Genomic DNA, 288,358 nt, shown 5'->3' with positions numbered 1-288,358 from the left:
ACGATATGATGATCAGTATTTGAGTTTATGATTTATGTGGACAGGACCAGCTGATGAACCACAACCTTTATGTGTGGTTTGTCAAAATATTTTGGCTAATGACAGCATTAGACCCACTAAACTTCCACTATTTTGACTGGGATGGACAGTTCTTGGATCTGTTCTATTCATATTGAACCATCATCCTAGTTTTAAAAACGTTATATTAAAATACTTGTTATTACTCTGTAAATAATTGCACTTTCATGCAAATGATGATAAAAGTGAGTTAACAGTCTGACATCTGTCTGTGTCTTTATGTATATATATATATATATATATGTGTGTGTGTGTGTGTGTGTGTGTGTGTGTGTGTGTGTGTGTGTGCGTGCGTGCGTGCGTGTGTGCGTGCGTGCGTGCGTGCGTGCGTGTTTGGGAGGAGGGGGGCGCCAGTGGATAAGTTGTGTCAAAAGGGAGGCTCACTGTCTTAGACTTTGAAAAACCCTGTACTAATGCAATACTATAAACTATATACTATAAACTATAATCATTAAAGATTAGAGGTGTCAAAATTAATCGTTTCTTCGGTGCACCGCGATGCAGACGCAGACAATTCAGCATCGGTTCAGTAATAATCGCAAACGGTTATACGTCGTCATTTAACTTATATGCGCTCTGTCGCGAGGGAGGCGATCGTGATTATTTACAACGCTCTAACTACTCAATACTCATAAACTGTGCACAATTTTACTGTGCGAGTTTGCTGGACCAGTCTTTCACTGACATATACAACAAAAGCCCCTATTTCACTCAGATCGAGAGAATGAAAGTAGCCTACTCCATTTCTCTCTCTCTCTCGCTTTCTCCCTCTTTTTCACACACACACACACACACACACACACACACAAACACACACACACACACACACACACACACACACACACACACACACACACACACACACACACACACACACACACACACACAGGCCCATTTGACGAGTGCGTGTCTGCAGAGTTTTCTCCACCGTGTCTATCATACATCAGCTGTGAGATCGCCGCCTGCCGCTTATCAGTGTCACTCATCTGAAGAGTGCAGCGCGCAAGAGCCAGTCGCAACCGTTTTTGTTGAGGGTGTGACCAATCATGACCAATCACGACCAATCAAGAGGTGTAAAGAGAACTAGACAAGGATCAGAGAGTGAGCTGGATGTTTATATTTGTTTATATTATTTGCTAAATGCTCGTTTTGTTTAAAGTTACAGTTTATATATCTGACTGTTTGTAATAAATGACAAAATTGTATTACAAATAATATATAAATATAAATATATTCATACATTTTAATACAAGAACTGTTGCTGTGAAGAAAATATAAAACTGTGTATGGAAAGCACCGTCAATGCACCGTGAGGCACCGAAATATCGATGGCATGATAATCGCAACCGAACCGAACCGTGAGACTAGTGTAGGTTCACAGCTCTATTAAAGATCCTCTGAACATTAAAATAAGCTTTTGATGTTATTATCAAACTGTTTCACAGGGTTGGACACAAGGATATCTTGTGTGCTCAAGAAAAAGACAAAATTCACATTTAGAGAATATAAACATCCAAAGCTTGTGGTTTGTGACTTCAGTCTATAAAGATGAATGATTTTTTTGACATAACCTCATATTTCAGTTTCTCAGCAAAACTTGACCCATCAAATATTCTCAATTATGTGACATGCCCTGCCCCCTTCGAGACGCTTCTTAATTGCTGTTCATTTGATGCACTTGAGCACAACTAAATGCTAAATTGTGATAACTAAATGCGATTGGCTTTTTTTTTTTTTAGAGGCGGGGTTGCTATATGTCCCACCCTTTCTACATATTTTAGTTAAGATTACGTCACACATTTCAAAACACTTTGAGACTTGAGTTTGGCTCAATGTTAAGGACTTGTACTACACAGAATAGTGTTCAACACAAAAAATTCACAATTCTCAATTCAAATTTTATTATTAGTGAAAAGAACATTTTTAGCCCTCTTAAAATCTTTATTTTCCAAATTTCCCAAGTGCTGGAGGGAAGATTTTTTTTCAATATTTTTAAACAAAAATTTTAATAAGTCATTTCTAATAACTTATTTTGTCTTGATGTCAGTATATAATATTTTACCTTTTTACAATAAAACAACTCTCTCCTATCCATACTTCATATCCTCGCATCAAGTAGCTCAGAGTTTGACATGGGGCATCAATGAAATCCTGCTCAATGAAAATGAAACTGCTATAAAATATTAAAAGTGAAAAACCAAAAATGACATGTTTTTGTAAAGTTCAATTTGTAAAAAGGAGCTTGATTTCTCATAGGAAACTGTATACAGCAGGGGTCTCAAACTCAATTTACCTGGGGGCCGCAGGAGGCAAAGTCTGGGTGAGGCGGGGCCGCATAAGGGATTCCACAAAAAAAAAAAGTCCTCAAATGTCATTATTAACAGTTTTAATTATTTCTTCTGAACATGAAGTGTCCTGAACATTAATAGAACATTGAGTGAAGATTATGAACAGTTCTTCTGAACATGGCATCTTTTGCCTACTTCTTGCTGCCAGAGACTTGACAGCGGATAGAATCAGCGGAGCGGGGAGCGCTCTCTCTCCCCGCTCCGCTGATTCTGTCAAGAGTACAGCGGTCGGCGCGGGCCACAAAATATTGCACTGAGGGCCGCAAATGGCCTGCGGGCCGCGAGTTTGAGACCCCTGGTATACAGGGATGAAGCCAGTCAGTAGAGTTTAAAGATAAATAGTTAGCAGTGTTTGCATTTTCCATTCATATCACCAAATATTTTGCAAATATTTAAAATTATATACAAGAATACTATTTTCCATTCACATAGGTTATTAGCACATTTTTAGCATTGTTTGCAGGTCCTTTACTGCATAGAATTCATTAAATAGAAGCAAAATAACATTCATTACAAGTTAATTTGAAAAAGCACCTACATAGTTTTGAATTGTGATTTTTTTAGCTGAATAAGACTCAAAAGATTCCAAATAAATGGTATAAAAATCTAGTCTCATCTTGTTCTCGTAAACCCAATCTCGTGTCATGGAGTCTCGTTACACACCTAGTGTTTGTTTGTTTTTGTTGATTATTAATGTTAAAATGTCGGCAGCAGGTTTTGGATGCTGTCACTAATAAATTTTGTGTTTTAAAAATAGTATGAAATTTTAAAATTTTGAGATTATTTGGCATAGTAATAATAATAATAATAATACCTTACATTTATATTGCGCTTTTCTACACTCAAAGCACTTTACACATTGGGGAGAATCTCCTCATCCATCACCAGTGTGCAGCATCCACCTGGATGACACGATGGCTGCCATATTGCATCAGACTGCACACCACACACCAGCTGATAGGACAGTGGGCAGATATGGCCAGGATGTTAAGGCTTTTTTTCGAAGGACAAGCTGTGATTTTTTCAACCACAGAGGGTCAGGACCTTAATTTAGCATCTCATCCGAAAGACGGCGCTCACTGAGCAATTTAGAGTACCCTTCACTACACTGGGGTGTTAGGACCTACACAGACAGAAGGTTGAGCGCCCCTGCTGGCCTCACTAACACCACTTCCGGCAGCAAACTAGCTTTCCCATGTGGTCTCCCATCCAGGTACTGACCGGGTGCAGCCCTGCTAAGCTTCAGTGGGCGACCATGAGAGAGTTGCAGAGAGGTAGCAGCAGGCGATAAATATGTTCAGTGATTTGCAGGAAGTGTGTACGTGTGGGATTGTGGTGCATCTAGGCTTTTCAAGATATCTATTTTTTGTGGCACGATTTATAAGCACCAAAATATTGATTATTGTAACAGGTATAGGTGTACGTGAATTAATTCTTCTGAAAATCGATATCATTTCAGATTTTTCCACTATCAATATCAATGCCAGTGTTCTCTGGCTTCCAGCACCTAGACTGCAGCTCTGCACAAGAAGTGTGGCAAGAGGAGAAATGATCGTTCCCAACTGAGCTTGGTTTCTCTCAGGGGTTTTTTTCCTTCACTTTCGTCAATTGGTGAAGTTTGATCCTCGCTGCACTGGTTTCCTTCTTTTGGGACTTGTAGAAATGGGCATCGATGGATTTGCTCTTCAGTGTTTGGACTTTCAGCAGTGAAAATAAACCACACTGAACTGAACTAAACTTCAACTCTGAAAACTGAACTGACATTTTCAATTTACTGGAACTTGTTAAGCTGCTTTGACGCAATCTACATTGTGAAAGCGCTTTAGAAATAAGGATGAATTGAATATCGAAAGATCAATACTTTTGACAACACTAATACAAAGTATATTGTTGAGATGACTGGCTACATAAGCCTGTGAACTCTAAAACTCCAGCAAGAGCTTTGGCCAGATTTTATCAGGTAACAGAACACGAGGTCTCCCGTCTCCATCTCAATCTACCACACAGACTGATATTACGCAGACAGAAAAATCGCTCTTGTAACTAAACAAGCACCCATGTGACCGAGCTGATAAACACAGTGTGAAATTCAGGCAGGAAAATCAAGGTTCCGTAGATGAGAGCAGAGAGAAAACACATCAGCAAGGTAAATTTGTCTCCATCAAGAACAATCATTTTTGTGAGTCAGCTGGGAAAATGTGTTTGTGAACCATTCGGAGAAAAATAGCTACAGAAAAATTGCATATAAAGGCTGTCAACAATGGCGCACTAACGCATGCAATTACTCTGAAAAGGTTAACACGTTAATATTTCTTTAACCAGTTAAACTCTGCTGTTATTTTGGGATTTCCACCTGGATTTTGCCTACCCGAATTTAAAAGCTTTCCAAATCCACATGCAGAGGTGTAAATGCAAAAATGTGATATCAATTTAATGTAAACCCTTTTTAATTTCATAAAACAGTATTGAAAGTGTTGAAAAAAACTGTATATGTTGTCTGTGTTATAATAGACACCTAAAAAATGAGGCGCTTTTTGTATTTTTGTATTTTTTTTTAATATAAACTCAAATTTGAAAGTGTACCTTTTAGTTTGTGTGTGGTCTAGGTTGCTGTAATTAATTTTGGTGGTTCCTGCACATGTCTGTAATCATAGGATAAAAGAAAAATGTCTCTACCATAATCTATGCAAAAGTTATTGTATTTCAACTGATGAGAGGTGCTGTACAAGCCGCAGAGAACGATCCTTGTTTACATATTTCACTATTCTTTTGTTTGATCAAACATAATTCACTGTGTTTGGACCACATCAGACATTTAAAAGGATTACTTATGCACATCACCTCAAAAACAGAGGAGAAATGGCCCTGAAGCGCACAGCATAAGGTAAGAGATGACAGCTGTCTATGCTATCTGGGGCTGCTTATTGATCATAAATGTATTGTTTTCACTTCTGCGTCATGGAAACACCGCGATTCATTCAACAAATGTTTGATATGTGAATATAATTCAGTAAAAAGAATGCTAGAACCGTATGAGCAAGAGCTTTCAATTGAGCTATAACTTGTACATGTGTCATATATAAACCATATGAAAATCATAAAAATAAACCAATGTTCAATACCCAGCTCGGGCATCCAAAATACTGTGTATTTAAGTGTAAATAACTTTTGTACAGTAGAATAAAAATCAAAGTGATGCATATGTGCATAAAATATAGATTCTACACGTTCAAACGAAACCGCTTACGGAGGTCTGGTGCAATGCTAGCCCTTTAAATCTGAAAGCGAAAGTCGATGACGTCTACAGAGTTTAACTGGTTAAAGCAAATTTATTGTTTGACCCCCGCTTCTTGTCGTCATCGCAAATGTATCATTGTGGGATAAATAATAGAATTTTTGACAGATCAAGAGAGAATATATAATTAAAGTCTCATTAAGACAAGTCTTTTCACTCAGCAACCATCTTTGAAATGCCTCCCGGGCATTCTGTCTGAATGGGGAAACATCAAAATCTCCAAAACTGTTAGCCAAGCTTACAATTACTTTACATATTACAATTACTTTACATATAGAATCACCGATAAAACTAAACAACTACCATCTTATAAGATTCATTTCTAATCGTTCGAATAAAACAAAATCAGCATTTTTTCAGGTTGCTCGAGCTGATGCACTAGTGCACTCAAAAGAAACGAGATCATGACACCAACCTCATTTATGACTGTTCTACACTTTATCATTCTCTGGATAATGATCGTCAGATCGCGCTGCTCTTCTCAAGTAATTCACAACTTGGTCTTGATGGTGAATCTCCTCCAGAAATGACAGCAACTCTTTGTTTACAAAAAGTAGCGCTGTCATGTGATGTGCATATGACAGGACGGACTGTACCTTGTGTTAATTTAATACGGATTACAAAACAAAAAGCGTGTTTTCAAGTGTAGCTTATTCATTTAAAAGTAGAATTTTCAAGCTTTATGTGGATACATTTATAATGTCTGTAAAGCAAATATTTGCTAAGATTCCAGTGCGTTGACCACAAAAACTAGTCCTCCAACTCTGTAGTAGTCTCAAACACGTTGATTAGTTGGATTAGCTGTTTGATTAGAGAGCAAAACTGTGCAGAGCTGCAGACCTAAAGGATTCGAGATGGTCTAGACCAGGGGTCTCAAACTCAATTTACCTGGGGGCCGCAGGAGGCAAAGTCTGGGTGAGGCTGGGCCGCATAAGGGATTTCACAAAAAAAAAAAGTCCTCAAATGTCATTATTAACAGTTTTAATTATTTCTTCTGAACATGAAGTGTCCTAAACACTAATAGAACATTGAGTGAAGATTATGAACAGTTCTTCTGAACATGGCATCTTTTGCCTACTCCTTGCTGCCAGAAACTCGACAGCGCTTCTTCTCACAAATCTGAACCACATTTGGCTTTAGAGCGGAAGCAGTTGAGACCCTCAGTATGGCTTGGGGGAACTCACTCAAAACTTCCATTCCCTCACGCCTCACCTAAAAAAAAAGGCGTATATGTATAAATAAAACACCCCACCCCACCCCACTCCAGTCACATCAGTCTGTACCAGTCTGTATCTACCTATAATATATATAAGATCCAGGCTGTAGCTAGGTAGGTGGCAGGCTGCAGATAGGTAGCTAAGTGGCAGGCAGGGGCGGGAACAGCTTACCTTGGTTCTGGCCGGCGCGAGTCACAGCGTCTAACAAAGGGGCGGGGTGCGTGGTGACGTCACCGGCATCCCCGCCCCTTTGTTTACACGGCGGGCGGGGAACGCCAGTGACCGCTGTGTACGGATAGAATCAGCAGAGCGGGGAGCGCTCTCTCTCACCGCTCCGCTGATTCTGTCAGTGTACAGCGGTGGGCGTGGGCCACAAAATTTTGTACTGAGGGCCGCAAATGGCCCTCGGGCCGCGAGTTTGAGACCCCTGGTCTAGACCTATGGACTAGATCAGGGGTTCTCAATCTCAGTGCTGGAGGGCAAGGTGTCCTGCAAATTTTGGCTCCAACTTGCCTCAACACACCAGCAACGATGTTTCTAGGAAGTCTAATAAGAGCTTGATTAGCTAAACCAGATGCGCCTGAGTGGGGTTGAAACTAAAATCTGCAGGACACCGGTCCTCCAGGACCGAGAAAGAAAACCACGGGTCTAGATTAATTAGAAACAATGATTGCGATTTAAGGTGTAAACTTATCTTAATTGACAGTCCTAAATATATATATTATGGCAGTCAAGTAAAAATAAGTAAAAAAATAAAAAAATAAACCCATTAAATTGCAATCTTGGTCTCCGATTCATATATACATACATATATATATATATATATATATATATATATATAAAAATAAAAACAGTTTACTATATATACACATTGGTAAAATGTGTAAATTGAGTTTTTCATATTTCGTGAATATGTATTTTTCTTTCCCACTTTGCTTTTGAATTCCACTATGGGACGCTGACCTTTCCTTTTAAAGTTTTTAGATTCTGAAAAGTTTGTAAAAGTGACTTTTATTGACATTTTTATTAGTTTGAGGTGGGTTGGTCTTGTAATTTACAATACAAAAACCTGGTAATAAGCTCCCAGTACATTTTCTGTTATTTTTCAGGCTTAAAGGTGCAGTAGGTGATTGTCTTTAGAAACATTTTTTGTTGTGCTAGTTGAAATACTCCTCACCTTCCAATAGTAATGATTAAAGTAAATGATCTAAATCTATTTATGTATTTTTATATTCTGGGTAAGTCAAAAAAAAAGTTTATTCAACTTAATATCGTCAACTTAATATTGTCAGGCTGATTATTCCCATAATTCTGATAAGTAGCCCAAACTGTCTGTCAACAAATGTAGATTAGTACAAGGACGAATCTATGTTCACACAGATCTACTGTTTGCCTCTGCACGTCTGCATGCGTGATGCATGTTCATGTGCACACAAGACAATCACAGTCATGGTAAAACCAAATGCTGAATCAAACCTTTTTAAAATGCTGAATCAATATTAGAGTTACTTTTGCATGCTGGAGGAAGGACTGAATGGCTAAAGCATTTCTCTTAGACAGGTAATGTTATGTTTTAAAACTCTTTGTTACGCAAAGCTGATGTAGAGTCTGTTTTGTTACGAATTTGTTACATGCACAGAAGTGTTGTTCAGCCACTGAAATCTCCCGGTGAAAGATTGATCTGACTATTTTCAGTTTCATAAGGGACCTTTTACAGCATCGATAATGTTGATTTGATTTAGTTTAACAACAAAACATAAGTAAATACTGATATATCACCTAGCCTGCTTTACTGAGGTTAAGTTGATTTTATATTTACATTGGCTCATTTTTGAACAATGACAACCTGTGACGTGTTCCCTATATTGTTTACCATGCTACTCTGAATATTCGCTCTGAAATAGCATGCAAGTATGGCGTTTTAATAACGGCCAAACACTAACTACATTTCTAACTGGCGAATGACATGATATAGTGGGTTGTCTGCCGTCATGTCGCAGTGCGCGCATTCGAGATTTCAGGAGGCATGACTTTGGATGGCAGGGAAGGGACTGTGTTTCAAAGATATTATGCTAACCGGTTTGCATTTTGACACCAACTGCATCTTTAATTCTCTATCTATATATATTTATTTTTTATTTATTTATTTTTATTTTATTTTGGGGGGTTTCACCTTTAATGACAGGACAGTAGAGATTTACAGACAAGAAAGTATGGGGAGCAGAGAGAGGGAAAGGGTCAGCAAAAGACTTTGAGTTGGGAATCAAACTTGGGTCGTCGCGAGCACCTAGGTGCTATATGTTGATGCACTAACCACTAGGCTATTGGCGCTGTAACTATATATAACTATATATTACATTTTTATATTATATTTTTAAACAATATCTTGTCTAAAACTTCAAAAATGTCAATAAAAGTCACTTTGTTAAACAGTAGAATTCAACTTTCAACATCAAAAGTGGACAGAGCAGAGCTCAACATTCCATAATGCAATTCTCAACCGTAAATAAAAGGAAAACACTTATGAATCACAAACTGTTAATTAACAGATATTTTTAGTTTGGCCAAGTAGGTATCCAAGCTCCAAAAATGACCACTTATCAGTTTTAGTTTATAATATTTATTCCCATTTCTGACTGGTCTTTAGGCACATGGAACTATAAAAACTGAGAAAAGTCTTTGTATAAATAAATAAATAAATAAATAAATAACAATAATATTCACAGGAAGCCAAAACATTTGCTTCCCCTCTAGAGTAAGTGTCCTACAAAGATCAATGCAAGGGCATGTCATGAAGTCTTCAGAGAAGATCCAAACACCCTTGGCTGACAGCAGAGTCCAGAAGCCCACCAGAGGGATCTTCTAGTTTGTTCTTTATTTACAAAGATGTCCGAGGATCAGAAACAGTCTGTGTGCTCAGGAGTCTCTCTTATCTCTCGATAATTCACAAATCCAGCAGAATCCAAGGAAAACACAGCACAGGAAGCTACAGAAGACCAGAACATACTGCTGTCCATCACAAGACCACCAAGACATTCAACAGCACCGCTTCACTTCGATGCTGTGCGAGCGGAGAGGACAAAAGTTGAACTTTCTGGTGAAAAGTACACGCTGTTATGTTTCGAGAGAAACACCACATACCACAAAAACTCCACAGCTGAAAGCCGAGCTGGAAGAGCTCAAACAATCATCAGCTATGCAACACAATGACCCCAAACGCAAGGTTGAATATCCAACAGCACGGAAACTAGAAATGCGACTTTTTCTGAATGCTAACAACTTGGGAGAATGAACGCAAGGACACCTGGGTGAGGCAGAGATTAGTATGGATGAGCGTTGGCTTGGAATGCAAACCAAGCCAAAATAAACCAATCAGAGACTCTTTTCAAGCTCTCAAATGTGCTTTCTGTCACTCACGCAATGAACCGCAGACTGAGCTTCGGTTCAATTTCTGGAAAGAGAAAATAAAACCAGTGCAGGGAAGTTAATTATTCTTATCAGATGTCAAATCGCATCTCAGGAAAGACAGCGAGTACAAGGGTGTGATAATACCTGAGAGATCTGCCAAAATCAATCCATTTGAGAAAACATCAGAGATTGATCCCAAGTCAAACTCTGAAAAGAGGGAAAAGTCTTGGAGCCAGGACAAACACACAGCATCTAGCACAAGCATTTTTTCCCCAATGTGGAAAACTACTGAAAACACAAGCATGTGCGCACAAGCAAAAAACACACAAGTTGATGCAAATGCTGTGTTTCCTTAGCCTGAATTAAGGCAATGAGAAATGGCTTGTCCAAACAAGCGCCGGGATCCGATTCCATGGAACAACTGGAACCGAAAGCACATTTCTGTGTTTATAGGCAAAGCGGCACAAACATGCTACGCTCGCTAGTGATTCGGCATGAGCTTAAACAATATGGCAAACTCAAAGAGAGCGTTGGAAAGAGATGTGCGTTTTTGTGCATATATGTTAATCTGGTTTAAAAAAAAAAAAAGGGGGAGGTTTGCAATTCTGCACTGAACGGATGGCACAAACACAGTAGTCCGTTTCATGAAATCATCCATTCATCCAATGCAAATATTTACAGATGGATTTTGGGCTGAAATTCGCATGCTATTGCCAACCCAAAAGGTTTACCCCCCAAAATAAGGCTTCTCTCTGGCTGGCTGTGCATTGAAACAGATGTCTATGCCTTACAAACTCGTGAATAATCCATGTGCAGATGAATTATGGATATGTAAATGACGCCTCAAGCAAGTGCTGATGTATGTAATGGAGTAGCAGTGTTGTTTATTTCAGAGACTGGATGCAGGAGGAGGCTAAAAGTATCCTATAGAAATGACAGTTAATCAGAAGTTTCCTTGCATCCTGACAAGCGTTTTCATGAGCTTTTGGAGGGCTTGTGACTTGGGATGACTATCAAAAACAAAGCAGCTTATGTGCGAAGGTGTGTTTTTGATTTGAGCAAGTTTAGCCGAATATTGGATCTAAAATCATTCAAATATTATTGACAACGGTAGTGGCCAAATACCCTGTTTTAAGGGTTTGGGCTGTTCATGGCTGAAATCATAAACACAATTGAGGAATTCCAATTGTCATGCGCAGCTTGTCAGGAAAGCTCGGTTGTATAATCAGCGGTAAATTTTCTCTGTAGGCAAGAGGGTGCTCTTGTAACTGCAAACACGCACAAAAAAACAAAACAAAACAGGAAACCACCATAGCATTGCATTTTAACTGAAAATTGAACTGCTTTCATTGATATAATGTGACTAATAATCCCAGGATCATGAAATAATCTTACTTTATTCTAAACATGCGACTAAAGTTATAAAGCAAGTTTGGAAAAAAACACGTTACTATATGTGGTAATTCCATGTGCAGAATTTACTACACAGAACGGTATTTCACAGAGAAGTAATATGTCATTATCGCAGAATGAATATCTCGATTGTCTGATTAAATTGATTTTGAACACGATTCTGCATAACTTAGTGAACTATGACTCATGTGTGTAAAGTTAAGTTGGTCATTTTAGCCTGTGTTTATCACCGATGATCAATCCCTTGTAATGTAATGTGTATTTATGTAGCGTATTTATTGTGTATGGTCATAGACCCAAAGCGCTTCACAATCATAAGGGGGGTCTCTCCACACCAACACTAGTGTGCAGCATTCACCTGGATGATGTGATGGCAGCCACTGGACAACAGCGCCAGTTCGCTCACCACACACCAGCTATTGGTGGAGTGAAGAGACAGTGATAGAGCAAATTCAATGGATGGGGATGATTGGGAGGCCATGATCGTAAGGACCGATTAAGGGATTTTTGCCAGGACACCGGGGTTACACTGCAACTCTTTACGAGAAGTGTCACGGGATTTTTAATGACCATAGAAAGTCAGGACCAAGGTTTAATGTCTCATCTGAAAGACGGCACCCACTGACAGTATAGTGTCCCTTTCATTTTTACCAGGGCATTAGGACTCACACAGACCACAGGTTGAGCGCCCCGTGCTGGCCTCTCTAACACCACTTCCAACTTTTGACTAATCAACGGCAACAATACAGCTTCTCATTCAAAACGTTTTATTTTTTTAATAGTGGGTAATAATCGTACCTAAATGTATTAAAAGGTAACTCAATTATAACAGCACAAACTTTTCTGTAACCGTAGTAGTGCTGTGCATCATTTGTTTAACCTTTTTAGGTTACGTGCTAACTGACAGGTGCGTGTTGCGTGAGGCCAGCAAACTCGACGTATAGCCATTTCACTTTACTTCAGGTCGCATTAACATCACTGTAGGTTTATTAGGGAGACACTCATAAATATTCCTAGCAAATCTAATAAATGCTGGAGACATACTCGTTACATAAACGCACTAAATCACACTTCAGCACCATATATTTGAGAGAGCACAAGATGTGCGCACTCTTGAAGTGGCTTATATTTGAGGGGGTGTGCAGAAAGTTTTGTGCACGAGCAGAGGAAACCGGCGCGCAAGCAAAGAGATCCGCATGCTGTTGGCTATTACATTAAAGCTATCTCAACTTCTAATACTGCGCTCTTGACATTTGTCATTGAAATGACGCCACATGTAGATATGTGTTAAAAAAAAAAAGGCCTGCCGCCACAGCTGGAAAAAATCCTAGAGGAAACACTGACTTTAACCATAAGTTAAGAACAAATCAGTTACCAACTAGAGCTCCCACATTTGTCATCGCTATTAAGCCAACCAATCACAGAGCTTGCTCTTCGTGTCATCACGACATGTAGTTACATTTTTTGAGAGGTGCACATCAATGTCGGCGTCAGCCACAGCAAGGGGTATGCGACCTCACAAAGGTTGCTTCATACCACACGCGTGCCACAAACTATAGTTTTTATAACGTGTGCGATGCTCGCAAGCTCTATGCTGAAGCGTACCGGGGTTCAGGAGAAAAAAAATATGTAAATATATATATATATATATATATTTACATATATATAAATCGTAGGCAATCGTACTTGGAAATGGTCCAGGCAGTTGAACCAAGTGTGAAAGCAGCCATAATATATTTTCAGTTCCTTTTTTTTTTTTTAGGGTGCTTTCACACCTGTGAATCGATTCAGTTGTTCTGAAACAGAGATTAAAATTGTTACATTGTTGCTCTTTGCTCTTGGAGCGGTTCGCTTTCACACTGCAAAGTTTCTAATCGGACCAAAAGAGCTAAAACAAGAAACTCTCCTTACATTGGTCAGAGTGTCAGGGTTTATTTTGCAGCGTCCCGCTCAGCTGTCAGGAGAGGTGGTGGTTTGGTGGTGATTGACAGGGTGCGCGCGCGTGACGTGTCTGAGGAGAGACACGGTGGGGAGGGGTGAGAAGGGTGCGCGACGATGCCTATTTGAGGACCGGGAGAGAGACGCGAGATTACCGGGAGATCATCACTCGTTTACGGGCATCCGGAGACTCGTGAAACTTCCCGCCCTACTCATAATTCTCTCTTCATATAGCCGTAAGCCTATTACATATCCATAAAACACTGTTATATAACAGCGCTCGGATCGGATCGCTTTTTCACTGCAATCGAACCGCTCCAGGGTTCGTTTCAATCGAGCCGAGACCACCTCATTCAAGCGATCTCGGAGCGATTACTTTGGCGCGGAACAGAGCGCGATTGCCCTGTTCACATATGCCAATCGAACCGCGCTAACTGGGCAAACGAGATACGTTCCGAAACAAAAGTGTAGGTGTGAAAGCACCCTTAAACTAACGCTCATTGCATTTTAGCAGCAAGATGCTACGATACAGATTACTGAGCTGAAGCTTGACTACAAAATTAAATTACAAATCAAAAATCACAACATCAATTAGATATTTTCCCCAAATCGCAGTCCTACAGTTTATGTTGTTTTACTCAAAGTTCTGTACTTTGTTTGTTGAGAGTGTAAGTTTTTGTTTTTTACTTTTAAGAACTCCAAAATCCAGTAGCACTGACAAGAATATATAAACATAAAAAAGGTGCAAGTGCACAGAGTCAGCTGGAGTTCACACTTTATGAACTTCCTTGCACATAGTAAACACTGACCTAATGACCTTCCTCAGCTCTAAATCCTCAAAATAGAAGTTACAAAGGAAGACGAAGAAAAAAAGTTGTGAGCGTGCATTGACCAAAACCACAAACAGCAGCAACCAAACATCGTTTACAAGCTGCTGTTAATTTGCTACTGAAATCCCTCTTAACATGACTTCCCAGCTGTGCAGGATTACAAGACTTCATGCATCTTCATCCGCACCTCATATTTTTCGCTCTGCTGTAAATGAACGCCACCCGAATGTGCCTCAGTATTACTGACTGTGGGTGAAAAGGGCATTTTAATTAGCTGGCATTACTGATAAAAACTTGAGCTTTATCCATAGCTAATTTTCAGGCAATTCATTAGCTGTCTTCGCTCAGACAAACACTTTTTGTGCATTGCGAGAGGAATCCAAAGCAGTGCGGTGCTTGAGGAAGGTTAAAATTCAGGGGCATTTGTTTAGCCCTAGCTGAACAGCTCTGACGAAGATTTGAAACTTTATTCACATCATGCGTGATACTGGATCAGTTCCAAAGTCAAGTGAGGCGCCAATTTATGCAGAATATTAAAACACTGCATGTGTCCAAAGTAGGCAATTCAATGTATTTAAAATATTGACACTAAAAATTAAAAATATGTAATCTGATTAGGGCTGGGATGATTAATCAATGCATTTTGAGTCATAGATCAATTCTAAATTGATTATCTCTGGAATTGGTTGAGCCTTGTTTATTTATTTTTTTAACCGCAGATGGAGCTATAGGCTAGTTTTTAAACAGCAGACATCGACTCTAGGCTAGTTCAGGCTCTTTTTTAAACAGCTGATGGTGCTCTAGGCTAGTTTTTAAAACAGCAAATGGCGCTCTAGGCTAGCTTTGAAACAGCAGACAGCGCTCTAGGCTAGTTTTTAAACAGCAGATGGTGCTCTAGGCTAGTTTGTAAACTACAAAAAGGCGCTCTAGGCTAGTTTTGAAACAACAAAAAGGCGCTCTAGCCTAGTTTTTAAACAGCAAACATAGACTTCTAGGCTAGTTCAGGCTATTTTTTTTAAACAGCAGATGGTGCTCTAGGCTAGTTTTTAAACAGCAGACGGTGTTCTAGGCCAGTTTTAAAACAACAAAAAGGCACTCTAGGCTACTTTTTAAACATTAGACGGCGCTCCATGCTAGTTTTTAACAGCAGATGGTGCTCTAGGCTAGTTTTTAAACAACAAAAGGGCACTCTAGGCTAGTATTTAAAAAGCAGACATCAACTCTGTGCTAGTTCAGGCTAGTTTTTAACAGCAGATGTTGCTCTAGGCTAGTTATAAAACAGCAAACGGCACTCTTGGCTAGTTTTAAAATAGCAGACGATGCTCTAGGCTAGTTTTTAAACTGCAGATGGCGCTCTAGGCTAGTTATTAAACTGCAGACGGCGCTCTAGGCTAGTTATTAAACTGCAGACGGCGCTCTAGGCTAGTTTTAAACAGCAGGCGGCGCTCCAGGCTAGTTAATTAACTGGAGACAGCACACTAGGCTAGGTTTTAAAGAGCGGACAGTGCTCTAGGCAAGATTTTAAACAGCAGATGGTGCTCTAGGCAAGATTTTAAACAGCAGATGGTGCTCTAGGCTAGTTTTTTAACAGCAAACAGAGCTCTAGGCTAGATTTTAAATAGCAGACGGAGCTCTAGGCGAGTTTAGGTTAGTTATTAACATCAGATGGTGCTCTAGGCTAGTTTTTGAACAGCAGATGGTGCTCTAGGCAAGTTTTTAAACAGCAGATGGCATTCCAGGTAAGTTTAGGCTAAATTTTAACAGTAGATGGCACTCTAGGCTAATTTTTAAACCGCAGATGGTACTCTAGGTTAGTTTTTTAACTGCAGATGGCACTCTAGGTTAGTTTTTAAACAGTAGAAGCCACTCTAGGCTAGTTTTAAAAAAGCAGACGGCACTGTAGGCTAGTTTTTAAACAGCAGACAGCATTCATTTTAGGCTAGTTTTAAAAAGGCAGACTGTGCTCTAGGATAGTTTTTGAATGGCAAACACCGCTATAGGCTAGTTTTTAAACTACCTGATTTTGCTCTAGGTTATATTTTAAACAGTAAACAGCGCACTAGGCTACTTTTAAATAGCTGACAGTGCTCTAGGCTAGTTTTTAAATGGTAGATGACACTCTAGGCTAGTTTTTAAACAGCAAACAGTTTACTAGGCTAGTTTAAAAACAGCTGACTAAACTAGGCTAGTTTTTAACAACAGACTAAACTAGGCTTGTTTTAAACAGCTGATGGTGCTCTAGGCTAGTTTTTAACAGCAGGTGATGCTCTAGGCTAGTATTTAAGTATTTTAAGTAATTTAAGTATTTAGTATTTGAGGCCGGCAGCTAGCTCTCTGCAATTCTCACATGGTTGCCCACTGAAGCTAAGCAGGGCTGCGGCTGGTCAGTACCTGGATGGGAGACCACATGGGAAAGCTAGGTTGCTGCCGGAAGTGGTATTAGTGAGGCCAGCAGGGGGTGCCCAACATGCGGTCTGTGTGGGTCCTAATGCCCCAGTATAGTGGCGGGGCCGCTATACTGCTCAGTGAGCACCGTCTTTCGGATGAGACGCTAAACCGAAGTCCCGACTCTGTGGTCGTTAAAAATCCCAGGCATCCTGGCCAAATCTGCCCACTGGCCTCTGTCCATCATGGCCTCCTAACCATCGGTCTGGCACAAAATGGCTGCCGTCGCATCATCCAGGTGGATACTGCACACTGGTGGTGGACGAGGAGATTCCCCCCCATTGTGTAAAATGCTTTGAGCGCCCGGAAAAGCACTATATAAATGTAAGGAATTATTATTATTATTATTAACAGTACACTGCACTCTAGGCTAGTTTAACAGCAGATGGCGAGCTATAATATTTCAACAGACAATGATCTAGGCTAGTTTTAAAGATATTTTAATGGTAAACTCTGCAAGTGGTCAAATGTATTTGTACCACAACTTTAATTCCATTAATGTTTACACACTAATGTAAACGGCTCACAATTCACACTCTTGTAATTCAAATGTTTTCATTAATTCATGTGTAACGACTGGTAGAGACAGTCCCAGTCCCAAAATTTCTAAAACAGTAAAAGCATTATGATGTTTGTCAAACTTGTTGGAAATTAACAATAAATAAAGTCTCCAACGTGATGCAGTGCTATTTGTATGATGCACACAGTCTTCCCCATGTAAAGCTTTCCAAATCAATTGCAGTTAGGATGCTGCCTATGTAGGAAGCCGACAGCAAGCTCATTTGGTTTTGGAACACAGCTACTGAATACCAATCACAAATGTCATTCTACCCGACATGCCAATCCCACTTGCAATTACAAATAATCCCTGCAAAACGCCAATCCTACAACTGACACCAACTACTCTCAGATCTAAACTGTCATGGCAGGTTATTCTGTGCGCTCAAGGAAAAAGTGACTGCCTCCAGATAAGAACTGTAGTAAAAATTCACAGTAATGGTGTGACATGCATGCTTTCACCTGCGTGCGATTGTGTGCCGGCAGCAAGAACCGGCTGTTTTAAGAGTTTGTCCTCTGACCTCACGTGCCTCTTTAAAGAGAGACTCCACATGTAAATGTTACGGAAGGGTTTAATTTAATGCATGGAGACGAGTTCCTAAAGCACTTTAAAATCCTTTTACTGCTTTCCTGCGCAGTCAAGTATGACCTGCCAACACCAGCTTACCTCAGGTTCATGAGATTTCTTTTCTCAATGGAGTCAAACATCACAAACCTGCAATAAATTGCAGATGCTCAAGCAAATGTGAAGTTGCCCAGATTAAAATGTCTCTTTAAAAGAAAAAAAAAATGGAATAGCAATTGAAAGCTGACTTTGGTTTATCAGTGAAAAGCAAAAGACTCTTATTTTCAGAACATCTCAGGCCTGTTTACATCTAGAATTGAGACATCATTTTATAAATCTAAATCACATGTGGATAATACCAAGCAAAAGGTGTGTAAACCAGTGTAAAATGTGTGTCCATTTTCATATCACTGTTTTAAAGGGCACCTGTGGTAAAAAAAAAATCTACTTTTCAAGCTGTTTGGACAGATCTGTGTGTTGGTATAGTGTATAGACCGTCATACTGGGGTGATATGAACACACCCAGTCCTTTTTTTTTTCAATTTAACTACAAAAAAAAGGGTCGGCCAATTGGAGCTGTTTTCAAATCGATCGCACCATTACGTAGGTGTGCGATCCCCCCGCCCACCGAATTGATTGACAGCTGCGCGCATTAACATGTTCCGGTAGTCACGTGTATATGTCAACAAGACCAGGCAGACATACGCAAAGCAACCGGGAATAAAAGGTCTGTTCTGTTCGCTAAGATCAGCAATCATCATCAAATGTGATTAAGAGTAAGTTTCACATGTTTAAAGTGTTTTAAAACAGAGTATGTGTGTAATTAATTACAGCGTTTTACTTCAGCTTTACTTCATCAGCACAGCCGCGTGTCAGAACAATTATAAAAGAAGACGCTTCAATTCCAGTTTGTGGAAGTTAAATCAGGTTTATTTTGTACATTAGCATAACAGATATCCACACAGTACTTTAGGTTAGCCTTAACTAAGCCAAGCGCGCTCTGTCTGTCTGCCTGCCTGCCTGTGTGTGTGTGTGTATCTGTGTGTGTGTGTGTGTGCGCGCGTTAACTTTGTAACGATATTGTGTGTGACTCATTAATGCAACTTCACAATACTGATTAGTAAAGGTTAGTTCTTGCTGTAGTATCTCACAAACGCTACGTGAGACCTTCCTTTAAGTCTGTCTGTTGTCTGACGCAGCTGAGGGAGGACGCATGTAGAGACAGTAGGCGGGCAGAACTCGGCTTAAAGGCGCAGTACGACAAAACCACCCCCTGCTAGAAATCAGTATAAAACAGCATCTTGTAAAAGGTATAATGAAAAATCTGATGGGTATTTTGATCTGAAACTTTATATACACATTCTAGAGACGCAAAAGACTTATATTAAATCTGAAAAAAGGGGTAACCTAGGTGCCCTTTAAAGAACTTTCTGAACTATGTATTCATATTTTATGTATTTTCGTTTTCATGCCCTTTACTAGGCCAGCCTTAAAGTGCTACAAACTATCAAGGTTGAGAGAGTTGAGTTTATTGCCTTATAGGGGAATTACCAACCTACATCTCACGGGTTCAACGGTGCATAGCGGTTGCAAAAAAAGACCGGTTGCAATAGCAAACATGTCATGTTGTGCGGTAGGATTCCAAATTCAAAAGTCAAAAAATAGAAAACGTAACTTTTACCGTACACCACACTGCTTTTAATGCCAACCGCAGATGTCTTTAGAGCAGCCATCATAAAAGCAGAATGGAGTGAGGACCTAATTAAAAATGCTCGGCTCGACTTTTTGATTGCAGCAATCATTTTAGGAAAAACAGTTAAATATGGTGAATTAAACTGCCGACATTAAATGCTTAGAATGAAATGTAAAAATGTACGTTCGCATATTGCACCTGTATGGCAGGGTTCGCTGTCAGAATGCAGTTGTTTTGCTTGTTGATGATTACCCAGGCCTTGTACAGTTCTGTCTCCTTTCTTCGTCTTTTTTAGCACTACATAGTTTTGAATCTGGTAATCATGGAACATTATTTCTTGCACATGACCACACAGAACAACATTGTTGGCATCCAAAGACTTGTAGGACTTCTCTCTTGTAAAATTACTTGGGAGTGAAATAGTTGTATATTTGGGGCTGGATGCTTGGCCATTCCGTCTCATCCAATATTCATTGGGAGGGTGCTATCAAAAATGCACCTGTCAGACAAACGCCGTTCACTTTAACGTTAATTTTGCTGAATAACTGTGCTTATCACTGGGTGACAACCTGTTATAATAAGCTAAAAGCATTATACAAATAATATATATGATATGCAATCATATAACTATGTAATATAACTTGTCTCTATTACAACAACAAACTCTGTACTGTATCGGACGTCATTATCTCGCTGTAAATGCTAGCGCTCCCGTTTTTTTTTTTTCTTTCTGCAACCTCAGTGGCTATTCCAAGGCAAAAAAAAAGGTAAAATTGCTAAACAGGTTTGTAACCTTTAAAAAAGTGCAACAACAGTTAATAACATATCAAATAAAAACCTAAAATGTAAACGTAAATCTCCAGCAGCTGCTTTCAGATGGAGAAGCATTTACTACACAGAGCCATGGTTACTGACAAGCTACGCAAAAGATCAAAAGATTTAATTCAGCTCAAATCTGAAATGGATCACTATTGTTTTGTGATTTGATAGCTGTTGCATCACTTCTCAGTGACATATGGCTCTGTATTGAGGCTGATCTACAAACACTGGAAAATAATGCATTAAATAACATGTTTGTACTCCTCTAACATGCCACATAACTTCAGTCAAGAGTTTGCAATAAATCTGTGAGATGATTATGTAGTTTCGTTTTTAATTAGTCATGTTGAATTGATAAAAGCAGTTAGATTTCAACCAAGTCTCTTCTCTGTGGTGTATTTGCAGTTTCCATGCGAGCACCCTCTGGCCTTCGGAGATTTACTACTGATTACAGACACGGGTTTCCCTGACAAGATGCACATTAGAATCAGTTTTTCATGCAATCTTACTTCAAATTTAAATGCTGGCCTAAGAAATACTATAATAGCCTCACGTCTTAGAATGTTGTGCAGTCTAGGGTTGCCCAATCCTGTTAGTGGAGATCTACCTTCCTGCAGAATTCAGCTTTAACTCTGATCACAAACAAATAAACAAACTAGGGCCCAGTCCACACGAACACGGGTATTTTCAAAATCGCATTTTCTATGTGGTTTTGCTGTTTGTCCAAATGAAAACGCAGTGTCAGGTGACTGAAACCAAAACTTTCTGAAAACTCCAGCGTGAAGGTTTTCCAAAACTCCAGGTACAGTGTGATCGTGTGGATACTAAACTCAGAATTTTAGCCTGATAATGTCAGCGTGCACACTGTTTTCTCTTATCTGAATGGCCAACATGGCTGGGTTCACTCCAAACACGGAAAATGCTAATTCTGCACATTTGTGGCAATCAAATACGTATTCTGCATTGTTCAACCGTGATACGATAATCCACCTCTGTACTCATGTTTGTATTGACTAGAATGCAACTCACTCTCACTACCTGGCAGCTAGCTCTCGGCAACTCTCACATGGTCGCTCACTGAAGCAAAGCATGGTTGCTCCAGTTCAGCACTTGGATGGGAAACCACATGGGAAAGCCAGGTTGCTGCCGGAAGTGGTGTTAGTGAGACCAGCAGGAGGTGCTCAAGCTGCGGTCTGTGTGGGTTCTAACGCCCCAGTATAGTGAAGGGAACACTATACTGCTATATTGTCGAGACGTTGAACTTAGTTCTTGACTCTCTGGTTATTAAAAATACCAGGATGTCCTTCAAAAAGAGTAGGGGTTTAATCCAGGCATCCTAGCCAAATTTGCCCACTGGCCTCTGTCCATCATGACCTCCTAACCATCCACATATCATAATTGGCTTCATTGTCTTCTCTCCACCAATCAGCTGGTGTGTGTTGTAAGGTCTGGCACCCTAAGCTAACGTGTTGGTTAGGCAATCCCATAAAATGCATCATGATTCGTCTTTGCTTTTTCATGTGGATAGATTAAAACAAAATATAATCAGGGAATACTCAGGTTCTTAAAATACTTTTGTACGTGTGGACATGGCCTAAGTAGGATCTGGAGGAGCACTTGGTAATTAAAGACAGGAGCGTTTGACCAAGGTTGCAGTTGAACTTTGCAGGAAGGTAGATCTCCAGCAACAGGATTGGGCACCCCTGGTCTAGGGCCTTGGAGTAAAAAAGTTTGAAAATACTTTTTAAAAGTAATACAACCACCAGCATGTCAGTCGCAAGCCAACTGGAACACATTTCACTGTAAATGCTTCAGTAATAAAGGACATCGACAGAAATTCTATCCTAGTTCTGTTGGGAACAATGAGTCACAGTTGAAAATCCACCAGAGATCCAATCACAACCAAAAATCGAATCCAAAAACTGAAGGTTTCTTTCTGACCTCAGGTACTCTGGAGTGTTATTTCAACATCCAGACTACAAGATGTAGAAGACACCTGCCCAAGCCTGAAGGTCCTGTTAACATGCAGTCGGTGACAGAAACACAGTCAGAGAACTGGAAAGGACCGCAAGAAGGGAAGGAAGCAAATATAAAAAGATCAGTGGGGAGAGATGAACTGCGATAAAAACTGTGTAGGTGTGAGAAGCGGAGGAGGACGAGCGGGGTTTTATAGTTGCTGTGAGTCTGTCACACAAACCGCGGGCAGTCAAAAATTAGTCCACACTTCACGGCAGAATACACTTGCTTCCTTTCCTCTCAAGCCACGTCTCTGAATGACTCTGATGTTGGCGTCTCGCTAGCCGATTCTCAGTCATAAGCCTCATTGACAGACTAGTTGAAGAATCAGAGGGGGATAGAGCTGCATGTCTCAGCGGGTGAGCGTTAACAGCTCCAGCAGCACAGCTCCCTGCTGCGTTAGTTAATAGCCGTGCAGACTCAAAACATAACTTCCGACTAGCTTTAAAGTAGTCTGGGATGGGCTCTCGAGATCCTGGCAGAGACCGATGATCTTCTTCTCACGCTGACAAACTGATAATCTACCGTACTGCTCGGATCTGGTCTAAATGTTTCCCTTAGAAAACGCTGGTTGTTATACTGAAGGGCTTTACTACACTTAAAAGCCTTGCAAAAGTGAGGGCAGAACAGTCTGTTTACCGAATAGAAATATTTGTTCTCCTCCTTGCTAAAGCGGTACACGGATGCATGTATTCAACGGTAAGCCCCATGAAGTGCTGCAGGGGTGATTTTGTGGGCAGACCAGGATAGCTCTTTCCCACTGGCTTGTGGATTATTGTAGAAAGTAGATGATTTCTGCAGCTTTTTATGAATTTTGAAGCTTAAAATTGGCAATAGATCAATGCATCTGAATCTTTCATGACTGATTATATAAGACAGCTAATATTCAGACCTAATTATATCCCACCAATTAAGAAAGTGTTAGTTACCTTATATTGAAATGACAATAGCCCCTTTCACACATACAGACCTTTCCGGAAAATTACCGGCAAATCAGGCCCTTTTTGAAAATACCGGTAAATTCGTTCTGGCTATTTTCCGGAAAGAGAAGTTATAACATTACCGGTAATTTGCCGAAATGCTGCGCTGTGTGAATGCAGAAGGAAGATTGCCGGAAAGAGCCATGTCTAGAATGTGCTGAAGTGAGACGTCTACTTTAGCCAATCAGAACAGTCAGACGCATTCACGTGCGCGCGGTTTATGAGAATAAAAGCCTTTGAATATTTTTCCAGACACATTTAGCTGCTAGATGTTAGTCAGATAACGTTTCTATGTTCCTTCTTAATGCTAACTGTGTAAATAATTATCGATAAAATGTTTATGATAATCCATTGTTTGTTTACCTTCAAGCTTTGCGTGTGCCCGCAAGCGTCCCATAGCGCCAGCACACACACTATCATGAACATCTTGACAGGCGAAAGTGTTTCTCTATGTTTTCATTGGAGTTGTACTCAATACTGATCCATCGGAAGAGTTTGTAATGTAGTCAAATGTTTACAAACTCAAGCGCAGCCGTTTAGAGGTCATTTCTGGTTAATGATGACAGAATTTACCGGCATTTTGCGATGGATGTGTGAATGCTCTTTTCCGGAAAAAATCTGTAACGTCCTCGCCTGTGTGAACAGCGCTTTTTTTAAATATATATCGGTAAAGTCTTTCCGGAATTACTGGTATCACTGTGTGAAAGGGGCTAATATCTAGGTTTCCATCCAAAGATACAAATTATACCTTTTGCGCAAAACTGCATAAAACATTTGCGAATAAAGAAATGTTTCCAGCCAATAAGTCATAGAACAAAATCGTCACTTCCTGATAAGCCAGCAGCAAATCAAAAAGAGAATGGAATTGGCTTTGGTGGGAGACTGTAGGACTTTTTTTTTCTTATGAAACAAAGACTAAGCTCCATAAACATGGTGGCTTCTGGAGGTGTGGGATGCTCTTTGGGAGGGCAGATGTTCAGGACAGGTATTAATACTGGATCACTTTGATGACAGACTTTGAATGAGGGATTTTAGAACCAAAACAACATTTCAGATTTTTGTGCAATGTAGTTGCTCCGCTAGTTTGCCCACTAAAGGCTGGTTTATACTTCTGCATCGAGTGATCACCTTGACACATGGCGCATGCATTGCGAGTAGCCGTACATTTATACTTCTGCATGTTGCTTGTGTTGCTCTGCAATTACACTTCCCAAACGCTAGCTGGCAGTAAGTTATGTTACATTCCTCTGTATCAAGTTTCTTCGTGGGTGCTTTGTTTTTTGTTTTTTTCTGAATGCTACACGTAGCTAAAACTCACTCTATTAGAGACAGGAACCATGCGGACATGTAAAAACATTAATCAAAGTAAACAAAACACCTAAAGCTTCTTCACATTTTTAAATCGTGTGCATCTAGCCGATATTCCAAAATGGACATAGAATAGGTGGATGAAAACATACTAATGATAACAAATACTGGAGTTGTTAAGCCCTGCACTTAAAGGTGACTTTTCAAGTTGGAACTTACACTAAAACTTTGAACACATCCATTCTGATTATGTGTAATCAAGGCTAATATGAATAACTAAAGTTGAATCTTTAACATAAATGTAAAGTGTTAAAGGTGTTGTATGTAAGTTTTTGACTCTTCTAAAGCATATAAATACCATAATATGTTTGCAGATATTTAAGAAATATGCTAAGTGAAAGTGAACATGCTAAGTTTTTCAGTGTTTATCTGAAAAACCATGCTGAAGTCAGATATTCTGCTTTGAAAATGTGCGTTACGTGCCGGAACGGCTGTCTTTGTTTTGGTCATTTAACCCACCTAATACCACTTTGGCCAATTATATTTCAGCAGTTGCCTTGGTGGAAAACAACATATTTGATTCATTGAGTTAGGAAGGCTCTTAAAGTATGTCCACGACCAAAAATGCGACCTCCGGTGAACCTTAACAACCTCCAAAATGAGACGCAAAAACAGACTTCCACACAAGCTGGTTAATAATTAGCAAATAAAATAAATATTACAAAAGTAGACATTAGGTGAGCAGGTTACATTGCAAACCTGTGTCCTAACAACAGGCTATGTGACAAGATTTGCAGTGATGCAATGTGACTGTATGCACCAGACGAAACACCACAGAAATTTAAATACAGCCATTCAGAAGCACAGAATAGTGCACTCACTGCGCTCCAACAAAATGGTAAGATTTCTAATCTAATTAATACATATTAAGCCTCTTTAACATTATTAAACGTAGATGCTGAATCACTGATATGTGTTAGCTTGCACTGTCACAAATCTCAATTTCAAACCATTTTTTTAAAGATCTGAGGTGAACTATCTGTGGCTGCTTTCATTATGACAATGTAAAATGGCATTCAAACTCACATAATCAGCATTTAACACTGAATGAAGCACATGAGGTGTACCTGAAGTGATCATTGTCAGTTTGCAGTAGATCAGCTGTAAGAAATAGAAGCCATTTCTAAAATATAAATTTCAGGTGTTGGGTTAGGAGAAAAGGTTTAATATGTAAAATATTACCTCAATTATATTCTGTAGCTTTTATTTAGAACATGATTTATATCAGCCTTTGGACTCGATAGTCAGGCTCATTCCTGTTGATGATGTCAATCTGGCAACCTGCACTTGTCGTCAGAGGAGGAGCAGCGTGAAAACTGTTTTTGTATGCTCATCTGTTTTTCCAAAACTGTATTAAGCTTTCTTCTACTGAACGCAAAAGCTGAGATCTGTTCAAAATGAAATGTCTGGGCATGCAATAAAAGTGAATATGTCATTTCCACATTCCTCAAAATTTCCCATTTTGGAAGGAACCAAGTATAACATCTAACACAACCATTTAGTCTATCAACTCGATTTCATTTTGAATCTGTGGGCATGACAGACCTCTTCCAGACGAGGGCAAGAAAAGTCAGAAAGAAGTCAGTAGGACATCCCTTGCTAAAATTGAGTTGTTTAGAGTCAGCTAGTGGGCTGCTGCCTTGAACTCAAAGTAATTTAATATAAGTACATTTTCCCACCTTTTCCATTTGGTTGGTGCAAAACAATCTAAGTCCATCAAAGCGCTGAAACGACTCCTGTCAGTTTACTGCCATTTTTTATAGGGAAGGCTCTTGCGACCGAATGCTCCCGTCTTATCATTTTGGGATTTACTGCTTTGCTGTACTCAGTTTACCAGCAGGAGCCCCATGTCCTGCGCACAAAGGGAGTAAAACCTTAATCTTAAATGGGAAAGTGGGATAGGGGGCCATGGACCATGTAAGTCCCGGGCTCAAGCTCATCCGGTAAATCGTACCTGTGAACGCTCCCTGATTAAAAACGGCTGTCTGTCCTCTTGGAGTCCTCATGGGGATCACGAAAGGATGTCGCTATGAAATGAGATTAACTGGCAGGGGTGGGAAACTGGCACGCAGTGAATGGGCACACACCTACATACACTTGACCGAGACATTAAGAGAGTGGCTAACAATGGGAAAATGCTGATCCAGTGATTTGGGATAATACAGAAACAGGGTTTCCATGGAAACGCCAAACGGGGTGGATTGCAAACAGGAAGGGATCTTTTTATTGGTATATAAACACTCTTAAGCAACAACCAATTTGAATCCCCCACTCCTGAACTCATGAGTGCTACTGCGCATACTGAAATCCCAAACTCCAATTATTAAACCTCAAACATGAATGATACCTCAAGTCATGTGGTTCACAGTGAAGTGGAGTCCTAAGTGAGCAGAATTATGATTTACTACTTGCAGACAATAAAAGGGGGGATCTGGAGACCAGATTATCGTCACAAATTTACAACCCAGATTAGTTTATCAACCACAAAGTAAAACCCTGAGCAAAAGAACTCACATTAGCTTCAGAAACCATTAACCTGTTAAACTTTTTGCCTAACCAAATTTAAAAGCTTCCCAAATCCACATGCAGAAGTGTAAATGCAAAAATTTGGTATCATTTTACAGAAAACCCTTTGAAGTTTTATAAAACCCTATTGAAAGTGTTAAAAATGTCTGTATATGTTGTCTGTGTAATAATAAACACTTAAAAAAAAAGAGGTGCTTTTTGAATTTTTTTTTTTTATAAACTCAAATTTGAAAGTGTACCTTTTAGGTTCTGTGTGGTTTAGGTTGCTGTAATTCATTTTGGTGCTTCCTTCACATGTCTTTAATCATGGGATTAAAAAAAAATGTCTCTACCATATTCTATGCAAAAGTTATGGTATTCCAACTGAAGAGAGGTGCTATACAAGCCACAGGGACCGATCATTATTTTCATATTTCACTATTCTTTTGTTTAATCAAACATAATTCACTGTGTTTGGAGCACGTCAGACATATAACAGGGTTACTTATGCACATCACCTCAAAAACAGAGGAGAATGGCCCTGAACCACACAGCTTAAGGTATAAGATGCCAGCTGTCTGTGCTATCTGGGGCTGCTTATTGATCATAAATGTATTGTTTTCACTTCTGCGCCATGGAGACACCGTGATTCATTCAGCAACTGTTTGATATGTGAATATAATTCAGTAAAAAGAATGTTAGAACCATATGAGCACCAGCAAGAGCTTTCATTTGAGCTAGAACTTGTACATGTGTCATTTGAAAAATATGAAATTGAACATGAAATGAATAAATGTAAAATACCTAGCTCGGGTATCCAAAATACTGTGTATTTAAGTGTAAATAACTTTTGTACAGTAAGATAAAAACCAAAGTGATAAAATATAGATTCTACACTTTCAAACGAAACCACTTAAAGGGGTCTGGTGCAATGCTAGCCCTTTAAATCTTAAAGTGAAAATTGATGACGGAGTTTAACTGGTTAAAACAATAAAAAAACAAAAAGTTTATAGATAGTTTATTAGATTTTATGAAGATGCAAATAGTAAATATTAATTTATCAATCTCTGACTAAAACCATGCATGAAAATACTCACAACTAGGGCTGCTCGATTATGGGAAAAATCATAATCACGATTATTTTGGTCATAATTGTAATCACGATTGTTCAAAATGATTATCAGTTGAAGTCAAAATTATTCATCCTCCTGTGAATTTATTTTTATATATAAATATTTCCCAAATGATGTTTAACAGAGGCTTTTTTTTTTTTTTAAAGAGAAAGTCTTATTTGTTTTATTTCAGCTAGAATAAAAGCAGGTTTGAATATTTTGAAACCTATATTAGCTTGATATTATTAGCCCTTTTAAGCAATATATATGTTCGATTGTGTGCAGAAGAAACTACTGTTACACAATGACTTATCTATTTACCCAAATTAAGCCTTTGAATGTCACTGAATACTAGTATCTTGAAGAATATCTATAAATATAATGTGTAAAATATAATGTGCTGTCATCATAGCAAAGATAAAAGTAATCAGTTTTCAGAAATGAGTTATTAAAACTGTTGTTTAAATTGTGCTTTAAGCATCTTCACTGTATTTTAAATTTTATTATTGATTAATAATAAAAACAGTCGGCAGCAGCAGGAATATCGCGCGCTGTCTCTTTAAGAATTTTGATATGGTTTCTCTTTCACGTGTCTTGATTCTCAACTTGTACACAAATGGGGGTTAATATGAATAATCAATAAACACCGCGCTCTGACACAAATGTGCATGTATTTGACCATTAAAGCGCTCACATTAAGATCGCGTTAGATGTGTGTGTGCGCTCTGCTGTCCGAGGCTAAGCACGGCGCGCACACACACAACAGCACATGCTCTTTTGCGCTTTTAAAATTATGAATAATGCGCATCCCGTGCTGCAAAAGTTACATTACAGCACATGCTTTTAGTCATTATTACAAGGAAATGACTTGTTGTTACACTGCGTACTGCGCGAGTACTCAAGAGCGGTGTTGTCGCGCACCTACTGAAGGGCGGTAGGGGTAAGGGGGGTGTCGCGGGGGCACTTTTGATAATTTTGGAAGGGCACTTTCTATCCAAGACTAAAAAGTAGGGGTGTCAAAAACAATCGTTTTTCGGTGCACTGCGATGCAGACTCGGACAGTTCGGTATCGGTTCAGTAATAATCATAACCGGTTATTCCTGACGTCATTTACCTCATATGCGCTCTGTCGCGAGGGAGGCGATTGCGAGTATTTACAACGCTTTAACTACTTAAAACTCATAAACTGTGCACAATTTCACTGTGTGTGTTTGCTGGATCAGTCTTTCACTGACATATACAACAAAACTCCCTATTTCACTGAGATCGAGAGAATGAAAGTAGCCTACTCCATTTCTCTCTCTCTCGCGCACTCGCGCTCTGTCTCTGTCTCTGTCTCTGTCTCTCTCTCTCACACACACACACACACACACACACACACACACACACACACACACACACACACACACACACACACACACACACACACACACACACACACACACACACACACTGCGTGTCTGCAGAGTTTTCTCCACCGTGTCTATCATACATCAGCTGTGAGATCGCCGCTGCCGCCTGCCGCTTATCAGCATCACTCATCTGTGAAGAGCGCAGCGCGCAAGAGCCAATCGCAACAGTTTTTTTTGTTGAGGGTGTGACCAATCAAAGGGGTGAAAGAGAACTAGACAAGGATCAGAGAGTGAGCTGGATATTTATATTTGTTTATATTATTTGCTAAATGCTCATTTTGTTTAAAGTTACAGTTTATATCTCTGACTGTTTGTATTAAATGACAAAATTGTATTACAAATAGTATATAAATATAAATATATTCATACATTTTAATACAAGAAATGCTGCTGTGAAGAAAATATAAAACTGTGTATAGAAAGCACCGTCAATGCACCGTGATGCACCGAAATATCGAATTGAACCGAATCGATGGCATGATAATCGTAACCGAACCGTGAGACTAGTGTAGGTTCACAGCTCTACTAAAAAGGGCATGTGCACTGCACAGGTTGAGCCCTATGTGTGCACGTTCCTGATTTGAGGTCTCCCGACACATTTTCATAGATAGTTTATTAGATTTTATGGAGATGCACTACCACTGCAGAATCATCCCAATTGATCTAACATTATTAATGTATTACAAAATGGATACATTAAGTCATTTGGTGAAATTGTTTTCATTTCAAAATATATATCACAAAATAAAATGAAAAAGTACTGCAATGTTACTCAGGCAGCCCTACTCAGGATAGTTAAAAAAGATTAATGCATCCTTCATGATTCGTATGCTAAAGCTAGCACGCAATGACTCTTTAAATGATGTGATTTCAATGTTAACTTTAATAAGTGCTACCCTCGATAAGAGAGAATTCCTCTTCAGATGGAGGCTGGAATAGAAATACGTTAATTCTGGACTGCTAAATGGCTCTGAGACATCCTAGAATTCGGGGAAAAGCGTGAGGAAAAAAACATGTAGCTGTCTAAGAGTGCACCATTGATCAGCCATGCAGATCATTTTCAGGGCAGAGCTGTCAGCAAAGAGGAAGGTTAAAGAGAGTCAAACCAAGGGACCAGTGCACACAGTACAGTAATTACAGAAGAAGTTCTGCCTTTAAATCAGGACAAACGAAGGCTAGTGAAAGGGGAAACAGCGTTTAAAGAGGCGAGTAGGCAGTTCCATTGTATTTCACGTTTCTCTAATACAATAAATGGGAAATTTTGCAAGAAGAAACGAAATTTCAGCAGAAACAGCTCAAAACAAATGCAGTTTCAACTTTCGACAGGAACCTTGAAGGTTGAACGTAAACAAGTTGTAAATCTAAAAGCATTTTTTGGCCTCCAAGTGTTTTTTTGTCTGCGTTCTGTATTGCGAATGGATTGTACAGTTCAATACAGGCATCAAAATCATTAGGAATGTTTTATGTGAATATAGCTTCAGGATAAGCTTCATCGACAATTCTGCGCCCTCAACACAAGGACAGGATTTTTCTTTTTTAAAAGCAGCAAACAATCTAATATATTCATTGTTTATATAGCTATGCTTTTTGTAGCAGTGTTCAGACTTTATGGAAGCATACAATGTACTTGTGGTAATCATGACAGAGTAGCACAGTTGCTTTTCCTCCCAAGCTCTGAGGCTACAAGAGCAGCAAAGCTGGATAAAACAGGCACATGTGTGGAAGCGCCATAACTCCAAGGCAATTGTCGCATTTCCACTAAAAGCATCCAAGATGCAGCAATTTGTCCCATTAAACCAGAGTTTCTCCACTGTATACATAAACCACGACCTGAGGACTACATGAAATGCAAAACAAAGCAATAACAAACTGCAAAGGACATAACGTACATTTTTTTTTTTATAATAAGTGTTTGATGAGCAGCTAAAACCACCCTAATGTTACTGGAAATAAAATGCCTGTTTAAATCTTAAAAATGAAGATACTTGCATTTTGGCAAGGGGTAAAGATTGAGATAATGAAAATTATGCAGGTAGATCTACCTTTTACTCCCCTGTTTTTCTTGCTTGAAGGGATACCCCAGGATATATATAATAAAAACCAGAGATATATACTACATATACTTTTACTAAGTGCAAGAAAGACCATAACAATAAATTGGATGAAGCCACACCCTCCAACAATAGTACAGTGGATAGAAAAACTTGATTGTATATATAGAATGGAGTATATGACTGCTCAACTTCAACTAAAACTGGATATTTTTAAACAAAGATGGGCACCTGTTACGTTGTACCTGAATAGGACATAGTATTTCTAGCTCCTTTGAAACTGAAAATATTGTGTTTTTTTTTTTTTTTTTTTTTTGTAATTTTTTTATTTACATCTGCGGCTACTGTCTTTTTTTATTTTTATTTTTTTATTTATTTATTATTATTATTTTTTTTTGTTAATGACCGCTGCTGTCACTGAATGTTCTGTTCTGTAAAACGTTTTAATGTATAAAAATAAAGTTAAAAAAAAAAAAAAAAAAAAAATCTTAAAAATGAATGCCCCAGTTAGGCATGGGCCGGTATAAGACTCTGACGGTATGATAACAGGGTCTCACCAAGTCAGATCTGAGACTTTTTTTGGCCGGTTTCCACTGAGTGTTACAGTACGGTACGAGTCACCTTTGGCTTGCGTTTCCACTGCTAAAAGGGTACCAATGGTACCATTTTGGTTGGTGTGGTGTACGACAAAGTTTCAGTCGACATTATTCTCGCTTAAGGAAATGTCAATTAAAGCTGTACAGGTCGTTCACATATAATAAGAGAAGCACTTCTCACAAAGTTGATGCTTTATACACACAAACACTGTTTAAATATTCATTATGTTTCATTACTAACCTTTCTACCAACATGATTTGATTACAACTGCAGGTCAATGATATGGGGCAAAATAGCCTGTTGTAATGTCTGCAATTATATAAAATAAAATAATACATGCAGCACACATGAACAGATACAGACACAGTCTCAGATACCTTGCCAATTACAGATAAACTACACACAACATACATTTAGTCCTTATTTGGGTTTAAAAACGACATGCAACGTATAGCCCACAGTCAGTGCAAACCTCTCATCAGTATCTTTAATCTTCACACATGTAACCTCTTGTTAGAAAGTAATTCCATCATAACTAGTTCATAAGTCTTTTTTCTTTCTTTACTTTTTACTTTATTATTACTTTTCAATAGTACTTCAATAATGTGTCAAAAAGGAAATCATACATAAACTTTATTTCTTTTACTTTTTTAAACATGACAAGCTTTCAAAACTTTAAACTAATACATTTTAGTTTTGAAACAGCATTTTAGAATAAAGTGATCCGCGTCTACCCTGACGTTTCAGAACAGCTCTCCACCCCGTACTGCACCACTGTAAACGCACATCAAGTGACACACACACACACACACACACACACACACACACACACACACACACACACACACAAACACACAAACACACAAACACACAAACACACAAACACACAAACACACACTACAGCTTGCTTTGAGCACATCAACCCATGTAAGAGCTGTGCGGGTCGGAATATTTGTAAAACATGATATTTAATTCATCCTGTGTCTACATCTAACAACATATTCCTCGACTTTTGTCTTTTGAATCTATTACTTGTTCTCAGGTAACGTGTTTTGGCTTTGCGCAAAGATAAGTTTGATTAATATCATAATTAACGTAACCACGTGCATTGATTCTACACATTTGACTGATTGCTTGCATTTATTTCCTACAAAACCTATTGTATGTTATACTTTTATAATGTCCATTACTGATTATGAAACCGATATTAAGCAAAAGAGAGGGTGTGTTTTGTATTTTCAATGAAAATGAAAGCAGGCAGTGATGTTATAGGCTCTGTTTTGTTATAAATATGCATACAATGAAAATGACGGTCATATAAATATGCAGCTACACGACACTTTAACATTTTTGGTGTCTGTAAAGTTCATTTTAAAATGAAAATAAGCAGCTCCTCATATCATGTTTTTTTACCTTATTGTTGAGAAAGTGAAACAATGTAGCCAGGGTAATGTGAAAAAGGTTATAAAGTACTGTTCGCTTTAAAGATTCACCCGAAGTGTCCTTGGGAGTTTGTTTTCCATATCAAACTTGCGAAGTCTGAACTTACTAGGAGAGGATACAGGGCTGAACTGTGTGTAGGCAACTAAATATTGAGGAAAATGCTCCAATCAGCGAATGTCTGCAGCCCGGCCTCCGTTTTCAGATGTCTCCGTTTCCCCCCATCCACACTGAGACGGAGCAGCAGCATTTTAAAACTGGCCTCTTTAGCGTTTCCAATGCGCTCTGTTTTCTGTGCTCGAAAACTCCGGTGTAGTGTGGATGGATGACGTAACCGTAGCAAAACGTTTGCATTTTAAATCTTATTCGTGTATTAGTGTAAACGGGGGCTAAATGTACAACAGTCTGTGCAGGTCAGGGTCCTCACCACATACTGTGTGATCTATAAACACGTGGAGAACTTACAAATGTTACTGTAAAGAACCACATTGTTAATCAGAGCTGTAAATAGAGTTTTGTTAAAAGTTATTGTGATGTATTGTTGGTGACTGTATACTGTATACAGGTGTTGGCCTGATTAGGTAGCTTTACATGAACACTGTAAAATTAAAATCCATTTAAAATTATTTAATGGACTGCAACTGTGTCGTACAACATGCCCTCCAAAAACCATTTGGCAGTAGAGACACAAGCTAGAGGAGCCGCGAGACTCGACCAGATTTCTGCAGCGTGGAAATAGATTTCCGAATCGAGCGCGGGAGCGATCGGTAAGAGGTTTAATTTTTAAAGGGAGAGGGCGGTCTAACAATATCGCTCCCAACTACCGAGCGAGCACGCATATGTATGTGTGTATGAGACAGCATGATGCTGCGTTTAGCTTGTTTGTTGCTGTGTGCGCGTGTGTGTGTGTATGTGCACGCGGATAAAAAGTGTGTGTGTGTTTGTGTGCGAATGAGAGAGAGCTTTGTGCTCTGTGTGTGTGTGCTTGGTGCTTATGTGTTTGTGTGTGTTTACACAGACAGTTTGTTATAAGCTGTATAGACTCTGTATAGCTGGGTGGTTTTTGGTTTTGTTCTCTCCCCCCCAAAAACCTGGCAGGAGCAGGATTCAAAATTTAGTCCCGCGCAGATCTCTAACCCTAGCCTTATAAAGGTGACAAGTACCAAAAAAAAAAAAACAGTTTTAAGTATAAAACAAGAAACAAGCATATAGCCCTGGACTCGCAGGTACAGACCAAGCATCAGAATTTGCTATCCAACAGTCCAAGGGAGCTCAGTCTGGTTCATTAAGAGCATTGTAAATAATTCACACTGAGAAAGGGAGAGAGACACTGCGAGCGCTGCGGTGAAACCTGCACTGTCAGGCTCAACTTAATGAACACTAAGTTTTAAAAATGTTACGAGGAACATTCTTTCCTTTTTCTGACGACTTTAGGAAAGTTTAATTGACTGACTTTTCCTTCAAAAAAACCTCTGAAGTTAATTTATTACTTGCATAAACCCCTAAAACCACACACACAGACCTGGAAGTTGGCAAGCAGGTGCACAGCATACCGACAATATCATCGCCTGAAGAGGGTCATAAGACTGAAACACTGCTGCTGACTGAATGAATTTAGGACATTTTATGGCAACATGTAGGACTTTATCATTTCTAGAGCGTAAAAACTCCACTAGATTAATGGTGAGAAGAACAAAGTTATAGAAACTGCTCACCACGCTAAAGCTGGAGAGAATACTCCTGACAGACTCTGGCTTTTAAATGTTTTGTCGAAAAAAGGATTTTCCTTTGGACCGTCCAAGAAATTCTGCCCATTGCCTTATGAAATGCATTATGCTCCATAAACAGAAAAGGACTTAGCGCACAATGGACCAGAAGCAGGCCAAAAACCCCAGGAGGAAGCACAGAGGAGGTAAATAACACATTAAAAAGTCAAATCCTTTGTGCATTATCTTACTTGAACAAACACCTCGGATAAAAAAAAAAAGAGAAAAAAAAAAGGCGAACGTTTGGATGGAGCGAATGGCCTGAGAAAGGTGTCAGGTGCTGATATGGTAATACTTAAAACAGATTAGCATTAAAATGCACTGTGAGCTATGCTCTCAGTTTAATGAGTTTTAATTTATTCAAATGAGTCTGAAGGATTCCGCCTTTGCATTGAATACAAACACAGAACTTTTCAACTTCAGATTATAAACTTTAAACCCACATTGGTACGAGTCAATTTTAAGTAGATAATTGCTAAAGTAAGCACCGCTGTAACTACTGCTTAAGTTAGAATATCCGAAAGCTAAAATATTAATCATCATCATGCAAATCGTACTGCACCATTCTGCCGTGGACATGAATGCTAAAGCAGGCAGATGTCGTTGTCGACGCACTGTTGGACTTTCCAATTGTCCAAAACATGTTTTCAAAAAGTTCTGTCCAACTGCATTGGCAAACTGATAAAACAATTCCAAAAGGTCACAATTACCACTAAGGCCATGTTTACATATTTATAATTTGCTGGCTTCCTAATGCTGCAGCATGGAGGGTCCTCGGACTGGCGTTCATCTAATATTAAAACTAATTTCACAATCCAATGAATTTTAAATTACCTTGTCAACTCTGAAATACAGTTCAGTTTGATTATGATCTCTGCGTCAACAAGTCAACACAGCATTAACATCTAGCAAATGTCTGCGCATCTACAAAGAATGTAGTCGCTTACTACTGTGACGCTAGCAAACATACAACAGGAGTTCATTTACTCTGCCATCTGAGTACTTTCTACAAGCGCTACCTCCCCAGATCAATTTCAGGGTATAGCAGTCACCATAGTGGAAGGTTAAAGCGAGTCAAACTGAAGGGCTACTGGTGTTCACAGTACAGTAATTACTCTTGCAAGGGCTGCTATTAAAGCTGAAAAAGGTGATCGTCTTGGAAAAACATGTTGTGTGCTGGTTGTAGTCTTCATATGCTGATATCAATCATTAAATGAAGCCGTCCAATTGTATTTGTGCAGTCTAATATTCTGTGGAAGGTGTAAGACAACGAAAAGTTGATCCAATCAAAGCATTAGATTCAAACATTACAATAGGCTGTCCTACTTGCCTTTCAAAACATGCGATTACAAACACCCCATTAAAGGGCCATGAAACCGCCTTGTTTCAGCAGGGTGTTTTCACACCTCTACTTTGGAAAAAGTCAGGAAAGTGGGCGTGTCCAGCTCTGTTTAGGGGGGAGTGTCGGAGGAGGGGAAAAGAAAATGTCCCTAAAAAAATTTGCATAAAAATGGGAGTGTCTGTTTGGGCACGCGCCGATTTTCACAGAGGCAAAACAAACACAGACGCAGGGGAAAAAGAGTGACTGTGTTTACATGGACATCAGTAATCAAATTATTTGCCAAATTACTAAATGGAGGACTTTAACTGCAGTTTGGCTTTTTCATTCAGGAATTTCATTCATGCCCCTCATGACAAACGAGATATTTGATTCGAGGAATTGCTGGAAGAGTGTAGTTTTCGTGCAATGTTTGTTACCGCACGGCAAATGAGAGAAAAAAACCCTCTGCATTTCTCAGTAACTTAGATGCACTTGGTAGGTAGCGTCAGAAAGCCGTGTATGTTATTCCTGTCACAAAATGCGGCGAAAATACTGCACGACGGTAATAGTTTGATTACGGTGTTCACATGTTTACACTCAGACAGCAGCATTTGCAGCGGATCCTTCAGTCCATAATATTGTAATGATATTAATGTACGGTGAACGTTATTAACTTAGAAATCATTTGACTAAGGTCTGTCTTTAAACACTGAAAGAGTACTGCTGACGATATAAACTAACTTTGTTTGTTTATTCAGAGGCAAAGACCACTGATCGCTTACTTACCAAATCTGTAGAGACAGAACAATCAACACCAACTGCAGCTGCGTCTTTATTAAACGTAGACGAGAGGCAAATCCGGATTTCTCCATTTCCGGATGAGAAAAGCTCTCGGGTAAACAATATTCCTTAGACAAGTATTTCTGTCTAGCGTTGCATGCACTGTCTAGCGAATCCAGCTGCACTCTCATACACTGTAAAAAATGAATCTTGAGGCTTGTAATTTTCATTAAAAAAATTGATGTGGTCATTAAAAATAACGGTCATATTTTCTTATCAAAATTTATATTTTGGATTTATTATAAAATATTGAGAAGATTTTGCTAATAAAATCAAGAGATAAATTTCACTTATTTTTTATGGAAAACTATTATTAGGCTTAATTTGGGAAACCAATTAAGCTAATAAAATTGAGGAATGATGGCTTCGTTTATTTTAAGAAAATTGACTCAATTAGGGGATTTGATTAAGATGTTTGCATTTGAATCTCAACAACGGCAGGGATCAGACGACATTTTGTAGGAACAGAACAACAGTGAGCATGCTAAGAGGTAAGCCTTAAAGGGCCATGAAACCCCCTCGTTTCAGCAGGGTGTTTTCACACCTCTACTTTGGAAAAAGTCAGAAAAGTGGGCGTGTCCAGCTCTGTTTAAGGTGGAGTGTCGGAGGAACTAAAGTGGGATGGTGTGGGAGTGTCTATTTGGGCACGCGCGAGTTTCAGTCAAAATACACACACATGAGAAAGTGATGGTGTTTAACCTACATGGACATCTGTAGTCGAATTATTTGCCAAATTATTAAATGTTGGACTTTAACAGCAGTTTGGCTCTTTCATTCAGGGAATTCATTCATGTCCCTCGCGACAAACGCGATATTTGATTCGAGGAACTGCTCTAAGCGTGTATTTTTCATGCAATGTTTGATACCGCACGGCGAATGAGAGAAAAAAAAACTCTGCATTTCCCGGAAACTTAGATGCACACGGCAGGTAGCGTCAGAAAGCCGCGTGTTATTCCGGTCACAAAATGCGGTGCTATGTTTGCATTCAGTGCAATAGTTAACTTAATTCGATACGAAAAAACTGAATAAACAAAGAGCACTGGTCGCTCACTTACCAAATCTGTAGAGACAGGACAATCACCAGCAACTAGAGCCGCGTCTTTATGAAGAGGAGACTAACGTTACAAGCGAATCCGGATTTCAGCGTTTGCAGATGAGAACAGCTCTCAGGTAAACAATAATCCTCCTTAGACACGTAAGTTATTGTTGTCGAGTGTCGAGTACACTGTTAATCCACACGTGACTCCAGATGAGCTCTCACAGAGAGAAAATGAAAACAAAACTTAACTGCAGCAAACTATAAAAGCAACACTTCACGCTTGTTTTGCCAACACAACGTGGCGTCTCTGTGGCGTAAACACGGTGACGCTAATGAATATTAATGAAGTTGCACAAGAGCGCGCTGATTGGTTTGAACCAAGCCTTACTCATGCATTATTGCATCACACTGTAAGACGTAATAAGACTCACTCTGACACAGACGCCCAGTCTGCACTAGGGTTGTAACAATATACCGGTATGACGGTTTACCACGATTTGAACGTGCACGATTATCATACCATGAACAATTGCATATCAACGGTTTTAACCCTTAAAGACCGAGACAGCCGCCCGCGGCTAAAAATAAGTATTGCTCTTAAATGTTTAATAACTTTTGATCCGCTGATCCGATTAATACAATTCAAAGATTGGCATAAAGAAGAGAATCTCAGCTTTCCAGTGCTGTATCACATAACATTCGAGGACTTTTAGAGGCTCCGGAATCAGTGCGGTTACGTCATCAACATTTGACAACGCTGATTTGACAAAGAAACGCTCGTCACTGTGTCTCCGGACAAATCAGACATGATACATTGATGCATTGTCCCTCCTCCATGCCCAGATTGGTTCAAACTCGCTATATCACAACCAATAAGCATAGGTTTCGCTTTTGTTTGTGGACCAAGCTTTTTGAACAACACGGAATGAGAGATAGGCATACATTTATGCGCGGCTAAATAAAACGCAAAAAAAAAGTTTTTCATGAAATAATTCTCATACTAAGTACTTTTGCATGCACAGCAGCACAGAAACATGACAAAACAGTGACACAGCAAAGACGAACTGCTGCTCTCGCTGTTTTCAAAAGACGCAAATGAAGATGCAGCTGTTTGTCTGCATTGCAGACAACCACATCCAAATCCATATCCACAGACAACCATATCCATGCTGGCACATAAAACCTAAGGATGTTCCATATTGAATCTAGTTTCATTATGTAACTATTTATAGTATAGTAAATATTTATATCTATTTTTTTACTGAGGATTTGCACCATGTTTATTTGGACTTTATTTGGACTTTGACATATTATTTATTATTTTCTTATTTTTATTTGTTCATTGTAAGTGGTGTTGTTTATAGTAACTAAAAACATATTATTTGGAAAAAGTCAAATTTGCTTCACAGTTCTATTATTTTGTAACATTTGTAACATACCGTATACCGCGAAACCGTCAAACCGTGGTATTGTTTTAGACGATTATCATACCGTGAAAAATTCATACCGTTACAACCCTAGTCTGCACGCTGGAATACAGGCTATTATGTCATGACCGTGACGCAGCTTCAAAAATTTGTTTCAAACCGGAAGTACGAATTTGCTTGAAATAATGCAAAAACAACCAATTTACACTTTTTAGTGAAATATAGGTGTCCTAATAGTGTTTTTAGCAGTGTGGGGCACATATACGACTGTCAACAGCTCAAAAAATGTGTTTTGGTGTTTCGTGACCCTTTAACAGTTTATCTTTTTATTGTCTTAAATAAGCTCTTTCAGAAAAGACACTCGCTGTTCAAGCTCGTTCGGGAGCCTAGTTTGATCAGGCAACATTTAAGCGGGGTGGACAAACAACAGTGAACTTGTTGGTTAGTCTAAGCAAGTATGTTAGCTATATAGCTTTTCAATGGGGTTTATGCACAGCTAGTGTTTATCCATTTTATAAGGTTCCTTTTACAGCAATGATGATGTCATGTAATTACTGTTTTTATATAATACATGTATAAAAATTCTAATATTTGTTTGCTTATTTTTTTCAGATTAATGAAGAAAATTGTTACAGTATTTTCCCACAAAAGAGGAGCAGCTTATGGGTGCCATTCAGCAGACCTCACATTAAATCAGGGAGGAGATGAGAGAAGTCATTCTCTGTTGCTGGTGTATTTGTGAAAAAGAGGAAGAGCTGTATTTATACGAGTATTCCCCAAATTAAATTAACTCGAAAACAAACTTCTAAGAAGTTTCTTACCCAAACTCACTGTTACAAACTTTTGGGGAATTTTCACTGCATTGACTGATTGTGTTGCTATTATTCTGAGATACAGCTTTTATAATGGTTTATGTTGTGCAATTCTGTCAGAGTTTGTGTTAAATGTGACAATTCCTACAAAAGAAAGTTGACAGAACATTTGTTTTCAATGACATGGATAAAGGACTTTTTTCAGAGCTTAACATTGCTGTAAATTTTAAATAGATTTGTTTAACAAATTGTCTGTACCATTTTGTTATCTGTGGAGCATGTAATAAAATGATATTTGGCAAAAATATATTGTGTATGTATTTCATTATAAATTTTAGATATTACATTTTATGAATGAGTAGTTTAAATTATTAAATATGAGTAAAAGGTGGGTTAGTTGCTTAAATTATAAAAGCACATTCCACTAATAATATAAAAATCATCATCTATCGCTCAAAAAACCTAGTAATTTTCACATGATTCTTTCAAGTGATATTTGCTAAAAAAATAAATATTAGTAAATTGTGGTGGATTTGTTTAAATTATAAAAGCACATTCCACTAATAATATTAAAATCCTCATCTAACACTCAAAAGATGTAGTAATTTTCACATGATTCATTTAAGTGGATTTTGCTAAAAAAATCAACTTTTCAAACTACTTAAAAATAATATGTGCAATGGTGTTACCACTATTTTTTTAAGTAAATAGCACATAAGATTTTTTACAGTGTAGAGGGATAATGAAAACAAAACCTTCACTGCAGCAAATTCTAAACGCAACACTGACGACCCATGTCTCCAAACAATTCTTGTTTTCCCGCTTGTTTTGGCAACACAACTTGGCGTCTTTCTGCCGTCTGCACACTATAACAGGTAAAAACAGTTTTTGAAGCCATCATGCATATTAATGAAGTTGCACTGCATACACAATAGAGCACGCTGATTGGTTTGAACCAAGTCTTACTCATGAATGAATGCAGCACACTCCAAGACGTCATAAGGTACACCCCCCCAGGTACAGATGTCCAGTCTACATACTGGAATTCACAATAAGATCTCATGGCCGTGACGCAGCTTCAAAAATTCGTTTCACACTGGAGGTACGAATTTGCTTGAAATAACACAAAAACAACCAATTTTCACTTTTTAGTGAAACGTGTCCTAATAGTTTTTTAAGCAGCATGGGACACATATACGACTGTCAACAGCTCAAAAAATGTGTTTTGGTGTTTCGTGACCCTTTATGTTAGGGTTTGAACATTTCAAAGATTTTAGAATGAAGCACAAGTATATTTACATCAAAGACACTGCATTTGTGACCATTTCTACAACACTGGAAATGTTATGTTCGCACTGTCATTCCTAATCCATTTATATGCTTATTTGAATGGAATCTGATCTAGATTACTGAAAATTCACATTGCAAAATAAATGATGTGACCCCAGTTTGCACATAGAGAGGACACACTGGTACAATATTACAATTTGCAGATCTTAAAAGACAAATTACTGTTTCTTAAGAGAAACATCAATGAACACACCGCTTAGCTGTCTGGTTCAAATTAAACGCAGAGGGAATTTGTTTTGCAGAAGCAGTCGTTTACATGAGCAGTGTGAAATCCAGTGAGAAATCATCAAGTTTTTTTACAGACCTCTCTGATATAATATAAAAAATTAAACTGCTGCCATTGTGATAAATTATTGTACATTTCTTAATTCTTAATTTCTTTAATGAGGGGACTAAGCCGATAAGAAAATGAATGATTAAATGAGTTTTTCTATAGATGCTTTACAGATCGTCATTATACATTGATGTATGTGTTTATATGTATGTATGTATTTTCCATGTATGTGTATATATTGTATGCATGTATGTGTATGTATGTATGTATGTGTATATATATGTATATATATATATGTATATGTATATGTGTATGTATATATACGTATGTGTGTATGTATGTATATGTATATATATATATATATATATATATATATATATATATATATGTATATATATATATATATATATATATATATATATATATATATATTCTTTTTTTCTTCTCTCTCTCTCTCTCTTTTCCCACATATGTAAGTGGGTGTTTGTGTATCTATGCCGAATTTATGATGGTAGTAGAGTTTGCTTGTTAAATTATTTGAGTGCCATTTGAGATGTTTAAATGAGTCATGTGACCGTAGTACTCAAAAGAGACTCTAGACGCACCTGATCACTGTTACCCTGATGAAGGCAGACTTCTGCCGAAACGCGTTGGTTTTTAGAGATCTAGCCATGTGACTAAAGGCTTTTTAATTTTTTCACTTTACTCGAGTGCCTTGGACTGATTCTTGTTGCAGATTGTACATTTCTTAAATTTGATTTCAAATTCCAATCTGATATGCATAAAAATCTAAGCAAGGCCAAGTATTGTCATTTATCTGGTGCTCATCAAAATACTTGGCAAATTGGTATTCAAGATGATGTTTGGGGCAGAAGGAGCAATAAAGGAAAAGAGCATTAAGATCACAACCTATAAATAAGATGCGGTCCCACTTTATATTAAGTGGCCTTAACTAATATGTACTTACATAGGAATTAATAGTTTGTTACAATGTACTTATTGTGTAAATACATGTATTTATTGTGTACTTATGCTTGATTAAATACCTGTATGTAATTGCATGTGTAATTAACTTTTGTAATTACATTTGTAAATACACTGTTGACCATCCCTTACACCTTAACCCACCCTTAAACCTACCCATGCCAACAAACCTGTCCATAACCCAACCTCTATTCCAACTCAAAAGCACCACAAGTGTTCTCAAATACATTATAAACACAGTAAGTACATTGTATTTATATTTTTGATGTAAGTACATAGCAGTTAAGGACACTTAATATAAAGTGGGACCTAAGATGCTACTTCTTTTGTGTCATGTTTCAAGTTAACACTTTTTACTGTAGAAAAAAAATGCTTAAATGCTTAAATCACAAGATAGTTTCCTGGAAAGTTTGATTTAAAAATAGTGCCTCAGTAACCACTGGAAAGCTGTTAACAAGTAAAGAATTAAAAACTCCTCAGCTACCATTCTTCAGAAATGACCTCTGTGTGATCCACCTATTTTTGAACCATTGCTCAGCAGTAATACTTGGAAACGTTCATTGTGTTGACCGTCACACAACTACAAGACATTTACCAATTAAAACATACAAATGCTATAACAAATATTACTGCAAAACATCCCATTTCGACTTTAACACTGAATAAATAATAGTATGACTTTTTTTCCCCGCAGAGATCCCTTTATTTGTGACTTCAGCAATTCCCTACAAAAAAAAAACTGTTAAAACCACTGCTCAACAGTAAATACTTAGAAACTTCCTTTGTGTTGACTGTCACACAAATATACAAGACATTTACCAATTAAAACATACAAACACAATCTCAAAAGTTAATGAAAAATAGCCCATTTTCAACTTTAACATAGGATAATTAATAGTTTGACATTCATAATTTCGACCTCAAGACATGGATGAAAATCTATTTATTTACATTTTTCCACACAGAGATTCATTTATTTTGGCACTTCAGGAATCTCCAAAATAACCTGTGTGATAAACCATTTTTTGAGCCACTTCTATTGGGCTAACGGTCACGCAACTATCCAGGATTTACCAATTGAAACATACAAATGCTAATACAAATATTACAAAACAGTCCAATTTCGACTGGAAAAAAAAACATATTTATTCACAATTTCCCCGCAGAGATTTACCTATTTTAGGACAGTAAATACTTAAAAATTTTAATTGTGTTTACGGTCACACAACTAGGGCTGCTTGAGATTGGAAAAAAATGGGATATTGCGGTACTTTGTTTTCCTGTGGTAGATTACTGCAATTAGAATATTAATTCACTAGATGAGTTGAATAGCTCTGTGTATACATATATATTATTCACTTAAATAGTTTGGGATGATCAAGTCTTTTAATGCAGTGCGTATGCATAAATTATAATACATTACAAGCATATAAACAAGTGCTTAGTGGTTTTATTAACAGCATTGAGGTACAGAAATTAATCAATCAAACATGAAATAGCGTGGTCATCATTGTATAAATAATAAAAAAAAAGAATAATATTTAATAACGGTTATGTTTTATTCTTTAATAAATAATATAATCCTGCAATGTGACTATTGCGGATGCCCCTTGCGATATTGGTGTTTAAACGATTTATTGTGCATTCCTGCACACAACTTTACAAGACATTTACCAATTAAAACATACACAAATATTACTGCAAAACAGCCCAATTCCGACTTTACTTGATAAAAACATATTTACATTTCTGCCCACAGAGATCCACTTATTTTGAGACTCCATCCAAATTTTGTCAAAACAAGCATTTATATGACATCCTAAACGGCTGCATATAAAGAGACAAACCGATCATTTATGTTTTGCATTCATTCAGCCTCCAACGTTCATTAGACAACATAACCACTGGCAGATGTGCAAACAATTGTGTTCGTACTTCAGAAATAATTACTGACATTTACACTCAGCATAACCCAGTATACATTATTAAAGTCAATGCACCATATGCAAATTTCATCAATCAGCAAAGAGCACAACTTTCCAATGAGGAGTGCCTCTGGAAGACAACAAAAAGCTGTTCTGTTTGGTTTGGAAAAGTTCAACGGCTCAACCAAAGCATGAGGTCAATTGCTGTTCAGACTGATTAACTGATCAGTTCAGCCAAGTTTGCTTTGGAATGGATCAATATAGAAATAAGTCTAAGAGGATAAGGTGGTGTCTAAATGCAGTCCTCAACAACAACAACTTAAGACCAAAGGGCTGAATCAGCACTAGGATCCAGCAGGCCGACCTCATGAACATTCAGCATAGAAAAGGACAGGATCACGCACAAGCCCACAGAGTCCACACCCACTGCATGGAAGATGCTACTTATTTCAGCAAAAACCAAATGTATTTATTCAGCAGAAAACAATACCCTGTTTGCCAAACACTCAAACTGCAATACACTCCACTCCAATTAAACACTTTAGATTTGAACTCATGTTGCTCTCAAAACCTTGCTTGTTCTCTCAAAACCAATACATAAACTAAAAGTTAGTCATAGTCTAACCCAGGGGTCTCTAAACTTTTCAGCCCACAACCCCTGAAAAACAATGCCTTAAACTTGCCAGGGTTTCTGCAGGTTTCATTAGCTTAAATTTTAGACCCTTTTATAACCATTAAGAATAAAGTTTTAGACTTATGCTGCGTTCACACCAGACGCGGCACGCGCGTCAAGCACAAGTGATTTACATGTTAAGTCAACGCAAACGCGCGAATAGACATCCTGCGGCAAGATGACGCAAATTGTGCGAATGGATGTAACGATGTAATGATTTTGAAAATCTGAACTTCAGCGTACATTCGCGCCGCGTTAACCAATCAGAAGCTTGCTCTTGTGGGGGCGTGATTGTGACGTAGAACCTGTTGTCGATGTTCCAAGGGAAATCCTCCAGCCTTCACCGACAACAGTTCATAAAACTCGGCTTGGCTCAGTCAGAAGCACCGCTGAAAGCCTCCGTCATCCAGGTTAAGTTTCTGGAGGAGTTTATGAGCTCAGAAATGGATGCACCTCTGAAAGAATGTAGTGGACTCAGACACGACCCTAAACGTATCGACGCTGTTTTTCAGTCTGTGTTATTTATAACAATGTTATTTTCTTCATAAAATCCATGTTAGCCATTTAGCTATGAAGCTAGAGTCTTCGGGCAGACAGAAGCCCTGCCCATCACGCGAATCCGCGTCTGTTCTGATGTGAATTTGACACGCGAATGAAGCGGTGTTTGACGCGCGAATGAAGCGAGTAAACTCAAATGTTCACGAGGCTATTTACACGCGAATAGCGCGATTTATCCGTGTGTTCCGCGTCTGGTGTGAACACAGCATTAGGCAGGGTTAAACAATAAGGATTGCTTTTTCTAATGATCCAGTATTATCATGAGAAATTGTATTTTAGTTTTCATTCCCTGATTGTGAAATTTAATGGGGAATTTGCTATAAAAAGATCTATAAGATGTTGTAAACCAGGGGTGCTCAATCCTGTTCCTGGAGATCTACCTTTCTGTACAGTTTAGCTCCTACCCTGATCAAACCCACCTGAACCAATTAATTAGGACCTGAAATCCACTTGATAATTACAGACAGGTGTGTTTGATAAGGGTTGCAACTGAAATCTGCCGGAAGGTAGATCTCAAGGAACAGGATTGGCCACCCCTATTGTAAACTGTATCTCTTAAAATACTTAAATATAAAGAACAAAGGTTTTATACATTACAATACAATATTTATTTATAGAGCACATTTAAAAACAACCAAGGTTGACCAAAGTGCTGTACATAGGAGTGCTAAAAACAGAGAAGCAGAATATAAAAGAAACATTTAACAGATAAGAGCAATAAAACAGTGATCAAGGAGTATTAAAAGCGAGAGAAAATAGATAGGTCTTTAAAACAGACTTAAACACAGAGATGGAGGAGGAAAGTGAATCGGTAGACTGTTCCAGAGTTTAGGAGCAGCAACAGCAAACGCTCGATCACCTCGTTTTTTAAGGCGTGTTCCGGGCACGGTGAGTAAGTTGAGATCGTAAGATATATGGTAAGGTATATGGACAAAGCAAGTCAGTAAGGTACTGAGAAGCAAGATTATTGACGACTTTGTAGAAGAATGCAGTGCAGCTAAGATTGGAAAAGTGAATAAAGTTGTTTAATGTATGGGGGCATTAATAAGGATTTTTACAACTAACAAATTTCTGATTTATTAAATTCTTAAATTCAAATTTCAATGATGATAGTCCCTTAGTAACCACTCCAAATATTAAACAACATACTTTAAAACCCTGATAACCTTAGACAATGACTTGACAATATTCCAATCTGTTACAGAAGCACCTGTTCAGATTGAGGCAAAGTTGGTTTTATATTCACACATTCACCTTTTCCCCTTTATATAACTTCAGGAAAGTATTTTTAGCCAATACTAAACAGTAAAATCATATTAGCAGCCAACGGCTATAAAAGTACAGCATTGTTCACAGTCAAATAAACAGTGCTAATGCTGTTTGGAAATCATATTTGCATGTAATTGTAGACAGAATATTCAAAGTAGCATATAGCAGGGGTGTCCAAACACTGTCCCGGAGGACTGGTGTCCTGGTGAGTTTAGCTTCAGCCCTAATCAAACACACCTCAACCAGCTAATCAGGCGACCATTTGAAAAATATCACTGTTTTACGGTATCACTGTGTTGTGATCACTGCTCTAAAATCTATTCTTTTTAAATGTCTGGGTTAAATACAAAAACTTTTTCCCCTTTGAACAGAATAGATTTCATTTTGTGAAAGACTTGAAATATTTTAGAGCAGTAAACATGTGAGGCTGAATAATTCACATGAATCATTGACTTCTGCGGGCTTCATTAGTTTCAACACAGATTCTTTATGGTTTAAAACGCCATCTTTGGATACCTTTTCTGATGGAGATACTGTTGAACTAAAAAACAAAACTGTAAATAAAATTTTTTAAAAAAACTTACTCATACCTTAGGTACAGTATTACAGAAAATTTTGACGGTTTTAAAACCTTGATTTATCCTATGTATAGTTCACACATTTTTACTACTAAAATTCCATGACTTTTCCAGAACTTTCAAGTGCATTTTTATGACGTAATGTTTCATGTAATGTCTACTTATACATGGAAAATAACAAAAAAAAACAATGACTCCAAATTGATTACAGCAGATCATAGAACAAGCAACAATCTCTTTTGTTTAAATTTGTTTTTATTTTGATTCAGATCATGCTTACACAGCACTACTAATGTGAGAGACGTTTTTGACCAATGGCAGAACAAAAGTAAAGACAACTAACCTATATTCAAGTTACGGCTGTACAATATATCGTTTCAGCATCGATATCGCAATGTGTGCATCCGCAAGTCACATTGCAGGATAAACAATGTTGGGATTATAGTTTAATAAAGAAGTAAAAGTTTATCATCTGCATGCATTTTTTAAGAGATTGTTCACCCAAAAAACATTTTCATTAAACCCTTCACTTTTTCAAACATTTACGAGTTCTTTTTTTTTTTTTTTAAATGAACACAAAAAGAATATAATTTAATAACTGCTATAGTATTGAAACAAGTGAAGAGTGAGTAAATAGTGAGGACATTTTAATCTTTGAGTAAGCTGTCCCTTTAAGGCCTGTGACTGTGGATTTCAATATTTTGAATTTTAAAACATTTGGCCACAAAAAATGTTTTGTAACTTTAATAAGATTAAATACAATGAAGACTATGACGTGTTGATTATTTAATATCTGTGCATGGATAAAGAATAGGGATGCAACGATAGCTGATTTCACTTATTTAACTGCGGTTTAATTTGTCACGGTTAATTAATTGAAAAAGGCTTCTCAACACCGTGTTTCTATATGGAACAAAACCGCTGCAACTTAAGTTATGTCAACTGTACGCTAGAATAAAGTTCGGGGCTTGCACACAATACACACGCACATTGCATCAAAGGCTGATTTTAACTATGGCGGAGGAGATTTTTAACTAAGGGTCATTCCAACACAATCTCACAGAAATTCGCAACTTTTTCATTTAGTGGCTAATTCGTATGAATTCGTAAGATCTAATTCGTACAATTTCGTATGATTTGCTCATCCCCCAATGACGGTTGGGTTAAGGGGTGGGGTTAGTTGCCACGCCTCCTTTTTAAAATCGTACAATTTCGTACAACTGAACTCGTATGAATTCATACTTATTAGCCACTAAACTGGCAAAACATAAAATACTTACGTTTTCTTGTGAGAAATTCACATATCCCATCTTTTATGCGCATAAATTCGTTATTTCCAATGGAAGCATGTGGTTTGTGTGCATAGTGGTGCCTTTCAGACAGAGGTTCAGCAGTCTTTGACTACATTTGTTCTATTTAAAAGGGAAATACTTAACTAATATAATGCTTAAATTTACACTTGATAAAAATACTTTTTTCCATGTTTCACATTTTAAAGTTTTCATGTGATTTTCTAAACTAGTAGTAATTTGAAATGAAAGAACGCATAATAACCGTGATTATTCCTCAGACTATAATCGTACAACCAAAATCTCTAATCGTTGCATCACTAATAGTGAATACCTGAAAAATATAAGTCACTTTTATCTTTACTAGATTTTATTTGCTATATATTGTTCCAAGATTCACTCCTCTACAAAATCCCCTAGTCAATCCAAATAAACCTGTTAAATCATCTGGTGAAATTGTATTCACATCGCAATATAGATCACAGAAATACAAAAAGCCGTAAGGTCAGATTTTTACATTATCGTGCAGCCCTAATTCAAGCATACAGATATTTGTTAAACTAATTTCTATGACTTTTTTTTCAAAACTTTGTGGGTTTTTCCGTTTTTCCAAAACTTGTCAAAATTCCATGACTCTTCCAGGTTTTCCATGACATTATAAACTTTGGGGTCAAAAATTGTTACTTAAGGGATATAAAACCAACTTCGCCTCAAGGTTTAAGGTTTATTGAGGTAAATGTTGATTTTACATTAGCACATGTAGAAAATATAGTTCATTTCTCAGAGTTATCCTTGATTCTCTATTAGTATGTTGTGTGTTTTGCCTCAAGAGATGTTAAATCATTTACCTTACAGTCATTCTTTACCATATATATTTTTATATTCTATACTATATATTTTGTATGCTCTGTGAAATGATATGCTAATCAAAACTGGCCTTTGAGGAGATGTATTTTGCACACTAATGAGGCATTTCACAGAAAGAGCTATGTTGGACAAGAAATATGCAGCCGAAACAATAAAAATAACATGCGTCTCTCGCATCTGATTTCCTATGAAAACATATTGGAGCCTATGGAGGTCTCTAAGCATGTGCATTTAACTGGTCCAGTTCTTCTGTGCAGAAATGAGGAACTAGAGATGTGCAGAAAAGCTGACAGAGACAACACGCCTTCTTCTTCTTCTGTGTATATAAACTTGGTCTTTAGTCTTAAGAGAACACTCGCAGGGAGTCTGGTGTGTTCTCTTGGATAGCATTGTATAACCAATAGGACACATTTGTGCGACCCAGGGCCCTAATCGAATTATTCATTTGTACTTAATAAATTACTACTATTTTTGAAATGGATCTCCGCCTCCTGAGTTTGTATTGAACACGCATGGAATTGATTATAAATTCCAACACACACTGGTTCAGTGACAACTTGTGACACGCTCCCTATATTGTTTACCATAGTGCTTTGAACATCAGCACTATTTATTTAACCGTGAACCAGGTTGTACTTTGATAGTCACTGGCTGCTAATATGATTTCCCCATTTAGTATTGGCAAAGAATACTCTTCTGGAGGTATTTTATCAGGACAAAGTCTGAATATAAAACCAATACAAGCCAATACTATTCCATACAGAAGCAAGAGCTTCCCAATACACCTGCAAGAAAACATCCTCAGAAGCACCTGTTCAGACCCTGAAAAACACCTGTTCAGAAACACTCACTTGTTCCTCAGCACCTGCCAGGCCGCTTCGATGTCCGCGTACAGGTTCTTCTCGGACGGTTTTCCGGTGCTGACCCCGTAACCCGAGTAATCGTAGGAGAACACGTTGCAGTTGATCCTGGAGCCGAGGCCGATGTAGAAGCTGCACATCTGGCCCAGATCCACGGCGTTCCCGTGGGAGAACAGCAGCGTGTAGCGGCTCGCGGGCGCGCAGCGGACGAACATACAACCGACCCGGTTGCCGCGGCTGGTTCGGGTCACGAGAACTTCCACGGCATCGAGCTCACGTTGCGAGTACTGCCAGTCAGCGCGCTCGGTCAGGTGCAGGCTAGTCGCGCCGCTCGGGTCCGTGTGGACGGAATATGTGGGTTCGGGCGGCAGAAATGCTAATTTAGCCGCGATGCGACTCGGACAGGGCGGGCAGCAGAAGAGCCAGCACAACTCGCCGAGGGAGAAGCTATTCATTCTCGGGCCTTGCTCGGGCATGGAGAGCGGCTAACACCGGCTTTGAAATCCACAGCGAGCGGCTAATACCCGGAGGAGCAAATACACGGTCGGTTCCGAGGATGCTAATGCGGCGCTAAGTGGTAGTGGTTTAAAGGATAGGTCTTTAGCACTTGTTTTTTGACATCTTAAAATATGTGTAGGTACAATCCGCCACTCGTCCGTCTCGTTCTGGGGTTTGGAAATGTTTAAAAATCGATCATTTGCTCTGCACGTTAAGCGTTCAAGCTAGCCGTTCGTATACAATGTAAGCTGCCATTGCTCCTGCTAAGAATGCCCTAATAGGGATGTTTTTCCGGTTGAGACGGATATCCGGTTCCTGGTGGATGATGGCGACGTCACGAGGGTTTTTTTTCCCTAGGATGTGCCGCTGGAGACTCAGGATGATGCATTGGCAAAATAATAAAAGCTTGCTTCCTAATTTATTTCATTAAATTAAATAAACTTTTCTAATCATCTCAACTTACCTCAGATAAACTGACTAAAAATATCAAGCTGACAAAAAAAAATGTATCCCGAAAAGTTAAGGTAACTCAAATCGATTTAAGGAAACCAATTTCAACAAACCGTAGTTCAAAAACTAACCCTAATGAGCACTATGAACTTAATCCATATGAGTAAACGAAGCAATTTGAGCACAGTAAACCCAATAAATGAAGAGAACTCAAACCAACTGAGTACTTTAAACCCATTAGAGACAACTCAAACCATTTGAGGAAACCGATTGCATCAAACCGTTTGAGTAAAAAAATAAAAATAAATAATAATCCTAATGAGCTCTATGAACTTACTCCATTTGAGTAAACAAAGCAATTTGAGCACAGTAAACCCCAATAAATGAAGACAACTCAAACCAACTGAGTACTACCCAAAACTCAAAAAGTTAAGGCAGTGGTCCTCAAACTTTTTTCATCAAGTACCACCTCAGAAAAAAAATGTCTCTCCAAGTACCACCATAATGAGCAGTATTGAAATACAGTTGCGTAGTAAGCCCAGCACAGTTCAAAAACGTGGTAGATTATTTCCTATTAAGAATATTTATTATTGTCAGCCACTTCAAACATAAATAGTCTGAACGTTAACACTGTAAGCTACTATGCTTATATGTAAAAAATAAATAAATAAATAAATAAAAACGTCAACATTTAAATTAAAATGTGCTTAAGGTAAAAAGAAAAGTGCTTTACTTAAATGTAAAGTATTAACATATAATAGCCAGTTCATCAACACCTGAAAATGTTGCCTGGACCTCAGAAATATAGGCTACATGTCATATAATGAATATTATTATATGTCATATTCATATATAAATCATTTTTGATATGTAGCATGTACATGTGACATAATTGATTCCTCTGCATACCACTAGAAGGAAGCCTGCGTACTACTAGTGATACACGCACCACAGTTTAAAAACCACTGAGTTAAGGCAACTCAAACCATTTGAGGAAACCGGTTTCTACAAACTATTTAAGTTAAAAATTGTGAACTTACTTCATTTAAGTTGAAGTAGTGAGGTATTCATTTAACTCATTACTAGGGACAGACAGAATCTGCGGACATTTTCTGCTGAGAAATTTGTAAAAATATTGCATGTTTATGCTCAATGATTTTAGGACAGTTGGAACCAGTCTGGCCATTCTCCTCTGACCTCTGGCATCAACAAGGCATTTGCACTCACAGAACTGCCGCTCACCAGGACCAGCTCATCTAGCACTAGCAACCATGCTACTTAAATCACCTTTCTTCCCCATTCTGATGCTCGGTTTGAATTGCAGCAGATCATCTCGACCATGTGATTGGCTGATTAGAAATTTGCGTTAATGTGCAGTTGGACAGGTCTACATATATATATATATATATATATATATATATATATATATATATATATATATATAAACACATACACATAATATTTTACTAGTTATTGTACAAGATACAAGCATTCTTAAACTTAAAATCTAGCCAATAAAAAAAATCTTAAGTGGACTGATAATATTGACCCTAAAAATTGAATTAAAATGCTTATATATATATATATATATATATATATATATATATATATATATATATATATATATATATATATATATATATATATATATATATATATAAGCATTTATATTCAATTTTTAATTAAATTATTATTAAAATAATCAATATTATCCTCTGTCAATATTATCAGTCCACTGAAATTTTTTTTAATTTTTTTATTGGCTACATTTTAAGTTGTTAAGAATGCTTGTATCTTGTACAATAACAAGTAAAATATTATGTACTGACATCATAGCAAAGACAAAAAAACTTCAATATTATAACTATTAAAAATGTGTTGAAACAAATACTCTCTCAGCAAATATTTGAAAAAGAATAGACATTTCACAAAAGAGCTAATAATATTAGTTCAACCTAGTTCAAAGTATACAGTGTTTATAATAGTTAACATTTATATATGTACCCACATATTGAGTTTGCATGAGAATGAAAAGAAAATAGGACAGCAAACCCAGAGGTTTCAGCGTTTCACTTCACATTCAGAGTGTTGCACATTCCCCGAGACATTTCAAAACTTTGCAGTTTTTCATTAATCAGATTTCAGTGGGAAAATTCAGTCATAATGTGACAGAAATGTACAACTGTACAACACTTTGAAGACATTTTTGGCTCATAAACATCCGAATATTACTCATGGGACGGTCCTAAATGGAACGGGGAAGAGAGAGAGAGAGAAAGAGAGGAGCTGGCTTAGCATTCCTTATATTCTCACCTAATCAGTGAAAAGCATATGGAGTCCAGGGTGGAATGGATTTATCATACCCTAGAGGATGAAGCACATTTCCTAGATAGTAATAATGTGCTCGTTGGATGTAGAAATGCACTGTGGGACCTGCTCAGAAGAAGTGTGGATGCATGGGAAATGCACTGGGTGCTGATTGCCCTGGCACCATCTGCGTTTTATATTCTCAAGCAGATAAGGTGCTCCCATTTTTTACTGTGCATAACTTTTATTATTTATGGAAGAAAAAAATAGGCCGGTGGTCAAAAGAGCAGGAGCATGACTTCACCCCGCATGCTGTATCTACATCACCATATGCACCACGTCATGTTATCAAGGCAGCGAAGGAATTAAGAAGCTTTAAAACCTGATCGAGGTTATTTAAAAGACTCCCTTTGGTGAAAAATCAAGTTTTTACATTATTTACATATCTATCTGTTTCTTTTTTCGCCCTAAGATGTGCACATTCATCAGTCAACACCATTGCCGAGCATTTTCATCTCTAAATTGCATCCTATTGAGGACACAGTCGACAAAAGTGTTTGGAAATGCCTTGATTTATTACACCACAAACATGTAACCAATCCAGCCCATTAGCTTGTATTTTGAGGCTTTCCATAATGCCTTTAAACCCTGGTAGTCAGACAGTAACTTTAATTCAATTCAATTCAATTCAGCTTTATTTGTATAGCGCTTTTACAATGTAGATTGTGTCAAAGCAGCTTCACATAAATGGTCATAGTAACTGGAACAGTGTAGTTCAGGTTTTAGTGTTTAAGTTCAGTTCAGTTCAGTTTAGCTCAGTTCAGTGTGATTTAATCATTACTGAGAGTTCAAACACTGAAGAGCAAATTCATCGATGCGTAGCTCTACCAATCCTGAACCATGCGAGCCAGTGGCGACAGCGGAGAGGGAAAAAAAACTTCACCTGATGGGAGTGAAGAAAAAAACCTAGAGAGAACCAGACTCAGTTGGGCACGACCATTTTAATTTCTCCGCTGGCCAAAAGTCTTGTGCAGAGCTTTAGTCACCGCGGTGGAGGCTGGAAGATGGCCTCAGCGAAGACTCGTCTGTCCCTGGAGCGTTGCTGGAATCAGACACATGTTCTCCACTCCCCATGACCATCAGCGCAGCAGCAGCTCAGGATATGGCCTGGTCCCAAATATGGAAACCTTTAAAGTCCTCGTTAAATTAAAATGAAAGTTTGTTTAGGTGTTGATAACAATATGATAGCCTTAAGGTCATCTATATGCTAGGGTGCAGCAAAACAGTGACAATTCCTGAAGATATAAATATTTAAATCTTTAGGTTTGTCAAGGCAGTAAAGAAGTCAAGAAGCCTTAAACCCTGATTGAGATTATTTAAAAGACTTCCTGTCGTGAAAATCAAGTTTGCATTATTTACTTATCTATCTGTTGCTTTTTTTTGCCCTAAGATGAGCATTTTCATCCCTAAAATTGCATCCGATTGAGGACACAGTCGACAAAAGTGTTTGGAAATGCCTTGATTTATTACACCACAAACAAGTAACCAATCCAGCCCATTAGCTTGTATTTTGAGGCTTTACATAATGCCTTTAAACCCTGGTAGTCAGACAGTAACTTTAAAGTCCTCGTGAAATCAAAATGAAAGTTTGTTTAGTTGTTGATAACCAGGGCCGGAGTGGGACTCCTTTTCAGCCCTGGAGTTTCAAGCCTCAGACCGGCCCACCTCAGTTCACGACTGACTATATTAAAATAAGGTCATTTCCAATTCAGTTTCTAATTACACTATCACGTCTGTTTTTGAGAAAACCGCTGCTTTAAAACTTCAAATGTTCAACAACCCTAACAGTATTATATGTCTTAATTAAAATGAAAAAAATATACTACACAGACGAGGATCAAACCCGGTGAGGTGGCGTCGTAATCTAACGTGCTAACCACTGGACCACAACAGGTGTACAACTAAAGGTGACTATTCTGAGTTATATCATCATGAGTTATATCATGAGATGTCAGGCTGCATTCTGCCCACGAGGCTGCGAGAAAATAGATAAAAAGAGCAGAGCTGCGGTAAAATAATCAATAAGAAGACTGTGGTCAAGTAAATAAATTAATTAATTTAAAAAGTGTGACTGCTGAGAGAAACAGATTCTGGAGCTAGGGACACCGGCCCTCGCGGCCAAAAAACGGACCGGCCCACCGGGAATTCTCCCGGTCCTCCCGATTAGCCAATCCGGGCCTGTTGATAACAATATGTTAGTCTTAAGGTTATCCATATGCTAGGGTGCTGCAAAACAGTGACAGTTCACAGGCTGCAAAGAAATTAAGACGCCCTTAACCCTGATCAAGGTTATTTAAAAGACTCCCTGTGGTGAAAAATCAAGTTTTTACATTACTTACATATCTACTCTATCTGTTTCTTTCTTCGCCCTAAGATGTGCGCATTCATCAGTCAACACCATTGATGAGCATTTTCATCTCTAAATTGCATCCTATTGAGGACACAGTCGACAAAAGTGTTTGGAAATGCCTTGATTTATTACAGCACAAACATGTAACCAATCCAGCCCATTAGCTTGTATTTTGAGGCTTTCATAATGCCTTTAAACCCTGGTAGATTGTAACTTTAAAGTAATTGTAAAGTGTTGATAATATGTTGGTCAAAAGGTTATCTATTTGCTAGGGTGCTGCAAAACAGTGACAATTCCTGTTTAAAAGATATAAATATATAAATCTTTAGGTTTATCAAGGCAGCAAAGAAATTAAGAAGCCTTTAACCCTGATCGAGGTTATTTCAAAGACTCCCTGTGGTGAAAAATCCATTTTTTTTACATTATTTACATATCTATCTGTTGTTGTTTTTTTCCCCACTAAGATGTTCACATTCACCAGTCAACACCATTGCTGAGCATTTTCATCCCTAAAATTGCATCCTATTGAGGACACAGTAAAAAAAAATGTTTGGAAATGCCTTGATTTATTACATCACAAACATGTAACCAATCCAGTCCATTAGCTTGTATTTTGAGGCTTTACATCACTGGTCACCAAACTTGTTCCTGGAGGGCCGGTGTCCTGCAGATTTTAGCTCCAACCCTAATTAAACACACCTGAACAAGCTAATCAACGTCTTACTAGGTGTACTTGAAACATCCAGGCTGGTGTGTTAAGGCAAGTTGGAGCTAAACCCTGCAGGGACACCGGCCCTCCAGGACCAGGATTGGTGACCCCTGCTTTACATAATGCCTTTAAACCCTGGTAGATAGTAAGTTTGAAGTCCTCGTGAAATCAAAATGAAAGTTCGCTTAGGTGTTGATAACAATATGTTAGTCTTAAGGTTATCCATATGCTAGGGTGCTGCAAAACAGTGACAAGATATAGATAGATATAGAAGATATAAATATTAGCGATGCACATAATATTTGGCCACCGAAAATTTTCCAAAAGATTTTTCTGAAAAAGTATGTTGTGATGATGAAAACAGAAACCGGGGCATGTCTGCAATTTGTCTAACTCATTCTCTGCACTTCATCACGATTGTACTCTGTCCGCATTATAAAGATCATGTCTTGAATGCGAAAATAAAGCAGCATGCACGCGAAATAATCCAGACCGTGATGCATGTGCAGAAAAACAGACTCGTTCCTCTTTACTAGATGTCTGATATTCAGTGAAATCCTGCAAGAAAGTGCCTCAAATAATAATAGGTAGCATATTCTGTTCTGGGTGCAGTGGGTAGCACGTTCACCTAACAGCAAGAAGGTCACTGGTTCGAGCCTCGGCTTGGTGAGTTGGCATTTTTGTGTTGAGTTTGCATGTTCTCCCCATGTACACGTGGGTTCCCTCCGGTGTTCCGATTTCCCCCACAAGTCCAAAAACTGTGGGATAGGTGAATTGGGTAAGCTAAACTGTCTGTAGTGTATGTTTGTGAATAAGTGTGTATGGATGTTTACCAGTGATGGGTTGCAGCTGGAAGGGCATGCGCTGCGTAAAACATATGCTGGATAAGTTGGCGGTTCATTCCGCTGTGGCGACACCAGATAACAAAAGGGACTAAGCGGAAAAGAAAATGAATGAATATTCTATTGTACTATATATGTGACTCTCCAACACAATCTCACAGCAATTTGTAACTTTTTGATTTATTGGCTAATTCGTATAAATTCGTACATTCTAATTTGTACAATTTTGCACGATTTGCTCATCACCCAGTGCTGGTTGGGTTAGGGGTGGGGTTGAGTGCCATGTCTCCTTTTTAAAATCATACATTTTCTTACGACTGAACTCGAACGAATTCATACGAATTATCCACTAAACTGACGAAACGTAAAATGCTTATGTTTCCTCTTGAGATCAGGCTGGACTCTCAGATTGTAGTCATATTTCTGCTTGACAAAAATATTAATTTATGCACTGGCCCTATTTAAATACACTCCTTCATATCTTTCTCAAATGTCAGTCAAACGACAAGCTCAACCACACAACAGCTAGATGTTATCTGTATTAGGTCCCCGTCCCCAGAAGTAATAACCCATTGTTGCAATGTGCTAAATAATTTAAAAAAATTGAATATGAAATATTTAATATCAATATGAAAAAATATTTTCATAATTTGTAACTGTTTATTCTTTGAAACTTTCATTTTAATTTATGCAATTGCAAAGCCTTGATTTTAGCAAGGTTGGTATACAGTCATAAACATAAATGCAGTGTTTCTAATAAGTGGCATAAATTACTTTGGTTTTCGGCCTTGGTTTCTGCTTTTCGGTTTTGGCCAATCATTTTCATTTTGGTGCATCCTTTAATCAATGTTTAAATTGTTAGGTTTGTCACTTCCGGCAAAATGAATAAACATTTTTAATGTCACCTCATACTAAAGAGGGCTCATTCCTATGTCATAAAATCATTACTTCTTGGGGTAAACCCTTTGAAGGGCACTTCTGTATGGAAACCAAACCTTCCCTGTGCAAAGGATAGTGGGAGCCAAAGTGTTTATTAGTTGTACCCATCGAAATCCTTCATTACGATTATATGAGCTTATAAATGTACATTACATTTACATTTCCAAATAAATTTACATTAACAAATAAATTTCACACTTAACAGAAGCAGCTGTGACTGACAATTTGTCAAATGCATTCCTCCTTTTTCATGTTATCAGTTTTCTCACGGTACATTGATAAAATTGGCCTGTGTTATTTGGTAAGCCATTACAAGAATGCACAATGTGCATTCAGCTGCTGGACCCGAAGAACTTTGCAATACATTTCAAAGCATGCAAACCCATTTCCACGAATAGCTGCCATACCAGACGTTTTCTGTAAACACATAGTTGGTAAAACACCAAAGTCTGCTCGCTTTTCAGCTGCTGGTTGTGCAAAATGGTGTTTCTTTTTTGTCTGCAGGGCTGTACATGTGTCTATGAAAGAGCAGACAGCTGGATTCTGGGCATTGACTCCCCTGATCTCAGGAGACGTGAGCACATCACACTCAGGTTTTGTACCAATTTTACCGGGATCATGTGAACCACTGGGTTTAATGTGTCTGACAGCAGTGTTTGAGAGCTGCAAACAGATCACTTAGTTCACTGCCATATTCAAGTATCTGATTGTATGAAAACAGGCAAGAAGGGAAATATTTTTACTCTTTAAACAGACCCTGCCACTAAACAACGGCTACGTTTACATGGACATCAGAATTCAAATGATTTGCCTTAATCTGAATAAGACAACAATATGAGTAAGGAGTTTACATGAGTTACTTTCATGATCCCGTTTTACATGTTATAACACATACTGTAGATTGATTACCGTCACTGTAGGCTTCAAAAAATAATAGGCTTCATTTTCCTAATGGAAATGAAAATGTCTGTGAGAATCGTTCAAACGCATTGTCTTATCTAAAGCATTATCTGCACGTGTAAAAATCATTGTGAGATGATGTTACGTCTGTGGTTTTAAGATAAATGCGGTTAAATGCCCCAAAACCCATGTATTTAACGCAGTGTTAAAAGAAACAAACCCAAAACTCTTTTGCAGCTCTCACACAGGGCCGGCGCGTCCATAGAGGCGACCTAGGCGGCCGCCTAGGGCGGCAGAATACAGAGGGCGGCATCCCCGACACAACCCTCACCTCTCCCGCCCTAAGTTATATCCACGTCTAGGGCGGCATTGGCGACACTACCCTCACCACCCGCGCCCTCAGTTATATCCGCGTCTGGGGCGGCATCGGTGACACTACCCTCACCAACCGCGCCCTCAGTTATATCCGCGTCTAGGGTGGCGTCAGCGACACTACCCTCAACACCCGTGCCCTCAGTTATATCCGCGTCTAGGGTGGCATTGGCGACACTACCCTCACCACCTGCGCCCTCAGTTATATCCGCGTCTAGGGCGGCGTCGGCGACACTACCCTCACCACCCGCGCCCTCAGTTATATCCGCGTCTGGGGCGGCATCGGCGACACTACCCTCACCACCTGCGCCCTCAGTTATATCCGCGTCTAGGGTGGCGTCAGCGACACTACCCTCACCACCCACGCCCTCAGTTATATCCGCGCCTAGGGCGGCATTGGCGACACTACCCTCACCACCCGCGCCCTCAGTTATATCCGCGTCTAGGGCGGCGTCGGCGACACTACCCTCACCACCCGCGCCCTCAGTTAATATCCTATAGCAGCTTATATAGCATTATGCTTCAATCACAAAAGACGTTCTCCTGCAACAATCACTACAGATCATTTAGTTCACTGCCATATTCAAGTATCTGATTATATGAAAACAGGCAAGAAGGGAAATATTTTTACTCTTTAAACAGACCCTGCCACTACACAACGGCTACATTTACATGGACATCAGAATTCAAATGATTTGCCTTAATCTGAATAAGACAACAATATGAGTAAGGAGTTTACATGAGTTACTTTCATGATCCCGTTTTACATGTTATAACACATACTGTAGATTGATTACCGTCACTGTAGGCTTCAAAAAATAATAAGCTTCATTTTCCTTATGGAAATGAAAATGTCTGTGAGAATCGTTCAAACGCATTGTCTTATCTAAAGCATTATCTGCACGTGTAAAAATCTTTGTGAGATGACGTTACGTCTGTGGTTTTAAGATAAATGCAGTTAAATGCCCCAAAACCCATATATTTAATGCAGTGTTAAAAAAAAAACCCCAAAACTCTTTTGCAGCTCTCACACAGGGCCGGCGCGTCCATAGAGGCGACCTAGGCGGCCGCCTAGGGCGGCAGAATACAGAGGGCGGCATCCCCGACAGAACCCTCACCTCTCCCGCTCTGAGTTATATCCACGTCTAGGGCGGCATTGGTGACACTACCCTCACCACCCGCGCCCTCAATTATAGCTGCATCTAGGGCGGCGTCGGCAACATTAACCTCACCACCCGCGCCCTCAGTTATATCCGCGTCTAGGGCGGCATTGGCGACACTACCCTCACCACCCGCGCCCTCAGTTATATCCGCGTCTAGGGCGGGGTCAGCGACACTACCCTCAACACCCGCGCCCTCAGTTATATCCGCGTCTTGGGCGGCGTCGGCGACACTACCCTCACCACCCGCGCCCTCAGTTATATCCGCGTCTAGGGCGGCATTGGCGACACTACCCTCACCACCCGCGCCCTCAGTTATAGCTGCGTTTAGGGTGGGGTCAGCGACACTACCCTCAACACCCGCGCCCTCAGTTATATCCGCGTCTAGGGCGGCGTCGGTGACACTACCCTCACCACCCGTGCCCTCAGTTATATCCGGGTCTAGGGCGGCGTTGGCGACACTACCCTCACCATCCGCGCCCTCAGTTATATCCGCGTCGAGGGCGGCATTGGCGACACAACCCTCACCACCCGCGCCCTCAGTTATATCCGCGTCTAGGGCGGCATTGGCGACACTACTCTCAACACCCGCGCCCTCAGTTATATCCGCGTCTAGGGCGGCGTCGGCGACACTACCCTCACCACCCGCGCCCTCAGTTATATCCGCGTCGAGGGCGGCATTGGCGACACAACCCTCACAACCCGCGCCCTCAGTTATATCGGCGTCTATGGTGGCGTCGGCGACACTACCCTCACCACCCACGCCCTCAGTTATATCCGCGTCTAGGGCGGCATTGGCGACACTACCCTCACCACCCGCGCCCTCAGTTATATCCGGGTCTAGGGCGGCGTCGGCGACACTACCCTCACCACCCGCGCCCTCAGTTATATCCGGGTCTAGGGCGGCGTTGGCGACACTACCCTCACCATCCGCGCCCTCAGTTATATCCGCGTCTAGGGCGGCATTGGCGACACTACCCTCACCACCCGGCCCTCAGTTATATCCGCGTCTAGGGTGGCGTCAGCGACACTACCCTCACCACCCGCGCCCTCAGTTATATCCGCGTCTGGGGCGGCATTGGCGACACTACCCTCACCACCCGCGCCCTCAGTTATATCCGCGTCTGGGGCGGCATCGGCGACACTACCTTCACCACCCGCGCCCTCAGTTATATCCGCGTCTAGGGTGGCGTCAGCGACACTACCCTCAACACCCGCGCCCTCAGTTATATCCGCGTCTAGGGCGGCATTGGCGACACTACCCTCAACACCCGCGCCCTCAGTTATAGCTGCGTCTAGGGCGGCGTCGGCGACACTACCCTCAACCCGCGCCCTCAGTTATATCCGCGTCTAGGGCGGCATTGGCGACACTACCCTCACCACCCACGCCCTCAGTTATATCCGCGTCTAGGGCGGCATTGGCGACACTACCCTCACCACCCACGCCCTCAGTTATATCCGCGTCTAGGGCGGCGTTGGCGACACTGCCCTCACAACCCGCGCCCTCAGTTATATCCGTGTCTAGGGCAGCGTCCACGACACTACCCCCCCACCACGCTTTCACTTTAGGGTTGAGGGCGGCATAACCGTCCTTTGCCTAGAGCGGCAGTTCTGCTTGCTCTGGCCCTGCTCTCACATATCGTTTACGAAACACTAATGGTGTTTTGACGTCAAAGATTGTGAAATTTGTTCAAATTCAACCTCGTTTTGTGAGCAAATGACAGAACTATTCATTGTTTGTCTAAGTCATCAGACCAGTGTACATGATGGGGTAATGTGGAAGTAATGCCCTTTTTATCAACATGCTACGGTGACACACCAATATACGCAAGATAATAACATTTAGGGGAAATAAACACTATTTGTCTATTTTCCTGTTAAGTTCCCACCATGCATCAGCCCACAGTGGGCATTTCCACAGTATCCCCAGTAGGATCTGGCGTTTTGGCTCCAAATGGTATAACAATATCCACATCACTCATCATAGCAGCACATTGGGAATGTTCTCGGTGCTCACTATATGCTGTCTCTTGTAGCTAATACAATACGACAGTGGCGAAATTCTCCAGATGGTGCAATAAAAAAGGCTTTACTCAAATGGACAGCAACTGACTGGAAGCTTATGTTAGCCACGTCTGGAATGCTGCTGGTTTTGTTTTGTATAATGTTATTACTGGTTTTCACCAGGTCTGTTACCATGTGATGTGATAGAATCATAACTTAGGATCTGATCTGATATGGTCATTTAAGAGATGTCTGGACACAATAACAATATTTATATAAGAAGTGAGCAATCCCTCACCCAGGAATTGATGTTCGTTTAAAAACATCGTGGGCTGAGGGGTTTTGGGGGAATTGAAAGCAGAAATGTTTGCGGACTGTGATTTGCTGAGCTAATGTTGTGCGATGAAGGGTTTGCTACAGTTCTCATGCACTGGGATGACGGGAAATGTAATAATATTTGGACGTTTCGGCAACAGTGTTGAATTGGATTTGATGGTCAGGCTACGAGTGGGTTGTTGTTTCCCAGAATGACTTTAGACTATAATAGCATCAACGTATTATAATGAAAAACAAAATAAACCCCTGAATCAGATTATGAGACGAATATCGGGAGATCATGCGCAGTTGTGTGGTGCTTATGTTTACATAGTTACATTTTCTGTCAGATTAATCTCCTCAGTAAAGGAGATTGGATCTATAAACTACTAAATATTTGCACTGAATTATATTCTTACATACAGTGCATCCGGAAAGTATTCATAGCGCTTTACTTTTTTCCAATTTTTTTTAATGTCACAGTCTTATTCCAAAATGGATTAAATTCATTTATTTCCTCAAAATTCTACACACAATAGCCCAGGGGTGGACAACCCTGTTCCTGGAGAGCCACCTTCTTGCAGATTTCAGTTGCAACCCACATCAAACACACCTGCCTGTAATTATCACATGGTGTTCGGGTCCTAATTATTTGGTTCAGGTGTGTTTGATATGGGTAGCAACTGAAATCTGCAGGAAGGTGTCTCTCCAGGGACAGGGTTGGCCACCCCTGCAATAGCCCATAATGACAATGAAATGAAAGATTTTTTTTTAATTGTTGCAAATTTATTAAAAATAAAAAAGCTTAAAAATCTCATGTACATCAGCATTGACACCCTTTGATACCCTCTAAATTGAGCTCAGGTACATTCTGTTTCCACTGATCATTCTTGAGACATTTCAGCAGCTTCATTAGAGTTTACATGTGGTCAATTCAGTTGATTAGACATGATTTGAAAAGGCATACACCTGTTTATATGAGGTCCCAGGGTTGACAGTGCATGTCAAAGCACAAACCAAGCATGAAGACAAAGGAATTGTCTGTAGACCTCCGAGACAGGATTATCAACAAGGCTGAGGAAGGTTACAGAAAAATTTCTGCTGATCTAAAAGTTCCAATGAGCCCAGTGGCCTTCATCATCCATAAGTGGAAGATGTTTGGAACCACAAGGACTCTTCCTAGAGCTGGCCTGCCATCTAAGCTGAGTGATCGGGGGAGAAGGGCCTTAGTCAGGTAGGTGATCAACAACCCGATAGTCAATCTGTCTGAGCTCCAGCATTCTTCTGTGGACCTACAGTGAAGCATGGTGGTGGCAGCATTATGCTGTGAGGATGTTTTTTCACAGGAGCAGCATGAAGTGGAAGACTAGTCAGGATAGAGGGAAAGATAAATGCAGCAATGTACAGAGACATCCTAAATGAAAACCTGCTTCAGAGTGCTCTTGACCTCAGATTGGGGCGATGGTTCATCTTTCAGCAGGACAGTGACCCAAAGCACACCGCCAAAATATCAATGGAGTTGCTTCACAACAACTCAGTGAATGTTCTTGAGTGGCCCTGCCAGAGCCCAGACCTAAATCCTATTGAGCATCTCTGGAGAGATCTGAAAATGGCTGTACACCGTCGCTTTTATCCAACCTGATAGAGCTTGAGAGGTACTGCAAAGAGGAATGGGCAAAAATACCCAAAGACAGGTGTGCTAAGCTTATGGCATCATATTCAAAAAGACTTGAGGCTGTAATTGCTGCCAAAGGTGCATCAACATAATATTGAGCAAATGCTGTGAATACTGATGTACATGTGATTTTTCAGCTTTTTTATTTTGAATAAATTTGCAACAATTTCAAAAGCTTTTTTTTTTACATTGCAATTATAGGGTATTGTGTGTAGAAGTTTAAGGAAATAAATTAATTTAATCCATTTTGGAATAAGGCTGTAACAAAAAACAATGTGGAAAAAGGGAAGCGCTATGACTATTCAACTGTGCATGTTTACACATAGAAAAAAATTATGTCAGATTAGTCTCCTTAGTAAAGGAGATTTGATCAACAAATTGCCAATTATTTGCACTAAATTATATTCTTCCATATACGATGTGTATTATAGTGTGAGCTTCCTTTTAGACATAGAATCAATGTTAAAACAAAAAAAAAATGCTCACAGTAGCTCTATTGACATTTTAACGGCGGTTTCTATTTACCTGACGTGAGTTCAAAGCAATGCGCATGCGTCGATTGTTCATTGTTGGATTTATTTCTGTCAGACACAGTCGGAGCCAGTGTTGCCAGATTGGAAATGTCAAAGTATCATACCAGAACCTCAAAATTATCGTATTTGGAGGAAAATTATCGTACATGAGTCAAACTGAAAGTATACAGCTATTATCTAGACACATAGCGTTTTGACACAACGTGCAAATTACCACAATACGTTAAAAAAAAAAAAACTATAGGTAACTTAGTGAGAAGGTTCAAACTCCACCTCCGAGTAGCTGTCATTGAATGTTGCATGTTGCCAGATGTTGAGGGATTTATTTTTCCGTACAAATTGGACGCCGTAATGGACTGCAAAATAGTGCTGGTTGGCTTGAAAGCAGTGCACACTCTGAGGTGTGCATGCTTTGTTTTGATGAGACTAACTTTGGAAAAAAACATGTTCACAAGACGCATTTGAATGAGGGGGAAAACGAGAACATCAAGGGAAAACTCCCGTCCTTCTCACCTTAATTTACAGCACGAATTGTTTTAACATTATTGCTTAAAAGATCGACCTCAAACTGAAAACTACTGACCTAACCACGGGCACGTGCAGCAGGAGCGTTAACTCGTGAGAGAGAGCTATTCTCCACGTTGATTGGCTGAAAAGAGGCAACATAAGATGAGATAGAAAACGTGCCAAACTCCACCTACTCCTCACAGACAGTACAGAAAAGATGCAGCTAGATCAATAAGTAAAGAAGCCCAAATATTACAATGAAGTTACTTTTAAATGCCATAAAATTCTGAAATTATCGTACATTATACGATTTTTCTCATTATTGATCGTACATCGTACAGAGGTCGAAATTTTCGTACAAATACGATAATTATCGTACGTCTGGCAACACTGGTCGGAGCAATTGAATTGGATTTGATAGTCAGTTCACCAGTGGATTTGGTTTCCTAGAATGACTTTACACATAAATGGCAAAATATTTGCACTAAATTATATTCAGTGCTGCTTAATGTTTTTTTTTTAAGATGCCTTAAAGTTAATGTTAAAACAACAGTTATACTCACTGTAGCTCCATCCATTGACATATTCGCTGCGGTTTCTCTGGTCATCTGACATGAATTCATTAACGCGCATGCGCCGATTGTTACGATGCGGCACACATACATGATCAAAGCTGGTGTCATGCAGCGTTGGGTTATCCTTTATTTTAAATAAGCCATCTTCGGGGGAAAACGATCACTAATCTTTTTCTCATAGTACCTCCACTGACATGATGAATGCCTTTCTCCGGTTCTAATCTGAACCGATTCGAACCTGGCGGCTATACTGCGCATGTGCAGATAACTCAGAAACGCAGAGAGGTACATTTACAGCAGTGCAGACGTTTGAATATATGGGTCATTTCACTAAGAATAAGTGCCTTTTCAACTTTTAATCATTTCCTTAATGTCTATGAAATTAAGGCAGCTTAAACTGTCAAGAATTTATAGGTTATTGTGCCATCTCAAGCTATTTAATTTCAGATTTTATTACTTTTTTTTTCTACCTCGTGTTTTGACATGACCTTGTTACAGATACAAGCATTAATGCTATATACTTGAGTTTTCAATAGTGTTTAAGTATATATTAGCCCCTCTTTACTGGAGGTGCATGCATTTAATTGCAACATTCATATTACAGAACTTTCAGACTCTGAAAATTAGTGCAATGAATTCACTGACCTTCTCCAGTACTTACCTTAGTACATTCTTAACCTTTCACCTTTGCACCAAAACAAAGCATCAGTTCATTTTCACTTCATACTGAAGCTTAGTTTGTAAAAGTCATTGTAAAAGACATCCACAACCTGTCAGTCTTTTACTGAACTTAATTTTACAAACGATGCACAGAAAAAGTCAGACAGTATATTTACATAAAGACCTTGAGCTCTTTTTAAATTTTCTTGCACACAATCACATAAACCAACGAACGTGGGCAGAAAAACAAACAAGCCAAAAATAATAGAAAAGCAGACAAATTACAAACATGTCAAAACTTCAATTTTCTTGTCTCGCATTAAGAGAAATGGGGAATGGATTGTTTGTTACAACATCATATCGTATTGAATGTGAAGAAACATTTTCGGGAACCAGCTGCCCTCCCTTTGAGTGGATTGAAGGCGGAGGAGGTTGTCAAAATATCTTCGCTGATGTGTCCATCACAGCTTCGCCTTGGGTCTTCAGGGTAATTGATGTCTTCTTAAGAGTTTTCGCTGTAAACATTGTTGAGGAACCTCAAGGAGGTTTGGCCCAAGGGAGCTTCACGTGGCTAATAATCAGCAACACCACGCACAGTTTTGCTTTGCAAGGTAAAGAATGTCAACTTACGTTCAAGAGGAACCAGAAAGCATCTCAGATTACACATGCTGAGGTTACGCGTAACTTAATTGAGGTCCTGGGGAGATTCCAGGAATCTTTTCTGATCCGAGATTGAGCTTGTTTTCATCTAATGATGTTGGGAGTTTGTGACTTCCCAAAGCTAGAGTCAATGCACCGGATAACAAATACCAGAATTAAGTGTGTTTGTTTTTTTTTCAAGGGTCTTCATGAGTAGTATCTCAGCATTGTCCAAGAAAGCATAATACCACATCTATAATATATATATATAACACATTTAGACATATAGATTACATTAAGACATTTACATCTATATTACATTTAGATATTTAAATTTATACAACAGTTCTGTCTGGTTGTTGAATCTGATTGCCTGATAGCCGTGCAATATTTTGCCAATAACATCACACAAAGGCCTCTTTTCCCTTCAACGCTGTGTATTACTCTGCCCACATACAGCAAGCAACAAGCAGAGACGCTACAGTTTGACAAATACTACTGTTGTTAGACAAAAAAAATGTTCTTCTGAGGCTTTTTTAGTCGAGAATGTAGTTGTTTAGATTGCAACTATGCAGTTTATTTGCAAGAATAGTGCCTATTTTAAAATATTTACAATTTCTGAGAGCTCGTCGGCGGCCAAAGACGGTTGACGTTGTCTATGCACAAGATGGCAACAGAACTGCAAAATAAGCCCTTGCTCAGTGTGTTCTCTTGAGCACGAATAAAAAGCTGAAAAGTGGAAGCCTTGTGGTTTTTAAGGTGAACCGGATAGAGTCAAAAAGAAGCTGCGAATAAGAAGCTGGATTCAGCCTTGTCCCTCCTTATCGCAAACACAACAGCAGTGTAGTGAGAAATTTCTGTAGACGGATGGCATTTCATGTCACGTTCAGCCTTATAATCTTAAAATGTGAGAAAAATTTGCTGTTTTGTTATCACCTTAAGGGGGTCACACACCAGGAGCGCCGCTTCACATTACGCTATAGAGAATCATTCAAATACTGTCTCTAAATTGACGTTGGTGAATTAGTAACAGCTTCTGCTGTTCTGACGTCAGCTGCAGATGTGAATGAATGGCGGAAGAAAGTAGTTCCTAATACAAAAGGGTTTTAGACTCTCTGTGTTTGATTTTATTTTTTATGTACAAGATTGTGCCGTCGAACTGTTGTATAAACGCAATATCACACTCGTAGCAGTGTGCTATGGCTGTATATCAGCTCTGGTCGGCCTCGTGCCAACGCACGCCTCCCACCAGTGCTGATTTACAGCCATAGCACACTGATACTCAAGTGATATTGTTCATCTATAATACATTTAGTAAAGTTAATGTTTTTGTCCTAAAATGTAAAAGTTTAAATTTAAATCAAAAGTTTATTTGCAAAGCGCTTTTTACAATAATAATTATATCAAAGCAGCATTAAAAAAAGGTGCACATTAATGCATAACATTCAAATTAAGCTAAAATTACAATCAAATATAAGTTATTATATACAAAACATCATTAACCTGCAATTTTATAGCACATAGGTACAGGCCCACAATGGTTGGCATAATCTCTTAACTGGACATGGATCCCATCAATATTTGGCCTAGAGAACAAAAAATAAATAAAATAAATAATAATAATAATAATAATAATAATAATAATAATTAGAGTAGCTGCTGTTCATAATTTATGTGAACAATAAATATTAAATGTCAGTGGAAAAATGAAGAGCTATAAATGAAAAATAGCAGTATATAAACAAACATAGAAAGAAATATATAAAAACTAGCAGTTGAAGTTAGAATTATTGCCCCTCCCCCCATTTTTTTTCTTTTTTAAATATTTCCCAAATGATGTTTAACAGAGCAAGGAAATTTCCACAGCATGTCTGATAATATTTTTTCTTCTAGATAAAGTCTTATTTGCTTTATTTCGGCTAGAGTAAAAGCAGTTTTTATTTTTTTGAAAGCCATTTTAAGGTCAAAATTATTAACCCCTTTGAGCTACATTTTTTTTTCGACTGTCTTTAGAACAAACCATCAATATATGTACAATAACTTGGCTAATTACCCTAACCTGCCTAGTTAACCTAATTAACCTAGTGACGCCTTTAAAAGTCACTTTAAGCTGTATAGAAGTGTCTTGAAAAATATCTAGTCAAACATTATGTACTGTCATCATGACAAAGATAAAATAAATCAGTTATTAGAAATGAGAAATGCTAGTATTTCTAACAAAAGAAGTGTATCAAACAGGTGGTTTGTCAAGCCCACTGATCTGCATGGAGCACACTTATGCATCATTTGGTTATGTGATGCATTGTGTGTATGCTGTACTAAAAAGATTGGCCTTTAATCTATAGTTTTGAACTAAGAGAGTGTGTCTGAGCCTCAGACATTATCAGGAAGGCTATTCCAGAGTTTAGGAGCTATAGATGAGAAGGCTCGACCTCCTTTAGTAGACTTTGCTATTCTGGGTACTGCCAGAAGAGTTTTGAGATCTTAAAGAGCGAGTTGGATTGTAGCGAGACAGAAGGTTTGTTAGATAAACAGGAGCTAGATAGATTTAAAGCTTTATAGGCAAGAAGCAATATTTTATAATCAATACGGAACTTGACAGGCAGCCAGTGTGAGGAGAATAATATTAGGGTGATAAATAGTTCATAAATAAATAAAGAAAGTTTAATCAAAAATGAAAAACCTCAATTTACTCACCTTCAAGCCATCCTTAGTGTATGTGACTGTTTTCTGAGTAATTTTAAAACTATTCCTGGCTCTTCCACGCTGTCTAATGCATAACATTTGGTTTGTGAGTTTTTGTCTTTTGTATACTAGACTATATGATATATATTGTTATTTTTACTTGCTTTTACACTCAAATTGTCATTATTTATCAGTATGCCACATATAAAAAATACTATAATCATGTATAATAAATACTATTGTTTTTAAATACATATGGTCAAATACTTGACTACTGTAATCTGTTTTGATTAGTTGCTATGGTAACACAATAGCTATAGTAATATAAACAAATGTATCTACTGTAGTTTTCTACGACTCTAGAGTATATCATACTACAGTACACCACAGTTCATTCGTTGGTCGCCACAGCGGAATGAACCGTCAACCTATCCAGCACATGTTTTACACAGTGGATGCCCTTCCAGCTGCAACCCAAAACTGGGAAACCCCCATACACACTTATTTACACATACACCAAAGCAAATTTAGTTTATTCAATTCCCCTATAGCGCATGTGTTTGGACTGTGGGGAAAACCGGAGAACCCGGAGGAAACCCACACCAACACGGGGAGAACATGCAAACTCCACACAGAAATGGCAATAGACCGCGGCTCCAACCGGCGACCTTCTTGCTGTGAGGCGAATGTGTTTACCACTGAGCCACCGTGTCGCCCCACACCATAGTTTACTGTAGTAAAAACTGAATATACTATAGTATTTATTACAGTTTATCAGATCCCTATAGTTAATACTGCGGTGTGCAGGAGCATTCATAAAAAAAGCTGTTAATAATATAATATATGCAGTATTTCACTTTACTAAACGTTATAGTTCAAAAACTCCACAGTATTTACGACTTATAAATTACGATAGTGTTTCTTTTTCATGTGGGAAAATTAAACATCTTCTTGCAAAATAAATAATTATTCTTTAACATGTGTTTTACTTTTAATGATTCAGTACATTAAAAAAAAATCAAATCGCATAAAATCAAAAATAAGTTGCTTTTTTTTACTGGAGCAATATTTTATCAGGTTAATCAGGTTATTCGGTTATTTAACTTGATTTACTTCATTCACTGCTAAACATAAGTCTTTCTAAATTGGCAGCTGGCTCAGTTTTTGGAACAGATCCAGTGTCTTTTTAACAAAGCATACAAAGTGAATGTTTTTGCACTTAACCGAACGCACTTAAACTGAGGGTATTGCACAGTGGGATACGTTGTTGTTTTAGAGGCCACAGAAATTTCAGAGATTTGAGAAAGAAACATCTCTGAACATATGTCATGTATCAGAACAAGCGCAGCTGTTTGAAGGATAACACGTTTTTTTGAAGATGTATGAGAAAGCACGAAGGCTGAAAATGGAAGAAAAATGCAGAACGGTGTCTCAGACTGAACTAGAGGTCTTTTAACTGTGTTGTTTAACGCTTTTTTTTGACAATAAAATATTCAGAGCTCTGGGAAAGATTTTAATGCGCACCTTTTTTTGGATTACACAGTCTAAAAATGAATTTGATGTATATCCAGACAAGAAACATATATATATATATATATATATATATATATATATATATATATATATATATATATATATATATATATATGTGTGTGTGTGTGTGTGTGTGTGTGTGTGTGTGTGTGTGTGTGTGTGTGTTTGTGTGTGTGTGTGTGTGTATATATATAAATATTATATATTTATATATATATATATTTTTATTTTTTTTTTTTTGTAGAGTGGTAATTCATTCATTCATTTTCTTTCTGGCTTAGTCTCTTTATTAATCTAGGGTCGCCACAGCAGAATGAACCGCCAGTGTTAATTTGTATCAAATGTAATTTATTGAACAATAGCATTTAACAAACATCAATATTATGATGCTGACAGTCTGTCAAAATAATAACAACCAGATTTTATTCATCAAAATATAAATTAAGCTAACGGCCCATTCACTTCGAGAATGAATGGCGGAAGAAAGTAGTTCCTAATACAAACAGGTGTTAGACTCTCTGTGTTTGATTTTCTTTTTTTATGTACAAGATTGTGCCGTCGAACTGTTGTATAAACGCAGTATCACACTCGTAGCAGTGTGCTATGGCTGCATATAAGCTCTGGTCGGCCTCGTGCCGGGGCTTCAGCGTCAACACTTGACTGAAGGTGTGTCTGAAGTTGGGGCTAACACGATCATCATAGCAGATTCAGCCAATGAAATTCAGTCATCAATAGGCCACTGGCTGCGTCCGAAACCGCATACTTTCATACTATACAGTACGCCAAAATCAGTTTGCGAGCCGAGTAGTATGTCCGAATTCATAGAATTCGAAAATCAGTATGCGAGAAGTACCCGGATGACTTACTACTTTGGACCAGATTCTGAAGTGCGCATCCCATGCATGCTGCGCTATCCCATGATGACCCTCGAGCGAATTCATGAACGGAAGTAAAGCGACGCAACTGACGCAGGTAGGTCACGTGACCATGACAAATGGTTCCATTCATACTTTTCACGTTCATACTGTATAGAACGTACTTTTCTAACGGCCGAGTAGTACGTTTAAATTCAAATGCAGTACCTACTGAGTAGTAGGCGGTTTCGGACGCAGCCACTGTGTAGCTGGTGTATTTGCATACAGCAATCTGATTGGCTGACGCTTCCGTCGGCGCTTGAAAAAGTTGAACTAGTCCCAACTTCAGCAGCGAGCAACGCCTCTGAAGCGGCACCGATGGATCCACAAAGCAGTTCGGCATGCTGACGTCCCCCATTCAAAGTGAATGGGAAGCGTTGACCCGGAAGCCCAGTGTGAATGGGGCGTAAAGCTTAACATTGCAGTTAGAGGTGTCCGCGATTCGTACAGATCACAACCCACAGTTCGGAACACACTTGACCCATGGATTAATAAATTTTTTTACTGGTAGATTAATCCTAAATTATGATCACAGAGAGATTGCCTCTCATATCATTTAAATCACGTGTATAAAAGCATATATACGGTGGCCGAGAGAGCACCATGGCTGAAGTGTCTGTTTGACAGGTAATGTTATGTTTTCAAACTATTATAGTCACGCAGAGCTGACGTAGAGTGTGTTGTTTTACGAATGATAACCTATAAATTATATAAAGAAAATAATTCAAACTAATCCAGCTAAAAATAGTGTTTAAAATGTCACTGAAAAGCAGTATTTAAATCTCATAATTAAATAAAAAATGAGGTGAATAACTGCAAATTGTTCCACTTTATGAGAAAAAAAAACACCCCTTTCACTGGGCTAGCTACGGGCCTGGTTAGCCAGCTAAAATAAGTGGCACAATTTCTACCCCATTAAATCTGACACCATGCCGTCTTTTTTCCTGACCGTTTGGCCATCACTTCAACAACACACCTGACATCAGCAAGGCAGAGACTCACGTTTTTATTTGTCACTCAAAAGTCATTTTAATAGTTTTATTTTCAAAAACGCTCTCCGAATGTGCGGAACTCAACAGGGCCTGACCTGATCCTGTCAGACGTGACAGTTTATTGCACGCAACATTAAATGAACATTGGTGGAGTTCCAAACACACAAACAGGATTTGATTGCATTGCTGCAGGCCTGTACCAATGCGGAATGAAACATTTATTGTACATTTACAACTCCTCTGAACTTGAAGCATGAAAAAAAATGACAATGTTTGCGTGTGTGTGTGTGTGTGTGTGTGTGTGTTTTATTTCATCTATTGAGCCTTAGATTAAATCTTACCAGTCAGTTAATCAGAACTTGCTTTACTACATGCATACTAGAGTGCAATTAATGACAACTGTTTAAATAAAACTAATAAATGGTCAAACATACAGATATATAAAGATATATCTGATAGATTACAGTTAAAGTCAGAATTATTAGCCCTTTTGAATTATTTGCCCCCCTGTTTATTTTTCTGTCCAATTTTTGTTTAACGGAGAGAAGATTTTTTCAGCACATTTCTAAACATAATAATTTAAACTCATTTCTAATAACTGATTTATTTTATCTTTGCCATGATGACAGTAAATAATATATGACTGGATATTTCTCAAGACACTTCTATACAGCTTAAAGTGATATTTAAAGGCTTAACTAGGTTAATTAGGTTATTTGGCTGGTTAGGGTAATTAGGCAAGTTCTTGTATAACGATGGTTTGTTCTGTAAACTATCAGCAAAATAAGTAGCTTAAAGGGGCTAATAATTTTGACCTTTATATGGTTCATAAAAAATTTAAAACTGCTTTTATTCTAGCCGAAATAAAACAAATAAGACTTTCTCCAGAAGAAAAAAATATTATCAGACATACTGTGAAAATGTCCTTGCTCTGTTAAACATAATTTGGGAAATATTTGTAAAAGAAATATATATATATATATATATATATATATATATATATATATATATATATATATATATATATATATATTTTGTGTGTGTATATCAATATATATATATATAAAAAAAAAAAAATATATATATATATATATATATATATATATATATATATATATATATATATATATATATATATATATATATATATATATATATATATATATATATATATATATATATATATATATATATATATATATATATATATATATATATATATATATATATATATATATATATATATCTTAAGCTTTAAAAATAAATAAAATAATAATGTAGCGAGTGGGGCTACGAGTGTATGATAACTGCTGATACCGGTCTTGAGTCTCACAGAGGCTCACTGGATGATAAAAGGAGGACAGATCACAGTGGAAGATGAGAGAGGACCAGGCCTGGACATTTTATATTTCAAATAATAAGTAAACTGCAAAAAAAAAAAAAAAAAGTATGAATAGTCTAGCAAATCTTTGTTTTTCTTCAGCATAATTGGTAATAATTTTCTATCAGTTAGATAACAAAATAGGTCATTTTGTAAAGAACTAGGTTTAAAAAAGGTTTTACAGCTCCTCTAGAGTTAGTTGTGTTTTGCCATTTTTAACCTATTTAGCTGATTTCTTTGTTTAGCGAAATAATTTTTAGCTTAGCTTAGCTTAGCACAAATCATTAAATCAGATTAGACCTTTAGCTTCTCACTCAAAAAATATGAGTTTTGATAACCTTCCTATGTAAAGCTTGACTCTTCTGTAGTTAAATCATGTATTGAGACGAAGGAAAAGGAACAGTTGGTATTTTAGGCCCATATGATTAGAAACTATACTCTTTTTTTAATGCAGGAGCAATGACATTTTTGATCGAGATGCTAATAGTCTAATCCGTTTCAGTGATCTGAATTGAATAGTTACTAGAGTTAAAATCTACAGTTTTGTCATTTTTTAATCCATTCAGCCAATCTCTTTGTCTGTCAAGAGCACTTTAGCTTAGCATAAATAATTAAATCATATTTAGACCATTAGCATCTCACAAAAAAATTGATAGCCTTCCTATTTAAAGCTTGACTCTTCTGTAGTTATATTACACTAAGTGCACTATTAAATTAGTGAAATAACTTTTAGTTTAGCTTAGCATAAATCATTGAATCAGATTATACCATTAGCATTTCACACAAAAATTTTACTTTTTGATAACCTTATTCAAATCTTGACTATTTTGTAGTTACATCATAAGACCAACAGTAAATGAACAATTCCTATTTTAGTTTAATATGGCTAGAAACTATATTCTTATTTTAAAGTAATATTCAAGTTATTTTGTTGTCGTACCATGGCTGCTGCAGGAGCAATGATATTTTTGAGTGAGATGCTAACGGACTAATGCGATTCAATGATCTGTATCGAATTTGATTAATTACTAGAGTTAAACAGTGGAGTTTTGCAATTTTTGAATCCATTCAGCCAATCTCTTTTTCTGGTGGAAGAAATTTTAGCTTAGCTTAGCATAAATCATTATATTGAATTGGACCATTAGCATCTCACTCAAAAATGAGTTTTGATAACCTTCCTATTTAAAACTTGACTCCTCTGTGTTTAAATCATGAATTAAGACCAGTGGAAAGAACAGTTACTGTTTTAGGCTGATATGAAAATTATACTCTTATTTCAACGTAATAATTAACAGATTTTGCTGCCGTACAATGGCTGAAGCAGACGCAATTATATTTTATAATGAGATGCTAATGGTCCAATCCCATTCTAACCGGATCATTGTCACTAGTGTTAAATTGTGGAGTTTTGCCATTTTTGAATCCATTCAGTCGATCTCTTTGTCTTGTGAAATAACTTTTAGCTTAGCTTAGCTTAGCATAAACCATTAAATCGGATTAGACCATTAGCATCTCACTCAAAAATGCCAATATGGCTAGAAAATATACTTTTATTTCAGTGTAATAATTTTGCTACCATGCCATGGCTGCAGCAGGTGCAATGATATTTTTGAGCGATATGCTAACGGTCTAATCAGATTCAATGATTTATGCCAAGCTAAGGTAATGCTAAGCTAAAAGTGCTCCAGATAAAACTATAAAAAAAACTTGACTGTTTAGCTCTAGGAAACTCTAAAATAAGGATTAGGTTAGGATATTTAAAAAATAAATAAATAAAAATATAGTATTAGTAAAAGAGTGTACCGAATTTTGTTATTTAAAAAAAAACAATAACACATCATGCTGTTACAAGACATGACTGAAAACCAGCAGGAATTCAGACTTCACACTTGTGACCTGCGAGGAGCTTCTCGGGTTTCTGTCCTGAACATCTGAAATGTCATCCGAGCGTCTAATCAAAGAGCACGGAGATCCGCTGGAATGCTGGAAACATCTGAAAATTAAACCGAGAGGCACGCAATCAACGGGATCCAACCGAGCTGCTGTTTACGCTTCTGGCCAGTCAAGTCATGTCATGCTGTACACCCAGAACAGCCTCGTGTCAATATTTCTGACAGCAAACCGAAATATAATTATATGACGAGCTGATGTCTCTCTTGTGCACATAAAAAAAACATCTGCAAAAAAATGCATGACTTGCTATTTCTATTTTCATGTCAAAATGATCATACAGTTGAACCCAGAAGTTTACATACACTCTAAAAAAGGAACATAACCATTTAAAAAAAAATGTCTGATGGTAAATCTTCCTAAACATTTACTATTTTAGGTCTGTTAGGATTACCTAAATGGTTTGCATTTGCTAAATGCCAGAATGCTAATCTAGACAGTCAAGTTTAAATACATTTTCTTGGTATTTTTTAGCTTTGCTTTTAAACTATATAACTTTGGTCGAATGTTTTGGCTAACCTTCCACAAGCTTCTCACAATAGTTTGCAGAAATTTGGCTCATTCCTCCTGACAGAATTGGTGTAACTGAGTCAGATTTGTTGGCTCTCTTGGTCGGACAAGCTTTTTCAACTCTGCCCACAAATTATCTATAGGATTGACATCAGGGCTTTGTGATGGCCACTCCAGAACATTCACTCTGTTGTCTTTAAAGCACATTTTAACTAATTTGGCAGTATGCTTAGGGTCATGGTCTGTTTGGAAGACCCATTTGTGGCCAAGTTTTAATTTCCTGGCTGATGTCTTGAGACGTTGCTTCAGTATTTCTACATAATGTTCTTTCTTCATGATGCCATTTATGCTGTGAAGTGGACCAGTCCCTCCTGCAGCAAAACAGCCCCACAACATGATGCTGCCGCGCCCGTACTTCACAGTTGGGATGTTGTTCCTAGGCTTGTGCGCTTTCCCCTTTGACTTTCAAATATAACACTGGTCATTATGGCCAAACAGTTCAATCTTAGTTCCATCAGACCACAGGACATGTCTCCAAAAGTTATTATTTCCCCAGTGTAATTTAGCAAATTGTAATCTGGCTTTTCTGTTGATTCTGGCTTGTTGATTTTCCCATCTTAACACATCAACTGAGCTTATTCAGAGGGATAATAATCTTATTTTATGTAAACTTGACTTTCAAGAAAAGTTATAACAATTTCTCAAAAAATCTCTCTCATTATTTTGCTCTTAGCCAGAACAGAAACAATTCTGATTATCCTAACTTACCTAAAAGAGAAAAAGGTTAGTCACATTAACATCTGACTTCTTTTTTAAATGGTTATGTGCCTTTTCATACAGTGTATTCTGCTTTCAACTGTATATATAACATAAGAGTGCATGAACTTTACCATATGGGACACACACGTTACGTAACATCCCGAATGATTTTCTGAAGGTGAAACACTTCAGGTAAAAACACGGCTTTTGTGTAATTGTCAATTTTGAGATTTTAGGCTTTTTAAATAATAATACTAAAATTAAAAAATATATATATATTTTTTATAGGAAGAAACGGAAAGAAATAGTTACAAATCTGTTATTATTTACTCATCCTTAACTTGTTCCAAACCTTCTTGAGTTTCTGTTTTTATGATTTACAAAGAAAGATGAACAGACAATGGCTTGTATATACAGTGAGGAAAATAAGTATTAAACACATCACCATTTTTCTCAGAAAACATATTTGGTGCAGCTGACTGACATTGTCACGGTTGCAGGTTTGTGCGCTCTTCCGGAGTGTCTGTTTGATCATGCGAGTTTGTATTGTTTTTGTTGCCCACGTGTATTTGTTTTGGGGCCTGTTTCAGAAAGGAGGTTAACTGAAAACTCAGAGTATTTTAACCCTGAAATGAGAGAAACTCTAGGTTTTCCGTTTCAAAATGGCAGGTTTGTTAAACTCGAGAAAGCAGAGTAAGTCAAGCCTGTTTCTAAAAGAGAGGTAACTTTAACTCAGAGTCAGTTACCGTGGTAACTTACTCTGTGAATCTAACCTGGTCAGAAGCAGGTTTTATATTCTAAACTCAGAGTTTCTCTCTGTCTCCTCCCCTTTTTTTAAGATGAAGCGGTATTTCTCGCCTTAGCCTTACGTTTCAACACACCTATTTTAGAGCTCATTTTGGATATGTGCATAAAAACGATTGATAGAAACGTCATGATGCACATAACTTTTTAAAATATGCATAAAAACGCGCATAACTGAGTAGGATAAACTTTTATTTGATAGAAAATGTGCGCATAAACTACAATGGAAACACTTTTACTGAACAAATTACAGTATGTACATTAAAAAAAGATCATGATCATATGATAATGAAAATGTGTGTAAATGGACAAACCAGCAGGCTGAGCACACTGTAACATGTCTTAAATATTGTTTTAGTCATTCTAAAATGCCTTAACTGTTTCAGTATTAGTGTATATTATTAATTACCTCCGAACGTCTGGAGCGTGTCAAGAGTCTCCGCGTCTCATGGCTTCAGACGCCCCCACGTGTTCATTGTGCTTCAGCATTGTCTTCTGACATCGAGGGGCAAGTACATTAATTAGGCTAAATAAAGAATTAATTGACGCAGCTTTTTCTACCACAGTAAATTCTGTTTTTACTGTTAATATTTGGTGCCAGTTTAATCAGGAAGTGACAATTTTTTTCTCTTTCACTCGTTGGATGGAATTTTATTCGCATCTTTTATGCAATATCCAGTTTTGCACATAAATTTATGTAATATATTTGGATGGAAACATAGCTATTGCCTACATTTTAGTCACACGCAGAAAAACTACGAGAATGGCTTATCTTTTTTTAAATAAATAATTAAATTAAATTCACCTTCGACATGCACTGTAACTAGATTAATGGGATTATTATTCTTTCTAAAAATTATTTTTAGTACTGCTTACCTTCTAAATGTTATATTAACCTCTATTACTTGATCAATAAAAAAGGCAGACACACAAGTGCACTGTTAAATCATTTAAAACTAATAAATGTATAAAAGAAAGTTTCGAAAAAAATATATAAACGTCACAAATTACATTACTTATTTTATTATACTTAAATATTTAAATACTTAAAAAGTTAAATTAGGCATTAACTTGAGCAGCTGTTTTCCCACGCTGTCTCTTCTTCACTGATGGTTGCTTCTTTTCAAATATATACGCTCATATTTGCCATAACTTTGCATGAGAACATCAAGTTCAGCTGGAGAAAGAAATGGTGATCTCTTTTATAAGATATTGCCATAGTCACTCTTAATGTCTGCGCTCCATTGATAATGCCTTTTTAAAGTCACGGTGTGCGCGCTTAACTCTGAGTTGGGCTACTCGAAGTTGATTGACCCAACTCAGATCAGCTGTTCTGAAACCGAAAACTCTGAGTTTTTAATCTCTATGTAAATCAACTCAGAGTTCAAGTTTAAACTCTGAGTTGTTTGAACCTCCTTACTGAAACAGGCCCCTGGTCACGTGTTATGACGGCACTCAGTTCTTTTGATTAGTTCGCCAGCTGAGGCTCATTATCACGCCTATATATATGCGACGTTTTCTGTGTTTCCTTGTCAGTTCGTTACATGTGCTTATGTGTTCGTTTGTCTGTGCTCAGGATCGTGTGGAGTTACCACTGGACCCTGTTTTCCCATCTGATCCCTGCTCTGGTTTCTCCTAGCGTAACCCCACCGGTCCTATACCGCCCAACCCGCTCCGAGCTTGGATCGAACCGGCGACCTTCCGCATGGGAGTCGGTTGCTCTACCAAGGAGGCTAAAGACCATGGTCTCTAGCGTCTGTCGCTAGAGCACCTTTAGAGGTTAGAGGAGTGAAGTTCACCTGCACAGCACACACTTGCTGGCCTCCACTACACTCACCCCCTAAACCTCTCTCCCATCCGGGTCACGGCACCAATGTAACCCTACCGGTCCTACACCGCCCAACCCGCTCCGAGCTGGGATCGAATCGGTGACCTTCCGCATGGGAGTCGGTTGCTCTTCCAAGGAGGCTAAAGACCATGGCCTCTAGCGTCTGTCGCTAGAGCACCTTTAGAGGTCAGAGGAGTGAAGTTCACCTGCACAGCACACACTAGCTGGCCTCCACTACACTAGCACCGCACTCTCTGTTACATTTATCTTGACTGTGTCAATATATATTCTATCACTTGCACTTGGATCCATCTGAACATTCTTTGTATGTGACAGACATTTACATCAGATGTTGATAGCAACCAAATAGTCCATATATGCAAAGAAAACAAATCTAATTAAAGAGCCCCTATTATACATTAAATAGGGTCATGTTTTAGTTTTAGGGGTCTCCATCAACAGGCTGATCTGCATGCAAGTTCATAAAACACTTTCATTGTCTTATAATATGCCTTTAGTTTTACCTAATTATCCCAACGACTCTCATATGAGTCGTTTAGCGATTCATTTGTTCCCAAACCCATCCTTAGCACGAAGTTAATCTGCGCTGATTGCCTGTTGCGATTGGTCGACTGCGTTCAGCAAGAGACATTAGCCCCTTTCACACATACAGACCTTTCCGGAAAATTACCGGCAATTTTCCGGAAAGGTTGTATGTGTGAACAGGTCCTTTTTGAAAATACCGGTAAATTCGTTCTGGCTAATGCTGCGCTGTGTGAATGCAGAAGGAAGATTGCCGTAATAAACGCGTGCACGTCTAGAACGTGCTGACGTGAGACGTCCGCTTTAGCCAATCACAACAGTCAGATACATTTACGTCCGCGCGGTTTATGAGAATAAAAGCCTTTGAATATTTTTCCAGACACATTTAGCTGCTAGAAGTTAGTCAGATCACGTTTATATGTTCTTCTTAATGCCAACTGTATAAATAATCATTGATGAGATGCTTATGACAAGCTGTTGTTTGTTTACCTTCAAGCTTTGCGTGTGCCTGTGAAGTGAAACAGCCTGTGAGCGCCTGCACATGCACATATTATGAACATCTCGACATGCGAAAGTGATCCAGCGAAAGTTGTTCACAATATTGATCATCCACAGAGTTTGTAATGTAGTCAAATGTTTACAAATACAAGCACAGCCGTTTAAAGCTCATTTCTGGTTAATGATGTCAGAATTTACCGGTATTTTGGAATGGATGTGTGAATGCTCTTTTCCGAAAAATTTCCGTAACGTCCTCGCCTGTGTGAACATCGCTTTTTTGAATATACCAGTAAAGTCGTTCCGGAAATTTTCCGGTATCACTGTGTGAAAGGGGCTATTGTTGATATGCCGTGCTGGGCATTTCACTCTATTGATGTAGTCAGAGTGCAGAGCGTTTGTGTGAGCATAACTGCCAACACTCCTGTTTTTCCTGGGAGTCTCCCGCATTTTAGACCCATCTCCAGCCCCCCTCCTATTTTGTTATTTATCCTGGAAAACTCTCGTAATTTCAACAAGGCTGAGCTATAATGCTGAGGTAGGCCTATTTTTGCACACTTTACAGTTTCATCTTTGGGTAGAGAAAATAACACTAACTTTCCCCTCGAACTTCCAATAATATCCAGCTGAGCACAGCGTCTTTATGACTTGATTCAACTGGCGTCTGCTACATGTTTGTGGGCGGGGCCGCAGGTTTCATTTTCCCAGATTTGCACGTGCAACAATTAGGCGGGGCTTGAGTTTCGTATTAACGTCACGTCGAAACATCTTAAGACTCGTTATCGAGACGATTAATTTGAAGCACTATGAGTCGACTCTTTTATAATTGAATCATTAGTTTAAAACACTGTGCACTTTCAGATTTAAGCCTTAGCTGGATATTTCACTTCACTTAGAGCTGTGTTTCACACAACATGGAAGGTTATTTTCAGAAAGCCATAATAGGGGCTCTTTAATTTACAAATGAAGTTATGTGTAATGAAATGAAATGACACTGGCAAAAGTATTAAACACATGAAGAAATGAAGGTGTAGAAATGCAGTGAACGCCCAGACAGCAGCTGAAATCTCTCCGCAGTTCTTCAGCAAATCTCTGCCCTTCATCAGTGTAAATTAATATCAGCTGCTTCAGTCCAACATCTACATTAGCAGGAGGATGAAATTGAAACCAGGGTGAACAATTCAGAAAGACAACGAAAACACAGCCAAGGAAACTCTCAAATGCTCTCAGAGAAAGAGAATCAAGCTGCAGAATGGCCCAGCCAATCACCTGATCTGGATCCAATTGAAAATACTAAAATAAAGCTCAGATTTGATAGACGAAACACACAAAATCATCAAGATTTTACACTCTGTTGAAGTCTGAGAAAAACTCACACCTGAGCAATGCATGTGTCTTCATTCTCCATATGAGGACGTTTTTAAGCTGCCGTCAACAAAAAGGCCTTTTATATAAAGTATTAAATACATTTCAGTAGTTCAGTGCTTTTTTCTTGGGTCATTTCATGACTTGATAGACATCACTCATTTTTCAGCATTGTTTTGTTTTATTTTTATATTTGTATTGTTTAGGTTTTTACCGAAATCTGGTTCAATTCCATGTCAGCAGCTCTTTTAGAAATATTATTCCGGGGAAAAAACATGACGTGTTCAGTACTTATTTTCCCCATTGCGTATATTGTTCATCAGCGGCTGCTTTATTCCAGCATTTTTCACAATGTCTTGTTTTGTGTTCAACAAAAGAAAGAAATTTAAAAACATCTTGGTGAGGGAACTGTCATTTTCGGGTGAGCTGTCCATTCAAGTGTTTCTATTGTTGCACTTTAACAATTTGCGTTTGTAGATTTCAATTACCCTGGAGATTTTTGAAAACGACGTGTTTTCTCCTGCACTGAGCCGCAAGTTCACCCAGATTTATTCATAGCTATGATCTGAAGATTTTTATAACACAGAGGAATATGTACATACTGTAATTTGCCAGATGGCGGGGTGGTGGAGTCGGTAGAGCTGTTGCCTCGCAGCAAGGTCACTGGTTCGAGCCTCGGCTGGGTCAGTTGGCTTCTCTGTTTGCATGTTCTCCCCGTGTTGGTGTGGGTTTCCTCCGGGTGCTCCGGTTTCCCCCACAAGTCCACATGGCTTAGTTTCTTTATTCATCTGGGGTCGCCACAGCGGAATGAACCACCAACTTATCCTGCACATGTTTTGCACAGTGGATGCCCTTCCAGCTGCAACCCAGTACTGGGAAACATCTATACACACTCATTCACACACATACACTATGGGCAATTTAGCTTACCCAGGTCACCTATAGCACATGTCTTTGGAGACCCAGAGGAAACCCATGCCAACACAGGGAGAACATGTAAACTACTCACAGAAATGCCAACTGACCCAGCTGGGGCTCGAACCAGCGATCTTCTTTCTGTGAGGCGACAGTGTTAACCACCCCCTACAAATGTATAAGTTAACTTAATGGTTTTTACAAATTTAAATGGATTGTAAAAATGGAAATGGAAACCCTCAAGAATTGTGTTGATCCAGCTCATTTGAAAAGCAGCTAATTTATTCTGAGTGTGTGTCAGAAAAATTAAAGCAGCAATTTTATGCTATGAATATATGCAAATGAGTGAATACGAATGTATTTGCATATTTACACATGACATTTTTAGAAATCTTGCAATTTCTCCAACGGAGAAATGATGGTGATTATTTTTATTTATTTGTTGCACTTTTAACCTACAGTGTTTTGCCCTAATTTAATCTGGAAATTGTACATTATTCATGTTTGCAGCTCGATGATACCGTACTTAATTAGAACTATTTAAAGCATGCACTCACTGGCCACTTTATTAGGTACACTTCTCCAACTGCTTGTTAATGCACGTTTCTAATCAGATCACATGGCAGCAACTTAAAGCATTTTGTCTTTTAGACATGGTCAAGACGATCTGCTGCAGTTCAAACAGAGCATCAGAATAGGGAAGAAAGAGGATTTAAGTGACTTTTAAGGTTGTTGGTGCGAGACGGGCTGGTCTGAGTATTTCAGAAACTGCTGACCTACTGGGATTTTCAAGCACAACCATCTCTGGGGTTTACAGATAATGGTCTAAAAAATAGAAAATATCCAGTGAGCGCAAGTTCTGTGGGCGCAAATGCCTTGTTTATGCCAGAGGTCAGAGGAGAATGGCCAGTCTGGTTCCAGCTGTAGGCAATAGTAACTCAAATAAGCACTTGTTAAAACTGAGGTCTGCAGTAGAGCATCTCTGTACACACAACACGTCCAACCTTGAGGCAGATGGGCTACAGCAGTAGAAGACTACACCGGGTGCCACTCTTGTCAGCTAAGAACAGGAAACTGAGGCTACAATTCACTAGGATAACACACCATGTATTGAAGCGTGAATCATCTCAGACTGCTTTCTTGAACATGACAATGAGTTCACTGTACTCAAATGGCCTCCACACTCAGCAGATCTAAATCCAATAGAGCTTCTTGGGATGTGGTGCAACGGGAGATTCCCATCTTGGTTGTGCAGCCTACTAATCTGCGGCAATTGTGTGATGCCATCATAAGAATGTGTACCAAAATGTCAAGAATATTTCCAGTAGCGGGTTGAATCTATGCCATGAAGGATTAAGGCAGCTCTGAAGGCAAAAGGGAGTCCGATCTGGAACTAGTAAGGTGTACCTAATAAAGTGGCCGGTGAGTGTACTTTTCATTTAAATCAAGCAAAAAAGAATACAAATATCTGATGAAAAACATAGCTGTGGGTTGCGGCTGGAAGGGCATCCTCTGTGTAAAACAATTAGGCAAGTTATTGTATAACGATGGATCGTAATATAAAAAAGTAGCTTAAAGGGGCTAATAATATTGTAATTAAAATGGTTAAAAAAATTAAAAAGATTAAAAATTCTAGCCGATATAAAACAAATAAAACTTTCTCCAAAGCAAAAAAATATTATCAGACATACTGTAAACATTTCTTTGCTCTGTTAAACATCATTTGGGAAATATTTAAAGAAGAAGAAAAATTTAAAGAGGGGCTAATCATTCTGACTTCAACTGCACATTAGATAAGTCAGTACCAAAGCCAAAATTAGTACACCCAAATGAATTACGTTGTGAGAAATATAAAAAATAATAATAATAAAAAAAAACTGGAAAAATCTAATGAAACATCAAAAATATAAATTTTGTCATCTGTATTTGCACTTAAGTGTATTATCGTTCAATTCCATCATTGAACTCTTACACTAATGAATATAACTCTTCAATAAACCTGTTTTGTTTAAATGCTCCAAATAATGTTGGCTATATTCACTGAGAAATGGATAAAAATCTTCATTTTCAAAAGGAGGAGTTCTCATTCATGCGCAATCTTTAGATTAGTACCTAAAACAATTCAAAACTGTCCTGTTTAGGTGATAATTTACATTTACATTTACATTTAGTCATTTAGCAGACGCTTTTATCCAAAGCGACTTACAAATGAGGACAAGGAAGCAATTTACACAACTAAGAGCAACAATGAATAAGTACTAAAGGCAAGTTTCAGGTCTGTAAAGTCTAAGAAGGGAAGTGTTAGTAGTTTTTTTTTTTTTTTTTTGTACAATTAGTGTGATATTCAAAGAGGCAATTGCAGCTTAGGAAGTGAAGTGGAGACTAAATAGTTGAGTTTTTAGTCGTTTCTTGAAAATAGCGAGTGACTCTGCTGTTCTGATGCAGTTAGGGAGTTCATTCCACCAACTGGGCAGATTGAGCGTGAGCGTTCGCGAAAGTGATTTTTTCCCTCTTTGGGATGGAACCACGAGGCGACGTTCATTCACAGAACGCAAGTTTATAATTCATATCCTGAGCAGATGCAGTGGTGGTCATGGAGGAGTGGAGAGCACGACGGTGACAGACAAGACTGAACACCCGCTGGTGATCTACTCACACCTGCAGCTTCTCCAGCCTCCGATGCCTAGACTGCAGCGCTGCACAAGAAGTTTGGCCAGAGGAGAGATGGTCGAGCCTGGTTTCTCTCTAGGTTTTTCATCCTTCACTTTTGTCAATTGGTGAAGTTTGTTCCTCGCTGCTGTCACCACTGGCTTGTTGGGTTTGGGACTTGTGGAGCTGCGCATCAATGGAGTTTCTCTTCAGTGTTTGGACTTTCAGCAGTGACAATTAAACCACACTGAACTGAACTTCAACTCTGAAAACTGGACTGACACAGTTTCAATTTACGAGAACATCCATGTTAAGCTGCTTTGAGACGATCTAAATTGTAAAAGCGCTATAGAAATGAAGATAAATTGAATAATATTCACACTTTAGATACAAATGTTAACCTAAAGTGACAGCTTTTGTACCTTTTTTGTTGAGAGTGCAGATTGGCCCAATCATTTGACCAATCAGAGCAGGGCAGGTTCTCAGAAAGGCGGAGTTTAGAGAGACTTTGTCCATGAATAGGGTGTATGCTGAGCTAATGTTGTTCCCATACTGATAAACTTCTGGTGATCTGTTATTGTGAGTTTTTTTTTTTTCATTTTTTATGGTTCCTTTTACAGCATCGATGTTGTAAAGTCATTAAAATACAATCAGTTAAATAAACTTTGGTATTCATTTAGTTGCTCAAGCGTAAAACGAGACAAAATATTGTTTACTGGCATGCGCTCATCAGAATTGGCAGGGTAGCGCAAAAGCTTCATTGAATATACTGGGGTAAAATAAATGCTGATATTATAAAGACATGGCGGGGGGAAATGTAATTTAATGCAGTGCTTCTTGTACAATCTGAGACTCACTTTATATCGGATATCACTCAGCCAGTGGAGATCGCTGATTTTTAGAGAAAACAGACCAACGCACCGATTTTGCAATGGCGTTCAGTTCACCGGAAGCGCTTAACCCAGGTTACTGGCAAATTAAAAGCCATATTAGCATACTTCAGCATTTACCCCATTGTTTCAGATACTGAGGCAAAAGAGCTGAAGCTAAAATCACCATTATCAGCAAAATTAAAGTGTTGTATGAAAGTAAAACTACTATACGAGACTCAGATATAAAACTAAGAACATTAACAATCTGCCAACGTGAAGAACACAGCATAATCTGTTTGAATGAAATCCACATAGTCAATGAGAATTTATTGTCACGAGCACAACTCCTTGTCTTAAAGTTACACAAAAGTAACAGAAACACATTTACACGATTTTTATACACTCCTAAAGTCATTGTACAATGGACAGGCTAACTAAGTATGGAGAGTTAAATATGTACTCAACATTGCACACAATGATATTAAACCTACACAAGTGTGTGTGTGTGTGTGTGTATATATATATAGAGCTGTATGTGAAATAAAACATGGTCTGACAAACATTAAAAATCACATTATTTACATGAAAACATCCATTCCATTTCCAAAAAAAGCAGTCGATTTCGTGTCCAGGTCTTTCCATCAGTCCATTTCTGTGGCGGGATCTGTTAATCCGAAAAGGTAATGGTAAGAATCGCAACAGCCAGCAGAAAAAGGCTTGAGATTTCCGCTGCATCTTCTGATGTAGATTTTTTAACAAAGTGACATTGTTGCTAGTGTTTTTTTTTGTTTGTTTTGTTTTTTGCATCAATGTAAATCAAATACTGTTTTTGTCTTTACATCCGTCTACATTTATCATTGATTAAGCTAGGTTATAGACATCACTACATAGACTACATTTTACATGGTAAGCGTAAAAATATCTCAGCGATTGTTTTTTTTTGTTTTTTAGGTCAGCAAGATGCTGTTTGGCAATGATAAAAACGAGGTGCAACACTTGAAGAAAACAATCCTTCATATCATGAAAGATTCCGAAAATACTTCTGTACCATAAAAAGTCCAAAAGGAAATCTCTTCGTTATATGTTTATTTGTGTGTGTGAGAAAATTGATTTGGTGAATACTCGAATGGTAATTTGACGCAACAAAATATTGCATCGTGTTCACATTTCACCTAAATTAGGTGCTAAATCAGCCTGCTTTCAATGTAAATTAGCCTGATGAGTGGCAGCTTTATTATTTGCTCATAGAAATGGCCTAGAAATGCAAAATTATTTAAAAGACGATCGTTTTATATGTTTTTCTACTCAAAGCAATAGCAATAAAAGGGATAGTTCACCCAAAAATTAATGATTTACTCTCCTTGATGTGGTTTTAAACCTTAAAAAGAAGATACTTTGAATAATGCTGGTTGCTTGCAGTTATTGACTTCCATAGTATGAAAAAAAAAAAACAATAACTATGGAAGTGCCCTGATGATGTGATGGTCACCAGTTCATCAGAAATCTCTTCATTATATATATATATATTTGTGTGTGAAAAATTATTTGGTCGATCCTCAAATGGTAATTTGACGCAACAAAATATTGCATCGTGTTCACATTTCACCTAAATTAGATGCTAAATCAGCCTGCTTTCAATGTAAATTATTCTGATGAGTGGCAGTTTTAATATTTGCTCATAGAAATGGCCTATAAATACAAAGTCATTTAAAAGACGATCGTTTCATGTTTTTCTACTCAAAGCAATAGCAATAAAAGAGATAGTTCACCCAAAAATGAATGATTTACTCTCCTTGATGTGGTTTTAAACCTTAAAAAGAAGATACTTTGAAGAATGCTGGCTGCTTGCAGCTATTGACTTCCATAGTATGAAAAAAAAACAATAACTATGGAAGTCAATTGGTGCCAGCATTGAGCATTCCTCAAAATATCTTATATTTTGTGCTCCAGAGAAGAAACTCAAATAAGTTTTGGGTGAGTAAATGATGTCAGTTTTCATTTTGGGGTGAATAGGGTTGTCACTATACTAGAATTCGGTACCAATTGGTACTGTAATGTTAAAAACGTCCATTTCCCACTAACATATGAGCACGTTCTTAAACACAGCTGACTCGCCATTGTGTTCACATGCTCAACAGAAATGACTGTGTTTGGTCGTGAAGGTCATCAGTTCACCGAACTCATCACTGTTTACTGAATGTAAACACAGATAGAGGGACACTGGAGCATTTTAAAGCCGCGATTCAAAGCTCATAGACAAACCAGCTGATCGACGTGACTTTGAAAGGCTCAAGAGTCACTGCACCACAGCCAACCATTATCATTTCTGTTGAAGCACTTGAACACAATGGCAAATCAGCGCTGTGCTCAACAGAGCTCAAATATTAGCAGGAAATATAGAATTCCAATATGGTGACAACCCTAGGGGTGAACCCTCCCTTCACCATAACAAAAACGTCGACTCAGAAGAATGCTCATTGCTGGGATCCATTGAATTCCACAGTAGAAAACAAAATACAATGGAAGTCAATGAATCCCCCTACTTGTTGGTTTTAAAATTTTAAAAACATCCATTTCTCGTTAAGATTTGAGCGCTGTTGATTGTGTTCTTAAACAGCGCTGATTTACAATTGTGTTCATGTGCTCAACAGAAATGACTGTGATTGGCTGTGAAGGTCATCAGTTCACCAAAGTCACTGCTGTTTACAGAGTATAACCACAGATACAGGGACACTGGAGCGTTTTAAACCTGCGATTCATCAGCGGATTGCTCCTATGTCAGCTTATTGACAAACAAACTGATAGACATGCCTTTAAAACGCTCGCGTCACAGTCATTAAAATGTAAGTAAACGCACTGTAACTTGAAACTGTTAAGCTGACTTCATTTTTAGAATTATGCTAATTGTACCCACTTTTTAAAAGTCAACTATTCCCTTTTTACAGTGTCAGACTATTTCAGCACGTCTGTATTCAAATAATTACTGTAATTATCACAATATTTCATATTTGGTGCATCATTAAGTCTATAAAATCTAAACTTATGGCCTGTATTGAATTTAGAAGACACACCGGAGTCTGGAAAAGCAGATTTATTTTACTGTATGCCATTTTGCTAGATACAGAAAAGCTTGAAAACAAATATAATAAAGGTGTTATGGAAAATTGTGTACTTTTATTTAATAAAAAAAAGGGAGTAGAATTAGTGGAAATATAAAAATTCTGTCAACTTGACGTTTTTAAAATTCCAGTATCGATTGGTATCAAATTCCAATATGGTGACAACCCTAGGGGTGAACTTTCCTTTCACCTTAACAAAGAAAGTTGACTCAGAATGCTCATAGCTGGGATCCATTTACTTCCACGGTAGGAAAAAGTATACTATGGAAGTCAAAGGATCCCAGGACAAGTCGGTCCCGAAATTTCAAAAACGTCCATTTCCCCCTGACATTTGAGCGTTGTTGAACGCATTCTTAAACATTGCTGATTCGCTATTGTGTTCATGTGCTCAACAGAAATTTACTGTATGTCATTTTGCTAGATACAGAAAAGCTTAAAAACAAATATATGGAAGGAGTTATGGAAAATTGTTTACGTTAATTAAAAAAAAGTGAATACAATTAGCAAAATTATAAAAATTCTGTCAAATTGACGTTTTTAAAATTCCAGTATCGTGACAACCCTAGGAGTGAACCACCTCTTCAGTGTAACAAAAAAGGTTGACTTAGAAAAATGCTCATTGCTGGGATCCCCTGACTTCCACCGTAGAAAAAAAAATACTATGGAAGTCAAAGGATCCCAGAACAAATCGGTCATGAAATTTAAAAAAACTTTAATTTCCTGCTAACATTTGATTGCTTTCCTAAACAGCGCTGACTTGCTGTTGTGTTCACATGCTCAACAGAAATTACTGTGATTGACCGTAAAGGTCATCAGTTCACCGAACTCACCGCTGTTTACAGAGTATAACCACAGATACAGGGACACTGGAGCGTTTTAAAGATGTAATGACCAGCAGGTTTGTCTATAAGCTGATATACAAGCAATCCGTGGGTTTAAAACGCTCCAGTGTCCCTGTATTTGTGGTAGCACTCAGTAAGCAGCGGTAAGTTCGGTGAACTGATGACCTTCACGGCCAATCACAGTCATTTCTGTTGAGCACATGAACACAATAGCAAATCAGCGCTGTTTAAGTAAGTAAGTAAGTAAGTAAGTTTTTAATATAGTATCGATTGGCACCGAATTCCAGTATGGTGACAACCCTAGGAGTGAACCATCCCTTCACTGTAACAAAGAACGTTGACTTAAATTAAAATTGTTAGGCAATTTGCTGCACAGCTTTTTGAGTTGACCCAACTTGTAACCCAAGTCCTGCACTGGATTTAGGTAAGTCAACTTTTTTACAGTGTTTAGTCACTGCATGATGATGATTAAACATTGAAGAAGAGCATTAAGACTGGGAATATATATTGATTTGCTTTGTGTGTGTATGCAGAGATGTGTTTCAGCAGCGTCATGTGCGTCAGGTGTGAGATGAAGGTACTGCAGTCTGAACCCAAACAAACAAACAGATGCGTGTCCAGTTACTCAGAGAATGGTGGGAACATGCCGAGGTCAGCAAAGTCTTCAATGTTGTAGTTGGTTGTTCCCTGTGTTGGGTCACCCGGCATCGGCAGCATGTCCTGTGAACACAAACACAGAGAGACGATACATCAGACTGCCTCTTAGGGCCTACTCACACTATGCCATCCGTACCGTGCCCAGGCCCGTTTCCCGGATCGTTTGAGAAGTGTGAGTGCGCTGAATCGGGCTCAAGCATGGTTCACTTGGCCGGCCCTGGCCCGGTTGTAAGAAGTGTGCCTGAGCGCGGTTCACTTGGGCTTTGGCACGATACGCTTGTGTGTGAGTGCAAAACGCACCAAAGCCCGAAACTGAAAGCGATACGTGACTTTTAAGGGGTTGTTTCATATGGATTTATTAATCATTCTTACTGTTCAGTGAACGCAAACTGCCGTAGTTTATTAAAGACGAGAACTCCTCACAGCACGACAGCTGCGCGGCTTCAGCAGACCTGCTTATTCCTGCAGCACGAGAGCTTTATGATTGTTTTTGAGCGCCAAAAGTGGCGGAACTGTTCTGCGAAATATCTGACTGCATGTCCCTGCATCCGAAAGGACTGTTTGGCGAAATATTTGACTGCATGTCACTGCATAACAAACGACTGAAATGATATAACTAGAGAAATCTAGTGCCGAGGCCCGTTTGTGGTGTGAGCGCGGGCCGTCGGGGGAGACAGGAGGCGGGACAAACATGCTTAATGAGTCTGTTTACTTTCTCGTGTAAATGTGTGTAAACTTAGATTTTGAAATGTACAAATTTGAATTTTGTACATATGATTTATTTACAATACAGTTTTTAAAGTAATATATTCTATCTTTTAGTAGATATTTCAAAGACTTGCTTTATTTAAGTGGATCAAAATAAGTGGATCTACTTGGATTGTAAAGATGAAACAAAAGTTATTAAAGGTATTTTTCTTTATTTCATATATTTACTTTTTAGTTATGATACTCCCCAAATCATTCAGCAAAAATCTAAACAAACAGAGTTTCTACAGGTCATCGAGTCAAATTTAAGACTTTTGAAGAGCTTTTTAAGACCGTTCTGAACAAAATTTTAGACTTAAACAAGACTAAACGCTAAGGATTGTTTCTAATGGTCCAGTTAAACAAAAAAAATAAAAAATAAATAAATAAAAATAGAATTTGCAAGGAAGATAATTAAATCATATGTTTATAAATATGAGTAGGTGAACAGACTTAATAAATTAGAGTTAATAATTACACTTGGTAACACTTTATAATAACTACACACTATGAACCATTTGTTAAGCAGTAGCAAATAGTAAATTCTATATAAGCATTAGCAAATAGTAAATTCTATAGTAAGCAGTCTATAACTGCAGCTTCAAATGCTCTATTCTTGACTTAAAACTACATTTATAATGTGCCTAATTATTGTACTTTTATAATTTGTTAATGATTTTCATTGGAAAGTGAAGACCTGTTTAAAATGATTTAAGTCATACAACACAATATTTCAGTCAATTTAAGACTTTTTAAGGCCTAAATTTTGAAATGGAAGACATTTTAAGACTTTTTAAGACACTGTGTACAAAATTCCACGCAGAAATAGTTAAAAATGCCCACAGATTCAGTCTGACCCAACCAATAACTTATTTTAGTGCAAAACAAATGCACTGTCCACACTTTCATTTAATTAATAACGCAACATTAGCATGGGCTAACTTTAGTGCACAGTAAATGCAGGCAACACACTGATCATTGCTAGTACTACTAAGAATGTAACTAGCTGACTAGTCTGTATCACCCCTACTATTAAGAGAACTGTCACAAGAGAGATATGGCTGAACGACCAATACAGAGAGAGAGAGAGAGAGAGAGAGCGAGAGAGAGAGAGAGAGAGAGCAGGTTAATAGCACGGCGGCTCAAAAGTAGGTCAATCAAATGCTTTACTAACACCTGTGTTTTTGCAGTGATTGGGATGAAGAGATGCTGTTTAAAGTATGCATGATCAAACCCTATAGATTTTGTTAGATGTGTGTGTAGGTGTGTTTATTAGCATGTATGCATGTCTGTGCGTGAGTTTGTGCGAGTGCCTTTGTGTTTGACTGTGTTTCAGTTTGTGTCTGTGCACATGTCTGTTTGAGTGAGTGAGTGAGTGGAAGACCTTCGTCTGGGTGGACTTTGAAGCTGTGTGTGTGTTGCCATGAAACACCTCCGTCTGGCTGGACTGTGAAGCTGTGTGTGTGTGTTCACCTGGAAGACCTCTTTCTGGCTGGACTGTGAAGCTGTGAGTGTGTTCACCTGGAAGACCTCTTTCTGGCTGGACTGTGAAGCTGTGTGTGTGTGTTCACCAGGAAGACCTCTGTCTGGCTGGCCTGTGTGTGTGTGTGGATAAAGGTGTGTGAGTGTGTTTACCTGGAAGACCTCTGTCTGGCTGGCCTGTGTGTGTGGATGAGGGTCTCCAGCCTGCTGACTGTGATGTTGACTCTGCCACTGAGACCAGACCTCAGACGGACGACCCTGGAACTGACCACCGCTCTGACTGCTCTCACCAGACACATCTGCACACAAAACACACACAGTGAGAAAACCGCTCTGAACACACACACTTCTTTTTGCCAAGCACTAGTATATATATATATATATATATATATATATATTAGGGATGTAACGGTATCAGAATTTCACGGTACGGTAATACCTCGGTATGAATGTCACGGTACGGTATTTATTGAATCATTTACAGGAAAAAACAAAACTTATGAAAATACTCCAAAAAAGTGCCAAAAGTGTCAATGACATACAAATTAGTCATCTATCCGTAAGCTTTGAAACAGGAACTTCAATTTTAATAACAAAAAATTATTAAACCATGTAAAAAAATTAAGTTTCAATTTAGTAGTGTTGAAAACTCATCACATTCAACATTTAATCACTCACTCACTTAGATAGAGATGGGCTTTAAGGAAAATTATCATATAAATATAATCTGGTAAAAGCTGGTATCTCTGGGTATTTACAATGTCCCCTGCAACAGAAAAAAACCCTCTCATTTGGGACTGAGGTTTCTGGGACAGAGAGATATGACTTGGCCCAGGTTGACAGCAGTGGGTAACGTTGTGCATTGTCTTTCCCTCACTTGAGAGGACAAGCCATGAGTGAGACAGAGATCTCATGTCTGCATCAATCTGAACAGTGTGCTGTGTTTCTGCAGTCCCCATGACTGATTATTAGTCGTATTCCCCAACTTGCAGGCACGTGCACACATAGGGCTCAACCTGTGCAGAGCACATGCCCTTTTTAGTCTTGGATAGAAAATGCCCTTCCAAAATTATCAAAAGTGCCTCCGCGACGCGACATACCCTCCGTCCTGCCCTTCAGTAGGCGCGCGACAACACCGCTCTTGAGTATGCGCGCTTTACAGTACGCGCACGACAACACAGCTGATCAGAACGCGCGCGACAACACAGCTGATCAGAACGCGCCCAACAACACCGCTATTCAGTACGCGTGCGACGACAACACCCGCTTCAGGTTCGATCATTTCCAGCTCTTTTTGATCCCCGCTTCTAGCAGCACACTCCATTTCCGCATTACTGGATCTGTAGCGACAACAGACCGCAAGGGATGATGGCCAAGCCTGGGCTGATGGGAATTGTAGTTTCCGCTACCTCCCGTTCGCTTCATTCGCCTGAGCAAATTTTCTCAGAAGACCTATAGTTTTACCGAGTCATGCGACTACGGTAATATCGGAAAAAATTAATATTGCGGTATGACGGTATTTACAATACCGTTACATCCCTAATATATATATATATATATTTTGCCTTTCGACTCAGCTCCTTCTTTACCACAACAGACCGGTACATTGATCGCGTTACTGCTGCCGCTACACCAATCCGCCTGTCAATCTCACGTTCCATCCTTCCCTCACTTGTAAGTCATTAAAATATCATTATCATTAAAATAATTTTTAAAAACAATTATTTATTTAAAAATCTTCAAGCCACATTACTCTGCTACTTGTAATATACTGCTCATATGTATATGTATATATATATATATATATATATATATATATGTATATATATATATATATATATATATATATATATATATATATATATATATACACACACACACACACACACACACACACACACAATATATCTCAGAGTGAACAAAAATGATGACGGAATCCTCAATTTCCACTTCCAAACAAAACATGTTTAGACTTCGCACAGTATAACCCTCCACATTAACTCTAACAGCCTCCGTCCGAATGAAGCGCGTGTGTAAAACTCTTCAACCGTGAACTCCATCCCGCTCAATTTACACCTAGGAGAACAGAAAAGCATCCAGAATCACTCAAACACCCACATCTGGAGCGTCTGCACCCGCGGGAGGACACACTGCTGCTGGGCGCGGGTGTCAGAGAGCTCGGGCGCTCCTCATATCCTCCATGATGAGGCAGTGATTCGAGGTCAAACTTCTCATTTCCACACCGCCAGAGAGACGCTCTGCTGCGGCTTCATTCTGCTCCGTCTTTCCCCGGAGGTTCGGCCGACGCGCCTCGTAAATCTCTCCATCAATTTTATTTTATTTTGCGTGTGTTATTCTTCGCTTGCGTTTGTCTCCTCTGGCCATCTTTCTGCGTCCTCATCATTAGTCTGTGCTTCATGTTTTCCCTCAGTGAATTCGTGAAGAAATGCCATTGCACCATTGCATGTGATTCCAAACTGATCATGGCATGATCAATGTTAATGTTCAAAAACAAAACAAAACAAAACAACAAAGAGGCAATCTTCTGATGTTTGTTTGAATGTTGTGTAATTGATGTGAAGACAAATGCTGCTCTTGAAAGCAAGTTCAATTTCACCTATACAGACTGTGATTCAAGTACACATGAAATCAAAACTAACCCTATTGATTGTGTTAGCTCACATTGCTAAATTTGTGGTGAACAATTCATCTGTGCATGTCATAAAAAAAAAGTTTGCCCTTGCGATCTTTAAATCAAATCTGAGAATGCACTTCCTGTTTAGTGCTGCGTTCCAATTTGCATACTATCCATCCTAAATAATATTTAAAAAAATATCACAAGTATGTCACAAATTGTAGTATGTTGTAAAAAATAAGGTCAAGAATCTTGGAGTGACTCTGGAGTCAGATCTGAGTTTCAATAGTCATGTTAAAGCAGTCAGTAAATCAGCATACTATCATGTCAGAAACATTGAAAGAATCAGATGCTTTGTTTCCAGTGAAGACTTAGAGAAACTTGTTCATGCTTTTATCAGCAGCAGAGGGGATTACTGTAACGGCCTCCTCACTGGCCTTCCCAAAAAGACAGTCAGACAGTTACAGCTCATCCAAAACACTGCGGCCAAGATTCTGACCAGAAGCAGGAAATCAGAGCACATCACACCTGTCCTCAGGTCTTTACACTGGCTCCCGGTTACATTCAGAATAGACTTTAAAGTATTATTACTGGTCTATAAATCACTAAATGGCCTAGGACCTCAATACATTACAGATATGCTCACTGAATACAAACCTAACAGATCACTCAGATCTTTAGGATCTTATAAACTAGAAGTTCCAAGGGTTCAGTCAAAGCAGAGTGAATCAGCTTTCAGCCACTATGCCCCTCGCTGCTGGAATCAGCTTCTAGAAATGATCAGATGTGCTCCAACATTAGGAACATTCAAATCGAGACTGAAAACACATCTGCTTAGCTGTGCCTTTACTGAATGAGCACTGTGCTGCATCCGATCTTTTTCATTGTCTTATAACATATTTTAAACACATTTTTATCTGTTTTATCTATTTTTTATTCTTATTTTTATAATTTTTATTATTTGTTTTTATTTTTTATACCCGTCTCTTTTATTCTTGTTTATGTAAAGCAGTTTGAATTGCCACTGTGTATGAAATGTGCTATATAAATAAACTTGCCTTGCCTTGCAAAGGGTATGTCTAAGGTTCCCGGATGGTTTGTTATTTCCGGTAAAAAGTTTTAAGTGTAGAACGGTCTGTTCTCTAACTGCTGAAATTGCCCACAATACATTGTGCGTTGGATGTGAATTCAATTAGAACTAAGAATGCAGGCGAAAAGTGCAATTATATATATATATATATCATGTAGACATGGTCAAGACGATCTGCTGCAGTTCAAACCAAGCATCAGAATGAGGAAGAAACGTGATTTAAGTGACTTTGAACGTGGCGTGGTTGTTGGTGCGAGACGGGCTGGTCTGAGTATTTCAGAAACTGCTGATCTACTGGGATATTCATGCACAACCATCTCTAGGGTTTACAGAGAATGGTCTGAAAAAGAGAAAATATCCAGTGAGCGGCAGTTCTGTGGGTGCAAAGGTTTTGTTGATGCCAGAGGTCAGAGGAGAATGGCCAGACTGGTTCCAGCTGATAGAAAGGCAACAGTAACTCAAATAAGCATTCATTACAACCGAGGTCTGCAGAAGAGCATCTCTGAACGCACAACACATCCAACCTTGAGGCAGATTGTCTACAGTAGCAGAAGACCACACCGGGTGACACTCCTGTCAGCTGAGAACTGGAAACTGAGGCTACAATTCACACAGGCTCACCAAAACTGGACAATAGAAGATTGGAAAAACGTTGCCTGGTATGATGAGTCTCGATTTCAAGTCAGAATTTGGCATCAACAACATGAAAGCATTGATCCATCCTGCCTTGTATCAATAGTTCAGGCTGGTGGTGGTGGAGTAATGATGTGGGGGATATTATCTTGGAACACTTTGGACCCATTAGTACCAATTGAGCATTGTGTCAATGCCACAGCCTACCTGAGTATTGTTGCTGACAATGTCCAATCCTTTATAATCCCGGTGTACCCATCTTCTGATGGCTACTTCCAGCAGAATAACACACCATGTCATTAAGCGTGAGTCATCTCAGACTGGTTTCTTGAACATGAGAATGAGTTCACTGTACTCAAGTGGCCTCCACAGTCACCAGACCTCAATCCAATAGAGCATCTTTGGGATGTGGAACTGAAGATTCACATCACGAATGTGCAGCCAACAAATCTGCATTAACTGCGTGATGCCATCATGTCAATATGGAGCAAAATCTCTGAGGAATATTTCCAGTACCTTGTTGAATCTACGTCATGAAGGATTAAGGCAGGTCCAAACCAGTACAAGTAAGGCATACCTAATAAAGTGGCCGGTGAGTTTATGTGTGTATATACATACATACATACGTACATACATACATACATAAATAAATACATACATACATACATACATACATACTATATATATATATGATACTATGTAATACTATAAACAAAACATTACACAATGACTGATTTAAAAGCTACTCATCTACAAAACTCTTTCAAATTCTTTAGTTACAACTGTGACAAAGAATAAAGCACACAATGCCACAAACTAAATACCCAAACACATGTGCTCAGTTTACTAGCACAAAAAAGGGAGATTAAATGGATTAATTCCAAGGCTGCAGTCTTTTCTTCCTCCTGTTCGGTCCGAGTGAGATAAAGATAAATGCTCTTTTTTTCTTTTTCTTTAATGACAGTGTATTAAAAAAGAATTATCTGGACGACGCTTCATTCTGGCTGAAGCCTGGAGGGCCTGAAAGCCATTCGGCGGCCGGTACACTCCAAATCCAAGTGGCTTTTTAATGTCACCTATTTAACATGAATGACTTATTAAATGGCCACACTAATCACATTGAGAGAGAGAGAGATTCCCTCCAGGGACACAACAATGAGAGAAATGTCATTCGGAGTCTCGGTACAAGCTGTAAATTCAATTCACTTCATAGAGCTTTCAATGCGCTTGAGAAACCAGAGGCCGCTTTTTAGATGAGAGAGAGGGAAAAAACCTTACAAAACCATGGAATTGAGGTGCAAAAAACATAATAAATAATTTGTCATACCCTGTGGAAATCCTGTTCACATTATTTTGAGAATAATGAAGTAATAGGACGTTAAAAAAATCTCTTTAACCTTTGACTTCAATATGTCTAAGTAAATAAATGAGCATTGAACCGGACTGTATTAAATGGTCACATTTTTGCGCTTGAATGTATGCAAATTTGTGAATATTTAAATGAAGCATTGGCTTATTTGAATATTTCAACATTTATGGCATTTAGTCTAATGTACGGAAGAAACAATTAAAGAAGAAGAGGAGAAATAAGATCTACAAAGCCATGAAACCAAGACAAAAAATTACATTTATACCATGTGAAATCCTGTTTTGGTTGTTCACTGTATAATTTTTTATATAAAGTAATATAATAAAACAAACAAACAAACAAACAAACATAAATAAATAATCATAAAAATAAATAATCATAAAAATAAATAAAGATAAAAAATAAATCTACAAAAACTTGAAATGGAAACAAAATAAATAAATAAATAAAATGCATTTGCTGTGGAAATCCTGTTTTGGCTATTCACTGTATTTTTTATGTTTTTAGTAATATGAAAAAATAAGATATTCCCCAAAATCCTCTATTTAAAAAAATTTGACTGCAATATGTCAAAAAATAAACAAATAAATATGACTGCATTACATCAAACGATTACATTTTTTTGTGCTAGAAATGTATGCAAATTTGAGATTATTTTAATTAGTTAATTTGCATATTTTAAACATTTTGGTTTTTTGTAGTGTTTTTTGTTCAGTCTGATGTAACACTATAAGTTTTACTTTTGCTTGATTAATTTGTAGATTTGGATTATAATGCAGATTTTTAAAAGCTGTTTTTCTCAAAATATTGCTTTAGAGAAAAGAGAAAAAAGTTTACATGCGGTAATTAAGTAATAAGATATTCCCAAAAATCTACTCTTTAAAAACCTTTGACTGCAAAATGTGAAATGCAAAATGTTGACTCAAAAAAAAAAAATTAAATAAATAATATATATATATATATATATATATATATATATATAGGACTATATATTCAAATCAGAATTGTTAGCCACCCCCCCCCCCCCCCCCCGATTAATTACACTCTGTTTATTTTTCCCCCAATTTCTGTTTAACTGAGAAAATATTTTTTCAACACATTTCTAATCAAAATAGTTTTCATAAATCTTTTTTAATAACTGATTTATTTTATCTTTGCCATGATGACAGTAAATAATATTTGACTAGATATTTTTCAAGACACTTCTATACAGCTTACAGTGACATTTAAAGACTTCACTAGGTTAATTAGGTTAACAAGGCAGGTTAGGATAATTAAGCAAGTTATTGTATAATGATGGTTTGTTCTGTAGACTATTAAAAAAATAATAAGCTTAAAGGGGCTAATAATTGTGTCCTTAAAATGGTGTTAAAAAAATTAAAACTGCATTATTCTAGCCAAAATAAAACAAATAAGACTTTCTCTAGAAGAAAAAAGGGATCCGATGTTTGTGCTAAAAATGTATGCAAATTTACTAATATGTTAATGAAGCAATAGCTTATTTGGATATTTAAAATATTTTGGCTTGTAGTGTTTTTTGTTCAGTATGATGTAATGCAGATTTTTAAAGGCTGTTTTTTAACCTGCATCGAGACAAAAACAAATAAATAATAAGCAGAGAAAAAAATAAATCTATAAAACCCTTAGAGATTTAGAGGTCTGCAAATGGACTGCAACAAACAATCACATTTTTGTGCTAGAACTATATGCAGATTTGTTGATATTTAAATGAAGAAATGGCTTGTTTGCATATTTAAAATTTAAACAAGTACAATTCCAAATACAATTCCAAGTATGGGGCCCTAATATTCAAACTCTCTCTTTAATATATTATAATATTCAAAGGCATTTTCTTTCTCTATATACATTTATTTTTTTCTGTAGATAAATTTTTTTGTAAACAAACTGCTTGTGAATTTTTTTTAAGTGGAACCTTTATTTTTTTTTTATATAAAATTAAAAACTATAAATTCAAAATAAAAAAAACAAGCTCACAAACTAAGTACATTTATTAACCAAATGTGATTTTAATATTTGCTTGTGCAGTAGAGAAGGAACTTTCCATTATTAATGGGAGCCCCTGGTTTTTATATGAAGTAATAACATTCAACTTTTCATGGTTATAGACAGATTTTACAACATATGATAGAAGATTTATAAAAGAGCTAAATGATTAATATAGGCTTCCCTCGCACTGGTTTGGCCCCCTGATTACCCAGGGCCCTAAGCATCAGCTTACCTCACTTATTGGTTAAGTCTGCCTTTTCTAATGGACCATTATGCTGAAGTAATTTCCCTTTATTCACCTGCAGTGTCTTGTTTTAATCAGATGTTGCGCAGTAACTCTAAACTCTTCAATTTCTTTCCTCCGCTACAGGAATGTGCAAAGTTGCTCAAGTGCGTGTTTTTGGCCTTTGTGTCACACTGGTCAAATTCCTCACTTTACAGTGTCAGGATACAGAAAGCAGATCCGTCGTTCGTGAGCTGCACATGACAGATTCATTAAAGACACCACAGGCTGTTTAAAGTGCTGCACGTTATGGAGGAAAAGCAGGAGTTTGACTGATGGAGAGATCCACCTGGCCTTCATTATAGGACATGCAAATGATCAAAGACTTCCCATCATGCCATTCATGCTTATTTTTGCTAATATTAATTAATAATAATCTATTATGGAATGGAATACATATTTTAATAATTATTAATTACATATTGTACAATCAATTTTCATAATAATATTTATTTATTTACTATTATTAACAACAGGTATAAAGGAAAACTTATTTTTATCTACAATTTACAAACACATAATGGTCCATTATTAATATTATTATTATTATTATTAATTAAATGTATTAATTTAAATAATATACATATTAATGAAAACTTATTTTAATCCACAATATACAAAGATTATTAGTATTATTATTAATAACAACAATAAAATAATATTATTATAATTTTTATTGCTGTTTTTGTTGTTTTTAACAGATATTATGGAAAAGATTTGCTTATTTAAATATACGAACACTGCCTTTTATTATTATTAACATGTATTATTATATTAATATACATATTTATAAAAAAGTTGTTTGCTTATTTTAAAACAAACATTATTATATATTTTTATTATTATTATTATCAACAGGTATTAAGGAAAAGTTGTTTAATAATCTACAATATACAAACAACATTATTATTATTGTTATTATTATTATTATTAGTATTATTATTAATAACGTATTAATAATGTAGTATGTATTTAAAATACATATAAACAAAAACGTATTTAAATACACAATATACAAACATTATTATTTTCATTATTAATAACAAAATTAAAAATATTATTATTATTATTATTATTATTATTATTATATTTTACTATTGATTTTGTTATTATTAACAAATATTAAGGTAAAGTTGTTTCCCTTTTTTAATATACAAACAATATATTTATTATTGTTATTTATAATAATATACATATTAATAAAAAGCTGTTTGCTTATTTAATGCACAATAAATGAACATTATTGTTATTATTAACAGATCTTAATGAAAAGTTGTTATTTATTTGTTCTTATTAATAATAATAGGTATTAAGAAAAAAGTATAGGCATTAAAGAAAATATATGAACAACATTTTCATTATTATTAACAATAATAAAAACATTACAAGAAGAAGACGAAGAAGAAGAAGAAGAAAAAGAAGAAAAAGAAGAAGAAGAATTATTATTATTATTATTAACAACAACAGGTATTAATACATTTTTTTTGCTTATTTTAATATACAAACACAAGATTATTATTATCATTAACAATGATAAAAACAACCATAATATTATTGTTGCTATTGTTATTATCATTATCATTATTATTATAGTTGTTGTTTTTATTCTTCTTATTAACACATTAAGAAAAAGTTGTTTGCTTATTTGACACAATGTACATTTTAAAAGTGCTATATAAACAAACATGAATTGAATTATTTTAATATACAATTAATAAATAATAATAATAATAATAATAATAGTAACAATTTAAGTTTGTTTTCGTGCATTTACACGGGGCTTTGGCGTCAACGCTTGAGCGAGGTCTATCTGTAGTTGGGGCTGAGGCGATCCTCATAGCAGTGTTAGCCAATGAAATTAGTTCGCAATCAGCTACTGTCTGAGCTGGGTTATTTGCATAAAGTGATCTGATTGCTGACGCTTCCGTTGGTGTTTGAGAAGTTGAGAAATTCCCAACTTCTGCAGTGAGCAGATGGATCCACAATACAGTTCGGCAATGTCAATGTGACGTCAAGGTCACCAATTCAAAGTGAAGGGGAATTTTTGGCGCTGACGCCCTGTGTAACTGGGGCGTTATGGTTAAGGTTAGGGCTAGGGTTAGAAGTAATACAAGAAACACATGCACACAGTATTGCATGTAAGAATATTATTATTTCTTTTCTTTTTGTACTAAACATTACACAAATAAAAGAGTTTATACTGATAAGAACAAACAATTGTTGTTGATATTGCTGCAATTTAGATGAACAGACAGACAGACATACATAAATGTATTGCCATGATTTCTTTAAATATCAACAAATATAAATAAATAATCATTATTAAAAGTAATTATCAGTCCTAAACTGAGATATTCACTATTAACTCTGCTTTATGTCTAAACACTGCTGGAGTTTTTTATAATTCGTATAATTTTGAGTGTCACACAGTCTCCTGATGTGACTGCGCTAAATTATGTTAAGCTAATACCCTAATTTAAATGTAATTTCCCAAACTTATTGAATAAAAAACGCGCATTGTGTAACGCTGTCATGATTAATGATGTCTGTTGTGTTGAAAAGTCATTTAAAAGAGCTTACACCAAGAACGCAAACATCTAATTGTCTGTTGTCCAACAATTAAACCACAGAAATCTGTTTCTCATATGGCCCATAATGGAGATTAAGAAGCCAAACCAGAACAAAACACAAGGAAAACCATTTGTCTCGCTACGGACGCCATACAATCCTCACTCCGTCTGCTGCTAATGAAACGTCTTTTTGAGACAAGACAAACGTCTGCTTCACTCATTGTACATTACTGTCAGCTTTACAGGGAAATCTATAAATCGCTCTACATGTAAAAGGCGTTTTAATGCAGACATCTGTGAAGACTCATGGGAAGATCTGCAGTAAAGTCACCTCCACATGAAGCTCGGTTAATCTTAGCCTGACGTCAGACTTAACCACATTTCAAGGATCTTCTGTCAATCAGATCATTCATGCGATTCGGGGTGTAAAAACAGCTGCGGGTCTCAAGGGTTGGCATGATACCAGCATTTCTGAAGCTCAAACAAGTTACTAAAATGCTCAATAGAAAATCAAGTAACATAAACTTAGCATTAATATCTTATTCAGACCTTATTTAATCTACTTAATCAATGAGTAAAATGCATGGAGCCACTCTCAGATTGACATTTGTCTAGAAATGAATGCCATAGAGCCAGGGACGGAGCAAGCTGAACTGCCGCTCTAGGCAGAGGACGATCACACCGCCCTCAACCCCAATGTGAAAATGAAAGTGACCGGTTATGAAAATCAAGTAAGATGTCGTGGACCTCTATTCTGCCGCCCCATGCGCAGATATAACAGAGGACGTGCGGGTGCTGAGGGAGGTGTCGCGGACGCCGCTCTCTGTATTCTGCCGCCCTATGCGCAAATATAACTGAGTGAGGACGTGTGGGTGCCGCGGACCTTTATTCTGCCGCCCTATGTGCAAATATAACTGAGGACACGCGGGTGCTAATGGAGGTGTCGCTGACGCCGCCCTCTCTATTCTGTCGCCCATGCGCGAATATAACTGAGGAAGCGGGGGTGAGGGAGGTGTCACGGACATAACTGAGGACGTGGGTGGTAAGGGAGGTGTCTCGGACGCCGCCCTCTCTATACTGCCGTCCTAGGCGGCGGCCTAGGTCGTCTCTATGGACTCGCCGGCCCTGCATATAGCCTTGAAATTTGGTACACTGGAAGACAGGTCTGTTAAGAACTAGAATCTACAACCATATTGAAATATCTGTAACATTTATAGAGTTAGAGGTCTGCAAACCTTGAAAAGGTGTATATTTGGCATTAATCAGAGAAAAATAATAGTCACATTTAGAACCCTATATTGCTTGAAATTAACAGTTTTTGCCACAAAAAAAAATGAAGGTGCCAAAAACACCAGGATTTCTTAAGTAAAAAGTTACTAAAGATGTTAAATAGAGAGTCAAGAAACATAAACTAGCCATTCAGATATTATTCAGACCCTACTCTGGTCTTAATCAATGCGTACAATGCATATGGAGCTGCACTCAGATTGACATATCACTAGAACTGAATACAATGGAGCCCTAAAATTTGGTACACTGGAAGAAAAGTCTGTTAAGAACTAGAATCTACAACCATACTGAAATATCTGTAACATTTCTAGAGTTAGAGGTCTGCAAACCTTGAAAAGGTGTATATTTGGCATTAATCAGAGAAAAATAATAGTCACATTTAGATCCCTATATTGCTTGAAATTAACAGTTTTTGCCACAATAAAATTAAGGTGCCAAAAACACCAGCATTTCTGAAGCAAAAAATTACTAAAGATGCTAAATAGAGAGTCAAGAAACATAAACTAGCTATTCAGATCTTATTCAGACCCTACTCGGGTCTTAAACAATGCGTAAAATGCACACAGAGCTGCACTCAGATTGACATATCGCAACAACTGAATACAATGGAGCCCTGAAATTTGGTACACTGGAAGAAATGTCTGTTAAGAACCAGAATCTACAACCATATTGAAATATCTGTAACATTTATAGAGTTAGAGGTCTGCAAACCGTGAAAAAGTGTATATTTGGCATTAATCAGAGAAAAATAATAGTCACATTTAGATCCCTATATTGCTTGAAATTAACAGTTTTTGCCACAAAAAAAAAAATGAAGGTGCCAAAAACACCAGGATTTCTGAAGTAAAAAGTTACTAAAGATGTTAAATAGAGAGTCAAGAAACATAAACTAGCCATTCAGATATTATTCAGACCCTACTCTGGTCCTAATCAATGCGTAAAATGCATATGGAGCTGCACTCAGATTGACATATCACTAGAACTGAATACAATGGAGCCCTAAAATTTGGTACACTGGAAGAAAAGTCTGTTAAGAAACAGAATCTACAACCATATTGAAATATCTATAACATTTATAGAGTTAGAGGTCTGCAAACCGTGAAAAAGTGTATATTTGGCATTAATCAGAGAAAAATAATAGTCACATTTAGTTCCCTATTTTGCTTGAAATTAACCATTTTTGCCACTAAAAAATTAAGGTGCCAAAAACACCAGCATTTCTGACGCTCAAAGAAGTTACTAAAGATGCTAAATAGAGAGTCAAGAAACATAAACTAGCTGTTCAGATCTTATTCAGACCCTACTCGGGTCCTAATCAATGCGTAAAATGCACACAGAGCTGCACTCAGATTGACATATCCCAACAACTGAATACAATGGAGCCCTGAAATTTGGTACACTGGAAGAAAAGTCTGTTAAGAACCAGAATCTACAACCATATTGAAATATCTGTAACATTTCCAGAGTTAAAGCTCTGCAAACATTGAAAATGTACATTTTTTTTTACATTAATTGGAGTATGTTTCTTGCAGCTGTTTTGATGAAAGTAAAACGTGACAAGTTTCAATATTATTAATCTTCCAGACATTCATTTTTTAATAAAAAGTACTAGCTTCATGTACAGTGATTATTTGCATTTTAAACAACAAAATGTTTACAACTTGAACATTGAGATCCCAATATCTCTTGAAATCAGAAATAGTAAGTATTAAAATTATTAAAAACTAAATAAATAGTAAGTATTAAAAACTAAAATGCTACAAAAACATTTAAGAACCATCATTAAAAAGGAAAATTAGATTTCATTTCGCATTTAGATTTCTATTTCTCTCAAAAACAATAATAAAATTAGGATTTCAATGAGTCTAATGTTCCTGGAAGTAACTTCTTGGATAATGCATGGTTATCAATGAGCAATGTAGTCATGTATTATAATGAATGAGCAGATTTTCTTACCGAAAGCAGTGTTGCGATTGGCGAGGTTGGAGTAGGCGTTTCCGGAGGGCGAGGAGGTGGCGGGGCTAGACAGAGGGCTGTAGGATGACGGGTCTGCCTGATAGCTGTGACTGGAGCCGATGCCAAATGGAGACGATTGAGCCTTATTAGACTGAGCGGGAATCTGCTGCTGAAGGAACGACAAGAGACATGAAGAGATATAACACATAGATCTAACAGAGACCATATTAGACCTATTAGGCTAAACTCCAGATCCACAGCTTCAGTCTATATGTGTATGTATATATATATATAATTAAATTGAAGCTAATGGAGAAGAGGGATGTAGGAGGAATCGCTCTCACCTGGCCGGAAAATGGAGGTCTGTTCCCGCTCCAGGACACCTGTCCCGTATTGATCTGCCTGGAAATCTGACTGAGGTTCTGTCCAGCTGAACCTGCTGTGGACTGGATGTCATTCACACCCGGGACGTGGATCACAGAAGAGCTGAAACACATTAAGAGAGCAAATTCAAGGCTTTTACACACCACACACACATTTCTGACACAATCAAATGTTAAACGATTAGAAAAAAAATTATGGGAAACGTTTTCTGACTCGCTCCTCCAAAACACCCCAAAATGGCTCAATAATATTTGGTTCTGATGACTTTGCGGGCCATAGGAGATGTTCACCTACACTTCCATGTTTATCAAACTACTCTTTTTCCAGGCTTGCTGTGTGCATTGGTGCATTATCATACTGATACAAGTCACCACCTTCAGGATACAATGTTTGGGTGTACATGGTCCACCAGAATTAGGGGTGTCAAAATTAATCGTTTCTTCGATGCACCGCGATGCAGACGCGGACAATTCGGTATCGGTGCAGTAATAATCATAACCGGTTATTACTGACGTCATTTACCTCATATGCGCTCTGTCGCGAGGGAGACAATCGCGAGTATTTACAACGCTCTAACTACTTAATACCCATGAACTGTGCACAATTTCACTGTGTGTGTTTGAGAATGAAAGTAGCCTACTCCATTTCTCTCTCTCTCTCTCTCTTTCTCTCTCTCCTCTCGCTCGCTCGCTCGCTCTCGCTCTGTCTCTCTCTCTTTCTCACACACACACAGTGGCCTATTTGACCTGCTGGCGTGGCTTTTCTTCTCCTCTCGGCTGTTTTACAGCGTTACTTTTGGATACAGAAACGAGCGCGTGTCTGCAGAGTTTTCTCCACCGTGTCTATCATACATTAGCTGTGAGATCGCCGCTGCCGCCTGCTGCTTATCATTCATCTGAAGAGCGCAGCGCGCAAGAGCCAATCGCAACCGTTTTTGTTGAGGGTGTAACCAATCAAAGGGGTTAAAGAGAACTAGACAAGGATCAGAAATTGAGCTGGATATTTATATTTTATTTGTTTATATTATTTGCTAAATGCTAGTTTTTTTTTAAAGTTACAGTTTATATATCTGACTGTTTGTATTAAATGACACAATTGTATTACAAATAATAGCCTATATAAATATAAATATATTCATACATTTTAATACAAGAGCTGCTGCTGTGAAGAAAATATAAAAGCATCGTCAATGCACCGTGATGCACCGAAATATCGAATTGAACCGAATCGACGGCATGATAATCGTAACCGAACCAGACCGTGAGACTAGTGTAGCTTCACAGCTCTAACCAGAATAGTTTGGTAGTCTTTGGCAGTGACGTACTCATCTAACACAAGTATTGGACCTAGGGAATGCCATGATATTGCAGCCCAAACCATCGCTTTACTCTGGGCATGCAAGTCTGGGTGGTGAGCTTCTTTGGGGCTTCTCCACACGGTAACTCTCCCGGATGTAGGAAAGACAGTGAAGGTTGACTCATCAAAGAACAACACATTACATTGTCCACAGCCCAAGATTTCCACTGCTTGCACCACTGAAACTGACGTTTGCTATAGGCACGAGTGACCAAAGGTTTGGCCATAACAACCCGGCCATGTGTATTGACCCTGAGGACCTCCCGACTAACAGTTTTGGTGGAAACAGGGAAGTTGAGGAGCACATTTAATTCTGCAGTTAGGTGGGCAGCTGTGGTTTTATGTTTTTTGGATACAATGCATTTCACACAGCTTCCTCTTTTTCCACAGTTGCTCCTTTTGGATGTGATTTGACCTTCTAGGTGGCTTTCTGACATTACGCTGGATACCATGTCTCTTGATACATCACAAAGACTTGCTTGGTCACATATGCGCCAGCAAGATGCGCACCAACAACTTGTCCTCTTTTAAACTCTGAAATGTCCCCTATAATGTGGCATTTCCCTACGGAACAGACCTCTAGTACACCCAAACAGATTTCTTGTGGCGCGGGAATAAATTTCAGAATAAAACGCGACATCGGTCGGTACCAGGGCTTAACATTAACTTTTTTGACCACCAGCCACTGTGGCTAGTAGTTTTCCAACATTACTAGCCACTCGCCATTTTCACTAGCCACAATTTTATTGTTGAGAAAATATATTTTATACACATAAATATGACTTTGACATGCTAAAATTATTTCATTTAGAGTTTGCGTTATCTCAACATGTCTCCTCGTTCATTTAACTTTTTGTGTGTCATGTATGAGCTTGCTCAATAATCATGAGCAAATGGGTCAGGGTTTCATATATTACAATTAGTTTTCATAATTTTCAGAGCCCAAAATGGAAGGATTTACCCAATTTATCTCTGACCACACCATAAATAAACAGTTAATAATTTCTTAGCCACAAATTTTAAATGTGTGAAAACATGCAAAATATAGCTAAATACTGTACTTTTTATTTAACAAAACATATGCACAGTCGTGTATTCTGGCTAAAGGTCAGATCACCAGTTAACTACACATAAATGGGGAGTTATTCTCCCATTAAAGCATTGTTATTGTAAAAAAATAATAATTTAAACCATATTAATGCAAAAGAAAGCAGGTAAAAACATACTGTGTGATAATGAAAGGATGATCACACACGCATGGTTAATGATAGACCCATAAATTAGCTTTTCAAAGAATGGTTAAACCGAAAGCAACTGGCGCTGCTTACAATAAGTCAACTCTGGAACTCTTGAAAGCAGCAGGACTGTAGCCTGTAGGTGCACGTTCCTCCGTTTTTGTTTAGTCTATTTGAAAGAGAATCGATCGCATCAGTTGTGTTTCTAGACACAGTTGCTTCACAAAAGGAAACGGGAGCGCGCACGCCTTATAAACAGTCGCGCGCATCACCTCAGCTGTTAGCGCGAGTGATTATCCTCTCATTCAGTTCACCTGCTTTGCTCAAGCGAAGTTGCGAACGCAATTATTTTTGTCAGTCGTGTTGCTTCTCGATCGCCTGTGCATGCATATTGGACCATCCTTATTGTCGAACCCTGCTTTTAAGAATTATTATCTGGGAAAATTATTTTCAACCAGCCAAAGTGGGTAGTGGGAGTGTCTGTCTTACCCCCCACCGCCGAAATCTACCCGCATTTGGCGGGTGTTAATGTAAAGCCCTGGTAGGTACCCCTGGTGTGATTTGACCAGGAGCGGGCGGTCTAACACAATAGCACTCCTGAGAGATAGCTAGAGAGAGAGAGAGCATGCATGCATCTGCTGTTGTGCTGTGTGTCACTTGTTATAGGTTGTCTGGACTCTGTAGCATCCAGCAAGGGTTTTTTTAGGAGACATATTTAATCGCTATACATTTGACTTTCTTCCTTGGTCCAATATGTACCTGCTGTGTGTATAGAAATAATGCTGATATGATATATGGAACACAATCGGTAGTTGGCAAATATATTGAGTAGATATGTTTGTAAATTTGACTTTGAAAGAGTTAGGGCCTCACCAACCACAAACCTCACCAAACGTCAGTTTAAGGTAGCACTCATGTCTCAACAAAAAGAGGCAAACAAAACTGACATTTAGCCTGCAATCCTTGCACAACCTACGCATTTATCTGTTATCTCTCTCTCTTTTGGTAGTGCCTAATTTAAATGTGAGATTTTGGAAACCAGATCTAAATTTAGCGAGAACGGTCGGGTTGTGTAGAAAACGGGGAGGGTCGGGCAGCGGGTGAACAAAGGATGAATATACAGTGGGAGCGGTCGGGTGTGGAATAAAACCTGACGGGATCGGGACTAAAAATTCAGTCCCGCGCAGATTTTGAATGTGTACCTGAAGCTCTTTCCGGAGTGTCCTGGCTGAAACGGGCTGCCCTGAGAATACAACTGCTGCCCGCCAGAGGTGGATGAGGGAACCATCATCTTCTTTTCAGCTGAACACACATAAAAACACACAAAACATCATCATCGAGAAGCTCAAATATGACAGAGAAACATCACATTACAGCTTTATCTTTGGGATCACACAGAGGAGACAATAAATTTGTAAAATAAACTAATTTTACAAATACTACAATCTACATGATTTGACAAGAATAAAGAAAAAAATAGAGGACGTATATACAGTTAGGTCCATAAATATTGGGAAAATACTGGCATAATGAGGGAATAACACACACCCGACCATCGAACAGCTTAGAAGCCAACTGTCCCGTTACTTTTGGCCCCTTAACAAGTAAGAGGCACATATGCAAACTGTTGCAATTCCTACATCGTTCACCTGTTTTGGATGTAAATCCCCTCAAAGTAAAGCTGACAGACTGCAGTTAAAGCACATCTTGTTCGTTTCATTTCAAATCTATTGTGTTGGTGTATAGAGCCTAAAATGTTAGAATTTTGTCAATGTCCCAATATTTATGGACCTAACTGTATATAAAATTCAATGTTGTTTCTTTTGCAAATGTAATAAAATAATTCAATTTTTCAGTGGAATAATAAAACTGCATATAAAATTACAGACTTATAATTATTATTTATTATTATTATTATTATTATTATTATTATAATTTTACAGCTTGAATTGCTGTTCAAGTTTTACATAGAAAAATTCGTCACATATACAGTTAAAGTTAAAATTAATTGCCACCCTTTGATTTGTTTTTCTTTTTTAAATATTTCCCAAATGATGTTTAACAGAGCAAAGAAATTTTCACAGTATGTCTGATAATGTTTTTTTCTTCTGGAGAAAGTCTTATTTGTTTTATTTTGGCTAGAATAAAAGCAGTTATTAATTTTTTAAACACAATTTTAAGGACAAAATTATTAGCCCCTTTAAGCTAAATTTTTTCGATAGTCTACAAAACAAACCATCGTTATACATTAACTTGCCTAATTCCCATAACCTGCCTAGTTAACCTAATTAGCCTAGTTAAGCCTTTAAATGTCACTTTAAGCTGTATAGAAGTGTCTTGAAAAATGTGTAGTCAAAAACTGTCATCATGGCAAAGATAAAATAAATCAGTTATTAGAGATGAGTTATTAAAACTATTAGTTGGCTATTTTGGCTCTCTGTTAAACAGAAATTGGGGAAAAAATAAACAGGGGTCTTTTTGGGCAGTGATTTATAGATTTGCATAGGTTTAAAAAATATTGCACAAAAACATATATTTATTTTATTAGCATTATTATTGTAAACAATATAGAGCCCAAACTACTGAGGAATAAGCCTATAACTTGCAAACACTGACACTGAATCAGTGCATAATCAGAAACAACAGACTTTTACAAGCTAGAAACCCTCAGAAGCTCAATCTGACCTATTTTAGTTGGAATTTCCTTGCAAACTCTTTGTAATAGCAATCAAATGTACCAAACATACAGTGTTTACAGTGTACATCATGCAGGAATGGTATCTGTGAGACTTTAACTGAATTAGCTGAAACTCCAGTGAATTGCATGTTTAATTTGGGCTCTAGCTCATACATGTAGAGATGCCGGTGTAGATGTCGCTGAATCGTGGGTCTCTCTCCTGTGAAAACAGAGATTCAGTCTTGTCGATGGTTTTGCCGGATTCATGAACACCGGCTGAAACACCGGACACGGGAACCTGCAAGATCAGTAAACACTGTCAGTAAAAATTATGATGATACATGCAAAATTACACATTTAGCAAACAAATAAATAAAGCCACATTTCTCTTCATGTAAGAAGCCTAAATTACATTTTAAGTAAAATATTAAGCAGCTTTTAAATATTTAATATCATCAGAAATGTATCTTGATATATCCGAACTTTAATTAATTTCTTTTCCTTTCAGTTAGTGCAAATTTCAGCAGCCAGAGTTCTTACCAGGTCTAAAAAATATGATCATATCACCCCAATTGTATCCTCTTTAAGATCTCAAAACTCAGGGCTTCTGGTAGGACCCAGGATAGCCAAGTCTACTAAAGGAGGTCGAGCCTTCTCATTTATGGCCCCCTAAACTCTGGAATAGCCTTCCTGATAATGTCCGAGGCTCAGACATACTCTCTCAGTTTAAAACTGGATTAAAGACCTATCTTTTAAGTAAAGCATGCACACAATAACAACAATAATAATAACAACAACAATGCAAAACGTTTGTCATCAATATTTCACAGTACTTTTAATTATTTTAATAAAAAGTTCAGCTTATTATTTATAAAACTAATTTTAAATATATTAAAAAAAATATATTGTAATAATTTTCTACAATATTCAGGTTTTTACTGTTGTAAATTCAGCCTCGATGAACATAAGTGACCCTAAAATACATAAATAAATAAAATGTTTAGCATTAACTAAAACCAAAGCATATTTTTTTCTTACATACGTTCAGCAAACTACCAACATGAAGCTAATAAATGCTAAATAAAATAAGATTCACTGTCATCACAAACCCGAACGTACAACAACGGCCCGAAAAAAAGTATAAAATAGCTATGATGATGATGATGATAATAATAATAATAATTATTAATATTAAAACATTAATATTAACAATAATATATTACAATAAACATTACTTTTAAAATGATAATAATAATAATAATAACAATAATAATACAAAAATGTAATTACAAATAATAGTATTAATCATAACAAATGTAAAAAAAAGAATTACAAATCTAAAATAGCTACAATAATATTCTACAATATTCATGTTTTTACTGTTGTAAATTCAGCCTCGATGAACATAAGAGACCCTAAAATAAATAAATAAATAAAATGTTTAGCATTAACTAAAACCAAAGCATATTTTTTCTTACATACATTTAGCAAACTTCCAACATGAAGCTAATAAATGCTAAATAAAATAAGATTCAAATTCATCACAAACCCGAACGTACAACAACGGCCTGAAAAAAAGTCCCAGACAGGCGTTAAACTCTGACACAGATGAACACGCTCTGCTTCGTCCCATGTGTACAGAGTTATTAATCCTCTCTGCTTTATTAAGACTGACTCCAGTGACCCCGTTAATATAAACAGCGTATGATATAACATAACATTATCACCTATGACTCAAAGCAAATCTGTGTCAGGCTGTAAAAAGCTGTTCAGCAATGAGGCCAAATTCTATAATATCTGTGTGACTTCATCTCGCAGTTATGTCCTATTTTTACACACACACATACGCACACACAGTTAACACTTTACAGACCGTTATGACAACAACAATGCAGTTTCTCCACTGCCTTAATCAGTCATTTATTTACTTATGTAAATGTGTGTAAACATTTAAAATGGCTTTTGCTGCTTGTTCAACTTACTTATTCAAAATGAGTTGAAACCGCACAATTCTCAAGATGTTTTGGGACACTTTTTTATGTCCAATACACTTAAATATGTAATTTTGATAAGTTTGCAAATGTAAATTTGTGTTGGGACCATACCTGCCAACATTTGCCTCTAAAATCTAGGAGAACGGGGAGGCGGGGGGGTCAAGGGGTGCTTTGATAACTGAATAACACAGCTGAGAACCGGGTAAGTAACTGTACTATGCACTGGGTTTTGGGCGGCCGCTGCGATCGGATACTAATGTGACAGTCGTGAGGTTTGGTTAACCAGTGTCCACTAGATGGAGGTGTTCCATGATCTGGTATTTTTCTGGAGTTTTGAACAGGTGCGGTGTTTTGCCGTGATTGACGTTTGGACCAGGTGTGGAGTGTTACTTGTGATGTGCGTTTGGATAAAAACCGAGAGAACAGGACTGCGGGTGTTCATCCTCCCCTCTTCAGTTTTGGAGTTTTGTTGTTTTCTTTTATTTATATTCATGTATCATTTCACTTAATTTTTGATTAAAGGTTCAGGACATCCCGGAGAACTTTTTTTTTAATATTAACAGATGTGTGTGTGTTGAGCATCAGTTAAGACAATGTTATCACCTGTCAGCTTTAATTGTGGGGAAAACTGGATAATTTTGAGCTTTTGTCAGCTAATTTCAGCTTCCGGGTTTGAAATGATTTTTGGGGTGGGATCAAAATCGGCGACGTAGCGCAGAACTGCAAGTGCAATGATGACGCGTCGGTTTCTCATTATTATTCATAGCGGAGTTTTCTTATCCTATGAGAAGAGCCGGCTGCTTAATTATTCATGAGACCTGCTAGAGTCAAGCCCGAGCTGTGAGACACGTCACGGACCCACGGCACGGGCACACAGTATTTAGCCGTTCATGAAGGCTCATATGCGTTTGTTTCCATGATCCACGGGGTTTGTTGCATGTTTTCCCCCGCGATCTTGTCAGGGCCGATCATACAGCAAAGCTGTGTGTGTGCTGCAAGCATTTTTGTCGGGAGAGCAGCACGAGAATTAGAGAATGGCGGACGCTGTCTTTCATCAGGAGTTCGTTCACATTCAGACACATCACTGTGCTGCTGTGTTTGCCTAAATCCTCCAGATTACCAGCAGGGTTAATGGTTAAAATAGACAGGTCAGGAGACCTGCTGCACTGAGTCTGCTGGATACGAGGATTGAGGGAGAAGTCCTCATTTATAGGGTTTACATGAACACACTTATCTTTACAATGATATAAATTGTTGTTGTCTGTATATGAAATTACGAATAACAAATGTAGCAGGGCATTAAATCACTGTTCATTTCTTTGCATTTTAACTTTGTGAATTATAAACTCATGCGTCTCCTCACGGTTTGTGTCTCATTTTGTGAGCTAACTGACATCAACAGTTGTTCGCTCCCCTTCTCCCCTGCTGGCCACGCCCACTCCTGCCCGATGCTCGCGGAGCTCCACGCCCATTAATCATGCATCTTTTGAAAAAATTCTGAAGTAGACTTAAACCGAAAGTGGGGGGTGTCATGGCCCTTTAAATATATTTAAGTTGATTTGATTTTCTGGTTTGGATCTTTATTTGGTTTTGATGCTACTTTCTTGAGCCAGGAGGTTGTAACACTAAACAGTACCAAAGCTGGCGACCCAGGGATGTTACAGATTGTACCAAAAAGCTAAGGACCGGGGGGATGAGGGGTGTAAAATTATGGGAGTTTTCCGGGAGAAATAACAAAATGGGAGGGTGGCGGGAGATGGATCTAAAATACAGGAGACTCCTGTTAAAAACGGGAGTGCTGATAGGTATGATTGGGACAACAAGAAGAAACTGTGTGGAAGCCTGCATTTTTTTAGTGCAGGGCCAGATAGTATCTGCAGACATTTTACACTCGAGAAAATGATGTTTGCCCTTTGTACAAACTACTTTTTGAATCAATTCCTGAGCTTTTTTAGGGACAACTTAATTTTTTATGTTCACTTAAACTCATTAATACTAATAATTTAATTTAATTCCTTCATGTATGTAAATTTACAACATTTGTATTTTCATTTTAGATATATTATCGAATAACATGCATAGGGTTTAAGTACAACACAGTTTGTAACTTTTTTTATATAATAATATAGTATTTTGATTTGAATATGTTTTAGTTTATCTTTTTCAAAATAACTTAAATGATTTAAGCAAAGAGTTAAAAATTAAAGAGGATCTGAATACTTTCCGTACCCACTATATATGTCAGGGGTGTCCAAAGTCGGTCATGGAGGGCCGGTGTCCTCCTGACTTTAGCTCCAATTTGTTTCAACACACCTGCCTGGACGTTTCTAGTATACAGAGCTTGATTAGCTTGTTCAGGTGTGTTTGATTAGGGTTGGAGCTAAACTCTCCAGGACACCGGCCCTCCAGGACAGAGTATGGACACCCCTGGTATATGTGATATAAATATAAATAAACATTTTCTTTAAGATATGCATGTATGTGTGTATTCATATATGTTTAGAGTACACACACATATATTATGTCAAAACAAACTTTTATTTTGTATGTAATTAATCAAAGTAAATTATATAAGTGATGTAAAGATGACAAACTTCTGAGTGAAACTTAATAAAGCACTTCAGGTTAACTCCATTAAGTCTTCTGAACTATTAAAAAGCACGTCTAGAGGATTCATTTATCCTCTGGGATCTTGATTGGCTGATTTTCATCTTGCAGTATAAATGTTAAACAGGCTGAGCTTTGACATTGGTTTAAGAAGGATGTGCAAATGCAGTAAAGGAGCATGAATTAAACCTGCTCCATGAGCTAAACAGGGCAATAATGCACCTGTGAGGTCAGCTGAGGAAATGACGGTGTGTGTTTATGAGGAAAAAGTGTGTTTTTACCATAGACTGTAAAAAATATGGACGTAGTGTCCGTGACGTCACCCATAGGTTTCTGAAGAGCGCAAATGAAGCTTACTGTAGGCGTGGTCAGCCGTCGCCATCTTGGAAGTGCGTCATTCCCGGATACTCGAAAATGGGCAGAGGCGGATCTTAGGCGGAGTTAAGATGACTGTTTGCTGAAACCATAGAGACCATCCCACCACCCGCGACATTTGAATCATTTGAACATCTCAGCGTACTATCGAGGTAAATTAACCTGAAACTACACAACAAAACTTAAAATAATAAATGTTGTTGATATTATTATGGCTCTCTGTGGCAAGCCGTTTTGACTTATTCTTAGGATATGCTTTATTGATTTCAACATTCAGCATTCATTATATTTCTTTCGTTTGAAATAACTGAATTGTTGATATCAACTATTTAATTGTTAACATCAAAAAGTATTCTTTATATAAAATTCTTAAATTAAATATTTTTTATATCAACAATTAACAGTTGTATGTTCAATGTTGGCAGTTGATATTGTTTACTGGTTGAAATGTGATAAGTAATGCTAGTAAAATGTGACTTGGGTTTATTTACTAACACAATAATGTATTTATTAATAATAGTTCAACATTTAGTAATCCATTTAATTTGAGCTTGTTAACATTATCTAAAGTATTGTGAGTATAACATTTATATTGGAACAAAAGTATTAGTTAATATTAATACACACACACACACACACACACACACACACACACACACATCTCTCCCGCGATTTATTCAGAAATTTACTCCCACACCGTAAGAAATCTGGCCGGCTCCCGCGGAACAGCAGTTATACCCGATAGGTCCCGAGTCCGACAGGTACATTTTGATTGACAGCTTTATACAGCCCAAACCCGGTCACAGCCTACATTAAAATGTGCTCATGCACACAGCTCTAATGCATTTTTTTTTAAGAATGAGTCATTTATATGTTTTAACATCATTTATTCGTAACAAGCGTAGACTATAGGCCACTTGAAAGTTGGAACAAAGAAATAAAATAAGTCCTACAGCTGTAACATCGTAACATCTCAGCACTCTATAGGTCTAGGTACACTTAGCCTTTAAATTAGCCTACACACCAATGAAAAGTAAACTTGCTTAACAAATCAAATTAAAATAAACTCTAAATGATGACGGGTATTTTGGCAATAACGAAATTAAGATAAAGGCTGTGCAAGTTGTTTCTCCACTTCTCTTCACAATCTGGCATTAAGGCGGCGGTGAAGCTGAATAATAAAAGAATAATGCCACCATTAGCCTGTATACTCTGTCTACATTATGATTATATGGTTTAATTAATATTTATTTATAATTTAAAAACCCTTTACGCACCAAGATTAGGCTACGTGTGTTTGTGGAGGAACATTATTAAATCCACTGGCTTAGCGCAGTCTCTCACTCATGGTGCGTCCAGCAGCTGAACACCCTTTCCTGCGGCTACAGGTCGAGATGCAGAGTTCTGATCCGGCTGATTTTGCAAGTTTTTGGTAGGATTGTTTGTTCATCTTCTACGGAAGCGTAGAGCTGCCACCCAGGTAAAAAAAAGAGCTTTATCACGTTTGTACAATATACTTTTCACGTTCTTACAATATAATATCACGTTTGTACAATATAATATCACGTTTGTACAATATACTTTTCACGTTCTTACAATATAATATCACGTTTGTACAATATAATATCACGTTCTTACAATATAATATCACGTTTGTACAATATAATATCACGTTCTTACAATATAATATCACGTTTGTACAATATAATATCACGTTCTTACAATATAATATCACGTTTGTACAATATAATATCACGTTTGTACAATATAATTTTACGTTTGTACAATATACTTTTCACGTTCTTACAATATAATATCACGTTTGTACAATATAATATCACGTTCTTACAATATAATATCACGTTTGTACAATATAATATCACGTTTGTACAATATAATTTTACGTTTGTACAATATACTTTTCACGTTCTTACAATATAGTATCACGTTTGTACAATATAATATCACGTTCTTACAATATAATATCACGTTTGTACAATATAATATCACGTTTGTACAATATACTTTTCACGTTCTTACAATATAGTATCACGTTTGTACAATATAATATCACGTTCTTACAATATAATATCACGTTTGTACAATATAATATCACGTTTGTACAATATAATATCACGTTTGTACAATATAATATCACGTTTGTACAATATAATTTTACGTTTGTACAATATACTTTTCACGTTCTTACAATATAGTATCACGTTTGTACAATATAATATCACGTTCTTACAATATAATATCACGTTTGTACAATATAATATCACGTTTGTACAATATACTTTTCACGTTCTTACAATATAGTATCACGTTTGTACAATATAATATCACGTTCTTACAATATAATATCACGTTTGTACAATATAATATCACGTTTGTACAATATAATATCACGTTCTTACAATATAATATCACGTTTGTACAATATAATATCACGTTCTTACAATATAATATCACGTTTGTACAATATAATATCACGTTTGTACAATATAATTTTACGTTTGTACAATATACTTTTCACGTTCTTACAATATAATATCACGTTTGTACAATATAATATCACGTTCTTACAATATAATATCACGTTTGTACAATATAATATCACGTTTGTACAATATAATTTTACGTTTGTACAATATACTTTTCACGTTCTTACAATATAGTATCACGTTTGTACAATATAATATCACGTTCTTACAATATAATATCACGTTTGTACAATATAATATCACGTTTGTACAATATACTTTTCACGTTCTTACAATATAGTATCACGTTTGTACAATATAATATCACGTTCTTACAATATAATATCACGTTTGTACAATATAATATCACGTTTGTACAATATAATATCACGTTTGTACAATATACTTTTCACGTTCTTACAATATAGTATCACGTTTGTACAATATAATATCACGTTCTTACAATATAATATCACGTTTGTACAATATAATATCACGTTTGTACAATATACTTTTCACGTTCTTACAATATAATATCACGTTTGTACAATATAATATCACGTTTGTACAATATACTTTTCACGTTCCTACAATATAATATCACGTTTGTACAATATAATATCACGTTTGTACAATATTAGTAATCATTAAGCCAACTTTATTTTTGAAAAGCAGGCGCATATTACCGTTATCGTTTCAGATATCTTCTGGTTTAAGCCTGCAGCTAACATTACTCACAATATGAAGGATTTAATCCAGTAAATTTTAAAATAAAGTTCTAAATAATTAATTATTTAAGACATCATTGCATGCATTTTTGTTTAACATTGTACTAGAATATCACTCACCGGAAAAAATGGAGACCCGTCTTGGACGGTCTGTTAGTACAATTAACTGCACAACAAGCCATATTATTTAATAAATGTAAGAAATAAAACCAACAAATTGAACAGACTGCATAAAACCATGTACAACTAAAGCACAAACACTGCAGAAGCCATATTCATTAGACGGAATTAGCAGACGTGACGCGACCACGCGGGCTAGCTGCAGCTGACAAACTGTCAATCACGGCTGTCACTCAAGTGACCACTCCCTTAATTATGCAAAAGAAAAAATCATTAATATAAACCAAACGAATAAGTTATAAAAAAATTCACCCCCCTCAGAGTTGTCATGAAGGGTAACGCTAGCTATATGCACTAAAACCATCAAATGTACCAGGCTTTAAACATGTTTTTATCAGCTGTAAAAAAGGCCAATTTCCCATTGCATTCAGAAATGACCTGCACTTCCTGGAGCCAGCCCCCCAAGGCGAGTCGATGAATTGCAGTTTTAGTTACTTCCGTATTGGCTTCACGAGGGAGAGCGGGATGTTGCCGCTTGGTTTTTACGCACCTGCGACAGGTCATACGCAGTGAGTCCGTCTCTCTGGTGAACCTCCAGCTCGGCCTGCTGTTGCTGCTGGAGCTGCCTGCATGAACAAAACACACACATTAACACCTGCTGTCAGATTACACACACCACATATCTATACGCTGATTCAGTTTAGAACAGATGAGCCATATGCAAAACACTCCAAAGTGTATGCTTTAGCTTACATTTATTTGAGCCAAAATCACTTATTGGGATGTATGTAAAAAGTTTTGTTAAACTAATGCTCATGAAGGAAAAATAAAAATTAATAAATATTATTATGAAGTTCAATAACAACAAAAACAACAACAGAAAAATTTAAATTTAAATAATAATTAAAAATATTTAGATTTTTAAAATAAATTTTTATTAATACAGACTACAAAATATAAACAGACAATTACTATGGTTTATATAAAATACTACTCAAAGACATAACAATAAATTAAATGTTAAATTAAATAATTATATTACATATTACATTAATATCAAAACGCCAATATCATTAATAATCATAAATGTCATTTCAAATAATATTAATAATAATAATTTGTTCACAATAATTTTTTTACTTTTGTTATTGTTATTAAATTTACAAATATAAAATAATCATTAATATTATGATGATGATGATGATGATTATAAATGAAATATTAACAACATTTAAAATTGTAAAATGATTTTTAATGAATATAATTAAACAAATATTGCAATAATACAAATATTACTAATAAATGTAAGATATATTACATTAAATGTTAATATTAAAATGCTTAATAATAATAATAATAATAATAATGACCATTAATACATGTAATTACAAATATTAATTGTAATAATCATAACAAGTAAGAAAATCCATTTTTTACACAAAATAGCTATTATGATGATGATACTAGTATAATGATAATAATAATAATAATAATAATAAATAATAATAATAAAAATAATAAATTTAAACAAAAAACATGAATATTCACAACAATATATTACATTAAAAGTTCCTATTAAATTATGATAATAATAATAATAATAATAATAATAATAATAATAAATATTATTAAAATAATCATAACAAATGTAAGAAAATATAATTACTGCAAGTATAAAATAGCTATGATGATGATGATAATAATAATAAATATTAATATTTATATTAATATTAAAACATTAATATTAACAATAATATATTACAATAAACATTACTATTAAAATAATAATAATAATAATAATACAAAAATGTAATTACAAATAATAGTATTAATCATAACACATGTAAAAAAGAATTACAAATATAAAATAGCTACTGAGAATGATATTATTATTATTATTAGTTTAAATAAAAACATTAATATTAAGAACAATATATTACATTAAATGTTACTATTAAAATAATAATAATAAGGATACTAATTACAAATATTAATATTAATAATCTATAGAATTACTATTACAAACATAAATAGGGATTATGAAGGTATTAATAATAATAACAGTAATAGTAGTAGCAACAACAATAATAATAAAAACATCATTAGTAACAACAACAACAACAACAACAATAACAATACTACTACTACTACTACTACTACTACTACTACTAATAATAATAATAATAATAATGTTAATAATAATAACAGTAACAACTACAACAACAATAATAATAAAAACATCATTAGTAACAACAACAACAACAACAACAATAACAATACTACTACTACTACTACTATTAATAATAATAATAATAATAATGTTAATAATAATAACAGTAACAACTACAACAACAATAATAATAAATGTAAGTAAATATAATTATTGTAACATTGTAAATATAAAACAGCTATTATTATTATTATTATATTCAATATTAATACTTATATATTAACAGTAATCATGCTTTTGAGCTGAACTGAAATTCCCTTCAGAGAAGCAAAGCTCTTTCACTATCAAACCTGAGCTTCAAATATACCTGCAAATGAAAAAGGAGGCGCTTTCCTTATCTGAAGCGAAGCATATAACCTCAAATAAAAGAAAGAAAAAACCCTATTAAATCAAGAGCTGGTGGGAAATTGCCCATGAAAGCACACATGGAGGCAGACATTAGTGCTCTGAAATGCGCGCACACACACACACACACATATTCTGGGATCAGACGAGGCCACCTGGACCAGCAGAGGAATGAGATGGATTAAACCCAAAACACTGAACTGTGCTTGAACTGAGAGGACAGAAAGAGCGAAGGGGGAAAAAAAAAAAGCAAAACAGGGCGAAAAACATCCAAGCGTCCGTCCAAGTTTCCAGAGGAAGCCCAACTCTCCCTCTGCAATCAATGTAATACCGCTCTGAATATGAAGGAGGAATTATTTCCAGGCAGAGGAAATAATCATGTGACCATAATCTGATTTGTGTCACCTGTGCATGAGCGGACTTTATTTTGTATTATTAATCAGTCCCTTGGTGAGAGATATTGAACGATGGACATCTAATAACAATAGTAATAGTAACAGACAGAATGATGGATTGGATCAGAGATGCCCAAACTAGGGCCTTTGGGTCAAAGTTGGCCCATGGTAACCTTTAGGGCAGTGGTTCTCAAACTGTAGTACATGTACCACTAGTGGTACGCGGGCTTACTTCTAGTGGTACGCAGAGGAATCACTGAGTAATGAATTTGATGCATACAATAACACCAATGTTATCAGCATTTGACTGTTCTCTAAAGCCTACGATCAAAGCGCTGTGCATAAAATGTTTCCTTTAGTGCATCGCGTCATCCGCTGCTAAAAATCGATTTAATTGGCGCAAAACTAGGTGCGTGGTGCTTGCAGAGCAGATACTTGCTAGAGCAGTGGTCTCAAACCCTCGGGCCACAGTCACCAGTCTATAGATCAATTGGTACCAGGTCGCACAAATTTTTTTTTTTATATTAAAATATTATATTTTATATTATATTATTTTTAATAAAAAAAAATATTATTTCTGTTTTATTTATTATCCGAGTCTGAACAATTATTTATTTTGAAAAAAAAACTTTTATTTTGAAAATGACAGTATTTTCTTGTTATATCTTGGTCACTTGAGTGCCAAAATTTAACCCACAGGCTAGCAAAAGAGTAAGAACTGCAGCACAACACGCTTGCGTATTCAAGGTGTACCCAGTTGAAAACATCTTAGCTTTTTAGGATGCCGTACAACGAGTCACGTGACATGAACCGACTGATCAGCTTCATATTTTGTATGGAATATAATTTCGTTGAATGAATAGGTCTCTGCCTCCTTTTCGAACTCTTCAGTGCTTTAGCTGCTTAATTTGGTAGCCAACTACAGTACTTTATTTCAATACTGGTGATGATGGTGGTACTTGGAGAGACAATTTTTTTCTGAGGTGGTACTTGGTGAAAAAAAGTTCGAGAACCACTGCTTTAGGGCATGGCAACCCCCCACCTCACCTGAGAAGAAAGGGAGAAGTATAGGGAAGGTTTGGGCAAATCGGGCAAAATAGAAATGGTCAATTCTAATTTAATATAACTTTGTTTGCTTGTTTAATTGTTGAGCAACAAAAAATGTTACAAGAAATTAAATGTTAGAGTCAAATGTTCTGTTTTTAAGATTGTTAAAATGTAAATACTGTTACTTGATAGATAGCAGACAAAGCACAAGACATTGGCAGTGAACTCAATTGGGTTCTAAATAGGACTGTTTACGTTTTTTGTAAAAATATAAATAAGTTTATACTGATAATATTAATAAATTTGTAAGAATTTAATTTAAAAATGTATATAAACAACAGTTCTGTCTGATTCTCGAAGCAATATTCTGCACTCGTACAGCCTCGTCATCCTTGTGTATTACTCTGCCCACATAGAGTGACAGCAGATCAATAAACTCAGTACAGTTTGACAAATATTACAGCTGTTGGACAACATAATGTACTGTAGAGGCATTTTTAGGCGAGAATTAGTTGTTTAGATTGTAACTATGCAGTTTATTTATAAGGACAGTCCTTTTTTGAAATAATTATAATTTTGGAGATTCAGCTCATTGGCGGCTATCAGCCTGTCATGGTAAACACAGCAAAGACGGTTGATGTTCCGCCACAAGATGGCAACAGACCACATAATACATAAGTCCTTAGAGGAGAAAAACTGCATAAATTTCAACCTACAGCTGATTAAATCATTATAAAACAGGTAAATGACATTCTAAGTCGATCTCTCTTTGTATGCTGTAGTGCTGTATTTATTTTATTGTAATCTGGAAGTGTTTGCTTTGCTTTAGCTTTAAGGTTAATTATTGTGATCTCCTGATTCCAACAGAGAAATACTGGGAAATCTCTGCAGACTGATGGCATTTCATGCTGTTCAGCCTTAAAATCTTAAAATGAGAGCAAAATCAGCTGTTTTGTCTTCACTTTAGACATTACTCTAGAGAATCATTCAAATACTAGCACTAAAGTGGCATGTTTTTGAGCAATGGTTTCTGCTATTCTGACGGTCAGCTGTAGATGTGAATGAGCAGCGGAAGTAGCTCCTTGTAAAAAAGCATTTAAGGCACTTCGTGTTTGATTTTCTTTTTGATATACACGATTATGCCGTCGAACTGTTGGAGTAGTGTGATAAGGCTGTACATCATCACTGGTGAAACACTAAGGCACTCGGCCCTAATAAAATATTAATAAAATAGGCCCTAAAAATAGCAATTAACCAAGAAAACTTTAATGTAATACAGTTTTGTATATTTACCTTTGGCCTGCCAACCTCAATAAAGTTTGGTTTTTGGCCCTTCATAAGATAAAGTTTGGGCACCCCTGGATTAAAATTTTCTCCGGATGTTGGTAACAACCAAAAAAATCCATTCATACAAACAAAACAAATCTAATTAGTTTACAAATGAAGTTATGTGTAGTAAAATGACGCAGAAAAAAAATTATTGAACACATGAAGAAAGGGAGATGTAGAAGAGCAGTGAAAGCCCAGACAGCAGCTGAAATCTCAGTGTTCTTTAGCAATCCTCTGCCCTTCCTCAGTGTAAATTAATATTAGCTGCTTCAGTCCAACATCTACATTAGCAGGATAATGAAGATGAAACCAGAGTGGACATTTCAGCAAGACGATGATCCAAAACACAGCCAAGATAACTCTTTTAGAAAATTAAAATCAAGCTGTAGAATGGCCCAGCCAATCACTTGAGCTGAATCCAATAGAGAATACAAATTAAAGATCAGATTTGATATACATGCATGCATGACTTTATTCTCCACATGAAAGGCGTCTTTTAAGCTGCTGCAATGTTTGTATTGTTTGGGTCTTTACCAAAGTCTAGTTCAAAATGTCAAAAGGTCCTTTAGAAATATTTTTCATTCATTCATTCTCATTCGGCCAGAAAAAAAAACAATTGTTTAATGATTTTATTTCCATATAAATAAATAAATGTATGACAAAATCTAAACTGTGAAATGTGAGCAAACCATTACTTCCTTAATAATGATGCATATAATAACAGAACAAATTCAAAAACATAAAAATGAATGGCAAAACATTCCATTATCCGAGTTTCCACAAACTGATCTCTCACAATCAACTCAATGCAGCTCGAAATGTGAAGAGCGAATACATTTTCATCTGTGCATGGGGAAATCATGCGAAAGTGCAAATGTGTGATGCTGCTGACTGAGAGGAGTCTCTGAGGACAAGAGAGAGGCAGCAGATCCTTCACACACTCACTGTTGTCATCGTAACACAGAGGAGAGAGCGAGTGAATGACGCTAAACTGGACATGCAGAGAGAGACTGACTGATAGAAACGAGATGAGCAAAGACACACTGAGACTGAGACAGAACAACATGCATTGATTTCCTGAAGCTCAGCGGCTCCACTGAAAAATACAGAGAACGGAGTCTAGAGATACATCCCAAATCGCATCACTATTCTATGACATTTTGTAGTAAATGTAGTGTAATCACAGTGAAGAAAAAAGATTTTTGCACTCTGAATTATTTGTATGTGAATAGTCGTATTATAGTTGATCGGTAAAGACAGGTGATTTTTCCAGGACGAAGATCTGTGTTTTTAAAACAGTTTAAATGGCTCATTTATTGTTCAAAAAAGTTAAATAAATATGTTAATAAAATGTACTTTAATTAATTCAAAATTAAATAACAATAAAAAAGTAAAAAAAAGACACACAAACAAAAAAAATTATGCATAACAAACACATAAATATCTTGGTAATTTATGAATACATTTGTGTTTAATTGTGCAACTCAAATCAACCAATCAATCAATCAATCAATCAATCAATCAATCAATCAATCAATCAATCAAATATCATTTTAAATAAAACAAACACATAAACAAAACACAAAAAAACTAAACAAAACACAAAACAAATCACAGAAAAAAACAAAACAACAAAAAACAACAAAACAAAAATCAAAACACAAAAAAAACAAAACCAAGCAAAGCAAAGCAAAAAAAAAAAAGAAAAAAAAAAAGAAAAACATAAGCAAAGCAAAGCAAAACAAAACAAAACAAAAAACAATAGCTTGGTAATTTATGAATACTTTGTTTACTTGTGCAACTCAAAATAAAATCAATCAATCAATTAATCAAATCTTATTTTGATCAAGAAAAACACACAAACATAACAAAAAACAAAACTCAAAAAAAGAAAAAAAAAAAAAACAAACACAGATAAATATCTTGGTATTTACAAAATAAAATAAAAAAACACTTTAATAAATAAATCAATCAAATACAATAAAAAAGTAAAACGAACACAACCAAAATAAATGCAAACAAAACTAAATAAAACAAAATCACGCATGACAAACACAGAAATATCTTTGTAATGTGTGAATACTTTTTCTATTTAATTGTGCACCACAAACTAAAATAAATCAAACAATAAAATATAAAATTAAAAAAAGCAAAACAAAATAAATCTACAAAAATGCAAAAACTAAACAAAACCAAACAAAAACACACACAAAAAAACCAAACAAAACCAATAAAAAAAAAACACAGAACAAAAAAAAACAAAAAAATAAATAAAATAAAAACACAAAACCAAAGAACAAAATAAAATCAAATAAAATAAAATAAAACAACAACACAACACAAAACAAAATAACAAAATAAAATAAAACAAAACCAAACCAAAGAACAAAACAAAACAAAACACAACATGCTTGCAAACGCAATCAAACAACATGCTGGAAATATACGAGTATTATTGCATTGATTTATAATTAGTATAAATTGATATTAATAAGTACAGCATCTAAAACAAATCTAAAGCATGGCCAACAGCTATAAAACACAAGTAAACGGCACACTCAGTGTTTCAATGTTTGAGACAGTAAAACAGCTTAATATTAACAGAAGTACAGATGATGGAGATGTGTGCTGAAACTGGACCACACACTGAAACACGACTTTACTCTCCCTTTATTTAAATCTTTAAAACAAGACTGACTGGATCTCAATCTCTACTATAGATTGCATCTGGATCAGTCTCAGCAGACTTTGGCAAACCACTTTAGTTTTGGATCTGAAAAGTTTTCAATTTTGGAACTTTTTTTTTCCCCCACGCAAAACTGTATTTATGATTTCACTTGAGCCAAATTCCATGTGCATTTGTCTTTTTCTGCTGTGCACTCCTTAGCGCAGCAAAAGAACATCAGGTTGCAGTAATACATCAGCACTCATATTAAAGTATCAAATGCTATCTCTCTCTTTCGCTATAAAAAGAAAACTAATAAAAGATTCTTAAGGGAAAAAAGCATGTATTCAGCAGATTCTCTTTATCTGATCCGTGTGTCTGTCTGGCACCAGGAAGAAAACATCCAAAGTTTTGTTTCAGAATAGCTAATGATCTGTGTGTTTGTTGGGAGGATGTAAAAGCTCATGTTTTTCTGTCTGTAGACTAATATCTTGGTGTTGTTGTGGTGTGAAATTACGGTTAAATGAGGAAACACGAAGGGATCTATCTTAACAATATAGCACAAAGTATAAAGTGCATGATGCAAAAGCATTAAGAGCGTGTCTGAATACACCTTTGCTATATTAAAAGGGGTGGTCCACAGTGTATTTTTAAGGCTTGGTTGTGTTTATTGCAAAGCAATGTGCGCTCATGCATCACTTGTAAAAAAAATAACATTATTTTTTCATACATCTTTGATTATATATACAGCTACTCAGCTAACATGAAATCGACGTCATATGTTCTAGTTCCTCTAAAAGGCCCACCCTCAAGAGGCTATGATTGGTCAACTAACAATGTGCTGTGATTCACAAATTGGCTCCACGCCACGCCACTACAAGTGCGTGCATTGCGTTGTGTAAATACAGTCAGTCAGAGCAGCTGTTAGCAGCATTATCTGCTTGAATCAGACAGAAAAATTAAGAGCACACTACTGTACTTCACGCCTGCTCTCGGAAAGAAAATCTGACAAGTGTCTTTCACATATATTGGGGTTATAAGCGTGTGTAAGTAGTACAGAACATTGTCATATCTTTAGCGAGTTGGTCATTTGAGATGTAGAATGCAGGTAAAGCAGCCACATAGAGAGGCGGTGCAGCTCTTCCTGTTGTTTACATCCTTGTTTACATCCTCACCACAACATATCGTAATGCTAGAGACAATGCTTTTTATAGATCAATTGGTAACACTTTACAATAAGGTTCATTAGTTAATGCATAACATGAACTAATCATGAACAACACATGTACAGCATTTATTAATCATAATTGGACATTTACTAATGCATTATTAACATTCAAGTCCATGCTTGCTAACATTAGTTAATGCACCATGAGTTAACATGAACTAACAATGAACTACTGTATTTTCGTTAACTAACGTTAACTAACAGGAACAAATACTGTAGTAAATGTATTGTTCATTGTTTGTTCATGTTAGTAAATGCATTAATTAACATTAACTAATGAACCTTATTGTAAAGTGTGAGTGATCAATTTTAACAAATAAAAACACTTGCAGGTTGTGGCTCACAATCCACAGCTTCATCTGTTGGAGGAGTTTTTAGCCGTATCCAGCACTAAAATAGGAGAGATTCTGGAAGCTGTCCTTTGTCAAATGCTAGCTATATATATTTTTTATAATTTCCTAGAACATAACTAAAACGAAACTGTAAGCACTTCTGTTTTTGTCTCGTGTCGTTTGGAATCTTAAAAACAGAAACAGAAGAAGCTCTGTGGAAATAGCAGCGTTTGGACGGCATTTTAGGTTTCTCTGCTTTAAAATTACAGCGCCTCTGGCCACATCCCTTCGCTGCGCAGGGTGTGTGCGCATGGTGAATGTGTGTATTCTGAAGCATTTGTGATCTCACTAGGGTGTGTTTTGAGCATAACTTGCGTTAGACCAATCAGAGTCTCATCTCACATTCCCTTCAAAAGTCAGTTGCATCGCGCCATGGCGCATTTGCTATTTACATGACGGATTTTGTAAGTGGAAAAACAGAGAAAACTGTTAAAAAGACCAAACAAGCATCCTCCGTTCAGCCTCTTTACTTTACACCTTTACTTATGTGCACTAAGGAAACGATGTTGTACTCACTCCACTGAAGACATCCAGTAGCCTACGTATTTAATTTTATTTGTTAAGTGCAAAGATTTGTTTCAAAACTTTTTCTAAATTCAGTTCTAATTTCCAGAAAACTAATAAATTAACAATAATAACAACAACGATGTGTGCTCAAACAACTGAGTTATATCCAAACACACGTCCTATTCTTATGCCCCATATGGTGATGAAGACATCTCCAAAACCGACAGGTGGACAAATCTAAACTTGTTTTTATTATAACAAACAAAAATAAGCATATAATAAATAATACTGCTAATAATAATGACATTATACAAATGCAGATTGTCATGAATAAACTAAGGGTGCTTTCACATCTGTAGTTTGCTTCATTTGGTCCAGACCAAGGGTAATAAATGATACATTGTTGCATCTTCTGCCGTCTTTGGGTCGTTTTCACACCACACTGCTGGCTTTGGTCCGAACCAGTTGAAACGAACCAAAATGCAGTCATCTGACAAAATTCACATCTCTCATTGGCCAGATGTTGTTGAACATATTTCCTAAACTGCTTACTGATTGGTCAGAATTCACATGGGGGAAAACGCCAGTGAACTCCCGCAGGTAAACAAAACATTTTACTCTGGAGGGACGACTGCGCTTGCTGATTGTATCCCTGCTTTAGACAAACTATACATTACGAAAATTAAGCGCGGCCGCGGCTGGAAAACAGTGTTTAATGCATCGCTCGTCACTTCAGAAGGAGATGTGAATTAATTTAGCTAAACTGCGACATGGTCATCTTGCGGAAATATTACCAACGATCCATCAGGTAATTTTTTTCCCCCTCTCTCTCTCTGTTGGTAAAGCGCTGTCAACAAATATTTTTCCTCCATATCCCATAATGCACAGCACATCGGCCTACGGCAGCTGAATTAGTCCAAACGCGCAGTACTTTTTGCGGGTGGACCTGTTTTAGTACGGATCATATTCTCTCCACAAACAAACCGCTCCAGGGTTCGTTTGAAAGCGTACCGAGACCACCTCTTCGAGCAGCTTATTTGGTCCGCTTTTGGTGAGCACTCGAGTACGATTGCTGCATTCTCACCTGCCCAAACGAACCAAACCAAAAGGGGAAACAAACTCTAGTGCGATTTAATCTAACTAAATAAGGCAGGTGTGAAAGCACCCTATAAAAAGCCCCCAGAGATGAAAAGGCATGGAGGTAGTGGTTTTTATATTTATGTAGAAAGTAATAATTTTGTAACATTTTAATCCTTAATTTTTTTCACATGTCAAGATATTTGTGTGTTGCTCTACATCCTGTGTGTTTTAAGTAATATGTACGTGTTTGGACCTGCATAAGCGCAAAACTAACTCGCTCTGCACTGGACTTTAGAGCAGCTTTCAGTCAGTCAATGGTGCGATCTATTTCAGTTCCTCATAACAGCAACATGCCAACAATGTGCTTTAACATACCTCCTTTTCACACCAGCACACCTAAGAGTCCACAAAGCGATGCAAATGGATTTGCTATTTAAACGACATGGCGCAAAATGTGCAAATCACAGTTGTGACGGTCTGAAAAAAGCAACAAATCATGCCACACACGTCTTGCCCCTTAGTGCGCTGGGTGTATGAAAGAGCCCAAACTTTAGAAGATTCAAAAACCCAGATGAACTCAAAGATTCATCACAGTGTCTTCAGAAACACTCTTTCTAAAACAGTAAAAGTGTGCACAAACACACACACACACAAACAAGTGCACGCACACAGCAGCGTGAAGATCTGGAGCGACACCAGGGAAAGTACATCATGTCTAAACTCTCATTTTCTAAAACAGTTGCACACACACTCAGACAAATACTCTCACAAAAACACAGACAAACATCAGTGTGCAGATCTGGAGCAACACCAGGGAAAGTAAATCAAGTCTAAACTCAGATTGTCTGAAAGAGTAGCTTTAAACAGAGCTCATGTCAGTCTGTAACACTAGGCATTGAGGCGGTTCTGTCTGTTATCTGCTCCGCCTGTCTGTCTGAGAGTAAGTGTTTATCGCTCTCCATGCCCTCTTTCACCCGTAGCATTACTGTCTATCTGTGGGCTCTGTGCCAGGCTGGAGGCTCACCTTGGCACCGCTGCGCATGAATATTCATCCTGGAGGAACCTGCTGCTCTTATTATTTACCCATAATCTCAAAGTCAGTGCGGAGAGAGAATGACACCTAATGTGAGGAGGCTTTGTTTATTTCGGCCCGGTCCTCTGAATCCCTCACGCTGGGATTTCTTGGCCTGCGTACTGGAAAAACTCATTCTCTTAAACGGTATTTGTGTGTCGGCCTCCTGTTCAAATATCTTTAAAGCGAGATGAGTTTACATTTATTAGACATTAAGGGCTTGTTTTTGGAGAATTTGTCGTCTTTAGACTGCTTTTATTCCTCTGGTGGCGAGTTGTTTTTCTTGAATTGTTTTCTGCTTTAGATGTTTCAGACATTAAAATGATAATCGTATCAAGTCCAACACTAAAAGAACAGAAGACATTATGTTTTATTATATTTAATTTTATATTCATTTAATTATATTATTGTTTCCATCATTTTAATAATTGTATAATAATGGTACAATGCTTACAATTAATTAGCACTATATATATATATATATATATATATATATATATATATATATATATATATATATATATATATATATATATATATATATATATATATATATATAAATATATACATCCATCCATCCATTCATCCAGCATTCATCCATGTATCCATAAATTTATTCATCATTCATCAATCCATCTAAACATCCATTCATACATCTGCACAACCTTCCATCCAATTTATACATCTATCTATCCAATCTATACATTATCCATCCATCCATTCATCCATCCATCTATTCATCCAATCAATACATCAATCCATCCATCCATCAATACATCCATCCATTCTATACAAATATCTCTCCATACATCCAATTATACATCTATCCATCTATCCATTCATTTATCCATCCAATCAATACGTCTTTCTATCCATACTTCAATCCATGCATCCATCAATCCATACATCCATCCATCCATTAATAAACTCCTTTATTCAAATACATACATCCATCCTTCCACACATTGATCCACACATTGATCCATCCATTAATTTACCCATCCATCAATCTATACATCTTATCCATCCATCCAACAATCAATCAATCCACCTATTTATCCATTAATTTATCCAAACATCCATCTATCAATTTACTCATCCATCAATCGATACATCTATCCGTCCATCCATCCATAAATCCATCCATCCATCCATAAATCCATCTATCCATCCATCCATCCGTTCGTCCGTCCGTCTATCCATCCATCCATCCATCCATCCATCCATCCATCAATCAATCAATCAATCAATCAATCAATCAATCAATCAATCAATCAAATCAAATCGATCAATCAATCCACCCATTCATCCAATATTTTATCCAAACAACCCATCCATCCATCCATCCATCCATCCATCCATCCAGTAATTTACCCATCCATCAATCAATCTATACATCTATCCATCCATAAATCCATTCATCCACCCACCCACCCATCCACCCATCCATCCATCCATCCAATAATCAATCAATATACCCATACATCCATTCATTTATCCCATCCAATCAGTCCATCCATCCCTTAATTTACCCATCCATCAATCTATAATTCTATCCATCCACCCATCCATCCATCCATCCAATAATCAATCAATATACCCATACATCCATTCATTTATCCCATCCAATCAGTCCATCCATCCCTTAATTTACCCATCCATCAATCTATAATTCTATCCATCCATCCATGCATCCGTCCATAAATCAATTTTTCCACAACTTTTTAAACTAAAATATCACAAATTACATCTAATAATTTCGTATATGTACTAACTAAACAATATATAGAAATAATAATCAATAATGTTTACCTGCACACATTATCATTCAAAATGTGCCATCAGTTAGATTTGTTTAAAGTAATATAATACTTTAATAAGCAAGTATGCATTAAGGCAATCAAAAGCCCCATTAAAGGCATTGATAATGTTATGAAAGATACAATTTTAAATAAATGTTTTGTTTTGTAAATTTTTTTTTATTTTTTTTTAAGTTTATTCTTTTAAAATAAATAAAATCAAGAAAATTCTGTTCTTTTGAACTTGTTTTTAATTCATTTATTTTATTTTTGCTAAAATTTTAAATTCAGGCAGAATAATAACCAAATACATGTTTTACAAGAACTTTTTACACAAAAAAAAGAACATATTAAATAATTTTTACCATTCATGTTAATAAAATTTAAGAAAAGTGAAAATACATTGCATTTAGAGTTAAAAAGATTATACTTGCTGTAAATAAATGCTTTTCCATTTAACGTTTTTTGATTCTTTAAAGGTTTCTGCTTTAAAAACAGGAAAATGTGTAAAAAAAAAAAAATGAAATAGTTAAATAATATTAATAGTGATGTAATAGTAATGTTTCACCAGACAATTTTAAGCAAAAAAGAACACATTTAATCATTTTTCAACATTTATGTCAATATGATTTTTTTAAGAAACGCAAAGATATTAATGAAGTGCATTGATTACAGGGTGACAGTAAAGACATTTATATTATTACAAAAGATTCCTGTTGAAAATGAATGCTGATCTTTTAAACATCACAATGACATCATTCTACAAAAATACACAACAAACTCATACTAGATACAAAGACGCAGCCTCCGTTCGAACATTTATCTGTCTGCAATGCTTTATAAAGATGATTTACAAGCGATTTAATTTCATATTTCACAACATTTCAGGTTGTTGTTTTTTTATTCTTTGTAAAACTGATAATTTGGTGTTTTTCTCTGCCCCAGGGGTGACTCATTCCAGCATTCTTCTACGTGTCACGGGCTGGGGAGTCTGGGATAGCAGATGCCAAGTGTGATGAATGTCTCCCATATATATTCACATTCTCCCAAAAGTACAAGACACACACAATCACTCAGGTGTTTACACACACCCCCACACACACACACGTTCACAAAAGCCAGATATTGTTTGGTTCAGACAGGCCAAAAATGTCTTCTCTGAATAAAAGGTGTGGTTTGCAGTAAATGTGAGCGGGAAGACAAATGTTAAACTGAGCTTTACAAGCAGCAAAAATGAAATGCAATTAATGCTAATTAATATGTTTCTACAGTTTTGGATCAATAACATTAAACAATCTGGATAAATAAATATGTTTTAGATGGCAAATATTTGAGAGAAATATAGATATTAAATAAATCAGAATTGTAATCATAAACAAATTGATTTAAAAAACATAGATCCAGTGAACACAAACAATTAGTGAAAAGTCTGGGGTCAGTAAGATTCTTATTAAAGTAGTTTTATGTGCTCACATATTTGATCAAAACAACAGTAAAAACTGTAATACAGTGACATATTAATGCAACTCAATACAAAATATATGTATTTTTACATTAAATATACAGTAAATGTATTATAAAAATATATTTTTTAATTTAAACATACTTTTAAATTATACAATTGTATAATACATATGCACACATACATACATATATATATATATATATATATATATATATATATATATATATATATATATATATATATATATATAGTATTAAAATAGTATTATTTAAATAGTGTTCATTATTCAATAATTCATTTAAATGGTATTATTTATTTAATATTTTATTTATTAACATTTTTAAATACTATTATTAATTAGTAAAATAGTAATATATTTGAAAAATAAGTTTTTTCCTTGTGATGGAAAACTGAACATCTTGGACAAACAGATAAATAGCTTAGATGGATGAATGGATGGATAGATAGCGTATAGATGAATGGATGTATAGATAGCATTGAGATGGATGGATGGATAGACAAATAGCGTATAGATGGATGAATGGCTGGATAGATAGATAGCGTATAGATGGATGGATGGATGGATGGATGGATAGATAGCATATAGATGGATGAATGGATGGATAGATAGCATTTAGATGGATGAATGGATGGATAGATAGCATTTAGATGGATGGATGGATGGATAGATAGCGTATAGATGGATGGATGGATAGATAGCATATAGATGGATGAATGGATGGATAGATAGCATTTAGATGGATAGATGGATGGATGAATAGAAAGCTTTTAGATAGATAGATAGATGGATGGATGGATGGATGGATGGATGGATGGATGGACGGATTAATGGATGGATGACCAAATCCAGCCAGCAATCATCATTTTGATGTTTCTAGAAAGCTAGAAATCGATATTCTTCTGTACTGCGACACTGTGTTTTAGTCACATTAGAATTATTTTCTTGCATAATTCACCTTTTCTAAATTAAAAAATCTAATTCAAAACATGTTGAATTTTTACTGTCTGCACATATTCTAAATTGCTCAAAAAAAGGACATAAATTACATCAGGGGTGTCCAAACTCAGTCCTGGAGGGCCGGTGTCCTGGAGAGTTTAGCTCCAACCTTAATCAAACACACCTGAACAAACTAATCAAGCTCTTGGTAGTTCCACTAGAAACGTCCTGGCAGGTGTGTTAAAGCAAGTTGGAGCTAAACTCGACAGGACACCGGCCCTCTAGGTACTGAGTTGGACACCCCTGAATTACATGAATTACAAGTCTCATGTGACACAAATTAAAAAAAATTAGCACCTACCTGTCACAAATATAACTTTTTATAACACACACAACCTAAAATCTCCGTAAGAGCCAGTTCTCTCATAGGTGCCAATCATTTTCTCATCATGTTCAGTAGAGTGGAAATACAGAGCAGGATCTGAATACTTATTCCACACAAAACAAACACGCAGCGAACATAATGAGAGCTCAAAAGGCACGACGTACAAAGACTCTATTGTTTTTCAATGTGTGAAGAAAACTACTGCTGGTGAGGAAATTATGAAATGATGAGAAAGTTTATTGCCTGTGGAGGAAGGGAATGTCCATCTTGTATCGCAGCCGGCTTCATTAGCATGCATTAGCAGTGTTGCCGAAGCTAGCCAATATTTGCTGAGCTATAAGCTACTACTAATAATTCAAAGTAGACAAAATGGATTCCTGTTCATCTGCAGTTACACCCACACACACACACTGGAATAAACATCTTAAATTACCTTAAAGAAGAGTTAAATCAGACCAAGGCTACTGTAGCTAAGAGAACAGCTAACTATGAGGTAGTTTTAAGCTAATTAGCTAATCAAGCTAAACTGTATTTGTTTTTCTATGAGTAGAAACTACAAAGAAGCCATAATTTAATTATATATAAGTGTCACGGTGGCACAGTGGGTAGCACGATTGCCTCACAGCGAGAAGGACACTGGTTCAAGCTGCACCTGGGTCAGTTGGTATTTCTGAGTGGAGTTTGCATGTTCTCCCAGTTTTCGCATGGGTTTCCTCTGGGTGCTCCGGTTTCCCCCACAGTCCAAAGACATGCGGTACAAGTGAATTGGGTAAGCTAAATTGGGTAAGCTAAATTGTTTCCCAGTGTTGGCTGTAAGGGCATCCGCTGCGCAAAACATATGCTGGATAAGTTGGCAGTTCATTCCGCTGTGTTAAAATTTAATCAATAGATATTTTATAAAGAAGCTACCTGTTACGACTGAAGTTTATTTATTTATTTTTATTATTGCGGATTGTACTCCTTTTTCTTTTGTCCCGCCTCCTTGCTGTTTTTCTGATGTCTTATAGGCTCCCACGCCGGCGTGATTCCCTGCTCTGATTGGCTGCTGGTCTACGAGGCCTGTATAAAAGGGAGCTTCCGGCAGGAATCGGAGAGCTCATTTCTGCTGCGTTCGGTGTTTGGAGTGGAGCTCCTGGGTTTCCCTCACCCCTTCGGCCGACGACCAACAATTATCACCTTCGTATTGATGACCATCCTATGCTTGAATATTTATTGAGAGTTTGAGCGTGTAGGGGTGACCTGCCTATTTATTTGACTACTTTTGACTTTGTTTATATTAGGGAGTCAGGTAAGATTCTTGTATGTTTCTTTAAATAGTAATAGGTAATTTAGTGGATTTATTTTATAGATTCTTTTGTTTGTTATTTTGGCCTGTGGTCACCCTGACGAAATGCTCGTTTATATAAACCCTACTTTTCTATAATAAATATCTTCATATATACTCTCAATTGAGTGTGTGAGTTTGGTTGTCGACCGAAGGGAATCTTTTGCTTTAAGTTTTGTTTAGTTTGGGAAATCCACCACCCCAACACATTTGTTTGTTCTTCGTTTATTATGCCCTTTTCGTTTCCCCTAGACTTGGGGCGTAATACTACCAGAAATGCAACGGTTTGTTATGCTACATGATTGCTCGGCTAATTACTGGAAAGCTAAACTAAATGTTAACACAGCTACTGACACAGTATAAGCTAAATTCACATTATTTCTTTACGCAGGGTTTCCCACATAAACTGATTCTGGATCAGAAAGACTTACAAGCTTTTTTTAAAGAAAAAAAAAAACCTAGCAAACTGCAGCGTTTACAGGCTAATGATGCTAAAGTCTGCATCAAACAGCATGCAGCAAAATTACACTGACTCCATTATGAAATGCTGATTACATTAATCATTCATGCATCACTAAAAAAACACCAAAGAAAAAAGTAGCGTACTGCTTTAGTCAATATTTACAGCTTAAAAAGTGCTGTGCTGTTAGCTTAGCAACATGGGCTAAGATGAGTCTAATCAAGTTGTTTTGCCAAAACAGTCATTTGTAAGCCTTGATTTTAAGGATATTATCTTAAGCCATGTTTTCACTATATATAAACAACACACCCAGAAGTCAGTTATTTAAAATGTAAAGTAAAAGTATAGACGATTCAAATTTTCAGATCTTGCATGAGATTTCTCTGTCAAAATCTCAGAATTTCTGCAGCTAAACCATAAATGGCCGCCAGAAATGCCAGAATGGGAACCTGCAAGGACCCAAGATTCTCAAACAAATCAGTCAAGTTTGGTGAAAGAAAAATCATGGTTTGGGGTGACATTGAGTATGGGGGCGTGCGAGAGATCTGCAGAGTGGATGGCAACATCAACATGAGGTATCAAGACATTTGTGCTGCCCATTACACAAATTCTTCAGCAGGATAGCGCTACTTCTCATACTTCAGCCTCCATCAAAGCTCCTGAAAGCAAAGAAAGTCAAGGTGCTTATGGGTTGGCCAGCCCAGTCACCAGACATGAACACTATTAAGTATGTAGTAGTAGTAGTATTAGTAGTAGTAAAACTTTATTGTCCTTGACAGGAGATTTGTTTTGGGCATCGCCATATTGCTGCAAACATTCACTAAAACAAGCACTAAAAAACAATAGAAAATACAACAATTACAAAATTTATAGTGCTAATTAAGATATACTCTTATTAAATAAAGCCACTGACACAAGTACAAAGGATTTCTTATAGCGGTTTAACCTACACTTTGGGACTCTATATCTTCTACCAGAGGGAAGCAGTTCATACTGTGAAAACAAAAAATGAGTTGGATCGTTTACAATCCTTTCCACCTGATTGAGGACACAGTTCTCATATAAAACTTAAGGATTCAAATATTCATCGTGCCCGACAATTTTCCATGCTGTCTTTAAGAGATGCATCAGTTTAGATTTACACTGAACAGATAGGTTGCCAAACCACACTGTGGTGCCATACCTGACAATGCTTTCCAGAGTAAGATGAAGGAGGAGGCATTAAAGAAGAATCTAAAGAATCTTGATGAACTCTGGGAGTCCTGCAAAAACGCTTTCTTTGCCATTCTAGATGACTTTATTAATAAGTGATTTGAGTCATTGCAGAGATGTATGGATGCAGTCCTCCAAGCTTATGATGGAGTCAGACACAATATCCATTCTGTTTCCACTGCAGCATGACTTTATATCCTATACTGTACATTATTTCTGTTAAGTGACAAGACTTTTGTCTAAGCAGAGTCAGACCTTACTGTCCTAATTAAAGAATTAAAAATCAAGGCATGATCACATGTTATTTTGGAAAAATAGGTGTAATCTAGAGGCCTTTGCCTTTCATATGAGCCATTTCTGATAACAAATGATTAACTAGAAGTCAAGTTACTATCTGTTGTTCCTAAAACTTGGATAGGTTTTACTGTGAAAACAGACAGATTTACTTACTATTTCACCCCTCAACCTTCTTAGACACACCAACCATAAAAAATAAATAAATAAAAGCCAATCCCTAAAGATCCTCTGAAAGCAAAGCAAATACAACCTGCTTTAAATGTACATCATCAAGTTCAGAGTAGAGATGTTGGCATAAATCCAACATATCCTTCCAACACCAGACGAACAGACACCTATACCAGAATGGTTAAACACAAAAATAAATGGTATCGATTTCTCTGGAGGCCCAGATGTCTCAAGATTGGTCACGAGGTTATGTTTGACCCCTGCAAAATCCACAAACTATCCAATCAGAAGAGCCTGTTTGTGTATTGCTTTGAATGTTAGCATTTAGTGAGAAGGTTGGACTTACTTGACGTTGGTGTTGGTGCAGATGATGTACTCAATCTCGTCTGAATAAGGATTCTGGAAGGTGAAACTGCTGGTTCGGATGAGCATCCACTCTCGGTTCTTCATCCGGAAGCGGTACATCACTGAGAGAACCTGGCCTTTCAGCTTCACCACCTATTCACAAGAAACATTTGTTTGTTTGTTTACACTTTATTGTCCCCATTGGGAAAATCTGTCTTGGACTGTGAGCCCACATTTGCATACACTGAGCTGAAACAAACATCAATAACATCATTACGGTCTGTGGGAGTTTGTATTTCTGTGCTTTCACCCTTTCTGTTTTTGCTTTTCTCCTCTCGCTGTCCCTCTCCTTGTCTGTCATTCGCTCTGTGTCTCGCACTATCACCTTTTGTTCCACTATTTTCTCTCTACCAGATACCTTCTGATTGGATCCTGAGCCTGTCACTCCTCATTAGGGCATTTCCTCGTGGACCAATCGGACTTCGTTCTGTGGACTTTAAATTCGACCGGCACGCCTTGTTTTACAGAGTGCTCTTGTGTGTTGGTTCGTGTTCGCTCGATTATGATTATGCTGTATGTTTCGTTCCGTTCCGTGTCTCTGAATAATTATACACCGATGTAAATAAAGTCAATATGGCTAAAGAGTTTGTCATTCCTTTTTGGGGAAAAGGGAATAGGTTACTAAGTTGTGCGACATACATTTTGCCCGTAGGTATCTGTAATGTTCAGAAACACTAGGTAAGTGGGTGAGCGCCGCATTTTGTCTTTTTGTTTATTATTTCAGGGCGTATTAGTTCATGGCGTCACATACACTGAAGATTTCGATTTCTTTTTCACATTTTGATTTTCATTAGTAAGTTTAGAGGGGGATCTTGAGTTCTATTTTAGGTGGCTTTTGGTTTTGTTTAGTTCTTTGCTATAGCGCTAGGGCTGCTCGATTTTGAGAAAAATCATAATCAAGATTATTTTGGTTCGATTATTCAAAACCATAACTGTTAAAGTCAAAATTATTAACGCTCATTAGAACTTTTTTTTTAAATAAATATTTCCCAAATGATGTTTAAATGAGCAAGGAATTTTAACAGTATTTCCTCTAATATTTTTTCTTCTGGAGAAAGGCTTTTTTATTTTTGTTTTGGCTAGAATAAAAGCAGATTTAAATATTTTGAAACCCAATTTAAAGTCTATATTATTAGCCCCCTTAAGCAATATATTTTCTGATTGTCTGCAGAAGAAACTACTGTTCTACAATGACCTGCCTAATTACACTAATTAAGCCTTTAAATCGCACTTTGAATCTGAACGCATGAATTTTGAAAAAATATCTAGTCAAATATTATGTGCTGTCATCATGACAAAGATAAAATAGATCAGTTATTAGAAATGAGTTATTAAAACTATTATGTTCAGAAATCTTCTTTAAGTTAAACAGAAATTGGTGAGGAAAAGGGTTGCTAATATTCAGGAGGGCTAATAATTCTGACTTCAACTGTATACGTGCAGTTATTTTCCACCCTGCAAAGGAAAGATAAATAAATACAATAAAATAAAAATATGAAACAAACTGTGCTTTAAGCATCTTCACTGAAAGAAAAACATTTTAGCTACAAAAGTCCTTCAGTCAAGAGCAGAGAGGCATGTTCTCCATTTGCTGTTTGATTAATAATCATAAAAACAGGCAGCAGAAGGATTATAGCGCGCTCTTTAAAGGATTCTCTTTCGCGTGTCAAACTCGTTTGTTTATTACACAAATGATGGTTAATATGAATAATTACTAAACACAGCATTTTGACACCTATTAGACCATTAAGCGCTCACGTTAAGATGACTTTACATGTGTGTGCTGACTGCGCTCTACTCGTCTCAGTGTGCGAGTGAGACCGAACTGACTGCATGCTTCTGTTCTGTGTGTGCGCGGCACACAGAATCATGCGGTCTTTCGCGCTTTTAAGAGCAACACGTGTACAACTGGAAAGGGGGCGGTAAATGATGCAATAATCGTATATCTCGATTAATGATTTTTCATAATTGTTAGAAGGCAAAATCAAAATCGGATTTTCGATTAATTGCACAGCCCTATATGGCGCCACTCTAGTTCCTTTTCCCTGAAACTTTTAGGTTGATTGTATTTCTGTTTGCTTTTTTTACGCATTGTACAAAGCACACACATATAAGCCTCTCTTTTGATGGCTTCATCTTTCCTCTCATAAGTGGAATAAATGAATTGTGTATTTGATCTTGTGTATCTATCTTGTGTATTTTCCATACATCTATTCCATTCATATTCTAGTATTCTAAATGTTACGTTTACTCTCCCTAGACAACTTATTAAATCGTAACAAACATAAATCAACACAAACATTCAATCATCAGCGATTACATATTTAAAAGTCTGATATTGGTTAAAAAAAAAAAAGATTTCTTAAAACGAGTATATCTGCACACAGGTAGCCTGTATCGTCGACCAGAAGGCAGTAACTTATACTCACAAAACAAACTGTGCCAGGGGTCAGCTGATATTTGAATAGCTTCGGCATGAACTGATTGCTCATAGAGAGATTGTAAGGATTGATATTCCCTTTTCCCTATGAATCCGAAATATTGCAATATTAGTTTTTTCCAATGTTATGCAGCCATATTGGATACTTTATGGAAGATTGATAATCTGCCTGTCAATGATGACAGTGAGGTGAATAATTCAATTAAATGACAACATCAATGGCTAACAGCGTTTACCTAGAGTTTATCTGTGATGTAGAAGGGTATTTTCCCCTACATTTGGCAATAAAATGAGGAATATTAATTAAATTACAGATGCTGGAAAATAAAAAAAAATAGGATGAACAAGATTTTAGCTGATGTCCGACTCCATCCACATGCTCTAGACTGTAGTTATCTTTGCTCTGCTCCATTTATTAATGCTAAGAATTCGTTTTATTATTATACTCAACAGTGCAATTTGTATAACAGAAAAACTGACAGAAAATATCACAAAAATAAACAAAATGTTAAAATATTTGTTTTTTTTCAATGTCATGCAGCCATACTGGATACTTTATGTAAGATTGATAATCTGTCCCTCAATGATGACAGTGATGTGAATAATTCAATAAAACCACAACATCAATGACTAACAGAGTTTACCTCAGTGTAAAATTACCATCATTAATTTATCTAGGATGTAGAAGGGTATTTGCCCCTACATTTGGCAATAAAATGAGGAATAATAATTAAATTACAGATGCTGGAGAATAAAAAAATAGGATGAACAAGACTTGAGCTAATGTCCGACTCCATCCATGTGCTCTACTCTGATGTTAGCTTTGCTCTGCTGCATTTATCAATGCTAAAAATCGGTTTGTTGTAATATGAAGATGCAGAGCCCTACACAATCATCCAAATGACTGTACAATTATAAACTATTTCCAAATAGAGACTTTCAAGTCATCTAGTGAGATTATAATCAACAGTGCAATTTGTATAACAGAAAAACTGATAGAAAATATCACAAAAAAACGAAATATTGAAATGTTTGTTTTTTCCAATGTCATGCAGCCATACTGGATACTTTATGAAAGATTGATAATCTGCCTGTCAATGATGACAGTGAGGTGAAAAATTCAATGAAACCACAACATCAATGACTAACAGAGTTTACCTCAGTGGATATTTGACATCATTCGTTTATCTAGGATGTAGAAGGGTATTTTCACCTACATGTGGTGACAAACTGAGGAATAATAATTAAATTACAGATGCTGGAGAATTGCATCCATTGACATACTCTGAAGTCACTTAAACAATGTTTATCCAGACCTCTTTAAATATAAAGCTGCGCCCAGAGAAAAACAACTCAACAGTGCATAAAAGACAACGACAAAGATCTTCAGACTTCAAAAAAATCCTTATAAAGTGTTTGACGAAAACAGCTCTTTTAAACAAACAACACAGCCGGCAGTACTTCAAGCGAGTTATAAAAAAAAAATGTTTTTTTTTTTTCAGATGTCTGAGAGGCAAGAGGATATGGGATATTATTCTTGGCGACAAGAGGCCACTTTGCTTTTTTTCAGCATGAGAAATGACCTTAAGATCTCTGGATGGAAAGGCACAAACATTTGTTTTCCTAACGTCACCTCCTTCTTCCAAAACAGAGCCAGGAGTTCACCGTGTCAGAAAGCTTAAACCAAGGGCAGAAGAAGCTCTTGCTTTTGACATTTATGTGAAAAGAGCTGCAAATACGAGTCACTGAAGGGCAATTTTTACAAGGCTGAGTAACCGAGAAGTAAAAACAGTAAAAACAAGATGTGCATTAAAGACAAGACAAAAAAAAAGACATAAAAAATCCCGATATTGTATGTTTTATACATCACAGAAAAAATCTGTGCTATAGTGAATTTAATATGAAGGTAAACATTGATTTGACAAGATGAAACTGCAACTTAATTTTTGAAGTATGACAAATTTAAATGGGATTAAGTTCAATGCAACAACTTTGATTGTGTAATAGGAAATACATATTTTTCAAACATTACTGTATTTTGAAGCCTTTATTTCTATGTCCTGGGAGACTGATAAAAAATAGGTTCACATACATTTTGAAGAGTGAACCCTTACACTATCATGGATGTAGTTTTTTGGAGTCATCCTTGTTGATCAGAACTACAGGTGATAAAACGCAAGTATTGCACATGTTTAAATGGGTGGTCCTTTGTGATTTCATTAAACCCTTTCTTCTCTGGTACATTGATTTAAAAAAAACTAACTCAGAATATGAATTATATTTACAGTTGAAGTCAGAATTATTAGCCCACCTGAATTATTAGACCGCTTGTTTATTTTTTCCCCAATTTATGTTTAACAAACAGCAGATTTTTTCAACACATTTCTAAACATAATAGTTTTAATAACTTATCTGTAATAACTTATTTATTTTATCTTTGCCTTAATGACAGTAAATAATATTTTACTGGATATTTTTCAAGACACTTCTATACAGCTTAAAGTGACATTTAAAGGCTTAACTAGGTTAATCAGGTTAACTAGGCAGGTTTGGGTAATTAGGCAAGATATTTTATAATGATGGTTTGTTCTGTAAATTATCTAGAAAAAAATAGCTTAAAGGGGCTAATAATTTTGTCCCTAAAATTGTGTTTAAAAAATTTTAAACTGTTTTTATTCTAGCTTAAAATAAAAAAAAAATTATACTTTCTCCAGAAGAAAAAATTTTATCAGACATACTGTGAAAATTTCCTTGCTCTGTAAAACATCATTTGGAAAATATTTGAAAGAAAAGAAAAATGAAGGGGGCTAAATATTCTAACTATTCTGATATTCTGATGATGAATTATACTAAAATATGTTGTATTTGCTACAATACACTGAAATTAACAGCCAATTTCTACAACTTATTTTAGCTACATATAAACAACAATACACTCAATTTTGTATGGAAATTTAAGTACAAAAACCTGAAATAGTGTTGAAATAATAACCCCATATTGCAAGAAAAACACAGAATTGTTGAAATTTTTGCAGATTTATTAAAAATAAAAATAAAAATAAAAATCACATGGTCCTAAGTGTTCAGACCCTTTGCTGTGACACACATAGTGAACTCAGGTGCTGTCCATTTCTTCTGATTATCCTTGAGATGGTACTACACCTTCATTTGAGTCCAGCTGTGTTTGATTATACTGATTGGGCTTAATTAGTAAAGCTACACATCTGTCTATATGAGACCTCACAAAGCATGTCAGAGCAAATGAGAATCATGAGGTCAAAAGAACTGCCTGAAGAGCTGAAAGACAGAATTGTGGCAAGGCACAGATGTGGCCAAGGTTACAAAAACATTTCTGCTGCACTTAAACACACACAGTGGTCTCCATAATCCTTAAATGGAAGACATTTGGGACGACCAGAACCCTTCTTGGAGCTGGCTGACCAGCCAAGTGAGCTATCGGGGGAGAAGATCCTTGGTAAAAGCGGTATAGAGGAACCCAAATATTACCGTGGCTGAGCTCCAGAGATGCAGCTGGGAGATGGTAGAAGCTGTAGAAAGTCAACCATCCACCAGTTTTATGTTAGAGTGGCCTGATGGAAGCCTCTCCCCAATGGATTTTTCTAAAAAACATCTAAAAGACTTCAAGATGGTGAGAAATAAGATTATCTGGTCTGATGAGACCAAAATAGAACTTTCTGGCCTTAATTCTAAGCAGTATCTATGGAGAAAACCAGGCACCGCTCATCACCTGTTCAATACATCACCATCAGTGAGGCATGAGGGTGGCAGCATCATGCTGTGGGGGTGTTTTTCATTGCAATCGAGAGAAAGATGAACGCGGCCAAATATAAAAACCTTTTCTAGAGTGTGGAAGCTTTACCTTACCAACAAGACAATGACCCTAAGCACACAGCTAAAATAATGAAAGAAGTGACTTTAAAGGTTCAAGAAACCCTCGAGTACTTTTTTGAGATCTTAACAGATTTGAGTGTGTTGAGCATCAGTTAAGACAATAGTTGTTAGCACCTGTCAGCTTTAATTGTGGGGAAAACTGGATAATTTTGAGCTTTTGTCAGCTAATTTCAGCTTCCAGCTTTAAAATGATTGATTATTGGGGCGGATCAAAATCAGTGACATAGTGGAAAACTGCAATACGAGCAGTATGAGAATTAGACTTAAGTCACTTAATCACTTTAATCACTTTAATCACTTATGTTCGTTCACATTTAGACCATTTAGATACATCGCCATGCTGCTGTGTTTGCCTAAATCCTCCAGATTACCAGCAGGGCTAATGGTTGAAATAGACAGGGCAAGAGACCAGCTGCACTGAGTCTGCATTCAGGCTCGGGGATTGAGGGTCCTCATTTATAATTTTATATGAACACGATTATCTTTATAATGATATAAATTGTGGTTGTATGTATATGAAATAGCAGGCCATTAAATTACTGTTTTTTGTAAACTATACTGTTAGTTTGTAAACTATAAAATCATGCATCTCCAAACGGTTTGTGTCTCGTTTTGTGAGGTAACTGACAACAGTTGTTCGCTCCCCTCCTTTTCCCCTGCTCTGATAGCCACGCCCACTCCTGCCTCCAATCGCAGAGCTCCACGCCCATTATGATGCTTTTTTTTTTTAAATTCTAAGGTAGACTTGAACCGAAAATGGGGAGTTTCATGACCCTTTAAAACCACTTTGAGACTGTTCTTGAATGGCCCAGCCAGAGCCCTGACTTAAACCCAATTGAGCATATCTCTGGAGAGACCTAAAAATGGCTGTCCACCAACATTTACCATCCAACCTGACAGAACTGGAGAGGATCTGCAAGGAGGAACAGAAGAGAATCCCCAAATTCAGGTATGAAAAACTTCTTTCCTAAAAAGTGTACTGTATTAGATCAAGTGGGTGATTCTACTAAATACTAAGCAAAGGGTCTGAATAATTAGGGCCATGTGATATTTTAGTGTTTCTTTTTTAACTAAATCTGAAAAAATGTCAACATTTCTGTGTTTTTCTGTCAATATGGGGTGCTGTGTGGACATTAATGAGGAAAACATGAACTTATGAAATGATTTTAGCAAAAAGCTTCAATACGACAAAGACTGAAAAATTTAAGGGGCTCCGACTACATTCCGTACCCACTGTAAACAAGCAAAATATTTTTTAAAAATAAATAAATGAATAAATACATGAATGAATTAATTAATTAATATATATTACAGTCTTCAAACTATCAACAGGTCCTTAGAACTTTTGTATATCAAATTTGTTACAGTGGCCTTTACATGTTTAATAACCCTAAACGTTGCATAAAGTAAATAGTGTTTACCTTTACTTTTAATTTACAACTGGTATAACAGCAATAACAGGTCGACTTTAGGCTACTGGAAAAGATGACATGATCAAGGACTAAAAGGCCTTTGTGCCATGAAAAACACACTTCAACCGAAATAACATTTAATTAAATTTGTGTTTAAAAACAAACCAACCAGATCAATCTGTGATCATTGGCATAAAGTTTATTGTCTTAATTTCCTCATCCTATTTGACTGCTTGTAATTTATCTACCCAGAATATATTAGATTTTCAAAAGCTGACCAAAATGAGCGGGGCAGTTGGAAGTGAGGCCCATTTCCAACTAATTTCATCTTTTTAAAGGCAGAGTGAGTTATGAAATCAGATTAAATTCAATTATAAGACAAAAACAGGGTCAAATGTCAAGTATAAGTAGATTTTGTTTTGAGAAAGCATCTTAGGATGATGTTCTTTGTGGTCAGATCATCATATGATGTTAATTATACTGCCCTTTAGTTCCATTTGATCAATTACATGAACTTCCATTCATTCATTTTGTTTTCGGCTTAGTCTCTTTATTAATCTGGGGTCGCCACAGCGGAATGAACCGCCAACTTATTATAGGCTTAGCATAGGTTTTACCCAGTGGATGCCCTTCCAGCTGCAACCCATCTCTGGGAAACACCCACAGTCATTCACACTCATACACTATGGACAATTTAGCCTACCCAATTCACCTGTACTGCATGTCTTTGGACTGTTGGGGAAAAACCGGAGCACCCGGAGGAAACACATAACATATTAGTATTTACTAACATAAAAAACCAATGAACATTACATTTCTTGTTTTCATTAATCTTACTAAATGTAAGTTAATGAAAATGCAGTTGTTCATTGGTAGTTTCCTTTAACAGAAGGAGAACATTGACGTTTTGAAAAAGCAAAAAAATGAAGTGAAACGAAATCATGATTAATAAAGTTGCAGGAGTTGAGGCATTTATTTTTATGCTTCTAATAAAATAACATTCACACCACTAGCAACATTCAAGTTGGATGCTAGTCAGAGCTAGGTTTTTAGATTGCTATTGTAAGTTGATCTACAACATTTTGAAAATTTTGTTTTCAGCGAAGAAACCATCATAAAAAAAAAACTATTGATACTATTGATGCGATAATCATGATTAGCCTATTTAATTTCCTTTGTTTCTCTGTGTGTGAGCTGCTACATCAGTTCAGTATGTGCACTATGCTACATAACATGACCCCTGCTGGTCATGACTTTCTTGTGCTAGACCATTCTGCATGGTATCGCAGCATTGTGTGGTCACGTACATTCTCTTGCGTATTCTCAGTGGCCACATCTGTAAGATAAACATGCATTAACTGATGTTAAGATGCATAAATGTGCATGTTATCCAAAGTAAGTAGGTCAACATGCAAGCAAGTTAAGGTTTGCCACTGTAGACCTGAGGCCATGTGGTGATATCGCTTATATATAAATGAGGATTCTTAACGCTGTGCTGTCTGAGGGATTGGATATCACGATTGTTAATCTTAGGCTTGAACCCTTGTCCTTTACACACCAAAATTCCTCTAGATTCTTTGAATCTTTTAATTGAGTTATGCACTGTTGAAGGTGAAATATCCAAATGTCTTCCTATCCTTTTTTGAGGAACATTGTTTTTGAACATTAAAATCACTTTCTCACATATTTGCTTGAAAACTGGCGATCCTCGGCCCAGCTTTGTACCAAGTCATAATTAAAGTTGCAAATTATTATTTAACCAATTTTGATTACTAAACCCTAAACTTCCCCTGTCTCAACTTTTTTGTAGTGTTGCAGATCTGAATAACAGGAAAGGATGTTGTTACGTGGGTCTGTGTTATTTAATTAATCTATGTATTTATTGCCGGTTTGTGCTTGTTGCGATCAAGTACTAGGAGGAGTGTTTCTACCCGGCTTATCCAGGATTGGATGATGCCCGTGACGCCACTGGGGATTCCCACAATATAAGGCTGACAGCAATGGCGTCTCTGTCTCTCTCTCATTCTATCTTGCAGTCTCTCGCCCTCCCTCAGCTCGGTGGTGGCTTGCGCTCAGGCGGTCTGGCTGGCGGTGCTTCGCAAGCCCGGCGATCATTCATCCAGATGCCGCTTCGTTTAGTGTTTTGTTCATGTTAATCTTTTGATTCTTAATTCGTAAGGTGTTAACTAGTTTGTTTATTTTGATACTTTGTTTTGTAGCAGGTAGGGGTTTATTTTTCATAGTCACGTTTTGTTATTTATTTAGTTTAGCGAAGGTAAGCAGTGGCCCGGAAGACTCACCTATTTTTATTTCTTTCACGGGAGTTTAGGTAAGATCTGTCCATTTAAAAACAGTTTAGTCAGAGACCTGTTTACCTTAGCTTCCCTACCTGTCTACTTGATATTTGTTAATGTTTTGTCTTTCGAAAACTTATGATTTATGAAAAATTAAACATATTGACGGAAAGTCAATTTAACCATTCAACGTCTGTGTCTTCCATGTGTTCGGCTCAAACCTTGATTGTTATTGTTATTCGAGCCAGTTTTGAGTTTGGGCCGTAACAGATGTATATTAACAAATTAAATGAAGTTGACCAGACAAAACAAGGTCGATTGTAAAGTTTAAGTTAACTTTTGGGAAGCCGGAAAAATCTGGATTTCGATATCAGAGAAGCGCATCTGAGATTTATATCTCTCTCCAGTTTTCTTTCTTCATTCCTGTTTGACAAACGATCATAAAAAATGCTTTCTTTATCTTCAGCCGGTAAAGAATCTGTCAAGTGAGCCTCCAGTAGTCCTCAACATCAAGAAACTCTCTGAATGTACATTGTTCTAGCCTCTGACATCTGCCGGCACTCAATATCGAAAGCACGGGCCAACAATAACACACGTCTCGCTACGCATAAATTGTCGGCTTTTGTTCCACTTGGCTTCAGAAGTACAAGATAAGACGCAGATAAGCCTCAGAAACAGGTGTCTGCGCGAGCGTGTTTTGTGTGGTCTCCGGTTTCTAAGACGGCCGGTTATCTGAAGGCTTTTCTGGATGTCAGCCAGAGGGGTCTTTATCAGCCGTCAACAGACTTTACGCAGTAAAGAAACGGGTGAAAGTACTTTGACAAATCTCTTTGTGGCGTTCCTGACCACTCAACCTTGGCCTTCCGAGAGGATTCGAGGGTCTTTTAAGAAGCGGAGCACGTAATATTGAGGGCAAAATCGTCCGGGGAGTTTAAAAAAACTGAGAAAAAAAAACACTGTGCCCACCCTTCAAGTGCCCACAAGATCATCCCTTGAGTTTGGCATAAATGTGCGTGTGTGGATATTGAAATGCAAAGTGAATGCTGATAGCAAAGACAAAGCAATGAAAGGGGGGGATTGGGGGGCTAAAAAGGATTGCAAGCAGGGGGAATAGAGATAAAAGATTACAGATAAGGGAATCGGATGAGGTGAAGAGCAGGAAAGGAGATTTTGAGGAATAATTGACACTTCACTCACTGATAGTTTGATTGACTTGCCATCCGGCCAATCAGAACGTCAATATTCTGTGAATTTAATCATTTTGAATTCAAGACAAATCACATGCAAGATTACTGCGGTGCTTTTTTAAAAAGAGAAGTAGGAGTCAGCTCTATGAAAATCCGAGAACTAGGAGTTCACAGTTTACAAATTAATAAATGAATAAGAATGAGAGTTACAAAAGAATTATCAATGTTCCCAAGTTCCCAAAAATTCAACAATTTCTGCCATGTTGTACAAAAGGGATTGTTGCAGCTGGAGTTGATCTTCTTTGTGTGGATGTTGAGCTGCAACAACCCAGTACAGCCTGGTTTATACTTCTGCTTCAAGTGACCGGCGTAACCCACGGCGCATGCTACGCTCGTAGCTGTGCATTTATACTTCTGCGCGCTGTCTCTGTTGGTCTGCATTAACACTTCCGAAACGCTAGTGGGCAGTGAGGTGTTAATGTTCCTCTGTGTCGAGTTTCTTTGCTGCCGTTTAGTTTTTTTCTTAACGCTTCCTGAATGTACAATTGGCTCAAACTCTTTTTTTTTTTTTTGAGGAAGGAATCAGCGGACATGTGACAACTGTTTACCCATGAGGTAAACAAAAAACAAAACTTTCCTTCCAAAGCTGCCTCACGGGAATCCACACTCGTAAACAATCGCTTTATTGAGCTCGCGCGGCTCTCGGTCCCACCCTGGCTTGTCAGCGCTACCAAGCCGACCAATCACATAGATTGCACTACGTGTCGTTGCGACGTGTAGTTACACTTTTTGAGAAGTGCCCGTCAGTGACGCCGGCTTAGGGCTATGTGTCAACGCACAGGCTGCGCCGTAGCATACGCGTGCGGTTGACGCAGAAGTATAAATCAGCCTTAACCCTGAATGGAAGTTCCCTGGAGCAGGTACAGTCTTTTATCTACCCGGGCAATATCATCACCCAGCAAGGTGGAACAGATAAAGACATTACAGCAAGAATCTGCAAAGCAAGAATCGCTTCATCCAGCTCAAGAACATCTGGGCTTTGAGAGAATTTACTCTGACCACCAAGACCCATCAGTTCAACTGTGAAGTCAGTATTGTTGTACAAGGTTGAAACCTAAAGGATAACCAAAACTACCACCCGAAGAATCTAGACATTCATCAATACCTGTCTCAGACAGATTCTCCACATATGGGGAAGGATTTAACCCCCAATAGAAGCAGAAATCTGGAAGAGAAGATGGATTGGATAGGGCACACCCTACGCAAACCTGACGCTGACCTTTTCGTCCGACTCTCTGTCTGAAATCATTCATTTTACCCAAAAGTTATTCACTATTTACTTGAGGAGTTCACAAATTGATAGGGGAGTGCCATGACTGATACTGAAATCTTATCAGTTAGAGAAGTGGCTCTGGGTTTGCAAGGGTCAATTGGCAAAGGAATCAAACAAGAGGAAGACAAACAACAATAACAGGTGCAATAGAGGAAACCTCTTCAAATATGGAAGCGAACACTCGTCTGATTTTCATCACACTCTATAGGTTCTCAATGGACTTGGAGAAACTCTCAGCAGTGGCCGATCAACACCTATTAACAGACTTCTCTAAGAGCCAAAAGCTAAACTCAGTGCTGACCGGAGCAGGGAGTCACAGGGTTGTGGGATGCGTTGAGAAAAATGTGCTTTTATTGGCATGCAATGTTCTCATAATGTCACCCCAGAGCTCGTTTATAGCTCTGGAGATGATGGAGTTCTCAGTTAGCCTTGTTTTAGATGTTTCTTTTTGGAGAAATGAAAATAAAGTAGACATACAGAGGACCACGGGCTGTAAAATATCAGATGAAAGCAGCTAAGATGTTTTTCTATTGGTGGAATTGCACGAGAAATGCTTGCGTTTTGATTGAAATTGATGGTTTGATAATGAAAGCTTGCCAAATATGAGCACTTTTGAAATTCATTTTGAATTCAAGAAGGACCACATGATTGAGGAAACTCTGAGTAGAGGGATGATTTAAAAAAATTGCTTTACTTTTTTTTTTACTTGGAAAAGGGATTAGAAACATTTCCAATAATCTAGGTAGAACTTTTACATTTTTGTCTTAAGAAAAAAACTATATTATGTAGTGTTTGTATGGCAGTTTTTCCATAATAATCATAATAAACATGCACAACAATTTCACAGCAATTGGCTTTGATTTAAGAACCTAACATCACATTTTCCAACACAAAGTTGAATAAAATTGACCCTTTGCTAAGCCCCGCCCTCCTTAGTTACTGTTGCTACGCCTGTCAAGCTTTCATGCCTGGCACGGCTTTTACAATGGCTGTTTCTCAATACCAAGTACGCAAAGTTCGGACTTGCATCCTTGGAAGTTCAAACTTGTCAGGTTCAGACTTGGAAGAACGAACTCCCGAGGAGGCGAGGACACAAGTCCCGTACTTCTTCAAATGGAACAGCAGTGTACTTCATAACGTCACTTAACTCACCATGGATTCATCAGTTTCACTGTACATTAACAATAAAATGATTTAATTAATATTATATTAATATTATAAATCTACATTTTTGATTTAAGAAAATATACACATATATTCATATAAATGTGAATTAAAATGAGTTATTATACACGTGTCTTTGATAATCAGATTTATAAAACTACAATGGTAATTATACACAAAATAAGAAATAAAGACATACACGATAAGAAATAAAGATTACGTCAAGCAACTTGGTAAACAAAGACAAACAGCGTAAACACGGTAACATAATTAAAGACAATTATAAAAGGTAACAAAATAAAACTGCCAAAATAATACACTTGAGAACAAATAATAAATTTATAAGACCAAAAACTGTCCATTAGATATTCACAAGATGTATTAAATATCATGTTTTAACTACAATGGAGAGATGAGATCCAGTGGTACGTCCGAGATGGCCTGGCCAAAGTAAAGCTGCTCTGGCGGGGGAGCTGATGACGGAGCTCCCGCTGGCAGGCTGGGAGTCGGAGTCTGCATAAGCTGAGCCACATCGTTAAAGAAGCGCTATTTTTGTTAATAAACTGCCGATTTCAGTTTAAAACAACTACATTCTCGCCTGTAAAAATCTTAAAACTTTATTTTGTGACACAGTAAAGGAGTATTTTTAAAACCGTGCGGCCTTACTCCTCCTCCATTAGCTTTCGCTGGTTACACTGTAATGCATTTTGGGATACCTGGGCTCCGAATGTTCGCACAAGTCACCTCTCGATGCATCCTTGGCTAAAGGCCAGAGGAAGAACACATCCGGGAATTTCATGTGTACTTTGACTTGAAACAGTACTTTGGCGACGGTTGATAACATTTCACGAGGACACAAGAACGCAAGTACAGATAAGAACGCATATTGAGAAACGGCCAATGTGTGTGCGCCGGTGTCAGACACTGCCAGAGATATAATGTCCTTTTTGGCAAACAGGTGAGATATATGAGAAAGCCAGACAAAAAAGGACTGCAGTATGCATTACAGGAGTATATTCACGACATAATAGGCAACGGATTAGAGAGTATAATTTGATCAAAATTTAAGCTAGCTTAGCCTAGCCGCCTCATACGCTGACCATTCAACAGCTTAGCTCATGCACAGCAGAAGAGGTGAACTTTAAAAATAATCTAACAATAACAAATGAAACCATGATTTCTCTATTTTTAGCCAAAAACTCTGATAGATTAATTCTTGTGCAATGAAAAATAGCATTACTAACTGACGAGGAAACATGCATGGACAGTCCTTCTACAAAATTCATTCATAGAAAGAACAGCCAGAAAGGGGGAACTGATATATTTGTGCCGAATATTAGCATCATTGACCCATAACAATGTATAGTAAGTTACCTATTACTGTCAGTATGTTTGTGTGCTTATTATAAATTATTGAAAAACGGCTGCGGGTAAAGTATATTGATCACAAGTGCTCAGTTTGTGATCATATCTCGGTTTTGTTCTGTTGATTTGTAATTTCAAATATATATAGCTTAAAATAGATGGAAATATGAAGTTCAGTAAAGTTAACAACAGATTCGCAGATTCGTATTTTCCAGATCAATAACTCATGTCATTAGACCTATTCGCTATTAGTATGACTAACGTTACTATTGCGAAGGCTTAAACGGAGCATTACTCACAATATCGAGCGAAAATAAAGGTATAAGACAGCTGTAAAACATAACCTGCATTGTACTTTTGTAGGAGAAACAGTTTAGATGTGTTTAGTGTAAGAGGTGTGTGAGTTATTGCTGTCGGTCTGTCAATGAATGTGTCAGGAATATCAAAACAAAACCAACTTAACTCCGCTCCTTTAGCGCCCCTCACAGAGTTTAATCCACGCTGGCATTTGTCCTCTTGGATTTTTGGTTTTGAAAAGGGAAAAAATTCCACCATCCCATCCAAACTTTAAGGACACCGGGTATTAGATTTGCACAATCCATATGCACTCACTCCAAAGCTTGACAGAGCCCCTGCGCGTAGCTACAGTTGCTAAGCCACGATTGGTGGGTGGCAGTTTTTGGGTGTGGCTTAGCGAAGGGTCAGTTGCTCTTTTTAAAGTGTTTGTAAAGGCTGATTTATACTTCTGAGTCAAGCCAAACAGCTTAGAATGACCAAGAGGCGACACTCAATAGAACGTTTCATTGCAACAGCAGCGCCCAGCAACAGCCCTGGATTCCGCCATTTTGGAGTGAAAGTGATCGGCCGTCCATTGGATCTCATTACTGTCGCGTTGGCAAGCAGCTGCTTTGTTTTTTATCTATTTATTTAAAAAGCGCATTAAAGCTGAGATACAACCTGAAAGACAACAATACAACACTTACTATCACAATCATCAGCACTTTTAATAGTTTATTTTAAAGACTTATAATATGCTGTTGTTCTATTGGAGTTTTCATTCCAAAATGGCCACCGCGCCCTCTAGTGGCTGTTTCCCAAATTACACTAGTGTCGACTCTTGGTCATTCTAAGCGTATGGTCGGGCACAACATAGCCCTAAACCAGCGAAGTCCTATGGTCGCACGGTCGCATACCCCTTGCTGTGGCTGATGCTGACACTAGCTACAGTGTCATGCACCTATATTCTTATGCGCATTTTGCATATGCACATAAAAAATAGGTTGATGGAAACGCTAAGATGTGCATACATTTTGAAAATGCACATAATAATGTATGCACATAACTTGGTAGGATAAACGTTTTATTCAATAAGAAAAGATGAGCATAAACTACAATGGAAACACTTTTACCCAACAAATTCCAGTATGTGCATTAAAAAGGTCATGTGATTTTGTAATAAGAGACATTGTGATGATAAATATGTGTGTAAATGGATAAACCAGCAGGCTGAGCGCATCGTAAAACATCTGAAATGTTGTTTTGGACATTCTAAAATGCCTTATCCTGTCACGTTAGCGTGATCAAAACAATAACAAAAGATAGCGGATTCAAGTGCAGATTTTAATATACTATAGTGCAAAAACAGTGAACAAAAATCCAAAAATATCAAGGTGCAGAGTAACAAATAAGCAACGAAACAAGAAACTAAGACAGATAAACATGAACTAGACTACAGCAAGATACAAGGCAAGATCAGAAACAACAACTTGGAATAACAGACTTACTGGGAACTGGGAACAAGAAAGACAAGGAAGACAAACGATGCGATGATCAACAGTGGTGGAATGATAGAATATATAGTCCAGATAATCAACGGTAAAACAGACACAGCTGTGATGGCAGATCAGTGTATGTGTTTCGGTGTATGCGCGTGGTAAGTATGGAGTTGTATTCTCTTTGGGACGCTGTAGTTCCTTCTGAGTCCTGTTGAACTACAGCGCCCTCAGGTGGTCACTGACCGTCGTGACATATCCATCTTAGTATTAGTGTTATTACATTATTAAAGACCTCCAGAATCAACAACATCTGTGCTCTGCGTCTCACGCTTTCAAACACCACCGTGTGTCAGGATTGTCTTCTGAGGCACAAGTCATTTATTAAATAAAGAAAAGATTCATGCAGCTTCTCCAACAGCAGCAAATTCAGTTTTTATTGTTGATATTTGGCGCCAGTTAATCAGGATGTGTCTATTTTGTTCGCTTAGACTCTTTGGATGGAAGCAATGCTTTATTTGCATGTCTTATATGTAATATTCTAGTTTTGCGCACAAAATTAAATTAGCATTTTTGGATGGAAACATAGCTACTAACGCCCACCTCTCAAAAAATGGAACTACACGTTGCAACGACTCGTAGCACAAGCTCTTTGATTGGACATGTGGCAGCGGTGATGATGTGAGCAGTGCTGAGAGCCGCGAGTGTTTACTAGTGTGGAGTCTCGTGGAAGAGCTCCAGATGGAGACTGTTGTTTTTTTCAACCTTATGATTAAAGTTGCTGCACGTCTGCCTGTTCCCGCCTCAGACTGAGTGCGTTCTTGCTACTTGTACATTAAGGTAGTGTTCAGAAAAAATACTGTGGAAATATAAATGTAATCTAATTTTAAATGAACAATAATCTACATATAACAGAAAAGTTATATTCTTTGATTTTTAATTATGTAATTTCATTAACAGCCCAGCCTTGAGAGACATTAACCTTTGTCTTTCCGACTAGTGGCTAAACCAAAGTGATGCAAATGCTATGGGCAGGCTTTTAACGACTCTGCCTTTGTCTTTGGGTGATGCCTTCTTGCTAAAGAAACCCTTTTGTTGATTAACTCATCTGGTCAGTTGCTGGGCAGGTTTCTAACACCTATATGCTGGTTATCATGCTGACTCCAATACTGAATTTGCATGCTTTGTTTAGCCATTTCCCCTCCTCCTAAGAACACAATATAGACAGCAAATCATTGTTTTAATTCAGACTTGTGATGAAGCTCGCAGACTGCATACCTCCAGTAGGCTCTGCAGACACATGGACTTCTTAAAGATGCTGTATGACTGCAGATTAACCAACACGTCTCAATAAAGGAATTCTGCTTGTTTCGAGTCTCCTGGACTGGGTTCTCTCTCTTCACTCATTTATTTTTACTTTTTTTTACAACAACACCCATGAAAAAACTTGACATAGAGGAACATAAAAACCTACTGCCAGCTAGTGTTTCAGAAGTGTTATTGCAGAGCAACACAAACAGCATGCAGAAGTATAAATGCACGGCTATGCGCAAGGCATTTGCCGATCACTCGATGGAGAAGTATAAAGTTTAAATAATATGCAATTCTTTTAATTTCTTTTTTTTTGTTTTTTAGATATTATGTTAAATATTTGATTTAGGAATAATTGTGGTCTTTATTAAATTAACTAACACCTTTTTTTTGTAAATAAGTTTATAACCGTGTGAATTTTTATTTTATTTTTATTAAAATATTTCCTAAGAGATGTCTGACAGAGCAAGGGCATTTCACAGTACTTCCTATTATATTTTTGTCTTCTGGAGAAAGTCTTATTTCGCTTAGTTTGGCAAGTATCAAAGCAGTTTTTAATATTTATTTTTTAAACTAAACAATCAATATTATTAGAAATTATTTGTTTGCTACAGAACAACACACTGTTGTCCAATGACTTGCCTAACAAATCTAATTAACCTAGTTAAAAACTTTAAGCTGAATACTAGTATCTTACAAAATTACAGGTAAAATATAATGTACTGTCATCATGGCAAAGATTATGTAAATTTATAGATGAATTCATTTAGTTATTTAAAATATTGTTATCAACAATATCTTCAGTGTAAATTCAGTGTTAAACATCACTTGGGAAATTCGCAAGTTCACAAAAAAATTCACAGAAAGGCTAATAATTATGTATTTTATTTATTTGCACAGATGTCAGAATTCTTAGTCCTCCTCAATCATTAGCCTATATATTTTACCACAATTTATTTTAACGAAATGAAGATCACATTTTTAAACATAATACTTTAAATAATTCATTTCTAAATACTGATTTCTTTTATCTTTGTCATGATGGAAGTAAATACTTTTCTACTAGATATTTTTCAAGACAGCTTAAAGTGACATTTAAACGCTTAACTAGGTTAATTAGGCAAGTTACTGTATGACGATAGTTTGTACTGTAGACAATCAAAAAAACAGCATTACATTTTTTTTTCATTTTTAAAAAATTAAAAACTGCTTTTATTCTAGCCGAAATAAAACAAACAAGACTTTCTCCAGAAGAAAAAATGTATATTATAGGAAACACAGTGAAATATTCCTTGATCTGTTAAAAAAAAACATCATGTGGGAAATATGTGATTGGTGTTGGGTTTAATCTGGTTTTGGCGTACCTGCTGGAAACTCTCCCGAAGGTGGCTCTGGTCCTCCGGGTGGCAGAACTCCAGAATGTCTTTGCCAAGAAGATCCTGTGTAAACCCAATAAAATGAACAGTCGTATGAATGCTTGATTTATACAAGCCCTTAGTACTTGTGAAACATGGAGAATGCAGACAGCATCAGGGTCACGATGAATAATAACTGGGAAAAAGTTTGACTGTTTTCAAGCAGCGATAAGCCTCAATATTCTCTGTTATTCAGTCTGACTGGGATTGATGTCATCTCAAGGACTGATGGATTTCAAAATAAACAAATAAACATAAATATTGTCAGATTTAGTTACTGCAGATGTGCATTTAAAAAAAAACTCCACTTTTTTTAAAAATAGGCATTTCACAACACCCCTAAGATACAATAGTTGAGTTTTACCTTTTTTTTTAATCAACTCAGCTGATCTTTGTAATGTAATTTAATGTAATGTGTATTTGTATAGCGCATTTATTGTGTATGGCCATCCACCCAAGGCGCTTCACAACCATGAGGGGGGGTTTCTCCACACCACCACCAGTGTGCAGCATCTACTTGGATGATGCAACGGCTGCCAAAGGACAACGGCACCAGTGCGCTCACCACACACCAGCTATTGGTGGAGTGGAGAGACAGTGATAGAGCCAATTTGGTGGAAGGGGATGATTGAGAGGCCATGATTGTAAGGGCCGATAGAGGGACTTTGGCCAGGACACCAGGGTTACACCCCTGCTCTTTCACCACTGACTCTGAGGTGCCATGGGACCACAGATAGTCAGGACCTCGGTTGAACGTCTCATCCGAAAGACGGCGCCCACTGACAGTGTAGTGTCCCCTTCACTTTTACTGGGGCATTAGGACTCACACAGACCACAGGTTGAGCGCCCCCTGCTGGCCTCACTAACACCACTTCCAGCAGCAACCTAGTGTTCCCATGTGGTCTCCCATCCAGGTACTGACCAGGCTCAGCCCTGCTTAGCTTCAGTGAGTAACCGGTCTTGGGCTGCAGGGTGATATGGCTGTGGCTTTGTGTCTGACAGTCGCACTTTTAGCTTAGCTTAGCATAGACTGTTGAATCGAATTAGACCATTAGCATGTCACTAAAAATGTTTAAAGAGGTTCAATAACTTTCCTATTTAAAGCTCGACTTTTCTGTTGTTACATTGTGTATTAAAATGAATAGGTGCTATTTTCTAGGCCTCATATGGATAGGAACTATACTGTCATTTTGGTGTAATAATCAAAGTACGCAATGATATTACATATAATCTGGTGGCTTCTTCTATATGGTTGCATTGCTTATATTGAGGGAAGTTTGACAATTTTAGGACACTGTGTAATATCAAGGGCGAGGCAGTGACGCAGTAGGTAGTGCTGTCGCCTCACAGCAAGAAGGTCGCTGGTTCGAACCTCGGCTCAGTTGGCGTTTCTTTGTGGAGTTTGCATGTTCTCCCTGCGTTCGCGTGGGTTTCCTCCGGGTGCTCCGGTTTCCCCCACAGTCCAAAGACATGTGGTACAGGTGAATTGGGTAGGCTAAATTGTCCGTAGTGTATGAATGTGTGTGTGAATGTGTGTGTGGATGTTTCCCAGAGATGGGTTGTGGCTGGAAGGGCATCCGCTGCGTAAAAACTTGCTGGATAAGTTGGCGGTTCATTCCGCTGTGGGAATAAGCCGACAAGAAAATGAATGAATGAATGAATGAATGAATGAGTAATATCACTGCACCTGCTGCAGTTATGGCAAGCAAGCTAAGTTCATTTATTATTAAGTCACAATAAGAGTATAGTTCCTAGTCATATTGGCCTAGAAAATAGCAACTTTTATTTTCCACAGTCTTAGTACACAATGTAACTACAAAAGAGTGAAGTGAAAAATTTTCGAAACACTTTGGTCATTTTATGAACAAGATGCTAATGGTCTAATCTGTGGTCTATCATTGCATCTGCTGTAGCCTTGGTAAAGCAGCAAACTTCATTTATAAACACACCGCAAAGAAAGTATAGATCCTAGCTATATTAGGCTAGAAAATAGCAACTTTTCATTTTCCATCAGTCTTAGTACACGATGTAACTACAGAGGAGTCAAACTTAAAATAGGAATTAGCTTAGCATAGATCATTGAATTGGATTAGACTATTAGCATCTCACTTAAAAATGACCAAAGAATTTCAATACGTTTCCTATTTAAAGCTGGACTTTTCTGTTGTTACATTGTGTATTAAATTGCAAGGTTGCCATTTTCTAGGCCTCATATGGATAGGAACTATACTCTCATTTTGGCTTAATAATTAAGGTACTTCGCTCCCATACCAAGGCTACAGCAGACGCAAAGATATTACACATCGCCTGGAAATATGGTGGTTTCTTCTATATGGTTGCATTGCTTAAATATGCAGAGAAGTTTGACAATTTTAAGGCACTGTGTAATATCACTGCACCTGCTGCAGTCATGGCAAGCAAGCTAAGTTCATTTATTATTAAGTCAGAATGAGAGTATAGTTCCTAGCCATATTGGCCTAGAAAATAGCAACTTTTCATTTTCCATCAGTCTTAGTACACAATATATCTACAGAAGAGTCAAGCTTTAAATAGGAAAATGATTGAAACACGTTGGTCATTTATTGAGTGAGATGTTAATGGTCTAATCTGATTCAATTATTTATGCTAAGCTACGCTATAAGTGCTTCCACCAGCTCCAAAGATTAGTTTAATGAATACAAAAATGGTAAACTGTTTTACTCTTTTAAAAAAAAACTAAAAAGTGTAATGTTCCTTTAATATCTCTGCATAACATCACTGCACCTGCTGCAGCCCTGGTATGGCAGCAAACTTCCTTTATTATTACGCCAGAATAAGAGTATAGTTCCTAGTCATGTTGCCCTACAAAATAGCAACTTTTCATTTTCCATCAGTCTTAGTATACGATAAAACTACAGAAGAGTTGAGCTCTAAAAAGGAAAATTATCAAAACACTTTGGTCATTTTATGAGTGAGATGCTAATGGTCTAATCCGATTCAATCATTTATGCTAAGCTACGCTAAAAGTGCTTCCACCAGACCCAAAGACTAGCTTAATGAATGCAAAAATGGTAAAACTGTTTTACTCCATTAAAAAAAATTAAAAGTGTAGTGTTCATTCAATATAAAATTGACAATTTTCAGACATGCGTAATATTATTGCACCTGCTGCAGCCCTGGTATGGCAGCAAACTTTCCTCATTTTTAAGCCAGAATGAGAATATATTTTGTTACGATTGCCGTAAATTGGTGGGATTTTTGCATCCCGTTCTCTCTCTCTCTCTCTCCCCATCTCTGCCTGTCATATCCTTTAGGTCTGCCTTAGCGGAAGTTACTCATCATTGGGTGATGTGGCACTGTCACATAAAAGGACGCCAGGGAGAGCGGATGAGAGCGCGCTTTTCCTTTGATCCTGTTTTTGTGTGTTTTCTGACATGATTTTGTTATTCGTTGTTTTCGCTTAACTTCCGTTTGGATAAAATTATCTAGTATTATTTCTGCCCATTTTTTAACTACTTTGTGATTTTTGTACATATTAATTTCGATTATTTGTTTGTTACTTTTTGGTCCAACTCTTACCTGGCCAACAAAAGTAAGAGATTATAGTGAGAGTTGACTTTGTCCTCAGATTAAGGTGGACAGGGAAGAAGTTGTACGACTTCGATCATACAAACACGTAGTCAATCAATTGTTTAAAACACCAGATAAGAAGTGAATGCCATCTATGTATTTGTTTTGTTTTAGTTCAGTATAGGTAAGATTACGACGCTTGCCGCTGAAGATTTTTCTTTTCTTTTTCTTTTCATACTTCTAGCGAGGTAAGGGGTTTGCTTATGAGTTAGAATTGTTTTGTTATATTTATTTCTTTGATTTGGCTTCACTAGCATCCCTTTACTCTTGAGTTGACCTGATTTTGTTTAATACTTTGTTTAATTTGTTACTTTATTGTTATTGTAAATATTTCTTATTATTGTATATATATTTGGGCATTATTCTGATTTCACTTTTTGTACATGAAATCACTTTTGTTGGCAGTTCTGTTGTTTGTGTCTTTTACTTTCACCCATCACTTGTAAAAGTATCACACCTTTCCAATGTTACTACTTTTACCCTAGACTAACATCAAAGAGGTTGTAACAATTTCCAATAGCCATATTAGCCTAGAAAACAGCAATTTTTTATTTTCCACAGCCTTAGTATACAATGTGACTACAGAAGAGTCAAGCTTTAAGAAATTTTTTTTCTTAAACACTTTGGTCATTTTATGAACGAGATGCTAATGGTCTAACCCACAGGTTTCAAACTCGGTTCCAAAAGGGCCGCAGCTCTGCACAGTTTAGTTCCAACCCTAATTAAACACACCTGATCAAACTAATTGAGTCCTTCAGGCTTGTTTGAAACCTACAGGTAAGTGTGTTGGAGCAGGGTTGGAACTAAACTGTGCAGGGCTTCAGCCCTCCAGGAATTGAGTTTGACACCCCTGGTCTAACCCGATTCAATTAATTGTGCTAAGCTAAGCTAAAAGTGCTCCTGTCAGACCCAAACATCAGCTCAATGGATTAAAAAATGGTAATACTCAACTGTTTAACTCCAGAGGAGATGTAAAAGGAGCCTATATTTTCAAAAAAAAATGTGTGGTGTTCATTTAATATGAAGTTTCAAGGTGATAATGACCTGAGGTTGGTAGCCAATCACGTTGATGCATCGAGGGTCCACGAATGTGATGATGCCATCCGAATTGTGGCGCGAAAGGAATTCAGTCGGAACTGAAAGTCCGTTCATATCCATTGAAACGGGAGAGCTGGTCACCTGAGGGACGAGATGATGAAGAGTTTTACATACAAACAGATGGTCTGGTTCTCAAACCAGCAGATGCATGCTTTGTTGCGCAACACAGTCATGGGATCGTCAAAACATTAGTTACAGTTGTCTGTATGGTTTAAGATGTGGGAGAGTATTTATTAAACTGAATGGATGTAATGTTTGATTCAAATGCAAAGATGTGGCTTCACTGTGAAGTAAACAGGGTAATTCTCCATCCCCTGAGTGTGTGTGATTGAGGAATGGGCAGGGTAGACATTTAGTCATTTCATTTAATTTTTTAGCTTCTTTTCTTTTGTCTAAACGACTTACAAATGAGGAGTTTAGCAATTTTACATGAAGAGGCATTTAACTGAAATTGCATTAAATGTAATGGTGTCACCCATAATTCTCCTGCAACACTTAAATCAACTATACACAATTACATCCCCTGTTTTGGGTTAATCTGCTATTTTGTAAATTTCCAATTGATTTCCTTTTAATTCCAATTATTTCAATATTTTGTCATTTTTTAAATCATAGAAAGTTTAGCAGTGAAACTATTACTAATAACTATTGTTATTGTTCCTGGATGTTGTGCCGTGTTTATCTGAAATAAATTTTCAGTTTATTATCTTCAATTCCCATAGATTACTGTTAATTCCCATATTTTGCTTTTAATAACCATGGAAAGTTTAGTAGTGAAACTATTATTGTTCCTGGATGTTATGCCATGTTTTTCTGGAATAAATTTTCAGTTAATTACCTTTAATTGCAATATATTTTCCAATAATTCCCATATTTTGCCGTTAATTAAGATGGAAAACCTGGTAGCAGATCTGTAATTGTTCCTGCATGTTGTGAGGTGTTTATCTAAAAAAATATCAGTTTATTCCAACTTAATTCCTATACATTCTTGCTAATTCCCATATTTTGCCCTTAATTATTTCAAAAGGTTTAGTGGTGAAAATGTTATTGTTCCTGGATGTTGTGCCATGATAATCTGAAATAAATTTCCAGTTTATTGCCTTTAATTCTTATATACTATCGTTAATTCCCATATTTTGCTGTTAATTACCATGGAAAGTTTATTAGCGAAACTGTTATTGTTCCTGAATGTTTGAAGCATTTAACTGAAACTGCATTAAATATGGTGGTGTCAACCAAGATTATTCTGCAAGATTTATATCAACTGTATACAATTACATTCCCTGTTACAGGCTAATCAGCATTTTGGTAAATTTCTAGATTAATTGTCATACATCTCTATTAATTTTCATACTTTGCTGTTAATTACCATGGAAAGTTTAGAAGCGAAACCGTTATTGTTCCTGGATGTTGTGGTGTTTACGTGGAATAAATTTCCAGTTTATTCCCCTTTAATCCTCATACATTCCTGTTAATTCCCATGTTTAGCCGTTATTTACCATGGAAAGTTTAGTAGCGAAACTGTTATAATTGCTGGATGTTCGGAGCATTTAAATGAAATTGCATTAAATATGGTGGCCTTAATCAAGATTATCCTGTAAGATTTAAATCAACTATAATTTTTTTCAACTCTCCAGTTTATTCCCTTTCATTTCCATACATTTCTTTTATCTGCCATATTTTCCCATTTATTTAAAAATTTTGCCATTAATTACTATGGAAAGTTTAGTAGCGAAATCGTTATTGTTCCTGGATGTTGTGAGGTATTTATCTGAAATAAATTTCCAGTTTATTTTCTTTAATTTCCATACATTCCCATATTTTGGTATTAATTACCATGGAACATCTAGTACCAAAACTGTTAATGTTCTTGGAGGGTATGATGTGTTATCTGTGATAAATTTCCAGTTTATTCCCATTTAATTCCCATAGTTTCCTGTTAATTGCCATATTTTGCCACCAATTACATAAAAAAAGTTTAGTAGAAAATCTGTTACTGTTTCTGAATGTTGTGCTGTGTTTTTCTGGAATAAATTTTCAGTTTATTTCCTTTAATTCCCACAGATTTCTGTTTTTTCCCCATATTATGCCATTAACTACCATGGAAAATCTAGCAGCAAAACTGTCATTGTTCCTGGATGTTGTGTCATGTTTATCTAGAATATATTTCCAGTTTTTTCCCTGTAATTCCCATACATTCTCATTAATTCCCCTATTTTTCCATGGAAAGTTTCCAGCTTTGAATATATCTGAAATTCTGCAACTCCAATGTAAACACATTAAAAGCTGTTTTCTGTCAGTTTATTAAAATGTGTGATGTGCCCCACAAATGAGTTCACAATGTGGATTAAAGCAGCTCCAGACAAAGCAAACATCTCGAAATAAGAAAGGGTTGAGGAAATACATTGAAAACAGATGTTTTCTTGATCCAAAGAATTATAAAAATGTGTCCTGCAGGATAATATATGAGCAGTAAGATATGTTGCAATGATCTTCATCTTTTCAGTGATTCGTTTAACATCCCAACTGACAAATAAATAGTCAGATTTGCTAATTATTACATTTTAATAAGCTGATTTTTAATCAAAGTCTGTTGCTTTTACAGGGTATAGGTTTGCATGCAAATCAGGAAAAATTATTACTTCAATAACCAGCTTTTTGTGAGTTATTAGTGTACTATTGGTAATTTCAATGTGTTTTGCAAATGTTAACAAATAGAATAAATGTTGCATGCCTACTTTCATGACAAGTCTAATGATTCATAAAGAAATAAATTAAAAAAATATTTAAATCAATCGATTAAAGAAAAATCCATGCTATGTATATTGAAACAAACTTGCACCATTGTTTGAAATGTATTAAATATTCGCGAGATGTAGAAATAGATTAAAGAAAGTAATACTTTTCTGCAGTGACCCTGAGTATAGAGAGTTATTTGTTATTTGAGAGCTGACAAGGCACTTTATTATAGTGACAGATGAATTAAGTTCCTAGATATATTATGTGACAAGAAATACAAATATGTTTAGGTAAACGACAGATGCTAAATATACTAATACGTCTCCTGTCCAGAGCAAGCATTACATACATTTTAAAATCCCAGACTCATCATAATTCATCAAGATAAACTGAACTCCGGATCAAGCTGAACTAAGCATAAATGCATCATAGATCATTGGTTTCTCTCACAGGAATATCAAGTGTTGTATTAATACAGTGTATATACGCAGTTGAAGTCAGAATTATTAGCCCCTTTTGGTTTTTTTTCTTTTTTAAATTTCACAAATGACGTATAAGAGAGCAAGGAAATTTTCATAGTATGTCTGATAATATTTTTTCTTCTGGAGAAAGTCTTATTTGTTTTATTTTGACTAGAATAAAAGCAGTTTTAAATTTTTTTAAAGCCATTTTAAGGACAAAATTATTAGCCCCTTTAAGCAATTTTTCCCCCCAATAGTCTACAGAACAAACAATCATTCAATAACTTGCCTAATTACCCTAACCTGCCTAGTTAACCTAATTAACCCAGTTAGGACTTTAAATGTCACTTTAAGCTGTATAGAAGTGTCTTGAAAAATATTTAGTAAAATATTATGAATTGTCATCATGGCAAAGAGAAAATACATCAGTTATTAGAAATGAGCTATTAAAACTATTACGTTTAGAAATGTGTTGAAAAAAAATCTTCGGTAACACTTTAGAATAACTATCCGTTATAACTAGTTAATAGACCATTAATAAACTGGTAGTTAACAAGTTATAAATGACTTGTTAAATAAAAGTTAAAGGTTTGTTAATTATTTATAACTGTGCCTTATAGATTGCTAATAGATAACTTACAAGCTGTTAGTTAACAAGTTGTAAAAGACTTCTTAACTGTATTTTAATTATTCATAACTATACCTAATACATTAGTAATAGATCATAAACAAGCGGTTAGTAAATAACTTAATAAAGACTTGTTAAGTAGCAGTTAATAGTGTATATATGTTATTGGGACGTTATTCTAAAGTTGTGGCTATTTTTTATTTATTAACTGTTAGTAAATGAGGAATAGTTGCAACGCTAGAATAATGTCCCAATACCATGCTTAAGCTAATAACTAACGTTTAACTAATATATTTACTCACACTTTACAGATCAGTTGTTCATCGTTTGTTAACCATCTACTAATACCAGGGAAACTTTGTAGAACAGCAAATGGATGGAACAAGTTCAAGCTACAGAAATTTGATGTGATAATTAAAATATAAAATGTTTGTATCTTAACCTTGTTCCACTTATAGGCTTTTCTGTGTGCTGTGTTTTACCAAAAAAACTCCACAGATGAAATGTTGAACATTATGTTTAATGTATAGAAACACACATACTGAACCATCACATGGCAGTACAGTAGTATACAAGAATACAAACCCATGAAGTGCTAAATATGAAAACAAAATAAATAAAAATGTATTTTCTTAAAGTTCTACAAAGTTTCACTGGTGTTATTATATGGTGAACAACTGATCTGTAAAGTGTGAGTAAATATATTAGTTAAGCGTTTGTTAATAGCTTACGTATGTTATGGGGACATTATTCTAAAGTTGCAACTATTCCTCATTTACTAACAGTTAATAAATTAAAAACAGCTGCAACTTTAGAATAACGTCCCAATAACATATATACACTATTAACTGATACTTATTAAGTCTTATTAAGTTATTTATTAAGCGCTTGTTCATGATATATTACTAATTTATTAGTTATAGTTTTAAATCATTAAAATACAGTTAAGAAGTCATTTACAACTTGTTAACTAACAGCTTGTAAGTTATCTATTAGCCACCTATAAGGCACAGTTATAAATAATTAACAAACCTTTAACTTTTCTTTAATAAGTCATTTATAACTTGTTAACTACCAGTTTATTAATGGTCTATTACCTAGTTATAATGGATGGTTATTCTAAAGTGTTACCAAATCTTCCCTTCGTTAAACAGAAATTAGGGAAAAAAATAAACAGGGGGGCTAATAATTTAGGGGGGGGCTAATAATTCAACTGTCTATATATATAAAGTAGTGTGATAAACAGTGTTGCAAGATTGGACGGTTTTGAACATGATCGTGCAGGTGTAAAATGAAATAATGACATAAGGGTATCAAAAATTCGGGCAGTTTTGCAACTCAACGCCTGCCCCCTCTAATGTGTTCTCGGGACTGTCACTTAGTGTGATTTCCAGATGACTGGGTGGGGTTTTTTTGCATTTCGGTGGGTTTTGGATAGTTTTTGGGCTGGAATCAGTCAGCTACATCTGGCAAGACTGGTGATAAAGTGTTTGCCCCTTATTGAAGTCTTATTTTTTGGCATGTTTGTCACACTTTCATGTTTTAGATAATCAAGCAAATGTATAGAATAAGGTCATGCATGTTTTAATGCTTTATAACCTTTCCACATGGGTAGATCACAATTATTTTCTTTGAATCTCCACATCTAGTTTTTTTGAGGATCTTTTGGTCTACTTCACTTTGTCAGGCAGATCCAATTTAAATGATTTCTTGATTGCAAACAGCTTTTGTAAATGATTCATATGCCTGTTCTGGCAGTGTTTATATTCTACAAATGTTAGTTTATAGAAAAAAAAGGTTGTCTTTTTTGCCCACTCATTTATTTTTTATAGAGTTCATGACCCACTGGTCAACTTTTTAGAAGAGTCTGGCATGATGAAGCTGCATGGCTAAAAATCCTTACTGGACACACATTTGTCTTTTAGCCAAACCTTTGAATGGAGTCCAGAATATGCCACTGCATTCCTGGACACTTAATTTGTGTGACTTTAATGAGTAGACAGGGCTTACACTAATTGTCAATGATTTCGTGCACTATTTACGAATGACTGGAATTTCTTAAACTCACAATTAATTATTAAATCAAATGCATTTGTGAACCCAGAGGTGAGGTTTAAGTAAGGTCTGTATAAGCTTAAATTACAAATGTTTTGTGAATGAGACCTAATGCATGGAAGAGGTTTAGGGCCAAGCAATGATAAAAAATATTAAAATACTTTAGGGACTAAAGTGTCAAATTAAACTCTGTACATTTGGAGAAGGTAAAAAAAAAAAACTTGTAAATTAAAAAAAAAAAAAAAACAACTACTAAATTTCATTAAATTTCAAGACTGAAGTCGTTATTTTTACAAGAACAAAATTGTTGAACGGAGTTGTTATATTTTGAATAAAGTAGTTAAATTTAAGAACTTTTTTGTAAGAAAATCATTGGAACTGAATTAGTTTATTCTTGACATTTTATTTACAATGTTTTCTTAAATTTAACAAATTTAAAAATGTAAGAAGTTATTGTTTCAAGAAAAAAATGTCTAAATTAAAAAAAACTAATGTAATGAAATGTTGAAAATAATGTCATTAAATTGAGAATAAAATCATTTATTGCATGAAAAATTCACTAAATAAAAAAAGAAATAAATGTTGAAATTAAGCTCATACAATTCTGAGAAACAAGAAGCCCCCTATGTTATGACAAATAGACTTCTAAATTAAAAAAAAAAAAAAAACTTTGAAAATAGACCCATTACATTTTGAGAATATAGTGGTTCATTTTTCGTAAGTAAAAAATTTGAACGAAAACTGGAACTGAATAACTTTTAACTTTAACTTTCTTAAAATTTAAGTCCTTATGTTTAAAAAAAAAACTACATTTAAAAAAAATAATTATAAAATGTTGAGAATAAAGTTATTAAATTGAGAATAAAATAATTTGTTATGAGAAAAGTAATTAAATTAAATATAAATGTTAAGAATAAACTCATTAAATTCTGTGGAACAAGAAGACATTAAGACATTTAGAAATAAACTTGTAAATATCAAGAAAAAAGCCTAAATAAAATGCTGAGAATAAAAAAAAATTAAGACAATTTAAAAGATCATCTTTGATACCAACAAGTGGTTTTGCATGTGCTAAAAAACAACACTGTATATATATGGATTTTATATGACACTACTCACAATTTACAAGGCGTTTTAACAACTCAACCCATTTAATCCCTGTTTTTATAGCTATACATGTCATAGTTTGAGAATTTACGACCGGCACACATACCTGCAGTCTTCCAATAGCAACCAAGCAGTATTTGCTAGTTTGACCTGCTTCTGTGTCTTCATCTGGAATAGTCATGCCTGAAAAACACACACACACACACACACAAAAAAAATAAAAAACCGAGTCATTTGTCCAAACAAACACTGATGGCACACTGAAAATATGTGCAAATCAGAAACAGTCATATAGTTAGATGCTCTAGTATTGCCTGATGACTAACATGTTTATTCATACACTTTTTTTTAACAAGATGTTCTCTGTTGCAAGACATGCTGCTTGGAAATGTGTGTGCAATCCAGTTAAGCAGCACCTAAAGTTTGGTTTATACTTCTGCATTGAGTGATCGGCGTTACTCACAGCGCAATGCCATGCATTTATACTTCTGCATGCTGTTTGTGTTGCTCTGCAATATTACCTCCAAAATGCTAGCTGGTGGCAGGTTTTTATGTTCCTCTGTGTCAAGTTTCTTCAGGGATGTTAGTTTTTTTCTGAACGCTACAAGTAGCTAAAACTCGCTTATTCAGAAGCGGGAACTAGCAGACGTGCAATAAATTTAATCATAAGGCAAACACAAAAAAAAAGTTTGCATCTGGAGCTCCTTCATGAGACTAGACACTCATAAACACTCACTTCATCGGGCTCGCGGCTTTCTGCTAACAAGCCGAGAAATCACAGAGCTTACGCTACGCGTCATTGCAACATGTAGTTAAGTTTTTTTGGGAGGTGCGTGTCAGTGTCAGCCACGGCGAGGGCTTTGCAAAGCATGAAGGGTGCGCCGGACCATACATGTGCGCTTGATGCAGAAGTATACATCAGCCTTAATACTGAAGTAATTGAAACTGCAATTCATTGACTGGCTCCAGACACAAGCAAATCCTGCTAGACTGCCATGTTAACATGCCCAACTTTACTGCAGAAAAAAAGGTGTTTGCAGCCTGGTATAAACATGGTTTCGCTGTATACACCTAATATTACCCTTTATGACAACTGCGAGGCTTGTGAACTGTGGCGAGGGGGCGTGGCCGAGAGCCGTGGGAACGGAGTGAGGCCACCGCGTAAGTGGATACACCTGCGGTGCGCACCTGCTTCGGATCCCACGGAAGAAGCTCTGGACGATAAAAGGAGGAACGATGGCAGAGGAAGCCGAAAGAGGACCGGGCCTCGGACATATATTACTTTTGCTTTCAGTTTGAAGGCAGTCTCCGTGAAGAGCTGCTGTCCGTTTGTTTTGGTTTAGACGGCAGTCTCCGTGAGGAGCTGCCGTCACTGTTATTAATAAATATTTTAAAGCTCCGTCGGTTCTCCGCCTCCTTCTTCCCGGCGGCCAAAGGGCCGTGAACTTTATTACATGAACATTTTATAACTCAATAATTTAATTTAAATTAAGCCCTAAAATTCTGCATAATTAAAGATGTGGCGACTTGAATCTTAATAACAGCAACTGCTCAACATTTTTGTTACAGGCTGTTTCTCAATTCCAAGAACGCAGAGAACGGATTTGTGTTATTGTGGAGACCGGTCTTGCCAGGTGTCCTCGGAAGAACAAACTCAGGAGACCGTGAGGGCAGAGAACGCGTCCTTTGAGAATTGAGATGCTGCGCTCTTCCTGATGGTCACATGACCTTCATGTGTTTTAAATAGTAAAATATTTAAACATTACAGCACTCATACAACAATTTATTGTTTTTCCCCTTTTCAAAATATATACTGTGAATAAAAACATTATAAATATACTCACAATATAAATAAAATAGATTTTGATACGAATTTCAGCAAACAAACACCCTTAATATGTTTATTCCTTTATTAAGATGGTCATGGAAATGTTTACTTTCACCGTTTCATTTAGGGAAACTCCTCAGGTAAATAAGTGATATCTCTGAACTTTAATGATAAATCTAAATAAAATGCTGCGCTTTCCACCTCCAGTCGCAATGACTTCTGGGACTTCCAGAGCGAGTTCGGTGCTCAAGTCTGCATCGGTGCGTCCTCGATATCAAGATCACATCCGGGAAGATTCACGCTTCCTCCGTACTTGCGGTCTTGAGTATTGGAACTGAACTTAGGCAGCTGATGATGACGTTAAACGAGAACACGAGGACGCAAGACCGCTGAAGAACGCATATTGAGAAACAGCCAGTCATGTTATAGTCTGCTGGAAACTATTTATTTTAGTCATCTGAAATCTAGTAGTGGAGCTGAATGTTGTGCAGTGTTTATTTGGAACAAATTCCCTGTTTATTTCCTTTAATTCTCATACATTTCTGTTAATTCCCATTTATTACCATTAATTCCCATCAAGTATCCAGCTTTGATTTTTTTTTTGCAACCCTAATGTTAAGCCACTAAGCATTTTTTTTTCTGTCAGTTTATACAAATGGGAAACAAACGAGTCCTTAATGTGAAGTTAAGTTAAAAGTAAAAAAAAAAAAAAAAAGCGCAAACATCTTAAGATACCCTACTAATAGCATTTGCACTACATTTTTGTCATAGTCTCCTGGATTTTATTTCTTTTAGTAATTTAAAATCTAGTAGCAAAACTATTATTATTGTTACTGGATGTTGTGCTGCGTTTATTATTTACATTTCCAGTTTATTCCTGTTAATTCCCATACATTTCCCAATAATTCCCGTATTTTACCATTAATTCTCATTAAGTATCCAGCTTACTAAGCAACTCACTGAGCTGTTTCTGTCAGTTTATTCAAATGTATAAAACAAATGTGAAAAGAAAATATTTATTTGCAATTCATTGACTGGCCACTGGGGGCTGGCTCCAGAAACAAGTAAATCCTCATAGACTGTCATATTAAAATGCCCAACTTTAGAGCAGAAAAAACCTGTTTGCAGCCTTTTACAAAAACGGTTTTGGTGTAAAAAGCTAATATTACCCTTCATGACAACTGTGAGTCTTGTGAAATGTTTATAACTCATTGGTCTAATTTATTTGGAGCCATAAAATTCTGCCTAATTAAGGCCACTTGAATCCAACTAATAGCATCTGCTCCACATTTTTGTCAGAGTCTCCTGGAATTTATGTCTTTGCAATTCATTGACTAGCCACTAGGGGCTGGCTCAAGAAAACAAGCAAATCTTCCTAGACTGCCATGTTAAAATTCCAAAGTTTACAGCAGAAAAAAGGTGTTTGCCGCTACAAAAAAAAAATGGTTTTAATGTATGTATATCAGGTATTACCCTTCATGACAACTGTGAGGCTTGTGACTTTTTTTTAATAACTTTTAAACATTCCTGTTAATTCCCATAATTCCCAGCTTGGAACATTTCTGTATTTCTGCAACTCAAATGTAAACCAATTAAGCTGTTTTCTGTCCATTTATTAGAATGTGCGATACAAATGTGACACAAATGCATTCTTAATGTGTATTTAAACACATCCATACCAAGCAAACATCTTTAGGGATGAGGAAACATATTGAAAACAGATGTTTATTCATACATGTTGCAATTTTTTTTTTTTAACAAGATGCTTTGTTGCAGGACATTGTTCAGAAATATACCTGCAAAACTTTTTTTTTTGATCCTACTAATAGCATCTGCTCGGCAGTTTTGTCACATGTAATTGATTTCTTTTTGTCATCTAAAATCTAGTAGCGAAGCTGTTATTGTTCCTGGATGCTGGTGCCGTGTTCATCTGGAATAAACGACACACATGCAGTAGCAGCAGATGGAGAGATTCATGTCCTGGAGTTTGTTTAAGCATGATCGTAAAGCATTTAATCTCCTTTTAATTACATTACAACAATTTCTTCTCGACTTGCTTGCCTTGACCTCACTAAGGCTGATGACTAAAATAAGTTTCTGTAAGGTGATTACACATAGATATTTACTAACATGAACTAATACTGAACAATACTTGTGTGAAATCATAGTTTAAGATTTGTTAATGCATTGTAAATATTGTGCTTGGTAACATAATTCATGGGTGGCACTGTCGCCTCACAGTAAGAAAGTCGCTGGTTCGAGTCAATATTTTTGTGTGGAGTTTTGCATGTTCTCCCAGTGTTGGCATGAGTTTCCTCCAGGTGCTCTGGTTTCCCCCCCAGTCCAAACACATGCGCTATTGGTGAAGTGGGTAAACTAAATTGGCCATAGTGTATGAGTGTGTGTGTGAATGAGAGTGTATGAGTGTTTTTCAGTAATGGGATGCAGCTGGAAGTAGAGATTTGCGCAGGACTACATTTTGAATCCCGCTCCCGCCAGGTTTTAACCCAAACCCGACCTCTCCCGCTTATATTTAGCATTTGTTGTCCCGCTGCCCGACCCGCCCCATTTTCCACCCGCCGCGGCCGATCCCGTAAAAGAGGGGGGGACAAAACCGAAAACCACCCAGCTATACAGAGTCTGGGTCCTTATAGCTGCAACAAAGTACTGGAAAACACCAGTACTCCCTTTTTTCACACACACACTCACACACTACAGCCAGTTCAGCTCATCCAATTTACCTATAGCGCTTGTCCGGAGCACCTAGAAGAAACTCTGCTGGGACTCGAACCAGTGGCCCTCTTGCTGTGAGGCGACAGTACTGCCACCGTGCTGAGCTACTGTGCAGCCTTTCACAGAGTAATTGTTATTATTCTATGTTCAGTTCTACAGTAAGTGTCTTTGTGGATGACTTTGTGGAAACTGATGTAAAATGATTCAGACTTATTTGTTTTAAACAATAAAGTTACATTCAGCGATGCCAATAGTTCAGTGAATCTTTTTTTGAAGTCTTAATTAATATGTATTTAAGAAAAAGCGTCCGTTTTAATTTTACATAAATAAAAGCTGTACATGTTCACAAAATGTAAAACACTATGAAAGGCTTGGAATCTAAACTCACCGGCCACTTTAATAGGTACACCTTACTAGTGCCTGGTTGGACCCCTTTTTGCCTTCAAAACCGCTTTAATCCTTCATGGCATAAATTGAACAAGTTACTGGAAATATTCCTCAGAGATTTGCTCCATATTGACATGATAGCATCACGCAGTTGCTACAGATCTGTCGGCTGCACATCCATGATGCGAGTCTCCTGTTCCACCACATTCCAAAGGTGCTCTAATGGATTGAGTTCTGGTGACTGTGGAGGCCATTTGAGTACAGTGAACTCATTGTCATGTTCAAGAAACCAGTCTGAGATGATTCATGCTTTATGACATGGAAGTAGCCATCAGAAGATGGGTACACTGCGGTAATAAAGGGATGGACATGGTCAGCAAAAATACTCAGGTAGGCTGTGGTGTTGACAAGATGCTCAATTAGTACTAAGGGGCCCAAAGAGTGCCAAGAAAATATCCCTCACACCATTACACCACCACCCCCAGCCAGAACTGTTCATACAAGGCAATTCTACCATCCAAATGCTGCAGCAAAAATCGAGACTCATCAGACCAGGCAACGTTTTTCCAGTCTTCTATTGTCCAATTTTGGTGAGCCTGTGTGAATTGTAGCCTCAGTTTCCTGTTCTTAGCTGAAAAGAGTGGCACCTGGTGTGGTCTTCTGCTGCTGTAGCCCATCTTCCTCAAGGTTGGACGTGTTGTGTGTTCAGAGATGCTCTTCAGCAGACCTCGGTTGTAACAAGCACTTATTTGAGTTACTGTTGCCTTTCTGTCAGCTGGAATCAGTCTGGCCATTCTCCTCTGACATAAACAAGGCATTTCCCCCCACAGAGCTACCGCTCACTGGATATTTCCTCTTTTTAGGACCATTCTCCGTAAACCCTAGAGATGGTTGTGCGTGAAAATCCCAGTAGATCAGCAGTTTCTGAAATACTCAGACCAGACCATCTGACACGCTCAAAGTCACGTAAATCCCCTTTCTTTCCCATTCTGATGCTCTGTTTGAACTGCAGCAGATCGTCTTGATAGGCATGTCTACATGTCTAAATGCATTGAGTTGCTGCAATGTGATTAGAAATTTGCATTAACAAGCAGTTGAACAGGTGTACCTATTAAAGTGACCAGTAAGTGTATTTTCTATACAATATGCATATTTTTTTGCTTTATTGCTTTTATGTTAAGTTTTTTTATACCAATTCAACAGAAGAATAGCAGAAATAAATGGGAAAAACATTTCAGGACACCGATATTTTATTTATAAGATCAAAGCGAGTCAAACTGGTAACTCGCGAGTCATTTTGACTAATTAATTGAACGAATCGCTTCATTAAGGGTTCATATTGGCTGTGTGATGTGTTTGTTAATATATGTTGTGCATCCATCAGAGACGATGAACAAACATAGAATGATATTATTATAGAGCAGAGACACGTAAGGGCAATTTATTGTCCCCATTGTCATCATTTCACTGTCTGCTCCCACATTCACACGGCAAACATGTCACCTCGAGTAAAATACAACTCAATTCATCAACACTAGTTTGCAAAACTAATGAGTCTGTGCTGCAAATAAAACAGGCACGGCTGTTTATATCTATCACTGTTTAGTCTAAACAAATGACACGCTGAAAATCAAACAACAAGCCAGATGCACTGATGTTTACAATTAATTTACTGCCTTTAATTTGCACAAAAGTGACATTATACCAGCAGACAGGATTCATTGGTTTGCATATCACACTAATAAAAACACATACATAAAGTCTTGTGTTTGTTTTCGCTAAAGAACATCCCATCTGCTCTTTCCACAGAGTTTCTTAACCGTTCATAACGTCTTATGAACACGATACGCGATGTCTCCGTTTAGATCACCGCATTCCAATAAGACGCGATAATAGCTGACGATCGAGCGCCGCTGGTTATTTTTAGCCTAGTTTTTGTGCCGTTATGCAACATGCAGGATGTGGAGCATGTGCGATTGATTTCCATGACACACATATTTGTAGGAGACCTGGAGAACCTCCAGCTGAGATATGAGGCAACAAAGTTCACGTTATTGGGCTTTGAGTTCAGGGTTGCTCAATATCTGTCTTTCACCTGCTGTTGTGCTAATATGAATCTCGGGCTGGAGAGATCTGGATCTGGAGTCATGTGGGAGCCATCCAGAACTCCAGAACTCTCTGTCGATTCGATGAGAATTTAACACAGAGTTAAGAGAGTTCAAGAGGTTCAAACTTGTTCAACATGAGGTTTCAGTCATTTTGGTTTTTGGGTTATGCTAACCTAAATGAATCTGATTTATTACTATTGCTGATTCAAAAAAATAATAATTCTACCCCGACACAAATGATTCAATGAATAATTTTTAGACTTTTCAAAATTACAGGCAGTGGTGGTAAATGATTCATTGAATCTTTTCCGGTAACATCAAAACTACATGCAGCGATGGAAATGATTTAGTGAATCATGTTTGATATTCAAAATCACATCGAGTGTTGTAAATGACTCACTGAATCTTTTTTTCTGTAGCATCAAAACTACATGTAGAAATGTAAATGGTTACCTGAATCTTTTTTTTACGTAAAATCAAAACTGCTTATAATGATGTTAATGATTCAAACATGTTTAACATGAAGCTTCGGGTCATTATGGCTTTGGGTTATGCTAGCCTAAATCTGTAATATAATTTTGAATAAAATGACTTTATAGAGGTAACAAGAACAAAATTGCATGTGCTGATGCAAAAGATTCAGTGAATAAGTTATTCAGTGAATAATATAAAATATTTTATTCAATAACATTAAAACTACCTGCTGTTATGAAAAAGATTTAGTGAATCATGTTTGAATATTTCAAAATTACATGCAGTGATGTAAATGACTCACTGAATCTTATTTTCTGTAACATTAAAAAATATATGCAGTGATGTAAATGACTCACTGAATCCTTTTCGGTAACATTGAAACTATATGCAGCGATGAAAAGATTTAGTGAATCATGTTTGGATATTTCAAAATCCTATGCAAAGTAAATGATTCACCGATTCTTTTTTCAAACATCAAATCTGCATGCAGTGATGTAAAGGATTCACTGAATCTTTTATTCAGTAACATTAAAACTACCTGCAGTGATGGAAAAATATTTAGTGAATCATGTTTGAATATTTCAAAATCACATGCAGTGATGTAAATGATTCAAACATGTTTAACATGAAACTTCGGGTCATTTTGGCTTTGGGTTATGCTAGCCTAAATCTGTAATCTAATTTTGAATAAAACTACTTTTTAAAGAAGAAACAAGAACAAAATTGCATGTGCTTATGCAAATTATTCAGTGAATAAGTTCACTGAATCTTTTTCGCTAACATCAAAACTATATGCAGCAATGAAAAGATTTAGTGAATCATGTTTGGACATTCCAAAATCCTATGCAGAGTAAATGATTCACCAATTCTTTTTTCAGTAACATCAAATCTACATGCAGTTATGTAAATGATTCACTAAATATTTTATTCAATAACATTAAAACTACCTGCTGTTATGAAAAAGATTTAGTGAATCATGTTTGAATATTTCAAAATTACATGCAGTGATGCAAATGACTCACTGAATCTTATTTTCCGTAACATTAAAAAATATATGCAGTGATGTAAATGACTCACTGAATCCTTTTCGGTAACATTGAAACTATATGCAGCAATGAAAAGATTTAGTGAATCATGTTTGGATATTTTAAAATCCTATGCAGAGTAAATGATTCACAGATTATTTTTTCAGTAACATCAAATCTCTATGCAGTGATGTAAATGATTCACTAAATCTTTTATTAAATAACACCAAAACTACCTGCTGTGATGAAAAAGATTTAGTGAATCATGTTTGAATATTTCAAAATTACATGCAGTGATGCAAATGACTCACTGAATCTTATTTTCTGTAACATTAAAAAATAAATGCAGTGATGTAAATGACTCACTGAATCATTTTCGGTAACATTGAAACTATATGCAGCAATGAAAAGATTTAGTAAATCTTGTTTGGATATTTAAAAATCCTATGTAGTGTTGTAAATGATTCACTAATTATTTTTCTTTCGTAACATCAAATCTACACGCAGTGATGTAAATGATTCACTGAATCTTTTATTCAGCAACATTAAAACTACCTGCAGAAAAAGATTTAGTGAATCATGTTTGAATATTTCAAAATCACATGCAGTGATGTAAATGATTCATTGAATCTAATTTAGATAACATAATAATATTTTCAAAACATTTATTAAATCAATGTTTTTTTTAATTTTTTTTAACATCAATAAAAATGTATAATGTGACTAAACCTTCACATTATTATTGCAATTGCATATTTTACTGAAAACATTAAATGACTTAAATATTACGTCTTAAAATAAGCCTACTATAATATATTTAGATTTTTCTTAAGTGCATATAAGTATTTAAATTAGACCTGCTTGTAGAATAAATGATTTAATCTCGATATGTGTTGGTCTGCATGTGTTTGTGTCTGTTAGTGTGTCTCAGTGCTTCAGTGTCTTTGAACTGAAAGTCACGCCAGTGTGTTTTTGTGTTTGTTGTCAGTGTGTCTGTATTAGTACCCGCTGGCGGCCAGGCCTTGATGTAGCCGGTACAATGAACAACAGAGTACTGCGCTTCACCCTCCTTAGACGGACCGAGACCATTCCTGAAACCAGAAAAACACACAAAGAAAGGCCACTTTAAAGCCAACATTCGGCTCACATGAGGATTACAGTCTGATTTGAAAAGCCGGCACGGACAACAGCAAAAATGTTGCCTTCAGCATTTCACATCATCAAAACACAGAAGCAAAACAACAGCAGTGTGGAGGATTTTGTAGACATCAAGATACTGCAGCTTTGCTTTATTTAAAGAAGCCATTGATTCTCAGATATATACAGCGGGGAAAATAGGTATGGAACAGGTCATGTTTTTACCTGGGAATCATATTTCTAAAATAGTTGTTGACATGGAATTGAACCAGATTTTGGTGAAAACACCAACAATACAAACATAAAAATAAAACAAAACAAATCTGAAAAACATTTAAAGGGCCATGACACCCCCCACTTTCAGTTAAAGTCTACTTAAGAATTTTTTCAAAAGATGCATGATTAATGGGCGTGGAGCTCCGCGAGCATCGGGCAGGAGTGGGCGTGGCCAGCAGGGGAGAAGGTGAGCGAATAACTGCTGTTGTCAGTTAGCTCACAAAATGAGACACAAAGAGGAGACGCATGAGTTTATAGTTTACAAAGTTAAAATGCAAAGAAATGAACAGTGATTTAATGCCCTGCTACATTTGTTATTCGTAATTTCATATACAGAAAACCACAATTTATATCATTATAAAGATGTGTGTTCATGTAAACACTATAAATGAGGACTTCTCCCTCGATCCCTGTATCCAGCAGACTCAGTGCAGCAGGTCTCCTGACCTGTCTATTTTAACCATTAACCCTGCTGGTAATCTGGAGGATTTAGGCAAACACAGCAGCACAGTGATGTGTCTGAATGTGAACGAACTCCTGATGAAAGACAGCGTCCGCCATTCTCTAATTCTCGTGCTGCTCTCCCGACAAAAATGCTAGCAGCACGCGCACACAGCTTTGCTGTATGATCGGCCCTGACAAGATCGCGGGGGAAAACATGCAACAAACCCCGTGAATCATGGAAACAAACGCATATGAGCCTTCATGAACGGCTAAATACTGTGTGCCCTAGCCGTGGGTCCGTGACGTGTCTCTCAGCTTGGGCTTGACACTGGCAGGTCTGGCAGGTCTCATGAATAATTAAGCAGCCGGCTCTTCTCATAGGATAAGAAAACTCCACTATGAATAATAATGAGAAACCGACGCGTCATCATTGCACTTGCAGTTCTGCGCTACGTCGCCGATTTTGATCCCGCCCCAAAAGTCATTTCAAACCCGGAAGCTGAAATTAGCTGACAAAAGCACTAAATTATCCAGTTTTCCCCACAATTAAAGCTGACAGGTGCTAACATTGTCTTAACTGATGCTTAACACACACACACATCTGTTAATACAAAAAAAAAAAAGTTCTCCGGGGTGTCCTGAACCTTTAATACTTTATATAAAAGGCTTTTTTTGGTGACGGCAGCTTAAAGACGCCTCTCATATGGAGAAAGAAGACACATGCATTGCTCAGGTGTGAGTTTTTCAGACTTCAACACTGTAAAAATCTTTATTCTGTATTTTATATTGGATTCAGGTTAGTTGATTGACTGAACCATTCTACAGCTTGATTTTCTTTCTCTGAGAGCATTTTTAGAGTTTCCTACACTCTCAGAAATAAAGGTACAAGGGCTGTCACTGGGGTAATACCTTTTCAAAAGATACATATTAGATATGTACAAGTGTTTACTCGTTGTTTTTGGAACCAAGGTGTGCAGTATGAAATGTAATGTTATTATTGTTTTTATATGTATGTAACTTATTTATCTATTTTTAGTATGGAGAGCTCTGCTGTGACATGTGAATTTCCCTCCGGGGATTAATAAAGTCAAACTAACTAACTAACTAACTAACTAACTAACTAACTAACTAACTAACTAACTAACTAACTAACTAACTAACTAACTAACTAACTAACATATTTGTACCTGAAAAGTCCATGTTGGTACCTCAAAGGTACATTTTAGGTGCATTTGGGTACTGATATGTACCTTTGAGGTACCACTAAGGACTCTTTAGGTACAAATATTTTGAAAAGGTACTACCCCAGTGACAGCTCTCGTACCTTTATTTCTGAGAGTGTAGGCTGTGTTTTGTATCATCGTCTTGCTGAAATGTCCACCCTGCTTTCATCTTCATCCTCCTGCTAATGTAGATGTTGGACTGAAGCAGCTAATATTGATTTACACTGAGGAAGGGCAGAAGAACTACTGAGAGATTTCAGCTGCTGTCTGGGCTTTCACTGCCTTTCTAAACCCCTCTTTTTTTATGTGCTCAATACTTTTTTCCTGTGTTGTTTTAATTTTATTATGCATAAATTTCAAGTACACGGCACCTTTAGAAATATGTTTTCTGAGAAAAAGTGTTCAATACTTATTTCCCCCACTGTACATAGTATATTGTAAAGAAATATGTAAATAAATTAGCATTTTTTTAAATTATGATATGCAAAAAGGTACGTAAATTGGGATCATACAAATACAAATAAATTAGTATAATAAATTAGCATTAAATTAGCAAAGATTTTATTGATTATTTATGCTTTTAACTGACATTATGGGATCTTGATCTTTCGACCAGCAACTTTCAACCTTAAAAAGTTGTAAAAAGTGACTTTTATGAGTATGTTTAATAGTTTAAAGTGATAAATTGTCTAGGTAGGCGTATATTATGCTACAAAAACCTTATAATAAACAGACAGTACACTTTCTGTTATTTTAAAGACTTATTAATTTCTGTTATTTCTTATACATTAAATTATTTCGAACTACTAAAATGTCAACAAAAGTCATTTTGCTAAACTGTAGAGTTGAATTGTCAATATTAAAAGTCGACAGAGCAGAGATGAAGCTCCCAAAATGCAATTCACAACCATAAAAAAACCCAAAACACAAAATACTGAAACGGTTTTTACAGAGTGTGTAATTTTGGCAATTCCTAGAAATAAACATCTGCAACTTAAGACTGGTTTTGTGCTCCAGGCTCACAAATGTACACATTTAAGGAAACAGATGAGAAGCCAAAACACTTCCAGAAATATTCGCTAATAAAATAAAATGACACTTTTGAGCTTAAAATATAATAAAAGAGCTCTGGGAAAGCAAATTTTCACTTTATCCATCAACCGAGTCAGGAGAATAAAGTCAGATTTGAAGAACTGTGTGTGCTTTTCTCTTTCTCATAATGTTCTACTTCATTCGCCCTTCATCTGATCCCCTGTCAAATCAGCCAAGATCAGACTGAACTTTTCCATTTACTTAGTGTTAATCCATTCATTTCTATTTATTTCATTCAACTGGAGCATTAGCTACATTTCCATCCACCTACTTTTATGCGCATATTGGAGATGCGCATAAAAAAAAAACTGTTGATGGAAACGCCAAGATGCGTATAAATTTTGAAAATGAGCATAAAAAACATGCGCATAACTGAGTTTGAACTTATTATTCGATAAGAAAAGACGCGTATAAACTGCGATGGAAACACTTTTACTGAACAAATTCCAGCATGAGCATTAAAAAAAGTCATGTGATTCTGTTATAAGATATCATGTGATGATAAAAATGTGTGTGAATGGACAAACCAGCAGGCTGAGCACACTGTAAAACAACTGAAATGTTGTTTTGTTCATTGTAAAATGGCGTAACCATTTCAGTATTAGTTTTATTATATTATTAATGATCTCCAGAACTACGAGCATCTGTGCTCTGACTCTCATGCCTTCAATCACCACCGCGCGTTCACTGCGTGTCAGGATTGCCCTCTGAGGCAAATGTAATTTAATAAATAAAAAAAAGATCGACGCAGCTTCTCCCTGTTGATATTTGGCACAAGTTAATCAGGAAGTGACGATTTTGTAAGCTTCGACTGATTGGATGGAAACACTGCTTTATTCACACATCTTTTATCCGATAATCCAGTTTTGCGCATAAAGTTATTTTGCATTTTTGAATGGAAACATAGCTACTAGTGCAATGTAGCTTTATACATTTACTCTGAATTTGGATTTTGATTCTAGTTCATGAGTTTATCTAGCCGGTTTTGTAAAGCTGCTTTGAAACAATATTTGTTGTGGAAATCACTAAACAAATAAACTTGAATTGAACACCACAAGCACTAAGCCATGGGTTCAGTTTCCAGGGAAATCAATCCAACTCCTTTAACGTCATTCTGGATAAAAACATGGACATTTAACTTTTTTTAAATCTTCCAATAAAATTTTAATTAAGTTAATGGTTTATGCATTCATTTTGTTGCTACTCCTGATTCTGTGCATAAAGTTAAATATTAATTTATTGATGCAAATGATTCAGTGAATCTTTTTTCATCTTTAATCTTATATTGAGCGATGCAAAATGATTCATTAAATAATTGCTGAAAACATTAAAATTACATGCAGTGGTGCAAATCATCCAGTGAATCTTTTCTGAGAAAAATAAAATTACATGCAGTACGGCAAATTATTTAGTGAAACTTTTCTGAAAACACCAAAATGACATGAATGATGTGCAAATAACAAAGTTAATCTTTCTTGAAAACACCAAATTTAATTAAAGTGAAGCAAATGACTCAGTGAACCTTTTTTGAGTGCATCAAAACTTATTTTTTTTAAAGAATTATAATAACATGATATGATGTGAATAATACAGTGAATCTTTTATGAAAATCCTAATAAAATGTGATGCCAATGGTTTAATAAATCCTTTCTCAGCACATTAAAATCACATGAACTGATAAAAAAAGATTCAGTGAATCGTTTTTTAAAGAATCAAAATAAACAAATGAAAACATTAAAGTTAGATGAGGTGATGCAAATGACTCAGTGTACATTATTGAGCGATTCAAAAATCACATCAAGTGATAAAAAAATTGAGTGAATCATTTTTGAAAGAATCAAAATAACATGCAGTGATGTGGATAATACAGTGAATCTTTTTTGAAAACACCAAAGGAAAATAGTGTGATGCAAATGACTCATTAAAAATCACATGAAGCGATGAAAAAGATTCATTGAATCATTTTTTTAAAAGAATCAAAATAATATGTAGTGATGCGAATAATACAGTGAATCTTTTTTGAAAACACCAAAGAAAGATGATGTGAAGCAAATCTTTTTAAAAACTCCAAAGGTGATGTGATGCAAATGACTCAGTGAATCATTTTTGAGCACATCAGAATCACACGAATTTATAAAAAAAGATTCAGTGAATCTTTTTCAAAAGAATCTAAATAACATGTTGTCATGCGAATAATACAGTGAATCTTTTTTGAAAGAATCAAAATAATATGTAGTGAACTGTTCAGAACTGTAAGACAGGACATCATAATTTTTGCATTTAAGCTTCACACACACACACACACACACACACCATTCATCAATCAGACATGTGCAAAGTGTTTGGGAAAGAGGTGAATCCTGCATTCCTGAGCTGTCAGGAGTCTGTGAAACATGAATGTTTGATACAGAAACAACACGCCTGCCGCTGAGAACAAACCAGCCCCAGCGGTCAAAGGTCAAACTACAGGAACACTGAGAAAGGATGCTTTCTCAGAATTTACTTCACAGATAACACATTCCTAAAAGTCACTGCTGAAAAATGTAATGCCACATTCAGCTTGACAACAATACAATGAATCTTTTTTGTAAACCACAAAGTAAGATGGTGTGTTGACTCAGTGAATCTTTTTTGAGCGCATCAAAATCACACAATGTGATCAAAAAGATTCAGTGAATTTGAAATGTAAAAATACATGCAGTGATGCAAATAATACAGTGAAGCATTTTTTTTTAATGAGACGATGTGATGCAAATGATTTAGTGAATCTTTTTTGAGCACACGAAGTGAATTATTTTTGAAATAATCAAAATAATATGCAGTGATGTGAATAATACAGTGAATCTTTTTTAGAAACCACAAAGCAAGAAGGTGTGATGCAAATGACGTGTGGTTTTAATGTGCTCAAAACTGATTCACTAAGTGATAAAAAAAGATTCAGTGAATCTTTTTTGAAAGAATTTAAGATACTGTACATGCAGTGATGTGAATAATACAGTGAATCTTTTATTCTTTCTTTTTTAAGTACCAAAGTTTATACAGTAACGTGAGTGCTTTAGTGAATCTTTTTGATAGAATCAAAATAATATGACAATGTGATGCAAATGACTCTGTGAATAATTTCTGAGCACATCAAAATCACACAATGTAATGAAAAAGATTCAGTAAATCTAAATTACATGCAGTGATGCGAATAATACAGTGAATCATTTTTTTAATGCCAAAGTTCATACGTGACTTGAGTGATTCAGTGAATCTTTCAAACATACCTGTATCTCTTTCTCATGCTGGACAATCGATTCAATGAGATGTGATCCAAAGGTGCACTGCCACACCTGAAACAAAACACACATAAAACATTGTTAGATTCTCATCTCTAAGAAATACAAATTAAAATACACATACGTTCATGTTACAAGCTAAAATATGGAAAAACTAAACTTAATTGTGACCGGCTCTGATGTTAATACATATAATAAAAAGTTGTGTACGTATGTAGCAAGAAGGAGATTTAGATTAAACAATGAAAAACAGATGCATTTAACACATTTTTATTAAGAATTTCATTCATTCATTCATTTTCCTTCAGCTTAGTCCCTTTATTTTGTTAGGGGCAACCACAGCAGAATGCACCGCAAACTATTCCAATATATATTTTACACAGCGGATGCCCTACCAGCCACAAACTAGTACTGGGAAACACCCATACACACTCACATTCACACTCGTATATTATGGCCAATTTAGTTTGCCCAATTCACCCATACTGCATGTCTTTGGACTGTGGGGGAAACCGAAGCACCCGGAAGAAACCCACACCAACCCGGGGAGAACATGCAAACAGAAATGCTAACTGACCCTGCCGGGGCTCGAACCAGCAACCTTCTTGCTGTGAGGCGATTATGCTACCCATTGCGCCACTGTGTCCCCATTTAATTAAGAATTTAAATGATTAAAATATACAGATAGAAGTGTAGAAGCTTCAACTTGATTGTAAATGCACAAATGATAACTTGCATTAAGAAGTTATTTTTAACAGTGATAAAAAAATTAAAACATTATATTAAATCTCAAATAGCAGAAAATTCACATCTAATAATTAGGCCCACACAGAATCCACAGATTTCTTCAGATTTTTAGCCCATAGTTAGTCTATGCATTTACTTGTGTAAATGTGAGTAAATATATATATATATATATATATATATATATATATATATATATATATATATATATATATATATATATATATATATATAAATATATATATAAATATATATATATATATATATATATATATATATATATATATATATAAATATATATATATAAATATATATATATATATATATATATATATATATATATATATATATATATAAAAATAAATATATATATATATATATATATATATATATATATATATATATATATATATATATATATATATATATATATATATATATATATTCAGTTTTTAAATTAATTTAACTAAAATTATTGTGATATAATAATGGTATTTATAAAATGTTCATATGATTTATTTAAAATGTAGTTTGTAAAGTAATATTTTCTGTCTTTTAGTAGAGATATTATATGAGAGACTTGCTCTGTTTACCATATATTCTAATTGAATGTGCATAGTAAACAATAAATAAAAGTTAAAAATGTATTATTAATTATTTCATATATTACTTGTAATACTCCTAAAATAATTCAGCATAAATCCACAAATATTTTACAAAACTCTCTGCAGAAACAGAAAAAATATCCGCAGATTCTACTAATCACATATAATAGGTGGCATTACCCAAACCAAAAAGACTGACAATTCCAATTTGAACCTTAATTATGAGCACAAATTATAACTTGCATGTATAATTAAAATATAACAATCAATCAATCTTGATAGAGTGGCTTCAAAACAACTCTGTGACTGTTCTTGAACAGCCCAGCCAGAGCCCTGACTTAAACCCAATTGAGCATCTCTGATGAGACCTAAAAAAGGGCGTCAACCAACGCTTATCATCCAAACTGAGAGAGCTGTGGTTAATCAGGTAGGAAAACATTCAGCTAGTTGTTCCCAAATCAAGGTTAAAATCAAGAGGGGACAGGGCTTTTTCCATCACAGCCCCTCATCTGTGGATTGACCTATCTTTACATATTACGTCATGTTATTCCCTTGGTGCTTTAAAGTCTCATTTAAAAAAAAATAAAAAAATTAAAAATCACCTTCTGTCTCTTGCTTTTTAATTGCCATTAATTATTTTGAATTTGTTTGACACATTTTGCTTATATATATATATATATATATATATATATATATATATATATATATATATATATATATATATATATATATATATATATATATATATATATATATGGCATGAGGCCGCATACCGAGTGCCTTAGCGTCCCACCAGTGCTGATATAAAGCCATATCGCACTGCTGCTTGTGTGACATTGCGCTTATACAACAGTTTGACGGCATAATCGTGTATATACATAAGAAAATCAAACACGGAGAGTCTAAAACCCTTTTGTATTAGGAACTACTTTCTTCCGCCATTCACTCACATCTGCAGCTGACGTCAGACCAGCAGAAGCCGTTACTAATTCACCAACGTCACTTTAGAGCTAGTGTTTGAATGACTCTCTATAGCGTAATGTCTAAAGTGATGACAAAACTGCTGATGTTGCTCACATTTTAAGATTATAAGGCTTAACGTTACATGGAATTCCATCCGTCTACAGAGATATCTTCCTACAGTCTATTACAGTCTATAGTATTTCTCTGTTGCTGCAGTATTGTGACGGGTGCCAGATGTCCCAGCATTAGACTTTAAGGATTGAAGTAATGGAGAGAGCAACTATTTTGCACTTCCAATTGACCTTTATGCGTTTCTCCTGTCTCCTGTTGTATGTAGTGCTGTCGACTACATACAAGCCGGTCAATGACAATGAGTAGGCAAAAGGAAAAGAAAAAGACACTCAAACATCCGTCGCAAAATAAAATGTTACATTATTGAAATAAAAGAATGATACAGCGGTAGAGCGACCATCACACACCTCTCCTCAGAGCTCGCCAGAACTGAACTGAGCTCCCATACATGCATGCTTTTGTGTGATGTTACTGGCAAAATATTGCATGGCTATCAGCCAATCAGATTCAAGAACCAGACAGAACTCTTGTATAAAAACTTTGGTCAACATCTGTTGCTTTTAAATGTGCTTTATAAATAAAGCAAATAAACAAAACAACTGGAGAGGATCTGCAAGGAGGAACGGCAGAGGATCCCCAAATCTAGGTGTAAAAAACTTGCTATATTTCCCAAAAGGGCTCATGGCTGAATTAGATCAAGCGGGTGGCTTCTGCTAAATACTGAGCAAAGGGTCTGAATACTTCAGACCATGTGATATTTCAGTTTTTTTCTTTTTGTAATAAATCTGCAAAAGTGTCGGGGCGAGGCAGTGGCGCAGTAGGTAGTGCTGTCGCCTCACCGCAAGAAGGTCGCTGGTTCGAACCTCAGCTCAGTTGCCGTTTCTGTGTGGAGTTTGCATGTTCTCCCTGCCTTCGCGTGGGTTTCCTCCGGGTGCTCCGGTTTCCCCCACAGTCCAAAGACATGCGGTACAAGTGAATTGGGTAGGCTAAATTGTCTGTAGTGTATGAGTGTGTGTGTGAATGTTTCCCAGAGATGGGTTGCGGCTGAAAGGGCATCCGCTGCATAAAAACTTGCTGGAAAAGTTGGCAGTTCATTCCGCTGTGGCAACCCTGGATTATAAAAGGGACTAAGCTGACAAGTAAATGAATGAATGGTGATGTAAAAGTGTTAACAATTCTGTGTTTTTCGGTCAGTATGGGATGTTGTGTGTACAATAATGAGGAAAAAATTATTAAATGAGTTTAGCAAATGGCTGCAATATGACAGAGGGAAAATTTAAGGGGTTCTGAATACTTTCCATTAACACTGTAAATAGATGTATAAAGATATAAATGTATTTTAACCGTCTAGAATAAAGGAAATAAAACAATACCTTAAAATCCACCTTACAATAATCTATCAGCTGTTATTATCTGAAAGCCGTAAAGGCATCTACACGAATGACCTGAGATCTGACACTGCTGACGAGTACAAATATTTCACATCTGTTCCAACTTGAGCTGTTTGCCTCCCAAAATCACTTCAGTTCGACCTGGCGAGAGTCCGCCGTCCCTCGGGTCTTTGTCAAATGTTGTTCATGAATGCAAGGCATGCAGAAAAACAGCATGTACGTTTCAGGAACCGAGCAGAATTAAATTACACTTCCTTCAGAGTTGAGTCATGAAGTTTAACCGCATCAAAGCACTGCATAAGAATGAAACTGATGTTTTTTAAAGAGGTTCTGTTTATCTCGAGTGTTTTTCCACACACTTGACAGATGTGCTGATCCTCTCACATGCCATTTCCATTTGAAAAAGGGCCATAAATAGACATTTCATATTTCTCATATTTAAGACATATGTGGGCTAATCTTGCACTATGTCAGAATTAATTATGTCTGGATTTTGACAGTTTATAATTTAAACAAACACAGACTTCTTAAAACTAATGCATGCTTTCATCTGAAATACTGAAAGTGTGTTTTGTTGCATGTTTCAGATGACAAATTCAATAGAGGACGCTGTCTACATTTTTGTGAATCTGAGATGCTTTATATAAGGTACGTATTGTTGCAGGTTTCAGATGACAAACCCACTAGAGGGCGCAAGATACATTTTTGTAAATATGAAATACTTAAGGTATGTTTTGATGCACACTACAGATGAAAAATCCACAAGAGGGCGCTGTCTACATTTTTGTGAATCTGAGATACTTTATTTAAGGTACGTATTGTTGCACGTTTCAGATGACAACTCTACTAGAGGGCGCTGTCTACATTTTTGTAAATCTGAAATACTTATGGTGTGTTTTGTTGCATGTTTCAGTTGACAACTCTACTAGAGGGCGCTGTCTACATTTTTGTGAATCTGAAATACTTATGGTATGTTTTGTTGCACGTTTCAGATAAAAAAATTGCTAGAGGGCGCTGTCTACATTTTTGGCAATCTGAAATTTAAGGTATGTTTTGTTGTACGTTTCAGATGATAAATTTACTAGAGGGCGATGTCTACATTTTTGGCAATCTGAAATTTAAGGTATGTTTTGTTGTACGTTTCAGATGATAAATTTACTAGAGGGCGCTGTCTACATTTTTGGCAATCTAAAATTTAAGGTATGTTTTGTTGTACGTTTCAGATGATAAATTTACTAGAGGGCGATGTCTACATTTTTGTAAATATGAATACTAATGATATGTTTTGCTGCATATTTCAGATGACAAATCCACGAGAGAGACTGTCTACATTTTTGCGAATCTGATATACTTTAATTAGGATACCATTTGTTGTACTTTTAGAAACTAATGCATATTTTCATCTGTTGTTAAAAATAAACCGCTTCACAACAACACCATCAATGAAAACGTCTTGGAAAAAATAGAAAAAATATTTAAGGCATATGCAAATTATTCTTGCATTACGTTGGAATTAATTATGTCAGGATTTATTGTCATGGTTTATAACTTAAACAAGCACATACTTTTCGAAACTAATGCATGTTTTCAACTGTTGTTAAATATAGACGGCTTCAAAACAACACCATGAAATGTAAACATCTTTGAAAAAAAAACATGTTAAACTTGATGTCTTATATTTAAGACAAGTGGATTAATCTTGCATTATTTCGTGGTATCTCGTCATGGCTTAGAACTTAAACAAGCACAGACTTTGCATGTTTTCATCTGTTGTTAAATATAGACGCCTTCAAAACAACAACATGAATGAAAACTTCTTTTAAAAAAAAATTAAATACTGCGGGAGGACAGGAATGTTCAGTAACAACAACAATAACAGTCTCGGTTTCTGTTTGCCTCATTGCTAAAAAATGTCATTATTAATGCATTTTGCTGTTTTGAATCTCCCGTGCAGGCTTTAAAATGGAACAGGGGAATTATGTTGTGGTCAGGGTGACAGACGAAGAAACAACACTTGGAGGAACAGGGAAATACTTTGTAAGTTATCATCATAAAATGTTGACGGTGTTGAAAGAAACATTGAGTAAACCTTTACCCTTGCTTATTCTCATTATTAGCGAAACACAATCATTGTAGTCCTTAGTTTTTTTTTTGTTTTTTTTTTTTTATGTTTGCTAAACTGAAAAAAGTTTTAAAAAGTGCTGCTTGCTCAAACCACTTATTTAAAAGGAGCTAAAACTACAAAATTCTTGAGTTTTTTGGGAAACTTAATAATAAAAATGTAGTTGATATATTACTAGAATTAAGTCATAATATTATAAGAACAAACCAAAAATATTAGGAAAATAAAGTCAAAATATTACAAGAATAAAGTCGAAATGTAATGAGAATAAATCCGAATTGTTACGGGAATAAAGCCGAAATGTTATGAGAAAAAAGCTGAAATGTTACAAGAATAAAGTCAAAATGTTATTAGAATAAATTGAAAATGCTATGAGAATAAATTCAAAATGTTAAGAGAATAAATTTAAAATGTTAAGAGAATAAATTCAAAATGTTAAGAGAATAAAGTCGAAATGTTACAAGAACAAAGTCGAAATGTTACGAGAACAAAGTCGAAATGTTATGAGAATATACATGAAATGTTGCGAGAATAGAGTGGAAATGTTACAAGAACAAAGTTGAAATGGTATGACAACAAAGTTGAAATGTTATGAGAATAAAACCGAAATGTTATGAGAACAAATTCGAAATGTTCTGAGAATAAAGCCGAAATGTTGCGAGAATAAAACTGAAATGTTACAAGAATAAAGTTAAAGTGTTGCGAAAATAAAACTGAAATGTTACGAGAATAAAACGAATGTAACAAGTATAGTAAAAATGTTACAAGAATAAAGTTGAAATGTTACGAGAATAAAACCAAAATGTTACGAGAATAAAACTGATGTAACGAGAATAGTCAAAATGTTACAAGAATAAAGTCGAAATGTTGAGAATAAAATCCAATTGTTGCGAGAACAAAGTCGAAATGTTCTAAGAATAAAGCCAAAATGTTGCGAGAATAAAACTGAAATGTTACGAGAATAAAGTTAAAATGTTGTGAGAATAAAACTGAAATGTTATGAGAACAAAGTCAAAATGTTATGAGAATAAAATCAAAATGTTACAAGAACAAAGTTGAAATGTTGTAAGAATAAAATTGAAATGTTACGAGAATAAAGCTGAAATGTTGCGAGAAAAAAAAAGAAATGTTGCGAGAATAAAAATCAAAATGTTACGAGAACAAAGTCGAAATGTTATGAGAATAAAGTCGAAATGTTTCAAGAACAAAGTTGAAATGTTGCGAGAATAAAGCTGAAATGTTACGTGAAAAACTGAAATGTTACAAGAAAAAAGTCAAAATGTAACAAGAATAAAAGCAAAATTTTACGAGAACAAAGTCGAAATGTTACGGGAATAAAGTTAAAATGGTGCGGGAATAAAGTTGAAATGTTGGGACAATAAAGCTGACATGTTGCGAGAATAAAGCTAAAATGTTGCTAGAATAAAGTCGAAATGTTGCGAGAATAAAGTTGAAATGTTGCGAGAATAAAGTCGAAATGTTGCGAGAATAAAGCTGAAATGTTGCGAGAATAAAGCTGAAATGTTGCGAGAATAAAGCTGAAATGTTGCGAGAATAAAGCTGAAATGTTGCGAGAATAAAGCTGAAATGTTGCGAGAATAAAGCTGAAATGTTGCGAGAATAAAGCTGAAATGTTACGAGAATAAAGCTGAAATGTTGCGAGAATAAAGCTGAAATGTTGCGAGAATAAAGCTGAAATGTTGCGAGAATAAAGCTGAAATGTTGCGAGAATAAAGCTGAAATGTTACGAGAATAAAGCTGAAATGTTGCGAGAATAAAGCTGAAATGTTGCGAGAATAAAGCTGAAATGTTACGAGAATAAAGCTGAAATGTTACGAGAATAAAGCTGAAATGTTGCTAGAATAAAGCTGAAATGTTGCGAGAATAAAGCTGAAATGTTGCGAGAATAAAGTTGAAATGTTGCGAGAATAAAGTTGAAATGTTGCGAGAATAAAGCTGAAATGTTGCAAGAATAAAGCTGAAATGTTACGAGAATAAAGCTGAAATGTTGCGAGAATAAAGCTGAAATGTTGCGAGAATAAAGCTGAAATGTTGCGAGAATAAAGCTGAAATGTTACGAGAATAAAGCTGAAATGTTGCGAGAATAAAGCTGAAATGTTGCGAGAATAAAGCTGAAATGTTGCGAGAATAAAGTTGAAATGTTGCTAGAATAAAGCTGAAATGTTGCGAGAATAAAGCTGAAATGTTGCGAGAATAAAGTTGAAATGTTGCGAGAATAAAGTTGAAATGTTGCGAGAATAAAGCTGAAATGTTGCGAGAATAAAGCTGAAATGTTACGAGAATAAAGCTGAAATGTTGCGAGAATAAAGCTGAAATGTTGCGAGAATAAAGCTGAAATGTTGCGAGAATAAAGTTGAAATGTTGCGAGAATAAAGCTGAAATGTTACGAGAATAAAGCTGAAATGTTGCGAGAATAAAGTTGAAATGTTGCGAGAATAAAGTCGAAATGTTACGAGAATAAAGCTGAAATGTTGCGAGAATAAAGCTGAAATGTTGCGAGAATAAAGCTGAAATGTTACGAGAATAAAGTTGAAATGTTGCGAGAATAAAGTCGAAATGTTACGAGAATAAAGCTGAAATGTTGCGAGAATAAAGCTGAAATGTTGCGAGAATAAAGCTGAAATGTTGCGAGAATAAAGCTGAAATGTTACGAGAATAAAGCTGAAATGTTACGAGAATAAAGCTGAAATGTTGCGAGAATAAAGCTGAAATGTTGCGAGAATAAAGCTGAAATGTTGCGAGAATAAAGCTGAAATGTTGCGAGAATAAAGTTGAAATGTTGCTAGAATAAAGCTGAAATGTTGCGAGAATAAAGTCGAAATGTTGCGAGAATAAAGTCGAAATGTTGCGAGAATAAAGCTGAAATGTTGCGAGAATAAAGTTGAAATGTTGCGAGAATAAAGCTGAAATGTTGCAAGAATAAAGCTGAAATGTTGCGAGAATAAAGCTGAAATGTTGCGAGAATAAAGCTGAAATGTTGCGAGAATAAAGCTGAAATGTTGCGAGAATAAAGCTGAAATGTTGCGAGAATAAAGCTGAAATGTTGCGAGAATAAAGTTGAAATGTTGCTAGAATAAAGCTGAAATGTTGCGAGAATAAAGTTGAAATGTTGCGAGAATAAAGTCGAAATGTTGCGAGAATAAAGTCGAAATGTTGCGAGAATAAAGCTGAAATGTTGCGAGAATAAAGCTGAAATGTTGCGAGAATAAAGTTGAAATGTTGCGAGAATAAAGTCGAAATGTTACAAGAATAAAGCTGAAATGTTGCAAGAATAAAGCTGAAATGTTGCGAGAATAAAGCTGAAATGTTGCGAGAATAAAGCTGAAATGTTGCGAGAATAAAGTTGAAATGTTGCGAGAATAAAGTTGAAATGTTGCGAGAATAAAGTCGAAATGTTACGAGAATAAAGCTGAAATGTTGCAAGAATAAAGCTGAAATGTTGCGAGAATAAAGCTGAAATGTTGCAAGAATAAAGCTGAAATGTTACGAGAATAAAGCTGAAATGTTGCGAGAATAAAGCTCAAATGTTGCGAGAATAAAGTAAAAAGGTTACGAGAATATATTCTTTAATAAAAGTGAAATGCTTTGGCATTTGGAGTGGTGGTGCTTTTATTGACATCAACCTGATGATTTCCATAGCAACTGCATATTAATACCGCCTCCTACTGTTCATTTGCCGTGAGGGAATGATGCGTACAAAAAAAGCCCCGCCTCTACTCAATATTCAGTTTTAAGTACATCAACGTACTAAAATAAAAGTCTCGACAATGCCCAGTTCATGCAGACTTTTAAAAAAAATTAAATTAAAAAAAAAAAATAAAGCTTATGCTGGACTGCAATATCTTTAAGTTTATAAAGATAATGAAGATGTACCTCATTCTGCAGATGAAGGAGCGCCTGGAGCCCATACACATCCTCATAGAGGACTGCTGACCTTCCTTCTTCACTGTCCCCGTCTTCAGGTCCAGAATACGACCTGAAAATACAAAAAATTAAAAACAGATTAACTCAGATGAATGTACATTTCATGATCAAGAACTAAGTAAAATACAGATAAAAAATAAACATTTCAGTCTGTGAGAGTTGGTAATGCAACAGCAGTGTTGGGTAAGTTACTTCAAAAAAAGTAATAGATTACAAATTACTGATTACAACTGGAAAACTGAAATCAGATTACAATACTAATTACTTAAAGCAAAAAGTAATCAGATTACTAATTATTTTACTTTAAAGTTACTTTTAAAACGTATACAACAGGGGTGCTCAATCCTGTTCCTGGAGATCTACCTTCCTGTACAGTTTAGCTCCTACCCTGATCAAACCCACCTGAACCAATTAATTAGGACCTGAAATCCACTTGATAATTACAGACAGGTGTGTTTGATAAGGGTTGCAACTGAAATCTGCAGGAAGGTAGATCTCCAGGAACAGGATTGGCTAACCCTGGTATACAACATATAAAAATACTAAATACACTTCAGCTCTTTCAGTAATTTCACATTGACTAAAAAACATTACAATGAGTTAATCACAGCAGCTTGACATATTTAAAAGACTTGGAGATAGTTCACCCAAAACCTAAAATTCTCTCATCATTCACTTCTTCCAAACATGTCAGAAAAAAACTGGATACCGGTAACCATTGACTTCCATAGAATGCAAAAGCACTGCAGTGTTTGGGTGTTTGTGTTTGTCTGAGGTAATTAGTCTACCAAAATATGTATATTCCATACAAAGTTTGAAGCTAATTGGTCAGTCCTTGTCACATGACTCGTGGTTTTCAACTGAGTGTGCCTGGAAAATGCGAGCATGCGCAATATGCACATTCAAGCCACGCTCCTCCATTGGACTTGAGTGTGCAAAAGACGTAAGATGTGAACTGCCCCAAAAGCAGCTACACTTCTTCTCACATTCAGAAAGTACCTTCACTCCCAATCCTGCACTTGGTGACGAGTATTGTCATGATGCTTTCTGTTCAATTGCTTAAACAAGCTGTTGGTTAAATTAAAAGCAGTCAAAAGCTCTTTAGAGACTGGACATAGACTGCATTTCACAGCAATATTTTTGTGCTCAATGAAATCAAAGTAATGTCAGAATCTCTCTTGAAGCAGCCACTCTTGTCAGCAGCCATTTCAGCTCGCGTTCTTCAGCAATTTAAAAGCGAATGCTCATTAACTGACGTTGCAGCAGAAAAACATTATTTAAAACTCCATATCTGTAATGTAAATAACACAATTGCATTGACTTTAGTAACCGAGATCAAATTAAACAAATTTAAAATGTAATTCGTTAAATTTCAGCGCTCCCCAAAAAATGTAATTAGAATACAGTAAGACGTTACACTCCACTCTGGTAATGAATGTGTGAATTTTTTTCTCCAGTTACAAATAAAAAATAATTAAAAATGGTTTCAAGTAAATTAATTCAAAAATAAACCAATCAAAGACAAGATGTGCCATTTTTCAGTCAGAATTCAGAATTATTAGCCCTGAAATAATTTTTCCCCAATTTCCGTTTAACGGAGAGCAGATTTTTTTCAACACATTTCAAAACATAATAGTTTTAATAACTCATTTCTGATAACTGTTTTATTTTATCTTTACCATGATGACAGTAAATAATATTTTACTAGATATTTTCAAGACATTTCTAAACAGCTTAAAGTGACATTTAAAGGCTTGTTGAACAAATCACTGGCACTACCCTTCCTACACTTCAAGAACTGTTCTCGTCCAGAGTGAGTAAAAGAGCTTGCAAAATCACTCTGGACGCCTCGCACCTAGCACACTACCTGTTTGAACTGTTACCGTCTGCTCGGCGCTTCAGAGCACCATCCACAAAAACAGCCAGACACAGGAAGAGTTTCTTTCCTCAGGCCATCTACCCCATGAACAGTTAAATATCGCCCAACTGTGCAATAAACATGTGCAATACTTTCTCATACACACTTGTTCACAGCACCTTATATCAATATGCAATCCAATACTTTCTCCTTTCGCATTTGTACACAGCACCGTAAAAGCTGTATATTTATAACAAATCTGTCCATACAACTCAACGTTCAGATCTTTTTTGACTAACTGCATCTCTGTTTAATGTTTATCGTCTATTTTTCATATCTATTTTGCGTTGTCACTAGTCACTTTATGGACACTGGAAGCTTCTGTAGCCAAAACAAATTCCTTGTGTGTGTGTGTGTATGTGTGTGTGTGTGTGTGTGTGTGTGTGTGTGTGTGTGTGTGTGTGTGTGTGTGTGTGTGTGTGTGTGAAGCACACTTGGCTAAAAAAAACTGATACTGACTCTAACTAGGTTAATTAGGCTAACTAGGCAGGATAGGGTAATTAGGCAAGTTACTGTATAACGATGGTTTGTTCTGTAGACTATCAACAGAAAGTTTAGCATAAAGAGGCTAAAAATTGACCTTAAATGTTTAAAAAAAAATAAAAAAACTGCTTTATACAAGCTAAAATAAAATACTTTCAAACAAAGTTTCAAACAAATACTTTTTAAAACAAAGACTTTCTCTAGAATAAAAATTATTATTAGACCTACTGTGAAAAATTTCTTGCTCTGTTAAACATCATTTAGGAAATATTTTAAAAATGTAAAAAATAAAAGGGGTTAACAATTCTGACTTTAACTGTACATAAATATAAATAACTACAATGCGTTACCTTGGAATTATGAGATTTAATCTACAATCTGAAAGATTTTGAGATATTGAGCTTCAAAGTTTTTGCATTCTATAGCAAACAGTATAATTACAACTTATAAAAACATCCCACAATGTAAATAAGTTGTCATTTAATAAGAATGTCAATAACTCAATTTTGACAAAAAAAAAAAATGGTGAAAAAAAAGGTGACGAATGCCAAAAAATATTTGAAATATTATACCATCTTCATTCAATCTATGAAAATAAGAAACACTTAATCTGACCTCTATTTTCTAAAGTACACATTAGAATAATAGAATAAGTGATCATACCACATTGTATTACATTTAATATAATAAAAAAAATGTTATGGATAAATAAAACAATAATGCATTTATTCATTTAGATGGATGGATGGATGGATTGATCTTCAACTGAAAACAACAATGGTTACACTTTACAATAAGGTTCATTAGTTAATGTTAATTAATACATTTACTAAGATGAACAAACAATGAACGACATCTACTACTGTATTTGTTTATGTTAACGTTAGTTAATGAAAATACAGTAGTTCATTGTTAGTTCATGTTAACTCACGGTGCATTAACTAATGTTAACAAGCATGGACTTGAATGTTAATAATGCATTAGTAAATGTTCAACTATGATTAATAAATGCTGTACATGTGTTGTTCATGATTATTTCATGTTAGTAAATGCATTAACTAATGAACCTTATTGTAAAGTGTTACCAAAACAACTTTTATTTTGAACTACATAGTGATATTTTTTAGTGAGATTTACCCATCCCCACACACCCATTATTGATCACAATAACGTGAACGTTCATATAAGATTCACAAAAGCTCTATTTCAATAATATTGTCTCTTTATCTGCCAAAGCGAACTATTTAGTCTTATTACAAACAGCAGAGTGTATTTACTAGCGTTCGGCATTACTCAAACACATCCCTATTTAAAATCATTACCATGACAGCCTCGCGTTACAAAACACATTTCATAGATGCCACAGTAATGCTTTGCAGAAGTGCCTTGCAGAGCCGTTCGGTCCTAACACAGCCCATAACACCACCACAACAAAAAGATCCCACAAACACACGCAGATGCACTATAAAAATGCTCATGATAAAACGTTACGACTATCTAGTTCACAGTTCTGACACAGCAGAGGAGACTCGGGAAATAAGCAAATCACACAAAAACTCTGAATCTGTTTTTCTCATCCAGCACAGTAAAAATGATCGAGAACGCAATGCAAACTTTAAAAGTTATGCTGGAATGCAATCATTTAAATTAATAAGCAAAAAATGTAGAATTAAATTATTAAAGTAATAAGATAATGCAGCAACCAATTACTAAAGTAAAGTTATTAGGAATATGTTAATAAAATATTATACTAATATTTAAACTAAATGGTTTGCATGACTTTAATATGCTTTAATATTCATTTTATATATATGACTGAGATCAAATTACACAAATTTAAAATGTAATTCCTTAAATTTCAGTGTTCCCCAACAAATGTAATTAGAATACAGTAAGACGTTACACTCAACTCTGGTAATGAATGTGTGACTTTTTTTCTCCAGTTACAAATAAAAAATAATAAAAAATGGTTTCAAGTAAGTTCATTCAAACATAAACCAAAGACAAGATGTGCCATTTTTCAGTATGCAAATCAACAAAAATAAACTTATATACAGTTGAAGTCGGAATTATTAACCCCGAAATAGTTTTTCCCCAATTTCTGTTTAACGGAGAGCAGATTTTTTTCAACACATTTCAAAACATAATAGTTTTAATAACTTATTTTTGATAACTGATTTATTTTATCTTTGCCATGATGACAGTAAATAATATTTGACTAGATATTTTTTAAGACATTTCTATACAGTTTAAAGTGGCATTTAATGGCTTGATGAACAAATCACTGGCACTATCCTTCCTACACTTAAAGAACTGTACTCGTCCAGAGTGAGTAAAAGACTTTCTCCAGAATAAAAATTATTATTAGACATACTGTGAAAATTCCCTTGCTCTGTTAAACATTATTTACGAAATATGAAGAAAAAAAAATCAAAGAGGGGTTAATAATTCTGACTTTAACTGTACACACACACACACACACACACACACACACACACACACACACACACACACACACACACACACACACACACACACACACACACACACACACACACACACACACACTGTTGAAGTGAGAATTATTAGCCCCCCTTTGAATTATTTTCTTTTTTAAATATTTCCCAAATGATCTGTAACAGAACCAGGCAATAGTCACAGTATGTCGGATAATATTTTTTCTTCTGGAGAAACTTATTCTTTGGCTAGAATAAAATGTTTTTAATTTTTAAAACACCATTTCAAGGTAAATATTATTAGCCCTCTTAAGCAATATTTGTCTACAGAACAAGCCACCGTTATACAATATTGCCTAATTAATTACCCTAACCTGCTTAAGCCTCTATAACTTATTTTTTTTAATTTTGAATTATAAACTGTAGATGATGGATAACAAAGCCCAGAGTGTCTTCTTTCCAAAGATTCATAAACTTTGACTGTAGACCAAATCATTCAGCAACTGTAAATGTTTTAGCGTGGGAAGATCCTTTTTGAGAAAATGCCCCTGACGGTGAGGGAGAGAAGGACATCGACATAGCCTTGGAAAACTTTTTACAGTAAACTCATTTTGCATGCTATCTTCATCAAATTTAAAACATGAACTCATGAAATGGTTGGCTTTCAAGTCATATTTTTGTAGGATATTACATTAATGTTTTCCTGTGTTTCTATATGGAAAACAAATATTAAACAATACATTTTTTTTTCTCATGACTTCATAATGTATAACTTTTTATATTTTTTTACATGCAACTTTACTTTTTACCACAGTTAAGCTCAAAGTGTCTTTCCGATAATACATAATTTGTGTTTCTAGTTAACTGGAGTCAGGAACTGTTACTATTTAAATTTAGGTAGGTGTAAATCTCTAAAATTGAGTGCTAGCTATGGCTAACAGGTTAATTAACCTAGTTAAGCCTTTAAATGTCACTTTAAGCTGAATACTAGTATCTTGAAAAATATCTAGTCAAATGTTATGTAATGTCATCATTCATTCATTCATTTTCTTGTCGGCTTAGTCCCTTTATTAATCCAGGGTCGCAACAGCAAAACGAACCGCTAACTAATCCAGCACGTTTTTACGCAGTGGATGCACATCCAGCCACAACCCATCCCTGGGAAATATCCACACACACACATTCACACACTCATACACTACGGACAAATTAGCCTACCCAATTCACCTGCACCACATGTCTTTGGACTGTGGGGGAAACTGGAGCACCCGGAGGAAACCCATGCAAACTCCACACAGAAACACCAACTGAGCCGAAGCTAGAACCATAGCAGCGACCTTCTTGCTGGGAGGTGACAGCGCTACCTACTGTGCCACTGTGTCGCCCCGTAAAGTCATCATGACAAAGATAAAAGAAATCAGTAATTAAAAAAATTAGTAATTAGAAATCAGTTATGAACGCTATTGGGCTCCATTTTAACGATCTAGGCACAAAGTCTAAAGCATTAAGGGCATGTCCAAATCCACTTTTGCTGTTTTAAGGATAAAAAAATACAGTCTGCATCCTGGTGCAGGGTCTAACAGGGTTGTGCTTATTCTCTTCTTGAGATATGGGTGTGTTTTGAGCATAATGTGCATTAAAACAATCAGAGTCTCATCTCCCATTCCCTTTAAGTGTCAGTCGAGTCACGTCATGGCGCATTTGCTATTTACATAGCAGACTTTGTAAGTGGAAAAAGTTCACTAGCGAGAATTTTAACTTGTTTTTATGACATATATTAAATATATTTGCTATTTAAACAATGTAGCACAAAACATGAAAATTACTAGCAACAAATCCCACCATACACATCTTGTGGCTTACTGCACCGGATGTATGATACGGCCAGTCATGTTCAAAAATATGTTGAAAAAAAATCTCCACTGCTTTAAACAGAAATTAAGGAAATAATATTAAAAATATATATTTAACAGGCGTGCTGATAATTCTGACATCAACTAAACAAGTATAAACAAACTATCTAAATAAAAATATCTTGATGCCCTTTCAAATGTTTAAAACCAATAAACACTAATATAATCATTTATGACGCATAATATAACCACATATTTTTTAGATAAAAGCATATGTAACATGAATTTGAGAGGTTTGAGATGTCATTTAGAGCAAGTTGTTTTAGCTATATGTAAACCATTGACCTTTAAAATGCTTTTGAAACATATAAAAATGTTTTTTTTTGTCATTTTGATAATATTTGACCCAGGTCTGGAGCTGTATTTTCAATAGAGCAAAGCAAAAATAATCGAGGAGTGCAATGCAAAGCAGGCAAAAAAAAAAAAATGCTATTGGCTTAATTGATAAAATAATTAATTAAAATAATAAATTATTTATTAATAAAATAAAAAATAATACAAAATAAAACATAAATAAATAAATAAAATAAAAATAATAAAATAAAAAATAAATAAAAAATACTAGAAATAAAACAAATAAATAAATAAATAAAATAAAATAATAAAATAATACAAATAATAAAATAAAATAAATAAAAATAAAACAAATAAAAAATAAATTAAAAAATAAAAATAAACAAATAAATAAATGAAAATGTTCACAACAATAGTCAAATAGTACGTTGTACTTCTTGAAATGCTGATAACTATAGGACCAAAGTGCATTTGATTTCGTTTAGATTCTCATTTCTGCATTAAAAGGCTTCCTATATATGAACTAAACATGTAAAACACTGATACAGTCATTTATAATGCATAAAAGAACCTCTTGTTTATATAAAAGCTATTTGTAACATGAATGTGAGAGGCTTATGATGTAATTTAGATCTAGTTTTAGCTGTATGCGAAACATTAACATCAGCTGTATGTGAAAAATATTACTGCACTTGTGTCATTTTATTATTGTTTTTGACCCAGTTTGACCCAGCTGCTTTTGCAATTTAACAAAATTAAAATTACGGAGGAATGCAATGCAAAGCAGGCTAAAATTTCTCGGAATGCTGCAATAGGACAAAAACGCAAATTCCCTCATTCTGATTCTCATTTTTGCTCTTAATAGGCTTCCTATGTGGAAAGTAAACATGCAAAACACTAATACAGTCATTTATGATGCATAATAGAACTTCTTTTTATACAAAAGCTATTTGTAACATGAACCTGACAGGCTTAAGATATAAACTTCAACTGCAGTAATTTTATAAACTTCAACTGCAGCCGCTTTCAAAATGACTCTAAGCTCTCGGCCTCCTCAATAGGCCTCTATTATAGTAAATACTATAGTGTTTTTGATCCATACTATAGTAAAGTACTTTAATCTGTTACCGAATTTCTACAGTTGTTGTGGTAAAATAAATATAATTATATAAACAAATGACCCGATACTGGTGTTCTATAACTATATCTTAAACCTGTTTTAGCTGTGTGCGAAACATCAGCTGTATGTGAAAAATATCAATGTACTTTTGACATTTTAATATTGTTTTTGACCCTGTTTGACCCAGCTGCTTTTCCCAGCAGCTAAGCCAGAATTATGGAGGAATGCAATGCGAAGCAGGCTAAAAAATGCTATTGGCTTACCTAATAAAATGCTCACAACAATAGTCAAACAGTGAGTTGTACATCTCGGAATGCTGATACCTATAGGACAAAAGCGCAGGATTACTGAAGCCTGAAGTTATTTCCATAAACAAATTAGCTGACATGCCTTTGAGCGCAGGAGCAGCGAGTCTCGAGCCGATCTGGTGACAGATGCTAAAGCCCGCAGGAGCAGATCTAATTGTCGAGAAGTCTTTCCACTCTGAAGGACAGACGCCAAGAACGTTGGAAGCATTTAAAAGCTATTAATACTCCTCTGGAAGACGGATAACAACACGACCGCTCAAGAACAGCCAGAAAGAGGCTCTCGGTGGTAGTTGTTCAACAAACAATTGGGGGCGAAAAAGCATATGGAGATGATAAACGATAATCGTAAATCATCCAGATGTCGACCTAGTGACCGAATGGCGATACTGACAAGCCAAACACGCCGTACGGGTCAGTCCTGCTGGAACATCGGCTTTTCTGCAAGCCTGGAAATGGGAAGTCAAAATATTTTGACCGCAAAAAGGTTTTTCAGGGCCAATATAATAACGCTTTAGTGCTGTTAAATTAGACAGGAATGCTTCCAAACGTCAACCGCAACCGCTTTCAAAATGACTTTAACCTCTCACCCTCCTCAATAGGCCTCTATTATAGTGAAAATTATAGTGTTCTTGATCCATATTTTAGTAAAGTACTCAAATCTGTCATCAAATATTTACAGTTGCTGTAGTAATACAAGTAATATAAACATACAGGATAAGTTGGCGGTTCATTCCACTGTGGTAACCCCAGATTAATAAAAGGAACTGAGCCGAAAAGAAAATGAATGAATGAATGAATGACATGGGCTACGTCTGAAACCGCCTACTACTCAGTAGGTACTGCATTTGAAATTTAACGTGCTACTTATGAATATGGGACTAAGACAAAGAAAAATGGATAAATGAACGAATCCATTAAAAAAACATCTGGGGTCTTTAAAAGTATGTACTTGCCATTATTATGCTATCATACTGTCAAATTTGCATTATATAATGAGCGGCATAAAGCTTAAAGACAATACAGTTTGTCACAATACATTTTGGTGCAATACATTGCGCAACAAAAATGAGATAGTTTCAGGCCTACAGCTCAACACTGAACTTTTGTTGACTTTGAGCTTTTTTAGCAGTTAGAAAGGATGAGATGGAATCGTGATAAATCGCCAACACTGAGTTTGCCGCTGAGGAATGCATATTGTATATAAAACGACATCTGAAAACTGAAGGGAGGGACGTCATCGGATGGAGAAGTGGAACCAGACAACAATAAACCAACACAAACATCCATTTGCAGCACAGAGCTGTCAATTTTCTTTCTCACTCAAACGACAAATATTTAGACCACCTCTTACAAGAAAAGTGAGGATATGAGAACATGCTGGAAGGTTTCGAGAATTTGTGATTCATGTAATGGGGGTCAAAGATGAACCATAAAACACACAACAACAGAAAGTGTCCTAATTTTCTTTTTTTTTCTAAGCAAAAGTCATTTAGTATTGTCATTTACTACAGAAGGTATAATGTACATTGAGTAGATTTAACTTTATAGAAGGAAGAACAGATTTTATAGTTATATAAAAAGAAAGATTTTATAGTTAAAACAGGTTTTGTAAATATTTAACTTTAAGCATATAATTTAAAGTTATATTAATATATATATATATATATATATATATATATATATATATATATATATATATATATATATATATATATATATATATATATATATATATATATATGAGCAATATCAAACTCGTAGCACTGCGATATGGCAGTATATCGGCACTGGTGGGAGGCGTGTGTTGGCTCGAGGCTGCAAGCAGAGTGCTTTAGTATCCCACCATGTGATGATATACAACCATATCACACTCCTACAAGTGTGATACTGTATTTATACAACAGTTTGATGGCATAATTGCGTATATAATGTGTATGTATTGCTACTTCACCAACATCACCTTAAAGCTAGTATTTGAATGATTCTCTAGCGTAATGTCTAAAGTGATGACAAGACAGGTGATTTTGCTCACATTTTAAGATTATAAGGCTGAACGGCATGAAATGCCGTCAGTCTAGAGAGATTTCCCAGTATTTCTGTTGCATTCGGGAGATCACAATAATTATCCCCAAAAAAAGCGAAAGCAAAGCAAAACACTACCAGATTACTGTTCCACCATGCCACTCAATGAAGTTGAGTTAATAAAGCATTTGTTAACATGCAAAGTAACTATATGCCAGAATAATAAGATACATAAACATTAATTTGAAAAGTTTATTAATCATTTATGCATTCTTAATAATCTTTAAAAGAAACTCCAACTATTCTTAAATTACTGATTTGTAAATAATGCAATACTTAATTTAGCAGTGAAAAATAATTCATTAATACACTACCTGAGAAAAGTCTTTTCACCTTTCCAAGTTTTAAGAACAGCAAATAATAACTTGACTTCTAGTTGATTATTTGGTATCAGAAGTGGCTTATATGAAAGGCAACAGCCTCTAGATTATGCTTAATTTAACCTAAATAAATATGATGTTGCCTTGATTTTTAATTATTTAACAAAAGTCTTGTTACTGAACAGAAATAATGTCCAGTATAGGATATAAAGTCATGCTGCAGTGGAAAAGGAATGAATATTGTGTCTGACTCCATCATGAGCTTGGAGGACTGCATCCATACATCTCTGCAATGACTCAAATCACTTATTAATAAAGTCATCTGGAATGGCAAAGAAAGCGTTCTTGCAGGACTCCCAGAGTTCATCATGTTTCTTTGGATTCATTTTCAATGCCTGCCCCTTCATCTTACCCCAGACATGCTCAATAATGTTCATTTCTGGTAACTGGGCTGGCCAATCCTGGAGCACCTTGACCGTATTTGCTTACAGGAGCTTTGATGTGGAGGCTGAAGAATGAGAAGGAGCGCTATCCTGCTGAAGAATTTGCCTCTCCTGTGGTTTGTAATGTAATGGGTAGCACAAATGTCTTGATACCTCAGGCTGTTGATGTTGCAATTAACTCTGCAGATCTCTCGCACACCCCCATGCTGAATGTCACCCCAAACCATGATTTTTCCTTCACCAAACTTGACTGATTTCTAGGAGAATCTGGTGTCCATGCAGGTTCCAGTAGGTCTTCTGTAGTATTAGTGATGATTGGGATGCAGTTCAACAGATGATTCTTCTGAAAAATCGACCTTCTGCTACTTTTCCAAATGATCAACTAGAAGTCAAGTTATTGTCTGTTGTTCTTATAACTGCGAAAGTACGAAAACACAATGACTAAGAACATTTTATATGTGCGTATAAGTCAAGAATGCAGCATTTGTAGCTGTATTTATAAACTGCTCACTTACATCTACTACGTAAAGTTACTACTTAACAGATAATTAACTATCTATTTGCTAAAGCTTAATAAATGATTCATGATGTGTGGTTTATATAAAGTTACCAGAAAAATGCCGCCGCTAATAGATTCCAGCCATGATCTCACGCTTTGAACTTGGTTATGGACACAGTAAAAACTCCACTGACCAGTTTTTCATGGTAACTCTCTTTGATCGCCCTTCAATCAATCTTCCTCTTGTTTGCACTGGTCTGGAGTAAGCACTAGTCACTAGTGTGTTGTTTTGAAGAGCGGCGTGAGTTTGGATGACCGTTCCTCAGCCTCCTGCTTCCCAAAAGCAGAGCTCAGCAGGTGGGGTTTGCTTTGGAGTTCTGGAAGTTTTTCCCCACAACCAAGAGCTTTAATCGATCTCAAAAATAAAACAACAACAAAAAAACTTCATGCATGGGGAATCTCATCTCCTGATGAAAACTCTTTGACCAAGTGAAGGGAATCTGAGGACAGCACTTGGAGGAATGAGGAAAATGTTAGCCAGGATCGTTCCCAGAACCGAAAGGACATCCAAGCAAAATCCTCAAATCCTCGGAGAAGAAAAAAAAGGCACAATGAGGAATTCTGGGCGAGGGGTTGGTTCATTTGCATTGCATAAAGGAGCAGCGGGATCTATATATTCACCCCTGATTTGCCACATTGTTTCTCTTCTGTGGGTTTGTGTGTCGTTATTATTGTAAGAAATGATGAACAAAGCAACACATAAATGGCCAATATCCCGGACCGTCGAGAACAGCCAAGTTAAATATTTAAGCAGCAGTCGCCTTCGATAAGACTGTCGTGGATGGGAGGACAAACGCACGAGCACTGCCAGGGAAATAATAGCCGTAGTTCAAGGATGCATTTGAATGAGAAATAATGTAATGAGAAGGTTCATCAGCAAAGCCTGTGTGGAAAAATACATTTGTGAAAAATAGGGTCAGTTTAGTCATCGAATACAGCAGGGGTTTTGGCGAAACTGGGGTCAGCAGAGGAGTGTGAGGGGTTGGTGGAAAAGATTGGAGAATATTTAAATGAATACAAAAACTTTTTTTAATTAAAAGTGATACATTTTTAGTATTAGTTATATTAATTCTTACTAAATGCTTTATATTATTTTAATTTTAAAAATATTTAAGAAATAATAAAAAATAAAAGTAAAATAAACTAATAAAAATAATTCAATAATTGTCATTATTATAATAAAATATGTTTATTCAAAATCATTCAAAATTGTAAAATAAAAAAAAAATTTTTAATTATTAAAGTTTTATATTAATTATATTAATATAATTCATATAATAAACAAATAATAAATTTATATTATTCATTCATTCATTTTCTTGTCGGCTTAGTCCCTTTATTAGTCCGGGTTCGCCACAGTGGAATAAACCGACAACTTATCCAGCAAATTTTCACGCAGCGGATGCCCTTCCAGCCGCAACCCATCTCTGGGAAACATCCAAACACACTTTCACACACACGCTCATACACTACGGACAATTTAGACTACCCAATTCACCTGTACCGCATGTCTTTGGACTGTGGGGGAAGCCAGAGCACCTGGAGGAAACCCACGCGAATGCAGGGAGAACATGCAAACAGAAACGTCAACTGAGCCGAGGATCGAACGAGCAACTTTCTTGCTGTGAGGCGACAGCACTATCTACTGCGCCACTGCTTCGCCCACATTTATATTGTTTTAATTTTAAATATATGTATGAACCATTAAAAAATAAAAGTAAAATAAATAAATAAAAATAGTTTAATAATTTCTGTTATTTTATAAAACACATAATATTCAAAATAATTCAAAATCATAACACAACAAAACCAGGAGCCCCTGTTAAAGTGAGTGTGCAAAACCACCTGTACAAACAAATTTGTTCATCACTTTGACACTTTAACTGACACTTGCACCATTTTTGCACCAGACACATTCCTACAACAGCAATTAATTCCACTGTGGATTTCTGAGTGTGCCTCACACAGGTGAGTGGGTTTGACAAACCACCTATAGAAAACACACGCGTCCATCCCTCTGACACTTTAACCAACACTTACACCAGTTTTGCACCAGATACATTCTTGCAACAACAACAACAAAAATCCACTGTGCATTTATGAAGTGTGCCTCACACAGGTGAGTGGGTTTGAAAAACCACCTGTAGAAAACACATTCATTCATCTGACACTTTAACCAACATTTGTACCAGTTGTGCAACAGACAAATTCTTACAACAACAACAACAACATTCCACTGTGCATTTATGAAGTATGCCTCACACAGGTGAGTGGGTTTGACAAACCACATGAAGAAAACACACTCTTTCATCTCTGACACTTAAACCAACACTTCCACCAGTTTTGCACCAGAAACATTCTTACAACAACAAAAACAACAAAAAACAGCAGCAAATTCCACTATTTATGAAATGTGCATCACGCAGATGAGTGGGTTTTACAAACCACCTGTAGAAAACACACTCTTCTCTCTCTATAAAAACATTTTTTTAACATCCAAACTTTTTAAACATCGAAAGTTGTCATTCAAGTTCTAAACAGAAAAGGGGCTGTTTACCCAAAAATGAATGTTTGCGTTTTGATGTATTCACCCTCAAACTGACTATTGTTTTTCTCAAAAAAAAAAAAAAGACAATTTTTTATTTTTATTTATTTATTTATTTTTTGCTGAAATCATGATCCTTTGGTGATTAATAATTATAACATTTTAAACACTTTAAAATATGTAAACATAAAGTTGAAATTAATACTTGTGACTCATGATGACGCATTGTTCTGCACAGTAAAACTATTCGTAAATTAGCAGTTTTCTGTATTTTAGGTTTTTATTTTTCTGTTTATTTCTGCATTTGAATTGCATTATGGGATCCTAATATTTCTTCCAACAACTTTTACCCTTGAACAGTTTTTAACATTTTCAATAGATTAAAGTGATATATTGTCTGGGTTGATGTTGTATATTACACTACAGAAACCTTGTAATAAACTCCCAGTATATTTAGACTTAATCAAAGCAAATCACTTTTATTGTTACATCATCAGCAGCGCGTGTGCTATGAGGAGTGAAAAGCTTAGAAAAGCTTATTTGTCTCTATATTATTTCTAATACATAATATTATTTAAAACTACTAAATAAATGTCAATAAATGTTGAATTTTCAACATCAGAAGTCGAAAGAGCAGACATCAAGCTACCAAAACAGTTAATAAATGAGAAAAAAATGCGGTTTGTTTCTTTTAAAGTCTTACAGTTCAGGTTTCATTTGCAGTTGGGATGTCGCCTGTATCTAAAACATTAAAAAAAGATGCATTCGATAATTATTTTATTTAAATTCACATCTTACATTCATACATCCAACAGAAATTTATATGCAAAAAAAAATGATTAAGGGGGCTAATAATATTGACTTTAAAAAATTATTTTTAAATAAAAACTGCTTTTATTCTAGTCGAAATAAAACAAATAAGATTTTCTCCAGAAGAAAAAAAAATTATAGGAAATACTGTGAAACATTCCTCGCTCTGTTGAACATCACTTGGGAAATATTTGAAAAAGAAGAGGGCTAATAATTCTGACTTCAACTGCATATAAGGTAAAACAAAATAACCTTAGAAATGCAAAGCACACTTTACAATGAGGTCACATTAGTTAATTAACACATATTATAATTTATTAACAATTACACTGTAAACAATCCTTTAAAGTTTATGGCAAAAAACTGGCAACTGTGGTATTAAAACAGTAATAAAAGAAATAAAATGGTTGGTTGGTTAATTTCCAGTTGGGCTGTTGCTTAAATATATAACCTTAAGGAAAGATGTATTCGATAATTATTTGATTTAAATTCACATCTTTCATTCATGCATCTGACAGAAATCTACATGTAAAGCAGGATCTTCTTTTGCTAAATCCACACATTCCCTGAGAATCTATGCTTTGCAAACAATAACACATACATTATTATTATTATTATTCAAATTCTCCCCTTTTTCTCATATATTTGCACTCATTGTCCTAAGACGAGTCATTCGTTTTCATTTCACGTTCCAGCTCGTAGCTCACAAAACTGGTAAACAGGTTAAAAAACACAGGAAAAAAAAAGCAGGCTACGGGCAACAAAAACTCATTTGCCCATTCTTTGCGTGTCGAAATGCACGCTTTAATAATTGATGAGAAAATATTTCATTTTGTCACCGGCAAGATGAATTGCATTGCAAAAAGATTCTGATAGTTCAACAAAATCGGAGACTTGCGTGCATAACTAATGTGGAAATAAATGGCAGAAAGGCGCTCGGTGGGCATTCATTGTGCTTTATAACATGCATTAGGGCCAGTTTTACGACGTGCATTCGAATACATTCCTATTCATATCTACAGCTTTAAAGAGGATAATGAATTTAAATCAATGCTCCGTCTAACATCTCATGCCTTATTTATGTGCTATTAGGTTTCACGATTGCTTAAAAGCATAACCATTAATGTCTCTTAGTGCTTTTTAAATGTAAAATGCAACAGAATGTGTTGTATATAAAAATCACACTGCATAAATGATACTTTGGGTGTGGAAAATGTCTATGTTACAATAACGTGTGAAATCCAGCATTATATAGAATGCCTGTACATGTATAGAATCAGGGCTTGACATTAACTTTGTTGAACACCAGCTACTGTGGCTAGTAGTTTTCCAGCATTACAAGCCACTTGGCATTTTCACTAGCCATACTTTTGTTGTTGGAAAATATATTTTATTTAATAAGAATATGTGAATAACTCAATTTAGACAAAAATGTCAGAAAGAACCTTATAATTCTAAGGTGATAATATATTATATAAAAAGCTAATAATATTAATATTACTTAATTACATTTTCAAGTTTTAATGAAAAAATATATATTTTGGTAAATATATTAACAATAATCAATAAAAATAAATAAAATCATTGAATAAAAAAATTATAAAACAAAATAAAAATTAAATAAAAAAATAGAAATCGAATAAATACGTATAAATAAAAATGAATAAATAAATAAAAATCTAAAATAATAAATCCTAAATAATTACATTTTAAAATAATTAACAATTAAAATTTAAATTAAAAAGTTAAAGTTTGATGTGGGAAATGTAATATTTTGAATATTACTTAATTAAATTGACAAGTTTAAATGAGAAAAATATATTTTGATGATTAAAATATAATAAAATTAATTAAAATACATTTTGATAAATAAAAATAAACAAATACAAATAAATAAATTAGTAAAAGCTATAAAAACTAATATTTTAATAGTACTTAAATACATTTACAAGTTTAAATAATAGAAACATATTGTGGCAAATAAATAAAGATATGCACTAAATAATAATAAGAAATAAATAAACAACTTGAAACCAAATAAAGTAGTGATTAACAAAAATTTATATTTATTTTTTTCAATGAAATTGCTTTTAAATTGTGGTTCAAATACATTAAATAAGGCAAACTAATGAAAACTAATGCCAAGGACAAAATTGAAAGGTACCAACAATTTAGTCCAGGTCTGTATATACAGTCAAGCTCAAAATTATTCCTGCCCCTAACAAACTCTGACCTAGTTACTTTTATTGGACCGTCAAATAATTATTATTTTATTTTGACCCGAAATTACACAGAAATTCTCCCAAAAGATAATAAGACATCATTGTTGAAAAAGAAAAATACGTCTCAACTTTTATTCAGTACCACTTTATAGTAAGGTTATTTTAGTTAATGTTAGTTCATGCATTTTCTAACACGGACAAACCATGAACAATGCATTTAATGCAGTATTTGTTCATGTTAGGTAATGAAAATACAGTCATTAATTGTTAGTTCTGACAGTGCATTAACTAATGTTAACCATCATGAATTTGGATGTTAAAAAAGCATTAAGAAATGTTGAACAATGATTAATAAATGACGTGCAAGCATAGCTCATAATTGGTTCATGTTAATAAATACATTTACTAATGAACCCTTATTGCAAAGTGCGACCGAAAACTTTAAAGTCAGTATTTGCCATGAGGTATGAATAATTTCGGGCTTGACTGTATATGATTATGAATAAGGGAATGGATGGTGTATTTACACACAGGTAGTGTTGTGTGGTCTGATAAATGATGTGCAAGATTTCACTGATGTCTCCAGCCATCATTTACACACACTTCAGGGAGAGACACGCACACACACATATACATGCAGCAGCCCAAATCACTCTTAATCAATTATGTATGCAGAGGCAAGCCTTCACATTCCTGCGCAGAAACACATTAGCGGAGGAGACATGGAAAATCTCTCCCTTCGGCCGCTTCATTTGATCACTTTATCACTAAAACATATGAGGGTATCAAAACCTCATCAACAGCGCCAGATTTTTCACCGCAGTATTTTATCTGGACTTAATTCCTCCTGCGCTCGCGAGCTTGTTTTTGATTGGACGGGAAAAGCTTTACAGGAATTTTCTGGGGGACTTTATATGAAGCGGATGCCTAATATTTGAGATCACTAGACAAAAAAAAAAAAAGATTTATTTGGTATATTTCTGTCTGTGAGAAAAATAAATACTCTTTTGTTTCTGTTGATCAATGATGATGGTAAAATACATCTATAATGTTAACGTAAAAATTTCGACAGCAGATGCAACCGTTTATTATTTGCTGGTAACAAATGTGTGAGCTTAAATTACGAACCATCAGAAATGTCTTCTCCCATGCTGCTCTTTTCTGATGCTGAAAAATTAATTAACACCTTTGTTTGTCCCCGTATTGACTATTGTAACGCTTTGCTGGCTGCAGTTCTAAAAGCCCTAAAAAAAGTTACAATTAGTACAAAATTCAACAGCCAGAATTCTGACTAGGACCAGTGCAAGAGAGCACACGACCCCTATTTTGAAAAATGTACTCTGTGTCCTTTACACTGCTTTTGTTTGTAGGGCCTTGAGATGCTACTTTTAAAAGCGCTTTATAAAAGTATTATTATTATTTTTATTATTATTATTATTATGATTATAGCTTTAGAAATAATGATAAAAGGGATTTAAATGAACGAATAAAAAATAAACAAATGATAAAAAATAAATGAATAAATTAAATTAAATTAAATTAAATTAAACAAAAATCTAATAAATGTACAAAAAAATTTAATAAAACTAAGTAAAATAAAATAAATAAATAAATCTAATAAAAACAAATAAGTTTAAAAAACAATAAATAAAAATAAAATAAATAAATCAGAAAAAGAGACAAATAAATAAATAAATAATACTACTACTAACAAAAATAATAGTAACAACAACAACAACAACAACAACAATAATAATAATAATAATAATAATAAATAATAATAATAATAATAATAATAAAAACAACGATTTCTTGGTTCTCAAACCATCATCATACAAATATTTCTGAAGGTTTATGTAACACTAAAGACTGGATGATGCTGGGAAATTCAGCTTTGAATCCCAGAAATTAATTCCATTTTATTTTACAAATTAACAAATTACATTATTTTAGTTATTTTAAATTAGATTTTTTTATCATTGTTGAATTTATTTTTAAATAATATAATTTTATATAATAATTATTATAACTAATGTTATAAAATAATAATACTTCTATTTTTATCATATTTTTAGTTAAAAAAAAAACTTAATTACACGTTTCTATGAGGTAAATAAACTTTGCCAATAAAACATGCAAACTTGTTTTTATAATGAAAATTATTTTTCAAAACATTTGAAATCATTACTGAAAATACTATTATGATAATATATTACACAACTGGGAATATATATAAGATCTCAAGTAAATGCTGCTCCTTTTATAATCAATAAATGTGTTTAGTTATGGCATAATAAATAATAATAATGCTTTTATTATGTATAATATTATATTTGATTATAATATATTTTAATAAATAATATAATATATATCAATTTTCTTAAAGACCGGATTGCGATTATTACATTATATTATATTATATTATAAAATGAGGTATATAATATAATATAATATAATATAATATAATATAATATAATATAATATAATATAATATAATATAGCTTGTTATATTGCTGCTTGTTCAATATAATATACATCTATATATTCCTTTAGACTTGATTGGAATTATTATATTAAATTATATTATATTATATTATATTAATTATATTGTATTATATTATATTATTGTATAAAAATATAGTTTTCTTGACAATAAAGACTGAAGCTATGATGCTAAAATGTATACTGCATAAAATGTTCTAATAAAAATCAATGAAGTCTTGCTGAACACACACACAGAAACCCACACTGCATATATAAGCCTAAATGAAAGAAATCCCACATTTCCAATGCAGTCTCAGACTTGTCCCCGCTCTTAATATGAGAGCGATCATGTTCCAAGTGCACATTACAGACAAACAGATTGCTGTATTTCTAGTCACAGCCAAACCGCAGGAAGCTGGACGCGCTCAACACAATTATGACGACTGAACACACACACACACACACACACACACACACGCTGGTCTGCATATAAAATCAAGCATGATTTCAGACAGCGCCCGTAACAACAGACTCTTTGACCCCACGTCTCATTTAACTGCGGTTTGAGATACAGCAACGTCTGATCCTGGATGTACAATAACATACAGTTAAAGTCAGAATTATTAGCCCTGTGAATTTTGCACATATTTACCAAACAATGTTTAACTGAGCAAGAAATTTTTCACAGTCGTTCCTATAACATTTTTTCTTCTAGAGAAAGTCTAATTTGCTTCATTTTGGCTAGAATAAAAGCAGATTTAAACTTTGTAAAAAATTTTAAGGTGCCTTGTTGATGCCAGAGGTCAGAGGAGAATGGCCAGACTGGTTCCAGCTGATAGAAAGGCAACAGTAACTCAAATAAGCATTCATTATGTTGGCTTGAGAAAGCCAACATACTGTAATGCTACTTAAACTTATTCTTATTATTATTCTTATTATTATTCCGGCTTCTGACTTAAAAAAGCAATCGCTTCTCCTCCCAGGGCTTAGATGCTACAAGCCCCAAATTTGGTCAAAAGCTGCCTACTGCTCATGAGATGGTTGCTGTATGTCCTCATCCTGATAAGATTTGTAGTTTTTGAATTAAAAATTTTTTAATTAAAAAATTGTATCGAGTATTTGGGGCATATAAAAAAGTATACAATCCTCAAATTTGGCCAAAAGATGTGTTTTAAATTGCAGATAATTATCATATTTATTTGGTGTAATTATAAATAACAGTTTTCCTATAAATATTTTTTTTATATTAAATTTGTAAAATTCAGACTCAAAGCGTGTCAGAGTGTCCACGAGATGGCGCCAGAAGACTATTTTTGAGCCCTTTGTAATTTAGTACTGGCCCTTTAAGAGGCGGGGATATCCGGACTGACTGTTTTGAATCTACAGAAATTCGGGCTCATTTCAGACGTGCTTGTTACAACATTTGAAGCTGAAATTGCGACCATTTTGGTCGCATATGCGCCTGAAAATTAATCTATGCGACCTCATAACATATTTGGGCGCATTAGTGCAACTGCTGATAATGGTTGTAGTGCGACCTGTTTTGATTTTTTGTAAAAACGTGCTGAATCGCTCTTCCCTGCCGCTATATTGGTTCATATTAGCTGTCAATCACTCAAGGTATTCCGCTGTTAGATGACAAGGAAGGAGCTTTTATGACCACGGGAAATGCAAACGGCTGAAGAGTAAAAACTTAAAGCACACAGGTTTGCAAACCCCACCTAAAATTGAGGTGTAGATGAGAGAGATCGTGACACGTCACGTGGTGAATAATGATCCACCAGCTGAGATCACTGAAACTGCGGCTCATAACAAAGACCAGTATTGCGCCGATGGTTAGTGCAAGAATCCTGCTCTGCCTGCTCATAAATTGGGTCGGCTGACTCGCCATCTTTTCCACAAACACAGAAAAATGAAGATCATCTCAGACTGAACCTTTAAATTGACACAAACTGAAACCAAAACTTTTAAAGAGTGATAGAAGTGAGACTTTACTTTCTTTCTTTTGTCTATTCTTTTTTGAGGTGTATATTATTTTTTTATTTATTTACTGATGACTGCTTTGCAGCTTTCATCATTGAATTGAATTATTTATTATAATCTTTTGTTTGTTTTGTAGCAGAAATATTATTTATTAAATTGACATGCATATAAAAACAGCCGTACAAAATCAATATTTCTTACTGCAATGCTTCATTTTTGTTTGATGCAAACTATACAATTATTTTTCATAAAGTAACAGACATTTTATAGCAGATAACCTACATTCATGCACATTCAAGGCAGTATCATAATGAGAAATGGAATTCATTGTTACTATTATTGTCATTTTCATCATCACTAATACTCTATGGCCTAATTATTAGACATTCATTTTAGAATTATTGCACACAAATATCAATGTCTTCGCAGCATTAGTTAGATAGTTGTTTCTGGTTTTTGTCAGTCCTATTGATGTTGTTTTAAAATACAATAAATCCCTTAAAAAGCAATTTGCAGCGGTGCTCATTCATTTTTGGTGGGTGCTCCTAAATTTTTTCTGGTGCTCCTAAATTTATTTTGGTGCCCCTGAATATTTGAAGTTGGGAGCACCGGTGCTACCAAGTAAAAAAGTTAATTTCGAGCCCTGTATATATATATATATATATATTCATACAGTTGATGTCAGAATTATTAGCTCCCCTGTTTATTTTTTCCCCAATTTCTGTTTAATGGAGGGAAGATTGTTTCAGCACATTTCTAAGCATAATAGTTTTAAAAACCTATTTCTAATTACTGATTTATTTTATCTTTGCCATGATGACATTAAATAATGTTTGACTTGATATTTTTCAAGACACTTCTATACAGCTTAAAGTCACATTTAAAGGCTTAACTAGGTTAATAAGGGTAACTAGGCAGGTTAGGGTAATTAGGCAAGTTATTTTATAACGATGGTTTGTTCTGTAGATTATCAAAAAAAAATATATCTTAAAGGGGATAATAATTGTGTCCCAAAAATGGTTTTTAAATAATTAATAACTGCTTTTATTCTAGCCGAAATAAAACAAATAAGACTTTCTCAAGAAGAAAAAATATTATCAGACATACAGTGAAAATTTCCTTGCTCTGTTAAACACCATTTGGGAAATATTTAAAAAAGGGAAAAAAAATCAACTGGGGGTTAATAATTCTGACTTCAACAGTGTATATGTATATATATATATATATATATATATATATATATATATATATATATATATATATATATATATATATAAATATATATGTGTGTGTGTGTGTATATATATATATATATATATATATATATATATATATATATATATATATATACATACATACATACACACACACACATTTATGGTTAGGGTTATAAGGATTATTTTTTATCCCCCTTTTATGTTGGCAAAAACATAAGTTTACTTCAGATATTTCTTTCAAAACAGAATATTCTGTACCGCAAAAGAGCCTTCTCCTCACTTGTGATAATGACAATGAAAGCCAAGCTTTTGGTCTATGCTGTACCAAAAAAAAATAAAATCACCCAGGTGATGACAATTAAATATTACGATTATAACATTGTGTTAGTGGCCAGTGGGGTGAAACAACGTCATTGGTCAGAATTAACCACGTGATGAAGACGGCCTAATATTGTATTTAATGCAATTTTCTTCCTGTAAACTGTATATAACTATATAACTATATATATATATAACGCTGCAAATTACTGTAAATTGACTGTACTCTATATTAACTGCAAAACTGATAAGACTGAATAAATAAAAGACAAATTAACTAAATGCATGTGCTATTGTTTCATTAGTATTTTAATTTAATATTTTTCTTTATATGATATTTATTATAATGTAATTTTGTTCAGATTATAATATATACTATAAATACTAACTATACTATAGTGATCTGCATTAAACAACCTGAACAAATCAGTTCTCTCTCTCTCTCTCTCTCTCGATTTGATCAAAAATGTAAATGAGGCCTTCCGATTAACAGTCCAGTGGACCCTAGCAACAGCCTAGAAACCACTCAGAACACCCTAGCAACTACCTAGGAATGCCTTAGCAACATCTTAGCAACCGCCTAGCAACCACTTCTCAACCGCTGTGCTTCCTGCCAACTGCCTTTGAGTCCCCGGCGCAGTCACGTTGGCTTTCTCAAGCCAACATCAAAGTTCGTCAACGAACTTTAGGTTCTAGTTACAACTGAGGTCTGCAGAAGAGCATCTCTGAACACACAACACCTCCAACCTTGAGGCGGATGAGCTACAGCAGCAGAAGACCACACTGGGTGCCACTTTTGTCAGAAACTAAGTCTACAATTGGCACAGGCTCACCAAAATTAGACAATAGAAGATTGGAAAAGCGTTGCCTCGTCTGATGAGTCTCGATTTCTGCTGTGACATTCGGACGGTAGAGTAAGAATTCGCCATCAACATGAAAGCATGAATCCATCCTGCCTTGTATCAACGATTCGACTGGTGGGGGTGGTGTAATGGTGTGGGGGATTTTTTTTTTTGAACATTTGAAATCATTACTGAAAATACTACTATGATAATATATTACACAACTGGTAATATATATATAAGATCTCAAGTAAATGCTGCTCCTTTTATAATCATTAAATGTGATAAGTTATGGCATAATAAATAATAATAATGCTTTTATTATGTATAATATTATATTTGATTATAATATATTTTAATAAATAATATAATATATATCAATTTTCTTAAAGAGCGGATTGCGATAATTATGTATTATATTATATTATATTATATTATATTATATTATATTATATTATATTAAATTATATTATAAAATGAGGTATAATATAACATAATATAATATAATATAATATAATATAATATAATATAATATAATATAATATAATATAATATAATATAATATGGCTTGTTAGCACATTTTGGGCCCATTAGCACCAATTGAGCATTGTGTCAACACCACAGCCTACCTGAGTATTGTTGCTGACCATGTCCATCCCTTTATGACCACAGTGTACACATCTTCTGATAGCTACTCCCAGCAGGATAACGCACCATGTCATAAAGCCTGCATCATCTCAGACTGGTTTCTTAAACATCGCAATGAGTTCGCAGTACTAAAATGGCCTCCACAATCACCAGATCTCAATCCAATAGAGCACCTTTGGGATGTGTTGGAACAGGAGATGGCATAATGGATGTGCAGCCGACAAATCTGCAGCAACAGCGTGATGCTATCATGTCAATGTGGAGCAAAATCTCTGAGGAATATTTCCAGTACCTTGTTTCATCTATGTCATGAAGGTTTAAGGCAGTTCTGAAGGCAAAAAGGAGTTCAACCTGGTACAAGTAAGGTGTACCTAATAAAGTGGTCAGTAAATGTATATTGAACTGTATATCGTTATTGTTCAATATGGAAAATAATTATGGAGATTGCATTTTTGCCGTCTCACCCAGCCCTAACTGAATGTGTGCATTTTATTTGATCTGCTCATGCAATTTATGCAATTTTAGACTTGTTTTTAGTTCATCCATTTGCCAGGACACTCTTACCCAAAGTGAGGTGAAGGTGCATTTCATCAGTTCATGCATTTTATTTTATTTCAGCTTTTTTTATGTCCATAAATTTAGCAGAGTGCTTTGAAGAAGGTGTGCATTTTATCAGTTCACTATATTGTATTTGTGTGCTTTCAGCAATTGCACACACAGTGCACAGCCTAAATGAGTCCACCTTCTTTAAAAATGACTATTTCATCCATTTCTCAGTCGATATAGACAGCATATTTTGTTGCATTTAAACAAAACAGTTTATTAAATCACTGCATTCATTAAAATAAGAGTTTGGTCACCTAACATCTGTAGGAAAAAAAAACAACATTTAAACCCTTTAAGAAATTCTTATTTCGTTTTATCCCTTTGTCATATGTAACTTTACTGTTTTTGTATGTGTGATGATGTGTTTTTTGGATTTTAGGTTGCCCTTTAAAATCTGGCAGGGGGCAACAGATGAAAAACTCTGGCTTTTTACAGTTTTACTGTTTATTAATGAGCATTGTCCCTGTTAAATAAAAAAAAAATATTCAAATCAATAAAACGTTGCAAATAATAATAAAATTTATAATAACAAATTACAAAATTTCAACTAAATTTACTATTTATGGTTTTCTTATTGTTATAATATTACCATAATTACTATAACTATATAATTCATTCTCTTTTCGCCTTAGTCCCTTTATTAATCTGAGGTTACCACAGCGGAATGAACCACAAACTATTCTAACAGAATGAACCTACGCCAACACGGGGAGAACATGCAAACTCCATACAGAAACGCCAACTGGCCAGGCCGAGGCTCAAACCAGTGACCTTCTTGCTGTGAGGTGACAATGCCACACACTGTGCCACCCAACTACATAATTTATATCATTTTAGCATATTATTATTCATTGGGGCGTATATAATAGCAAATATCATATAGCATGCTATGTAATTATATCATATTTAACTTGAAAATGCACTAAAAAACAACCAAAACAAACAATGCTCCAATAACCCTGCTTTTAAATCTGCTGTTTAGAGGAACTGAACATCTCACAGATTATCCATTTGAAATTACTTGACTCTCAAAATCTTCAGCGGCATTTCAATGAAAAAGGATGGAAAGATTGCCCACAGTAAAGTGTTTTTTCTTTCTTTGTTTCTCTATCAGAGGAGAATAATTTAGCTCTGAAACATTGCAGGTGTTCAAAGAATTAAAAGAAACAGTGTTTGTCGTGTGTGTCTGTCGCCATCTAGTGGAAAAACGAATAACAAATACCAGTCAGTTCACCCAAACAATGAAAATCCTGCCATCGCTTACTAAACCATCACTTGCTACAAATCCGTTTGAGTGTCTTTTGTTTCTGTTGAACACAAATTAAGATATTTTGAAGAATGTTGAAAACATGTAACTAGGGCTGCACAATATACTGTTTCAGCTTCGATATTGCAATGTGCAAAACTTGAGAAACACTGCAGGACCTGAAAATTCATGTTGGGTTTAATAAATCTTGACCTAATCTAATAGGTTGTAATAGTGTGAAGGATTTTCATTTTAATGTATTTTTAAGGCCTATGACTCTAGGATTTCAATCGAATTTAAACTATTTGGGCACAAGAATGAAGAAAGTCTGTGATTTTAACAAAAATTGTTTAATTATTTATTCAATGACGACTTAATGGTGTTAATTTACATTTGATTATTGCGTTTCTGAACCACAAAGCTGTTAAGACTCCAAAAACTGAGAAGCACCGTTTACTTCACTTTTAGTTTTGTTCGGTTCTCATCTGTACTTTGATTTTATTTTGTAAAGTTTTGTATATTTCACACAGATGTCTTCCCAAAATTATGAATTCTTTCCAAATAGAGCTACTCAAGTCATCTTGTGAAGTTATATTAAAATGCAATACTTTATTTATTTTAATTTAATAACTCAAAAGCAATTTAATATAAAGTATAGAATAAATTTAGTAAACTTAGTAAATATAAAATAAAGTAAATATATAGTTTGATAAATCATACATTATGTTTGCTCAATTATTTATTTCAATGAATAAAATATAAATAAATAAAAAAAAACTAACAGTAAATATATACTATTTGTATGTTCACACACTTTTTATTTATTGATTTTTATTAATATCTAAATACAAAAAACAAAAAGTAAATATATATACCTTGATATATCATAATTGTCTGTTCAGCTTAATACATTCCCATTAAGATTGGGGAGGGGGACTGTTGGAGAAGGAGAAAAACAAATTAAATAAGCTTATAAAAAGGGCAGGGTCTGTTGTGGGGTGTGCACTACCTACCATAGAAGAGATTGCACAGGATCGAATGCTGGACAAATTTGTTAGTATAATGAACCACGATAGTCATCCCCTTTTTGAAACAGTCCAAGCGTGTGCAAGTTCTTTTAGTACAAGATTAATTCAACCCCGGTGTTACAGAGAAAGATACAGGAGGTCTTTTTTACCAACAGTGATCAGATTGTATAACCAAAGTCATACTAGATGAATTGTGCTGAACTTAATTAGATATTAGATATGTACAAGTGTTTACTCGTTGTTTTTGGAACCAAGGTGTGCAGTATAAAATGTAATTTAATTGTTGTTTTTTATATGTATGTAACTTATTTATCTATTTTTAGTATGGAGAGCTCTGCTGTCACATGTAAATTTCCCTCCGGGGATTAATAAAGTCAAACTAAACTAAGATTCTGATCACCACAGCACTTGATTTTATTTCATCATCACCCCAAAAATCTTAAAATCAACAGCAAAACTTTTGCAATTATTCTCTCATATGAAGTTCATCAGCTCCATTTTCTACTGTTTGTTCAAACTTTGAATGCAGATTGTCACAAACAAGCAGCGGTTGGGCTGAAAACCTCAGAGCTGATTAAAGTTTCGCCTCGTCTCAAATACTAATGAGGTGACTGAATGTTCCCCGCAGAGAAATATTAAAGAGGACATCTCAGCACTTCTCCTTCCTTCCAGTCTATTTAAAACGCATCAGAAATAATAAAAGTTATGATATAGCATACTGGGATAGACGACATAACTTTTGTCAGATCGCATATATATACCATATAAAACTATATGTTCTTTGCAGTAACCTTAAAGGGGACCTATTATGCCTCTTTTTACCAGATGTAAAACAAGTCTCTGATGTCCCTAGAGCACAGGTGTTAAACTCGGTTCCAAAAGGGCCGCAGCTCTGCACAGTTTAGTTTCAACCCTAACGCCTGTTTCACACCGCAAGCGTCAGCGGCGCGTGAGCAGAGCGTGAGCAGCGCGTATGTCGAGCAGTAGCAGCACGCAGGCGTTTGCCTTTCACACCAGCTGCGTCTGCAGCGCGCAGCTCTTCGGCAGCTGCTGCTGAGATCAACCTATCTCTGTCTATTCTATCTAGTTACCCCTCTATATACAAATACACTTTTTAAACTTTTCATCTGTACCAAGGCCCCTCCTATGCTGTTTCATTAACCTGCAAATGTTTATTTTACAAATTTTATAGATCAAATAGTACTGTATGCTTCTAAAGCTAACTTATATGAGAATTGTCTACAGTCAGAAGACAATCGCCTGTGATATCATGTCATTTGTTTTTTGATTATCAGGTTGCTGTAGACCTAGTTATAATCATATTTATACAATATAGTTATAATGATATTTATACATGATCAAACTAGTGTTAGTTTCTCCGCTTCAGTGATGTCCAGCGGCAGAATAACAGCTCGTTAATTCATGCTCGTGCAGATGATGAGACGGACAAAAGTAATTAATGCATGCCATTCTTTTACTTATTTTCGTGTTGTCAGATTCACAGTGCAAACAGGTCCCGGTAGGAATAATTCGAGTGAACATAAAACAAAGCCGATTAAAACTTTCTTGCTCTGCTAGCTGCACAGAACACAGCGAGCTCACATAATCCAGCATGCGTGTCGCACTACACTACCCACAATACACTTCGCTATGGACTACAAATCCCGTAAATATTCCATTTCCCCTCTCCTACAACACTAGTGTGCAACTTAAGCAAAACTGATAGTAAAATAGTTTTACATTTGGTTTTGTAGTTCGGGCCTAAATAAATGTTTGTTGCCGTTTTTAATCGTTTTAAGTTCATTTGAATGACTATATATAAACCATTTGACATTATTAACACATTTATTGGGTAAAATTGTTAGTTTTTACTGTCATTCAATGTGTTTTGGTCATTATCAATGCACTGTCACTTTAATTGAGCGTGAGCAGCGCGTCAAAAATAGACCCAGCGCCGAAACTATCGCTGCACTGCTGCTTCGGCGACGCTCACGCCTCGCTCTGACGCGCTGCTGCTGCGTGCGGTATGAAAGCTCTAATCTGTTAACATGGACGCCGAAAACACACGCGCTGCTCATGCTCTGCTCACGCGCCGCTGACGCTTGCGGTGTGAAACAGGCGTAATTAAACACACCTGATAAAACTAATTGAGTCCTTCAGGCTTGTTTGAAACCTACAGGTAGGTGTGTTGGAGCAGGGTTGGAACTAAACTGTGCAGGGCTTCGGCCCTCCAGGAATTGAGTTTGACACCCCTGCCCTAGAGTCTTTTGCCAATAAGGGAGAGATCGTCACTTATGGGCGGAGCTTCCTCCCTCTGATCACATGTACAAAGTGAGAATGTCAATCAAAGTTTCTCTGCAGGCTGCAAGTGTGATTATAAAACTTAAAATGAATACATGAATACCAGTTGAGGCTGTTTGTGGGTGAGTTCATTTTCGTTATTTGTGTGAACAATCCATTTAAAGCAGCTTTCTCTTACCTGTCATTGAATTCTCAGACGTGCTCAGCTGTTCCCTCAGTTTGTCAACGTCGTCTGGATGGACCTGCTCGAACAGTGTGCTGCCGAACCACTCCGACTGCGGATGGTTGAGGACAGGAGTCACCGAATCAGACACGTAGATCACCCGTCCCGTCTCAGCCGCAACCACGAACAAGAAGCCATCGGCCGCCTCCAGAATCAAGTGCTTCAGCTCCTGCCACAGCAAACAGATTCAGATTCACATGAGAGGTTTATAAATGACATTTTGGTAAAAAGCCACGCCCATTAGTGACAATCTCTTCCTCATTAGCATAGACCGCCCTGAGTGAGAAGAAGCCATCTGCCTCTGGGGCTCTGATTGTACCTGCTGAAGGTTTTTTTAGTTTTGAATCTGCCATTATGCTGACACAAAGGCATTTGGAGATCCGCCCTCTTTTAAATAGAGCACAATCTCATTTGAATTTAAAGTGACAGTCACTAAAAAGTAGGGGTGTCAAAATTAATTGTTTCTTCGGTGCACCGCGATGCAGATGCGGACAATTCTGTATCGGTTCAGTAATAATCATAACCGGTTATTATGTACTGACGTCATTTATCTTCTATGCGCTTTGTCGCGAGGGAGGTGAGCGCGAGTATTTACAACACTCAGGCAACTCAGGGCCGGCCCGTGGCATAGGCACCATAGGCATATGCTAAGGGCGCTGTACATCCAGGGGGGCGCCAGAAATTAGCGCAGTTCAGTTGGTTTTGTTTTCGATTTTTCTGACACACATTCAGTTATAGACGGCAATAACTCAAAAACCTCTTACCCTAAAAAGATCTAAAGTGTGTTTCCTACAAAAAGACAAAGCTGGTTGTGTTTCATTGCTGTCTTTCTTTTTTTTCGCTCGACATTACGATCACTGCTCCGTTTACGCCCTCGTAATATGTGTTTAGCTGGGAGAGCACGCGCTGAGAGGAGCTCTCAGTAAGGGACCGTCGGAAAAGTGTGTCTTTTTTCCGTTTTTTTTTTTTCGTTTTTCTGCTCTGCTCATCGCGAGCTCTCCCTGTTGCGAGGGCTTAAGTGTGTGTGTGTGTGTGTGTCTGTTTATTTGTTTGGTGCTGTCTATGTTTGTGTATGTGTTTGAATGAGAGACAGTGTGGTGCTGTGTGTCTGTGTGTTTATACAGACAGCTTGTTATAGCCTCTCCTCTAAAATATAACACTGAATATGGAAAGCATCGTCAATGCACCGAGATATCGAATTGAACAGAAGGCAAGATAATCGTAACCGAACCGTGAGACCAGTATAGGTTCACACCTCTACTAAAAAGACCCAATTAAGATCAAAGCCTAAAAGAGGCAGATTCAAAAAGTTATGAAGCATTGTTTGTTGGTGATTTTGAGCTGAAACTTCACATACATACTCCAGGGACATCAGCAGAGGTGGGTATTGACGAATTACATTCATCTTGTTACATGTACTTGAGTAAAATTGTTGGGTAACGTGTACTTTTTGAGTACATTTTAACAATGTGTACTTTTACTAAAGTAAATGATTAGAGAAAAATCAGCACTCTTATTTCGCTACATTTGGCAGTGCTCCTTCGTTACTGTCAAATGATAATAAATATGATTCATATGAAATATCGCGAGGCGCCGTATTGGAGAAGTTGTGTCGCGAGAGGTTTCTGTAGAGCAGGGGTGTTCAAACTCGGTCCTTGAGGGCTGGTGTCCTGCAGATTTTAGCTCCAACTTGCCTCAACACACCTGCAAGGATGTTTCTAGAAAGCCTAGTAAGAGCTTGATTAGCTAGCCCAGGTGTGTCTGATTGGGGTTGGAACTAAACTTTGCAGGACACCGGCCCTCCAGGACCGAGTTTGGACATGCCTGCTGTAGAGACCCCCGCTTTCTGTTGGAATCAATGGTTGGAATAATGGCTGGCGTGTGAGTTGGTTTATACTGCGGTCACGCCATGGCCATCTTCGGTTTCGAGCAGGACGGTCACGCTGTCTGTGTGGTGAGTTTATCAGACCAGGTCACACATGTTCAGTCTGTTTTCACTCCAAGATGTCAACAAGAATAGTTTGATAATGCGATCCTTGCTGTACATCGAACTGACATTGCAACTTACTGTATACATGAGTTACAGCTTCAACCTAAAAAAAAAAAAAAAACACATCCTACTGGTGAAGTGGATTTTATACTCTTTAAAGTGTGAAGTTAATCTATATATTCAAATTATATGTGTATAATCTGCTTGTAGACTTGCATACCATTAGAAGAATTACCATATCACAAGAACTGGATAAGTTATATAGTTACCAGGTTTGGGTCAGGGGATAGCATAGGTGGAAATTGAGGTCAGGGGTTAACCTAGGTGGAATTTGTGTGACATATGTAGATCAAAGGGAAAAATAGTTGCAAAAGAAGTATATAAGCAGGCCAGAACATCAGTGAGACAATTTTTCCAGACAGAGATGCTACTGGGGGTCTCCTGAAAGTTCTCCTTTGTTGTCGACAATAAAGTATATTCTTCTGATATTCATAACCTCCAGACTGAGTTTGATTCAGTAAGAGAAAAACCAGAAACCATTACACTGGTAAGTGTCAATATTATCCCAAATTGAACCTTATTAATAATAACTATGGGTCAACTAAAGAAACTGCTGTATAATGGAATAAATGATTAGCTGTTACACTATTAACCATTAAAAATAAAACATTTAAGCACAATTTTAATATTAAAAAATAATGTTTAAGTGTTATATTTTAAATGGTTAACAGTGTGTTAATGACTTATATGTATGACTTCATATATAAATAAAATATACACATATGAAGTCAGAATTATTAGCCCCCCTGTATATTTTCCCCGATTTCTGTTTAACAGAAAGATTTTATCAACACATTTCTATACTTTTAATAACTAATAATTAATAACAAGTTTCTTTTATCTTTTCTATGATGACAGCACATAATATTTCACAAGATGTTTTTCAAGATACTAGTATGTAGCTTAAAGTGACATTATAAGACTTAACCAGGTTAATTCGGCAAGTTAGTAATTAGGCACCTTAAAATGGTTTAGAAAACATTAAAAACTGCTTTTATTAAAGTCGATATAAAACAAGTAAGACTTTCACCAGAAGAAAATATATTACAGAAAATACTGTGAAAAATTTCTTGCTCTGGTAAACATCACTTGGGAAACATTTGAAAAAGAAAAAAATTATTTTGACTTCAGCTGTATAATTATATATATTGAAAAGTAACGACTAACTATTTACTTGAGTAATATTTTCATCAGATACTTTTTTACTCTTTTTACTCGATTAACTTTTAAGATTGCTACTTTTACTTCAGTAAAAATTTCTGCAAGTACTTTTACTTGAGTATAGATTTTGGATACTCTACCCACCTCTGGACATCATATTTTAAATCTTGTAAAAGAAAGCATAATAGTTCCCTTTAAAGGGACAACTAAAAATAAAGTTTGTTTGGCCATTGGGCTACTTTACTTTAGCAAAAAAAAATCTGGCAACCCTGAAAACAGCAGCTGCTGATGGCTCACCTGTTCAGTGAGGAAGGAGGGTTTGTAGGCGCCGTCGGTTGAGGTGTTTCCGGTTCCCCTCATGGACTTCATGTGAGAGACGGCCATGCGCAGGATGGTGAGTTTGTCTGGTTTTCTGGCCAGGGCGCTGCAGGTGGGTACCATGTCCGACAGCTCGGTGATGTACTGCGTCATTTTATTTCGTCTGCGCCGCTCGATCTCGCTGTGATTCTCTCTGCACGCAGACCAACAACAATAAGACACAGCAGAGAGTCACAAACACACAGACACATGCACTGCACCAACACTTTACTGTTAGTTTTATGTTTTATATAGATTAATTAAACATAATAATATGATGTACAGTTGAAATCAGAATTATTAGCCCACATGTACATATTTTCCCCAATTTCTGTAGAATTTTTTTAACATTTCTAAATTTTGTAGAAAATTATTGCTTAAGGAGGATAATAATATTCACCTCAAATGTTTTTTTAAATAATTAAAAACTGCTTTTATTCTAGCTGAAATAAAACAAATAAGACTTTCTCAAGAAGAAAAAAATATTATAGGAAATACTGTGAAAAATTCCTTATATATACAAATGTTTAAAATAGAAAAATAAATTCACAGGAAACTAATGATTTGAACTTATAACAGCAAGCATTAATAAATTATTTCTTATTTATAATGTAATTAAATAATAATATATTGTAAATAAAAGCAATGCACATAACAGTAATAATAGTAACATACTTCAAGCATAAGCAATAACTGTATTCTGTCATAAGTCTATAATAAAATACTGTACGTAATAGTACTGTATATAATAGAAATAATAGTACTACACTGCAAGTATTAATAATTCTTATTACATGTATTTATAACGTAATTAAACAATAAAATAAAGTACATAAAAAGCATTTAACATAACATTACTTAGTGACATATTTCAAGCACTAATAACTGTATCATTTCATATATTTATAACAAAATACTGTACATAATAGTATAATAGTACTATCCTGAGAGTATTAATAACGTTTATTACATACATTGATAATGTATTTAAATAAAATATACAGTGCATGATATTACTGCATATCATATCAATAAAAGTACTATACTGTAAGTGTTGATAACAGTCATTACAAAAATTTTAAGTGTAATTACATATACCAAAATACTATACAAAATACAACAATATTTAATAGCAGTAATAGTACTATACTGAAAATATTAATATCTTTTATTTTGTAAATTTGTAATGTATTAAATATAACAAAATACTAATTATAATAGTAATGTATATAATATATATGCTGGGATAGTCACTGGGATGTACACATACACTCACCAGCCACTTTATTAGGTACACCTACTAGTACCGAGATGGACCTTTCGCCTTCAGAACTGTGGCAAAGATTCATCAAAGTACTGGAAATATTCCTCAAAGATTTTGGTCCTTATTGATAGATGTACCTAATAAAGTGGCCGGTGAATGTACACTGTAAAACTTAGCTTTTTGTAATCATTATATTTATAAAATTAATGATGATGATTATTATTATTATTATTAACCTAATATATAATTATTAACACCAAATAAATAGCTAAATAATGCACATTTAAAACTATGTATAGACTTTATTTTGATTTCATTTTTACTAAAATATAAACATATATAAAAGAAATTCAGGCTCTTGAAGCTATTATTTATTAGTTTATAAAATATTTCCAATGTGAAAAACAATTAAAAAAAACAATTTTTACCTTTTCTGGTGAGTGCAGCATTCCTAAACCTCGCTTTTTAGTTTGCTGCATCATCAATTGTGTTATTATATTAGCCGCACGGCTAACCTCATTAACTTGCATATTTTTGACATTGACTTTAACCGATGAACATTAATTTTTAAATTACTATAAAGGACAACTTCTTGCTCGTTTTTGTGAAACTTGTACAAGAAACCCGAAATTGTTTAGATCCTTGAACTGATCTACAGCGACACTTTAAAACATTCAAGACTTTTTTATATATACTTCATCTTGATGATTTAGCAGAGACATCTGTAATAAACTAAACGCCGACATTTGCGAATTAATCCTTTAAAGCACAAAATGTGATCCAATAAATCTTGCGGCTCAGTATCAGTGCAAAAAAGCCACAAGACTCTGAGATGAATGTGCCAGTGGAGGATAATTAAAGGGACAGTTCACCCAATACTGAAAATTCTGCCATCATTTACTCACTCTTTACTTGTTTCATACATTTACAAGCTTCTTTCATCTGATGAATTAAAAAAGAAAATATTTTGATGAAAGCTGAAAACCTGTTAGCACTGACTTCCATTGTTTTTCTCCTTTATATTTTTTTGAAGAAAACTGAAAACAATGACTATTGACTTTACATATTTTTTTATTACAATAAAAGTCAATGGCTACCATTTATATATATTTATATATATATGTGTGTGTGTGTGTGTGTGTGTGTGTGTGTGTGTGTGTGTGTGTGTGTGTGTGTGTGTAGGAAAAACAATGGAAGTCATTGGTTGCCGCTTTACAGCTTCAAAAATTTATGTATAAAAATGGTAGCCATTGACTTCCATTGTAATCAAAAAAATATGTAAAGTCAATAGTTTTAAAAACCAGTAACCATTGACTTCCATTGTTTTTTTGCAACAATGGAGGTCAGTGGTTACTGGTTTTCATCATTTATATATATATCCATCCATATATATATATATAAATCGGTTACCATTGACTTCAATTGTTGGAATAACAGTGGAAGTCAATAGTTACCGGTTTTCAGCTTTATATATATATATATATATATATATATATATATATATATATATATATATATATATATATATATATATATATATATTTTTTTTTTTTTTTTTTTTTTTTATTTATTTATTTATTTATTTATTTATTATTATTTTTAAGTAACACTACACTAGCTCGCAAAATGGCAAGGAACGTTAATGTAATTCCAGACATCCCAGTCTCCCGGAAGCTTCGAGAGACTCCTGGATGTCCGCAAACGAATGATAATCTTCTGGATATCGCGCATCTCATCGCTCCCAGCTCTTCAGGTACGTTGGGCACAACTTAACCCCGCCGCACAGGTACATCGCACGCACACGCCCCCACTGCTCTTCATATAAGTCGCGCACCATCACCGCTACCAAGAGAGTGATGGAAAAAAAAACATCTGAGAGATCTTGATTGGTAGTGGAAATGTTAGGTTTTAAGAAACTGTTAAATGTAATAGAGCCCCGTTACATTATTCCTTCATAGGCCCATTTCAGTCAGATAATTCCTGCTTTCAGATCCACTAAAATGGCAGGTGACATCAAGCAGATCTGTGCTGTCTGAGGAAAAGGTGGACACTCATCTTTCTGAAAATGAAAAAACTTAAAAATTGGTTGAAACTGAGCTCCATATAAAACTAAAGTGTTCTTTTCTTTTTATTTGTTTAACTACATTATTATATTTATTTTTATAGGAAGCTTGTTGGTTTTAAGTATAAAGAAGGATTTGTTTTATTTGCTGCTAAGCAGAAACCCCAGAAGTACAGCTCTATCACCGTTTAAAGTAAAAGAAAAAAAAAACCGCATCATACTTTTATGATAGTTTTAATACATAAAAAAAATTTAATCAGAGAAATCAACTCGCTTTTTTCTTTTTTTGCTGTATCGAAAACGTACCGAACCGTGACACCATTGTATCGTATCAAACCATGATTTTTGTGAACCGTTACACCCCTATATATATATATATATATATATATATATATATATATATATATATATATATATATATATATATATATATATATATATATATATATATATATATATACACACAGCTGAAGTCAGAATTATTAGCCCCCCTGAATTATTAGCGCCCCTGTTTATTTTTTTCAGCAATTTCTGTTTAATGGAGGGAAGATTGTTTCAGCACATTTCTAATCATAATAGTTTAAAAACTTATTTCTAATAACTGATTTATTTTATCTTTGCCATGAAGACAGTAAATAATATTTTACTTGATATTTTTCAAGACACTTCTATATAGCTTAAAGTGACATTTAAAGACTTAACTATGTTAATAAGGTGAAGTAGGCAGGTTAGGGTAATTAGGCAAGTTATTGTATAACGATGGTTTGTTCTGTAGATTATCGGGGAAAAAAATTAGCTTAAAAGGGCTATTAATTTTGTCCCAAAAATGTTTTTTTTTTAATTAAAAACTGCTTTTATTCTAGCCTAAATAAAACAAATAAGACTTTCTCTAGAAGAAAAAATATTATCAGAAATACTGTGAAAATTTCCTTGCTCTGTTAAAAATAATTTGTGAAATAATTAAAATGATAAAATAAAATCAAGAGGGGGCTAATAATTCTGACTTCAACTGTATATATATATATATATATATATATATATATATATATATATATATATATTTAAAGAAAGCTGAAAACCGGTAACCATTGACTTCTACTGCTATTACAACCATGCAAGTCAATGGTAGCTGATTATTTTAACAATTTAAGTGGTATGTGTCTCTTCATAAAAGCCGGTGTATCAGCTTGCTGCTACATTGTGAACATATGATTCAATTCCCGCTTCTGATTGGGTCTCGGTATATAGTGGCTTTCGCTGTCAAAGGCAGGTGGCGCTTAGCGGCTTTTGCCAACAAACTGTTATTTCTGAAAGCGCTGACGCTGGGATTCAGATGATTTGAAGCATATCTATTTGTTGATGGTGTAGTACGTGCCTAAAGCATTCACTCAATGCCGTTATCTCATTTATGGCAGAAATGGCGTTTATCGGCTTTTGCATCTGAGCGCTTCATATACACTTTTGAAGAAAGCAGAAAACTAGTAACCATTGACTTCCATTGTTTATTCAACAATAGAAGTCAATGGTTACCGGTTTTAAACATTCTTCAAAACATCTTCTTTTTGTGTTCAACCTAATGAAGAAACTCATAAACGTTAATAACCAGCTGAAGTAGAGTTAACAGTGAGTAAAGGTTCAGTTTTGGGTGAACTGCCCCTTTAAATAGCCATAATTGAAGAGAAGGAGATCCATTTTTCTGTTTACGTGGAGGATCTTCTCCTACCTGGCGTAACGCTCCTTATCACCAGGAATCTGATCATCATCATACCTGTCGGACAGAAAAAGAGCAATGTAAGGAACGTGAGCAGGTGTAGAAGCTCTGAAGTTAATGATTGAGGCTAAAATGAAGTGATTATGAAGCATATTTCTTGTGTTGTATGGCTTGACTTACAGATAGTGTGTGTGAATATGGTAATGTGATAATGAAGAACAAAAGAAAATAAATAAAAACACAAACTACAGTAAGTGTCAGTATCTCAGTGTTGTACACATTTGCTATGTCTGCTTTAATTAATCTTAGCAAATCTAAAGTAAAAATAAACCAAACATGAGAAATTGTGTTTTGTTTAATTTTAGCAACTACCTAAAATTTAATTCATTGATAAATTTAGTTTCACTGTAACTATTGTATCAACATATTGTATGTTATATCAGTTTACTTTAATATTGTGACTTATTTCCTTCTCTTTTGTATTGTTGCTTTTCATTTTAAATGTATTGCTTTTTAAATTAGTTTTTTAATAATTATAATTAATGAATTTATAATATTTTATGGTTTTATTTGTAATCAACTACAATAACTCGGGATACTTTTAAATGCTTATTTATTTTCATATTTGTATTTGCTTTATTTATTGTTTTGCACTTAAATTATGATAAACAAGTTACCCAGGAATAATTTATTAATATCACAACATTTTTTTCTAATTTATTTTAATTTTATGGTTTTATTTGTACTATAATACTTTAATAAATTATTCAGTGTTTTTATTTAATCCTTTCCAGTTTCAGTTTTTGTCCTTAAAATGGAGTTTAAAAAATGTAAAACTACTTTTATTATAAGTCTAGGCCCCTTTGAATTTTTTTTTACATATATTTCATAATATTTTTACATTTAGAGAAAGTTTTATTTGTTTTATTTCGGCTAGAATAAAAGAAGTTTTAAATAAAAAAAACATTTTAGGGACAATATTCTTAGCCCCTTTATGTTGTATTTTTCAATAGTCCACAGAACAAACCATCATTATATAATATCTTGCCTAATTACCCTAACCTGCCTTGTTAACCTAATTAACCTAGTTGAGCCTTTAAATGTCACTTTAAGCTGTATAGAAGTATCTTGAAAAATATCTAGTCAAATATTATTTACTTTCATCATGGCAAAGATGAAATAAATCAGTTATTAGAAATGAGTTATTAAAACTATTATGTTTAGAAATGTGTTGAACAAATCTTCTCTCTGTTTAACAGAAATTAGGGAAATTTTTTACGGGGGGCCTAATAATTCAGGGGGGGCAAATAACTCTATTATAATGCTATTATGTCTGCTTGACTTGTAAATAATCATGCATTCACTTTCCTGCACTTTTAGTATTTCATGAAATACAATTATTTTGTATTTATTATTCATTTGTAATTAACTATAATAACTCTGGATACTTCTAAAAATGCTTTTATTTTCCCTTATAAATTAAATTAACTTCTTATCATATTAAATAAAATTTACCTTTAATAAATATAGATAGATTTTTTTTATTAGTATATTTTCAGTTTGCACTTTAATTGTGCCTGCTTCTTCACTTGTGCATCATCATTTAATCACCCCCATGTTCGTCAGCAGCATGAAAAAGCATGCGGGCGAGTAAACATTGACAGTCTCCCGAAGTTTTAACGTTTACTGATGGATTTTGTGCGCGTTTGTCCTGAGTCTCCAGCAGGGGTCAGTGTGTCTCCACTAACGCTGAACCGTCAGTCGAGACTTACAGCTCCTTAAAAACAACACCAACTCAAAGAAAACATAAGCTGATGACAGATGAACACACACAGCTGAAAGATATGCTCAAACAACTGAAAACACAACACAAAGGACATGGAGGATTGTGGTCTAATCGGGTGGTTTGGAAAGCTGGAAATGGTGTGAGGTTTTACCTTGAAAATTTGCTGGGTCCCTCGCCGTCCTCGTCGTCAAAGTCCATCCTAACGACGAACAGAGAAATAAATGCAGAAATAAATACTTGTTCACGGACTATTTTGTCATTAATTAAATAAATGTTAGTGAGGTATTAAAACATCACTATGGACTGTATATATTGGTTAATGGTTTTAATCTGCTTTCATGTTATATGTTGTCCTCATTTAGGCTTAGTTGTATTTTTAACTCTCTATTTTAAAACATACTGCTACACACACTGAGAATACAAGCATTATTTCTAACAAAATTGCCTTCGTTTAATGGGGTTTTAGGTATTTTAATTATTATTTGAGATTCATATATATTCATACATAATTTTCATATTTAATTTTGTTATTATTTAATATAATGTTTTGCCAACACACATAAAAAGATTTATAAAAAAAAAGATTTATGTTTTTATTTTTTCCATTCTCAAGTGTCTTGTGCAAGAATTTACATGTATATTTTATAATTTAATAAATATAATCTATTTTAGCATATACACACAAGAATAAAAAACAAAAACAAGAAAAACAGACGGACGGACGGACGGACGGACGTACGGACAGACAGACAGACAGATAGACGGATAGATAGACGGATAGATAGATGCATTTGATCTGATATACTGTATAGATGCATGTATGTATGTGTATATATCAGGGTATCCATATTTCTTTAAAAGTCTTAAATGCACTGAACTTTTAGGTCTTAAATTATTTTAAACGAGTCTTAATTTTCCTTTGTTTATCTAAAGCAGGGGTTCCCAAACTTTTCAGCCCGCGACCACTAAAATGACAATGTCAGTAAATCGCGACCCCCGATATCCTCTGAGGTGGTTATAAATATAGAAACCTAGCATGCAATGGCGCGCACAAACCAACAGGCCGAAGTCTATTCTTTGTTTAATTTTCAGTCAGTGCTGTAAATGTGCCAGAAAGTTTAACCTGGTATTATAAAATCAATCTGCTGCATCTGACGCTTCTGCTGTGTCTTTAATGTAATGTATTTACCCCAGGGGTTGCAGTCTAATAGAACTAGTAACTATAAGCTACTATAGTAACTATATAGTATAACTATAATCAACTTGGGTTAAATAAAAATAAATAGATTTTTGGAAATCACCAGGAGACCACCCATTCATTGTCCCAGGACCCCTCGGGGGGTCCCAACCCCCACTTTAAGAACCACTGATGTAAAGCAGGGGTCACCAACCCTGTTCCTGGAGAGCTACCTTCCTGCAGATTTTAGTTGCAACCCTGACCAAACACACCTGTTTGTAATTATCAAGTGCTGCTTTAGGTACTATTAATTGGTTCAGGTGTGTTTGATCAGGGTTAGGACTGACTTCTGCAGGAAGGTAGCTCTCCAGGAACAGGGTTGGTGACCCCTGATCTAAAGCTACCTAATCGATCCAACACACATCCAATCACTACATCTCAAAAATGTTCATAACTTATATTATAACAGTCTGTTGTGTATACATTTAGTTTGTAAAGAGTTTTTTTTAAGTTATGTTGTATACAACTAGGGTATACTTGTTTTGACACAATATTTTGAATATGTGGCTAAGAAATAACCAATTAGATTTTTTTCTGCTGGGCTATAAAAAAATCCTTAGCGTTTAGTCCTTATAAGTCTGAAATTTCATTCTTTACAGTCTTAAAAAGCCTTAAATTTGACTTGGTGAAACCTGCAGAAACCCTGAAATATACTGCTCATAAAACCAGAGGAAACGCTTAAACAGCACAATGTAACTCCACGTGTTACCTTTATTTTTTGAGCAGTATATCAGTGAACAAAACAGATTTATTGAATGGTTATATCCATCAAAATACAAATAAAATAAAAAAGTTTGGTCACTGGACATTATTAGGAATAAAAAGATAATACATTTAACTTTATAATGAGCACACTTTGCATAAACTACAAATTACAATTGTTTTCCTTTTGATTTGTTAACCTTCATTTACTCTTGATTATTTTATATCATATTTTTTCCAAACATAAATTTGTGCATACAAATTTTTTGGACTGTGATCTTAATTATTATTATTTTTTAATTAGCTCTAGTTTTGGCTTTGATAACTAATCAAATGAAGATACACAAATACATTATTGTAAAGAATTGTATTATAAAATAAAGTGTTTTTTTTTTTAATAAATCAGCAGAATTATAAAAGTTCTGATTCCTCCTGCATGTTTAAATAAGAAGCGTTTGTTTTATGAGCTCTTGTTGAAATGAGTGTCCTTCACATTTTTCTCATTTGCTTTCATCGCCTCTTATTATGCAAGTGTTCATTATTAGTGCTTTTGTGATTTGAAGAGGTGCTCAGTGTTAATGAAACGACATAAGAAAAGAACATCTTTTTATTTATGGATGAGCCTTTCTCATGAGTCTAAAGTACTGCCATTACTGAGCTTTGTTGTGATTTATTAGTGAGATCACTGTCATATTTGTAACTGTTTTATGGCAAATTTAATATTTATATTGGCCATAAAAATGTAAATGAAATCTTCTAGTTGATGGATCTTGGTAAAATAGGATGGAGATTCTACTTTGCAAATTATAATATTATTTAAGTAAATTCGATTATTATAAAATGTTCACTATTCTTAATAATAATAATAATAATAATAATAATAATAATAATAATAATAATAATTTATTTCTTCATTATATATTGTTATAGCAATAGCAATAATAGCAACAGTGTAAAAAATAACGTGGCAATAATATTAATAATTGCTGTTGTTGTTTTATCTAGTAAGCTTGGTCTACACTATTAAAACTGGTTGTTAAGCAAAGGGAATCACAAAAGATCATGTTCATATTTATTTCAGTTCATCTCTGAGAATCATTGATTGCGGTGCAGCAAACGGAGCGGCTTGTGAAAAGCACCAGCTAGCTTTGATTTTAGCCGAATTTTTTTTTTTTTTATGGAGATTGGCAAACTCCAGCTTTACTTGTTTATCATGCTTTTATATCTTCTGCTTATGGTTACAAATTGCAAAAAGATAAAATAAATAAAACACCAGGGCAGATACTGGGAAATCTGTGAATAGGGAATTTCAGCACTCAGACCTCATGCTCCTAACATTTTATGTTGAAAAGTTTAACAGTGGCTTTTATTGTCAGTTTTAGTAGTTTGAGACCACACTGTAAAAAATATCAATAAATTAACTTTTCTGTATTTTGTGATTCATGTTTTTATTCATTCTATATAAATAAAAAAGCTATATATATATATACACAAATATATATACAAATATATATATATATATATATATATATATATATATATATATATATATATATACAAATATATATATATATATATATATATATATATATATATATATATATATATATATATATCAGGGCTCGAAATTGCGACCATTTTGGTCGCATATGCGCCCGAAAATTTATCTATGCGACCTCATAATATATTTGGGCGCATTAGTGCGACTGCAGATAATGTATGTAGTGCGACCTGTTTTGATTTTTTGTAAAAACGTGCTGAATCGCTCTTCCCTGCCGCTATATTGGTTCATATTAGCTGTCATTCACTCAAGGTATTCCGCTGTCAGATGACAGGGAAGGAGCTTTTATGACCACGGGAAATGCAAACGGCTGAAGAGTAAAAACTTAAAGCGCACAGGTTTGCAAACCCCACCTAAAGTTGAGGCGCAGATGAGAGCGATCATGACACGTCACGTGGTGAATAATGATCCGCCAGCTGAGATTAATGGAGCACGCGCTTCTTGGAGAAGGCGCCCGAATCTCCATGCGCTGCATTCACTGCGTGTTCAGCGCAAATGTCCGCTAAAAGTCAAATCTAATACTGTACATATCATCGCCAAAGAAGCTCGCCTTTACTAAGTTTACACTGAAACTGCGGCTCATAACAAAGATCGGTATTGCGCCGATGGTTAGCGCAAGAATCCTGCTCTGCCTGCTCATAAATTGGGTCGGCTGACTCGCCAGCTTTTCCACAAACACAGAAAAATGAAGATTATCTCAGACTGAACCTTTAAATTGACACAAACTGAAACCAAAACTTTTAAAGAGTGATAGAAGTGAGACTTTACTTACTTTCTTTTGTCTATTCTTTTTTGAGGTGTATATTATTTTTTTATTTATTTACTGATGACTGCTTTGCAGCTTTCATCATTGCATTGAATGATTTATTATAATCTTTTGTTTGTTTTGTAGCAGAAATATTATTTATTAAATTGACATGCATATAAAAACAGCAGTACAAAATAAATATTTCTTACTGCAATGCTTCATTTTTGTTTGATGCAAACTATACAATTATTTTTCATAAAGTAACAGACATTTTATAGCAGATAACATACATTCATGCACATTCAAGGCAGTATCATAATGAGAAATGGAATTCATTGTAACTATTATTGTCATTTTCATCATCATTAATATTTTATATTTATTCAACATTCATTTTGGAATTATTGCACACAAATATCAATGTCTTCGCAGCATTAGTTAGATAGTTGTTTCTAGTTTTTGTCAGTCCTATAAATGTTGTTTTAAAATACAATAAATCCCTTAAAAAACAATTTGCAGCGGTGCTCATTCATTTTTGGTGGGTGCTCCTAAATTTTTTCTGGTCCTCCTAAAATTTTTTTGGTGCTCCTAAATATTTGAAGTTAGGAGCACCGGTGCTACCAAGCAAAAAAGTTAATTTCGAGCCCTGTATATACAGGGCTCGTATATACACACACGCATATACACACACGCACACAAACACACACAAACACACACAAACACAAACACACACACACACACACACACACACACACACACACACATATATATATATGAGCAATATCACACGAGAAACAAAACCAAACACAGAGAGTTTCAAAAACCCTTTTGTATATGGATCTACTTTTTTCCACATTGGATTCAAATCATAAGCGCTTTCTGTTAAACAGCTGAGCAAGCATCTTTTAAACTTTAGAGATGTAGTGTCTGCTTTTTGCGGGCTGTATGTGGGTGGAGTAATACACAAAGGGTAAAGAGGCTGTAGGAGTTCTGATATTGCAGAATATTGCACGGCCATCAGCCAATCAGATTTGAGAACCAGATATATACACATATACATACACACACATACATACATACATACATACATACACACATACGCACACACGCACACACGCACACACGCACACACGCACACACGCACACACGCACACACACACACACACACACACACACACACACACACACACACACACAAGCTCATTATTATCATTAGTACACTTGTCCACTGCTCATTAACACAAATTTCTAATCAGCCAATCACATGGCAGCAACTCAATGCATTTAGGCATGTAGGCATGGTCAAGATGATCTGCTGCTGTCCAAACTGAGCATCAGAATGGGGAAGAGAGGGGATTTAAGTGACTTTGAACGTGGCATGGTTGTTGGTGCTAGACGAGCTGGTCTGAGTATTTCAGAAACTGCTGATCTATTTTAAGATACAGATCAGAGCAAACAATTTCTTACTATTTAAAGGGCTGACTCCCCATGAATCTTGTTTTGACTTCCTTCAGGGGGATCAAGTGTAATTAGAGGGGTCAAACCACCCCTTACCCTGAGTGTATGAAAACAGTGAGGTGTTTCTCAGAAGAATTGCTCACCCCGCTGATCTCCGCTTGCCTCCTCGTCCTGGCATTGCACCCGTCATCCTGACCTGACCTGCACCAACAACAGCACCTGGCATAGACACCGGCCCCGGCAAATCCGTGCCCATTTCTGAAGAGAAAAAAAAAAAAATCTTAATATTCTAACACAGAAACTTCATATGCATGCAGCTGATATAAAAGCATATAAACTGCTTGATTTTGATGAAACAATGAACAGGAATATGAAATTACAAGCAAGGATCGAAACAATAAGTGTAACACCGCATAATGGTTTTCTTTTGAGCAAAAATAATGACTTTTGCACATAATTTACAGAAGACTAAGTTACTTCCATATATGAGAATGGAATATATGCACACAGACTTTTAATTTTCAGCCAGCCAGCCTCAGTCTTTCCAGTATAAAAGATGATCCAACCTGGTTCTAGTACGGTGTACTTAATAAAGTGGCCGGTGAGCCTCGATGAAATACCATCAGTATACATGCAACACACACACACACGATCTTAGATGAACATACTCCAACAGCAGCAGGCTGAGAAAATGAACACTCTCTGACATGTTCAGCCTCAGTGATTGCAGAATCATATTAATATTTGATAAAGTCTGCCTCGGACTTCTCCTGTTCTCCAGAGCTGAACAGTCCCTTTCAGCAAGTTTCCACTCATTTATTTATTTATGAGGTTTACAAACTTACACCTTACTCGTGTGAAAGAAGATAGACTGGCTGAATCCATGAGCCAAACAAAATATATACATACACATCACAAGCTGCCAAAAGTTAACTTTGCTCATGCAAACATTTGGGGAAACGCTGTTGTATATTGTCAGTAAAATTTTGCTGAAATGAACATAAAATGTTATGAAAGCAAAAATTTAAGTCAAAATTATTCGCCCTTCTGTAATTAAAAAATATATATTTGTTTTGCTTTGGCTACAATAAAAGCACTTTTTATTTTATTTTCTTTTTTAAGCCGTTTTAGGGTCAGTAATGTTGAATTGAATTGAATTTATTTAACAGAGACATGCACAAAAATACATTGACCTTGAAAAGGAAAGGTGCATTTTGCCAAGTTTATGCAAAGTTGCAGTCCCTGGACAGGTACATTTTAAAACAATCAAAGAAAATAATAATAATAAATTAATAAAATAATAATAAAATAAAAATGCCATTTAAAACATACAAACTCACTCACATACAGACTAAGCATGGACAAATCAAACACAACACCTCAGTGTGTACAAATGTGATTTGACAAAAAAAAAAACACCTCCTGGTCAGGCGTGAAAACATCTTGTAATCTGCACATGATCTATTCTGTTAGAATAGTATTCCATAGACTTGTGGCTATAAGAAAAAGACGATTGGCCAAAAGAGGTTTTATGTCTAGGGATAGGGTCTCAAACTCGAATTGGCAGGGGGCAATTTCAGTGACTGACAATTCATAGGAGGGCAAGAAAAAAAAGTGACATACTTAGTGCTTCTTAGGACAACGGACATGATGCTCGTAATTCAAGCATTACCTGTCACAAATCACACAACTGCTTCACACAATTGCTGAAATATATCTGTGGCTGTTTAAATTAGCATTTTGACATTTAAATAGTCATAATAATAATAATAATAATAATAATAATAATAATTATTATTATTATTATTATTATTATTATTATTACCATTATTATTATGACTATAATTATTATTATTATGACTATTATTATTATTAATATTATTATTATGATCATTATTTTATTATCATTATTGTTATTATGATTATCATTATTATTATAATGACTATTAATATTAATATTATTATTATTATTATTATTATTACTATTATTATGACTATTATTATTATTATTATTATGACTATTATTATTATTATTATTGACTATTGTTATAATTATTGTTATTATTATTATTATTATTATTTTTACTATTATTATTATTATGACTATTATTATTATTATAATGACTATTAATATTAATATTATTATTACTATTATTATGACTATTATTATTATTATGACTATTATTATTATTATTGACTATTGTTATAATTATTGTTATTATTGTTATTGTTATTATTATTATTATTATTATTACAATTATTATTATTATTATGACTATTATTATTATTATTATTATTATTATTATTATGACTGTTAATATTATTATTATTATCATTATTCTGCCCCAACCAATTCTTGCTTTCCCAAAATTTTAACAGATAGCGTAAAAACTGCAGAAACAGTTCGGGTAACTTTACTGGCAATTGTTTTTCTCAATATCATTCTTGATACTGACTGTTTTGAGGATTGCATAGGAAGGGCAGCGGCGCCTGCAATGGAAAGGAAGGGAATCCTGCCGTTTAAATATATTTCAGTGTGTTTTCATGCCTAAATAAAACAAAAGCACAGAACAGATGCACATTTAAGAGCAAGGGGCGTCCCCAGGAGGTTTAGCAGTATGGGTTGCATATAGGGAGGATCGGCTCTTTAATATTTATTGCCACCCTTCATTGAAAATTTTAAATTACGGGAGAAATACGGGAAAAACCTTTATGGCATAATACAGCAGGATTGAATTGTTAAATACGGGAGAATCCTGGCAAAAAAAAAAAAAAACGGAGAGTGGACAGGTATGCCTCAACACTATGCACTTATAAAAGATGATGACCATATAAAAGTAATGATCACTTTCATTGAATTTTGTGAACCACCATAGGAAATGAATGGGTATCCAGACAACATTCATCCAACAGCAGAAACAGTTTGGGTAACTTTACTAGCAATTGCTCTTCTCAATATCATTCTTTTTTGTAAAACTACAACATAGAGGGGGGGAAGTAAGTATATATATTTACATTTACTTTAATAAGTTCAATTCAACCACCAGTAAAGTGTACATAGTTGTCATAGGACTCTCAATACGCATATGAGGAAAATCTATTAAATGAGACCACTTGAATCAATTATTAGCACAATCAGCATATTTTTTACACCACACCATAACGTGTAAGCCATGAAGAAGTGTTTGTTCGAATAAATACAGGTGGTATAAAACCGATAATAATCAAATCATCTTTGAATATTTACAAAAATAGAGTTTTAGTAAAAAATAGAGCACTTATACCCATTTTTTCCTTAACGTTTGAATCAGCCCCAGAAATAATCTCCATGTGCGTTATTCTTGACTGCACGCTGACAAAAGTAAAAGTGAAATACAGTATAATACAGTGCAGTACTTTAAACGTTCAATAGGTGGGGGGTCAAAACCACAAGTGGCTATACCCTATAGCACAACAATAATAGTGCTTCAAAAACATATGTCTTGGGGGGTCGAATCTCAAACTGTTCAAACGCAACTAAAACCCAGAGTGTCCACCCTCACTCCACTTTAAATCATGTGTACAGAATCTGTTTGGGAAACTGTCTATTTATCACTATGGAGCGCGTCTGACAGTCACGCACCGCTACATGAACTCATTGTTTTTTGAGGATTGCATGGGAGGCCCAGCAGCGCCTGTAAAGAAAAGGAAGGGAATCTCACCATTTTTATATTTACTTCAGTGTGTTTTTAGGTCTAAATAAAATGAAAGCACACAACTGGCACTCGATTGAGCACAATGAGAGACAGACCTTTTAGCTCTATGGCTCCTCGGCTATGGAACTCGCTTCCCCTAGATCTAAAGAGCACTGATAGTCTTTACACTTTTAAATCTCATCTAAAGAAACTTTTTAAGCAGGATTTCCTTTAACAATTTTTTATCATGTTTTTTTTTATCATAAATACATTTTATATTTGCGATGTGTGTTTATACCTGTTTGGTCAATGCTTGTTTAGTAATGTTTTATTATTTGTATTAGCAAGGCTGTTGATGCTCATTGAAAGGCGACCTTGGGTGTTTAGAAAGGCGCCATTTACAAATAAAATGAATTATTATTATTATAGAACAGATTCGCATTTAATAGCAAGGGGCATCTTCTGGAGGTTTAGCAGTATAGGTGGCATATAGGGAGGATCGGCTCTTTGATATTTATTGCCACCCTTCATTGAAAATTTTAGATTACGGGAGAAATACGGGAAAAACCTTTATGGGAGGATTGCAGGATAGAATTGTAAAATATGAGAGAATCCCGGCAAAAAAAACGGAGATTGGACAGGTATGCCTCAACACTATGCACTTATAAAAGATGATGAACATAAAGTGATCATCACCTTTTTCATTGAATTTTTGTATTTTACATTGCTATATGCAGACTAGGGGCTCTATTTTGAAGGTCCATGCGCAGAGCGCAAACACTTTCAGGGCGTGTCAGGACGCGTTTTTGCTAATTTAAGGAAGGGAAAATCCGCTTTGCGCCAAGGCGCATGGTCTAAAAGGGTTGAGTTTATTTTCTTAATGAGTTATAGGTGTGTTTTGAGAATAAACCAATTAGAGTCTCATCTCCCATTCCCTTTAAGAGCCAGCTGCGTCGCGCCATAAGCGCATTTTGACGAAATTCTGGGTTAAGATCGTCTTGCGGGTCGAATCGAGATTGCGATCTTTTTCTATTAATTGTGCAGCTCTAATGCCAACGTAAAATATAAAGATAGTTTTCCCTGTAAGTGCAATACACTTCATGTCTAATACAGTGTACAAAAATGCTAGGTTCAACACGTTTTGATTTGTGTTTGGGACAACATGAATGAATGAAGGTAACTTTTTACAAATTTAAGAGAATTAAAACAATTAAAACAACATAAAACAATTACGTTGTCCCCAAAAAACTTAAGAACTGTGTAATTTCAGCTTATTTTATACAAGTAGTTTGAACAAACAAACAGCCAACGTCATTTTTTTTTGTCTATTTTTGGTCATTCCTATATTTTAACTCAATGAATAACCTGTTAAATTCCTTTTATATCTCCTTTCTAGGTGCTTTTCAGCTTTGTGGGCCTTTCTAAAGCTCTTCCATCCTTCTCGATGTCTTTGTCACTCGGAAAGCCTTCAGGTCAAACTCATTAATCTGTCTCATGGGATGGAGTGAAGGATGAAGACAGATACGGTGCTGCTGTCTCTCATTTTAAATCACGACTCAACAGCTCATTCTAATGACCAGAGGCCTGTTTCCCAAAACAAAACATCCAACCGTCCCTCAGGATCTCGCCGGCAGCGGCTGAGCTCTTTATACATGCGGACAGCATTTCGAGTTTGGTGTGAAAGACAGAAACCCATCGAGACAGAGACGAGACGAATGAGCGGATTCTTCAATCAAGGCATATAGAGAAAACTTTTGCAATGCAACGTTTTGGACAGTCGCCTGTCTTTAGAATCTATGTGGTGATGGACAAACTGGGTTAAATAATTGATTCTTCGGAGGATTGATTCGGAGCTGGATTATCAGCACAGGATTGTGGGTATGCTGCAGAATTTCTGTCAATGTAGGCGCTGGTAAGTGTCAAAGGTTTTGAGTTCAGTACCAATGAAATGCTTTGTCTGTGTCCCCTTTGGCTGTGTCCCTGTGTCTGTGTTTACACTACAGTGAACAGTAGTGAATTGATGACCTTTACAGCCAATCACAGTCGTTTCTGTTGAGCATGAGAACACAATGGCTAATCAGCTGTGTTTAAGAACATGCATAAATGTTTGCAGGAAATGTTTTAAAGGTGCCCTATAAAGAAAATCTTGGATATACCAGGGCACAGTAGAATAATAGGACATCAGTATATGGAAATGGACATATTGTATGCCTCAGACACCACTGTAGACGTTTCCATATTTTGGTGAAAAACACGTTTTTTTTCATGGCAAGGTTGACATTTTCATGGAATTGCTCATATACATTGCTCAAATGTCAACCTTGCCATGAAAAAAATGTGTTTTTCATCAAAATATGGAAACGTCTAAGTATAATGCAAATATTTTACAGTACTTTAGAAATACTCAATAATGCATCTGTCAATGTTTTCAAACTATTCCATTTGATTTAGCAAAGTCATACAAGTGGCAATTTCACATCTGTCACATCCATAACAGAGAGATGTCACATCCATAACCACATTTTCTTTCTCATTAATGTGAAAATATTAAATTAAAAAAATCAATAATTTCTGTTTTATAGTGAGCCAAGTCTTATACTTTTAATTATTACTGTTTCTTTTGGGTTGTGCAGTTTAACTCACAGAATTTCTACAAAGTGTGGTTTATAGTGTAAACCAGCAGCCTTTTTTTATCACATCCACAACACATTTTTATTTTCCTCATTTAAAGTACAAGAAATGTTTACAGACTGATATTTTTCTGGTCCCATAACTCTGTGTTCAGTTGTTCTGGAAAAAAAAAAAAAAAAAAAAAAAAAAAAAAAAAAAAAAAAAAAATATATATATATATATATATATATATATATATATATATATATATATAATATATGTATATATAAATAATTTAAATATATATATAATTTTTATATATTATTGAATAATTATCAATATTATCAATATAATTGATGCAGATGCACTTTCCTACAAAATCATCCCAATCAAATGTAAAATGTCTTTCCCAATGAAGTCAGTGTTTGAAATTATACTCATATCACAATATATTATCACAGAAAAACTAAATATTGTGCAGCCCTAGCTTCAACACATTGGATTGATAGATGGACACACACACACAAACACAAAAAACACACACAAACACACACAAACACAAACACACACACACAAACACAAACATACATATCTTAGACATTCAAAAGAAACTCAGTTGTACATACAATGTGCCTGGATAACAAGTTAATCAATTATTTCATAGGAAATATAAAAAGTTAACTTTCTCTGTATTTTTGGGGCATATTTAGGTCACTAAATCTGCTTGTAAAGCAAGTTTATCAGAAATCTTTTCTTTATTCCTCAGTCTCTGAGCACTCGTGGCATTCAAAACTTATTTTCAGGGCTGACATTTTACATGGACCTGTAACACATACCTCATTAAATGGAAAAGAAAAACTCTTCAGGGAGCTTTGTGCTGACAAGCTAATATTTTGTACAATTTTGAAACCCCTTAGTCCCTTACAACACAAATCAAGAAACTAATCGACACAATCTCATTTTGGATTCAAACAACAGAACATAATAGATGTCAGACTTGTGTTTTCAGTTATTACCTTTCATGAGGCTGTTTGGGAACCTAAAAGCTCTGCAAAGTGCAGGTAAAAAAAACAAACCAAAACAAACCAAATATGGGTTTGCCTGTCTATATTGTTGCTTTTGTCTTGCCCTTGTTTAGACTGGTGTTTCTACTTTGTGTTGAGTCAAAAAAACAATCAATCAATCAATCAATCAAGCCTTTATTTGTCACTACACTTTCGTATAGCGAAATTTGATAGCAATCTCTGTCCACTCTATAATTGATTCATTGCAATTCTTTCTAAACAAGCAAAATATGGGTTTCCTATCTATATTGTTGCGTTTTTAAACAATGTCAATTTTTAGGCTGCTTTTAAAGTAGAGCAGTTTTATTTTAAAACAGTGATTTAGAATGAAAACTCTCTTTGTTCAGACTGGCATTTCTACTGCGTTTTTTAGTCAGAAATACAATCTCTGTCTACACTATAATTGTCGCTTAGTCTAGTATTTCTACCTAAACAAACCAAATATGAGTTTGCTGTCTATACTGTTGCTTTTTTTTAAAACAATGTCATCTTTTAGGTTGCTTTTACAGTAGAGCATTTTCAAAACTCTCCTCTTTGTTCAGTTTAGGTAATGTTTAGGCTGCTTTTACAGTAGTGCATTTTCATTTTAAAACAGTGATGTAGAATGAAAACTCCTAGTTCAAACTGGCATTTTACTGCTACTGCGTTTTTCCACGTAGGTATCGCTGCCGCCCGGAGACCTGCAAGTGGGAGGGATTACACCGCAAGTAGGTTGAGTGACCTCCAAGTGGGAGGGACTTATACCACAAGTAGATTGGGTTTATCAGGTTACTATGAGGTTGGGTTTAGGGTTGGGTTTAGGTGTAGACGTTGATAAAACACAACAGGTTACAGTGAGGTTGGGTTTAGGGTTAGGGTTAGGTGTACACATTCATAAAGCACAATATTGAACTCTAAATACGACTAAATACAGTTTGCCCAGCCCACTTGGAGTTCCAAGGCTCACCCACTTGGAGCTCCGGCCTCCGTTATACCCTTCTACGTTTTTCTGAGTCAGAAAAGCAATCTCTGTCCACACTATAATTGATTAGTCTAGTATTTCTTTCTAAACAAACCAAATATAGATTTGCCAGTAGGGTTGTAACAATATACCGGTATGACGGTCTACCACGATTTGAACGTGCACGATTATCATACCATGAACAATTGCATATCAACGGTTTTAACCCTTAAAGACCGAGACAGCCGCCCACGGCTAAAAATAAGTATTGCTCTTAAATGTTTAATAACTTTTGATCCGCCGATCCCATTCATACAATTCAAAGATTGGCATAAAGAAGAGAATCTCAGCTTTCCAGTGCTGTATCACATAACATTTGCGGACATTCAGAGGCCCCGGAATCAGTGCGGTTACGTTATCAAAATTTGACAACGCTGATTTGACAAAGAAATGCTCGTCACTGTGTCTCCAGACAAACCAGACATGATACATTGATGCATTGTCCCTCCTCCATGCCCAGATTGGTTCAAACTCGCTATATCACAACCAATAAGCATAGGTTTCGCTTTTGTTTGTGGACCAACAATGAGCTTTTTGAACAACACGGAATGAGAGATACATTTATGCGGGGCTAAATAAAACGCAAAAAAAAAAGTTTTGCATGAAATAATTCTCATACTAAGTACTTTTGCATGCACAGCAGCACAGAAACATGACAAAACAGTGACACAGCAAAGACGAACTGCTGCTCTTGCTGTTTTTAAAAGACACAAATGAAGGTGCAGCTGTTTGTCTGCATTGCAGACAACCATATCCATATCCACAGACAACCATATCCATGCTGGCACATAAAACCTAAGGATGTTCCATATTGAATCTAGTTTCGTTATGTAACTATTTATAGTATAGTAAATATTTATATCTATTTTTTTACTGAGGATTTGCACCATGTTTATTTGGACTTTATTTGGACTTTGACACATTATTTATTATTTTCTTATTTTTTATTTGTTCATTGTAAGTGGTGTTGTTTATAGTAACTGAAAATATATCATTTGGAAAAATTCAAATTTGCTTCACTGTTCTATTATTTTGTAACATTTGTAACATACCATATACCACGAAACCGTCAAACCATGGTATTGTTTTAGACGATTATCATACCGTAAAAAATTCATACCGTTACAACCCTATTTGCCAGTCTATAGTGCTTATTAACTAAACAATGTCAACCTTTAGGCTGCATTCGTGTACAAAAGTAGAACTTTTTGCATTATTGCAGTTGTTTTACTCACAAAACCAATGTTAATAATGCATTATCTGAACTGTCGGAGGACAACTGGACAATTAGATTTTTTTACTGAAAACCATTGCACCCTAAGTGCAGAGTAAAAGCTCAAACTCAAATATTATAATTGACAATTTATTTTAACCAATCACAACAGATTTGGTCAATGATCTGACCAATAAAAACAGAGCAGATTTTTGGAAATACTGGATCCTTGAACCAACCCAATTCAGACAAATAGAAAAAGAGCAATAAATATGCATTTATAAAAATAATGCTCATATACGTCTGAAGAATATTTTAGGAGAATAATAGCAACTTTTAAAACAGCATATCAGAGATAGTTAGATAATTAGTTCAAAACAAAAATTAATTTCCGTCATCATTTACTCAGCCTCAACTTGTTTCAAAATAGTTTGTTTCTTCTGCACTAAAAAAAACTATTGATTTGTGCTGGAACAACATGAAGGAATTAAATTAACATAAACATAAAACAATTACGTTGATACTATACTTAAAGGTGCAGTATGTAAGTTTGACACCCAGTGGTTGAACTAGGTGTTACACTCCTGGATCAAAACACACGCAAGCGCAGGTTGCGAGATTGAGGACATGAGCGAGTGATTTAAAGTGTGTTATAAATAAAACCAACGGCTCCCAGTAGAAGGAATATTCTCCATAGTAAAAGGAGTTTTTGTTCTAACCAACACCTGAAATTGATATATTAGAAGCGGCTTCTAATTTCACACAGATGAACAGCAGAAATCAACTCAGCTACACCTCATGTGCTTTATTCAGTGTTAAATGCTGATAATGCAAGTTTGAATGCCGATTTACATGACATTTACTGCCATACTACTGAAAGCAGCAGCAGATAGTTCACCGCAGACCTTGAAAACAAAATAAACCGTTTGCAATTGAACTTTAGAACTAAACACATATGAGTGATTCAGCATCTTCATTTAAAAATGTTAAAGAGGGTTAATATGTTTAATTAGCTTATAAACCGTACCATTTCGTGAGTGAGTGCACTATTCTGTGCTTTTGAATGGCTGTATTTAAATTTAGTCTGGTGAAAACAGCCTAATTGCTTGTAACTGCATATCTTGTCACGTAACATGTTGTTAGAACTTGGGATTACAAATTTACCTGCTCACCTAAAGTTTACGTTCATATTTTTATATTATTAATAGCCCCCTCACATGAAACTCTGAATCTGTGTCTCATTTAGGAGTCTGCTATTATCCACCGGAGGTCACATTTCGGTCACAAGCACATGCTGTTAGAGCTTTTCTGAATGAATGAATGAATAACATGCACTGTTTTCCACCAAGGCAACCCAGAGTATAATATAATTGGCTAAATTGACATTAGGCAGGTTAAAATTACATAAACAAAGACAGTTATTCCAGCACGGAAAACACACTTTAAAAGCAGAATAACTGACTTCAGCATTGTTTTTTAGATAAACAATGTATGCATGTTCACATGGCGTGTTTCTTAAATATCTGCAAACATATTATGGTATTTTTACGCTTTAGAAAAGTCAAAAACTTACATAAAGCACCTTTAAGAATGCTGGTGGAAAAAGACATTTACTTTTTTGTTCCTACTATGGTTATCAATGGCTGTTTTTTACACTGAACTTCTTCAGAACATCTTGTTGTGTGTTCAACAGAAGAACGAAATACAAACAATGTTTAGAAACACTTGAGCTCCAGTAAATAATGAGGAAATTGTCATTTTTTGGGAGCAAACTATCCCTTTACCATGAGCCAAATGAAAGCTTCAGTTCAAAATCTAACTAAAAACTACACAATGGCCTCTAAACCTTTTTATATAATTGCTAAAACCCTATAAAACCAGAAACTGCATCAAAACAAGATTAAAACTGAGCCATTTCAATCCCAATGAAATGAAAAAAGAAAGAAAATTACCTGTTCAGAACACTTCGCAGTAAAACATTTAGTTCCCATATTCTCTTCAAGTTCTTGAAAGTGAAAAGAAAAAGTGATTCAGCGACACTTGGCTAAGTTTCATCCAGAAACACTTTCTCAAATCAGAGCAGGAACAGATCAGCCAGAAACCATCTTGAACTATCTAATCAAGTATTTTTTCTGATAGCACGAGCATGTGAACAATGACTTGTCTCTGCTGGATTTATTGTTATGCAGCCAAAGAAAGTTCATGCTGCCAAATATTCGAGATACTTCAGACATGACGCTCAGAAAAACATGCAGCACTAATACATGTTCAATTGTCCTCCATGACTTTTTTAGCTTTATTCCCATTCAAGTCTGATGAATGAGCACGTTGATGAATTGGATTTCCTGACAGAAGTTTCTGAAACTCCGAACACTTGCAAAAGTTTCAATGCAATCAAATGGGCCGCATAATTATAGTTAAATGAGATATGAAAACAACTGAACATTTAGATCATAATTTCTCACAAAAAAGCACAAAAAAAATGTCTCATTCTGAATGCAACTTTCTGATTTCAGGCAAACCAGTACATCAGCTCATGTCAACAATGTCTATTGGCCAATCATAATCTTTGTTTGCCCACAAAATTAAAAGAAAACATGACAGAAGCTTGTATTTCAACACAAATCAAATATATTGCAATGCAAAGCTTGATTAAGAAAAGATTTGAATATAATGTGTGTACAAGGCAAGTAAAGGTGGAGTGGCTTTCATTGCTTGCAAAAACATTGCCAGATTTAGATGCTTTGTTTCAAGTAAAGACTTGAGAAACTTGCTCATGCTTTTATCAGCAGCAGGGTGGATTACTGTAACGGCCTCCTCACGGGCCTTCCCAAAAAGACAGTCAGATAGTTACAGCTCATTCAAAACATTGCAGCCAGGATTCTGACCAGAATCAGAAAATCAGAGCACATCACACCTGTCCTCAGGTCTTTACACTGGCTCCCAGTTACATTTAGAATAGATTTAAAGTGTTATTACTGGTCTATAAATCACTAAATGGCCTAGGACCTCAATACATTACAGATATGCTCACTAAGTACACACATAACAGATCATTCAGATCTTTAGGATCCCATAAACTAGAAGTTCCAAGAGTTCAGTCAAAGCAGGGTGAATCTGCTTTCAGCCACTATACGCCCCTCGCTGCTGGAATCAGCTTCCAGAAATGATCAGATGTGCTCCAACATTAGACACATTCAAATCAAGACTGAAAACACATCTGCTTGGCTGTGCCTTTACTGAATGAGTCCTGTGCTACGCCCGACAGATCGCACTATTATGTCTTTCTCTTTTTTTTTTTTATTTTATAACCCGTTTTAACATATTTTATCTGCTTTTATCAGTTTTTTTTATCAATTTAATTATTTGTTTTTATTTTTTTATACCCGTCTCTTTTATTCATGTTTATGTAAAGCACTTTAAATTGCCACTGTGTATGAAATGTGCTATATAAATAAACTAGCCTTGTCTTGCTAAATAATTTGCATAGAAATCTTAAAAGGCACAGAATCGAAATTAAACCATTTAATTCTAATGACGTCAATGCATTCGTAATTGTAGTACAGAATACTTGGTCACATTTAAAATAAGGTTTTATTAAGTAATGTTAGTTAATGTATTCACTAACATGAGCTAAGTATGATTGACCCTTAAAATAATACTTACTGACTATGGTTCAACATTTAATAATGTCTTATTAAAATCCAAATTCATGCTTGTTAACAGCTAATGCGGCATGAGTTAACATGAACTAACAACAAACTACATCAACTAACATTACCTAAAATAAACAAATACTGTAATAAATGCATTGTTTATGGTTTGTTCATGACATGTTAGTAAATGCATTAACTAACATTAACTAATACAACCTTATTGGAAAGTCTTACCAGATATGCAAGTGTCTCATTTAAGAGAATGTTTGATTTGGTTTAAATATGACTTTCTTTTGATATTTTAGTACAATTTGGTTAATTGTTATTAAAACAGTTTGATTATTTTAATAATGTTTTCATAAAAACTGTGATTTTATATGGTGATTTGGTGACTAAAGTAAAATAAAAAAGTAATAAAAAAGTAAATATTATTTAAACTAGGGCTGGCCGATATGATAAATATATCAAATCATGACATAAAAATAATTTAATATTCTGTTGATTTTACACACACACACACACATATGTAATCAGACACAAAAAATGTCTGATGGTAAATCATACTAAACGTTTACTATTTTAGGTCCGTTAGGATTACCTAAATGACTTACATTTGCTAAATGCCAGAATAATGAGAGAATTTTTTTGGACAATTTTTAATTAATTTCTAGACAGTCAAAAGTTTTCATACATTTCCTTGGTATTTTTTAGCTTTGCTTTAAAACTATATAACTTTGGTCAAATGTTTTGGGTATCCTTCCACAAGCTTCTCACAATAGTTTGAAGGAATTTTGGCCCATTCCTCCTGACAGAATTGGTGGAACTGTGTGAGATTTGTTGTCTTGCTCGCACAAGCTTTTTCAACTCTGCCCACAAATTTTTCTATAGGATTGATTTCAGGGCTTTGTGATGGCCACTCCAAAACATTCACTCTGTTGTCCTTAAAGCACATTTTAACTAATCTGGCAGTATGCTTAGGGTCATGGTTTGTTTGGAAGACTTATTTGTGGCCAAGCTTTAATTTCCTGGCTGATGTCTTGAGCTGTTGCTTTAGTATTTCTACATAATGTTCTTTCTTCATGATGCCATCTATGCTGTGAAGTGGACCAGTCCCTCCAGCAGAAAAACAGCCCTACAGCATGATGCTGCCGCCCTCATACTTCACAGTTGGGATGGTGTTCCTAGGCTTGTAAGCTTTCCTCTTTGTCCTCCAAATGTAACGCTGGTCATTAAGGGCAAACAGTTCAATCTTAGTTCCATCAGAGCACAGGACATGTCTCCAAAAATTTTTATTTTTCCCAGTGTAATTTAACAAATTGTAATCTGGCTTTTTAGTTAATTCTGGCTAGCTGATTTTCCCATGTTGTCACACAAGGCAGCAGGGTGTTTGAGGTTTTCCTTAAATACTGTTTTACAGTTGTGCCTCCAATTAACTCAAATGTTGTCAATTAGCCAATCAGAAACTTCCAAAACCTAGACACCATCATCTGAGCTTTTTCAGAGGCATAATACTGTTATTGTATGTAAACTTGGCTTTCAAGAAAAGTTATAAGAATCTCTCAAAAAATCTCTCTCATTATTCTGCTGTTAAGCAGAACAGAAACAAATTTAACAATCCTAAAAGAGAAAAAGGATAGTCACATTAACATCTTGTGAAAATAGGCATAATATGTCCACCCTGCAGACATGCTGCTCCATTTTTTACCAATGCTGACCGTCGGAACGTCATTCTCTTTTAACACCAAAAAAAAAAACCTTTCTTCAGTAACACAAGAGGTGTGCAAACAGTCTGAACTGTGTCTGTAATCTCATCGACAAACGTCCAGCAAACTCCCTCTTATCTCAGGCGCGCTGCAGCCAGGGTCTTTTGTTCAGCACTGTAGGCTCAACGCTAAAGTACAGATGGCCTACAGATTTGTGAATAAAAGCTGACTTTAAAACAAAGTGCCCTTCAGTTCAACTACAGTCACGTGACTTGGAAAGCTCCTGCGCATTTTAAACGGCGCTTGGCGAGTAGACGTGTCAGCCAGGTGTAATAACACTGACTTTCTTTATTCATTTAACCTCATTTGCATTTAAAATGAGGTGACGGGAAAAGAATTGCCCACTGGGGAGGGAAAAAAAGCAGCATTGACTTCAGACTGAATAAATTGCGACTTGTTTCTTTAGATTGGCGACTAAGTCTGATTGGTTAGGGGTTAGTGTTCGAGTGTGTTGCTTTAAGTTTATTACATGTAGAAGTTCTTATTTTTTTTAATCACAATCTCAGGCCTCATAAAATTGTGTTTATTTAATTTTTTGGCGGGTGGGGGGGGTGATTTGTATTGCACGTAAAACATTTAATACATATATTTGTAATCATTAACATTATCCAAAACTTAACTTGAAATCTGTAATCCAGGTGTTCCAAAGACATGTGATGTAGGTGAATTGGCTAAGCTAAATTGCCTGTAGTGTAAATCCTGGTCCTCCAGATTGGGGACTGAACATTGGGCTAACAACTCACCTCATAAAAACTAGATGTTAAAAAACACCAATATATGGTAAGCCTAATTATCAACTTCAATATAAATGGTACGTAAACCTTAGGCCGTACTCACACTATGTACAGTTGCCTTGAACCAGGCCAAAGCATGCTTGTCCTTCCTCCCGTCTCCCCCGATGGCCCGCACTTACATACAATCGGGCCTGGGCACGTTTACGTCATCGATGCTGCGCTGTTCAGCAAGCGCTCTCGCTCAGCACAGTGGAGATTTCTCTAGTTATATCGTTTCAGTCGTTTGATTAGCAGTGACATGCAGTCAAATATTTCGTCAAACAGTCCTTAGGGATGCTGTGACACGCAGTCAGATATTTCGCCGAACAAATCCACCACTTTTGACTTTTGGTGTTGAGGAAACCCACACCAACAATGACAGTGCTACCCACTGCGCCACAATAAATTCATTTTAAACAAACAAAACAAGTTTACATCAGAATTTTTACATTAATATACGTTTAAAACCGTAATTTTTTTTTCTGGTAAAACTTTACAAAATTACTTAAGTGAGTACACTTCATACAAAAAGTCTCCAAACACTAAAAACAGGACAGTACAATAATACATGTTTAACAGAGAGAGGAATCTAGCAAAACTTGCACCGAGTAGAAGCTCTTGATCGTATATTTGCTAAAGGTTATTTGGTATAATTGTACAAACGTCCACATTTTGGCTCACACTGTACGATTTTTAACAATCCTAATCAACTGTCGCCCGTGTGCGAATTAAACATAGACAATCAGGGGGGTCAACTTTTTCAGTAGTTGTGTAATGCATGCTTCAGTGAATCAAATGTTTGTATTTATTTAAATTACATCTAATTTATTAATAAAAATGTATTTAAGTTTGCTGTGTTTTGAGGGATACTGTGTGTATTTTGCCATACGGTTTCCTCTGATTAGGTCAAATGATAATAACTATCCATCTAATTTGACTTTACTTTTAGGCTGTATGTAGAAACAAGCTCAAATTTCATGAGAAAACAGTCTTTTGAATGCTTATTGTAAATCAATCGGTGGGCCACATCTGCAGTTGCAGACTATTTTTCTGCATAGACTAATCGGCACACTTATGCATTCACAATGGTATGAACCGTTGAAGAGGTGTTCAAATGTGTATTTATATTATCTATTAGAGCTGCACAATTAATCGAAAAAAGATCGCGATCTCGATTCAACCCCAAGACGATCTTAATCCAGCATTTCTACGATTCTGTCAATCATATTTTCAAGTTCAGGAGTGAAGCAAAGGTGACCGCACAAGTCTTCACATTATTTTACATACATTGTTCATCAACGTGGACACCTCCAAATGATGTTGAAAGAGTCACATGCTGTATTTGTAAGATACAATTTACCTCATAAAATGTCATTTCTGTCTTTATGTAATGTTATTGCGACCGCAAAATCACACTTGACGTGAGCTGACTGTCAGCTGTTACCACAGGGACAGAGGGCGCACGCCTCTGAATGAGGTTTACTTTAGTGAACAGAACCTGCATAGGCTAATAAAGTTGTAACATGTAATACCAGGTAATCAAGTTGTAAATAACATTCAGTTTGTGGCACAAAGCGATCGTTTGGGAGCCTTGCTGGAAGTGAACCGCTCTTAGCAGTGAAAATGAAACCGAAAGCATACACAAGTGTTGCCAGATGTACCTTACTGATTCCAGCCCAAAAAGTATCCAAAACCCGCCGAAATGCACCCAGTCTTCTGTAATCACGTAAATCACGTCAGTGAAAGACTTTAGGCAGAAAATGACAGATTGTAAGCATGTCTCAAACACAATGCAACATCAGAATTATTATCAGCATTAATGACCAGGACAAATCTAAAATCTGTCCGCCATTCCAAGTCTGTACAAAATTTAGCATTTTAACCAACAGTACCGCCACACAAAGCCTATTGCTGTTTTACCACATGTTTGAGAATAAAAATAGCCCACTCATATTAACTTTTGTTTTACATCTAAAGAATCGTGATCTTTATTTTAGGCAAAAAAAAAAAAAAAAAAAAATCGCAATTCTCACTTTAGCCAGAATCGTGCAGCTCTTTTATCTATTATTTAATTATTAATATTATTATTTAAAGTACAGATCATAGTAAACTAGTTCTTAGTATTAAAGTGCTGAACCCCCCATACATCTTGTTTTCATGTCCTTCAGGGCGAATCAAGCATTAATTGTTAATGCTTGACAATGTATGACAGGCAACTTTTACATACAATACTGGACTGAAGTAATCTGGGGGGATTTGACTATAAGCAAATATGGGTTTCATGATAATACAGAGCCTTGATTATTTAAAAGTAAAAATGTATCAGAATTTAATCTTACTGGCCACATACATATCTACAGCTTTCTTTTTTTGCTGACTGGGCATGTGTTTTTTTTTCTTCTTCATATTTTCACCTATGCTATATGAGCCATAAAACCTATCAAATATGCTATAAATATAAAACACCTCCAGGCAATTTTTAGTTGCAAAACTGGACTGAAGTAATCTTGGGTGATTTGACTATCAATAAGCATGTAAAATATGGTTTCATGATAACACAGAGCTTTGATTATTTAAAAGTAAAAATATGTCAGAATTTAATCTTACGTATTGGCCATATAAATATCTACAGCTTCTTCTTTTTTTTTTTTTGCCGAGTGGGCATTTGTTTTTTCTTCTTCATATTTTCACCTTCTATATGAGTCATAAAATCTTATGTAATAAATATGTTATAAATATAAAACAAATATCCAGGCAACTTTTAGATAAAATACGTGACTGAAGTAATTTGGGGGGATTTGACTATCCATAAGCATGAAAAATATCAGTTTCAGATATGAAAGTACGGAACTTTGAATATTTAAAAATAAAAAGATATTACAGGCCATATAAATATCTATAGCTTTTTGCCAAGTGGGCATTTGTTTTTTTTTTCATATATGGTTACCTATACTATTGGAGTCAGGGCCGGAGTGGGACTCCATTTCAGCCCTGGAGTTTCAAGCCTTTAACTATGAGGTAAACACAAAACAAAACTTTCCATCCGGAGCTCCTTCACGGGACTCCACACTTATATATAATTGCTCCATTAGGCTCGCACCATTCACGCGGCTCTCGGTCCCGCCCTGACTCGTCAGCGATACCAAGCCGACCAATCACAGAGCTTGCACTACTGTTGTTCGTTGCGACGTGTAGTTAAATTTTTTGAGAGGTGCACGTCAGCTACGCCGACGGCGAAGGGCTATGCGTCAGCGCCGTAGCATATGCCGGCGTTTGACACAGAAGTATAAATCAACCTTTAGATCAGCCCACCTCAGTTCACGACAAAATCCTCTGAGTAAAATTTACTCAGTTTAGATAGTATTTGGTCCCTCTCTAAATTGAGTTAATGTTACTCAGGTTAATGAGACAATGAAAAGATTAACTAGGTGATGAGGACTGGGGATGAACACCTGCTGTTATTGAGCAGAAACACAGAAGAGAAACACAAAACTACTGTACTACTGACTTCAGTCACAGCCTTAAATATAATGCAACTTATCTCTCAAAATCTCAGCAGAAGATCAACTCGATCAATAAGCAACTCCACAAGCAGCAGCTTTACTTATTACTAACCTGTGTGCCTTATTATAAAGAGGGACCAAATACTCTCTGAACTGAGTGAATTTAACACAGAGGACTTTGCTTTATGACTATTAAAATAATGTCATTTCCAATTTAGTTTCTAATGACACTATCACATCTTTTTTAAGGAAACAGCAGAACTTCCAATGTTTTTCGTAAATATGAGAACATTAAAGTGTAGCTAAATCTCCAACACTATTGTTTAAAACATCACAATATCCTTTCCTGCAATATCTGAATATATATTCTGAGCAAAATTCTTTATAGATATCCAGTCCTTTGTAACGGTGGTAACACAAAAAAATTAAATTAAATATTTACACCTACCCAAACAGTATTATATGTCTTAATACTAAAAATGAAAAAAAAAATAGTAATAAATAAATAAATTAGGTGAGATTCGAACTCAGGTCGGTGGCATCGTAATGCAACTCGCTGACCACTGGACCACAATAGCTTAATCTTAGACTCCCCTTTCTGATTTCTCATCAAGTTATGTCAGATTTATTGTGAATCATTTGATTTTCATAGAGCAGGTTTAATATACATAATATTAATTACTCGACTTCTTATATTCACTAAGATGCCGCTGTTTGCGTTCGAATGATAGTTACGTCATCATTGACCTGCAGGCTGCATTTTGCTCACGGGGCTGCGAGAAAATAAATAAAAAGAGCAGAACTTCGGCAAAATATTGAATAAAAAGAGTGAGGCTATGGTCAAATAAATATATAAACGAAAAAAGTGCGACTGCTAAGAGTGCAAGCAGTTCTCGTGGCCAAAAAAATGGATCGGCCCACCGGGAATTCTCCCGGGCCTCCCGATTAGCCAATCCTGGCCTGATCGGAGTCATAAATGCTTAATGTATCAAATATGTTACAAACAGAAGATCTATTTGCAATCAACTTTTTTTGTTACAATTTGTTCAAAGGTTCAATAAACTACAAGTTTTGTCTGCACTGTAAAATTTACAATCTTTCAATGCCCAATAACTTTTTTTTTTAATCACAGAGACAAATATCCATCATATTAACACAATAGATTGAAATATTTGAATCGGCGCTTACTATTATGTAATATACTTGTCAGTATGGGATTAAAAACATGATTTCTAATTTTGCAAATTGTCTTTACCAGTGCATCTCTGTAAATGTCATTATTTACACTTTCATCAGTAAAACTATGGCCAAACATATGGTTATGACACAAAGGAACTTTCTGTATTGTATTTTAGTTTTTTTCTCTATATTTTGACTTGCGTTTTGTTTTCCGTTAGCAGAAATGTCCGTAAAAACAAATGTTTAACACTCAAGTGGAAAATTTGCACATATTCATAGTGTACATTTCTTAAGTTTTGCCTTTTCACATGCTTTCATTCTGGTTGTCACTGAGTCAGCAAACCACTAAACCTGCGAACATTCAGCGATGACGAAAATAGACCACAGATGCCCACATAATCGTGACTCTGGTGGCACGACAGCATTTGAACCCAAAAACAGCAACAGTTAACACCACTGAAAACAATTAAAACCTTTTAAGGTAAAGCTGGTTTTATATTTGCACATTGTGACACGCTCCTTATATTGTTTACCATGGTACTTTGAATATTCGGTCCAAAACAACATGTAAATATGACTTCAAAACAACATGAACACTATTTATTTGACAGTGAATAATGTTGTACTTTGATAATCATATGAGTTCACTGTTTTAGTAAAGATTACCTTTTATGAAATTGTATTATTAAGGAGAACTACCAAATGGGTGGATATAAAACCAACTTTGCCTGAATTTAAAACCTTCACACATGCATGCGAACTTACATGGTAAAGTTCATGACTGTCTTCCAACAACAACAACAACAACAACGGAATGCTCATGTTTACATCTCGACTGTCATCTCTCCATCATAGATATGCTACTTACAAATGTGTGATCCACATAATAGATATGCTGACATACTAATTTGCATTTTACTAATCTGTATATATGAAAATATATTTGACTGTTTGTCCATCAGAATTCATTCTCGCAATACAATCAACAGGCAGAGGAAGTCGAGCTATACTCTCATAACCTCAGATCAATGCTACATTCAACGTATCAGATCCAATAGTTCCTTATCAAGGAAATCAAAGCACGTACTTGGCTTGTGGCAAATGTATTCAGCATCTCATTTGCATTAGCAACAAGCCGCGGCAGTAACAGAAAGAAGCCAAACGAGACACATTTCCCTCCGACGTCACAATACATTCGCGACGACGGCACGTCGCGAAAGAATGAACGTTCTATTTTAGAATTCTAACCGATACATTGTAGCGTTTGAATCGGAAATGTCGCTGTTGTTAGTTGTGTGAGGGGGAGGGGGAGCTCGCGTACGTTTAAACGCGACGCGCTTTCTTTGTTTATCGCGAAAACAGAATACTGAGGGTGAACGCAGACGCTCGGTTTGCGTTTGAACACCGCACGCAGTTAATTTAGAAGCGAAAGAATAAAACCTGTACTCACCCGATGGGTTTACAGCGGCTGGTGTTGCCATATTGCCTGGGTGGAAACGCAGAAATGCAGAAATGACGCACAATACGAATATAACGCCGCACGCAATCCTCTCCGGGGTGTCTCAAACGCGCAAACTCAGTTCAGCCCCGCATGTGAAGAAGATGTGACGGCGATAGAGCGATGCTTGGATGCGATTTTGCTCGGTTTCTGTAAATGCGTGGAGCAGATTCGCCGCGGTCTGACAAACGCAAGATGTCTGAGAGGTTGCGTGAACAACCGCGAGACTTCACTGAATTAATGAATGCAGGATCCACGCAGCGGCTTTTTCTGCCCTCCAAAACACACCAGTGCGGGGCTCAGTCCACTCACGCGTTGGGGGCTTTGTTATGGTCACTTGCACAGACATCACAGGCAGGCTCTGAACTGAGATCAGGGTAGTGTAGTGAGGTAAAGTTGGTTTTAAATTAGCACATGCGTTCAGGGACAACCTGTGACACATGCTTCCTATATTGTTTACCATGGTACTTTGAGTATCCGGTCTAAAATTACATGTAAATATTACTTCAAAACAACATTTGCGCTATTTATTTGACTGTGAAAGTTGTTGTACTTTGATAGTCAAATAAGTTTAGTGTTTAGAACTTGTAATTAATACTTCAGAAATTATATTATTAAGGAAAATGTGTGAATATAAAACCAACTTAACCTCAATTTTGTCTGACAGGTTTGAACTCTGACTTTTGCCTGAAGCAGTTTTGGTCATTTAAAACCTTTCGCATTTAACTGTAAGCATATTAGAAAAATTACTAATATGTAAGACAACATTAGTCGTTAGTTAGTTTATATAGCACTTTTTTACAACACAATCAATACTAATTAAAATAAGTTCTACATCACATACATAAGAATTAATATAGAAGACAAACCCCTCAACATAAAAAAGCTCAAATGCTAAAGAACAAAGATGCTGTTTGAGAAGCTTTTTAAAAACAGATAGAGTTAAAGCGTGTCTAATATGGGGTGGAAGCCCGTTCCAGAGTTTTGGGGCTATAACAACAAATTTACTACATTTTTTATTTAATTATGAGGTTTGAATTTGGTAAAATTTTAAGCACTGTTTTAGCTGGATTGGCCTAGCTTATCTCTTTTTGGTGTACTAAAATATTTCCTAAAGATTAGAAAGAGGAAAAAAAACTTATTTTTAAAATACTAATTTATTACATCATATATCATTAGGGAAAAAAGAAATCTGTTTAAGTTTTAAATTAAAAACTGCAGCCTATTGTCATTTATTAGGCAAAAAGTAAACTGAGCAGCACATTCAACTTTCCTCAGTTAGAATTTGCTTGTTTTAATAATGTACATTTGAAGTCACAATTATTAGCCTCCCCCTGTTTATTTTTTCCCCAATTTCTGTTTAACAAAGAGAAGATTTTTCAACACATTTCTAAACATAATAGTTTTAATAACTCATTACTAATAATTGATTTATTTTATCTGTCATGATGACAGCAAATAATATTTGACTAGATATTTTTCAAGACATTTAAAGGCTTAACTAGGTTAATTACGTTAACCAGGCAAGTTAGGGTAATTAGGCAAGTTATTGTATAACGATGGTTTAATCTGTAGACTATTGAAAACAAATAAAGCTTAAGGGGCTAATAATATTGACATTAAAATGGTTTTTAAACAATGAAAAACTGCATTTATTCTAGCCGAAATGAAACAAATAAGACTTTCTCCAGAAGAAAAAAAAAATCTGTGAACATTTCCTTGCTCTGTTAAACAAAATTTGGGAAATATTTAAAAAAGAGAAAGAAATTCAAAAGGGGGCTTATGATTCTGACCAACTATATACACACAATTTTGTTCCTTCATTATTTACAGAATACATCAACTAAATGTCTTTCAGTGTGACAACAATTTAACAAAAAATTTAAATAAAAATTATATTATTACATTTTAAAATAATTCCAGTCATTTTACAATCACAGCGCAACCCCAAAATACTCATTTTACATCTTAATATTTTATGCTTTTTATCCTTGTTCAAAAGCCATCATATATGTTATATATATATATATATATATATATATATATATATATAATATTTTTTTATTCTCACAATCGCTCTATATCACTCATATTCAGCAAATTCTTTACATTTCATTCGTATAAAAAAAATCAATTTAACACTTTTTAAAAAATGTTAAATATATTTTTTTAGTTAAGTCATGCCTTTAAGCTTGACAAAACATACATTTCAAATCATAATAAAGCATGTCTAAGTCTACACCAAAAGAAAATCAAAAAATAATTGATAATTACAACAAACACTTTGAATGAAACATTTTAAAGTACAAATAGTCGTTTTTGTAAAACAGCGATCTTTGTTTAACTTACAGTTTTGTTTTGTTTTTATCAGTGCAAATGCATCAAATAAATTCTTGCTTTGGAAAATTATTAATATTCTAAATATGTATAAACTCATTTTGGCACGGTGGCTTAGTGGTTAGCATTGTTGCCTCACAGCAAGAAAGTCGCTGGTTTAAGTGCCGGCTGGGTCAGTTGGCATTTCTGTTTGGAGTTTGCTTGTTCTCCTTGTGTTGGCGTGGGTTTCCTCCAGGTGCTCCGGTTTCCCCCACAGTCCAAAGACATGCGCTATAGGTAAATTGAATAAACTAAATTGGCTGTAAAAAATGTGAGTGTGTGTGAGAATAAGTGTGTATGGGTGTTTCCCAGTACTGGGTTGCAGCTGGAAGGGCATCCGCTGCGTAAAACATATGCTGGAACTGTTGGCGGTTCATTCCGCTGTGGCGACCTCTGAAATAGAGACTAAAATAAAATGCTTGATTTGAAATGTTTGATTCTGTCACATGATCTAGTTTTTTTTTTAATTGAGCTAAATCATCACATCACTGGTGTGTTATAATTTTAGTATTATCTCCATTGGGCATTTTCCCGATTAACCTGTTTCTTGAGATCATTCTGATGATGAATTCCACGAATAGATTCCTATTGAGGTCAAGGTTCTGAGGAATCCCCATGGCTGTAAAGTTGACCCATCAAAACACACTGCTACAAAACCACTCATCACCACACATTCTGTTCAATGCGACCCCCTGAACAGCATCCTGAATCTCAAAAGCTGGAGTCTTAAGCTGAATATGCTTTCCTTATTCAGTGACGCTCAGTATTTTAAACACAATCTTGATCTGGTTATACACTCTGCGGAGGTGATGATGGCCTTTTTATATAAAGATGATGAAACGCTGAGATGGTGAAGGCATTAATCTTGCAGTGTTCCAGTACAGTAACGCTTTTGATGATTTATGAAGGAGTAAAAAGCAATTTTCCTCTATAGATGAAGTTAGGGTCAAACAATGAGTGATCTGCACTGCCCGGACTTTCCTGATGGTACATTTCAAGAAAACACACACACTTCCAGACACTCTTTATGATGAGCGCCTCCAGAATTTGCCAACACAATAGGGTCACTTGGCTGCTGTTGGCAGTGTTTTTAGTGAGGCCAGCAGGAGGCGCTCAACCTGTGGTCTGTCCTAATGCCTCAATATAGTAAAAGCAAGTGTGCCGCAAGCCTGCGTTTGAGTGAAGGTCTCGGCCGTTAGATCGCCCCCTGGGGGCTGGCTGCAGTACAAGTCATAAAGCCCGCCTCCTCCGTGTTAATGAAGGAGACTTGAGCCCAAATAAAAAAATTATTACACTTGCAATAAAATGTCCCGAAAGATGGTTCTGGTCGATTAAGGCACTGGTTATTTTGCTGAAATAGGTGCAGATCCTCATTTTTGTAAACAGTTTGTTTTAAGCAGTAATTTAATGCTGGGCGTGTCATCGTGATTGACAGCTGTGATTGACAGTTTCTCAAAGCAGCGCGTCTGAGCTTCGGCAGAAGACTGAAGTGTTATTATTCAATTTCTGTGTTATTTTACCATGACAAAATGAGTTCAGCAGTAAACTATAGTTTCTGACATACATGATCCTGGTGGAACACTGTTTATTCGCTAAGGTCAGGGCTTTTTTCGGGCTTTATTAGTTTGCTGATACACGCCTAACCACCCAGATAGCAAGACACAGTTCCGGCTAGATTCTCGCCTGCCGGAGACTTATCCCTTAGAGCTCAGACTGACTACCTCTGCTGGACCTACTCCGGATGCCTGGACTCACTACCCGATTCCAGCCCGAGTCAATCGAGCCAGTTCGGGGGGCGTGGTTGATTTTACATAAAGCGTTTGGTTGGAAGCTCGACTCCGCTCATTTTCGTGGCTCCTCCTCTGGCTCAGCAGACAGTCCTTCTGCTCATGTCAAGGCTCCAATTTCAGCAATCTTTTGCGACAGTTTGTGCCCGTCAAGCAGGCGTTTTGCCCTCAAGGCGTTCAATAGGAAAAAGGACTGTCGCGTCGTCCATATTTTTTACAGTCATTGAGTAAAAGGCACACTATATTGTCAGTGAGTGTCATCTTTCGGATGAGACTTTAAACTGAGGTCCTGACTCTCATGGTCATTAAAAAAATTCCATGGCACCTCCTGAAAGAGCAGGGGTGTAACCCCAGTGTCCTGGCCAAATTCCCTCCATAAGCCCTTGCACATCATGGCCTTCCAATCATCCCCTCCAGACTAGTTCTTACACTCTTATATCTGGTGTGTGCTGAGCACACTAGTGCCATTGTCCTGTGGTTGCCGACGCATCATCCAACTAGATGCTGCACACTGGTGGTGTGCGCAATGTGTTGATGAGTGTGTAATGGGTGTGCAGTGTGTTGTGCATGTTGTAGTGCAGTGTGTTGTGCAGTTAGTGTGCAGCGTTTTGTTGTGCCGTATGTTGTGCAGTGTTGTATGGTTGTATGCAGTGTGTTGTTGTAAAGTGTTTTGTTGTGTAGATGTGTGCAGTGTGTTGTGCAGTGGTTGAGTTGTGTGCAGTGTGTTGTACATTGTGTTGTGTAGTTTGTCACGACCCGGCTCAAAGGCGATGACAAAATTGAAGGGAGGACATTCACCAGATGGTTTGGTACCAAAAGTATTTATTTTAACATTAAAGAATAATAAAGTGCTCACTTTAGGTAAGCCAAAATCAAAGCTTAACCAAAGCTAAAAGAAACAAAACAAAACAAAACAAACAGGAGCAAAAGCACGGCTTCCTCCAAGCAAACACTGCTGGCTTTTATAGAGGCCAAATCAGGTGTTCTCAATTGCGCAGATGAGTCTCTGTCCTTCCCGCTTCAGCTGATCAGTGGGTTGGTCTAAGAGACTCGTCACACACCCGCCCTAAAAGACAAAGACCAATAGTCTTAACATAACAAACACACAAACCCCTTAAACTCAGTATAAAAGGTCAAAGTGGTTCTCCATCCTCAGCCTTAGCCCTCTAACTCCTCCCAGCAACCATGGCGCCTAGGAAGCAACTTAAGAGAGAAGAAGGAAAAGAGAGAAAACAGAACCACCATACAACCTTAAATACGAGATAAAGCATCTGCTGTTACGTTTTCAGAGCCTTTAATATGGTGAATATCCAGCAGGTAACCCTGCAAGAATAAACACCACCTCATCAATCTTTGATTGGGGTTTTGTAACGAATGAAGAAAAACTAAAGGGTTGTGGTCGGTAAAAACCACCAGAGGTCCCACGGATGATTCCACATATACTTCAAAGTGCTGTAATGCCCAAATCAGAGCAAGTGCTTCCTTTTCTATTACGGAATAATTAAGCTGGTAATGATTAAACTTCCTAGAAAAGAACCCAACTGGATGAGAAATTCCATCTTGAGAAGCCTGTAACAAGACAGCACCAGCACCCACATTACTGGCATCCACCTGCAGCTGAAACGGTTTATCAAACTGTGGAGCCTTCAAAACAGGACCCTCTGTCAAGAGCAGTTTTATCTTTTCAAAGGCTTGTTGGCAATCTACAGTCCAGCAAAAGACTGTTCTTCCCTGGAGCAATGTAGTCAGGGGGGCCACAACTGTAGAAAAATTCCTACAAAAACAACGATAAAACCCTACCATTCCTAGAAAACGCATTAGTTCTTTTTTGGTGGTAGGAGTAGGGTAATTATCAATTACTTCCACTTTCGCACGAACCGGTCGAACTTGGCCTTGTCCCACTACTTTCCCCAAATAAACTACTGTGGCCTTTGCAAACTCGCACTTTAACAAATTAACAGTCAAATTTGCCTTCAGAAGTTGATCAAACAGTGCTCTAATTTGGGCTATATGCTCATCCCATGTCTCACTAAATACAATCACATCATCCAAATACACAGCACAACCCCTTAAACCAGAAATGACTCTATTCATCAGTCGTTGGAATGTTGCGGGAGCGTTTCGCAGGCCAAAACTCATAACCTTGTACGAGAATAACCCCGATGGTACAATTAAAGCGGAGATTTCTTGAGCTCTTTTAGTCAACGGTACTTGCCAGTAACCCTTGAGCAAGTCAAACTTACTAACAAATCTTGCACTTCCCACCTGATCAACACAATCCTCAATTCGAGGCAATGGAAATGAATCGGGTTTTGTTACAGCATTAACTCTCCGATAATCAGTACAAAACCTAAACGAGCCATCAGATTTACTTACTAACAATGAAGGAGAAGCCCAACTAGAGAAGGAAGGTTCAATTATGTCATTTTCCAACATATAGTCAATTTCATTTTCAAATAGTTTTTTCTTATTAGAAGAAACTCTATAATAGCGCTGTCGAATTGGAACTGAATCTCCCACATCAATATCATGCTCAATCAGATTTGTGCAAGATGGAGTATCGGAAAACAGAGCAACATACTCATGAATCACATCAATCAAGTCAGTACGCTGTGGGGGTGATAAATGACTAAAATAATTGTTCAAATTACTTAAAACTTCTGAATTTCGTAGTCGACCTTGAAGAATTGAATCTCCAGGATCCCCGTCATCCTGATCCCCGCCCAACACCACTGAAGTTGGCAACAGCTCTGTATTGGACAGATCTGCAAGCAAAACAGGTTTAACCAAAGCATCAACCTGATACTCTTGATTTACTTTAGTGTTTACAAGACTTTTGGAGTCATAGAAGGGTTTCAGTAAATTTACATGGCAAACTCTAGTCTTCTTTTTAGGATCTGGCGTCTTAATTACATAATTAAGATCAGACGCTTGACGAGCCACAGTGTACGGACCTGAAAATTTAGCCTTAAAAGGTGAACCAACCACAGGCAACAGAGCGAGAACTTGATCACCAGATTGAAATGAACGTACTTCCGTACGCCGATCAAACAGTCGCTTCATTCGATCTTGCGCTTTCCTCAAAGAGCCTTTTGCTAGTTGACATGCTTTAAATATTCTAAGATGCAAATGACTTACATATGATAGAACATTTTTTGGTGGATCAGTTTGTTTCCAATCTGCAGACAAAACAGATAAAGGACCACGTACATCATGTCCAAAAACAAGATCGTTTGGACTAAATCCAGTACTTTCCTGAGAAGCTTCACGAGCAGACATGATCAACCAGGGCAGTCCAGTTTCCCAATCCTTACCCATTTGTACACAATATGACCTCAGCATAGACTTTAATGTCTGGTGAAATCTTTCCAGGGCTCCCTGGCTCTGGGGATGAAAAGCACTGGAAAGATTATGTTGAACATGGAGCGATTTTAAAACTTCACCAAACAAATTGGAAGTAAAATTTATCTTTATCTATAGGCCATGTTCCAAACTCTTACAAGCTAGCTGTTATTAAGCCTATTATTAAGAAACCGCAACTAGACACCAACAACTTAGCTAACTATAGGCCTATTTCTAATCTTCCATTTATGTCTAAAATACTAGAAAAAGTTGTTTCCACTCAATTATGCTCTTATCTGCAGACGAACAATATTTTTGAAGTGTTTCAGTCAGGTTTCAGGGCTCACCACAGTACAGAAACCGCCTTAGTGAAAATAACCAATGATTTACTCTTAGCTGCTGACCGAGGGTGCGTCTCGCTATTAGTTTTACTCGATCTTAGTGCGGCATTTGATACCATTGACCACAATATCCTCATAAATCGCTTAAAGTCTACAGGTGTCCAGGGACAGGCTCTACAATGGTTTAAGTCATACTTAACTGACCGCTACCAGTTTGTGAATCTTAATGGACAGCCTTCACAAATCTGCCCAGTAAAGTATGGGGTGCCTCAAGGATCAGTTTTAGGCCCTTTACTGTTTACAATTTACATGCTACCTCTGGGAGACATTATTAGAAGACATGGGATCAGCTTTCACTGCTATGCAGATGATACTCAATTATATATTTCCACTAAACCTGACGAGACGTCTGAACTTTCTAAACTAACTGAGTGTATCAAAGACATCAAAGACTGGATGACCAACAATTTTCTTCTCTTAAACTCAGACAAAACAGAATTATTACTTATTGGGCCTAAATCTTGCACACAGCAGATCTCGCAACTCAATTTACAATTAGAGGGATACAAAGTTAGCTTTAGCTCTACTATAAAAGATTTGGGTGTCATATTAGACAGCAATCTAACTTTTAAAAACCATATATCCCATGTCACAAAAACTGCCTTCTTTCATCTGAGAAATATCGCTAAATTACGAAATATGCTATCCATCTCAGATGCAGAAAAGCTAGTCCATGCTTTTATGACTTCGAGACTGGATTACTGTAATGCTCTATTTGCTGGCTGCCCAGCATCCTCTATTAACAAACTTCAATTAGTACAAAAGGCAGCAGCCAGAGTTCTGACCAGGTCTAGAAAATATGATCATATAACCCCAATTTTATCCTCCTTACACTGGCTGCCTGTTAAATTTCGTATTGAATTTAAAATATTACTTCTCACCTATAAAGCTCTAAATAATCTAGCTCCTGTTTATCTAACCAACCTTCTGTCTCGCTACGAACCAACTCGTTCCTTAAGATCTCAAAATTCAGGGCTTCTGGTAGTACCTAGAATAGCAAAATCAAGTAAAGGAGGTCGAGCCTTCTCTTTCATGGCTCCTACACTCTGGAATAGCCTTCCTGGTAATGTCCGAGGCTCAGACACACTCTCCCAGTTCAAAACTAGATTAAAGACCTATCTGTTTAGTAAAGCATACACTCAATGCATCACCTAGCGGGTTCCACACAGGCTTCTGCATCTTGCTTATATACACGATGAACAGCAGCTACGCTAATTATTCTCTTTATTCTCTATTTTCACCTGGGGATACTCATCCCGAGGTCCTCAGATTAGGCGGAGTCACTGATTGGATCCAAGACCAGCGACGTGATGATCCCAAGGATTCCATATCCGGGACCAGGCCATATCCTGAGCTGCTGCTGCGCTATTGGTCGTGGGGAGTGGAGAACATGAGTCTGATTCCAGCAACGCTCCAGGGACAGACGAGTCTTCATTGAGGCCATCTTCCAGCATAAACCACGGCGAATGAAGTTCTGCACAAGACTTTTGGCCAGCGGAGAAATTAAAATGGTCGTGCCCAACTGAGTCTGGTTCTCTCAAGGTTTTTTTTCTTCACTCCCATCAGGTGAAGTTTTTTTTCCCTCTCCGCTGTCGCCACTGCCTCGCATGGTTCAGGATTGGTAGAGCTGCGCATCGATGAATTTGCTCTTCAGTGTTTGAACTCTCAGTAATGATTAAATCACACTGAACTGAGCTAAACTGAACTGAACTGAACTTAAACACTAAAACCTGAACCACACTGTTCCAGTTACTATGACCATTTATGTGAAGCTGCTTTGACACAATCTACATTGTAAAAGCGCTATACAAATAAAGCTGAATTGAATTGAATAAAATTACTTCCCTGATCAGATTGAATAATTCGGGGTATTCCAAACACAGATATGAACTGAGTCAAGGCCTTTAAAACTGACTTTGCAGTGATGGAACGCAACGGGTAGGCAGCTGGATACCTGGTCACCTGACACATAACTGTAAGCAAGTACTCATTCCCTGCCTTCGACCTAGGCAAAGGCCCTACACAATCAATCAAAAGATGTTCAAATGGTTTACTAATAGCAGGAATTGGATACAAAGGAGCAGGTTTAGCAGATTGATTTGGTTTTCCAGTTAACTGACACGTCTGACATGACTTGATATACTTGGATATGTCACGCTTTATTTTTGGCCAAAAAAAATTTTTCAACAGCAATCTGTATGTTTTTTTCACTCCTAAATGTCCAGATGTATCATGTGCAGTTTTCAGAACAAGTTGACGAAGAGACTGGGGTACTATAACTTGAAACATAGGATCACCAATCACAAACTCCCCATGGGGCACCCACTTTCTACACAATACACCCCCATCTAGGTAATATCCAGACGAGAGATCAACAATGGTGTCATTAGGAACCACTCGATCAAACAACTCAATGAGTGTGGAGTCAGCTTTCTGTTCTCTAATCAAATCCTCTCGTGAAACCGTTAAGATAGAAGGGATTTCCAACACTGTACTCACTCTTTTCTCTTCAGATCTATCACCTGCCTGGATTTTACTTATGGAACGTGTTGTCACACACGATGGAAACACATTTGAGGAACAGGAAAGATCTTCAACTCCTGATTCACTAGTCAATTCTGATGATGTCACCACTAAATTTGGTGAAACATTCCGCCAAACTCGATCACCAGCCAAATCGTTACCCAAAATTACTTGCACTCCTTCCACAGGTAAACAGGACCGCACAGCCACCTCCACTTCTCCCTGGATCAAGTCAGAATTTAAAACAAGTTTATGGAGGGGAACAGATATAACATTCAACCCAATACCTCTAATCAAGACATTGTTTCCAGTGTATGAGTCATTTGAAAAAGGCAAAACAGATTGCAAAACAAAACTTTCTGCAGATCCGGTGTCCCGCAGAATTTTAACTGGGACCACTTGCTCCGAATCAATCAACCTGACAGACCCATCTGTAACGAATGGAGAAAAGGATGAAATGCATGGAGAGCTACTTTTATGAATATCGTTCACTTCTGAAAAGGTCTCAGCTAAAGCGACAGGTTTAATAAAAGAAGATTTAGATTTTATTTTAGCATCCTCTTTTGATTTTAATGAAGGACACTCATTTTTCCAGTGACCCAAAAGATGGCAGTAATTGCACATATTTGCCCTCTTCTTTTCATCAACCCGAACGAGACTATCCGGTGGAGTACGCCTAAATTTAGAAAATTTGTCAGAATCATGCCACATTTCTTTTATAAAGCTCATTTCAGTCTTTTTGTTGTCAAAAGAGGTTTTATGAATGAGAAAAAATTCATCAGCCATTACGGCCGCCTCACTTGCTGTATTAAGTTTACGCTCGCTGATATATGTCGCTGTACGTTCGGTCACGGAGTTTTTAAACTGCTCAAGCAACATTAGTTCTTTTAAATCATCCAATGTTTTTACATCAGACGCTGAACACCAGCGACTGAAAAAAACAGAAATGTCATGCAAAAACTCAACATGGGTTTGTTTATCAGTTTTCTTCCAGGACCTAAATCTCTGCCTATAGGCCTCTGGGACCAGTTCTGGGATAAGCCCTCAAGACTGCATTTTTGACTTTTAAATAATTCTTCACATCCTCTACCCCGAGAGAAGAATACGCCTCTTGAGCTTTACCCATAAACACAGACTGCAGCATGAGCGTGCGATCTTCATCTGGCCAATTTCGTGCATCTGCTACTCGTTCAAACAATAAAAAGAAACGTTCAACATCCTTTTCATCAAATTTTGGAATAAGCCTCAAGTTTGCTACTATATCTGAATTTGACGACGAACTACGTTCCCCACTTGTAGTTGGTAATAATTTACCATCTCTAATCAAGTCTAACCTATATCGCTCTAAATCAAGCTGTTGTTGCTGAAACTGCAGTTTAGACATCTCTACGCGATTTTGCATTGCTGATAATTTTTCTTTCATTTCATTTTGAATTAACAACAGTTGTTTTTGTTGCTCAAACGTTAAAGGAGACATTGTAGTGGTCTCAATCAAATCAGACGCACTTTCAGACAGTTCGAATGCTAAAATTCCACGATCCATTAACTCAGTCTTTATCAATAATTTAACATTATCTTTGACACGTTTATCTTGACTTGACAAATTAATCTCGTAGCGATCGGCAAGTTCTATCAACTGATCTTTAGTTAAATCATTTAACAAATCCTCTGATGGAGCACTAACAAATGTTTCAATTTTCGAAGCCATTGAAACAACAAATGTAAGGCAGACTACCAAATATTCCCAACAATATTTGAGGAGAAATAAGACTGGAACAAACAGTTCCCTCTAACTGAAATTTAAAGCTAACTAAACTCAACCCTAGTCTTCATACAGTTACTTGCGGCGGGTTCTTATACACTATAAACCAGCGTTTGCAACAGCGACCAATTGACAAGCCACTGCTGCAAAACACGGATGTGTACCCGAGACAACTGCTCCAGCCGCGTTCACCATACAAAAATAACAAACTAAAACAAAAAATATTTTGAAGCATCCAAAGGACACCTCACTAAACCTGCCCAGGGAAAAGCATATTCCAAAACAAATCTCTCCACAAATACACAAAGAAGTCAGACTTACCCAAATCCATGGCCGTGCTCCCGTCAAACAAAAAGAAACCAAACCATCTAATATAATCCTCCACAAATATTGGCAACAAAACGAATATTAGTCAAAAAAATATATATACTTAACGAATTAATCATTAGATTAACGAAATTCATTAATTCAACAAAGTTATTACCAAATTAAACTTACAGACGAGCCCCCATATTTGTCACGACCCGGCTCAAAGGCGATGACAAAATTGAAGGGAGGACATTCACCAGATGGTTCGGTACCAAAAGTATTTATTTTAACATTAAAGAATAATAAAGTGCTCACTTTAGGTAAGCCAAAATCAAAGCTTAACCAAAGCTAAAAGAAACAAAACAAAACAAACAGGAGCAAAAGCACGGCTTCCTCCAGACAAACACTGCTGGCTTTTATAGAGGCCAAATCAGGTGTTCTCAATTGCGCAGATGAGTCTCTGTCCTTCCCGCTTCAGCTGATCAGTGGGTTGGTCTAAGAGACTCGTCACAAGTTGTGTGTGGTGTGTTGTTGTGCAGTATGATGTGTAGTTGTGTGCAGTGTGTAGATGTGTGCAGTGTGTTGTTGTGCAGTGTGTTGTGTAGTTGTGTGTGGTGTGTTGTTGTACATCGTGTTGTGTAGTTGTGCAGTGTCTTGTACATTGTGTTGTGTAGTTGTGTGTGTTCTGTTGTTGTACATTGTGTTGTGTAGTTGTGTGTGTTGTACATTGTGTTGTGTAGTTGTGTGCAGTGTGTTGTTGTGCAGTGTGTTGTGTAGATGTGTGCAGTGTGTTGTTGTGTAGTGTGTTCTGTAGTTGTGTGCAGTGTGTTGTTGAACAGTGCATTGTTGTGTAGATGTGTGCAGTGTGTTGTTGTGTAGTGTGTTGTGTGGTTGTGTGCAGTGTGTTGTACATTGTGTTGTGTAATTGTGTGTGGTGTGTTGTTGTACATTGTGTTGTTGTGCAGTGTTGTGTTGTTGTGTGTGTTGTGTTGTTGTACATTGTGTTGTGTAGTTGTGTGCAGTGTGTTGTTGTGTAGTGTGCTGTGTGGTTGTGTGCAGTGTGTTGTAAATTGTGTTGTGTAGTTGTGTGTGTTGTGTTGTTGTACATTGTGTTGTGTAGTTGTGTGCAGTGTGTTGTTGTGCAGTGTGTTGTGTAGATGTGTGCAGTGTGTTGTTGAACAGTGTGTTGTTGTGTAGATGTGTGCAGTGTGTTGTTGTGTAGTGTGTTGTGTGGTTGTGTGCAGTGTGTTGTAAATTGTGTTGTGTAGTTGTGTGTGCTGTGTTGTTGTGCAGTGTGTTGTGTAGATGTGTGCAGTGTGTTGTTGTGCAGTGTGTTGTGTAGATGTGTGCAGTGTGTTGTACATTGTGTTGTGTAGTTGTGTGTGTTCTGTTGTTGTACATTGTGTTGTGTAGTTGTGTGTGTTCTGTTGTTGTACATTGTGTTGTGTAGTTGTGTGCAGTGTGTTGTTGTGCAGTGTGTTGTGTAGATGTGTGCAGTGTGTTGTACATTGTGTTGTGTAGTTGTGTGTGTTGTGTTGTTGTGCAGTGTGTTGTGTAGATGTGTGCAGTGTGTTGTACGTTGTGTTGTGTAGTTGTGTGTGTTCTGTTGTTGTACATTGTGTTGTGTAGTTGTGTGCAGTGTGTTGTTGTGCAGTGTGTTGTGTAGATGTGTGCAGTGTGTTGTTGAACAGTGCGTTGTTGTGTAGATGTGTGCAGTGTGTTGTTGTGTAGTGTGTTCTGTAGTTGTGTGTAGTGTGTTGTTGTACAGTGCGTTGTTGTGTAGATGTGTGCAGTGTGTTCTTGTGCAGTGTGGTTGTGTGCAGTGTGTTGTACATTGTGTTGTGTAATTGTGTGTGGTGTGTTGTTGTACATTGTGTTGTGTAGATGTGTGCAGTGTGTTGTTGTGCAGTGTGTTCTGTAGATGTGTGTAGTGTGTTGTTGTACAGTGCGTTGTTGTGTAGATGTGTGCAGTGTGTTCTTGTGCAGTGTGGTTGTGTGCAGTGTGTTGTACATTGTGTTGTGTAATTGTGTGTGGTGTGTTGTTGTACATTGTGTGTACTGTGTGCAGTGTGTTGTACATTGTGTTGTGTAATTGTGTGTGGTGTGTTGTTGTACACTGTGTGCAGTGTGTTGTTGTGTAGTGTGTTGTGTGGTTGTGTGCAGTGTGTTGTACATTGTGTTGTGTAGTTGTCTGTGTTGTGTTGTTGTACATTGTGTTGTGTAGTTGTGTGAAGTGTGTTGTTGTGCAGTGTGTTGTTGAACAGTGCATTGTTCTGTAGATGTGTGCAGTGTGTTGTTGTGTAGTGTGTTCTGTAGTTGTGTGTAGTGTGTTGTTGTACAGTGCGTTGTTGTGTAGATGTGTGCAGTGTGTTGTGCAGTGTGGTTGTGTGCAGTGTGTTGTACATTGTGTTGTGTAATTGTGTGTGGTGTGTTGTTGTACATTGTGTTGTGTAGTTGTGTGCAGTGTGTTGTTGTGCAGTGTGTTCTGTAGATGTGTGTAGTGTGTTGTTGTACAGTGTGTTGTTGTGTAGATGTGTGCAGTGTGCAGTGTGGTTGTGTGCAGTGTGTTGTACATTGTGTTGTGTAATTGTGTGTGGTGTGTTGTTGTACATTGTGTTGTGTAGTTGTGTGCAGTGTGTTGTTGTGCAGTGTGTTCTGTAGATGTGTGTAGTGTGTTGTTGTACAGTGTGTTGTTGTGTAGATGTGTGCAGTGTGTTGTGTGTACTGTGTGCAGTGTGTTGTACATTGTGTTGTGTAATTGTGTGTGGTGTGTTGTTGTACATTGTGTGTACTGTGTGCAGTGTGTTGTACATTGTGTTGTGTAATTGTGTGTGGTGTGTTGTACATTGTGTGTACTGTGTGCAGTGTGTTGTACATTGTGTTGTGTAATTGTGTGTGGTGTGTTGTTGTACATTGTGTTGTGTAATTGTGTGTGGGGTGTTGTTGTACATTGTGTGCATTGTGTTGTTGTGCAGTGTGTTGTGTGGTTGTGTGCAGTGTGATGTACATTGTGTTGTGTAATTGTGTGTGGTGTGTTGTTGTACAGTAATTGTGTGCACTGTGTTGTTGTGCAGTGTTGTGTAGTTGTGTGCAGTTGTCCGCCTCTGCATTGGTGCTCCGCTACAGTATGCTCTGCTTTAATAAGCTCTTGCTCTGCAGTCACCTGCGTGAGGACTGGAGTTCTGCTGACCTCTACTTTATTAAACATGCCTTTAGGGCTCAGAAAAAAACAGCCTGTGCTTTAACAACAGACAGATAAAGCAGGCTTGACAGATCAAACTGAAAAGCCAAACCAAACGAGAGCTGTTCATTGAATTTTAATATTCAGCAGTTAGAACAAACTCCTGTAAACTTCAAAAGCCAAATCTTCACACATCAGCAAGTTCATCTCACTCTCTCTAAAATACTGCAGTTATATGCACTGTATTCTTGAGATTCTATTTGCATATTCCAAAAATTTGTTTTGTTCATATAATTTTAATTTAAGGGCCTATTATAACTGGTATTTCTAAGTAATTTATCCACTTGATAAGCCTAGAAGGTTGACTTCAAAAATAAAACATGGCTGCTGTTTTCTTTTATAAGTTTTATTATATTTCTTCATGCACTACTGCTTGGCCAGTTTTTAATTACATGCCAAAAATAAACAAATCAAGCATATTTAGAACAAATTTGTTGGTAGCAATAACATACTCTTTTTAAAGCCTCCTTTCCACTGCACACGACAAACGACGAGCGACAGACCGAAACTCATTCATTTCCAATGGAGAGCAGTCCGGAAGCTGCTGTGAGTTCCGATTATCTCCGTATGCGGAAAATTCGGATCCGAATTGAGCTGCGGATTTGTTGAAATATTTGAACTCCGCCGACTAGACCGTATGCGACCTGCCGACCGGATATGATGTATTCCAGTGTTGTAAAAGCAGATCCGTGCGCGCGAGATGAAAAATAGGAGTTTATTTGGTTATTTTTTAAATTATAAAAAGTCTATATTAAAAAAAAAAACTTTTCTGTTCATAAATGTAAGTAAGAAAGTAATAAAATATATATTATTAATGTTGTCTCCACATTCCCTCCAATATTTTAGCGGTCTATGAGTTTTTAGTATTCATTCATCCATTAAACCATGTAAACGCACAGAGAATAAAGACTCTTGCTTTTGCCCTCCTTTATTTCGGACACCGTGAGAATCTGCTTCTCCCCCGTGGTGCACAACAACACCAAAAATACTGTGCGGTAGGGCTGTGCAATTAATCGAAAATCCGATTTCGATTTTGGCTTCAAACAATTATGAAAAAGCATTAATCGAGATAAACGATTATTGCATCATATACCGCCTCCTTTCCATCTGTTGCTCCTAAAAGCGCGAAAGACCGCGTGCTTATGTGTGTGCGGCACATGCACACAGCCAGAAGCATGCGGCCTGTCAGCATTCGGTCTCATTCCCAGACTGAAGCTGGAATTATACTTGCACCTGGTGCCGCATCGCGCACCTCCGCTGACCGCGCGTGCACCTTAGCGAAACGCGAAACGAAGCGCAGACTTCTAAAGTCATCTTAATTTGAGCGCTTTAATGGTCAAATGGGTGTCAAAACGCAGTGTTTAGTGATTATTCATAACCCTCATTTGTGTAATAAACAAACGAGTTGAGGATCAAAAGAAACACGAAAGAGAAACCGTTAAAGAGACAGCGCAATGTTGTTTTTATCATTAATCAAACAAAACGAGAAAATCCCTCTGCTCTTGACTGAAGGATTTTTGTACCTAAAGTTTTATTCTTACAGTGAAGACGCTTGAATAAGTTTGTTTCATATTTTTATTCTATTGTATTTATTTCTCTTTCCTTTGCAGGGAGGAAAATAACTGTATGTATACATTGAAGTCAGAATTATTAGCCCTCCTGAATATTAGCAACCTTTTTCCTGCCCAATTTCTGTTTAATGGAAAGAAGTTTTTTTTAAACTTATTTCTGAACATAATAGTTTTGTTATATCATTTCTGATTACTGATTTCTTTTATCTTTGCTATGAAGACAGCACATAATATTTTTCTAAATACAAGCATTCAGATTAAAGTGCGACTCAAAGGCTTAATAAGGGTAATTAAGCAGTTCATTGTATAACAGTAGTGTCTTCTGCAGACAATAAAAAAATATATTGCTTAAGGGGGCTAATAATATACACCTTTAAATGGGTTTCAAAATAATTTAAACCTGCTTTTATTCTAGCTAAAATAAAACAAATAAGCCTAGAAGAAAAAATATTACAGGAAATACTGTTAAAATTCCTTGCT

At 36.1% G+C, this 288,358-nt stretch overlaps 2 protein-coding genes and 5 long non-coding RNA genes across 23 annotated transcripts in view; 2 read left to right on the top strand and 5 right to left on the bottom strand.

The window, feature by feature from the left end:
• abhd17c (abhydrolase domain containing 17C, depalmitoylase) overlaps positions 1 to 52,668 on the bottom strand; it is a 94,471-nt gene extending 41,803 nt beyond the window's left edge. Inside the window, 1 exon segment of the mRNA NM_200157.1 lies at positions 51,912 to 52,668. Within this exon segment, the coding sequence (NP_956451.1) occupies positions 51,912 to 52,396 (485 nt within the window). The 5' untranslated portion in view covers positions 52,397 to 52,668.
• LOC147843040 (uncharacterized) lies at positions 24,507 to 32,395 on the bottom strand. The gene is made up of 3 exons (XR_015495335.1): positions 30,326 to 32,395; positions 28,325 to 29,512; positions 24,507 to 28,280 (listed from the first exon to the last, which is right to left on the bottom strand). It is a non-coding gene; the product is annotated as an uncharacterized LOC147843040 (long non-coding RNA).
• Positions 32,452 to 41,593, bottom strand: LOC147843039 (uncharacterized). Its single transcript, XR_015495377.1, has 3 exons — positions 40,583 to 41,593; positions 35,007 to 39,509; positions 32,452 to 33,582 (listed from the first exon to the last, which is right to left on the bottom strand). It is a non-coding gene; the product is annotated as an uncharacterized LOC147843039 (long non-coding RNA).
• A 12,935-nt stretch (positions 52,669 to 65,603) lies between the features above and the next one.
• On the top strand, positions 65,604 to 71,001 carry LOC147843038 (uncharacterized). Its single transcript, XR_015495396.1, has 3 exons — positions 65,604 to 66,761; positions 66,933 to 67,104; positions 67,942 to 71,001. It is a non-coding gene; the product is annotated as an uncharacterized LOC147843038 (long non-coding RNA).
• Positions 71,002 to 90,540: 19,539 nt separating this feature from the next.
• On the bottom strand, positions 90,541 to 270,767 carry arnt2 (aryl hydrocarbon receptor nuclear translocator 2). Of its 17 annotated transcripts, none has more exons than XR_015494926.1 (21): positions 270,519 to 270,767; positions 248,777 to 248,891; positions 243,079 to 243,126; positions 241,154 to 241,198; positions 236,045 to 236,258; positions 232,492 to 232,705; positions 202,117 to 202,219; positions 192,314 to 192,379; positions 185,878 to 185,963; positions 176,424 to 176,500; positions 169,274 to 169,408; positions 164,570 to 164,644; positions 144,957 to 145,108; positions 124,803 to 124,878; positions 116,117 to 116,240; positions 114,468 to 114,567; positions 110,635 to 110,776; positions 110,291 to 110,459; positions 96,611 to 96,756; positions 93,133 to 94,291; positions 90,541 to 92,709 (listed from the first exon to the last, which is right to left on the bottom strand). XR_015494926.1 is itself a non-coding variant. In XM_087259979.1 (20 exons), the coding sequence occupies exons 1-20, from the start codon at positions 270,547 to 270,549 to the stop codon at positions 94,193 to 94,195; spliced, it is 2,217 nt and encodes a 738-aa protein (XP_087116105.1). In that variant the 5' UTR covers positions 270,550 to 270,767; the 3' UTR covers positions 90,541 to 94,192.
• On the top strand, positions 190,191 to 191,834 carry LOC147843037 (uncharacterized). Its single transcript, XR_015495390.1, has 2 exons — positions 190,191 to 191,279; positions 191,746 to 191,834. It is a non-coding gene; the product is annotated as an uncharacterized LOC147843037 (long non-coding RNA).
• LOC147843036 (uncharacterized) lies at positions 195,549 to 198,524 on the bottom strand. Its single transcript, XR_015495389.1, has 3 exons — positions 197,726 to 198,524; positions 197,337 to 197,664; positions 195,549 to 197,181 (listed from the first exon to the last, which is right to left on the bottom strand). It is a non-coding gene; the product is annotated as an uncharacterized LOC147843036 (long non-coding RNA).
• Positions 270,768 to 288,358: the final 17,591 nt, after the last annotated feature.

This window comes from Danio rerio, chromosome 7 (genome assembly GCF_052040795.2).
Source record: "Danio rerio strain M-AB ecotype USA chromosome 7, GRCz13ab, whole genome shotgun sequence".
NCBI classification, from domain to species: domain Eukaryota; kingdom Metazoa; phylum Chordata; class Actinopteri; order Cypriniformes; family Danionidae; genus Danio; species Danio rerio.
This window is presented reverse-complemented; position numbering and strand designations above follow the sequence as displayed.

Coding starts and splice junctions, on each gene's coding strand:
- arnt2 (XM_087259975.1), bottom strand. CDS start 270,549: ATGGCAACACCAGCCGCTGTAAACCCATCGG. Junction 145,109..164,569: donor TTCGGGAGAGTTTCCAGCAG/GTACGCCAAAAC, acceptor TCTTGTGAATAG/GTGGTGAAGCTGAAAGGCCA. Junction 124,879..144,956: donor TGCACCAACACCAACGTCAA/GTAAGTCCAACC, acceptor TTGTTCATGCAG/GCAGCTCCAGCAGCAACAGC.